The following is a 288358-nucleotide window of genomic DNA, read 5'->3' as shown; positions in this document are numbered from 1 at the left end:
TCCACCTCGAGGGTGGGCCTTTATTCACAAAGGCTGGGAGCCTTGGAAGCCCCTAAGGCATTTGAAAGGAAATTTGCGGTGAGGAGTAGGCTCTCAGGGTAAAGAGTGGGGTCGAGTCTGCGCACCCAAGGGAAAGAGCAGGTCTTGCTGGTATCTAAGCCTCCTTTGAATCTGGCTCGGATCTGTTTGGCAGGTTTTTTTGAATTGCAAAACCCCAAGCAACCAGGATGGTGGAAGGGAATTCTCCCCCCGCCCTGCAGCTTCTACACACTCCTGCAGGATCTGGTCGACTTGGGTGGGATTTTGCTAGGCGAAGAGGGAGAAGGTGACGTGCGTGGCGCCATGATCGGAAGTCTGGGTTTAATTCTTAGCTGCTAGGGGGAAAATCTGCGTGGGAGGGCGATCTTAGAGGTGAATTCTAGCCTTCCCTTCTCCTACTAAGCAGAAGGGTTATTCTGAAGGCTGGTTTTACTGGTCTTTCATTGTAGCTAAGGGGCAGTTCCAAAGATACCTTCAAATGTACACTCCTGAAGTCCTAATCTTTGCCTGCTTATTCAAGTCCCCTTTTATCTCTTTATCTGAACTTGATGTAAATAAATCTCCACATTCCTTACACTAGTTGGTGTTATCATACTAAGTATCTTATATAATTAGGGGTTGTGGTAATCCCAGCTCAGAATTGTCAAACCCTTTTTAGTGGAAATATTTTTATACTGTTTACCCTTAAGGCAGAGAGGTTTTTTTGTAGTAAAATCCTTTAAACAGAGAAGAAGAAAAAAGGAGTATATGCCTTGATTCACTAGCTTTATGGTGTGTGTGTGTGCGCGCGCGCGTGGCTTCCCAGGGGGCTCAGTGCTAAAGAATCTGCCTGCCAATGCAGGAGAGGAGGGTTTGATTCCTGGGTCGGGAAGATCCTCTGGAGGAGGAAAATGGCAATCCAACCCAGTATTCTTGCCTGGAAAATTCCATGGACAGAGGAGCCTGGTGGCCTAGAGTCCATGGAGTCACAAAGAATCAGACACAGCTGAGCACACACGCCATAAATGTATGTGTGTATATCTGTGTTTATGTGTATATATAAATATATATACTGCCCAAAGACCCAAAATTGTTTTACCATTTGATTTTCAAGAAATAAATAAGATTGAGCACTCAGAGTAATAGGAATTAAGTACGTCAGAGGTGTAGACAGTGGTAGTATACTGTTTTACTTTCTCAAATTAGGATTAAGTATTTGATTACTCTTTTTATTTGCATAAAAATTCTCCTAAGAAACAGTGTACCCTTATATATATTATAAATGTATAATAAATTTTATAGAAAAGAAGAAAGAGTCCTAGGAAATTTACATGAGAAAATTATGCCACCAACTTGATATGAATAATTAGTAGATAACTAGATATACAACCCCCTTCCCTTTTCTGTTGTTCCTTGTAATATCTCAGTTGGGACATGGCTGTTCACTCATTATGAGAAATAACATCAGAGAAGAACTAGAACTTGGCAATCAATCTGTTCAAAAAGACAAGACAGACAATACAAGTCAAACTCAGGCCAGAATAAAGATACTGGCAGGGCAGGAAAGTGTTATCTGTACTAGTTAGGATAAACTGGGTTATAACAAACAGCAGCTTATTACAACAAAATTTAGTTCTCACACATGTTACATGTTTGATACAAGTGGTTAGGAAGCCTATCACAAATATGGTTCACTGGAAACCAAACCACTGAAACAGATTTGCACATAGGAGGTTTTGGGGTAATGCTCTCACGAACAATCTCTGAAGACTGCGGGTTACAAGATCAAGCAGAGGGAGAAGTTGTCAGCATAGTTACCACTGAGGCTTCAGGCAGTTCTGCAGAGAGCTCTGGCGCTAGCATGGCCCTTCAACATTGTCCTAAATAGAGGCAAGGGGCTAGGTCTTTATATCCTCACATCAACCCATCATTGGATACGGGCTGCACCCAGGGAAGGGAGGTGCTCCTTGGGTGAGAGGGCTGTCTTTATCCAAAAGCAGTACCTCCAGAGAGGGACACAGCTGAGGACTGTCAGCTACCAATATTTCCAACAGTTGGGAGAGATGGTGTATTGAATGGTGAATCTTGGAGTTCAGTACAACATCCACTACATGGACTATGCTCATTGTAATCACTTAAGTCCCCAGACTGGTGGAGGCTTCACTGAGATACGTGCTTTCAGGATTATCGCAATAGGGATCATAAAATTTAACTGCTAGTTTACAGTGTCTTGTATTAGCCATTAAAATGCTTCCTCCCAGAAGCAATATGCTTCACTTCCACTCACATGTTATTGGCCAAAGAAGTCACATGGCTAAACCTAACTTCAAGAGAAAAGGGAAATGTAATGCTATCCAACATGACTAGAAAGAAGAGAACATGAGAATCTGTGAACAACTCTAATAACTACCATGGTGTCCAAGGGGAGGTTAATCCTCGGACCTCTAATCAAAAGCCCAGCAAGTAGTATAGGAGGGTTTTTTAACATATGAGAAAAACTGGGGTAAGAAACTGTAAAATGAAGGGAGCAACATGGACATTCAGGTGGACAGATGGATTATATGTTTCCTCTGAGGTGGAAGACTTGCAAAAGCAAAGTAAGGCCCTGGGTCTAGGAGGGGCCTGGGGGGGACTAAGCAGATGATTAGAACTAGAATCAGAATAAGGACAGAAACCCTATTATGCTCTATGAGGACTAGTAGGAGTTACCTGGGCGCAGAGATACTGAATACTTTTAAGAACAAACTTTATCCTCATAAAGCAGTGGTGTCAAAGAAAAATAGAAGAAAAACTCTTAGCTCTAGAATAAAAAAAATACAGATGCCCAGAAGTTAGCATTAAAACAACGTTTAGGGTCCAGTAACTGAAGGCAACTTAAAGCCGCTTAGACACTTTAAGATTTAAACTTAAGGATATTACTGAGCAATATGCAACATGGCACTGTCTCCTATTGTAAGACTAAGTTTTATTTCTGGGGAGAGGGGAAAACCCAGATGTGAAATATGAGAAAAATCAAATTGGAAATTGACCTCCATTCACCCCAACATGCTCTGGATCTAAAAACAAACTTAAGTCTCTCTCTTTCTGAAACAAAGCTTTAAAAATAAAACAAACAAACAAATTCAGTGTTTGGAACATAGATCTATTGCCCCATCTCTTTCCTACTCTTTTTATGTAACTTTTGAAATATTAGTTAGCCTAGCTTCTGGGGTAACCATTCCCTGTAAGTACAAAATAAAATCATCTGAGCCTCCCATCCTGAGTGACTCACAACCAGAGAACCCAGCCTCTCCATAAGCGTGTGAAAGATCCCAAACCTGGAATGGAAGGCTTATGTTTTCCATATTATCTGATTTGGTCTGAACTTCTCTACTAACACCTTGTAAGAGCTTTTTCTTGCAGATGTCAGACACTGAGCTCTGCTTTCCTCCGAGGAGTAGCAACGGGACCCTTTCTTTATTTCCTAAGCTACTCTAAAATACGGTTAAAATTTTTACTAAGACTTAAAATATTTTAAAAGTTTAACATAATAAAGGAAATCTTAGACTATCAGATATCCTGGCTCCCTGTAGTCTTTGAAACACACCAATACCTGCCCAGTGTATCCACTTCTCCCTTTGAAAGTAGTATTCCTTAGCCTATAGCCACTAGCCATTTTTCTGGGATTCAGTCTTGTCCTCTTGCTATATCTAGCTAAAGTTCATCCATTCATCCACCCATCTGTCCTTTCATTCCTTCATTTATATAATCAATCAATAAACATTTCATTGAACTATATTCCAGTTACTATTCTAGAAATAATAATACAGAAATGAACAAGGGAGCTAGGTTCCTTATGCTCATCCTCTCATGACACTTGTGGTTTTTTCTATTGTTGTTTAACAAATTTCCATAAAATTAGCAGCCCCAAACCACACATCCTTATTATCTCACAGTTTCTGTGGATCAAGAGTCCAGGCACAGTTTAGCTGGGTTCTCTGCTCAGAATCTCTCAAGGTTGCAATCACAGTGTCAGCCAGGCTGTGTTCTCATCTGAAGGACTGACTGGGGAAGAATCTCCTTTTAAGCTCATTAACATGTTGACTGTCTGCCAGGGACTGCTGTCAGCTCCTAGAGGCCCCTACAATTGCTTGCCATGTGGCCTCCTCCATAACTGTTTTCACAGTATAGTAACTTATTTATGCAAAACCAACAGGGAGAATCTCTCTTGCTGGAGTCTGCTAAGGCTGAGTCTTGTATAAATAACATAATCATGAGAGTGGCATCCTATCTCCTTTGCCATATTCTATCGATTAGAAGTACATCATAGTTTCCACCCACACTCCAAGGGAAGGGATTTTAAAAGGATGTGGATAATTGGAGGTCACCTTAGGTTATGTTCATCACATTACCTTTTACCAAGGAGAAAAATATGAGAGGGAGAGTCATATTCTACCTTAAAATGACTTATCAGAGAAGTCTTATCTGAGGAAGTGTCACTTGACCTGGGATTTGAATGATGAAAAGGATTCCACCAGAATGATCTCTGCTAGAGATCTAGTAGAAGAGCCTTTTTGGCTTAGGAAACAAGCAAAAGCCCTGAACTAGTTAGGACAATCTTGGTATATCTGGCTAATGAAAAGGGGACCCATTTATTGGAGCATAGGAGATACAGCTATGAAAGGTAGGCATGCCTTACAAGGTTAATAGGCCATAATAAGGATGTGGATAATGTGCCTATTTGTTCTCAGTTCCAGTCTCTCCCCTTTTTTCCTTTGTCAGAGACTGATTCCTACAAATTAAATTTTCACGACTCCATGGCACACCTGCTTCTTATTAGGTCCAGCCAATGGGAGGTACAAGATTCAGTCCAAGCTCCTCTCATTTACTCCTTTGTTTATATTGTCTACTGTGCTCCAGGATCTGTACTATGCTAGTAAGAACTTCTATTCTCTAGAGCTTTATGCTAGCAAAGAATTTACAGTTCCTCAAACACACACACACACCTTTGTGTCTTTACACTTAACTTTGTGTCTACCAAGAATGCCCTTTTCCCTCTTGTTGTCTTATTAATTTTTGTTCATCACACAACGGTTATGCCCAAGTTGCGAAATCTCCCAACGACCACCAGGGAGCCGATATCCGATGCAAAAGCAAGAGAGTTTTTATTACCAAGCTCGAGCTGGGGCTCCCACCGTTACTGAGGCAGCAGCTATAGGGAAGAGCCCCTGGTTTTGGATTCCATAGCTTATATGGGGAGTATACATGGGAAAAAAGGATTTCTAGGTAGGGGGACATCTGATTGGTCACTTTCTTTCGAAGGGTTGTGTGTTGGTTCTTGATTGGTCCCTAATGGTAGACCACAAGTTCCTGAGCATTAAGTCAGGAGATTTTGGTCTGAGGTCTGATTGGCTCGTGGGTGGTGGGGTGAGGTCAGGGGATTTCCAAAGGCTCTTTTCCCAGAACCTTACAAAATGGAGTTTTTCTTTTAACAAAATGGAGCAGCTTAGGTTCTTCAACAACATCCAGGTCAGACACTATTACCTTTAAGAATATTTCCCAGACCCCAAATCCCAATCAGAATTATTCCCTCTTTGTGTTACCTCTGTGCCTTTTATAAGTTTCTAGTGTTGAACTTTTCAGGCTGCATTTTGATTATCTGCTTTCCTTTCCTCCCTTAATAGATTGTGAGCAATTTAAAAAGAGGGATGAACTCTTATTTATCACTCTATCCCCAGCAATAAGCACAATACCTAGCACAGAATAGGTTCTCAATAAAGACTGTAGAAATGAATTGAACTGTTTATGATCACCCTTATGACAGTGTTAACAAGGAGGTGGGTGTTGAGCTCTTGGATTTTCTAGACTCTATGAATCTTCCTTATAACCTAGGAATGGGGTAGTTAAGATTAACAGCTTATCCTTATGAATACCATCCTTTTGCCTCTCCTTATATCAATGTAGGGCTTCCCAGGTGGCCCTAGTGGTAAAGAACCTGCCTGCCAATGCAGGAGACATAAGAGACACTGGTTCAGTCCCTGGGTTGGGAAGATCCCCTGGAGAAGGAAATAGCAACCCACTCCAGTATTCTTGCCTAGAGAATCCATGGACAACCTGGTGGGCTACAGTCTATGGGGGCACAAAGAGATGAACATGATTGAACAGCTAATAATTCTTCTCATAGCAATACATTTTAAGGATACTTTTAGGTTTCCTTCTACACTAAAATAGCCTTTTTCAGGTTAGAATCACTAATGATTTTAGACATTATTAATTAGAAACTATTAGTTCTCAAGACCTAAGAGTCTAAGTTTGCCTGTTACTCCAGGTGTTTCTTGACTTCCTACTTTTGCATTCCAGTCCCCTATAATGAAAAGGACATCTTTTTTGGGTGTTAGTTCTAAAAGATCTTGTAAGTCTTCATAAAACTGTTCAACTTCAGTTTCTTCAGCATTACTGGTGGGGGCATAGATTGGATAACTGTGATATTGAATGGTTTGCCTTGGAAACGAACAGAGATCATTCTGTCGTTTTTGAGATTGCATCCAAGTGCTGCATTTCAGACTCTTTTGTTGACCATGATGGCTACTCCATTTCTTCTGAGGGATTCCTGCCCACAGTAGTAGATATAATGGTCATCTGAGTTTAATTCACCCATTCCAGTCCATTTTAGTTCGCTGATTCCTAGAATGTCAACGTTCACTCTTGCCATCTCTTGTTTGACCACTTCCAATTTGCCTTGATTCATGGACCTGACATTCCAGGTTCCTATGCAATATTGCTCTTTACAGCATCGGACCTTGCTTCTATCACCAGTCACATCCACATCTGGGTATTGTTTTTGCTTTGGCTCCAACCCTTCATTCTTTCTGGAGTTATTTCTCCGCTGATCTCCAGTAACATATTGGGCAGCTAATGACCTGGGGAGTTCCTCTTTCGGTATCCTATCATTTTGCCTTTTCATACTGTTCATGGAGTTCTCAAGGCAAGAATACTGAAGTGGCTTGCCATTCCCTTTGATATGATCAACTAATCTAGAGCCAGACATCTTAGAATGTGAAGTCAAGAGGGCCTTAGAAAGCATCACTACAAACAAAGCTAGTGGAGGTGATGGAATTCCAGTGGAGCTGTTTCAAATCCTGAAAAATGATGCTGTGAAAGTGCTGCACTCAATATGCCAGCAAATTTGGAAAACTCAGCAGTGGCCAGAGGACTGGAAAAGGTCAGTTTTCATTCCAATCCCAAAGAAAGGCAATGCCAAAGAATGCTCAAACTACCGCACAATTGCACTCATCTCACATGCTAGTAAAGTAATGCTCAAAATTCTCCAAGCCAGGCTTGAGCAATACGTGAACCATGAACTCCCTGATGTTCAAGCTGGTTTTAGAAAAGGCAGAGGAACCAGACATCAAATTGCCAACATCCACTGGATCATGGAAAAAGCAAGAGAGTTCCAGAAAAACATCCTTTTCTGCTTTATTGACTATGCCAAAGCCTTTGACTGTGTGGATCACAATAAACTGTGGAAAATTCTTCAAGAGATGGGAATACCAGACCATATGACCTGCCTCTTGAGAAATCTGTATGCAGGTCAGGAAGCAACAGTTAGAACTGGACATGGAACAACAGACTGGAGTCTGGACATGGAACAACAGAAAGGAGTACGTCAAGGCTGTATGTTGTCACCCTGCTTGTTTAACTTCTATGCAGAGTACATCATGAGAAACGCTGGACTGGAAGAAACACAAGCTAGAATCAAGATTGCCGGGAGAATTATCAATAACCTCAGATACACAGATGACACCACCTTTATGGCAGAAAGTGAAGAGGAGCTAAAAAGCCTCTTGATGAAAGTGAAAGAGGAGAGTGAAAAAGTTGGCTTAAAGCTCAACATTCAGAAAACGAAGATCATGGCATCTGGTCCCATCACTTCATGGGAAATAGATGGGGAAACAGTAGAAAGAGTGTCAGACTATTTTTTTGGGCTCCCAAATCACTGCAGATGGTGACTGCAGCCATAAAATTAAAAGACGCTTACTCCTTGGAAGAAAAGTTATGACCAATCTAGACAGTATATTCAAAAGCAGAGACATTACTTTGCCAACAAAGGTCCGTCTAGTCAAGGCTATGGTTTTTCCTGTGGTCATGTATGGATGTGAGAGTTGGACTGTGAAGAAGGCTGAGCGCTGAAGAATTGGTGCTTTTGAACTGTGGTGTTGGAGAAGACTCTTGAGAGTCCCTTGGACTGCAAGGAGATCCAACCAGTCCATTCTGAAGGAGATCAACCCTGGGATTTCTTTGCAAGGACTGATGCTAAAGCTGAAGCTCCAGTACTTTGGCCACCTCATGCGAAGAGTTGACTCACTGGAAAAGATTTCGATGGTGGGAGGGATTGGGGGCAGGAGGAGAGGGGATGACAGAGGATGAGATGGCTGGATGGCATCACGGACTCGATGGACGTGAGTCTGAGTGAACTCCGGGAGTTGGTGATGGACAGGGAGGCCTGGTGTGCTGCGATACATGGGGTTGCAAACAGTCGGACACGACTGAGTGACTGAACTGAACTAAACTCAAACCACTAGAGACTGGTTTAGAATGAGTGGTTCTGACTGCTAGATAGAGATTGGTTTAGAATGAGTGGATCAAGGGATCAGCTGGAAGGCTACCTAGCTCAGGAGGAGAGATCTTTATGTTAAGAATCCCTTAGGGGATTCCTTGGTGGCTCAGTGGTAAAGAATCTGCCTGCCCATGCCAGAAACACGGGTTTGATCCCTGCTCAGGGAAGATCCCACAGGCTGCAGAGTAACTAAGCCCATGAACCACAGCTACCGACCCTGTGCTCTAGAGCCCTCAAGCCACAACAAGAGAAGTCATCACAATGAGAAGCACTGCAACGGAGAGTAGCCCTGACTGGTTGCAACTAAAGGAAAGCCCATGCAGCAGTGAAGACCCAAAACAGCCAAAAATAAATAAAGAAATAAAAATTATTAAAGAAAAAAAAAAGAATCACTTAGACCAAAAGAGCTATGTAACCAGAAGTTAATAATAGAACAAATAGTTCATGATTGTAGCTAATTACTAAAAACCAGCAACATTTTCTGGTATACTTCAGCTCTACTTTAGTTCTTTGTATCAGCCTCAAAATTACCAGTTAAAATAGGAATTCAGGTACAAGGAATAAAATAAGGATGAAACAAGACACAAGGTGGCTACTCTACTTTCAGAAAGAGAAAGAAACTTAAACCTGGAGTGAGTTTTAACCCAAAGGTTAAAATGCTAAACCCCAGGACTATAATTGCAGAATCCCTTCTTGTCTGTGCTCATGGGAAAAGGTGAGACCAGGCTTGTAGCTGTAACTCAGGTAAACTCTGGGGAGAAGGATGGAGAGTCTGGACAATAGGCGACTGTCCTATAGGAAGTGTGGCTACTTTGTCATTAGCAGCAAAGACGTTGGTGCTCCACAAACCTATTATCTGCTCCCCAGTTTTTCCAGCTCCTTTGTGAAGCTGTAGTGGAAGTAATGTGTGTCACTTCCAGCCAAAGCGCAGAAGAGTCAGTATTATACTCCAGCCTTTCCCACAACAACCACGAAGGTCAAGTATTCCAGGTAGTACAACTACAAGATGAGGCAGCCTCCATTACCTCAGTTCTCTTATGACTGAATGGAAGTCCACATTTGCTGGACATGCATCTTGAGTGAAAAATATGCCTTTATATTAAGATACAGAGATTACAGAATAGTTATCAAGCATAACCTAGTCTATGTGTGTGTGTGCTCACTTGTGTTAGCTTCAACAGATATAGTACTCAAATGACAAGCTACATCAGTATAAGACTAGTATTAATATCATGCCAGCACATTTTTACAAAACACGGTCATAATTCACAAATAAGAATCATGAAGGAGAATAGCTTTTTTTTTTTTTAATTACTGAAACATCTCATTAAAAAGTACAAAGACTACCTGAGGATCAACCTAAGGATCTGGAACAACTGACTTTAGTCATGGGTGCCAAGGGAACATCAGATACAGGCAAATTACAAAGACTGACCATCAGAAGAAAATCATCTGAAATTATTATGGTTTGAAAGAGTCACAGTGGGCGATAGAAGAATATGAAAGTGGAATTTGGGGGCAGTTTTGCAAATTTAGGATTTGATTGTTTACATAGTAAGAGAGGGCTTCCCCCATGGCTCAGTAGTAAAGAATCCACCTACAATACAGGAAATGAGAGTTGGAGTTGGATCCCTGGGTCATGGAAGATCCTCTGAAGGAGAAAATGGAAATCCACTCCAGTATTCTTGCCTGGGAAATCCCATGGACAGACCCTGGTGGGCTGCAGTCCATGGGGTCGCAAAACAGATAGACTTAGCCACTGCTGCTGCTGCTGCTAAGTCGCTTCAGTCGTGTCCGACTCTGTGCAACCCCAGAGACAGCAGCCCACCAGGCTCCCCCGTCCCTGGGATTCTCCAGGCAAGAACACTGGAGTGGGTTGCCATTTCCTTCACTAATGCAGGAAAGTGAAAAGTGAAAGTGAAGTTGTTCAGTCGTGTCTGACTCATAGCTACCCCGTGGACTGCAGCCCACCAGGCTCCTCCGTCCATGGGATTTTCCAGGCAAGAGTACTGGAGTGGGTTGCCATTGCCTTCTCTGGACTTAGCCACTAAACAACAACAAATAATAAGAAAACCATATCAAGCTACCAATTAACCAGACCAATTCAAGCCATACCTTTAAAAAAAGAAAACACTAAGCCAAATGGCAAAATTTGGCAACTGTAGAGTTTTACCTCCTTATATCAGTAAGCTATTGAAATCTCTCTTATTTGTGATTAAAGGAAGCAGTTAGATGTAGTGGGAGAAAAAACATTAACCCAAAGCTTTAGGAACAGCTCTACTGTCACTGATTGTGTGAGTGACATCGAGCAAATCATTTCACTTCTGTAGGCCTCAATTCTTTATCTGTAAAATAATTGTGGACTATCTAGCCCTGTTTCTCTTCAACTTTAAAATCCATTATTTATTTACATCACTGACTTTCCTATATTAAGAAAATTATTTATGGCAGGTTTCATTTTTACCCTAAATGAAATAAGTTGAAAACAACGTTTGAGAAAAAAGCTTTTCTACTGTATATTACTTTATATTAGTGAAAAATGTAGTGATTTTTAAAAAATTATTTCCAAAATAGTTGGAGCTATTTGTATAATGTCGAATCCTGAGTTAAGCAACTTATAAAAAAGAAATTGTTGTTTTTGCATTTCTCTTAAAAAAATCATGATTCTTGCTGTTCATAGCCAAAATGTAGAAGCAACAGATTTGCCCAGTTATGTTCTAATATCTGCTTAGAGTACACAATTTGCCCTTTATGATGCCCAGAAAGGTACGAATCATACCTCACAACTTCCTCAGAAATACAAAGACTTGGAAATTCCCTTGCAGTCCAGTGGTTAGGACTCTGCCCTTCCATTGCAGGGGGCACAGGTTTGATTCCTGGTCTGGGAACTAAGACCCCTCGAGTAGTGTGGCCAGTAAACGTGTGTGTGTGTGTGTGTGTGTGTGTGTGTGTGTGTGTGTGTGTAACACACATCTATATATATCAGTGAATGTTTATTGAATCCCTTTTGGGTGTGTAACTTTATACAAATGCTATAACAATACTAATTTTTTTTGGCTGTGCTGGGGCTTTGCTGCTTTCCACGGGCTTTTTCCAGCTGAGACAAGTGGGGGACACTCTTTCCTGGGGTGCGCGGGATTCCCACTGTGGCGGCTTCTCCTGTGGTGGAGCACAGGCTCTGGGTACACAGACTCCAGGAGCTGCAGCGCTCTGGCTCAGCAGTTACTGCTCACAGGCTCTTGGGCACTGGCTCAGTAGTTGTGGTGCATGGACCCAGCCGCTTCACTGCATGTGGAATCATCCCAGCCCAGGGAATGAACCCGTGTCCCCTGTATTGGCAGGCAAATTCTTACCCACAGTGTCACCAGGGAAGTCCTATAACAATACTAATTTTTAAAGGTCTCTATTTTAGTATGGTGAGCATAGCATAATGTTGTCAAGAAATTTAAAGGCGTGAGATATTCCTAATTATTTCATGTACAATTATTTGACATGTTAAAGTCTTATTTTCGCAGAAAGACTCATAATACTGGTGGTGGTAGTGGTTTAGTCGCTAAGTTGTGTTGACTCTTGAGACCCCGTGAATTGTAGCCTGCCAGGCTCCTCTGTCCATGGGATTCTCCAGGCAAGAATACTGGAGTGAGCTGCCATTTCCTTTTCCAGGGGATCTTCCCGTCCCAGGGAATGAACCCAGGTCTCCTGCATTGCAGGCAGATTCTTTGCCAACTGAGCTATGAGGGAAGTCCTGTAATACTGAAGAGCAGTGGCTAAATCATTTGCCACTACATACACAGTAAACATTCAATAGATAGTAACTTAAGTGAAAAGCCAATTAACACAAAACAAGGCAAAAATATTTGACCCTACATAGCTTATTTGTATCTTGAGGATTAGGGAAAAAATTAGAATTATTTTTTTTCTTATTGCACATTTTCAAAACTTTAATACTTTTTCTATACTTTTGTCAGTTATTAAGCATATCAATAGTTTCTCACTTAGATTGCTAAGGCTGTTGCATAAGCATTAGAAATACACTGATGTTAGAGAAAAAGACTGTTTTACAGCCTTGTATTCTAGTTTTTCTGACTTTTGATAAATATTTATCTGGCCTTTCATAATGACCTCCAAATAACTGCATTACATTATCTGCTTGCAGAAATTACACAAATAATTTCAAGAGCAGCTGAAGCTACTGTAATACTCATCCTGACAACCTTCACCCTGTGCCAAACAAGTATATATTCATCCTTTTAGATGCCCCTGAAACACAGAAATATCCACATCAAAACTTACTTTCTTCTTTCTTAATCTTGAATTTCCCTAATTAAAAACTGATTAGATATTTAAGACTAGATTCTAAACAAAACTAATCATGCTTTAAAATTTGAACTTCTTTCACTTTAATGTGTTCCTTTTCCCTTCGCCTAAATGACCATTTTTAAGTGTATAATTCAGTGGATTTTATTATTTTATTGAAGTATAGTTGATGTACAATATTATGTAAGTTACAGATATGTAAAAGAGCATTTTTAAAACCTCTTTTCCAGTAGGAAATCAAGTGCTACAATAAATTTAGGATAAAATTTTTGTCTCAATTTGGTCTCAAAAATGTTCAAAAAGCAAGGTGACTATCTATTCTTTTTTATGGAGAGAAATCCAATTTTCAGTTTTTAAAAATAACAGTTTAAAAGAAGGTTGGATGTATATTACCAGATGTAAAACAGATGACCAGTGCAAGTTCAATACATAAAGCAAAGCACTCAAAGCGGGTGCACTGGGACAACCCAGAGGGACTTGGGAGGGGGGTTGAAGATGGGGAGACACATGTACACCCGTGGCTGAGTCATGTCAATGTATGGCCAAAACCACCACAATATTGTAAAGTAATTAGCCTTCAATTACAATAAATAAATTTTTAAGAAAAGAAAGTTGATCATGGGCTACTCTCAGGGCGCATCACTATTTCACTCAGCATGAGGCTTACAGTATCTCTGGCATCTTTGATATTCTTTTGCTTCAGAACCATCATTGCCTTCCACTGGCTAACTGTTGCTCTTCAGGGGACTGTTTGCCCATATATAGTTCTCATATTAATCATTTTTTTCAGAATATATCTGCTACCATACAGAAACAGACTCTATACATTTATTCTTCTTAAAGCACAGAATTTAAAAATACGAAACTACCAGACTTGTGGATTTTTTCTCTTTTAAATATTGCAGAATAATCTTTCCATATACCAAAAATAAATGCCTTTAGGAAAATGCACTAAACACAAACTATTACTAGAACAGTTTCACAGCTAAGGATTACTCATATGCATTTTGTTTGCCAAGTTTTTATGTAGAACATCTGTAAGAAATCTTATTTGCCATTGTCTCGCCTTCCTACGTCTCCCTAAAAGGAGTTTTTTTCTCTTGGCCACGAAACTTCAGTAATAGAAAAATGGGAAAGGAGGGGTAAATCTGATGGGGTGATTAGGCTAAGTAACAATTTTCTAATTAAAAGGCTAATGATCAACATCGCATTTCCAGTTATCCTTTACCTCACTTATCTCAGTATAACTAAGGACAATTCTGTAGCCTTATGAACAAAAGTCCTCACAGTAGTTCCAGCTTTATACCTTTTTTTTTACCCCCAAGAGTACAGAAATCCAGACAGACTAAACCTCTTACAATTTGCTAAATAATCCAGGCCCTTTTCTAAATCTTACCTTCTTTATAACTTTTTAAAATTTTTTAAAAGGTAAAGAGACATCTATAATTTTCTAAAGATTAGTTATTTCACTGGCAAAGCCTTTTCCTGCCCTTCTTCAGGCAATCTCTATACTTTTTTCAAAACCCAGCCTAATTGTTACATCCCAGGTTAAGCATTCTCCAATTCCCAGGTCAACATTACCTGTCTTGTCCTCCCTTCACACTCTGGAGCAGTATAACATTCCTCTTTTATTTATTTATTTTTTAAATCTTTTTTGCTCCTAATTTTGATTTGGGAAGGGAGGGGATTGTGGGTAATTTTATTTTCTTCTTTATGTAAAAGTGTGTGTGTTAGTTGTCCAGTCGTGTCTGTGACTCTTTGTGACTCCATGAACAGTAGCCTGCCAGGCTCATCTGTCCTTGGAATTCTCCAGGCAAGAAGACTGGAGTAGGTTGCCATGCCCTTCTCCAGGGGATCTTCCTGAACCAGGGATTGAATCCAAGTTTCCCCCACTGCGGGCAGACTCTTTACCATCTGAGCCACCTGGAAAGCCCTTTCTTTATACTTTTTCTATATATTTTGACTTCCTACAATGTATTGTATTTTTAATTAGAAAAATACAAATATGACAATAGTTCAGGACAAGGAAAATAAAAAACAAGCAATCTTTGGCATCCAGAACAAAAATTACACTCAAGGTAAGAAAATTGAAAAAATTTCTGCATATCATCAAAAAACAAATTACTTCACAGATAATACTTTTTCATTGGCACTATACCCAAATATTTATTTAAATCTTCTGGATATGTTAGTGTTACGCGAGTGTATGTTCCTCGATTCTTTGTCTCATCACAACAAAGATTTGGAATGACGGACATTAAAGCCCCTCGGCGTGTCACAGCTCTCAGGTCTTGGATAGACCGTGTTATACCTCTCAGGTCTCGAATGGGCCATGTTATAGCTCTTGGACAAATCAGTGTTACAGCTCAGTGTTACAGATCTATTTTATTTAGAAGATAGCAGGAAAATCCATCCTTGAGGTGTGAGGGCACGTCGATCCAAAGACAGGGGGAGAAGAGCGCCCCAGCACACGGCGGGGGGGAGGGGGGAGCTAGCTTTGGCTCCTCTGTTTATGTGTTTCTCTCTCCCTGGGCCTGTCCTATGTAAATTGGGCCAGCCAGGAGTGTTGTTTGTTTCACCTGAGGTCCTCACTCCGGTCCTCGGACCTTCTTTTGTTCCATTTTCGCGGGCTTTTCCCTTCCTTGTCTTGGAGCCACCGCCATTTTGGACTCCTTTTCCCTGTTCTACCTACCTAACAGTTAGTATTTTATTTAATATTATGGTTTATTATTAGTTACATGTGTGATTTTATTTTATTTTTTTCTATTCTATTGTATTATATTGTTCATGTATTGTATCATTCCTCAAGCGCTTGGTGGAATAGAAAGGGTATAAATAAGCCACTGGGGACCTAGAATTTTAACTGTCCCTAGCAGATTCCACTAGATCCACATATTTAAGTGGAATGGGAATGCTTCTTCAGAGCAAGACATCATGAACACAGCAAAATAACTATCCAAGTGGCTAAAATCCTTAGTTTAAAAGAGCTCCTGTTGGCAGTCAACACAAGCATGTCTATATGCAATAAGCCATACTGATGTGTAAATAATTCCTATATTTATTTCTGTCTCGTCTTCGTTATAGAACTGGTAAAAACCCTTAGCCATAGATGACTGTCGTGTTTTCTGTTTCAGTTTATCTTCTTGCATCATCCAGTGCTGATTTCCTTACACTGTTCTTGCACCATGCAGATCTGACTGGGATGCAAGGTGGCATCTGAGATCAGTGAGTTTATTATTATTTGCAAAAGCAGTGATACTTTAACTTGTAATTGCTGAATGATCACTTCAAACAGAGACTCTATCAGTTGTACTGGCCAGGAGGCTAGGCCAGTGCTCTGCCCTGCAAGCTCTGCTCTATGCCAGGGTCTCTTACCCAGCTGTCTCCAGGCTTGATGTGATCACTACTTTCTGTAACTACTGACTGGTGAGAGGTGTAATATGTATATTTTTACTTTTTCCACCTTGAACAGAAACATAGTCTCCATAATATTTCCTCTATAACATTAGTTAAAACATTCATGTCCACATCCCTGCAAGGATATACTGTAGAGCAACTTAAACCATTGTATTGCAAATTACCTCCTTAGGAAGCCCGGAGATGATCAATTCCTTAAGGAAATGGATTTTAGTCTCAGGATTTAGCATAAATCTGACACATTTTAGGAACCTCAAAAATTCAGTACTTATTTTGAGTAAATAAGTGAACAACTAAATCATACTGTTTAAGACACAGTTAAGCATCAGGAGAATTTTTTAATTAATTAAAGATATAAAATGAGGGAGAAATTCCCTAGCAGTCGAGTGGTGAGGATTCTGCAATTTCACTGTAGAGGGCACATGTTCAGTCCCTGCTCAGGGAGCTAAGATCCTACAAACTGCACAGGATGACAAATATATATATATATATATACATATGAAAAGTGAAAATTGTTAGTTGCTCAGTCATGTCTGACTCTGCAAACTCATGGACTGTAGCCCACCACTCTCCTCTGCCCATGGAATTCTCTAGCCATAACACTGGAGTTGGGGAGCCTTTCCCTTTTCCAGGGGATCTTCCCAACCCAGGTATCGAACCCAGGTCTCCTGCATTACAGACAGATATATATATGTATAATGATTTCCTGAACTAAAAGACAATTTTTAAAATAGGCAAAGGAGCTATATAGACATTTCTACAAAGAATATACAAATGACCTTTAAAACCATGAAGAGAAAAAATAATAATAATAAAACCATGAAGAGATGTCAACATCATTAGCATTCAGTTCAGTTCAGTCACTCAGTCATGTCTGACTGTTTGCGACCCCATGAACTGCAACACACCATGCCTCCCTGTCCATCACCAACTCCTGGAGTTCACCCAAACTCAGTTCCATCGAGTCAGTGATGCCATCCAGCCATCTGATCCTCTGTCATCCCCTTCTCTTCCTGTCCCCAATACCTCCCAGCATCAGAATCTTTTCCAATGAGTCAACTCTTCGCATGAGGTAGCCAAAGTACTGGAGTTTCAGCTTTAGCATTAGTCCTTGCAAAGAAATCCCAGGGTTGATCTCCTTTAGAATGGACTGGTTGGATCTCCTTGCAGTCCAAGGGACTCTCAAGAGTCTTCTCCAATACCACAGTTCAAAAGCATCAATTCTTCAGTGCTCAGCTTTCTTTATAGACCAACTCTCACATCCATACATTACCACTGGAAAAACCATAGCCTTGACTAGATGGACCTTTGTTGACAAAGTAATGTCTCTGCTTTTTAATATGCTATCTAGGTTGGTCATAACTTTCCTTCCAAGGAGTAAGCGTCTTTTAATTTTATGGCTGCAATCACCATCTGCAGTGATTTTGGAGCCCAGAAAAATAAAGTCAGCTGCTGTTTCCACTGTTTCCCCATCTGTTTGCCATGAAGTGATGGGACTGGATACCATGATCTTTGTTTTCTGAATGTTGAGCTTTAAACCAACTTTTTCACTCTCTTCTTTCACTTTCATCAAGAGGCATTTTAGTTCCTCTTCACTTTCTGCCATAAGGGTGGTGTCATCTGCATATCTGAGCTTATTGATATTTCTCCCAGCAATCTTGATTCCAGCTTGTGCTTCTTCCAGCCCAGCGTTTCTCATGATGTACTCTACGTAAAAGTTAAATAAGCAGGGTGACAATATACAGCCTTGACGTACTCCTTTTCCTATTTGGAACCAGTCTGTTGTTCCATGTCCAGTTCTAACTGTTGCTTCCTGACCTGCATACAGGTTTCTTAAGAGGCAGGTCAGGTGGTCTGGTATTCCCATCTCTTGAAGAATTTTCCAGTTTCTTGTGATCCACACTTTGACTGTGGCATAGTCAATAAAGCAGAAATAGATGTTTTTCTGGAACTCTCTTGCTTTTTCCATGAGCCAGCAGATGTTGGCAATTTGATCTCTGGTTCCTCTGCCTTTTCTAAAACCAGCTTGAACATCTGGAAGTTCATTGTTCACGTATTGCTGAAGCCTGGGTTGGAGAATTTTAAGCATCACTTTACTAGCGAGTGAGATGAGTGCAATTTTGCAGCAGTTTGAACATTCTATGGCATTGCCTTTCTTTGGGATTGGAATGAATAGTGACATTTTCCGGTCCTGTGGCCACTGCTGAGTATTCCAATTTTGCTGGCATATTGACTGCAGCACTTTCACAACATCATCTTTCAGGATTTGAAATAGCTCCACTGGAATTCCATCACCTCCACTGGCTTTGTTTGTAGTGATGCTTCCTAAGGCTCACCTGACTTCACATTCCAGGATGTCTGGCTCTAGGTGAGTGATCACACCATCGTGATTATCTGGGTCATGAAAATCTTTTTTGTACCATTCTTCTGTGTATTCTTGCCACCTCTTCTTAATATCTTCTGCTTCTGTTAGATCCCTACCATTTCTGTCCTTTATTGAGCCCATCTTTGCATGAAATATTCCCTTGGTATCTCTAATTTTCTTGAAGAGATCTCTGGTCTTTCCAATTCTGTTGTTTTCCTTTATTTCTTTGCATTGATCGCTGAGGAAGGCTTTCTTATCTCTCCTTGCTATTTTTTGGAACTCTGCATTCATATGGGTATATCTTTCCTTTTCTCCTTTGCTTTTTGCTTTCCTTCTTTTCCCAGCTATTTGTAAGGCCTCCTCAGACAGCCATTTTGCCTTTTTGCATTTCTTTTTTTTGAGAATGTTCTTGATTCCTGTCTCCTGTACAATGTCACGAACCTCCATCCATAGTTCATTAGGCATTCTGTCTATCAGATCTAGTCCCTTAAATCTATTTCTCACTTCCACTGTATAGTCGTAAGGGATTTGATTTAGGTCATACGTGAATGGTCTAGTGGTTTTCTCCACTTTCTTCAATTTCAGTCTGAATTTGGCAATAAGGAGTTCATGATCTGAGCCACAGTCAGCTCCCGGTCTTATTTTTGCTGACTGTATAGAGCTTCTCCATCTTTGGCTGCAAAGAACATAATCAGTCTGATTTCAGGGTCGACCATCTGGTAATGTCCGTGTGTAGAGTCTTCTCTTGTGTTGTTGGAAGAGGATGTTTGCTATGACCAGCGCGTTCTCTTAGCAAAAGTCTATTAGCCTTTGCTCTGCTTCATTCTGTACTCCAAGGCCAAATTTGCCTGTTACTCCAGGTGTTTCTTGACTTCCTACTTTTGCATTCCAGTCCCCTATAATGAAAAGGACATCTTTTTTGAGTGTTAGTTCTAGGTATTGTAGGTCTTCATAGAACCGTTCAACTTCAGCTTCTTCAGCATTACTGGTTGGGGCATAGCCTTGGATTACCGTGATATCGAATGGTTTGCCTTCGAAACAAACAGAGATCATTCTGTTGTTTTGAGATTGCATCCAAGTACTGCATTTCAGACTCTTTCGTCGACTATGATGGCTACTCCATTTCTTCTAAGGGATTCCTGCCCACAGTAGTAGATAAAATGGTCATCTGAGTTAAATTCACCCATTCCATGAAATTTTATTTTTCTCTGTGACCCAGCCAAAACGTTCATTGGGTTAACATGGTAGAGTCAAAATATCCCTTTTTGCTAGGTAGAAGAATTCAATATAGGTCATTTTTATGTTAATGGATGATGAGACAAGTAATACTTACTCTAGCTACCTATCCAGTGAGACACTCAAACGGAAAAATATAAATATGAAAGTGAAAAGTTAAGTAAACGTCACTTTACTAATTGTTGAAACAAATCATATAAATCCATCCTCCTGGAACTGTTCTAGAAGGCAAACACCTTCGTCTTCTTGTTTTGATTTATTTGCAAAACTGCTGCTGCTGCTGCTAAGTCACTTCAGTCGTGTCCGACTCTGTGTGACCCCATAGACGGCAGCCCACCAGGCTCCTCCGTCCCTGGGATTCTCCAGGCAAGAACACTGGAGTGGGTTGCCATTTCCTTCTCTAATGCATGAAAGTGAGAAGTGAAAGGGAAGTCGCTCAGTCATGTCTGACTCTTCGCGACCCCATGGACTGTAGCCTACCAGGGTCCTCTGCCCATGGGATTTTCCAGGCAAGAGTACTGGAGTGGGGTGCCATTGCTAGCAGACTTCATCTGACTTTCTCAGTATTTCCTAGTGAGATAGTGACTGCTCACTCACTGTTCTCTTGTTATTTGCTTTCCATTCTGACCTCATTCACTTTCTTTTTCTTTAGTCCTAGTACTCAAATCCTCTGTGATGTAGAGACCAACACTGACACTGTAATGAAGTCATACTGTTGGTTATCAGTTTCATCATCTTGGTTGCTGTAATTGTTGCATGGGATTGAATGACAGTATTATGGCTGGCTGTTCTTTGAGAAAAATTAAAACAAGTCTCACCAAATCAATGATATCTCAGCAGGGGTGCAGGTACACTGTTATTCTTAATACAACTTTAAGAGCAGGATAAAATTAGGGTGATGAAATTGGATCTCTTACTCCCCATGGGTCTTTAGCTGATATTATCAGCATACTTATAAACAATTTGGTTTGTTGAAAACGATGTGCAAAATCTTAAGCTGCTTTAGGATATACGAAGGGGAGAGAAACATTTAATCTGTAAACTTTGGTCTTAAAGTAAATACCAGAATTTGTAAGCTTTCCTTAAATTAACAATGGCCTTTCTACTTCCTTCGAACTCTTATATAAGTAAATGGTATATTAAGCAAGAGATAGAGCTGTGATACAATCAGAATTTCTTACGATAACAGATTTTTCCTTTAAGAACCTGCTGTATTTCTCAAGTATCTTCATGTCATTTGAAAATATTCTGCAAAAGAAAATTTTGAGGATTAGCAATGTAATTTTTACTGGCAAAATGTTTTTTAGTTCCTTTTTTAAAAAAATATCTTTACTGAGATAAAATTCACATAGAATAAATCACCCATTTAAAGCAGACAATTCAATAATTTTTAGCATATTCATAAAGTTGTGCAACCATCACCACAATCAGTTTTAGAATGTTTCATCATCTCAAAAAAGAAACTCTTTACCCAGTACCAGTCACTCCCCATTTATTCCCAACTCCCCTTTCCTCTGGCTTCCCCAGTTGCTCAGTGGTAAAGAATCTGCCTGCTGTGCAGGAGACCCAGATTCGATTCCTGGGTTGGGAAGATTCCCCTGGAGGAAGAAATGGAAACCCACTCCAGTATTCCTGCCTGGAAAATCCCATGGACAGAGGAGCCTGGCAGGCTACACCCCAAAGGGTCTCAGAGAGTCAGACATGACTTAGTGACTGAGCACGCACACACACACACCCCTTTTCTTCTAGCCCTAGGAAACCATCAGTTTACTTTCTAACTCCAGATTTGCCTATTCTGGACATTTTATATAATTGAAATCATAAAGCTTGTGGTCATTGGAGATTGGCTTCTTTCATTCAACATCATGTTGTAGAATGTATATGTACTTCAATCCTTTTATAGTTAAAACAGCATTCCACTGCATGAATATAACACACGGACATATGGTTATTATGAATAGTGCTGTGGTGAATGTTTGTGTAGACATGTTCTCATTTCTCCTGGGTATATACCTAAGAATGAAATTGCTGTGTCATGTGGTACCTCTGTGCTTAACTTTTGAAGAATTGTCAAACTGCTTTCCAAAGCAGCTACATCATCTTACATTCCTACCAGTAATATGTCAGGGTTCTAATTTCTCCATATCCTTGTCAACACTTTTATCTGTCTTTTATTATAGCCACTTTAGTGAGCGTGAAGTAGTATCTCAAGGTTTTGATTTGTACTGGGCTTCCCTGGTGGCTCAGAGGTTAAAGCATCTGCCTGCAATGTTGGAGACCTGCGTTCGATCCCTGGGTTGGGAAGACCTCCTGGAGAAGGAAATGGCAACCCACTCCAGTATTCTTGCCTGGAGAATGCCATGAACGGAGGAGCCTGGTGGGCTACAGTCCACGGGGTCGCAAAGAGTCGGACACGACTGAGCCACTTCACTTCACTTCACTTCAGTGCTAATAATGTTTCCAGATGTTCAAGACGGTTTTAGAAAAGGCAGAGGAACCAGAGATCAAATTGCCAACATCCACTGGATCATCGAAAAAGGAAGAGAGTTCCAGAAAAACGTCTATTTCTGCTTTATTGACTATGCCAAAGCCTTTGACTGTGTGGATCACAATAAACTGTGGAAAATTCTTCAAGAGATGGGAATACCAGACCACCTGACCTGCCTCTTGAGAAACCTGTATGCAGGTCAGGAAGCAACAGTTAGAACTGGACATGGAACAACAGACTGGTTCCAAATAGGAAAAGGAGTACGTCAAGGCTGTATATTGTCACCCTGCTTATTTAAATTCTATGCAGAGTACATCATGAGAAAGGCTGTGTTGGAGGAAGCACAAGCTGGAATCAAGATTGCTGGGAGAAATATCAATAAGCTCAGAGATGCAGATGACACCACCCTTATGGCAGAAAGTGTAGAAGAACTAAAATGCCTCTTGATGAAAGTGAAAGAGGAGAGTGAAAAAGTTGGTTTAAAACTCAGTATTCAGAAAACGAAGATCATGGCATCTGGTCCCATCAATTCATGGGAAATAGATGGGGAAACAGTGGAAACAGCGGCTGACTTTATTTTTCTGGGCTCCAAAATCACTGCAGATGGTGATTGCAGCCATAAAATTAAAAGACGCTTACTCCTTGGAAGGAAAGTTATGACCAACCTAGATAGCATATTAAAAAGCAGAGACATTACTTTGTCAACAAAGGTCCATCTAGTCAAGGCTATGGTTTTTCCAGTGGTAATGTATGGATGTGAGAGTTGGTCTATAAAGAAAGCTGAGCACTGAAGAATTGATGCTTTTGAACTGTGGTATTGGAGAAGACTCTTGAGAGTCCCTTGGACTGCAAGGAGATCCAACTAGTCTGTCCCAAAGGAGATCCTGGATGTTCATTGGAAGGACAGATGTTGAAGCTGAAACTCCAATACTTTGGCCACCTGATGCAAAGAGCTGACTCATTTGAAAAGACCCTGATGCTGGGAAAGATTGAGGGCAGGAGGAGAAGGGAACGACAGAGGATCAGATGGCTGGATGGCATCACCAAATCAATGGACATGGGTTTGGGTAAATCCGGAAGTTGGTCATGGACAGAGAGGCCTGGCGTGCTGCAGTTCATGGGGTCGCAAATAGTTGGACACGGCTGAGCGACTGAAATGAAGTGAATAGAATAATAGTTACAAAAGAAAGTTTACCATTGAAGTTGTTAAAATCGACAGCTTGGTAAGGATGAAAACCTGATGACAGAAACAAATCTGACTGTAAGATATACATGGAAAAAGTTGATCCTGAGCGTAGTCATTTCAACATAAGAAAAATGAGACTAGAGAGTGTTCCCTGGTCACTCAGTGGTTAAGAATCTACATGCCCTTGCAGGAGACACGGGTTCAATCCCCGATGAGGGAAGATCCACATGATGCAAAGATACTAAGCCTTTGTGCCACAACTATTAAGCCTGTGCTCTGGAGGCTGGGAGCTGCAACCACTGAGCCCAAGTGCTGCAGATACTGAAGCCCTCGTGCCTAGAGCCAGTGCTCCACAACAAGGAAAGCCACCAGAGCGAGAAGACCATGCACTGCAACTAGAGAGTAGCCCCCACTCTCCGAAACTAGAGTAAAAGCTCATGCATAAACCAAGACCCAGGGCAGCCAAAATAAGTAAATAAATATTTTTAAAAATGAAAACAGGAAAAGTGGAAATAGTTTCACTGTTCGGCAGAGAAACTTGCTCATTAATTAAACTGTTTATAATTATTGTTTAAATGGATATATTCATAAACTGCTGCTGCTAAGTCGCTTTAGTCGTGTCTGACTCTGTATGACCCCGTAGACTGCAGCCCGCCAGGCTCTGCCGTCTCTGGGATTCTCCAGGCAGGAACACTGGAGTGGGTTGCCATTTCCTTCTCCAATGCATGAAAGTGAAAAGTGAAAGTGAAGTTGCTCAGTCGTGTCTGACTCGTCGAGACCCCATGGACTGCAGCCTACCAGGCTCCTCCGTCCATGGGATTTTCCAGGCAAGGGAGTGGGATGCCATTGCCTTCTTCGATATTCATAAACATATCCATTCAAAATGGCAAGTTAAAATCATGTGCCTGATTCATGTGGCAGGGATTAAAAAAAAAAAAAACAAGGAAGAGAAAGCGGCAAGATCAAATTCAGCATTACTGACTTGATTTTTAGAATCCTGCCTTGCATTCTTACCTTATTTAATGTGACTGTGTAATGTTAAGTAAGTCTCTCTATCAGGCTCTCTCTTTATCTGTAAAATGAGAAGCACAATGATAAGAACTGCTTCATCATGTTGTGGATTTAATGAAATAATGCATAGAGAGTGGTCAGCATACTTGTGGCACAGGAAAGGGTATTTTAACCTTGCCTCTTCCAAGAATTTGTTTTATTCTTTCAGTGTGCCAAGCCAGGATGCTCAACAATAGGATTCCCAGGACTTCCCTGGTGGTCCAGTGGTTAAGACACCTCACTTCTGTCGCAGGGGATACAGGTTTAATCCCTGGTCCAAGAATTAAGATACTGCCTGCCCACAGGGAGGTAAAAAAAAACAAAAACAGGCTTTGCAAGGGAAGGGAGTTTGGGATTAGTAGATGCAAACTATTATATATATAATGAATAAACAATAAGGTCTTACTGTATAGCACTGTATATTTAATAGCTTGTGATAAACCATAATGGAAAGGAATATGAAAAAGAATATATATATGTGTGTGTATGTGTGTGTGTGTAACTGAATCACATTGGTATAGAGTAGAAATTAACACAACATTATAAATCAACTGTACTTCAAAAAGAAATTTTTTTTTTATAAAGGAATATATAGGGACTTGCTTGGTGGTCCAGTGGCTAAGAAACTCCACACTCCCATCGCAGAGGGTTGAGTTGGATCCCTGTTCAGGGAACTGGATCCCACATGCTGCAACTAAAAGTTTACATGCCACAGTGAAAGATCCCAAATGCTGCAGTGACGATCTGGCACAGCCAAACACAGAAGTGAATAAAAAAAAAGAAGACATATATGGCTGATAAAATCCCTTATAATCCCATGCCCCAGAAAACCACTGCTAGTAGTTTGGTATATATTTCTTTTTATTTCCCATTTAACACACACACACACAAACATGGCAACTAATATATATTACATAACTAATGTGTATGTGTGTATATACAGTTAAACCTTGAACAACATGGTTTGACTTACACAGGCCCACTTACATGAGGATTTTTTTCAATAAATACAGTACCAGTATTATTGTTTATAGACCTTTAAATTAACTAAGTGTGCAGGGACAATTTGTGTCTGATTAGAGATCACAATATGTGGAATCAAAACAACTAGGGTTTGAGTCGTGAGTCTATCCAAACTGTTTCAGCTTCCTGCCCTTGAATGAGTCATTTACCGATTCCTTTGTTTTTGAGGCAAGATTACAGCACTTGGATTTTCAACTGCACAGGGGGTTGGCGCCACTAACCACCCCTCCCAGTTGTTCAATAGTCAACTGTGTGTGTGTGTGTGTGTGTGTATACATCCTCCAAAAAATTTGTACCAGTTTACACAATGACATATACATAGATATATAATTATTTAAAGATATAGGATTATATTATGTGTACTATACTGCAGGTTTGAGACTAGAATGAGGCAAGTAACAGAGAGACTAAAAAGTAAAATTTAAGGACTCATCACTCTCTGGGACCAACCCTGCACTCTTATTGTGCTAAAGGCATGTGCCTCCTTAGGTATTGTGCACCAGGCCTAGGTCTTGCCTCAATTAGTTCCAGTCCCTTCTGCAAATGGCCTTTTATTTTCTTGTAGTTATTTTGTCTTGAGTATCTTTCCATATAGAACTCCTTCCAGTGACTGAATAACCTTCCGTTTATGAATAGATCAAAACGTATTTATCCTATCACCTTTTAAAAACATCCTTTGGCTGTGCATCTGAGTTCCATGGCCAGAGATCAAACCCAAGCCCCTTGCACTGACAGTTTGAAGTCTTAACCACTGGACTACCAGGAAAGTCCCTACCCAATCGCCTTTTCAAGGACATTTGTTTCTAATTTTGTTGTTCACTGTTGTTCAGTCGCTCAGTCATGTTCAACTCTTTGTGACCCCATGGACTGCAGCACGCCAGGCTTCCTTGTCCTTCACTATCACCCAGAGTTTGCTCAAACTTATGTCCGTTGAATCAGTGATGCCATCCAACCATCTCTTTCTCTGTCATCCCCGTCTCCTCCTGCCTTCAATCTTTCCTAGCATCAGGATCTTTTCTAGTGAGTCAGCTCTTGTGCATCAGGTGGCCAAAGTATAAAAGCTTCAGTTTCAGTCCTTCTAATGAATATTCAGGATTGATCTCCTTTAGGACGGACTAGTTGGATCTCATTGCAGTCCAAGGGACTCTCAAGAGTCTTCTCCAACACCACAGTTCAAAAACATCAATTCTTTCATGCTTAGCCTTCCTTATGGTCCAACTTTCACATCTATACATGACTACTGGAAAAATCATAGCTTTGACTTATACCCCTTTGTTGGCAAAATGATATCTCTACTTTTTAATACTCTGTCTAGGTTTGTCATAACTTTTCTTCCAAGCAGCAAGCATCTTTTAATTTCATGGCCTCAGTCACCATCCCCAGTGATTCTGGAGCCCAAGAAAATAAAGTCTGTCACTGTTTCCATTCTTCCCCCCATCTATTTGCCATGAAGTGATGGGACCGATGCCATGATCTTCATGATTTGAATGTTGAGTTTTAATCCAGCTTTTTCACTCTCCTCTTTTACCTTCATCAAGACGCTCTTTAGTCCCTCTTCACTTTCTGCCATTAGGGTGGTGCCATCTGCATATATGAAGTTACTGATATTTCTCCTGGCAATTTATACTCATCATATACACCTGTTTCCTAATGCTCAGACCAACTCTGGACATTATTCATTTTTAAAAGCTCTGGCAGTTGAATAGATAGAAATAATAGCTTGGGTTTTAAAATTAATTATTTTATTTTTGGCTGTGTTGGGTGTTCTCTGCTGCACGGGCTGTCTCTAGTTGGCACGAGTCGGGGTTACTCTGCACTTACACTGCATGGGCTTTTTATTGCAGTGGCTTCTTTTGTTGTGGAGGACAGGCTCTACGCACACCTGCTTCAGTAGTTGTGGCTTGTGGGCTTGAGCACAACTATTGATAGTTGTGGTAAACAGGCTTAGTTGCTCCTTAGCATGTGAAATTTTCCCAGACCAGGGAACTAACCTGTGTCTCCTGAATTGACAGGCAGATTCTTTACTATCAAGCCACCAGGGAAGCTCAATAGCCTGTTTTAATTTTAACTTGTATTTCTTTAAATGATGTGGGATAATTTTTACTCTTAATTTACAATTTGTATGACTTTCTTTGAGAATTGCCTCATCTTGCCCTTTGGCAATTTTCCCAAATTGTTTTTCCCTGAAATTTTATGACTTTTTTTTATATTAGGGATCTTAAACTTTTTCTAAATTTATTTTGACAATACTTTTCCCCAGACCATCTTGTGTCATTTTATTTTGTTCAGTTTTTTAGTTTTATTGTTTGTCTGTTTTGTTTTGTCTTCGTTTTTTGGAGTTCTACTATTTTGATGGAGTCTAACACATCAGTGTTCTTTTATGGCTTCTGGGTCGCATTACATGTTTAGAAAGCCGTTTCTCATTCAAAACAATGTTTATAACAGCTTGAGATTTATTCATATACCGTAAAATTCACTCTGTTAAAATACACAGTTTAGTGGGTTTTAGTAGGCGATGGCACCCCACTCCAGTACTCTTGCCTGGAAAATCCCATGGATGGAGGAACCTGGAAGGCTGCAGTTCATGGGGTTGTGAAGAGTCGGACATGACTGAGCAACTTCACTTTCACTTTTCACTTTCATGCATTGGAGAAGGAAATGGCAACCCACTCCAGTGTTCTTGCCTGGAGAATCCCAGGGATGGCGTAGCCTGGTGGGCTGCCTTCTATGGGGTCGCACAGAGTCGGACATGACTGAAGCGACTTAGCAGCAGTAGCAGCAGTATAACCCTGAGTTGTCCAACTGTCCTCACTATCTAATTTTAGAACATTTCATTACTGCACAGAGAAATCCATACCCCTTAGCAATCCTTCCCCATTGCCCCCTCCTTCCATCCCCTAACAACCACTAACCTAGTTCTGCTTCTATATATTGCCTATCTGGACATTTCAAATGAATAGAATCATGCAATATGTGGCCTTCTATGCTTGGCTTCCTTCACTCAGCATAATGTTTTCAAGTTACATTCACATTGTGGCGTGTATCTGTTATTAATTCCTTTTCACAGCTGAATAATATTGTTTACCGATATAACAATTGATGGATATTTGAGTTGTTTCCACTTTTGGCCTTTGGTGATTAATGCTGCAGGAATTCCCTGGCAGTCCAGTGATTAGGTCCCTGAGCTCTCGCTGCCAAGGGCCTGGGTTTGATCCCTGGTCAGGGAACTAAGACCTGCAGCCAAAAGAAAAAAAAACTTCTATAAACATCAGTATACACATTTTTGTTTGAACACCTATTTTCAATTATTTTGGGTAGATACCTAGAAGTAGAATTGCTGGGTTATCTGTTAACTCTATGTTTGACATTTTTGAGGAACTTCCTGTGTTCCAAGCAGAAGTAGTATTTAACAATCCCACCAGTAATGTATTAATATTACGTTTCCAATTTCTCCACATTCTTTTCAATTTTTTTTTTTTTTTTTTTTGGACCATGCTACCTGGTTTGTAGGATCTTAGTTCCCCAATCAGGAATTGAACTTGGGCCATGTCAATAGAACTCTTAAGTCCAACCACTGGACCACTAGGGAACTTCTGTCATACTTCTTATTGTCTGCCACTTAAATTTTAGCCATTCTAGTAGGTGTGAAGTGGTCTCTCATCATGGTTATGATTTACATTTCCCGGCTGACTCATTTGAAAAGACCCTGATGTTGGGAAAGATTGAGGGCAGGAGGAGAAGGGGACGACAGAGGATGAGATGGCTGGATGGCATCACCGACTCGATGGACATGGGTTTGAGTGAACTCCGGGAGTTGGTGATGGACAGGGAGGCCCGGCGTGCTGCGGTTCATGGGATCGCAAAGAGTCGGACATGACTGAGCAACTGAACTGAACGGTTATAATGTTGAGCATTTTTTCATGTGCTTATTGGTGATTTGTCTAGTTTCTTTGGACAAAGTTCAGTTGAAATCCTTTTCTCATTTGTTAACTGGATTTGTTGTTGTTGGTTTGAGTTCTTTATATACCCTGGATGTGTGTGCATGAGTGAACGCTCAGTCACTCAGTCATATCTGACTCTTCGTTACCCCATGAACTGCAGCCTTCCAGGCTCCTCTGTCCATGGAATTTTCCAGGCGAGAATACTTGAGTGGGTTGCCATTTCCACTCCAGGGGATCTTCCTGTTCCAGGAATATATAAGCTTATATATACTGCATACTAGAGCCTAATTATATAGGTAATTTTCAAGTACTTTTTCCCATTATGTGGGTTGTCTTTTTCTTGGTAGTGTTCTTCATACTTAAAAAGTAGTGTTTATACTTTAAAAAGTATAATATTTTTGAATTTTGATAATTTTTATATCAAAATTTAAATCCACTTTTGATAATTTTGATAAAATCCAAGTATTTATGTTTTATTTTACTTGCTTGTGCTTTTGGTATCATATCCATGAAACTATTACCTTATCCAAGATCATATTTATTCGTATTAAGAGGAGAGCGAAAAAGTTGGCTTAAAGCTCAACATTCAGAAAACGAAGATCATGGCATCCGGTCCCATCACTTTATGGGAAGTAGATGGGGAAACAATGGAAACAGTGTCAGACTTTATTTTTTGGGGCTCCAAAATCACTGCAGATGGTGATTGCAGCCATGAAATTAAAAGACGCTTACTCCTTGGAAGAAAAGTTATGACCAACCTAGATAGTATATTCAAAGCAGAGACATTACTTTGCCGACTAAGGTCCGTCTAGTCAAGGCTATGGTTTTTCCTGTGGTCATGTATGGATGTGAGAGTTGGACTGTGAAGAAGGCTGAGCGCCGAAGAATTGATGCTTTTGAACTGTGGTGTTGGAGAAGACTCTTGAGAGTCCCTTGGACTACAAGGAGATCCAACCAGTCCATTCTGAAGGAGATCAACCCTGGGATTTCTTTGGAAGGAATGATGCTAAAGCTGAAACTCCAGTACTTTGGCCACCTCATGCGAAGAGTTGACTCATTGGAAAAGACTCTGATGCTGGGAGGGATTAGGGGCAGGAGGAGAAGGGGACGACCGAGGATGAGATGGCTGGATGGCATCACGGGCTCGATGGACGTGAGTCTGAGTGAACTCCGGGAGATGGTGATGAACAGGGAGGCCTGGCGTGCTGCGACTCATGGGGTTGCAAAGAGTCGGACATGACTGAGCGACTGAACTGAACTGAACTTTCTCCTAAGAGTTGTATAGTTTTAGCTTTTATAGTTTTAAGTTTTGGGCTCATTTTAAATTAATTTTTGTGTATTAAGTGAGGTAGAGGTCCAATTTTCTTCTTTATGTAAAGGTAACGAGTGGGCCTAGGCTTCCCAAGTGGCTCAGTGGTAAAGAATCTGCCTGCCAATGCAGGATATGCAAGAGACACAGGTTTGATCCCTGGGTTGCGAGGATCCCCTGGAAAAGGAAATGGCCACCCACTCCAGTATTCTTGCCTGGAAAATTCCATGGACAGAGGAGCCTGGTGGGCTGCAGTCCACGGGGTCCCAAAGAGTTGGACACGACTGAGTTACTGAGAACACACGCACGCACCGATTGGTCCCAGCACCACTGCTTGAAAAGACAGTTTTTTTCTTTAAATTTTTTTGGCCCCTTGGCATGAAGAATCTAAGTTCCCTGACCCGGTGTGGAACCTGTGCCCTCAGCAGCAGAAGCTTGGAGTCTTAACCAGTGGATGCCAGGGAAGCTCCCAGAAAAGAGGATCCTTCATTTTTTGAGCTGTTTCAGCATTATTATAAAAAATTAGTTGATCCTGGGGACCCTGGGCTTCCAATGCAGGGGGCCTGGATGCGATCCCTTGTCAGGGAACTAGATCCCATATGCCGCAACTAAGACCTAGCGCAGCCAAACAAACAAACAAATATTTAAAAAAAACAAAAGAAACAAAATTAGTTGATCCTGGAAATTGTCTGGCAGTGTAGTGATTAAGGTTCTGTACTTTCACTGTAGGAGGCATGGGTTTGATCCCTGGACAGGGAACTGTGATCTCACAAGCCTGGAGTTGAGCAAACAAATACATATATTGTTTTTAAAAGATTAGTTGATCCTTCATGTATGGGTTTATTTCTGAATTCTCAATTTTATTCCATTGATCTTAATATTTCTGCTTATGCCAGTAACATAGTCTTTTTTTTAATGTGTCACGAGTAAGATTGATGCAGCCAAATGAATAAATGAGAATAAATATTTATATAAATAAATAAATTTGGGTTGCTATATGACTCCATAGAGTCTTGATTTACTGTCACTTTGTAGTAAGTTTTGGGATCAAGAAGTGTGAATCTTACCCCTGTTCTTCAAGATTGTTTTTGGCTTTAATGGGCTCCTTCCATTTCCATAGGAAATTTGGAATCAACTTGTCAATTTCTGCATAAAAGAAGCAGCTTGAATTGTTCTCTTTCAAATTTTGTTAATATATTTACTCATGATTTCTTTTAGGACTTTTGCTATGCCAATATTATCCCCAAATCCCTCAAAATCCATCTTACTGACTTCAGTCTTGCCATCTAGAAACAGGCTGTGAAAAGATACAGAATTGGGGGACTTCCCTGTTGGTCCAGTGGCTAAGACTATGTGCTCCAAATGAAGGAAGACTGGATTCAATTCTTGGTCAGGGACCCATACACAACTAAAAACGCCACATCCTGCAAAGATCAAAGATCCTGTGTGCGACAACTAAGACACAACACAGCCAAACAAATAAAAAGACAAAAAAATTTCCTGGCTCTCTGAATACTTACCTTCTCTGTCCAGTTAGGCATAAGAGATGCCAAACACCAAAATATTTGGTTACTACCTATAGGTATCATTAATTTCAAATATAAATATAGCTTAGTGCTGTGCCCATATCCAGAAACCAGGTTATGAATCTTGTATTGCCATACTTGGTTTTCTATTGCTTCCTTGAAAAGTTTCCTCCTTTTTTATGTCTATATGCCAAATGACTGAAACTTTAATTCATGTCCATCAGTACCTTGCTCATTTCTGCTCATTTATTCCTGGTAGCATGGTAAAGTCAAAGCAAGACATTCTAGTTAATAAGAAAATTCTATATCTTATTTTATGAAACACTTCTTTGTTATTGCTGTTCAGTTGCTAAATCATGTCTGACTCTTTGCAACCCCATGGACTGCAGCACGCCAGTCTTTCCTGTCCTTCACTATCTCCAGGAGTTTGCTCATTTCATGTCCATTGAATCGGTGATGCCATCCAACCATCTCATCTTCTGTCTACCCCCTTCCCCCTTGCCTTCAATCTTTCCTAGCAACAGGGTCTTTTCCAAAGAGTCGGCTCTTTGCATCAGGTGGCCAAAGTACTAAAAGTTCAGTTCAGCATCAGTCCTTCCGATGAATATTCAGGCTTGATTTCCTTTAGGATTGACTGGTTTGATCTCCTTGCAGTCCAAGGGACTCTCGAGAGTCTTCTCCAATACCAAAATTCTCAGTGTAATACAAAAATGAATTTATGATAGATTTGACTTTAACTGCCCTGGCCAATATTATAATCCTGAGAGCTATTCCCTATTTTATCATCTAATTTCAAATGTAGATCATGTTTGTGGCATTCATTTTAGGATACTTGGGTTAAACACCATGTGACACATTTATGTAAGTAGTACCTTTGGGTCCTAGTCAAAATTAGCATTTCGCTATTCCTTTGATGGGGTTAACTGACAGTATCTTCTTGTAGCAAGCATTTTATTTCTTTGCAAACTGGTCTACTGTTTATGTTTACTGGCTTCATTAGTACAAGTCTTCCCAATTACCATTAATGATGTATCTTTCTAACCAATAATTTAAAAATAAAAGTTAATCAAGAATTCTCTGGCATTTCAGTGGTTAGGACTTCAAACTTTCAATCCCTGATTGTGGAACTAGGATCTCAAAAGCCTGGAAAGCAAAGTAAAAGGGAAATAAGTTAATCTAATCTTATATTTCATTGTGCTTTGTCTTCCAAATCAAAAACCTTTTTACCAGGACTTCCCCAGTGGTCCAGTGGTTAAGAATCCACCTGTCTCAGGGGACCTGAGTTTGATCCCTGATCCGGGAAGATTCCACATGGCATAGGGCAACTAAGCCCATGAGCCACAACTGCTGAGCCTCCTCACTCTGAAGGCTATGCTCTGCAACAAAAGAAGGCACCCGAATGAGAAGCTGGAGCACCCCAACTAGAGAGCAGTCCCTGCTCACCACAGCTAGAAAAAAAGCCCATGTGTAGCAACAAACACCCAGTGCAGCCAGAAATAAATAAATAAATAAAAATGTCTGAGCAGCCAGAAAATTAACATGAATGAACATCTCCAAACTTTAGAAACGCATTCAACAGTAACTTGACAGAATCAGGCATAGGCTATAATGAGACTAAGTGAATAAGGGAGAGACTTATCAACAAAGTAATACAAGGATCCAGTGCTGAGAGTTAGTTACTTACCATTTTCATGTTCTGTCCTTTAAATTCATTTCTCCAATTTCAAGGAAAGACATAGACTTCACCAATGAATGGGAGAAGTTCCAAAAAGTTGGGTGCTGTTTTATAATCACCAACATTTGGTTTCTTTATGCACCCAAGAACCTCAAAGCAATTTTTTTTAGCCCTCTATTAATGGTATAGTTCATGAGGTTCTCACGGCAAGTATACTGGGTGGTCTGCCATCCCCTCCTCCAGTGGATTGCGTTTTGTCACAACTCTCCAGTATGACTTGTCTTGGGTAGTCCTACCTAGCATGGCTCATAGCTTCATTGAATTAAGCAAGTCCCTTTTGCCATGACAAAGCAGTGATGGTACAGCTCAGAATAACAGTCTCCAAACTGTGGTGGTCACTATTATATCCTGTTTCTTGGTCAGCCTAGATGTAGCAGCATGATGTGGAACTTTCTCAACTGAGGTTAAAAGTTGTTTCAACTGCACTGTTTATAAGACGAATCATCTGTCATTACCTACATCAATTGTCTTATATGATATAAAACATCATAGATGCTATATAAATTACTAACGCTAGACATCAAAAATGTAAAGATAATGTGAAAAGAAATTTGTATTTATATACAGGCATGAAGACTCATTCACTGATAATGAAGAAGTAGCAATATGATTACTTTCCCATGGCCTAGTATAACCAATATGATTGCTTAATGGCAGCCAGCCTATACAATAATGAATGAGTTGTTATAACATTTTTATGGCATACAGTATTACAGTCATATTTATAATACAGTATTGGAAATGTTATTACTTAAAAAGAAAATAAAACCAAAAACACTTACTGTGAAGACAGGCTGAAATACAGTTTCTCCAGTGACCAGACAGAGAGAAGCATACTGTGCAGCAATTAAATTTTTTGGAAGCAAAATTATAAAACACTAAGGAAACTCAAATATTATTAATTTTATATTAACTATAGACTAGTATCTGCATATATTTTATGCATTCATGTCATAGTTAACTTTTTCTTAATTTTTCCATAATTTTTAGAGTATGGAGTTTATTTTTTTCAAATTGTGACAAATGTCCCAAAATTTTTCCAATATGCTTATTGAAAAAAATCTGTGCATAAGTGGATCCAGGAATTTAAAGCTATGTTCAAGGATTAACTGTATTAAAAACACACTAAAAATAAAGGCTAGAAGGAAACATGGCAGAAATAGAGACACAGACATAGAAAACACACTTGTGGACGCAGCAGGGGAAGGGGGGACAAACTGAAAGAGCAGCACTGAAAGATTTACATTGCCATATGTAAAACATATAGCCAGCGGGAAGTTGCTGTATAACACCGGGAGCTCAACCTGGTGCCAAGCTCGAGGGGTGGAAGGGGCTTCCCAGGTGGTACAGCGGTAAAGAACCCACCTGCTACTGCACGAAACAGAAGAGGTACTGGTTCAATCCCTGGGTTGGGAAGATCCCCTGGAGTAGCAACCCACTCCAGTATTCTTGCCTGAAAAATTCCATGGACAGAGAAGCCTGGTGTGGTACAGTTCGTGAAGTCAAAAAGAGCTGGACACAGCTGAGCACACACACAGAGAGAGGGGGGTGGATGAGGGGTTGGAGGGAGGTTCAAGGGGGAGAGAACATATATTTATTTACTTATGTCTAACTCACAATGTTGTATGGCAGAGACCAATACAACATTGTAAAGCAATTGTCTTCCAATTAAAATAAGTTTTTTCTTAATGTAAAAAAACAAATTTTTTTAATTTAAAAAATTAAAATTATCTTGAGATAGTAGGTTCATTGATTATTTTTAATGTTCTCCTTTAAATTTTCTGTACTTTCCAAATTTTCTGTAATCTCCAATCTCACTTTCATGATCAGAATTTTTTTTTTTAACTAGGCTCCTCCGTCCATGGGATTTTCCAGGCAAGAGTACTGGAGTGGGGTGCCATTGCCTTCTCCGATAGATAAAAGAAACTTGACAAATATTGAGATACTTATTTTAAAAGCTACAGTGAAGAAAATGAATCAAATATAATCACATTCCTCCCCTTTAACAACAAGTAGCAGAATACAGTGAAGTAATACCCACAAAATTTGAGGGAAAATGATTGTGATCCAACAGTCTATTTCCAGCTATGTGGTTCTTCACAAGCTGTACAACAGAAAGTATTTTCACACGTTCTTCATTCTTTCAAGGGCCAGAAAATATACTCTCCATGTATATTTTGTGGCTTCCCAGGTGGTGCTAGTGGTAAAGAATTCTGCCTACCAATGCAGGAGATTCAAGAAATTTGGGTTCCATTCCTGGGTTGGGTCAATCCCCTGGATGAAAGCATGGCAACCCACTCCAGTATTCTTGCCTGGAGAATCCCATGAACAGGGGAGCCTGGTGGGTTACAGCCCATGGGGTCTCACAGAGTTGGACATGACTGAAGTGACTGAGCATGGCACACATTTTGTAGAATATTACCCAGAGAAGTACTACCCTAACTGACTTCCAAATGATTTAAGTTAAAGAACTCTCTTGAATAGGAAATGCTGTGATGGAAGTAAACTTCTCAAATAATACAGTTTCACCCAAATGAATTGTATTTTTAAAAGATTTTAACTAAATTTCCCTACTAATTTACCTAAAAATTTCCTAAGAAGAAACTAGGACTCTTCACTCCTGTTAAGCATTTTTAAATGAAGTTCCATCATGGCAAATAACACCTACTCACTTGAGAATTTTCATCACAAAGCAGAGGTGGGAAGAAAATCAGCCCTCAGGTGTTTGGACTGCACAGTATAACTGTGTAATCTGACTTTAGTGTCTCCAGCCAAGTAATAAACAAAGAGTAAACCTGAATGTCTGTGCAGGACCTAACTTGATGTGGAATCAAGGGAATTCAAAAACAATCATCCAACATTACATGGTTTGGGCCTTTGTTTTTCAGAACACTGTAATTTTTCACAATCTTTGCTTTGAACTCTCTATTATTGTAATATCCCTTCCTGTGGATTCTTCTGAAAGTCTCTCATCATGTCACCCTGAGGGTCAGATTTGTTCCAGAAGTGAAATGAAAAGATGCTAGTCCTAGTGAAGATGCCTGGAGTCTAGTTGAGCTTAGATAGTTATGAGAGTGATCCTTGAGCTAGTGATCAAAACTCTTTCAGAACCTCAGTGTCCTTTTTCTTCACTATCTCACTCAGGTCTAAATAAATTAATGGATGCACAGATGCTTTGCACATTCTCAGATGCTCTTATAAAGGTAAAGTACTATTGATCTTTTTTAAAAAAAAAAACATTCTCCTTTCATTCATTTTTCTTTTGGTAGAGCCGAGTAGCATGTGGGATCTTAGTTCTCGGACCAGAGATAGAACCCTTGACTCCTGCAGTGGAAGTGCAGAGTCTTAACCACTGGACCACCAGGGAAGTCCCTAGTTATTCTTTTAATTTGAAATCACTATTATTGTCAGTCTTTTTTTTTATACTTATTTTTAATTGGAGTATAATTGGTTTACAACGTTCTATTAAGTTTCTGCTGTACAACAATGTTAATCAGCTATATGCATACATATATACCCTCCCCCATGAGCCTCCCTCCCGCTCTCCCATCCCACCCAGTCTTGATAATCTAGCATGCATTATTTGCCCTTCAGATTAGTGTCAACATCAGTCTTCATGCATAGAACAAGTACCAGACATTTTCTGAGTATTAAGCCAGCTCTTACTGGAGATAAGCAAAGCTATCTTTGGCACGTTCACGTTTTGAATAAGTTTTTCCACCTTGTTCTATCCTGCGTTTAGTCACTCTTTGCAACTCTTTGCAACCCCATTGACTATAGCCCACCAGCCTCCTCTGTCTGCGGGATTTTTCAGGCAGGAATACTGGAGTGGGTTGTCATTTCCTTCTCCAAGGGATCTTCCTAACACAGGGATCAAACTCACGGCTCCTGTCTCCTGCATTGCAGGCAAATTCTTTACCAGCTGAGCCATGGGGGACACCCCTTCCACCCATGTCTTTGTCCTTAAAGTCCTCTCCATTCAGCAGGAGAATGGGTAGTGAAAGACGGAGGATTATGCTTGGGAGGTTTTAATGGACCCAGACATTGCTCCTACCACGCCTGTTCACATTTCATTGACCAGAACACAGTCACATCTAGGTGTAGTGCAAGTTGGAAAATGGATTCTAGCTAGGCAGTCAGGAAAAGAAGAACACAATTATGGGTGAACACCAAGTCTCTGCCACACATCGGCTATCATGTGACACCAACATGTCAGTGGGCCTGCTGTCTTAAGTCCCTCTAGGCTCACACCTACCATGGGGCCCAACCCTGTCCACCAGATGGCCCAGAACTCTGCCCTATGCACCAGTGCTCCAGCACTAGCTCTATGACCCCCAGGATCCTACAGTCAGAGACCTTGTGACCTGGCTCCACCCACCAATCGGCCAGCACCAGGAACAGCCTAACCTGTAGTCGATGAACACCAGCATCGGGACATTTTAGATGGTGCAGCCAGCCATGTTATGACCTGGCCCTGCCCACCAGCATGCCAATACCAGCTCTGGGACCCCAGGGTCCTGAAGCAAAAGACCTGAGAGATCTAGCCCCAGTCACTAGCAGGCCAGCACCAGCTTTACAACACCCAGGAAAGGAGCACATCAAAGGGATAAACTGAAAGAACTCCAGACAGGCAAAACTGGGACAATGTTAGCGCGTAATAACATACTGTTGGATTATATAACTCAGAGTAAAGTTTAGTGTATATGAGTCCATACAGATACAAACGAATTAATGAATAAGTAAATGAATGGAGAAGAAACAAATCTTCCTGACAGAATTCCATTTAATATATATATAGATTGGCCCTCTTCCAGATGAGCCTAATCTCTACTCCTCCCCCATCCTGTTCCTCCTCTACCTTCTTGTGAGTAGTCTAGATTAATTGGCTTGCTTCAAAAAAAAAATAGATAAGAGGAAAAAAGTAATTTTATAGTGGAGAAATCTGGCAAATTTTGCCTCAACCTAGTGATAATGGTTAATTTCTCTAGTGATGTTACCTAAGGTCATCTACCCTTGATATAAGAAAGGCACTTCATCTCTAAAGTGTTCAGTTTCAAAAGCCCATAACTTCAATCTATTTACGATAGGAAAAAAAAAAAAAAACCCCAAACAGAGAAACCCTAACTTGAGGGACAGTCTACAAAGTATTTGACCAGTACTCCTCAAAACTATCAAGGTCATCAAAATACAGGGAACATCTGAGAAGCTTTCATAGCCCAGAGGAGCCTAAAGATTCATGATGATCAAATGTAGTGTGGTACCCTGGATGAAATCTGGACTAGATAAAAGACATTAAGGGAAAACTAGTGAAATCTACAAAGTGTGGGGCTTACTTAATACCTGTGGACCAGTGTTGGTTCCTTAGCTGTGACAAGAGTCCTGTAGTAACATAAAACGTTAAAGATATGAGAAACTGAATGAGGGGTCTATGGTAACTGTAACATTGATGCGACTTTTCTGTTAAGTCTGATGTTATTTCCAAATTAAAGCTTTTATTTAAAAAATTCTTACTAGGAAAGGTTATCTTTTGGAGGGAGCCTCAGGTTGTAAAATATGGTTTTGTATAAATTATTCCCTCTTAAAAGTGGTCCTACCAAGCAAGAAATAGTGGCCATGAAGGTGAAGGTTAGGCACCCTTGGAAAAGATCTTTTAATTTTATAAACTGTGCTTTAGGTCAGAACATATTAGCATTTGGTCTAAGAACTCCAGGCTAAGCACTTATGAGGCAAGTTCACAGAAGTGCCATAAGGGCCTGCCTGTCCTTGCCTGAGGCCTATTCATCTGTCCTTGTTCTTTGGTAGGAAGTACGGATTTGACATCTAAAGGAACATTTTCCCACTGATTTCTCGTGCTAGCCTGGGGCCTCTGAGAACCAGGGGGTGAGCCTTCATGTGGAGCTCTGAATCTGGGGAGGGCCAGTAGGGGGGTGATTATGCAGACTAAGCTTTCTGCATTTTCTCTTTCTCCGCTTGGCAGCACAAGTACAAAGTTCTGAAGATAAAAGGCTTCCATTAACACCAAACCAATGGAAGTCAAAGAGATTTCTTGACTACAGTTAGGTCATATCTATAATTTCTCTTTTTCTTTTCTTTCTCCATCCCCCCTCACTCCACCCTTTTAAAACATGTGTATGAATCAAAGTCAGGATTTTGACTCTATTGGGCTGTTTTCCAGCTTCTACATTTTAGAAGTGCTGCAAAGATTCAGATGAAGCTTTAACAGTGAGTAGAAGCAAATGCCTTAATCCTTGCCAGCACTTTCCCAGCTTCCAAGGAAGGGAGATAAATGGGGAAACAATAGAAACTGTCTTTTTCTACGCAAAATCATTGTTCCTTACATCATAGACATCTGCTCTCTTCACTCATTCAAAGAGCACTTGAAGAACCTCCCCTGCACTTCAGGGACTCACACCCACTTTTATATCCGGACCTTATCATCAGGACTGCTCTACTTCCTTCACTAATGTGCTCTTTGGCCACAATCTCCTCCCTTGTTTGTTCATTTATTTATTAAAAAACTATTTATTGAGCACATCCTCTTATACTGAATTAAGTGCAAGAGATACGGTGATGGACAAGATGAAACAGATCCTGCTCTTGGGGAATTTACAGTGTACCAAAGGACACAAGCGTAGACAAGTAACATCGATAAAGAACTGAGGTTCTGAAAAGTTTGGGGTAGAGGGATGAGACTAATGTAAGAAACGTGGTTGGAGAAAGCTCTTTAAGAAGATAATGCGTGTACTGCAATCTGAATGAAGAATCAGCCTGGTGAGTTGCAGAATTTTTCAGACTGAGGGAACCAGAAATCATAGGACCCTGAGGCAGGAATGAGCTTAAAGTACTCAGGGAGCTATGTGGCTGGAAGGCTGTGTTAAAAGAACAGAAGGAGATAAGGCCTGGAAGATAAGCAGGTTCCACTTCTCAAGGACTTTGTGTGTCCTAATGAGTTTTCATTTTCCTGTCTTGGGAAGCCATCAGAGAGTTACTACCAGGGGACCAACATGATCAGTTTTCTTTGGAGAGAATATATCCTTTTCCATATGAGTGAGTGAGTGAGTGAAAGTCACTCAGTCGTGTCCAACTCTTTGCGACCCCAAGGACTATGCTGTCCATGGAATTCTCCAGGCCAGAATACTGGAGTGGGTCGCCTTTCCCTTTGACAGAGGATCTTTCCAACCCAGGAATCAAACCCAGATCTCCTGCATTGCAGGCGGATTCTTTACCAGTTGAGCCACAAGGGAAGCCCAAGAACACTGCAGTGGGTACCCTATCTCTTCTCAGCAGATCGTCCCGACCAGGAATTGAACCTGGATCTACTGCACTGCAGGCAGATTCTTTACAACTGAGCTATCAGGGAAGCCCCCTTTTCCATATACCTTTACTCAAATTCACCAACTATTGTTTTTTATTTTTTTAATATTTATACATTTGGGAGTCCCTAACCAATTATTTATATTTTATCCTTATTTGTTTTTCTCGCATCTTATAAAACCTCTCCCATCTTGTAAACAAATATACCAACAGCAAAAACCTGTCCCTGGGATTTCTTTAGTGGTCCAGTGGCGAAAACTCTGTTCCCAAAGCAGGGGTCCTGGGTTCAATCCCTGGTCAGGGAACTAGATTCCACATGTTGAAACTAAAGATCCCAAACGCCAAAACGAAGACTGAAGATCTATCTGTGCAACTAAGACCCAGCACAATCAAATAAGAAAAACAATGACCTCTCCCTGGATCTCACTTTCCCTTCCATTCTTATTCTCCTCTTCTCTGGCAGCTTTTCCACATCCTTGCCATTAGGCTTTCCTCTACCTAGATTGCTTACCTTTTATTACCTCCTCTTTCATGTGGCCAATATTTATTCCTTCAGGGTTGAACTTAAAAGTTACTTCCTCAAGGAGACTTTCCCTGACCTCCTGTGTTTTCTTGGAGTCCTGTACTTTCCCATCACAGCTTTCCTTTACCGTGTGATTTACCCCCTTGCATGCATGCTCAGTTGCCTCCAACTGTTTGCGATGCTATGGACTGTAGCCCACCAGGCTGTTCTGTCCATGGGATTCTTCAGGCAAGAATACTGGAGTGGGTTGCCATTTCCTTTTCCAGGGGGTCTTCCCAACCCAGGGATCAAACCTGTGTCTCCTGCATTTGTAGGTGGATTCTTTACCACTGAGCCAGCTGGGAAGCTCTCCTATGCTCTGTGAAAATAGAGATTTTAGTTTTCTTGTTCACTGTGTACCCAGCATCTGACACAATGCCTGAAACACAGTGCTCAATACATAGTTGCTGAATGAGTACATAACTGACTTCAGGCATTTGGTGGCTTGCAAGGGCAATGTATTATTGAAGTGAGTGCTATATGTGATGACAGTATTTTTGGTTTTAATATTTATTTATTTGGCTGCATAGAGTCTTAGTTGTGGCACGTGGGATCTACTTCCCTGACCAGGGATCGAACCCAGCTCCCCTGCATTGGGTGTGCAGAGTCTTAGCCACTGGACCACCAGGGAATTCCCAACAGTGTTTCTGTAATCCTAAAGGTTTCCGTTAACTCTGCATATGGATTGTTAAATTAGGAGATGAGCATCAGCTGATGAACTTGCAGAGTGGTTGACAAAGGAGACTGGATACCTGGCAGATTTCTGGCCTTAATGTCCAGGGCCGCTAACTCTGCACTAGGAGTCTCTTCAACAGCCCAGACTGGCCACTAGAAAGGAGTCTCTTCAACAGCCCAGACTGGCTCATTCTGTTGTGAAGTGAAAGTCGCTTGGTCGTGTCTGACTCTGCAACCCATGGACTATAGCCTGCCAGGCTCCTCCTCTCCCTGGAATTCTACCAGAATACTGGAGGGGGTAGCCATTCCCTTCTCCAGGGGATCTTCCCAACCCAGGATCGAACCCCGGTCTCCTGCATTGCAGGCGGATTCTTTCCCATCTGAGTCACTAGGAAATGTCTTGAAAAAAGCTTTGCATCAGTCTTTATTGGTTTCCCTGACAAAGACAACTTTCAGATGTACAGCAGAATATTATCTGACAGAGACACTGCCCAATCTATGCCTGGTTTTTAGTTATGCAAATGAAAAGACTCTTTGAAACAAACATGTTTTCTATTTGCCTAAGAATCAGATATCGGTTTTAAAAGAATGGGTCAGAGTATGAGTATTCTGACGCTAGGAAGAAAAGAGCTAACAAGGAAAGCTGGTGAGCCATGAATTGGTGCTGAGGTAGACACAGGGTCAGTTATGCCTTCCTAGGTTTTGAAAATGGGCAGTGGGTGTGAGTAAAGCAGGTTTAAAGATGAAGAACTTTTTTTGGCACATGGTGAATTTGAATTGCCCTTGAGACATCTAAGTAGCAACGATGAGTATATAAAATTTATACATATGTATGTTCATAGAAAATATTCTGTAAAGCCACACTCCTAAGTTTTAAGTTATTATGTCTGAGTGGCAGGATTATGGGTGATTTTAATTCTTTTTATTGTATATGTGCTGTGATGAACATGTATTATCTGTGTATCAAGGAGGCATAGGAGAGGATCGTGAGGCATCCCTGTGTTGCTCAGGGCATGCATCCTAAATTCTTTGCTCTTTTTTTTTTTCCAGTTCTACCAGTTTATTGCTACCAACCTGTCTCCCTCCACCCTCATGCACACATGCTCAGTCATGTGACCCCATGGACTGCAGCCCACCAGGCTCCTCCATCCATGGGATTTTCCAGGCAACAATACTGGAGTGGGTTGCCATTTCCTTCTCAATTCCTTGCTCTTAATCTACTTTCCACTTTGTTTCTTGTCCATTCAAGATTTTTTAGATTCTGATGGAAAATAACTTCAAAAATAATATATGTGTGTATGTATAACTGAGTCACATACACAAAAAGGAATTCTACTTTTTGAAATTTAGTAATGTTTATCTTTTTGCCAGTTTTTCTAAATGTTCTATGGACATCTAATAACAATGTATAAGATACAAAATTTTAAATTTATTTGTGTAGGATATGATTAATATGGATATAAATATATTATATTTAAGTTATTAATGACATCATTCAGTTCAGTTCCATCACTCAGTCATGTCCAACTTTTTGCGACCTCATGGACTGCAGCACAACAGGCCTCCCTGTCCATCACCAACTCCTGGAGTTCACTTGAACTCACGTCCATTGAGTCAGTGATGCCATCCAACCAGCTCATCCTCTGTTGTCCCCTTCTCTTCCTGCCTTCAATCTTTCCCAGCATGAGGGTCTTTTCAAATGAGTCAGTTCTTCACATCAGGTGGCCAAAATATTGGAGTTTCAGCTTCAACATCATCCTTCCAGTGAATATTCAGGACTGATTTCCTTTAGGATGGGCTGGTTGGATCTCCTTGCAGTCCAGGGAACTCTCAAGAGTCTTCTCCAACAGCACAGTTCAAAAGCATCAATTCTTCAGCGCTCAGCTTTCTTTATAGTCCAACTCTCACATGCATACACGACTACTGGAAAAACCATAGCCTTGACTAGATGGACCTTTGCTGGCAAAGTAACATCTCTGCTTTTTAATATGCTATCATCTAGTTTGGTCATAGCTTTTCTTCCAAGGAGCAAGTATCTGTTACTTTCATGGCTGCAATCACCATCTGCAGTGATTTTAGAGCCCCCAAAAATAAAGTCTGCCACTGTTTCTATCATTTCCCCATCTATTTGCCATGAAGTGATGGGACCGGATGCCATGATCTTAGTTTTCTGAATGCTGAGTTTTAAGCCAACTTTTTCACTCTCCTCTTTCACTTTCATCAAGAGGCTCTTTAGTTCTTCTTCACTTTCTGCCATAGGGTGGTGTCATCTGCATATCTGAGGTTATTGATATTTCTCCCGGCAATCTTGATTCTAGCTTGTGTTTCTTCCAGTCCAGCGTTTCTCATGATGTACTCTGCATATAAGTTAAATAAGCAGGGTGACAATATACAGCCTTGACGTACTCCTTTTCCTATTTGGAACCAGTCTGCTGTTCCATGTCCAGTTCTAACTGTTGCTTCCTCACTTGCATACAGGTTTCTCAAGAGGCAGGTCAGGTGGTCTGGTATTCCCATCTCTTGAAGAATTTTCCATAGTTTACTGTGATCCACACAGTCAAAGGCTTTGGCATAGTCAATAAAGCAGAAATAGATGTTTTTCTGGAACTCTCTTACTTTTTTGATGATCCAGTAGATGTTGGCAATTTGATCTCTGGTTCTTCTGCCTTTTCTAAAAACAGCTTGAACATCTGGAAGGTCCATACCATTTCTGTCCTTTATTGTGCCTATCTTTGCATTAAATATTCCCTTGGTATCTCTAATTTTCTGAAGACATCATTCAAGATGTTAGTATTCTTATTTTTTTCTGCATTTGATAAAATATTCTCAGAGAAATGTTAATATGTCTCACTATGATTATATATTTTTTCTTTCCCTTATATGTCTTCTGATTTTTGCTTTATGTGTATCTTTGTTCTCTTGTTGTTAGGTGTCTAATGGTTTATGATGTCTATCTTCTTTGTGAATCCTACTTTTTATCATTAAAAATATTCATCTTTGTTTCATTTAAAAATAAATAATTTTTCTTTTAAAAAGAAAAGACTTCTAGATTATGACATCAGGAGCTCTTTTTTCCCCCATGTAAGGGCTCTCTCTGTCCTCAGACCGAACTCCAAGCACAGTCTCTTTGGCCTTGCCACTTGGTTCTTCCTTCTGGCACAGTTTGGACTCTCCCATAGGCCATGGTGCTGCTGGCCACCCTGAATGATAGAGAAAAGAGGCTGGGGTACACACAGCAAGGTGCTTTTCCCTGTGAAGTATTATTTCATTTTTTAGAATTCTATAGGACTTTGAGAACTTGGACAAAAAGATCACAAATGCAAAATAAAGGGTTGGCAAAATAGGATAGACTTAAGGAGTAGATGAAAAGACAAGGCTTATTTAAGACTGAATGGTAGATTATTTCTCGAGAGGCTCTTAAAATGAGTTAGATAGCAAACTATTCTTTGTCTCCACTGAAGGGAGAGAAAAAGAAAATGGGCTTAAGCTGAAAAGGGGAGATTCTGGTTAGATCAGTGACTTTTAAACTCTTGGCAATAGAATACTTTCTTTAAAAAAAACAAAACCTAGCACTGTTTATAATAGCCAGGACATGGAAGCAACCTAGATGTCCATCAGCAGACAAATGGATAAGAAAGCTGTGGTACATTAACACAATGGAGTATTACTCAGCCATTAAAAAGAATGCATTTGAATCAGTTCTAATGAGGTGGATGAAACTGGAGCCCATTATACAGAGTGAAGTAAGCCAGAAAGAAAAACACCAATACAGTATACTAACGCATATACATGGAATTTAGAAAGATAAAAATGATAACCCTGTATGTGAGACAGCAAAAGAGACATAGATGTATACAACAGCCTTTTGGACTCTGTGCGAGAGGGCGAGGGTGGGATGATTTGGGAGAATGGCACTGAAACATGTATATTATCATATGCAAAATGAATTGCCAGTCCAGGTTTGATGCATGATACAGGACGCTCAGGGCTGGTGCACTGGTATGACCCAGAAGGATGGTATGAGGAGGGAAGTGGGAGGGGGGTTCAGGATGGGGAACACATGTATACCTGTGGCAGATTCATGTTGATGTATGGCAAAACCAATACAATATTGTAAAATAATTAGCCTCCAATTAAAATAAATAAATTTATATTTAAAAAATAAATTAAAAAAACAAAACCTAAGAATCCATCATAAAACAGAGAAAAGGAGAATGACTAATGGAAGCCTGAGTGGGGACAGCCTAGCACACCAGCTCTTTCACCCCTCAGAGGACTTGCCAAAGCAACTGGAAAACTAGTGGCTTAAATCAGGGGTCAATAAACCTTACTTGGCTGCCTATTTTTGTATGGACTATGAGTTAAGAATGATTTTTCCAGTTTACCACAAGAACGGTTTTTTCAGTTTTAAATGGCTGGAGGAAGAAAAGGATTCTTTTACATGTCATGTAAAAGTTAGAAGAAATTCAAATTTCAATGTCTATAAAGTTTTATTAGAGTATAGCCAATCTCACTTATTTAGATATTGTCCATGGCTATTTTTGCTCTACAGGAGTAGAGTTAAATGGTTGCAATAGAGAGCACATGGTCTGTGAAGTCCAAAATATTTACTGATCCTTTGCAGAAAGTTTGCCAAACTCTGATTTAGATGAAAGAAAGGTTTTATGATATTGTTTTTCAACACTGGAATATGTGATCAACAGAATTTATATGACTTTTCTTTTTGGAAAGCACTGGGGTTAGGCCAGGCTGTGGTTTAAAGAGGTCCTGTCTGTAAGGAGGGAAGTGACTGGTCTCAACCTCCCAGGATTCCTGAAAGTCTGTCCCTTCCAGCCCTGCTAGGCTGTGGTTTTATCCTTGGGCTCCAGCCAGTCGCCTTCAGATGGCTGAAGGGAAAAGAAGGCAGTTACCTGGCGGTATGCCAAAATTCCCCCTTCCATCCTCCTTCCACCTCCCAGTTTGGAGCCTGAAATTCCTGGCAGTTAAAAAAAGGATTTCCTTCAGAAGAACACAATTGTGGTAATGCTCTGGCCAGCCAGTCACTACATTTCACAGGGTGGGAAAACATCTGTGATTTGGGAAGAGGAAAGAAAATCCAACGCTAAGAACTGATGAGAGAGATGGGAGAAAGCACTAAGTAAGAGCATGAGAAAGCAAAGCACAAGAACAAGAAGAGGCTGGATAACAAAAGCTTTCTTCCAAAGTATGACCGATCGTTTAAGATCAAATCAGATTATCTGCCTTAATTTACTACAACCCTTTGGTTCAGAGACTAGCATTTCATAAAGATTGGTTTTTCCCCATTATATTGAACAGGTGACCCTTCTGTGATTCTAGTTCTGCTATAAAGTGGGGTGAGACCCTAATATCTTCTAATTCATAGGGTGATTTCTCAGCATAAAGTGTAAAGACTAGTAATTGGGGGCTTAGGGAGAACATGTACAGGCAACTGATGCATTTCAAATAATTTGTTCTTTCATACTTTATGCTCCCCACTCTGTTCTTTATTTGAAAAGGTTTGGTAATTACACTGGTGAAACCACAAAGCTAACAAAAAAGTATATAGCTCTCCGGCTCTCTGCAGGGAAAAAACTAAACTAATAAACAACAAAATAAATAGCCAGAATCATGGCTTTAGATACTACATATATTGTGGTAGCTTTGGACTATGCCTTCACTTATTTTATATTAAAAAATATAAAAATAATACATGTGAAAAACAACACAAGGGCATGATTTTTATAAAATGAAGCCATACAGGATGGAAAGCAAAAATCTTTCTCCTTATCCTCTGATCCTCAAATTTCCAATCACTCTCTCAAAAGGTGTCAAATGTTAATAATTGTTTCTTATATATGGGTCCACTGGAGAAAAAAATTACATACATATCCTTTCAAAAATTTTACACAAATGGTGTAAATAGTTAACTATTATTTCCATTTTATAGATGCAGAAATTGAGGCTCCAAGAGGGCATAGGTCGACTTGTCCAAGGAGATGAACTAGTGATGGACAGGGAAGCCTGTTGTACGCAGTCCATGGGGTTGCAAAGAGTCGGACATGACAGCAACTGAACAGCTCATACTAAAAGGAAGGATATTAATACAGTATTTTTTTGGCTTAAACAGCACTTTCACGTGAATTACTTTGTCTAACCACTAGTTTAGGGATATTCCAATTCTGACAGCCGGCTTGTGGCCTCTCTATCATGCCCAGCTGGTTATTAGCATGTTGCTGGCCTAGCAGATTATAGGATATAAATAGATGGATTTGTTGTCTGACCAATTTTTTTTCCTGAAGTCAGGTACATTTAATGTTTACCACAGACAGAGGAGCCAGGCTGACTGTTGTCCATGGGGTTACAAAGAGTTGGACACAACTGAGCAAGTGAGTGCACACGCACACACATACTTGCTTCTTGGTTCAGGTTAAGAAGGCAGGAGTTTTGAGGTCACAAGAACTCACAGGATGTCTTCCCCACAGTTGTGTGTCATAGCACAACTCCAAGTGAGTACCAAATCGCCAAGGCTCAAAGCCTGCTGGAGAGCAAGCAGCTCTAGGGTGAGGATGCAGCTGTGCTAACAACTCTGCCGCGCTGCACTTAGTCACTCAGTTGTGTCCGACTCTTTGCAACCTCACAGACTGTAGCCCGCCAGGCTCCTCTCCCCATGGGGATTCTCCAGGCAAGAATATTGGAGTGGGTTGCCATGCCCTCCTTCAGGTGATCTTACCAACTGAAAGATCGAACCCAGGTCTCCTGCATTGCAGCCAGATTCTTTACCATCTGAGCCACCAGGGAGATCCTGAGCCACCAGGGAAACCCACTGAAAACTCTATTACCTGCCAAAGGGTAGGTCTCTGCTGCTGTTATTTCTGCTGTGCTTTACTTTCTTCAGAATTTCCATAAAGGCAAATTCCATTTTCCAGCTTCTATCTTTATAATTTCCGTATTTCTCCTCTTCTACTGAGATCTCTGCTTGTTGATTCCCTGCATTTCCCCTTCCTTAGAACAGAAAAGATTTTAAAAGAGAACATGACCTTCATCTGAAGAGGTGTGAGGCTTGAAGCTCACTTTATAAACTCCTTGAGGGTAGCCACTGCTGAATCTGTTTCCTTGATTCTGGCCATCTAAGTGCCTGGACTGTAGTGGGTTTCCCCAATTGCTTGTTGACCATCAATGCTGTAGCAATCTTAAAAGTTTTCAGTGATAAAGAACACAGAATTAAAGCAAAAAAAAAAGCATGCTATTGCTTTTAAAAAATTAAAAGTTTTAATTACAATTATTTTCAAGCATACAGGGGAAAAAAATAACATCCATATACTCACCAGCACATATTTCAACAGGATTCCAATTATCTTGAGGCTACTAAGAAAATGTTTCAGCATGCACTTTTCAGAATCATAGCAGTAGCATTAGTGAGAAATGGAACATGTCCTGCTCTATCAGTAAACAAGGATGTCACAAGTCATCAGAGTCAGCAATTATAACAGCCTTCCAAACTGAGCTGGTGAGTCCTGAGGAAGCGCAGGAAAGAAAATACCTGCTATTAAGCAGGCACCAGCCTGCAGCCATTCCTTATGGTGAGCCCTGAGGAAAACTCAGGATATGAAAACACAGGATACTGGCCCCAGATAGCTGAGGTGCCTATCAAGGGAATAACTGCAGTAAGCGGAGACTCTTGCTATTTCCATACATAGTAAAGTGCTAAATTTCTATCTAGTTTTAATTAACAACCTTTTGATGTTTCTGACTACCTGTCATTTGTTGCAAAACCCCTATAAATCCTAGCTCCCCACTCAGAGCAGCTTCTCAGAGCTATCTGAAACCTGTCTCTCATGCTGCAGTACTCATATTGCCCAAAATAAAACTTAACTTGAAACTTTCACATTGTTCATTTTTTTCTTCAACAAGAAGCATTCATAATGATTGCAACGGTATTGACTAAATCCCTAAACCTCTCTGTGCATTCTCACATGTAAAGGGGGCATGAGTATTTGTTAGAAATTGTTTGACTAAAATTTAACAGCACGTGACACATTACAATAAGTGTTCAATAAATAATTATCATTTTAGGCTTCAGGTCAGTTCAGTCACTCAGTCGTGTCCAACTCTGTGACCCCATAAACTGCAGCACACCAGGCCTCCCTGTCCATATTTTCCAATAAATGATAGTTGACTATAAAGCACCAGAGATGCAGGGCTGTGCCTCTAACTGTGCAAGTTGTTCTCTGCACAAACCTGGGGTGGGAGTCATTAATTTGTATTTTCTGGCACCTAGTGGCATAGTTGTTAAAGAAAATTCACCTTTTTCTACTCAAATTCTCCTTTTGGAGGGTTGGATGCAAGTGTATATGAGTCAGTTCTATTCTGATAAAATGGAATCCTCTTGTACATCTAGACTACTGAATTTCAAAAGGTAGGAAGGGAAAATTATCTAATTTAATGCCACTTAAATTCGTATTTTAAAAAACCGTATGCAAAATTGTGTTAGCAAGAAAGAGACTGGGATAGATGATAACAAAAAGACAATTATGAGACTGTTCCTAAAACAGCAGCCTTAACACTACTGGAGTATAAATTACTACAATATTTTGGAAGCAAACTGGCACTATTTTACACTTAATCCCTTTGATACAGTAATTTTGCACCTAGAAATTTATCCTACAGAAACATAAGTACATGAAGATAAATGTGCAAAAAACATTCACTGCAGCTTTGTAATAAAACAGCAAAACAAACCAGTAAGAACAGAAACTCTACGTACGCCAAAGAAAAATACTAAATAGACAAAAATAGTGACGCCGGTATGAGCACTGGTTTAGTATGCTGATAGCCGAAGGAAGACTGAGAAATATGCAGCCATTTGCATGTCTGGGACTAGTTCATACATTTATCTCATTGATGTTTCTTTCAAAAGATGCTTTTCTATGCTTTTTGCAATATGTTATGTACTGCTTTGTATCTGGTGTTTTGGTCTCACAAACTTAAAACGAAAATTTTTTTCATTTTTTTATATACCAAATAGGCACAGAACACTTGCAGAATCAGCATCTAAATTCATTTCTTTGAATGCAAATTCTTCTGGACAGGGGACAATTGTGATAATTCTATTTCTTGTACCTATTCAAACCTTATTTGTGTGGCAAGAGCACTGACCTGATTAAATGCCCAGCCCCAGGGCCTCCTCTACTTACACTGCAACAATATAGCCACTGTCTGATGCTGGTATCCTGGTGGTCCTCATTTATAGAAATTTTTATTTTTTGGTGATGCTGCACAAGATGCAGGATCCTAGTTTCCCAACCAGGAATTGAACCAGCGCTCTCTCCAGAAGTGGGGAGTCTTAACCACTGGACTGCTAGCAAAGTCCTTGGTCCTTATTTTAATACAGTACACAGGCCTGACTTCTTGGCTATCAATTTAGGTTCCAGTTGGAATACCACAGGGACAGCAAAATAACAGAAGGCAGTCCACCCAGAAGTCAAGTTGTACCCATTATCAGTTGCGAACTTGTGCAAATGCACTATTCTTGAGCACTATGTCCTAGATCTACCCAAGTAATTTACCTTTTAGCGTTCTCCAGGTGATTATAAAGTGTTAGTCGCTCAGTCGTGTTTGACCCTTTGTGACCCCTGACTGTCACCTGCCAGGCTCCTTTGTCCATGGAATTCTCCAGGCAAGAGTACTGGAGTGGGTTACCATTTTCTTTCTTCTCCATAGGATCTTCCCAATCCAGGGATCAAACAGAGGTCTCCTGCATTGCAGGCAGATTCTTTACTGTCAGAGCCATCAGGGAAGCCCCAGGTGATTCTAATTCCCACAAATTAGTAATAATATTCACTGTTCAAATTAGTTGATCTTTGGTCAATAGCAAGGGTTAGAAGCACTGACCCCCATAGTTGAAAACTTGCATGAAACTTTACAGTTGGCCCACCATACCTGCATTTCCACACCTGTGTACTGTAGTATGTACTACTGAAAAAAGTTCCTATGTAACGGGAGCTGTGCACTTCAAACCCATGTTGTTTAAGGGACAACTGTACTTCTAATTTCTCCTTGAAACCAAACTCAGTATAAAATGCTCCAGAAGAATTACTATTTTACACTTGCTGCCAAAAACATTTTTGAACAAAAATCTATTGAGAATAATCTACAAAGTTGTATTCGACTTTTGGTAATAGAGCTCACAATTAATGGCCATAGGACAAAGTAGACACAAAACTGTGTTCCATGTTCCACAATCTGGATCTACCACTTTAAACATTTATAAAAATCAGAAGTAGCATTAATTTTACTTTCATCTGAGTAACACATAAGCCTAGTTAATTCCTCCACAAGCCATTCATTCATCACTAAACAAATACTAAGTCCCTATTACTACTGGCATTAGTGATAGAACACACAGAAAGGTCTTCAACTGGAAAGGGAATGTTCAAGGAATGTAGAAGGAAATTAATGGCTTTTAAAAACCCCTTTACATTCTCTCATTTAATTCTCAGAGAAATCCAGTTTCAGGTAAGTATACAGGCTCTGAATACTTTACCCTAAATGTTACCTCCACACATCATCGGAGCTTGCTGGAGGTCTGGACCTCATCCCAGACCTATTTACTCAGATCTGCAATTTACCAAGAGCCTCAGGTGATTCCCAAGCATGTTAAAGCTTGAGATATTTGGCCCTGATGCATAGCTTCCCAGCAGTAGAGCTGGCATAGGGGATGAGCCAGAGCCACATTCTAAAAGATGACCTTAAAAAGGCAACAAATGGATTGAACAGAATTCAAGAACGCACAGTGTTGAGGTTGGAGCCCTGGAGAGGGCAGAGCTCAGCCAAGGTTTTGTTAAGTAAGCATACTGAGGACTCAGCAGGCAACAGTCCTTTAAACCAGAAAATAGACATTTGGATTTCTGAATGGATAAGGAGTACAATGGAGAATCAAAATTTTTTTAAGCATGGAATATTTTATGTGCTGTTATCAAAGAAGTTCTTTAGATCTGCTAATCAAACTTAGGTACATACAATTCATCTGAGCTTTCGATTTCAGCCTAAGTATCCAAGATTTTTCTTCTCTTTTTCGGTCGCAGCGAGTGGCTTGCAGAATCTGTTAACTGATCAAAGATTGAACCTGAGCCCTAACCACTGCATTGCCAGGAAATTAACTTGGTTAGTGTATTAAACAGTTAGGACATAGCTGTGATTCATCTAGGTTTTACCCAGGCTTGTTGGAGACCACTCAAAACGACTAGAAGGTTAGTAACTAGTATTCTTAAGGTCTATCATTTCAGACATAGCCTTTTTGGATTTACAATATAGCCCTTGTCGGTTGACAAACCCCTTTCACCAAAATTCATTAAAAACACGTCTGTTATGGTCTGAATCAAGTATGTGTCTGGAGTACTGTGGTGTGACATAAAATGGCAATATTCTCCACAAGGCCAAATTTTCTAGAGATGGCTACATGTACTTCACGTAGCATTTACTTCAATTAAAATGTCTATATGAAAAATTCATTTTCATCTTTGAAAATTTATATAGTTTCATTTCCTGCAAACCATTGTTAGGAGTAACACTGACCATTACCTCTGATTTGCATGAGGAACTAAAGAGCTACTGACTTTCTTAATGTTACAGGAAAAGCAGAGGTGGAAATCAAAAGCTTACAATCAATATAGCTTCTCCACTGCTGAACCCTTTCATAAAACTGGGCTACTTATTAGCACCATGCCTCTGGCATACACAAAGATGCAAAACAAAAGCCCATGAAACTTATAGCTGTCATGACTGTAAGGCTGACATACTGACTAAATATTGTCTTGTGAAACAAAGATTTCTCTTTTCTGGTTGCGCTGGGTCTTTGATGCTGTGTGGGCTTTCTCCAGGTGCAGTGCCCTGTCTTCTCATTGCAGTCACTTCTTTCGCTGTGGAACACGGGCTCTAGGCACAAGGTCTGCAGTGGTTGCAGCACGTGGGCTCAGCAGCAGCAGCATCTTTGGTGTTCTATGTCCTGGTTTATACTTCACTCCTACTGACATTTTATTTTTTCTCCTCTTGTTTTTCCTTTATACACTCCCATTCTTCACTTATTTTGTATTATCTTTTTAAAACACCACTTTAGATTACTTTAAAAACAAATCAGGGTCTAGATTAATAATGATTTTCTTCCACATTCTAGAAATGCAAATTAAGTTAGGGACAGTTTTTTTCTTCCTAAAGAGACAGAAGCAAAGTTTGTTCACCTAATTTTAAAGCTTCGAACACAAAAGACAGCTTTACTTAAATAACAAAAACAGAAAGGTAGGAGAAAAACAGAAGACAGTCCAAAAAGGCAAGAGAAACACAGTAAGTGGGATTCTTAAACTGGTCCATCTAATTATTGCCTTCCGAAAGGCTAAATTTCAAATTAATGGTTCACAACTCTCACTTTTCAGGTATAATTATCAAAATACTAATTATCAATGCTACATAACATAAAGAGCCCCAAATTCTCGACCTAAAGTAGAGAAATCACAGAACTGCCTTAAAATACAAAGAAAATATTTTTATTTGTATAACAAATATCCTAAGAAATGATGACATAATAAAATTAACATAGTTAAGTATGTCAAGACACAAATAGGTATGAAATGCTATTAATGATTAATCTTTCTTTCTCACCCAACCTCCCATCAATTATTTTACAGAGTATCTCGGGTACATTTCTGACTGAATCGTAAGCATGATGTATCCAGGTGATTCAATTATGAACTCTTTGAAAGGATGGTTCCTTCCATTAGTCCTCATTAACTTTCTTTTTTTTCTTTTTCTTCTTTTTCTCTGGACTCTGAAAATAATCAACAAGAATGCTTTTGAAAGAGCTGGAAATGTACAAGTGACTAAAAATAACTTTTCTTTATAAAAAGCAGTCTATTTTATTTCCCTTGAAAATAAGCTTCGAAGAAAGACTAAAATCTAAAAATCACCTCTGTGACTTGTAGCAAATGATATTCTCTTCCATTTCAGACCAAACCCATTTTGTAGTAAGATTCTAGGTTTGGGAAGTGGCTTTTTATAACATGGGAGTTCCAAACAGTGAGTTTTCTAATTGTTTCTCTTTAATGAAACCATTTTAAAAAATGGTTTTTAAAAGACTACCTGTTAATTTCTAACATACAGAGTAGAATAAAATATGGAAACTCTGCCCATGTCAACAAAATATTAATAATTAAAAACAAACATACAGCAACTGCTGTGCTGGTGCATGGCTCTTCTTCAGAAAGTGGTTCTTCCTTAACGTGTTTCTTTTTGTCCTTTTTCTTCTTCTTCTTCACAGATGTTTCCTGTTCTTCTACAACTTGTACTACTTCTTCTTCTGTGTCTTCTGCATCTTCTACTACTTCTTCTTCAACTGAACAAGTGTAAAAATACTACAATTAACATTCTATCAGGCTTCTTTCCCTTCAACCCCCTTTGAGAGTCTGTTTTTTCCCAACATTCCCTCAACTCTCCAATGTTTGTTACATGTAATTTAATAGTTGTAAAGGTCCTTCAAATATTTACCTAGTATAATAGTACTAACAATAAATGATAGTAAGCAACTTAATACCTCTGTAAACTCAACCTCCTCATTCTTTTAAAATTTAGTAATGTCTATCTCTTTTGACTATTTCTAGGGTTTGCTGATTTAACACATGAAAATTTATGCAAAATGGTTAGCATAAACGCTTAGCACACTAAAATAAGGACTCAATAATGGGTAGCTATCATTAGAAATTCATTGACCAAACACTTAGTACCTACTATATGCTAGGGCTTGTTCTAGACAACTGGAGATACAACAAGGAATAGCACAGATAAAAATTCTTGCCCTTATAAACCCTTTATTTTACTAGGAAACAGACCAAAAAAGAGAAAAAAAGTACACCATAAAATATTTTACGTAGTAAACAGTCCAAAGGATAAAAGCAAACAAAGAAAGGAGCACAAATGAAGGCAATTCCTGTGGACATTTTATACAGGGTAGTTAGGCAAACACCTAAAAAAGAAAAGGAAGTGAACAATTCATCTATATTGAGGGAAAATATCTCACATTAAGAGAAGAGCAAATACTAAGATCATTTCAGGAGAGAAGGGAAGTTGGTAGGTTCATGGAATAGCAAGGCGGCTAGTGCGGCTGGAGCAGTGACCAATGGAATAGAATTAGATGAGAAGGCAATGGGAGTGCCCTTGCAGCTGCTACACTAAGAACGGCAGTGATTGGTATGATAAATGGTTAGGTGCTAGAAATACTTTTCACATAGAATTAAGAGGATGTGCTACCAGAATCATAAGACAAGTCAATGTTAAAGGCCAAGGCAACTAGGATTCCCATTTATAAGATGGAGAATATCATGTAGAAACGGACTGGGAGTGGCAAAGATCCAGGAAGGTTAAGTTTGAAAAGCTTAATGAATATTACAAGTCAAGATTCAAATCTAATAATGGGTTTACAGTTCTTTTTGTTCAATAAGGAAAATGAAACACAGGGGTTAAATAACTTGCTTATGTTTTCTTCACCCAGGGCAGAAATCCACATTTGCTGATAGTGCTTTTTGACCTCTAAGCTATTTAGAAACTAAAAATTAAATCGGTAATTTCTTTAATGCTAATCACTCAACACAAGTGCAGCTATCAAATGGGGGAATTTACTTATCAACTTAAGAGAGCCTAGTTCACTGGGGAGCACCTGTTAACTATCACTCTGATGGTAGCTACCCAGTCATTACTCTAGTTCTTTCCATGTAACAGAAACAATGAAGCACTGCTGCATCAGTTCTATGCTCAACCAAAATATTTCAGCTACTAACTTAGAAATCACATACCTTGTTTTCTCTTTTAAGCTGATTCTCAAAATAGTTCACGTTAGAAATTACAGTTTTGATACATTTAATATAACCCTATATATTCAAAGAGATGCTTTCCCCCTTTCTCTTATGAAATATGATAAATTTAACAATATTTTAACTCCCTAGAGAAGATGGTTATTAATAGAATTAGCTTCCAATACGGTGGTTTCATAATAAAGTTCTATTGTATGCACTTTCCCCATTTTTCTTAATATATTTTTAATTGAAGGATAATTGCTTTACAATATTGGTTTGATTTCTGCCACACATCAACATGAATTAGCCATAAGTGTACATATACCTCCTCCCACCTCCTGCCCCTCTAGGTTGTTACAGAGGCCCAGTTTGAATTCCCTGAGTCATACAGAACTCTGTACTTCTTATGCAAAAGGAATATAAATGACATTAACAAAATTCAAACTAACCTTTAATTTTAACCTTGGCCTTTTTGGCCTTCTTTTCAATAACTTCATCCTCTTTGTCTACTTCTTCAATCTTGCGTTTTTTAGAATAGGTTGGTAGTGTGGAGTCACCAGAAGGATCGTAAGTCTTCACTTCACTGAAAGAGCCACAGAATCTTAGAAAATCTTTATAAATGCTTATAATCAAATTAATTCTAAAGAGATTTAAAGGAAATGGTCATTAGGTAATACATGAGCATACCACACTTTCATTTTAGTGACTTTAGGGAAGTTTATCAAAGTTAAGTCTCCAAAAGGTAAAGAGATGTCTACCTATTTTCTAGGGAAGTCAATCACACTTCAAGAGAACTGAACTAAATGAATTCTGATTTAGTAATCAATGTAGTAACTACAGCACAGAAGAAATATTCAATTAAAAAAGGAGAAAAATGGAAGAAATCTCTTTAAACCAAATGATTATACTAGAAAGTAAAAACTGAACCAATTCAAGTTTTAGGACACTGGGCAATTCAATGAAAACAAAAAAAGCGCCCTGAATCAAGTTTAATACAGAATACTCCATTCACACGATTGCAAGAGGCAGAGGAATAAGAAGGGATACATATGGATAGAGAGTCCCTAAAACCAAGATACCTGCTTTTGTTCTAACAAGGTAGAAAGAAATAACTAAAATATTCAGTGTCAAAAATGTGAACTAAATGTCATAATTGGCGTTTTAAGTCATAAGCAAAATGGCAGGAGAACATTAAAACAAGCTAAGGCATGTTTTATTAATCTGTCTTGTAGGCTCATAGCTGTTAACTTTTACAGGTTAAAAACATGAAACAAAGTAGTGACTAGGTTCTCCAGGGTCTACCCCAGGTAAACAAACGTGTTACTAAATTTTGTCACTGTTTTTTTTTAAAAAAAAAAAAAAAAAAAGAGAAACAAACATTCTTAAGGCTCTTGACACACGTTTTCAAATTGTTACCCATGTTCTATTTGCATCATCACCACCTACTTCATCAGTATGGAACTTTTCAAATAAGAACAAAAACAATTTTTTATAATTTCATAGTGAGATCTGATATGCTTCTTAGCTGCTTTTAAACTTTTGCCTTCTGACTCTTTTTAAGCAAAAATTAATCATACATGCTTCCCCCAAATACACTCAACTTACCTTTTATGTTCATATTTTTCTGCTTTTGCTAATGCTTTTCCTGTCCCACTTATTTTCCTTATCTAAGAAAAGAAAAATTATTAATGTTTCCTAAGGCATAATCTCTTAAAATATACACTAGTATGTCAATAATTTATTTTGGGGGCTGCTCTGGGTCTTTGTTGCTGCATATAGGCTACTCTCCAGTTGCAGTGTGGGCTACTCATTGCAGTGGCTTCTTTTGTTGTGGCCCTGCGGTGCATGGGGTAGTTAACCTCACAGCATGTGGACTGTCCCGGAGCAGGGATCAAATCCATGTCCCCTGCACTGGCAGGTGGACCTTAATTAACCACTAGGGAATCTCTTAACAGTAAGCAGAAATAGAATGTATCAATAATAGACATGCTAAAATGTATCATAAAGTAAAACTGATTTGCAGGTGAAATGAAAATGTACATAAGCTACAGTTTATTAATTTTTGACAGGTAACATTTCTACAATATGCAGAACATGATTCTTACCCCTCTATCTTCCAACGTTCTCAACCTGGCTTCTAGTTTCGCTCTGTTCTCAACTCCCATTGCAGAACTGGAATCCTCACCAAAAGCATCATACCGGATAGCCAAAACAGTCTTGGCTGCCAGCATCCGAGAAATCTAACGAAGAACTTGAAGTTAGATGCATTCAGACTATACTCCAAGTTGAGATGTAAAAAAAAATCACTCAAGTGTTTATTCATGAGAACACTACAGCTCAAGCATTGACTTTACGAGTCACTCTAGGATTTTTTTTTAAAGTCAGGAATTACAAATATATTGTAAACCATATTTAAGCCGTTTACCTTCTATCAGAACCTCTGTCACTGTATGATGGCTAACTGAAAAGATCTTGCCAGTAGTTCATGTCTAAAACTAGCTCAAGCCATTTTCCCATCTTTTTCATTTTTACTATGTGATATTAGACCTACATTATGAGGTCATAAACAGTAAGTATTGCCCCCTTTTAAGCTAAATAACATTTCATTTTACTGAATTTCCATTTATTTTTTTTATCACTCTGCTCTAAATTTTATAAAATTTCTGTTAAACTAGGTATGTATAAAATCTTGAAAGTACTTTTAAGCGTCAGATTCCTTCTCTGTAAAACAGACACTAACAACTTATAGGGCTATTAAAAGCATCCACCAAAGGCCTTTCCAGTGTTTAGCACAGTGTATGTGATATCATTTTAAAATGGGTCATGAACGTTGATGTTAAATTGATTTCCCGCCGCACAGAAAACAGATGGGCCATACCCCACCCCCGCCCACCAATGAATGGGAGTCTGGAAAAGTACTAAAACAGCAAACACTTTATCTTCTAACCTTTTCTTTCCGTGAACACTAGAGTTTAAAGAATTCACAATTCTCTATTTGATGAAAAAGAAACAACAAAGATTTATTGACCATTGTAGAGTAAGATCAAAATCATTTGGAGGAAAAAAAGGCCTGCGCCAGGAAAATTGTAACTCACCTTTCCTTTGTGTTTGGGGCTCGTCTGGCCTACAAGTGAAGCATGATAAATAAGACCGTACTTAGGGGTATCTCGTCTAGACTTGAGGGCTCTGAAGAGTGCCTTTTCTGCTCCAAGAATCTGAACTGTAGAAGCTGCATGTTTGGCCAAATTCAAAAGAGAACCTTCAAAAGAAAAGTAGTAACTTTGAGGAAAGTACTTCCAAATATTTGAAAGTTCTATGTATTATACAAAAGATCTACAGTCTAAGTATTATAGCCACAGAGTATATAAAAATCAGATATAATATAGGATTTTATAGTTAGGAATTAGCTCAAATTCCTGATACTTCAGCATTTGTGATTCCTCCATCAGCACCAGAAGCAGAGGTATGTGATGAATGTCTATGGCAAACTGGAGCTTATTTGTTTAATCATACCTATTTGCCTGAAGAGATGGTATTACTACCTCACATGTCAGTAGCATATCATGGGAGAGTTAAAAGTGTATTCACAGACATCATCCAATATAGCCCTGATTTTCCTGAGACTTATTTTAGACATGAAATATTCTACTCCTTTAGATATTAAAATAATAGGTAAATGAAAAACTTATTATTAAGGTATCTCAGTAAAACGATGTGATAAATTCAGGCTGAGGAGATATAAACACACTCAATAATCAGGCATCAAAAGCTGCTGCTTTGTCCGATATGCTGCACAGATTTTCTGTCAGAGAATATCAATATTAATAGTCGCTCAAGAAACTCAAGAAACATATATTTATATTAATCCCTGCATCTCTTCCTGCTCCAAATTTAGCTACATCTATGAAATTTCAGATGTAGACAACAAAACCAGCCCAGATGAGCAACCTAGAAGGTGAGGAGATGTGAATGTCCTATTTTTCTGATTAATGATGCAGGTAAAAGAAGCACTCTAGTTTAAACACTTTGATGTAAATAAAATAAATTCTCTATCAATAGTATATACCTGCACACTCGAGATATAGTGGATTTCATTCCCGATCACCACAATAAAGCAAGTGTTGCAATAAACTAAGTATACGAATTCTTGTTTCCCAGTGCATATTGAAGTTATATTCTTATGGGTAATCTACTTAGTATGAAATAGCATTATCTGGAAAAACAATGTACATACCTCAATTTATAAATGCTTTACTTTTAAAAACATGTTAAACATCATCTGAACGTTCAGGAAGTTGTAGTAACATCAAAGATCACTGACCAAAGGCCAACATTACAAATATAAGAATGGAAAAGTTAGAAATATTGTGAGAATCACCAAAATGCGACAGAGTCATGAAGTGAGCAAGTGGTGTTGGAAAAATGATGCCAATGGACAGGGCTGACACAAACTATGAATTTAAAAAACAAAGTATCTGTGAAGCACAGTAAAATGAGGTAAACCTGATTTCATTCTCCTATATTCATCCAATTACTCTAATTAACCAAAACAAACTTCTGACAATGGACCACCAGTGTCTCAGAAGAGGTAGTGACTAAAGATGCCTTCACTATCCGAAAGGAAATCAGGCATACAAATAAAAATCATCATTAAACACTTGGTCCTTAGTCCTCGCACATAAACCATTCACTTCTTTTTATTACCCAGATTTATCTTTAAACTCCAGTTTAAAAGAAAATAAGATCCTACCTAGAAAACAACTCTCAATACCCATGTTTACAAATTATATTAAAATCATCACCTGCATGAGCAATGAGTCGTGCTCCAACTAATTCCCCAACCATGACTGTAACATTGGGTGCAATGGCCATCATTCGATTTTGCAGATATTCATAAAGCTGGGTTCTATATTCAGAGATTTCAATCACCTAGTTTAAGAAACAAAATGAGTAAGTCATAAATAGTTTAAGAGTAAAAGCAGTGTAAAATTCACATGTCTAAAACATCAGAGCCCCAAATTATCATAGAGCAGTTAGTTGTACAATCCCAGGAAAATTAGCCATCCTTTACCTCAGTTTTCTATAAAACGGCTGCTGTGAAATTTTAACATTTAAAAATTAACCAATATATGTAAACCTAATACACTGCTTAAAAATGTTAATCAACATTTGTTTAAAAAAAAAACTCTAAAGGCTGGACATTTGTGTCATCCTCTGTGATTGTCATATAGCTATCTTCAAATGAGGGGTAAAAATTACAGGCTATACACATTCAGATACTGCTAACAATAGAAATTAACTAGACAGTACTCCTTTAACCTCATTTTAAGATATTTTTCTCCCTGCAAGTTTATAAGTCAAGACGGCATCAGATGAGGTAGTGACTGAACACCCTCATATTTATTTATCAGGTGAACAATACATTTAAAAATCATCACTGCCATCAGAAATTACAGAGCTGGTACCACTACCAAGAATTTCCCTATGTGCATAGTGTACCTGAGTGCAAAGGTGCAGAATGTTGCAAATATCTTCTTCCGAAACTTCGGTTCCCATAGATATCTCTGCAGCCGCTTTCACTTCAGCTTCAACCTCCTCTGGCAGTAATTCAGAAAGTTGAGCTGAGGCATAATTCTTCCTATCGCCTATGGAATGTTTGCAGAGGATGAGGGAGAATCACTCTTCAGTAAATTATATAAAATCCACCAAACAGTCAAAAGAAAAAGTAGAGATAAGCCAATGAAAGAGACGCCTGAACAAAACAAAAAGCAAACAAGTTTGACCAAGTAACTTTACTCATGTAAGGGCTTGATTTTAGAGATTAAATTAACTCATTTTATGAACAGTCCTCAGGTTCCTCTACTATATTACTATTATAGTAGTAGTATACGATTTAATATTAACAGTATAGATAGCAATACTATTTTTAATATTAATCACTATTGATGTATTTCAGGATACTTCCCAGTCACACAGTTGTCCTTATTAACGGCAACTTCAGTGAGACACAATCACTGTAAGAAGCCAGTTCAGGGGAGTGGGGAGCAGATAAATTGGGACCAACATATACACACTATGATATATAAAACAGATTACCAGAAAGAACCTGCTACATAGGACAGGAAACTACTCAATACTCTGGAATGACCTACATGGAAAAAGTCTAAAGAGTGGAGATGTATACACAACTGATTCACTGTGCTGTACAGAAAAAAGTAACACAATGAGTGTGTGTGCTTAGTCACATCCTTTGTGACCCTATGGACTATAGCCTGCCAGGCTCCTCTGTCCATGGAATTTCCCAGGCAAGAATACTAGATTGGGTTGCCATTTCCTCCTCCAGGGTATCTTCCTTGCCCAGGGATTCAAACCAGGTCTCCTGTGTTTCTTGCACTGGCAGACAGATTCTTCACCACTAAGCCACCTATACTCCAAAATTTTTTTAAAAAAAGAAGCCCAAGAAAAACCAACCAGTAGAGAACGATGTCCTCTACTGCACAGGCCACTGAAATAAAATTCTGTTTAAATCACTATTTTCAATACCTTAAAGGATAAAGTTACTCACCAACTTTCTGTAAACACTTGCAGTATGTCAAATTATCCGAAATAATTTTTCCTAACTCAGGGAAATGCCAGCCATACCATTCTCTACACCGCATAATGTAGTTGTTTAGTTCTTTATCTAAGTCATCTAACAGGGCTGCAGTAGATTAAAATGAAAAAGAAAACAAGAACTTAAAAGGGTTTTAAAAAACACTTGTGATGAAATAGTCCATCATCCCAAACAGAAACTCTGCACCCATGAAATAATTTACTCCTCATTCTCACCACTCCAGCCTCTCTTTTATCCCCTCTATGAATTTGCCTATTCTAAGTACCTCATAAGGGGAATCACACAGTATTTGTCTTCTTGCAAGTAGTCTATTTCACCCTAGCACAGTGTTTTCAAAATTCATCTATGCTGTACCATATACTAGAACTTGTAAGGATAAATAATATTCCATTGTATGCATATACCACTTTGTTTATCCCTTCATCTGTTAATAGGTATCTGGATTGTTTCTGCCCTTTAGCTGAATCATGATGCTATGAACATAGCTGCTTAAGTAACTGACTAACTCCTTTCAGTTTGGGGGGCATACACACCTAGAAATACAATTGCTATTTAAAGAAATGTTTAAAACTGGAAATTGTTGAGACTGTGATGTCCAAAAATCACCAAATGATTTATTACATATATAAAGCAAAAAAAAACCCACACCCATATCTTAAGGTTTTATCATTTTTCATGGAAAAAGATCAGTCAATCAGCTTACATTAATAGTGTAGCGTAATTCCTATTATCCCCAAGTAGTCAAATTATAATTAGTTTTCCAATTTTCAATTCTGCATTTCCCAATTTACTTACTAAACTTCTAGCTGGTCTTTTTCTTCCTCAACAATCATAAAAGATACAATTTTAATAGTAGGAAAAAACCACAATGAAGAGACAGGTTAGACCTCACATGTCCTATACTCACAAATTGCCTGAACAATCATGGTGTCCACTTTATCAGCACTAAATTTCAATCTGTATCGGGACAAGCTGGGGAGAAGGGAAAAAAATATGAATTACTAAAATAGTATCTAGGAAAAGCATTTAATTAACATCTTAAAAAAAAACCAACCTTTTACCCAAACCCATCTCTTGGAGTTACATTATTTTTTCTATATGGTAAAAATCAGCTAAACAAGAATATAACATCCAAGATCCCAAAGCACACATTTAGAAAGAAAACAATAGATCTGTCCTGTTAAAACCTACATTTCTGTAACATGAATTCATTAATGAATGACAAATAGTCCAAGTCATACTGGTTCATATGACATGACTTCTGCAGCATTCTTAATGTTTTATGCCACCAGTAAGAAAAACTACAGCAGTTTCTTCTCTTCATAAACACCCAAAGAAAAGAAAGCCATGGAACAATAATATCGTAAATATGGGTTTTCTTAATCCTGGCACTATTAACACAGAGGCCTGATTACTGTTGTGGGGGCTATTCTGGGCACTGTCTGACGTGCAACAACATCCCCAGCCTCAACCCAACTGCCACCTGTCTTCTGAGGGGTATCTGACTGCCTTAGATGAGAGTGACTACTGTGTACAATGCCAGTTAATCTTAATTTGGACCCTAACTCAATTTAGTTATTTGTTCTCTCTTAGGAATGTTTATTAAAAAGTTTTTCCTGACTCTTGTGCATTTTGCTCATTTATAAAACTCACTTTAATCCTTTCATTAATCTATGCTCATATTTTATTTATTCAAAGGTATAGACCTTCATTTATGTAGTATTTCTTTTTATTTAAAGTATTTTTATTTGGCTGCTCTAGGTCTTAGTTGTGGCATGTAGGATCTACTTCTCACTTGGGATCAAACCAGGGCCCCTGCATTGGGAGCACAGTTTTAGCCACAGGACCACCAAGAAAGTCCCTTTACTATTTCTTTAATATAAACTTGTCATTTTTTCTCTTTTGGCAGCATGTGGGAATTTACTTTCTTGACCAGGAATCAAACCTATGCCCTGTGGAGTGAAGCATGGAGGGAAGTTCCAACATGTCTTTTTAACTGTTAACATTTCTTTTGGATTACAAAGTTACATAGGATTTCAGTCTTTTACCCACAATCTTTTTATTCCACAAACCCTAATATTGTAGTGAAATTTCACTGAATGCCATGTTTTTCAGGAATACATATATCACAGCATAGCAGAAATGCCTGTTCTAATGGGACCTCTTGTTAAACATGATAGGTTAAGATGTTTCTCTTTGGCTCAAGAAAACATTGAATAAAAATCAGAGTAAAACAACACACACACACACAAAGCAGAAGAGAAAGATCATCAGCAGATGAGAAAGTTCAGGGAGATGCCAAGTAAATGGAGTAGCAAATGATTAGAAGATGTAAAACAGAGGGGGGAAAAAGCCCAAGAATTGCAGCATCTAATGCTGGAGAGGTAGAGAGTGCCATCACGAGGTTTAGAGCCCAGACAATGAAGCCAAACTGCCTGGGTTGAAATAAGGGCTTCATCACTTACCAGCTATTATGACTTTGTACATCAATTTCCTCATCTGTTAAATGAGGATACTATAACTACGTTCCTCTTTAGATTCTTGAGGATTACATTAGTTTTTGTAATATACCTAGAACAGTGCTACGTAATTATTAAGTAAAAATAAGATGACTATCTTCCAGTAAATCTCACCTGTGTGCCAACCCAAGACACATAGCTGTCATTTCACGTGGTTCTACCCCAGGGATTAATCCATCCATCTGTGAACGGATTCCTCTCATAAGTTCATTAACAACAGGACTGTGGATACAACTGAGATTCAGTTTTTCCTATATGAACAAGAACATTTGTATTAAATACAGAAACTTCTCCTAAATATTAAAACAGCACTGAGTTAAACATATACATTTCTCAGTTTCATAAAAGCAGTTTTGGGTATGTGTGTGGGAAGACCATTTGAACATACTGCTGGTGGAAGTCAAAAATGGCCTAAGCTTCTAGGGAGGCAGCCTATGTACATGAATCAGAAGCCATAATTAGATCTGGTCTCAGGTCCTTTCCCTACTGTCAGGGTCCCTGAGGTACATTCAAAATATGCACTAATGTACAAATATACATAAATCTTTATATACCTCATACAAACAGAATGAATCTGTCTTGCAAGCCTTCATTTTTTTCACTTTGTAGGGTATTTGCTGCTGCTGCTACTGCTGCTAACTCGCTTCAGTCGTGTCCGACTCTGTGCGACCCCGGAGACGGCAATCCACCAGCCTCCCCCGTCCCTGGGATTCTCCAGGCAAGAACACTGGGGTGGGTTGCCATTTCCTTCTCTAATGCATGAAAGTGAAAAGTGAAAGTGAAGTCGCTCAGTCGTGTCTGACTCTTCATGACCCCATGGACTGCAGCCTACCAGGTTCCTCTGCCCATGGGATTTTCCAGGCAAGAGTACTGGAGTGGGTTGCCATTGCCTTCTCTGAACTTCAAGAATGAAGGGACTATAAATCAACTATACTTCAATTAAAATAAGAAAAAAGAATGAGAGGTATGTTCATGTGCTTGCACTATAAGACCTATTGTAACTACTGAAAATCAAACCATCACAACTGGCTCCTAAAATGTCTTGCTTTTCATGTTTTGGGGCCTACCTATCCACTCTTTCTTTCCATTCTTACTTTATATTTAATTTTTGGCAACTCTACCTCCAGTAAAGTGTTCTAATAAACATATACACTAAAAAAGATATGATTCCATTTATATTGAAAGGAAAAAAGTCCCTAAACAAAAATATGGCAGGGTATATAGTGTTTTATCTGAGGTATTACTTATATATCCTTAGTTTTGACAATCACATTGAAAACCAATTATTACATAGCATAGGGGGAAAAGATCAAGAATTCAATCCTGAGAACTTAGAAAAAAACAATTCATTACAAAGGTCAGCTCTGATGACAAGGCTAAAGAAAACTGTAACTTTACCTTTATAACCCCTCCTAGTTTAGCATCAGCCACAGCTAAGGGTTCATGGGCTTCTTTAACTATTTTCTTCAGAACTTTCTTCAACTGCTTATTGATTTTGCCTTCCATTAGAGCTGTGAATGCTTGTTAGGAAGAAAAACAAAAGAGCTAACTCAAAACTTTATCTTCAAAGCTCATGATCTTATTTAAATTCTATAAATAAAGCCAAAAAGACAACACACTTCAAAAGCTGAATAACATTACTTCTGAAATGAAATGATAAACATTACAAACTTCACAATCTCATCTGATCTTCCCACCCTCATTTGCACTCCAGAACCAGGAGTTAAACCAGATCCAACATTCCTTCCCTTCACTCAATCCCTCTGAGCTCAGAATTACATGTTAAAAACAATCTGTTCTGTGATAGCAAATAGATTCACTCCCCTATGCCACTATGCATCAACTGATCTGATGTTCTGGATTGTGAAATACCATAAAAATCCTGTCACGACTGGTAAAAAGGACTTTATTCATTTTGAAGGTTCTGCCACATTGTAAGCATGCCTGAATGGAGGTCTTATCTTTGCCAATCCAGATGTCCCAACAGGCCTCTACTACTAATCAATGTCCAGTGATTGGGGAATTACTACTGAGGGCAGCCAATTTGATTTGGAGAGTGTTTTCATTTTTAGCAAGCTCTAAATGTGCTACTTTTAACTCTCACCCTTTCTTAGAACTGTACTGAGATTCTCTGGACCCACATCTCTTCTGGTATCTGTCTGTTTTTGGCCAAATTTAAAGTATGCCTGACAGAAAGTCTGTCACAATTTCTAAAAGGTCAGGCAGTTTGTGCTTAATCAGCCAGGTACTTGTTCTTTCCTCCTGACCAAATTTCCATTCATTTGAATTTCAAATCCATTTCATCTCGTATCTGGAAGATGAAAGGTGAGGACAAAAGTAATCTAGCCGGCACACACATCTCACAGAGAGGTCTTTACAAATAAGCTAAGATTCCAACTACTCCTGTTGAGTTCTAACAATTTACATATCGTGAAACCCTGACTCCTTTCTAATTTACATTTCTCTAATAACTGAAATCTTTCCTTAGAAGTGTTTCTTTTATAATTAAAAATTTGTACTCAATGTCCTCCCTCTAGCTCTCAATCTTTCCTATCATTTACTTTCACACTTTAACCTAACCTAGTGCCCTCTTTTAAGATTTCTTAAAAGTAAAAAATTTCTACTTTAGATCCTATTCTAACATTCACGATTATTTATCTTCTGTGTATCAAAAACCCTGTTAATCACTCTTCATAATATGTATTTTAAAAAGATGGTGTACAAAGATGGTGACAGGGATAAGGAGAAGCTGAATCTTTCCCTTTCTCTATTAGGCACTCTTCAGCATCCCTCAGCATCTTTCCCTTCATCCAAATTTAGGCTGGCCCCAAATTTTATTGTGGCTGTTTGTAAGACATGAAACTTCAAAGTGTGACCAAGACTAAAAATAAACCTTGCCATGCAAATAGCACATTTTAGCTTCTGAGACCAATATAAAACTGACATCACACCCCACACCCTTTTTTAGGCTACAAGTTTTAAATGTATACCCTGACACCTGCAATCACTCAGTTTCGGTTCTGTAATATCAAAACTGCCTTTTAACAAGGAGTGGGAAGTTAATTCCCAGGAAGGATTGTTCTAATAATAAGGTGATCAAGTTCAACTTTCTGGTAAAAATAGATGGGAAAAGGCATTGTAGGTTTCTAAGACCAGATTCCTGGCGGAGCTCACTACTTTCATTCATTTACCCAAAAATATTTATGCGCTATGGATTTGCCAGTGAACAACACAGCCTTTACCCTCATGGAATTTAGAGTGAGAGAGTTTGGGACTGACTTTAAATTCTCATCCAGCATGGCATTTTCTCCATTTATCTGACATTATTTTAAGGAATACCAAAAGCTCAGTAAGAGTTCAGTTCAGTCACTCAGTCATGTCCGACTCTTTGCAACCCCATGAACCGCAGCACATCAGGCCTCCCTATCCATCACCAACATGCTGGAGCCTACCCAAACCCATGTCCACTGATTCAGTGATGCCATCCAACCATCTCATCCTTTGTTGTCCCCTTCTCCTCCCGCCCTCAATCTTTCCCAGCATCAGGGTCTTCTCAAATGAGTCAGTATGAGATAACCTCTCAATCCCTGGTTGGGGAACTAAGATCCCACAATTGTGCGGTGCTCCCTCTCACCAAGGGCACTTGAGATCAGAGGTACAGCCCTTTACAACTCCAGGAGGAGTTATTCAAATCAGTCTATATGAATAATACTCCCCAGATTTGGAGAAAAGCTAACACAATTTCACTTGGGACATTACCAAAATTCTACTTATTTTTAAAACTGTGATGAACAGAACTATCTTAAAATTTTTTTTAAGTTTTTTTACATTTTTAATTTTTTCCCCAGGCCAAAATGACCATATTTATGCTCTATGGCTCTATGAGGCTTTAATGAATTGATCTATGCAGCCCTAGAACTATTTTAAAAATTGGCCCTCCTTCCGCTTACCCCTCTGCCAAGGTTGGGGTAGTCCATTGATATGCCAACATATTTCATTAGATTCCTAATTTTCACTATATAAGGGAACTACCCTTCTCTTGTGGGGTGAACAAAAATTATTTGGGTCAGTCAAATGAATTTTACGGCTTAACTGTTAGTCATATTCTTCCTTACGATCTTTCATTTTCAAAATATAGCTCCAAGCAGTCAGCTGACTTGAGATACAGAATTCAAGCAACTGAAAAATTCATGATTAGTTTTATATTCAATCTTCCTGTTTTCCCTAGCATTAAAAGAACATTAGAAAACCAAGTGCTGGGTTTCCCTGGTGGTTCAGTGGTAAAGAATCCTCCGGCCAAATGCAGGAGACAAATGTTCGATACTTGGTCTGGGAAGATCCTACGTGCCAATGGCATCTAAGTCTCTTCACCACAACTACTGAAGCCCATGTGCCCTAGAGACTGTGTTCTTAAATAAGCACAACAAAGACTAGCCCCTACTTGCTGCAGTGCAGCAACAAACACCCAACACGGCCAAAAAGAAAAAAGAAAAGCAAGTGCCTACTGCCAAGCCTACTTAAGTAGGCTCTACTCTATATCTGCTGTCTCATCACTAGGACTAGTTGAAAGCTGTAACAGTCATCACCCATTCTTCTAAATCATAAAAAAAATCATGCTCTTTTAGGGAAACTCTTATGTATGCTTCTCCAGTTTTTGTTTTAAAAAACAAAAACTCACAACGACCTCCCACCTGTATTAGTTTTCTTAAATCTTTTAATAATATTGTGCTTTTTTTTTTTAACTTTAAAAATGTATATACCTGGAGAGCTGCCTTATTATTTCAACTCCAAATCCTAGCTCTTCCCAACTTTATCACTGAATTAAAAATATCAGAAACTCGTGTACTTGACATTACCTTGATCCCTTGTAGAACAGCTTTTACTGAATTGTGCTTCAGCATTACGCTGTTGGGTTTCCACAGGGAGATCAACTTAACCACTTCTCACCTCTCATCACATGTGGGGGAAAAACCAGCCCTATAGTAAAAAAAGCTAACTCAATGTTGTCTCAGTGGTAGTGACGAATTTGAGTTAGATCACTTAAATTCAGTTTCAAAAAGAATGCATCATTGACAACATTGAATAAGGTTAACTTAGGCAACTAAAGCAAACAATTTCTTAATAAGAATAACAAATTACCAGTATTTAAAAAACAAAAAAGCTAGTCTTTGATTTTACCTGCCAATGCCTCTGCTGTATCCTGAAATTTCTCAAAATGTTTCAGCTTTACTCTAGAATTAAGGGAAAAAAAAATATGTTATGAGGGCACACTGATTTTGCAAATGCCACATATTTAGGAGAAGAGGTAGTAGACTGCTTCCAAGGTATACACCAATAAAAGAAACTTTCCTGCCACTGCATATTGCTGTAAAGGTAGACACTTCATAAAATAACCAATTTCTCTAAATGCTAGGCTAGTAACATTCAGAGAACTATTACAGATATTACAGGCTTTGGAAATGGCAACCCACTCCAGTACTCTGGAGAAGAGCCTGGTAGGCTACAGTCCATGGTGTAGCAAAGAGTTGGACACGACTGGGCGACTTCACTTTCCTTTCCTTTAGAACAATAGCAAAAAAATATCCCACCGTATCTAAACAGGAAAGATGTTGAAGCTTCAACATAACTTCTGTTGCTTAAAGCTAGACACAGATGCCTTTTACTATATAGGATAGAAAAAGTGTAAGGGTCCCTCTTAATTTGAGAATCTCATGACACTGATTTGTCCATTTAGTACAAGTGCCATGAAAAAATAACTGTTAGATCTAAATTTTGCTAACCTCACTTTCCCTACTCCTCCCTATTCACTTATGTGCAAGGCAACATTGTTTTATATCAAAACAAATACATTGTTAACCCATTGTTGTCTCAGTGGTAGTGACGAATATTTGAGTTAGATCATGCGAATTCAGGTTCAACAAGGATACATCATCGACAACAATGAATCAGGCTACTCAAACAACTAAACCATATAGCCCTTTAAAAGGGAAAAACAAAACCAGTCTTCCACTGAGTCTAAAGCAGTATTATCTTCAGCAATACTGTTCCCTTACCTAGTTGGGGAACATCCTAGTGGCACCTCAAATGCACACTTAACAATACAAAGATTTTAGGAAGAAAGCGGTTATTTCACCTTATTCTACCTCAACTCACCACCAATTTCACTCATCTGAAGTGGCATCTATTCATATCTCTATATTTGCATAAACACATATATAGCTGTACAAAAATGCAATCATGTTATATGTATTACTCTGAAGCATAGTTTTCCAGTACACCATGTTTCTGTAATAGTTTAGTATGACATCTCTTTGGGTTCAATACTCTAGTATCTTCAATACTCAATACTCAAAACTCTTAAGTAGTTTCCTTCAATTCTAGTGAGTTTTTATTAGCATTAGCAGATGAATTATCAAATATGCTTTGGCATTCAAGGACACAATCAAGAGATTAGTTAGGTCCTTACTAAGGACCACGTTCACCAAATGGGCTATTTTACAAGGTGGTGAAACAGCCTTCTTGACTCTACCTTGAAGAAAAGCCAGCTTTCTCCCCCACCACTCATTTCTTTATCTGGGTATGAAGATTATCATACTCTATTTTCTTGTCCAGAGACCTTGGGGAACACAAGCCTGTCTTTCTAGGATTTATAAGCTAGTTACTTAACCACTTCAGGGTGAGTTAGAAAATATTAGCCAAGAAGAGTAAATACACTAGGTTCAAAAACATCTGAATATCACTAAGAGAATCTGTAAGTTAAGTCTATTAGCAGTCCATGCTTTTTTCCTTTTTGGCCACACCTTTTTGCTTGTGGGATCTTAGTTCCCCAATCAGGGACTGAACCTGGGCCCTTGGCAGTGAGTGCTGAGTCCTAACCACTGAACTACCAGGAAACTCCCACAGCCCACGCTTTTGACAATTATTACTTTAAACTTTATACTTAATTCACAATCAATTTACAGTTTAAAACATCTTACAAAATAGTGATTTTGGGGTGCTTCCAATCTCATCTGCAATTAACACAAATTAACTGAGACAGCCTATGTTCCAGATAAATTAGATTCTTTACTAATTACTCCTGAAGCTGAGTTCAAAAAGTTATGGATATATTATATGAATGAGGGGGACACAAAAACTCGCAGAACAAGGCAAAAACAAAAACAAACACCTCTAAATGTTAACTGGTAAGTTCTTAGTTTCATGAAGACTTACATTTTATTTGCTTTCTCTGGAGTTTCAAATTCTTTCCATAAACTATCAACTTCTTGAAGTTTCTTTTCATTTAAAACCTGCAAATAAATGGATGGAATTTAAATCGATTTGGATATTTGTTAAAAAACTTTCTATTTTTAGAGAGTCCCTTGACCCCTTCACAAAGCCTATCATATTCACAAATCAAAAAAATAAAAAATTTGCCTACTTTCTACAGAAAATTTGTTATTATTCCTATGATCTCCCTAATATGAAATTATTAAGGATTTCTCTAAAACTTAGATACCATTAGTTCTAAGACACATTCTGACATAAGAAATTTTAACATGGGAAGGGGAAAAAGGGGCACTTTTGCCTATGAAACATAGTCATTAACATTTAGGTATATATTCCTCAAGACTTTTTGACTATGCTGCATTGTATTAAGGTGTACTTTCGGGAATCATGCTATACACTTAACATATCATGGACGTAATTCTAGGTTTTAACAAGAATTGCACTGTATGAATATAACATCATTTATACCCTTTATGTATTTGTATATGTATACATGTATTTCTATAGGACAAATTACTGAAAGTGGAGTTAAACGATCATATAAGAAATACATGTTGACACATGTATTGTCAAAATGCCTTCAAGAGCTTCTAACAGTTTCACTTCAATCAAGGATGAATGTAAGTTCTTATTTTCCTCACCAATACGAGGTGAGAAGTCAATTGTTCAAATATAAGCTAAGGTAGTATCAGTCCTAAAATGCAGTTCCCCCATATTTAACACCTTGAAACTGGGATGTCTTACAACTGATAGAAGGTCAGATTAATCAGCAGTGTAAAATAATGGCATATTATATTTGATGAGATACAATATTATCGATATATATATTTTGCACGTGTTGTTTTATGGAAAGTAAGCTGATCAATGAAAAATTATGCTTTACTGCTAAACTACATTTCATCAAATCCTTAACATCACAGAAAATTTATAGAGTAAGACTTATTTCCCAGTTATAGCCTAATACATATTTCATGATAAAACATCAAGAAATTTTCTGTCAGAGTGGCAAGATGATTTTAAGGATCTGCATTGTTTAAATTTAACCCCCAACAGAGTCGAACCAAATATATTTACAGAAGTGGAAAAACAGGAATCAGAGTAATGAAGTAGTAAATGCAAAGCACACTTTGTATTAAAAAATTACGAGCTGTGAACTGTTCTATTTTTGTCATGAAAACTTTAGAACCCAAAGACATTTCATCAAATCTCAAGAAAGCACTGAAACTTGTAATTCAAAGTTACTTTTTTGAAATAATTCACAGAATAGTTGTGGTTTTTGAAAATAGTTCACTCAGAATGTGATCTACCATACCCAAAGTCCAATGATTGCTCAGAGGATATGCACCACCAAATAGGGGATATGACTCATGAGTAACACTGATATTTTTTCTAGTTGAAAAGCAAGTATACTTGAAGATAATATTTCGATAACAAAACTGACATATTTAAGAGATATTATCAGTATTCACTAAGTTAAAGCACCAAAGGAAATGTAATGAAATCATGTTAATTGATGACCACTCAAAGGTCTTCAAACAAAACCTTGGTTACAGTTATGTTCCCATTTGTGGGCAACATATTGAAACAAACGAAGTCTGAACAAAAATAAAATTAGGCTACATTTTCTGTTATACATCTGTCTCAAATTTTAAATCATTCATTTTCAGACAAGGAAATCTGAAACATTAGTATGCAAAATTCATTTAGAGTTTATCATTTTGAATTAAGATGGAATGAATAGCTTAGCTATTGTTACCACTAAAATCTTTAGCACTGCTGTTATATTATTTTACTATAAAAAGCACTACATGTACTTACTTACATTTATAAAAGTGAATTACATAGTATGTAATTATAGTCAATAAAGCTGGAAAAATACATTGCTTAGTAATCATGTTATATAGGAACTTTGGTAGTCACATAAAAAAGACTTTGAGCTCCTCAAAAAATAAAGGAATACACAACATTATGCTACACAGCAGCACTGTACAATGTGACGAATTAAAATTAAAAATTCCATTTCCCCAGCTTTACCAGTCACATTTCAAGTGCTACATAGCTGAATCGAAGAAGGAATAGTAACCCACTCCAGTATTCTTGCCTGGAGAATCCCATAGACAGAGGAGCCTGGCAGGCCATGGTCCATAGGGTCGCAGAGAGTCGGACACGACTGAAGCGACTAAGCACTCACGCGCTACCACACTGGGAAGCACAGCTAGGAAAGATCTGGGATAGTAAAGGATTGGGATAGTAAGGCTTGAGAATGTTGAGTCTTATTCTGTGTGCCATGTGACATAAGGAATACAGGCTTGAGTTTTTGCAATTATCTACAAATACTAATTCTTTTAGGTACTGTCTCTGCATTTATATATAACTTTATTAAGGAGTAACAATTTTTTAAAGTTTTAAATTCTTTTTGAACCACTCTGTATATATGGATATGCATTTACTGGGTCATGATATAAAATGTATTCCTTAAAAAAAAAGTCTGAAAAAATGTTCATAAAGGATTCTCATTCAAGGATGAATTTTAGGCAACCAATATATTAATAATTTTATACTCCAGCATTTTGAAAGATCATACAAAAGGGAGTTAACAACTCTGTATTGCATATTTACACATAGATATCTCATATACAGTAAGATTCACCCCTTTAAGGTGTACAATTTACTTTTTAGGAATTTTCACAAAATTGTGCAACCATCACTTATCCAGAATATTCTGGAAGTCTATTTTATTCAGAATCAGTAACTGCTACTAATACTGAATATTTATAAATGAAGCATATTTCAATATATTCAAGCCTTTAGTTATTTCTAATATTGGGTTACATTACAGAAAAAAAAATTTAACAATTTTGAACAAAACAACCTGCACATAAACATTAAAAACTGCAACAGAATACTCAAGACTCAGTTTTATGGAGAGTTCTCTTTATTAACAGAAATAACAATTCATCATATGACTTTATACTTTATGACCCAGATCTAGAAACCATACAACTGCTAAGCCAATTCCGCCCCACCATTAGAGGCAACTACTAACAGTGCAAAGTTACCCTCCCCTCTTAGCATCCAGATCGGGACAGTACACATTAACATCACTTTAGATGAAATTCATCCACAGACACTGACTCAAAATACAATAGACTGCGTTGGCTAAGAGAATTTGGGGGCATGTGCAGAAACTCTAAGAATTTAGAAAAGACTGCAGGAAGCTGGGGAAAAGCTTAATAGAGCTGTTGACAGACTCTAAGGCACTTAAGTCTCTTAAAATTGCTAATATTACAATCTCAGACAACAATAATGAGAGGAAAAATAAGCAAAATCAGCTTTGGGTTAATTATCTTATTGGTTTTCTTAAAAATAACAAACATTTACTTTAACATGCAAACAGAGGTATATTTTCAAATGTCAAAAGAATCTTGGAAAAATAAAATGAAAAATGTCCCCAAGTATTTTGGTATATACCCTTCCAGACTCTCTGCAACCACACATAGTTTTAAAATTCATAACCATACCACATATTTTATCTAGCACTTCTTTTGCCTTGTCAGTACATATGAAAATTTTTTGCTTTGCTCTATTCCTAGAGCTCTAGTGCCAGGCACGTGGGTGGCACCTAATTTACCTCATTCTTCCTAACATCTCAACAGCATCGTACTATATGCACGTCCCACTGTTCAATTATTTTCTTGCTGATGAACTGAAAGTTAACCTTCCTTATTAAAACAGCGAACTCAAATTGGTTACCTCCAGCTCAGATTTCTTCTCTGGGCTTCAAACTTGAAAGGACCATTGTATTTCCAAGTTTAACAGACAGCGAAAGCTTCACATAGCCCGAACTGGAACTCTATTATCCTCCCCTCTCCCACCCCCCAAATCCCTAAAACTTTTCTTCCCTTCCCTACCTCCACACACTCAACTTTTTAAACGCAAATCTCGCATACTTCAAAATCCGTCAGCCAATCCTGTCAATTCTACCTCCTATTCTCCGCAAAGAAACTTCATTAACAAAGTTAGATGAGGTCATTTCTCTGTTAAAACCTTCCAATCATTCCTCAAAACTCTCAGAACCGGTAAAATTCTAACACGGCTCCTGCTCACCTATCTGGGCCAAAACCTTTTACCGAACCCGACGCCCCCAACAGCGCAGCCACGTGTTCAGTGAAACATGCGCCTCCCAGGCCCAAAGTCTTCCCCTTCCTTTCAGAGCAGGGGAACAGAAAAGGCACCCACGCGATCCTGAACACTGTCGTCCTCTCCTACAGCTTTCCCTCTCATCTCCTGCCCAACATCCGCCTTCCCCCTCCAAGAGCTCAATCTCCCACCGACCTTAAAGATGGCGTAGCCGACGGACGTTTCGAACAGCACCAGCATGGTGAGGACGGGTCAGGGCGCTGCGCGGCTCGCCGCGAGCTCTCCTACCAGTGAAAAAAGACCAAATCTACGGTCCCCAAAGGCCCGTAAGGCCGTAGCCGGCCAAAGACCAGCCTTCCCGCAAAGAAGCAAACCACGTTGCCTAAACGTTCCACACCACACTACAAGCAGAACGCCCGAACAGGAGAGTTCCTCGCTAAGGCTTCTGGGACATGACCTCACTTCCGCCAGATGACGTACCACATAGGACGCCCTGACTTCCGGTGTGTTCCCGCCACAGAGAATCACAAAAATATCGCGAGATTTCTCCCGAACAAAACGAGCTTTTACGCTGTTGCTGCTGCTGCTGCTAAGTTTTCAGTCGTGTCCGAGTCTGTGCGACCCCATAGAGGCAGCCTACCAGGCTTCTCCGTCCCTGGGATTCTCCAGGCAAGAACACTGGAGTGGGTTGCCATTTCCTTCTCCAATGCATGAAAGTGAAAAATGAAAGTGAAGTCGCTTAGTCGTGTCCGACTCTTAGCGACCGCAAGGACTGTAGCCCACCAGGCTCCTCCGTCCATGGAATTTTCCAGGCAAGAGTACTGGAGTGGGGTGCCATTGCCCTCTCCATTTACACTGTTAGACTCAGGGAACTCTGAAAGCGAAAAACTTCGCTTCTGATTACTGATTTTTGAACTCCCATATATGATGTATTTTACCTTGAGAGAAATGCGGAGCTGTCTCCTGTGTTTGCCTTAAGCAACTGGAATTTGGGAAATGCTAGCCACTAGACTTTACTCCCCGATCGCCCTGCCTTGATGTGAAGTCCTCAGAGTGCCATGACTCTCAGTTTATCTGAAAACGCTCATAACCGTAATCTTCTCTGGCCAAACTGATTTTTATAATCTAGATGTTCAAATATATGTAGGCCATTCCCATACTGCAAGGACTCTAGTATGCTTAGACTTTATGTCCCTGTTTTAGTATAATTTGCTTTTCTGGGTCTTTTCAGTTTCAGTACCTCAGTTATTCCACCAGTGTGGCTTCCAATAGGAATAAAATTTCCTTCCCACTTCCCAGGCCCTGTAGGCAGATTGCTTATAAATGTTCAGTTGCAACATGTTGAAAGGTTTTCCAGTAGTCATGTTTGGATGTCAGAGTTGGACTATAAAGAAAGCTGAGCGCCGAAAAATTGATGCATTTGAACTGTGGTGTTGGAGAAGACTCTTGAGAGTCCCTTGGACTGCAAGGAGATCCAACAAGTCCATCCTAAAGGATATCAGTCCTAAGTGTTCATTGGAAGGACTGATGCTGAAGCTGAAACTCCAATACTTTGGCCACCTGATGCGAAGAGCTGACTCATTTGAAAAGACCCTGATGTTGGGAAAGATTGAAGGTGGGTGGAGAAGGGGACAACAGAGGATGAGATGGTTGGATGGCATCACCGACTCAATGGACATGAGTTTGAGTAAACTCTGGGAGTTGGTGATGGACAGGGAGGCCTGGAGTGCTGCAGTCCACAGGGTTGCAAAGAACCGGACACTACTGAGTGACTGAACTGAACTGACTTGTGAAGCTAAGGTCCAAATCCTAAACCACATCTTAATATGGGCCCAGGCAGACCATCAGCTGGCATTTACCTTTGACATTACTATTTCTGTTTTAATTTCTACATTCCTTGCCTGCAGGGAGCTTACTATTTTTTCAAAAATAAGATCTATGTGTGTTGTTAAACAATTATAAAATTCTAAAAGATAAATAATTTTTGATATACCTACTACATACTAGATCATATATTTTGTTTTGGTCATTCAAAAACATGAAGTACATAATCCTTGCTGTGAAGGAGCCTGTGATTGGTGGAGAAAGACAATTAATACAATATAAAAATGATACAACAGAAGTAAGCAAGAGTCTAAAGCTCAGTCTTGCCTCTTACTACTTATAGGTCTTTGGGTCCTTGAGTAAATGATTTAACTTCTTTGGTACTTTTTTTGTGTGTGTATAAAATAAGAATAACATTTACCTCACAGAGTTTTTGTGACTGTTAAATAAGATAATATTTTTGTTTGACATAAATGCTCAGTAAATGGCCTTTGTTACCATGCAATTCAATTAAGTTAAAATAATAATTCAGATAGACTGGTGGAGGGAGATGTCAAGAAGGAAACTAAAGAAATGTGAAACTAAATTGACACTGACTGCTTCTACTAAGGATAAGCGCACATACTGCATCCCCCTGATAGGAAATAAACATACACACATGAAACGGAGCAGGACCATATGGTGCTTGCCCCCCACCGTGTCCTCTGCCTGCCTTTTGCCCGTGGAAAACTTTAGTCAAAGAATAAGTTTAATCAGAGAAGTGAGAAATGCTGAAACACAGGAAAACCAGCAAAGGAGACTAAATAATAATGCAGTCGTTAAGCATGGTCATGGATCTTCAGTTCTTTCTCAAGGGCTGTAGATAATATTCTGAGCCATATCCTGTGAGCTGTCTTATGGATACTAAAACCTCAGGTGGAGAAGTTAATTACCTGATGACCAGACTGTACCCAGGACCTGAGCTGCCACAATTCTGAGAATTGACTGCAAAGAAATGGGAACAAGTGCACCCAGGAACTAAAGATTAACTGTACCTAAAACAACCAAGATGATGGTAGTCAGACCAGTGATGACCAATTTGAAGATGACTGTTAGACTGTGCTGTTTCTGCATGTAACCATCTCCCCACGCTCTGTCTATAAAAGTTCTCACCCTCTTCTTGTGGCCGGGTGGGGGTGCGGTGCAGGGCAGAGTCGGCCTTTGGACAGATGTCTGTCATCCTCCACCTGCCCCTCCAGTTGCTGGCATCTGAAATAAAGCAAACTTTCCTTTCCACAATCTGACCTGTTTACTGTCTTTGAAGCAGCAAGCAGCCGGACCCCCCATGACTACCTTTCAGCACATACACCACTTTGCACGCTGGAAAAACAAAAACAAAACGGGACAAAGCCAGGATCCAGCTCTGGATCCCAAATTAAATGAAACCTTGAGCTGTCCTATAATTTCCTGACTCTCAAACAAAAACAATTCTGTTTTTGACTTTTGCAGTGAGACTATCTGAAGACATGAGGGGAAGCTTTACAGATAATCGTGTGAGAAAATTGTTATTTTTCCTCTATTTACAGATTGTTAACGATAAATTTGGCAACTTTTTGAGTATTTTCCTTTTAATATATGTTTGTTCATTTATTCTGGTTTGTTTTGTGGTGAGCCACCCTTTTAAATACTGGCCCCCTTAATAACTTCTTGGCAAGTAACATTTTTTTTTTTTTCTAAATTACTTTCTCCCTAGTCTTCTTTTGGCAGTTTCAGATTCCACTGAGAATTCCAGGTGCATTTTACCTATAAGATCTGAGTACACTGCATTGCCAGAGAAGGGAACCAGTGGGCTATTTTCACTAGACATAATCTTGCTGACTCCTGAGTTCACTCTCATGTGACAACAGAGTTTACTTGGACTAAATCTCTGGGTTTCTGGTTCTGTGTTTCTAGTTAGTGGTAAAGTCTGGATGTAGTTCTGGTTTTGATTTGTGTACAACTGGTAGCAGAAACATTAAATCTGGCATTTAGTTGTTTATGATATAACCAGTCTACGCCAGATGGCAGACAGCCAGAGGGAATCTGGTCATGATTGGGTAGCAGAAGTCAAAGTATCTTGCTTTTTCTGTTTTTTGAGTTTTTTTTTTTTTAAGTTCTTGTTGGTTTTTCTATTTGTTTGGTTTGGCACTCTGTATTGTTTTTCTTGTTTGTAGGTCATTATGAATTAAAGAACTAAAATTAATGTATCTGTCTGTGAACAGAAAGTTTTTTTGAGGTTTGGAACTGCTATAACCAACTGGTGAGTACTGTGTTCTGTGTTTCCTTTCAACCCGTGGCTAAGGTTGAACTATGACTACTGGTTTACTTTTCTGTATGAATGAAAAAAAGCCTTTTCCTTCCCTGCGAAAAGTTTAGATAGCTTTTATGATGGTTAATTTGTATTTCTGTATCTATAGCTGTCTACCCTTTCTCTGAAAACTATTACAGATTAATTGGTGGTAAAAATCTGTCATTAGTATGCAATCAGGAAAATCACCATCAAAGGGGAGAAAATGTATACAATGAAAGAAAAATTGAGTGAATTCCCTTCCCTGGTGGTCCAGTGGTTAGGGCTCTGTGCTTTTACTGCTGAGGGTGTGGGTTTAATCCCTGGTTGAGGAACAAAGGGAGATTGCAACCCCATGGATTGCAGCACACCAGGCCTCCCTGTCCATCACCAACTCCCAGAGTTTACTCAAACCCATGTCCATTGAGTCAGTGATGTCATCCAACTATCTCATCCTCTGTCGTCCCTTTCTCCTCCAGCCCTCAATCTTTCCCAGCATCAGGGTCTTTTCAAATGAGTCAGCTCTTCCCATCAGGTGGCCAAAGTACTGGAGGTTCAGCTTCAATATCAGTCCTTCCAATGAACACCCAGGACTGATCTCCTTTAGGATGGACTGGTTGGATCTCCTTGCAGTCCAAGGGACTCTCAAGAGTCTTCTCCAACAGCACAGTTCAAAAGCATCCATTCTTTGACACTCAGCTTTCTTTAGAGTCCAACTCTCACATCCATACATGACCACTGGAAAAACCTTAGCTTTGACTAGATGGACCTTTGCTGGCAAAGTAATGTCTCTGCTTTTTAATATGCTGTCTAGGTTGGTCATAACTTTCCTTCCAAGGAGTAAGTGTCTTTTAATTTCATGGCTGCCATCACCATCTGCAGTGATTTTGGAGCCCAGAAAAATAAACTCAGCCACTGTTTCCACTGTTTCCCCATCTATTTGTCATGAAGTGATGGGACCTGATGCCATGATCTTAGTTTGGCCCATATACTTTGGCTGTAATAAATTGTAAGCATGAGTATAACAGCTGTCAGTAAATTCTGTGAGTCCTTCTAGTGAATTATCTGAGGGTGGTTTTGGGAACCCTCTCAACTTGCAGCTAGTGTCTGAAGTGAGGGCAGTCTTGTGGAGGACTGAGTACTCTCTAAACAGGACAGATGACTCTAAACTCTTCAGTTTGGCTAACTTCAGGCATATAGATTTAGAATAAAGAAAAGAATCCGTTTAAAATGGATTCACAAGTATAGGAATGAATAAGTATATGAATGTCTGATAGAATGGAAATCTAAAGAGGACTTACTGTTTAGGGGTTGTCTGGAATTTCACCATCTCCTGAGAAATCTAAAGGGTTCTGGAGGCATGACTTTTTCTCTCCCCTTTCTTGAAAGTAAATAGGAAACTCCCATAAGTGAGTGAAGTTGCTCAGTCGTGACCGACTCTTTGCAACCCTATAGACTGTAGCCTACCAGGCTCCTCTGTCCATGGGATTTTCCAGGCAATAGTACTGGAGTGGATTGCCATTTCCTTCTCCAGGGAATCTTCCCAACCCATGGCTTGAACCCGGGTCTCTCGCATTGTAGGCAGATGCTTTACCGTCTCAGCCACCAGGGAAGTCAGGAAACTCCCATATAAATATACAAATGAACTAAGTCAAGTTGTGAGGGAGAGCTACAGGTATAAACAAAGTATTAATAAATCCTATAGTTATGCCCCTGGATTAATCCATAACCTAGATTAATCCAAACAAATATTACAAAACACAGTGCATGACTTGGGGAGAGATCCAGTGAGAATATTCAGAAACCCCTTGCTTGCCCAAGATTTCAATAAGATTCTACTAATTTGTGTGTGTGTGAAATATTTTCTGAGTAAAGATGTTAGTATACTCTTGCCTAGCTCCAGAATAAAAGTATTAAAAATTATTTTAAATTTAACAGGGCCTCTGTTTCAGATGGAAAAAGCATCTGCCTACAACTCAGGAGACCTGGGTTTGATCCCTGGGTCGGGAAGACCCCCTGGAGAAGGAAGTGGCAACCCATTCCAGTACTCTTGCCTTGAAAATCCCATGGACAGAGGAGCCTGGTAGGCTATACAGTCCATGGGGTTGCAAAGAGTCGGACACAACTGAGAAACTTCACTTTCACTGTTTCATTTAGCTTACAGAGATTAATAGTTACTTATATGACTTACATTCATATTGTCTCCTCTGATAAGTTTTTAATTACGGTCCTTCTCCAATTCAAATCCCAAATTCAAAATGATAAAACTGTTCAGATGACTTTTATACCTAAACCTTACTTGAAGTTTCCTAGATAGCAGTAGTGGGCTTCCTTGGTAGCTCAGCTGGAAAAGAATCCACCTGCAACACAGGAGACCCCAGTCTGATTCCTGGTTCAGAACCATCCCCTGGAGAAGGGATAGTGAGAGAGAGAGGGAGGGACTGTGCAAAATCTTGATGATTTTTGAATCTGGATAATGTATGAGATTTTTGAATCTGGATATTTGGGCTAGAGATGAGGTGGCTGACTGAGATACTATTTGAGTTTCATGGGAAATAGATGGGGAAACAGTGGAAACAGTGTCAGACTTTATTTTGGGGGGGCTCCAAAATCACTGCAGATGGTGACTGCAGCCAGGAAATTAAGAGACGCTTGCTCCTTGGAAGAAAAGTTATGACCAACCTAGATAACATATTCAAAAGCAGAGACATTACTTTGCCAACAAAGGTCTATCTAGTCAAGGCTATGGTTTTTCCAGTGGTCATGTATGGGTGTGAGAGTTGGACTGTGAAGAAGGCTGAGCGCCGAAGAATTGATGGTTTTGAACTGTGGTGTTGGAGAAGACTCTTGAGAGTCCCTTGGACTGCAAGGAGATCCAACCAGTCCATTCTAAAGGAGATTAGCCCTGGGTGCTCTTTGGAAGGAATGATGCTAAAGCTGAACCTCCAGTACTTTGGCCACTTCATGCAAAGAGTTGACTCATTGGAAAAGATTCTGATGCTGGGAGGGATTGGGGGCAGGAGGAGAAGGGGACGACAGAGGACGAGATGGCTGGATGGCATCACCGACTCAATGGACGTGAGTTTGAGTGAACTCTGGGAGTTGGTATTGGACACGGAGGCCTGCTGCGCTGCAATTCATGGGGTCGCAAAGAGTCGGACACGACTGAGTGACTGAACTGAACTGAACTGAAATAGATAGAAATGTTCCAAGTGAAATGAACTAGGACGGAGATAGGATTCTCTTCTAGTCAGTGATTGCATTAATCACTTTTTTAAATAGTCCATATTTTATTGTGACCTTAAGGACCAAGGGAGGGCTGCCCCTCCCTGTTTAATTCCTAGAGATAGTAAAGGACTTGCTTGGGAACAGACAAGCCAGTCAATCCTGAGTCCACACCCCCACCCATCTCCTTTCATCAGGCTGTTGCAGTTCAGGATGCTACCATCCTGCCTTAAATCACTCCCAGGCCAGATATGGGACACAGACACCTAGGGACCACCCCTGCAGTTCTCTACCAAAATCAAACTGTCCAATCCTAAACCTGCTCAGCTTGCTTACCCTGCCTCACCCTTTCCTTCCTGTGAAAACCACAATAAGGTCTTTTGCCCATGCTTTCCCCTCACTCCCGTGCCTCACGGTGCTTCCGCATGTGGTCCTGTGTAGTGTGCCATGTCTCCTGCTTCTAGGGATCTATGAGTACACAGACTTCTTCCTTTATGACAGTCATTTTCATCTGCATGTTGCAAAAAGTCAGACAGGACCGAGCGACTGAACAACATCTTACTATACCTGATTAAAACGAATCCTAAAACAAACAAAAAAAGACACAAAAGAAACAAACAAATCTGGAGCATATTTTAAAACAAGCATGTCCTTCCCAAAATAAAACCATACTTTATTCTTGCCTGGGAAGGAGCCTGGTAGGCTAGGCTATAGTCAGTGGGGTGCCAGACATGACTTTGAGACTAAACCCCCGCTTCTCTGGTGGCTCAGTGGTAAAGAATCCACCTGCCAATGCAGGAGGCACGGGTTCAGTCCCTAATCCATGAAAGATCTCACATGCTGTGGAGTGACTAAGCCCAAGCGCCACAACTACTGAACCTGTTCTCTAGAACCTGGGATCTGCAACTACTAAACCCTTGTGCCCTAGAGCCAGTGATCCACAAGAGACTAGCCCCCACTTGCCACAAGTAAAGAAAAGCCTATGCAGCAACAAAGACCCAGCAAAGCCAAAAATAAGTAAGTAAATAAAATTAAAACAAAACAAAAACATACTATAGAATGTAAGCTCAGGGAGAGAAGACACTTTATGGTTTTGTTTCCTGGCCATGCCATGTGGCATGCAGGAACTCACTGTCTCCTGACCAGAGGTGGGAGCCACACCCCCTGCAGTGGAAGTGCAGAGTCTTAACTGCTGGAGCGCCAGGGAAGTACTGGGTGGACTTTGTTTTGTTCTCTGCTTGAAGTGGAACACTACTGCGGAACAAACAAAAAAACTCCAAAAACCTACGTGGCATTGACAGAGCAGGTGGGTTGCAACAAACTTAGTATTAGTGGCTGAAAAGATGGTTAGCCAGGAGATGCAGCAGCAGCACATTTTGCAACATTGTTGCCTGAGGTTACTTGAGCATCAGACCATGTGTCTACCCAGTCCTGGATGACCAAAATAGAAAACAGAAATTTAATAGAGGTTATTTTTAGTGGTGTGTGTCAAGATATTATAAGAAAGAGATGAGATCAGGAAAGAATTCTTTCATGGGATTGTAGGAAATAGAAGAAAACCGAGGCAAAAATTTAGAGCCTTGCAAGTAAAAGCTGTGGCTACTTCTAGACTTCCATAGTAAGAGATAAGAAGTCTTTGAGCTTTTTCTTTTCCTCTTCCTCTTTTCCCTTCACTTTCTCTTCTTTTTTCTCTTTTCCTTCTGGAACTATGTCATTAGGTAGAGTCATTAACTAATGTCCTGGTGTTACTTGAATAGGTGTGAAGAGCCTGGGGTGAGAAGGGTGTCCTATAGAGGGGAGGGTTGGAAAGGGATGTCAGAACTTGGGACTTCCCTGGTGGTCCAGTGGCTAAGACTCCACACTCCCAATGCAGGGGTCTCAGGTTCAGTCCTTGGTCAGCGAAGTATTTCCCACATGCTGCAACTAAGACCTGGCCCAGTCAAATAAATACTAAAAAAAAAAAGATATCAGAACTTGGGAGGGAGACTGCCCTGTGGATGACTACCCAGTGCAGGATATTAGAGCTTGAGGGGCATGAGGGCATCCTTGTAGGGTAGCAGGCTGTTGTGAGGTATCAGAACCACATAGGGGTTGACCTACCCCCAGAGAAGGAGACCTTCACGTGTTTACCCAGTGGGATTTCAGAATTGCTGTGGCCCAGTGAATACTGTGTGTCTTCAGTTTTTCCTTGTTCTGATTAAAAATGTTTCTCACAGTCTTCAGTCTTCCTTGAGTTACCAGTGGGTGTGTCTGGGAAGATGACTTATCTTTTTAGTTCATAGGTCATTGGACCATAAAGAGTCATATCTGAGCCTGATGAAGAAAACTAACCACCACCTGGAGAGCTTGGACTTTGAGCTGGATGTATTTACTGGGGAGGGCGCGGGCGGGAGGAGGGCATGGAGGGGGACTTTCAGCTGTCCTCTTGCAGAAAGCATTATCTGTACAAAGAAAAAAATAGTAAACAATATATGGTGACAAAAAGAGCTGACAGTGCCACAGCCTTGCTAGCAGATAAGTGATGGCTTTTCCTTGCATTGAGTCATAGAAAACTACATACCCTAGACTCATTTCATTGAGGCCATGTGAGTGGATTCTGGCCAACAGGATATGGGTTGAAATCATGTCCCATTTCTAGGCCTTCCTCATTCTTTCTCTTGACCATTTGAAAGCAGAGAGGATTCAATTCAGGACTCTGAGAAGACTTTGGAACAGGGTTGGTAAACTATGGCCCATAGGTCAAATCTAGCCTACTATATATTTTTGCTAATAAAGGTTTATTGGAACATTGTTGTTTAGTTGCTAAGTTTTGTCTGACTCTTTTGCGACCCCATGGACTGCAGCCCACCAGGCACCTCTGTCCATGGGATTTCCCAGGCAAGAATACTGGATTGGGTTGCCATTTCCTTCTCCAGGGGATCTTTCTGATATAGGGATCAAACTCGAATCTTCTGCATTGGTTCTTTACCACTGAGTCACCAGGGAAGCCCCACTGGAACATGCCCATTTATTTACATATTGTCTATAGTTGCTTTCATGACACAATGGGATCATTGAGTAGTTATAACAATATGCCCCACAAAGCCTAAAATATTTGCTATCTGTCCCTTTACAGAAAATATTTGCAGGTCTCTGCTTGAGAAGAGTGCCATCACATGTTGACTGGAGGCAGAATTCTGAATCAAAATATAAAAAGCTGCCTGCTGAGCACCCAATTCAGGCTGTGATATGAGTGAAAAAGAAAGCTTAATTTTGTTAAGACATTGAGATCTTTGAGTTATTTGTTAGTAGTTAACTACCTTATTACTAAAATACTGCTCTCCCTGGTACCTGGCTCATAGTGTTAGCAGCTCAGTCATGTCTGACTCTTTGCGACCCCGCCAGGCTCCTCCGTCCATGGGATTTTCCAGGCAAGAATACTTGAGTGGGTTGCATTTCCTGGCTCATGGCAGGAACTAAATAATTTTGTTTACAAAAGTAGTATATCCATGGTGTAAAAAACAATCTAAATATTACCCCCAAAAGTAACAGAATTTGAAAGTCACTGTAATCCCTCCTTGATAAAGAACTATTGTTTAGAGTTTGATGTATATCATTGTAAACTGTGTGTGTATAAGCTTACATACAAACATTAGGTGGCCTGGCATAGTGGCTTAGCCAGACTGCCAGGGTTCAAATTCCAGCTTTTTGTCTATGAATTCTTGGGTAACTTACATTACCTATTTGTCCCCCATTTTGCTCATCTTCAAATAGTGTTATCTCATAGGGTTGTTCTGAAGATTAAATGAAATAATTTATATTTCACATAGGGCATTGTCTTATAAATGGTGTTTGCTGTTATTAGCAATAGTACTACAGTTAGCAGTGGTATAGCAGTTTTTTTTTTTCTTCATAGAAATGGAAATCGTAATAAGCATACAATTTTTTTTTTACCATTAAGTATAGCTTGGACATTTTTCCTATGTCAGTCTCTACAGATTAATCTCATTTTTAAAAATGATGGCATGTAAATCTAAGGATGTGGCATAATTGTTTTTAATCTTATCCCTCATTGATTGACATAGGTCTCTTTTGATCTAGAGACTTATGAACTAAAGGGGCAAGGTATCTGTACCCACATACTCAGAATGCCAAGGTGTAGCAAGGACTGGGTACTGGGTATACATAATATAATAAAGTTCCTATTTGGCAAGTAGGGAAGGATGGGAAATACACAGTAGTCATTTGTCCAAGGACCCCAGATCCTTGTGGTGGGGAATATGGTCCTGTTTAGGTCTAATTCTAGTCCTTGGGAGGAACTCCCTTGTCCATTGTTCTCCAGGCTTCTTGTCGATCCATTCTGGGAGGTTTTTTGGTTATTCTTCTTAGTCATATGTGAAGTGGACATTTCATGTATTTTGGGGTAGTTTGCTCTGCTTTGTCAGCCTATTTTCTGCTCATAAAATGTTGGGGCCCCAAGGTTAAGATCCTAGGGGCAGAGGGATCAACTGGGAGATTGGGATTGACATATACGTACTACTATATATATCAACTAGATAACTAATAAGGACCTGCTGTATAGCACAGGGAACTCTATTCAATACTTTGTAATGACCTATATGGGAAAAGAATCTAAAAAAAGGGTGGATATATATATATATATATACACACACACACACACACACACATATGTGTAACTGATTGACTTTGTTGTATAGCAGAAACTAACACAACACTGTAAATCAACTATACTCCAATAAAACTTTTAAAAAATAATAAAATAAAATGAGGAACAAAGTTCAAGGACTTATCTGCTTTCAAGATATGATAAAGTCTGACATGTATCAGTTAACTTACTTTTCAGCAAAGACACCAAAGCAAAAAAAAAAAAAAGGTGTCTGAGGCTTACCTAGGCAGTGAGGATTTTCAGGGAGAAGCTGCCAGAGAAGAGGGAAGTCCAGAGAAGTGAGTCCCTACTTTGGTGCCATTTCTCACTTTGTAGAATTTGTTAACCCAAAGGTGATGACTATGGGAATGAGAAAGTAAACATAAAGCAGTGGCTGAGAGATAGAGAAGCTAAACAGACCTTTGGGGGTGAGGGGTCAAAAACTAGAGTTCAGTTGAAGGAAACGTTTTTTTCCAAGGATATGTGTGGTGGTGGTGGTTTAGTCGCTAAGTTGTGTCCAACTCTTGTGACCCCAAGGACTGTAGCCTTCCAGGCTTCTCTGTCCATGGGATTCTCCAGGCAAGAATACTGGAATGGGTTGCCATTTCCTTCTCCAGGGTATCACTTATCAAAGCTAACCATATGCTAGGCCTTAAAGTAAGTCTCAACAAACTCCAAAGCACAGAAGTTGTGTACAGAATATTCTCTGACATTAGTAGAGATATTATTTGAGATAGATATTAATAACAAAAAGATAAGTAGAAAATTACCATACATTTTGAAATTAAGGAATAAACTTCTAAATAATCCATGAGTTAAAGAAGAAATCCCAGTGAACATTATAAAATATTTTTAGCTAAATAATAATGGAAATATGAAAATTATATGTCAAATTTTGTGGGAGGAAGCTGAAGCTACATATAGAGTGAAACCTTTTATAGATGATGAAGAATATAAAGTTAAAAATCAGTGATCTCAGTATTAACTTCAAGAAGCTAGAAAAAGAACAGATGGTGGCTCAGACGGTAAAGTGTCTGTCTACAATGCGGGAGACCTGGGTTTGAACCCTGGGTTGGGAAGATCCCCTGGAGAAGAAAATGGCAATCCACTCCAGTACTATTGCCTGGAAAATCCCATGGACAGAGGAGCCTGGCAGGCTGCAGTCTATGGGGTCGCAAAGAGTTGGATACGACTGAGCGTCTTCACTTCACTTCAAACCCAAAGAAAGCAGAAGGAAGGAAGTAGGATAAAAGCAGAAATAAAATAGCAAGAAACATACAATATAGAGAATCAAGAAATTAAAAAGTTGGTTTTTGAAATGATTGATAAAATTAATACAACTCTGATGAGACTGTTCAAGAAAAATAGAGAAAGTATAAACAAACAATATTAGGAATAAAAAGGCAGGCATCTAACTGATTTTACATATATTAAAAAGATAACAAAATAGTTATATACTTTACATCTGACACATAATAGTTTCAGAATAAGGCTTCCCTGGTAGCTCAGCTGGTAAAAAATCCACCTGCAATGCAGGAGACGCTGGTTTGATTCCTGGGTTGGGAAGTTTCCCTAGAGAAGGGATAGGCTACCCACTCCAGTATTCTTGGGCTTCCCATGGTGGCTCAGATGGTAAAAAAAATCTGCCTGCAAAGCAGAAGACCTGGGTTGATCCCTGGGTTGGGGAGATTCATGGCAATCCACTCCAGTATTCTTCCCTGGAGAATCCCCATGGACAGAGGAGCTTGGCAGGCTACAGTCCATGAGGTTGCAAAGAGCTGGACATGACTGAGTGACTAAGCACAGCACTGTTTCAGAATAACATTGGTAACACTGTTGTTAATACTAAATTCATTTAAGTTTTGTGTTTTTTGTCTCTAGAATATGCCATTTGCTGGGCACAATCAAATTATTGTCCTTTAAATAATTCTTTACTAATTGTTAGGTCATTAATTTCACACAGTTTAGGTTGAACTGATTTTTTAAAGAGGAAAATATAAGACATGTTACTGATACTATGTCCCAACTTTGTAATTTTTATGAGATATAGTGACTTAAGTAAAATACTTTGTTTAGAAATGCTTCCCCTTGTTAAGTTCATCTGTTTTTATCTGAGGAGGCTATTTTCCTTTTGATTTCCAAAAAAAATTTACTCTGACATTAGTCAATATTTAACAGGTTTTTAAAAATGGATTTGTTGCAATAAATACAATATACTTAAAATTTTGAAATCAGAAACAGAAAATAGGCTAGGTCCAAAAATCACTCCAAAGACCACCTAAGTCACATTTTGACATTAAAAAGCAAGTGGAAAAGAAGTCAAATTTTTCATTCTATGTTTTTTTCCCCTTTGACCCAATTTTTTTTTCTCTTCCTTTTCTTAAAAGAAAAAAGAAAATTCTCTATCTTCTGACTTCTTTCCCCAGTGTGGCGATTACAGATTTCACCAGTTTCTAATTTTAGGCACTTTTTATTCATATCAAACATATAGTTTTATTGAAAAAGCCTCATCTTCAGAGATAATAGGGGAATTATTAGAAAAACAGGAATAGTTGAAGTTATAAGCCTGTTGATCTGCCAATGGATGGGAAATCCTTCCACTTTGTGTTACTTTGCTCTTGCACCTGAGGCAAAAGGTACCACATTTTAACAAAGGCCATTTTCCCACCATTTCTTACTTTTACTTTTGATGCCTTTTCCAGCCCTTAAAAATGTTCCAGCTAGCAATGGCTTCCACAGATAGGGCTTAATTCCCTCAAATGGCAAAGAAGTTGTTTATCCCTCACCTCAGGAATTTATTCTTGGCTGGTTTGTCCATCAATTAACATAGCTGTGGAATTCTGCTTCATCCAGAGTATCCTGCTAGTGTAGGAAAACCACTGTTGTCATTCTTTTCTGGAAAAGGGAAGGAGAGCTGGTGACAAAAAAGAATGGCCCGGGGCATGGGTACAGAATAGATTTGCAGGTAGTTTCATTTTAATTTCTTCAAGAATTTTGTTTGAGAAACACTAAAAGATTGGTCAAAGTTCTTCCCGTTTCCCAGTCTTTCCAATAGTACTTTCAGACAAGCATTCTTTAGTTTAGTTTAAACACTTGTTCTTCCTTTTTACACTAAACTTGGTCACTGGTTCACTGGCTTCCCCAAGCCCTGCTGTCCTCTAGGGCTAAGTTGCTTCGGTCGTGTCTGACTCTTTGGGACCCTATGGACAGCAGACTTCTAGGTTTCTCTGTCCAAGGGTTTCTCCAGGCAAGAATATTGGAGTTGGATGCCATTTCCTACTCCAGGAGATCTTCCCGACTCAGGTATCAAACCCTCGTCACTTTCCTCTCCTGCACTGTCAGGCGTGTTCTTTACCCCTAGCGCCACCTAGAAAACCCACTGTCCTCTAGAGTGGCTTTAACTTTTATGTTATAATTCATTTTATAACACCCTAATCTTATATTCCTCTATCCCTTCATTTCTCAGAGCACTTTAGCCACTCACTTCCAAGACCACACCCTACTCCTTGTTATAACCAAGAATTTCTCACCTCTGAAATCTTAAGACACTCTATTATTGCCATAACACACCTGAGGAATGTCAGGCCTCCTGGCAATAACTGTGGATTACCTTGTCTGTGATTCTCAAGCTGAGGAGTGACGAAGAAAGGAACTAACTCCTAAGTGCATTCATCTGAATCTAGGAGGTTTGCTTAATTTGAAAACCTCCACAGATGACTTTGATGGGCATCCTACAGGTAGCATTTATCCTGCCCTCTCTAGCTGATATAAATCACTGAAGGAACTGGAGTAAATGTCTCCTGTGTTTAAATACTGACACGTCACTTATTTGTGTGAATTCAATCTCTCTTACCTCTGTTTTTGTATCTATTAATATAAGATGAGGATAGTATTATCATTTACCTTATAGGATTAAGTAAAATAACAAACATATAGTACTTGAAAGAGGGTCTGCCGGTAAATAAATGTTAAGAATGATCATCATTATCAACATTTATATGCCAGTGATTTCCAAATCTCTTATCTTCAGCGTGGGTTTCTCTCAGTGCTTCAGATTGTATCAGTTGCCTGCTGGACATGTTTTCCTGAGTGACTCTGTGCACTTCACATTTACATTTAAATCTTATCATTTTTTTTCTTTTTAAATCTGTTCCTCTTCTCAAAGGTTTTCTATCAAATCTCAAAATGCATCATCACATCAAATTACCCAAGTCAGAATCTAATAAAGAAAAATAGTATGGATGAACTTATTTGTAAAGCAGAAAGAGACACAGATGTAGAGATCGAACATTTGATACCAGGGGAAAAGGGGTGGTGGTGGAATGGATTGGGAGTCTGGGATTGACACATATACACTACCATGTATAAAATAGATGACTAATGAAAACCAACTTTATAGCACAGAAAACTCTACTCAATGCTCTGTGGTTTAAAAATAAATGCTCTGTGGTGACCTAAATGGGAAGGAAGTCCAAAGAAGGGGGGATATATGTATATATAGAGTTGATTTACTTTGCTGTACAGCAGAAACTATCACAACATTGGAAAGCAACTATACTCCAGCAACTCTGGAGAAGGGCATGGCAACCCACTCTAGCATTCCTGCCTGGAAAACCCCATGGACAGAGGAGGCTGGCAGCCTACAGTCCATGGGGTCACAAAGAACTGGACATGATTAAAGTGACTTAGCACACATACTCCAATTAAAAAAAAAGAATCTAATCAATTTCCAAAACCTGTTGGTTGTATGATATCCATTTCCCTCTCTACTACCACTGATCTGATTTTCTGTCATTCTCTTTTTTTTCTTCTTGACTACTGCTGCAGTTTCCTTATTTCCCTCTTATTTTGTCTATTTTTCACACTGCAAGCCTATTGCTTCCACTGATTAGAAACACTTTATGCCTCCCACACCCCTTCACTGCCAACATTATGACTTTCAGGTTTAAGTCCAAATTTCTTAAAATGGTTTACTAGGCTTACTTTTTGGAGAAGGAAATGGCAAACCACTCCACTGTTCTTGCCTGGAGAATCCCAGGGATGGGGGAGCCTGGTGGGCTGCCGTCTATGGGGTCTCACAGAGTCGGACGCGACTGAAGTGACTCAGCAGCAGCAGCAGCAGCATCAGGCTTACTTTACTAGACTTATGGGCCCTTACTTTCCTTTTTGGTGTTTTCTTCTAGCTCCTTCTTTCCAAACCATGCTCCTACTATAGAGAACTTGTAATGCTTGCTTCTTTATGTCCTGTCATTTGTCTAGGCTAGGGAAAACCTTTACTTCCCTTCTTCTTGATCAAAATATAGTCTTTGGACTACTGGAGGACCTGGGACTTTTACGGAGGTCTGCAAGGTCAAGATGGTTTTCATAATAATATTAAGACATTATTTCCTTTTTCCATTGTGTGGACATAGGCACTAATCGTGCAAAACCAATGGTTTGTAAAACTTCTGGCATTTTAGCATGAATCAAGACAGTGACACCAACTGTACTATTATCCATTGTATTCCTCACTGTGATGCACTTAAAGTTTCACTTGAGAATGTCATTGATGAAACAGTAAATTAATTATAGTAGGCTAATTAATGGCATCCCAAAGATGTCTACTTCCTAATCCCTGAAACCTGTGAATATGTTATTTCACTTGGCAAAGAAATATTTTGCTGATGTGATTTAAATTAAGGATCTTGAGATAGGGTGGCTACCCTGGATTATCTGGGTAGTTCAATGTAATCCTAAGAGTTGTTTAAAGAGGGAGACAAAAGGGTCAAAGTTAGAGGAGATGTGATCACAGAAGCTAAGGAGAGAGAGAGAGGGAGAAGGGGAGAGAGAAAGGGAGTTGTGAAAGATCCAGCTAGGCCCTGAAGATGGAGGAAGGGGCCATGAACTAAAGAATGCAGGCGGTCTCTAGATGTTGGAGAAGAAAATAAATTCTCCCCGGGACTTCCCTGGTGGTTCAGGGCTAGGATTCCACATTTCCACTGTATGAGGCATGGGTTCAGTCCCTAGTAGGGGAACTAAGATCCCTCATCATGGCCCAAACAAAACACCTCACAATTCTCCTCGAGAGCCTCCAGAAGATATTGACTCAGCAACACCCTGAGTTTAGGATTTCTGACTTTCAGAACTATAAGATAAATAAACCTATATTGTTGTAAGCCATGAAGTTTGTGGGAATTTCTTACAGCAGCAATAGGAAACAAACATTAATTTTGCTAAGTTTTAATACTTGAGATGGTGACTGCAGCCATGAAATAAACAGACACTTACTCCTTGGAAGAAAAGTTATGACCAACCTAGACAGCATATTAAAAAGCAGAAACATTACTTTGCCAAAAAAGCTTTGTCTAGTCAAGGCAATGGTTTTTCCAGTAGTCATGTATGAATGTGAGAGTTGGACTCTAAAGAAAGCTGAGTGCCGAAGAATTGATGCTTTTGAACTGGGGTGTTGGAAAAGACTCTTGAGAGTCCCTCGGACTGCAAGGAGAGCCAACCAGTCCATCCTAAAGGAAATCAGTCATGAATATTCATTGGAAGGATTGATGCTGAAGCTGAAACTCCAATACTTTGGCCACCTGATGCGAAGAGCTGACTCATTTGAAAAGACCCTGATGTTGGGAAAGATTGAAGGCAGGAGGAGAAGTGAACAACAGAGGATGAGATGGTTGGATGGCATCACCGACTCAATGGACATGAGTTTGGGTAAACTCCGGGAGTTGGTGATGGACAGGGAGGTCTGGCGTGCTGCAGTCCATGGGGTCACAAAGAGTTGGACACGACTGAGACTGAACTGAACTGAATGCTGGAGTAATGTTTAAAAAATATACTGTGTGAAGAAAAGCAGTCTTTTCTGTTTCATAAGGTGGCTATATGTAGGGGAAAAAAAGCTCACAAGAGATTGAGTTATAAGCTTATTCAGCTGTTTTAAAAAAAGGAACAGTATTTTTTTGTCAGAATGAATGACAGGTCAATAATGGTTATTCATTATTGGAATAACCAATGGAAATATAGCAGACATTTTCTCAAAAAATGAACAGATGAGCCTAACACTTAAAGAAAACAACTGACAATGACAAAATTTGACCTTTCACACAAAAGTTAGCATTTTAGAAAAATTGTATTCATCACTGTGAATTTGACAGTTTCTCAGTATTTAAAGACTTTTTCTGATGTCTGTGAAAATAATATGATCTTTATATAGTGTATAATGAAGTGTGTCAACATTTAGGAAACCTGTATAACTCAGCAAATCAATGTTTTTCTAAATGACCAACCCATCATGTTACAAAATTATTCATGGAAAAAAGACCTTCCTGAAGTGTAAGATAAACCAATGGATTTTTACTGTAACAGAGTACAAAAAGTTCATTGATACAGTTTCAAATTCTACATTTCAATTAAGAAACTATGTCAAGTTTGGTGTGCTACTGAAGAAAATATTACATTTAGCTACTAATATAGTCTTCTCCCTTCCCCCAATTACATACATGCCTGTATGAGGTTGGATTTTTTTTGTTACATATTTCGACCAACCACAACCAGTATGGTAACAATTGAATGAAATAGTATATATAACTATCCTGCTGTCTCCTACAAATCAGGCATTAAGGAAATTAAAGATACTTGCAAAAATGAAATACACTGTGACTCTACTCACTAGTTATTTTTTGTTTTTGGAAAATATGGTCATTTTTCATACAAATATGTTATTTATGCTAATATATAAAGGATTTATTATTATCTTTCAATGAGTTAATACATAGTTTAAAATTTTGTTTTAATTTTTAATATAGTAAATATCAATAGATATAACACACAAAGGAAAACTCTTTAGAGTCTTCAATCAATTTCAAAGTTTAAAGAAGTCCTATGATCAAAACGTTTTAAGACCGATGCTCTAGCCTATTTCAACTTCCCCTCTGGATTTTAACTTAGATTTTAAAGTTTTATTAAAAAAATTTTTTTTTCAAATAAAAAATTTTTTTTTCAAATAAAAAAATTTTGGGGGGAAGCTGTTCATGACAATCGTTATTGGATGTGAAAATCCTATATACTCCTTTAATAATACACTATACTTCACTTATTAGCATTGTATTTTTTGCTTTATATAATAGTTTGAGAAATACAATTAACATATCATACAGCTCACCTATTTATACAATTGGTAGTTTTTCAGTATATTTACAGAGCTATACAATCATCACTCAATTTTAAAGCACTTTGATCACCCCCTGCAAAAAAAACTTTGCCCTTTAATACTCACTCCCCATTTCCCCTCAGTTCTCCAGCCCTAGTAGAATTCACTGAAGCAGTAGCCTACTAATCTATTTTCTGTATCTATAGACTTACCTGTTCTGGATACATCATATAAACAGAATCATATTTTGGAACTGGCTTCTTTCACTTAGCATAATGTTTTCAAGTTTCATCCACCTTGTATGAGCACTTCATTCCTTTCCTTTTGTGCCTAATAACTTTTCTTTGTATAGCTATACCACTTTTGGTTATCCATTAGTCAGCTAATGCACATTTGGGTTCTTTTTCTTTTTCTACTATGAATATGGCTGCTGTGCATATTTGTGTACGTTTTTGTGTGAACATATGTCCTCAATTCCTTGGGTGTATATCTATTAGAATTACTGGTCATGGTAATTTTATACATAATAGTTTGAGGAAGGCAGGAATGTTTTTCAAATGAAGTGTTTTCCAAAGCATTTTATGCTCCCATTAAGTACAGTACAACAGTTCCAATTTCTTCAGAACTTATTTTTCTTTTCAGTTATAGACATATATCCTAAAGGATCTGAAACGTTATCTCATTGTGGTTTTAATTTGCATTTCCATGACGGCAAATGATGTTGAGCATCTTTTCATGTCCATTCGTCTATCTTCTTTACAGAAATTTCTATTCAGATAGTTTGTCCATTTTTTAATTGGACTGTCTTTTAATTGTTGAATTATAATAGTTCTTTACGTATTCTTTAGGGCTTCCCTGGTGACTCAGATGTTAAAGTGTCTGCCTGCAATGCAGGAGACCTGGGTTTGATCCCTGGGTCAGGAAGATCCCCTGGAGAAGGAAATGGCAACCCACTCCAGTATTCTTGCCTGGAGAATCCCATGGACAGAGGAGCCTGGTGGGCTACAGTCCACAGGGTCGCAAAGAGTCGGACACGACTGAGTGACTTCACTTCATGTATTCTAAATATTAGACCTTTATGAGATACATCATTTGCAAATATTTTCTCCTATCCCTTAGATTATCTTTTTATGAGGTCCATATTATTTATTTTTCTTTGGTTGCTTGTGGCTGATCCAAAGTCAAGAAGATTTATACCTATGTTTTCTCCAAAGTATTTTAAAGTTTAAGCTCTTACATTTACGCCTTTGATTCATTTTAACTTTTCAAATGTTATGAGTTAGTAATCCAAATTCATTCTTTTATATATGGATATCCAGTTGTCCAAGTAACTTCTCTTTTAGCCTATCCATTTATTCTGGAATCTCAATTCAATTCCGCTTATCCATATCCTTATGCTCTATGCTTTTGCCAGTAGGGCCACTAGTTTTGTTTGCTTGTTTGTTTTTTTAAACTAACTCATGGAAAGACCCTTCATTAACTCAAAACAACCAAGTCAAGGGTGGGAATCAGCTTCTTCGCACTACCAGTTTAGGAGCTAAAGATGCTCCTAAAGTTTCAGGAGCATCTTTTTCATCAGCAGCCATCAAAATCCCGCCCAATGCGATTATGTTTTGTTTTGTTTGTTTTAAATTAAGGTGTGTTTGGCCAGGGTTGGTTAACCGAAAATGTTACCTCCAGGCTAAGAATCACTGGTATTCAGTCCAGTTTATTTAGGGAGGTAGATGAGCAAGGCCAGAAGCAGACAATAGAAGTACTTTGGCTCAGCCTTCAGAAAAGCGCAAGGTGTCGGCGGGAGGAGGCTGGCCTGTCAGTACGGTTCCAGAGACTGGGCACCGGAAACTTTTCAGAGGATGGGCTCGGGCCCGAGGCACAAGGCCTATCTCGGTGCTGCGGTCATTAATTCATCTGTGCGACCGCAACTAAAGCCCGCTCGCAGTCCTCCAGCCTGCGGTGAGCCCTCCTCGGGGAGCGCCCCCGACATCCGCCGCCCCTCGCCGCCCCCTACTAGTTTTCCCGCGTCGCCTTTCCTCTTTCCCCTCTCTGTCCTCACTGCGCGTAGCGGAAGTGACGCAAGGCGTAGCGGAAGTCCCTCCAGCCGCGGTGTTGTGCTGTCGGGTAGAGAGACGGATTTGTAAACCCCGGAGCGAGGTTCTACCTACCCGAGGCCCGTGGTGTGCGGAGACCCCGGGGGAAACCACCGTCACCATGTCTGACCAGGTACCGGGCTGGGAGCCAACCGATGGCGGTGGCCGAGGCCTTACTCTGCAGGTCCGCCTGCTGATCGGCTGGGGCCGGGGATGGAGGCGCGGGGGAGGGGAGCGCGGAATGGGGGAGGGGGCGGCCGGTGGGGACTGGGCTGAAGAGGGAGGGGAGTAGACTAGGGCAGGAGACGCCTGGGCCTGCCGCGGGCCTCTAGGAGCCACCCTGCCCCTCTCCGGGCTGGCTCATCACCCCCTGTGCCCCAGCGCCTCTGGTCGCGGCCTCCCTCCAGTCGTCCCTGTCTTTTCTCCGAGGCGGACCAGGTGCAGAGCGCAGCTTCCACTTTCCCAAGAGGGTCCCTGAGGATCCCGCCCGCCTGCCTCTCCGGAGGACTCACTGCAGAAGCAGGGCCCTAGGCCCCAGTTATGTAACGGGAGAGAATCCCTGCCCCGGAGGCTCTGTGGCCCTGAAAAGCGGGTGGACTCCACTCCTTGATTCTTGGTCTTTAGATAGTCGCGAAGTGGGACGTGGGGACGGAGGGAGGGAGACATTGTCTCGTGTTGCTGAGAACCTCGAAAGCTCCGCTTTCCATTTGGATTGCAGCTAGGCCGCCGCTGCTCTGCTCTGAGTGTTTCTCCGTGTGGGGGTGCAGAGCTGTCGCCTCTTTCCTTGTACTTTCCCATTTCTCACTCGGGATTGGTTCAGTAGCTCTCCAGTTGGAAGAGAGCACTCAGAATAACCAAGAAACAAAGTAGAACGAAACTGCTAGAGCTACAGAAAGCATTTCATCTGGGAGTTAACCTGAAGATGACTGATAACCTTTGAGGAAAAGGATAGGAAAACTTCGTGTGCGGTGAAGCAGTTGCAGAACATTTGCAGAAAGCTTCGTGTTATAGCAGAGTGCTCCATCTCAGTGTTATTAGCAGGAATTTACTTGGGATTTGCATTCAGTCAGGAGTGTTCGATTTTCCGTGGTGAGTTTTTCTTCCTCATTCATTTCTAGTTAACCTTGTTTGTGGCTGATGGGCTTCGTTGTTGGCTAAGAGTAAAGAATCAGCCTGCCAATGCAGGAGATGCGGGTTCGAGCCCTGGCTCGGGAAGATCCCCTGAAGGAGGAAATGGCAACCCACTCCAGTATTCTTGCCGGAGAAATCGCATGGACAGAGGAGCCTGGAGGGCTACAGTCCATGGGGTTGTAAAGTCCTACACGACTAAGCGACTAAACAACAACAAAATGTTTATAGCTAGTTTTTACTTTATAGGTTTTTTTTTTTTAATAGGGTTTTTGTCTGGCCTTCGTTTTGTTTGCTTAGATGACTTTGACTTTTTAAAGTATTATTGAACCTTTCGCTTGTTTAGTGATAGTTATTTAGAAAACTGTTTCTCATTCAACTCTACAATGTACTTGAACTTTTCAATTTAACACACTATTCCCTTGGCTTTTAACCCAGTTCAGTTTTGTGCCACTTGGTGAGAGAAAGTGAGGCTTTTGTGGGTTTGTACTGTTGCACAAAACGTACATTTATAAGGTTAAACCATAATCTAGATTAGTTTTGAGTGGATCTTCTTACTAACAGTCTAGGTTAACTCCCAAATTGAAATGGGAACGGAGTTATAACTATCTCCCTAGGTAGTTGTTTACTTGATTTCCAGGGAGGAAAGAAAGGTGTAAATGCTTTATTTCATCAGCCTTTTATTTTGATGCTCAGAAGTGGCCAGGAAGTATGTTGAGATTTACTATGTAGTCTGAGGAAAGAGCAGTGTACAGAAGGAATTATAAAATGGATTGTAGAATTTATTGCTCCAGTTTCAATTCCAGCTATTTAAGAGAAACTTGAAGAAATAAAGGACCTAGGACACTAACAGGTGGCCCAAACTATTTTCACAATAATGCTGGGACATTGTCTTTCTCACTCTCATTCTTTCATGGGGTTTTCTAAAGATTGACATGACCTGGGATATCACAACAGATTGAAACATAGAGGCAGATGTGAAAATCCAGCTGCTTTCTATTAAGCCAGACATTGAAGAGATTTGCAAAAAATGCAAAACAGTACAACTTTTCTTATTAATTTTGTTTTAAAAAAATGTTTTTTTAAGATTGATGCTTTATTGCTACTTTTAAGAAATTGTATTTTATATACACAGTACCATTTAATGAGGGTATCATCATATCCTTACAGGTGTTTCATATTGTTACTATTAAAATACTTTTCATAAGTAGCAGTGTGATTTATTATCCTAAAATGAATTATATGTTTATAAAACATATTTCAGATAAACTTCAGTAGATACAACCAACCTAACAAAAGCTTTATGGAGTTCTAAATTATTTTTAAGAGGAATCCTGAGACTATAAAGTTTAAGAACTGTTGCTCTATGCTGATCAACCAATATCATTATTAATAATCAGGAGCCATTACAATTTTAGTGTTGTAGTGCTAAGGATTTAAAGAGATAAGAAGCGGAACTCTTAACCCTGATGAAGCTTATGAGTGAGAATCCCGAGTTACTCCTGCACCATACCAGTAGCGTGAGACTGGACCACAGTCCCCAGAAGACAGTCTTAATATCAACCAAGTTGTTTTAGAATGATGTATATTCTGAGGCACCTCTCCGAGAGTTTTTTGTCTGTGCTGAAGATACTGGAATTGAGCAATAATTTCAAGTTAAAATAGGTGGATGTTAACGTCATGCAAGACTTCAATTGCTGGGTTCTACACTGATTAATGGAAAATGATTATTTTTGGAATTTGAGTGAAATAATTTCTCATAATTCTAACAATGCTAGCATTGTCCAGTGGACCATTTTTGAATAATCCTCTAATATAGATTCTGAACTTGAGGATCATGAATCCTCAGGGCTGAAAATCCACTGAAATTTTATGGCAATCTGTGTTTTTTTTGCATGTGTTTTTGTTTAGGGAGAAAGGATCCATAGGTTTCATTAGGGGTACCTGATCACTCAAAAAGGTTAAAGGCTAATAGAGATCCGATGGTGTGCTTACTTTTAGCCTGATTTCACCTTGCAGCAAAACTGAGCACAATATATAGACCCAGATGCCAGTGTCAAACTGGTAAGGATAATTTGTACAAATATTTTTCCTTCTTTCTTCTCTGTATTCACATTTATAGTGTTTCTTTTCCATACTCAAATCCTGAAAGACAGCATGGACTTCAGCTCTTCCGTTTAGGTCTGTTAATTTGTAATAATTGGATGACTGGTTTGATTCAAATGCTAACTGAATCTGTTGTAGCAGATTTACTCTCTCCATCCCAACCTCAGAGAAAGGAGGGGTGGAGAGGGAGACAGATACTGATTGATTGAGCTCCTTTTATCTTTAGTCAAGGATTTGGAAACCTTTTGTAATTTTGGCTATCTGTTGGTACCTAACAAACTACTTCAAAACGTAATGGCTTAACACAACAGTCTTGTTTTGCTCATAAATGTTTGGGCTCATCACTGCTCCTTGACGCGTGGGGTCTGCTGGGATTACTCCCATGACTGTGGGCTGTAATGGATGGATTCTTCATATAGTCTCAAGGCCTCTCTGAGTGGTCTTGTCATGTATTCTCTTCAGCACAGGGACCCCAGGATATTCAGACTTATGGCAGCTCAGGGCTCACAAGACAGTGTTCAGAGAACCTTGGGTAGAAACCCCAAGCCTCCTAGAACCTAACTTTGGAAGTCACTTTTGCATTCTGTTTGTCAGGCAAATCACTAAGTTCAACTCAAATTCAAGGGAAAGGCATTTATTTATTTCAGTGGAGATATAATTGACATATTAGTTTCAGGTTATACAACGTAACGATTTGTATATATTGTGATATGATCCCCAGGATAAGTCTAGTTAACATCCATCAATACACACAGTTACAAATTTTTCTTGTGTTAAAGGCTATTCTCAGCAACTTTCAAATATACAATACAGTATTATTAACTATAGTCACCAAGGAAAAGACATCTAGATTCCATTTCTTAATGGGAAGAGTAACAAAGAATTTGCAGTTATCTTTAATCTACCACACTAGTTGTATTTCTTTTGTTAGGATAGCATTATTCCCTGCAGCATTATTTATATCTCCCTGTTTTTGGTGCTTGCTTATCTCCCTGTTAGCCTGAGATGGCAGAAGAATATGATAAACTAGGTGTGTATTGAATTTCATAATTATGTGTACTACTTACCTCGTAGAATAAATATGTTACACTGATGCTATGATTTGAGCATTTAGTTGCTGATAACGTATGCATCACCGACTTGATGGACGTGAGTTTGAGTGAACTCTGGGAGTTGGTGATGGACAGGGACGCCTGGTGTGCTGCAGTTGATGGGGTCGCAAAGAATTGGACTCCACTGAGCGACTGAACTGAACTGATACTAAGTATTCCCTGCCCCAGGAGAGGAATGTTATATTCTGTTTCTGTCTGACAGATAGATACATGAAGTGCTGCTAGTAGATGTTGCAAACATATTGATTATAATAAAACATTTCAAATAAAATGTGAATATTATTTAATAGTATTTTTAAAACTTAGTATGATTATTATGATTAGAGTATTTATGAGTGTTAGTGGAGTAGTTCAGATTTCAAAACTAAAGCAGTTGTCAAATATCTCTTGATACTCATTAGCCTCCCCCCATACCAATTAGAATAATATTATATATTATAGCTTTTATATATAGTTACAATTATTTAAGTACCTTTCTCCATTACACTGTTTGCTTTCCAGGGTCAGAAATCAGGCTTTACTCACCCTTTTTTCCTGAAGTTCCAGCAGTGACTGAATACTTAGTAAAAGTTTTTAAAGGAATGAGTGGTAAGAGTCATTCATTTAACAAGTATTTATTGAATGTCAATATGTTCCAGGCACCATTCTAAGCCCCAGAACTGGAAGGTTGTCTCAAAAATGTGAACCAGCAGGTATTCTCCTCCTCCTCTTTTAATTCCCTTTATGTTTTGTTGTTGATGAAGGATTGATTGTCATGCAGTAGTTTTCCTGTTATGATGCTTGCTTACCTTCTTGGTCTTTACTTCTATTAGCAATAGAACTAGTAACTTTATCTCTAAAGTTGAATCATTTGCTTCTTCCAGGACATTGGGATTGTTATGGATAATAATAATCCCACGTGGTTTGCAGGATCTTAGTTCCCTGAGTAAGGCAGTAGGGGATTGAGCCCCGGCCCAGGATAGTGGAAACGTCAGGTCCTAACCACTGGACCACCAGGGAATTCCCCACGGATAATTTTCTCAGCGTTATGTTTGGTATCTCATTTTGGAATTTATTGAAATTGTGTTTTTTTCTTTTTGGTAATTAATTCTCTGATACTCTAGAGAAGTCATGTGGGTAAAGTCGCACAGATCCTACTATTGAATACTTAGTCTTACAGTTAAAATTATTTTGAAATTCCTGCAACATGATTTAAGTTTATTTAAAGATGTGTTGTATTTGTTATACTTTTATATTTTGACCATTCTTTTTGTATTTGATTGCCTTTACTGAGCTAGTGAGAATCTGAAGAAAAAGACCCGAAGGAAGCTAGGGTGGAGTTCTGTTTGCTAGACCCACTGTGCTCAATAGCTAGGGCCAGATATTTTGAAAGGTTTTACTGAAGATTAATGCATGTATGAAAAAATGTACATAAATGTGCAGTTTGCTAAATTTTCACAAACTGATCACGTCCATGCAGCCAGCACCCAGATTAAGAATGATTGTCCTGACTGTGTGCGTGTGTTTCTCTGTCATGTCCAACTGTTTGTGACCCTATGGACTGTGGCCCACCGGGCTTCTCTATCTATGAGATTTCACAGGCAAGAATAATGGAGTGAGTTGCCATTTCCTCCCCTAAGTGCTTCTGTGTATGGCTTCTTTTGCTCAGCATTGTTTGGAAATTTGTCTGTATTATTGTGTGTAGTTTGTTGTTAAATCTCATTACTATGTTGCATTCCATTGTGTGATTATATACCACAATTTACTTATCTCTTCTGCAATTCGATACACACAGGGGTGGTTTTCTAGAAGCTGTTTTTTAACATAAGCCAAATGCTTCCTATTTAGACCACCTCCTGTGTCAGTTTGGATTGCTTCTGGACTAAATAACAGAAAATCTGATATATAGTAGGTTAAACAAGTATACAGTTTGTTTTTCTAATGAAACAAGTCCAGACATAAGTAGTTCAGGGATGGTAAGACAGTTCCACTATGCCTTCTTAACTCCTGTCTCCTTAGCAGATGTCTTCGCTGAAAAGATAGTCTCCTTTTGGGCGAGATTACTTTGTTTCTTTATTCCAGGCAGGAGAAAGGAATGGAGAAAAGGGAAAAAGTATGTCAAAAAGTATATACCAGGAAAAAGTATGTCACTTTATATCTCCATGGCCAGCACCTCATCACATGGCCATGAGAGAAGCTTAGAATTCCCTCCACCACCCCCCCCCCCGCCCCCCGCCCCCGCTGGCAAATTTAGGAAGAAGGGGGACATGGATATTGGATAGGTAATTAACAATGTCTGCCATACCTGTCTACATTTGCATGCTATACTTCTGGATACAGTGGACCCAGTTTGCTCTAGGCTTTGCGTAGGTCCACAGTATGGCTGCAGAGAGTAGGGCTTATACAACCAGTGGGATTTTCAGTTATAATTTTCAGTTCTTGAGAAGTTGTCTGTGTTTGGTGTTAAACTGCAATTGTAGGGTTGAATGTAAATTTACACAAATCCCAGTGTCTCGACAGGTTGACATAAACCTCCAAGTTATAGAGCTAAGTCTGGTCAGTTTTATTCCAAATGTCTAGTAGTGTCTCCTTAAGTTTGCACATAGGTAGCATGAACTGAAACTATATGAGTGTGTGCTTTTAGAATTGTGGTAAATCTACTGAAGTATTGTAATTTGGGTTTTTGTATCGTTTAACAATGGATATAATTGTTAGAATCATCCAGTTTAATCCTTTGTTGAGCTTTCTTTATTAGGAAATAAAATGAAATAAATGGACATATAGTAAGAACTACAGTTACAGAAAATTTGGAAACTTTGAAGGCATTTAAGTGATTTATTATGGACAAATTCAGTGTATATATAATTATACCCATATCTTATTTCATCTACATGACCCCACACCGCTTCATAATATCATTTTGAAACTAGTCCCAGACATTGTATTATTTCATCCACAGATATTTCAATATATATCTCTAACAGAGATTTACTTTATTTTTTTGGCCATGCCATGTGAGATTTTAGTTTCTGGACCAGTGATCAAACCTGAGCCCCCTGCATTGGGAGCTTGGATTCTTAACCACTGGACTGCCAGGGAAGTCACTCAGTATGTGACTTTTTTTCTTTTAACATAAACAGAATACTGTTGTTGCACCTTTAAAATTGAACAGATTTGCTAATGTCATCAAATAAGAGTAAATGCAGTCTTTATTTTTGGTTTTCCCCAGAATCCCCCCCTCTTTCAGAAGAATGAACAATCCTTGTACAACTAACTGGAAGGGTCAGTTTCAGGCTGGGAGTAGTTAAGTGTGGTGCTCTTTCCCTGTGATTGAATTGTCAACATACAGATTGTCATAGAGATTCTTAGCAAAATTTTTGTTCTTTTGACTTTGAAATGGCACAATAAAATTATTTTCTTGAATTCTGTGCATTTGTAAATGAGGATTGTTGGGTTTTGTGTCCTTTCCTGTCTTGTTCTTTTCAGATCCAGCCATCTTCTATTTCTAGGCTGTTACATTTATATCTTGGTAAGAAGAGTTGATAGTGCCTGGTGTCTGATAAATTCTTTTCTACCATTCTAGTTACCATGATTCAATCTCTAGATGACACAGACCTGAAAATTTAGAGGTTTCCAGTTCTTGCCTTTGATCTTGTACATTCCTTTACTTTTCTTTACATTACCAGTTTCTTCTGCTCTGGGGCCATGTAACCTTCCCAGCTAATCAGCCAGGCTCTCTGGGATTATCTTTTCTGTGATGACCTACTGTTCTGGGTCCAGTGCTGAATGCTTTTAGTGTTTTGTGACTAGTGTGCCATACCATTCTGTATTGGCAGCTTCTTTTTTATTTAAACAGAGGAGAGAAGGAAAGAAGAAGGAAAGAAGGCATACGAAAGACACTGAGATAGCTAGAGACAAACTTTGGCCTTTTTCTGTACAAGATCTTCTCATTTCCCAGACTAGTTTGTTGAAGGGAAAAAAACACATGAAAAGTTGGATGACTGCATCGGGCAAGCGTGAGGCTATTAAACAAGTGGGTACAGATGGCATTGCTCTTGTGCTTCAGAGTTGGGAAGAGATTGCCAAAATGGAGTGACTAAGGAAAGTGGCAGTATTTTTGGAAATTTCAAATTTTAGTGTTCACATGTTCTTGTGAAATTGAAGTGAATTACCTCTTCTTCCCAACTGTGAATATAAAATGCTGAAAGGATTTTGTTTGTATTGACTGCTGTGTACGGTAGAAGTATGAAACATTAGTAAGATTTTGTGGTATGATACAGATGATAGTGCTATCAACTTAATTCAGCCAACATTAAATAATTGCCTGGTATCTGTCAGTATAGAGACTATAAAGATGAAAAATGTGGACCTCCTCCTTGTAAACTTGTAGGAAAGTCAAGACATACAAAACTGTCACAGAAAATGTTAATTTAACAAGCATATTGAGTATCTTTAAAATACTAGACACTGTACTTGACCAGAAATACAAAGAATAAGACGTGTCAATAAGGAACTCAGTCTTGTGGGAAACACAGATATGCAGACATGTGGTTATAATAAAATTAAAGTAAGCAGTATGAGAACATTTAAGAGGGTGATCAGGGAAATGATTTTATGGCAAGTGATGCTTGAGTGGTCTTAAAAGGGGGATAGGGTAAGAACGGGCATACCAAGCAGAGGTGAGTAATATGTACAGGGATAGTCGAGATAAGGTAGAGAGTGCCATGTTTAAGGAGCTGTAGATAGTTCAGTTTGGCTGGAGCAAAGAATATTATTAGCAAGATAGGTAGGAGAATAAGGCTTGATTGCTAGGCAGGGACCAGCACATGGAGGACCAGTATGTGTCAGCTAAGGAGTTTGAACTTAATCCTGAAGATTCTGGGCAGATCAGATTGCGTTTTAGAGAAATGGCTCTGGTTGTAGTTGGGAAGAATTAAATTGAGGGAGCTAAACTTGGGGCATCTGTTATGCCATTTTGGTATTGCTAATGAGCAACAGTGACTGCCCGAAATAAGGCAGTGGGATAGAGAATGAGAGTCACTAAGAGATATAGTTGTCAGAATGGTGAATTATTAAGTGTGAGATTTAGGAGAGGAAGATAGCCAAAGATGACTACTAAATGTCTGTTCTGTGCAGTTGAGTGTGTGTTAAACATTTATTGTAATTGGGAATCCAGGAGGAGTTGTAGTCTCTTTTAGGTTTTGGTTTTCAGGAAGAGGAGCTAGAAGTAATGCACTCAGTTTTGGACACTTAAGTTGAGCTACCCATGGAGACATCCAGAGTGGAGATAAATGTTCAAGCTCTTGGATTAATTGAGTGAAACTCAGGAAAGTGGTCAGGTTTTTGAGAATGGTTAGTATCTGAGAGACAGTTGGAATTGTAGGTCACCCAGGAAGACGAAGAAAAAGAAGCTTAAAGACTTAGGACCCAGAGGCGCACCAGCATTTAAAGAAGTGGTCAAGATGAGGGGTCATAGAATCTTAGAGGCCAAAGGTAGAGAGTTTGAAGGAGTCATCAGTGTCTATTGTTTAAAGATAAGACTTTAGATTGTCCTTTGGGTTTAGCAGTAAGAAGTTGAACTGGTAACCTTGGTGAAAGAAGTGTCAAGTGGAATGGTGGGGTACTATATAAACCTGATGGCAGTGAGTTCAGAGTAAAAGTGGAAATAGCAAATGCCGATGGGAAAACAGTGGAAACTCAGTAGCTGAGTTTATTTTTCTGGGCTCCAAAGTCACTGCGGGTGGTGATTGCAGCCATGAAATTAAAAGATGCTTGCTCCTTGAAAGGAAAGTTATGACCAACCTAGACAGCACATTAAAAAGCAGAGACATTACTTTGCCAGCAAAGGTCCGTCTAGTCAAGGCTATGGTTTTTCCAGTAGTCATGTATGGATGTGAGAGTTGAACTATAAAGAAAGCTGAGCGCCAAAGAATTGATGCTTTTGAACTGTGGTGTTGGAGAAGACTCTTGAGAGTCCCTTGGACTGTAAGGAGATCCAACCAGTCCATCCTAAAGATCAGTCCTGGGTGTTCATTGGAGGGACTGATGCTGAAGCTGAAACTCCAGTACTTTGGCCACCTGATGAGAAGGGCTGACTCCTTCGAAAAGACCCTGATGCTGGGAAAGATTGAGGGCAGGAGGAGAAGGGGATGACAGAGGATGAGATGGTTGGATGGCATCACCGACTCAATGGACATGGGTTTGGGTGGACTCTGGGAGTTGGTGATGGACAGGGAGGCCTGATGTGCTGCGGTTCATGGGGTCGCAAAGAGTCGGATACGACTGAGTGACTGAACTGAACTTACAAGAAATCTGAAGAAAAATATGAGGACAACTTGAGATGACAGTAAAGGGAGAATGTTTTTAAATTGAGAATAAATGCCTTTTAAAGGATATGAATACACTGTTAATAGGAGCATTAAAGGAAAATATTAATCCCAGTTGGAAAGTTGAGGGGAGATGTGGTTCCCAGAAGAGTTGTTTACATACTGGACTTCAGATGATGGACCTCTGTGAGATGATTTCAAGAGAGGTTATGGTAAAGGGAGGATGTGTATTACAGGTAAAGGAAACGAGGACAGTAGAGGGCTGAAGATGGAAGGAAGTTTATAGACATGTTCAGGGAACAGCACAAATCCAATTTAACAAAATCCTTGGGTTGTAAAGAAAGTGGTGAGGGAAAAATGGGAGTTAAGGTTGGTACTGGCAGAACTGAATGCCATGTTGTGGACTTTGTTTCTAGGCCTTAAAGTGCTGGGAGCTATTAATGCTTCCTGATAGGGGTAGTTATATAGTCAGAGGGGAGCTTCCCAGGTGGCGCTAATGGTAAAGAACCTGCCTGACAATATAGGAGACACAAGAGACGCGGGTTCAATTCCTGGGTCAGGAAGATCACCTGGAGAAGGGAATGGCAACCTACTCCAGTATTCTTGCCTGGAGAATCCCACGGATAGAGGAGCCTGGCAGACTACATACAATCCAAGGGGCCGTAAAGAGTTGGACATGACTTAGCGCACGCAAACAAACATACAGTCCGAAAAGCTATGCTTTGGAAAGAGTTTTGAAGCAATGTGGAGGATGGATTGGAGAAGAGGGAAGGACTCTTTTGTTCTGAGTATCCTCTGTCTAGGAAACACTGGAGCACAGTCAGTCCCATTGTGCTGATGTATTGCTGATCCTCTTGGAGGGGGATGTTTTCTTCCTTGTGCAAACTCAGATAAAGCTTAACACACCTCATCCCACTCCAGCACTTGCCTGGAAAATCCCATGGACGGAGGAGCCTGGTAGGCTGCAGTCCTTGGGGTCGCTAAGAGTTGGACATGACTGAGTGACTTCACTTTCACTTTTCACTTTCATGCATTGGAGAAGGAAATGGCAACCCGCTCCAGTGTTCTTGCCTGGAGAATCCCAGGGACGGGGGAGCCTGGTGGGCTGCCGTCTATGGGGTTGCAGAGTTGGACACGACTGAAGCGACTTAGCAGCAGCAGCAGCAGCAGCAGGGCTTCTTTGCTCTTTATTGCCTTTCACTGCATGGAATAAATTGTCCTTGTCCTCTCTCAGTACTTAAAGGAAGAAGGAATTGTTTACTTTGAATATAAATTCAGAGAAATGTGGTTGTGGGACTGTTTGAAGACAGTCTTCTAGTTTTCAGGTGAAATACTGTCTCATTTAAGAAGGCTTATTTTGCCAGCTGCCATAAAATGCAGTAGTCAGCAAATGTTGAAAGTAGTGCAGAATGATAAACAGGCAAGAATTCATACTAATGAAGTCAGTTCTGTTATCTAAGCATTTCCCTGGACTCTAGCCTGTATCTTAAATTTGAAAGCTACTTCTAGTTTAATATATTTTGTTAAATTTTGAATGTTAAAGAGTTTGTTAGTTTTCAGTTACTGGCATGAAATAAACAGGTAAAGCCCCTGTTACTTCTGAATTACAGAAGTATTGTATATTAAATTGTTAAGAATACACAATATTCTGATTGTATGTTATTAAGTATACAAGATTCTTATTCTATATTCTTAAGTAAGCTGGTTGTATTCTTACCAAAGGGCTTCCCTGGGGCTTAGTGGTAAAGAATCCACATGCCAATGCAGGAGACTCAGGTTCGATCCCTGGACGAGGAAGATCTGGAGAAGGAAATGGCAACCCACCCCAGTATTCTTGTCTGGAAAATCCCACAGGAAGAGGAACCCGGAGGGCCACAGTCCATGGGTTTGCAAAGAGTCAGACATGACTTAGTGGCTGAACAGCAACAGTTCTTACCAAGAGTAGATTAACAGCTTGAAATTACTGTGAATAATAAAGAAGTATATATTTAAATAAGTGAATAATATGGTTGCCAAACTAAGGTAAAGTGCATGGGAGAGCTACTTTTATCACACCATTGAGTGAAATTTACCAAGCTACCCTTTTACTAAAAATGGCTTACCTTTCTTAATACTTCATGGCAAAGTTGTTTCAACTAGTTTATTCTAACTTCATTTTCTTATGGTATAATTTGTGAGAGGGTTATACTCTTTCCTTCTGTCTTCCAATTTTGTTTGCTCTTTGCTGTTAGTACTTACCCTGCTTGGGCTTTTTTCTTGTTCCAGTTTAATTCTCCTAATTTTTTTTTTCACCCAAGCCTAATCTTTTGAAATTGCATATACTGCTTCAGATAGTCTAAAATAATAACTGATATAAAATGATTTGTTTTGACTCACGTACATTAAGCCAATACTTTGCTGTTTGATTCTCCTTCCTAAAAAGACCTTTGCTTATGTTAATGTGATTAATTTTTATTTCTTAGTTCAGTTTTGTAATTGAAGTATTTAATTTCTCCCACTGGGTTGTAAGAAAGTAATCTTGGATTCAAAATGTTTGGTCAAGGATTCCTGGAGGATGAGCTTCCTCTGACTGATAGTAGTTGACTGTAAGATAATGGCTTCCAGGTTGTTCCTTTGCCCAGAAGCATTAGTATTGCCTGGTAATTAGTCAGAAGTGCATATTACAGCCCTACCCGAGACCTCCTGAATAAAAAGCTGGGTGTGAGACCCAGCCACCTTTTTAACAAGTCCTTCCAATGATTCTGAAGCACCGTGAAGTTTTAGAACCTTTACTGTAGGATTATAATAAAAGAGACTTCTTTCTTGATTTTCAGTGAACTGTTTGAGAGAGTAATTGACTTAGAACCTTTTTTGCTCGATTGACTGGCAGAGAAAATAAATGCTTGCTGTATTTTTAGTTGCAAATTTTGTACCCTAAGTCAAAGTAATGGATGAGTAATTAAAATAGCAATGGAAACTTTTACATTTATATGTACTTTCAGGAAGCAAAACCTTCAACCGAGGACTTGGGGGATAAGAAGGAAGGAGAATATATTAAACTCAAAGTCATTGGACAGGTGAGTTTCATTATTTTTCTCCTTTGACTCTGGAATGTGTGAATGATTTCTGAAACAGAAAAAATGATTCAACTAAGGCAAGTTATTGAAAAGTGGAGTTTCGTTTACTGTATGTGCATCTGTTAGAGGTAGGAGAGGGTGATACTGTATTTTTAAATTGCTCCACTAGGCAACTTATCACTTTAATTTCTTCTAATAGAACTTTTTCTTGTTTAGCATGCTTCAGTGGCAAATACAGTGACTACTATTAAGTGATAACGCTAGAGGCCTTACACAAAAGGGCCTCTCAGGCCTTTTCCTGATCCCGTTCTCTCTGTTGGCACCTTATTTCTCCAGACTCTGATCGTTATCTTATTGACCCTTTTTGAGATGTTGCTGCTAAGCTGCTTCAGTTGCGTCCGACTCTGTGTGATCCCATAGACGGTAGCCCACCAGGCTCCCCCATCCCTGGGATTCTCCAGGCAAGAACACTGGAGTGGGTTGCTATTTCCTTCTCCGTGTGAGACGCTAATAGATAATAAAGGTTAGCTGGAAATTAGTGGAGGAATGAATCGTCATAGTTGTTTTTTTTAAGGGACGGAAGAACTAGTACACTCTCACCATGGAAGTGTGAGAGTACCATTTTCCCACATTCTCTGAAACATGGGGTATTATTATACCAATCTTTCAGTTTTGGGCCAGTGTGATAATATTGCTTTGAATATTCATTATAATTTTTGTGTGGATATGTTTTCAATTCTCTATAGAGAATGTAGGAGTGCAATTATTGGGTTTAATATAGTAGTAACTTTGTTTAACGTTTTGAGGAGCCTTCAAACAGCTTTTAGCAGTGGCTGCACCATTTTATACATTATTCTCACCGACAATAAATGAAGGTTTGTTATTTTACATTTTACCCAGGATTGGTTGTTGTTGTTGTTGTTGTTTTTTAAATATATATAGTCATCCTAGTGCGGAGAAGGCAATGGCACCCCACTCCAGTACTCTTGCCTGGAAAATCCCATGGACAGAGGAGCCTGGTAGGCTGCAGTCCATGGGGTCTCGAAGAGTTGGACACGACTGAGCGGACTACACTTTCACTTTTCACTTTCATGCATTGGAGCAGGAAATGGCAACCCACTCCAGTGTTCTTGCCTGGAGAATCCCAGGGACGGGGGAGCCTGGTGGGCTTCCGTCTATGGGGTCGCACAGAGTCAGACATGACTGAAGCGACTTAGCAGCAGCAGCAGCAGTCATCCTAGTGAGTGTGAAGTAGTATCTCATTGTGTTTTTGATTTGTATTTTCCTGATGGTTAATGATGGATATCTTTTCCTGTTCTTATTGGCCATTTGCACATCTTTGGAGAAATGTGTCTATTCAGATCTTTTGTCCATTTTTAGATTGGATTATTTGTCTTTATTTTTGAGTTGTAATAACTTTTCACATGTATTTTGGTTATTAGATCCTTATCAGTTAGATGGTTTGCAGATGTTTTCTCCCATCTTTGGGTTGTCTTTTCACTTTCTGCGTTGTGTCCTTTGCACAAACAGTTTTTGATTTCAATGAATTGAATTTATCTTTTTAAAAACTTTTTGGCTGTGCTGGGTGTTTGTTCTTTGCACAGGCTGTCTCTAGTTGCAGTGAGTGGGGACCTCTCTGTGTGCTGCGTGGGCTTCTAATTGCAGTGGCTTTTCTTGTTGTGGAGCTTGGGCTCTGGGCACTGGGGCTCAGTAGTTCCCGGACTCTAGAGCACAGGCTCAGTAGTTGTGGCACACGGGCTTGGTTGCTCCTTGGCATGTGGAATCTCCCCAGACCAGAGATCAAACCTGTGTCTCCTGCATTGGCAGGCAGGTTGTTAACCACTGGACCGCCAAGGAAATCCCTATTTTTTTCTCTTTTTGCTGTGATTTTAGTGTCATATGTAAGAAACTATTACCTCAGTCGGTCACAAAAATTCACAGCTATAGATTCTTTTAAAGTTTTTATGATTTTAGCTCTTACATTTAGTTTTTTATCATTTTGAGTGCTTTTTGCATGCTTTTAGTATGGGTTTGAAGGAGAGTCTAACTTCTTTTGCATATGGCTATCTGTTTTTCCTAGAACACTAATTGAAAGTTTTGTTCTTTTCCCATTGAACTGCATGGCATCTTTGTCAAAATCAGTTGACTGTAGATATATATGAATTTATTTCTGGACTCTCAATTTTATTCCGTTGATTTATAGGCTTACTTCAGAAATATTGAGAATTTGGTTCCAGACCATTGCAATAAAGTGAATCACATGGATCTTTTGTTTCCCAGTGCATATGAAAGTTATGTTTACACTATAATGTGGTTTAAGTGTATAATAGTGTTATGTCTGGAAAAAAACAATGTACACACATTAATTTAAAAATACTTTATTGCCAAAAATTACTAACCATCATCTGAGCCTTGCGTGAGCTTTTTCTGTTGGGGTAGGATTTGAATTACTGAGAGAATTACTAAATTACCGATTACCAAACTGGGACACACAGACCTGAAATGAGCAAACACCGTTGGAAAAATGGTGCGGGTAGACTTGCTGAATGTAAGTTTGTTACAAACTTTCAATTTGTAAAAAACGCAGTACCTGCAAAATTCAATAAAGAGAGCACAGGGGCTTCCTTGGTGGTCCAATGGCTAAGACTGCTCCCAGTGCAGCGGGCACAGATTCTGTTCTTGGTCAGGGAACTGTGGATCCATGTGCTGCAACTGAAGATTCTGTGCACCACAACAGATCTGGCATAGCCAAGTAAGAAAAAGCAGAGTGTAGTAAAGCAGCTGTGCTTGTGTACATTTCTCCTATGCCATGGATTACCTTTTTAACAACAACTAATATGTAGGAATTCTTCATGTTTACTTATTTTTTCTTGTCTGCTATATATGTTGTGAATATTTTCTTCAGAGTCTCTTAACTTACTTATAGGTGGTTTCTGTTTTTATTAAGTTGGCTTTATCAGTCTCCTTTTTTTTTAAAAATGTTTTCTGAGTTAAAATCTTGCTTTAAAGTAAGGATTTACTAATGTCAAGATTAGGGAAAAAGTCTTTCCCAAAGAAGAGGAGAAGATAACTAAATTTTTTAAAAATATTTTAATTAATTATTAAACATTAATTAAGCTCTTTAATTCATCTAGAAATGATTTTAGCTGATGGAGTGAGGTATTGCTCTAGAAATTTTGTCTGTTCCTGAAATTATCCACAGGATAAGAATTTATTTATTATTATTTTTAAAGAAAATTTGAGAACAGTGTGGAGATTCCTTAAAAAATTGCAAATAGAACTACCTTATGACCCAGCAATCCCACTGCTGGGCATACACACCGAGGAAACCAGAACTGAAAGAGACACATGTACCCCAATGTTCATCGCAGCACTGTTTATAATAGCCAGGACATGGAAACAACCTAGATGTCCATCAGCAGATGAATGGATAAGAAAGCTGTGGTACATGTACACAATGGAGTATTACTCAGCCATTAAAAAGAATTCATTTGAATCAGTTCTGATGAGATGGATGAAACTGGAGCCGATTATACAGAGTGAAGTAAGCCAGAAAGAAAAACACCAATACAGTATACTAACACATATATATGGAATTTAGAAAGATGGCAAAGACGACCCTGTATGCAAGACAGGAAAAAAGACACAGCAGTGTATAACGGACTTTTGGACTCAGAGGGAGAGGGAGAGGGTGGGATGATTTTGGAGAATGGCATTCTATCATGTATACTATCATGTAAGAATTGAATCGCCAGTCTATGTCTGACGCAGGATACAGCATGCTTGGGGCTGGTGCATGGGGATGACCCACAGAGGTGTTATGGGGAGGGAGGTGGGAGGGGGTTTCATGTTTGGGAACACATGTAAGAATTAAAGATTTTAAAATTAAATTAAAAAAATTAATTAAGAAAGTGAAAAAAAAAAAAAAAAAAGAAAATGTGGCTATACCACACAGCATGCAGGATCTTAGTTCCCCAACCAGGATCAGACCGAGTCTTGGCAGTGAAAGCACCAAGTCCTAACCATTGGACTGACTGCCAGGGAATTCCTTTTTTTTTAATAATTATAAACAAAACATGCAACTTCCGCTAATATATATCTGTGAATATGCTATGTAATCATTAGAATTGGCTTTGAAATTTTTACAGTGTGCAAGTGCCAATATTTTTTTCTGATGGTTGCCTGATAGTTTACTTGACAGTCTAGGTAGAAGGAAATTATCTGTGGTCCCATCTTTCAATTTGAGTGACTTAGATTATTCATTTTACTCATGCAAGAGAAACCAGACTCTGTATGGTGACTTTTTACGGCAGGAAGAATTGTTCAGTCTGCTGTTTTACGGTATACATCTCTCATAGCTTTGACCATCTTTAGTGGCACTTCAGTTATAGGGGGCACTTTTTATTCTGAGTTGCCTTTGGGAATTTGTGATAGTTTAGGTTTTTATTTTGAAAATAGAATAGGTATGCAATTGTGAAGGAATGCATTTTTGACATACATACTTTTACTTATACTGCTGATTTTAATACCTAAAATAGATTATGTTTTGACACTTACTCCTTGGAAGGAAAGTTATGACCAACCTAAACTGCATATTAAAAAGCAGAGACATTACTCTGTCAACAAAGGTCCATCTAGTCAAGGCTATGGTTTTTCCAGTAGTCATGTATGGATGTGAGAGTTGAACTATAAGGAAAGCTGAGCACCGAAGAATTGATGCTTTTGAACTGTTGTGTTGGAGAAGACTCTTGAGAGTCCCTTGAACTGCAAGGAGACCCAACCAGTCCATCCTAAAGGAGATCAGTCCTGGGTGTTCATTGGAGAGACTGATGCTGAAGCTGGAACTCCAATACTTTGGCCACCTGATGTGAAGAGCTGACTCATTTGAAAAGACCCTGATGCTGGGAAAGATTGAGGGCAGGAGGAAAAGGAGATGACAGAGGATGAGATGGTTGGATGGCATCACCAAATCAATGGACATGGGTTTCGGTAGACTCTGGCAGTTGGTGATGGACAGGGAGGCCTGGCGTGCTGCGATTCATGGGGTCGCAAAGAGTCGGACACGACTGAGCAACTGAACTGAACTGAAACTTGCTTTGAAATGAGTATAAAGCAACTTTGAGGATGATTATTTTAATAAAACCTGTTAGGAATGCTAAAAAGAATATTTTGGAGGGAAAATATAGGTGACAAGTTGTATGTTTTTGTATGTAGTATATGTATAATTAAATAATTTGGTTCAGGCAAAGCAAGTAACTTACACAAAGAGAGATAATCCTATTCCTCTTATCTCCTTAGGATAGCAGTGAGATTCACTTCAAAGTGAAAATGACGACACATCTCAAGAAACTCAAAGAATCATACTGTCAAAGGCAGGTCTGTATGTTGTAGTATTAAATTCAGTGCTTTATATATCATTAATTTTTCTTTTAAGAAAGCTTGTCAGGTCAAAAGAAAAGTAATCTTTTGGGAATTCTCTGGTAGTCTAGTATTTAGGACTTTGCAAGAAGAAAAAGAGATCATTTAGGTGTTGGGATAAGGAAAACAGTGGGCTTCCTGGGTGGCTCAGACATTAGAGTATCTGCCTCTAAGGCAGGAGACCTAAATTCTATCCCTGCAGAGTCAGGAAAATCCCTTGGAGAAGGGACTGGCTACCCACTCCAGTGTTAGGATAAGTGAGCCAATAAACATTTTTTTTTTTTTTTTTTTGCTGTGCTGCATGGCCTGTGGGCTCCTAATTCCTGGACCAAGGATCGAACCTATGCCCTTGGCAGTAAAAGTTCAGTCCTCACCACTGAGCTGCCAGGGAATTTCCTGTTTCTGTTTTTGATGTTAATTGTTAAGCTCAGTCAAGTCTTATTAAGTGGGGCTCAACTAGCTCACATTTGCAATAATATTGATGGGGACTAAAACTGGAAATGAACATGTATTAACTGCACTGTGCTAATGGGTACTTAGATACATTGTCATTTACTCTTCACAATAACTCCAAAGAAAATATGTAGTCTTTTACCTCATCTGTAGATAATGGAGTTGATTATTGAGGAGAAAGTGCAAAAGTGAAAACTAAACTGATTCAGAATTGAAATTGCTGTGCTGTGCCTAGTCACTCAGTTGTGTCTGACTCTTTGTGACCCCATGGACTTTAGCCCACCAAGCTCCTCTGTCCACGAAATTCTCCAGGCAAGAATACTGGAGTGGGTTGCCATGCCTTCCTCCAGGGGATCTTCCCAACCCAGGGATCAAACCCAGGTTTCCTGCATTGCAGGTGAATTCTTTACCAGCTGAGCTTACCAGGGAAGCCCTAAGGTGCCAGGGGAGATAATATAACATCAAGTTGGAATAATTTTTTATGCTTCAGAGTTTATAGTCTTTAGAAAAAGTTTCTATACTCAGTTCACAAAGGCTTGATAATTTTTTTCTTATGTTTGCTGATATACACGCAGTGGGATACTTAATTTATCTGAAGTATGGAATTCTTACCCAACAAGAGAGATTGAATCATCTTTCCATTTTGAGATTATAGACTTGCTTCTGTAGAAACTTTTATAACTCCAATATAAGATACTTACTTTTTGAAAGATCCTATATTTAAAATCAAAGAATATTTTTTCCTTGTCAGTTATGTTTATTAGTTAGCATAACCCTGGAAATAATTTAAAAGTAGAGAATTTTCTGGTGGTTCAGTGCTTAGGACTTTGCAGTTTGACTGCTGGGGCCCAGGTTCAACCCCTGGTCAGGGAACTAAGAAAAAGTTTAAAACCACTTCCAGGGTAAGTTTGCACGGTCTTGTATATATAAGTGTAGTACATATTGGGAAGATAGTTTGAGTTTTTTATGATATTTTTGGGATAGTACTTAAACATGGCGGAAATCTTAACACATTAGTTATTGAGCAGAATTTTCTGATACTTGTGGACTAAATAAATGATTCTTGATTTATACTTGTTAGTGAAGTTACTTCTCTTTAAATGAGCCATCTGTTCTCTTTTAGCCATTTTTGTGGAATAAGTGATTAGAAACATATATTTTAATACCTTTTGTGATACTTACAGTGCTATAAATACCATCACAGGTTTTCTGTAGTTTATCTGCCTTGCTGCTGTGCTTTGCCAAATTTCTATGATTTAGTCTGTTTATAACTAATTTTGCTTGTACAGTTAGTAGCTGGTGCTCATCCAATATCTGATTTTATTTTATGTTAGCTTATAGATTTGAGAGGAAACTGTATAGAATAGTGGTCAAGAATACACAGGGTTGGGAACAGATTTGGCCTTCAGTTGTTGACGAGCTTGTGTGTCCTCTCTATACCTTGGATTTTCCAGCTGTAAATGAAGATAAGGTGATAATGATTACCTTTTAGGGCTGCTGTGATGAAAAATTTATGATTCTGTATATAAAATATTTGGTATCAGGAGTACCTAGCAAATAGTTTTTACTCAGTTAAAGGTAATAATAATAGAATTAGCTGTCTAGTTTTATGTTCTACACATTCTGTTGAAGCTTTCATGTTTGCTTTTTGTGCATCAAAGTTTATCTCTTGTAAGGTTTGTATTTGTACATTTTCTGTCCTTTTAGGGAGTTCCCATGAATTCACTCAGGTTTCTCTTTGAAGGTCAGAGAATTGCTGATAATCACACTCCAAAAGAAGTGAGTATAATTTCTTCTCTGAATTCAAGACATATTTTGAATTTTGCATTGAATGATGTGGTTTGCTGGTACCATTAAACTGCCCTTTTCTTGAATATTCTCTGAGTTAAGTGCTATATTATTTGTCAGAGAGAAACACAGTCTTTTGGGTTGAATTTCCCTTTTAGTGCCTTCAAATATGCCAGTAAAAAGAGGTGAAAAGTAGGGACTGAGTGCTTAAATTGTTATAAGGCACATACTATGCCTTTTTAAGGATGGACAGATGGTTCTCAAATTTGGCAGATTTCGCGTACATTTTCATGGTGATAGTGATCTTTAGAGTTCGATTTTGACTTTTGGCCCATTTTGAGAACTTAATATAGAAGCTTAATATATGTTTTTGTCTTTGTCCTTTTGGGTTATGGTTTTTAACGCTTCTATGCCTTCATTTGTTTTATTGAATATATTGTTTTATTTTCCTGTTTATATATTTCACCCTCTCTACCCTTATTCTCACTCCCACCCCCAGATATCTGAAAGTAATAAAATGTGAGAAAAAGAGCGTGTGTGTATTTACAATTATACAGATTCCCCTCCTCCACATACAAAATAACATTTCTGGTATTTCTGATAGTGGGAACGATATATGGTTGTTATTAGCTTTTTTATTTGAAAACATTTCAAACTTATTGAATGATGAGACTAGTATAATATTCTCCTGTATAACCTTTTTTGTAGATTCTTCATTTATTAACGTTGTGCTGTGTTTGATTTATCATTCTCTCTGTATGTACAGATTATCACTACTGGTGGACCATTTGATATTAATTTGCAGGTGATATGGCTCTTTACCCCTCAATATTTCAGTGTTATTGTTCAACTAAGAGTCACAGTTAAATTATCTAGGTGATTTACCTTGATACAATACTGTAATTGAATATACAATCAAAATAATCTGATTTTGCAATTTGTCTCAGTAAGGTCCTTTGTAGCTCACCTGCCTTTTTTTTTTTTTAACTTAACCTGGGATCTCATCAGGATATGCATTCTAACTGGTTATCGTGCCTCTTAGCTTCCTTTTCATATGAAACAGTTCCTCAGCCTTCGTTTTTCATTATACTGTTGTTCAGTCGCTAAGTTGCGTCCAACTCTTTGTTTCCCCATGCACACAACAGTCGTGCAGCACGCCAGTCTTCCCAGCCTGTCACCATCTCCTGGAGTTTGCTCAAACTCATGTCCATTGGGTTGATGATGCCATCCAACTATGGGGTCCCCTTCTTCTCCTGCCTTCAGTCTTTCCCAGAATTAGGGTCTTTTCCAGTGAACAGCTATTCGCATCAGGTGGCCGAAGTGTCGGAGCTTCAGCTTCAACATCAGTCCTTCCAATGAATATTCAGGGTTGATTTCTTTAGGACTGACTGATTCATTACACTGACATTTTAAAAAAGAATTCAGGCCAACTGTGTTTTAGATTGTCCTTCATGTAAAGTAATTAGCCTCCAATTAAAATAAATTAATTAATTAAAAAGAATGTCCTTCAGTTGGGGTTTGTCTGTTGTTTCCTCATGATTAGATTCAGGTTTGAACATTTGGTAAGAGCAACACAGAGTGAAGCTGTGAAAATCCAAGTGCATCATGTCAGGAATTATATGATGTCCACGTCTTACTCCTTGGAGAAGGAAATGGCAGCCCACTCTAATATTCTTGCCTGGAAAATCCCATGGACGGTGGAGCCAGGTAGGCTGCTGTCCATGGGGTCGCAAAGAGTCGGACACGACCGAGCGACTTCACTTCACTTCCATGTCTTACTATGGGTAATACTAATTTTGATCACTTAGTTAAGATGCTAACTGCCAGATATTTTATCCATTGTATCATTTTATCCACTGTAGCATTGTATCAATTTATCCCAGTTATTTTGTGATTAATAAGTAATTTGTGGGGAGATACTTTGTATGAGTGATATTCTTTAGATATTAGCCAGTGGGAAGCCCTTCAAGTTGGCACATCTGTTCTTTTTGACATCCCTTCATCTTTTTTAAAAAGTTTTTATTTTGTGATGATTTTCAAATTATAGAAAAGTGGCAAGAATAGTGCAAAACATTGTACTCTCTTCTACCTAGATTTACCAGTTTTTAACATTTTGCTACCTGTACTTTATTATTCGCCTCCTCCCCCGCCCCCCCGCCATATGTGTGTGTATGTGTATCGTCTGAACCATTTGGGAGTAGGTTGCATACACCATGGCCATTTACTAAATATTTTAGTGTGTATTTCTTGAGAACAAGTATTTTCTTTTACATAACCAAAGTACTGTTGTTAAAATTCAGGACACTTAATACTGTTAGAATACTGTTCTGTCATTTGTCCCAATTTTCCCTTTTTCTCCCTCATTGTAGGATCCAGGTCAGTATGAACACGTGGTGACTCAGCTGGTAAAGAATCCGCCTGCAGTGTGGGAGACCTGGGTTCGATCTCTGGGTTGGGAAGATCCTCTGGAGAAGGGAATGGCAACCTACTCCAGTATTCTTGCCTGGAGAATCCCGTGGACAGGAAGGAGCCTGGTGGGCTATCGTCCATTGGGGTCGCAAAGAGTCGGACATGACTGAGTGGCTTTCATTTTCACTTTAATTATCTTTAACTTCGAACAGTTCTTCAGACTGTCTTTGTCTTCATGACATTTACATCCCCCCCCCACCCCCCGCCTCGACTGGAGATCAATTTATTTCACCTAAAATACACTTACATGTGGAAAACACTAAGTTATTTGTACTGGGAAAGGTAGTTTAGACCCAGAACAGGAATCCCAGAGAAGCCAGATCAGGAGAAGGTACTCAGGAATATAGAGGGGAGAAAGAACAATGGCGGGGGGCAGAGAGCAGGGAACAGAAGGGAGAAAAAAACTACTACAGTGTAGCCACTGGATCGGAAAACAAACACAAAAATATAGTAAAATATAAACATCAACAATGTGTCATATTCGTGGGAGAGAGCAAAGATTGGAAAATACCTGGGAAATCAAAATTTCCTGCTTGATTTCAGTAAGCGGGCATTATGATCAAGAGAGGGGAAAAAGTTCCATGTTCTAAAGAAACAAGAAAATTAACAAGGAAAGATTCAGTCATCACATTTTCATCCTGGAACATCCCAGGGAAAATTAAAGCTGATAACGATCTGAACATTAGGAGAAAACAAACTAGTAGCCTCACCCCTGCTTCTGATCACTTACACACAACATCCTCTTCTTACCTCTGTACCTCCTGCGCTGGGCACTGAATGGAATGAACTCCCAACCTGCTGTGTGTCTTCAACATTCCCTCTGCCCTCACCAGCATTTTGACAGGCCCATCTGAGTCTCACAGCTTAAGGACTCGACTCCCCAGCCTTCAGCTGCCATCGTCAACACCAGCATGGTGTTTTGTTTTGAACTGGAGGTGGTGGGTGCCTCGTCTGGCTCAGAACTTGAGTCCAGAGTAAAGATTCTCATTACCGAACTCTGTTCTCAGAGAGGGCAAGTGGCTCATCACTGCCAGACATTTACATTTTTGAAGAGTACAAACCAGTTATTTTCCAGATAGACTCTCATTTGGGCTGTTCTGTTAACTCATGACTAGATTTGGATCATGTGTGTTTGGCTGGATTATTACGTAAATGGTGATGTGTCTTTCTCAGGCTGTAATATCTGGAGTATCTGAAGTCCTTTATCACTGGGTGTAACAGTTACCGTTTTGTTTTGTTTTTTTCCCTGTGTAGTTAAACCATTTTTCCTGTTGGAATTGAGTAGTATGTGGGCACATACTTTGAAACTATGTGACTATCCTTTTTCTCATCAAATTTTCCCCTGTTGGTTTAGTATCCATCTACTTTCTTGAGTACTTCCTTACTGTCTGGCACAAGATATTCCAAACTCATTTTATATTTTCCCTGTCTTAACTTGGCTAAGGCACAGGGATAGGGAGGCCTGGCATGTTGCAGTCCACGGGGTTGCAGAGTCAGATTTAGTGACTGAACAACAAAAGCTTGCCATAATCTCAGCAACACAGAAGGTTATTTAATACATTTTAGTGACACCTCCCTTACTATCATTAAAAGATTTATCTTTTTAGAAGAATAATGGGGCAGTGGGAGAGAGTAGGTATTTAGGGAGTGACCTCTTTGTACTGTTGTTTATTTACTCTTATCTGCCAATGTACTTAAAGCTGTTGGCTTCATATTCACCATAGTTTAAGGACATATGCTACCTTCCCAATTCAAGGGTTCCTTGTAATATTGGGAATTCTAGTCCTTGCAGTGTTTACCAGGCTATGTGTGCAATTAAAATTAAATTTTAATAGCACCTTTAATTAATAACTATTTTAACATTCATATGTTTTATCACAGTCAAGATATCTGTGACACCAGAACCAATTAATCACTTAAAAAAATTCTAAATTCACTTATTTTTCGATTTCTTAGCATATTTTAATTTTCATATTTTGTATTCTGCATAAAATTGTCCTGTATAAAATATAGAACTTGTCTCAGAGATTACTTGAACTTTCCTTTGAACTGTTATTCTTCATTTGCTTTTGTGATTCACTGTAGTTCATTGGAAACAATGCTGAGTTTTGTTTTCAGTCTGCCTGTTTCAGTGTTGTTTAACCTGGCTGCACACCAGAATCAATAGATTTGCAGTTCTTTACAAGCCTCATTGAGGGGTCTATGGGTTTCTATGCAACACCAGCCCCCTTCTGTACACTTTTATTTTTTAAATAAAGAACACTTGTAGTTAAAAATGAAAGTATTAAAAAACCAAACTACCAAAGTATATAAAATGGGAAATACACTCTAGATATCTCTGCATTCCCATTTCTCAGAGGCAACCATTATTAATAATGTCTTTAAGAAAACATTCCAGAATACTTCATGCATATTAAAAAAAAAATTGCATATATTTTGCTTAATGTTCTGTAAAGGGCATTTTAAAGGGTCTTTTTTTTTTTCCCCCTTTCTATAAGAATTGAGAATTGGCCTGAAAAATCAAGCCTATAGAATTGAAGTGTCAAAAGTAGATATATAGTAACTCTTCATTGAGAGTGGTCACTATCAAAGAAAATAATAGAAATGAACCCTTAGACAGTATTTTTCTAGCCAAAACCTACATATATTTCAACTGAAGTCAGGTTTTTTGAAAGAGAAGAGATTCTATCAAATAATTACATCTGGAAGTAAAATGATTTTTAGAAAATATGGCATCAAACTATTACTTAAAAACTATTCTATACATGTTTCATTAAATTTAAAACTCCTTTAAGGTACTTTTCAGAAACACTTAAGTTTTACATGGTGAATAAACTGGGAAGTGAAGTTGGCTCAGCAAAGTAACATGAATGATTTCATATCCACATAGTATCAGAAGAAAAGAATATACCTCTCTGTTCTTTGGATTAAAGGAAACAAGATTGTTAGTTTCAGAACAGGATAACTATGGATTATTTTTGTATCTTTTTTGCACAGTTGCCACGTAATTGCAGCCAGTTAAAAAAATAGTACTTTTTATTCTACTACTAACACTTTTCTTTCCTCTTACAGCTGGGAATGGAGGAAGAAGATGTGATTGAAGTTTATCAGGAACAAACAGGGGGTCATTCAACGGTTTAGATATTCTTTTTATTTTTTTTCTTTCCCCTTAATCCTTTTTTATTTTTAAAAATAGTTCTTTTGTAATGTGGTGTTCAAAACATAATTGAAAACTGGCACCCCATCTCTTTAAAACATCTGGTAATTTGAATTCTAGTGCCCATTATTCATTATTGTTTCTTTTCATTGTGCTGATTTTTGGTGATCAAACCTCAGCCCCCTTCATATCACTCTCTCCTTTTTAAAAATTACATGTGTGCATAGAGAGCCCGCCTTTTCCAGGACTGTGCATTTGCAGGCTTGTGATAAATAAGATCAACTAATGCAAGTGTTCTTAATGACTTTCCAATTGGCCCTGAAGTTCTAGCATGTGATTGCTTCACTCCTGGACTATGACTTTCAGTGGGAGACGGAAGTTTTTCGGAAAACAGAACTGTGGAAAAATGACCTTTCCTTAACTTGAAGCTACTTTTAAAATCTGAGGGTCTGGACCAAAAGAAGAGGAATATCCAGTTGGAGTCAAAATGACAGAGAATAATGACTAACTCCAAAGATGGCTTTACTGAAGAGAAGCATTTTAAGGTGAAAGAAAAGTCTTGTCAGAAGATCCCAGAAAAGATCTAATTTTCATTAGCAGTTAAAGTTATTCATGCAGAAGTGTATACAACAGAACACTGCTCTTTTTGACTTTATTTGTACTTTTTGGCCTGGGATATGGGTTTTAAATGGACAGTGTCTGTACCAGCTTCATTAAAATAAAAAAAATATTTGTAAAAACTGTACCCATGTTTATTTTATTTTTAATTGTACAGAAAGAAAAAAGAAAATGCTTAAAACATAAGGTTTTTTTGCATCATACTGGCAATTATTGTTCATACATGGTACAGATTTTTTCCCGGATTGTGCGGTGATGATCATGACTTTGAAGCACTGAAAGTTACTGAAGTGCCTTCAGAATTAAAGATTTAATTAAGGTCACAATACCTTCTTAAATACCCACTGTTGTTTTTTAAAAAATCTTGATATTCCTGTATGGTGCATTTGTATGATACAGTTAACTCAATATGTTGAATAAATGGGCACGCCAAAAATTCTTAATTGATATTGATAATTTCAGTTTTTCCCTTAACAAATTTCAAAATGTTCTCTGTAGTTAAGGTTGTTTATATTTTCTTTCTTTATATCGTCTTTTCAACTGTAAAATTAAAATACTAAATTAGTTCCTTAATTAGAGGGCTTAACTTTTTCTTTTAACTCCTTAATGAATCACAGAATTCAGAATATATATGCACATATGTAATCCAATTTCATATTATTCCAAATAGAATGTCATCTAAGCTACCTTAGAAGAGCAAATAAAACCTATCTCTAATGGAAACTGTTATAGTTTGAATACCTTCTCAAATTTTCTGTTGAAAAATAATTGGCTTGTCATATAAATTCTTATTTTGACCATACCTGAAAAATTATTTGTATTGTACATATATATATAGTCTAGGTAAATTAGAACTTTTAGACCATTGTATTGAATAGTAAATAGAAATAAGACCCATTTCCAGAAAGTCCTCATTGAGTTGCATGTTTCTGTCAGGCCTGAGAAAGCTGATAGGCTCTTTGAGCTATCCAGAATGCGTGTGTATGTAGTTTGGGATCTTAGCTTTGTTTGCATCTCTGAAGACTTGGCATTTAGGTGGTGGAGCTTAGCTATGGGGGATACTTGATTTTAGTTTATTGGATTCTTCTAAAATGCTGTGCATTCTGCTATGGTTAACTGAAAAATGTGCTTATCTGGTTAGTAGTGCTGATAAAATAGGCCTTTAACAGCAACAGTTTAATAGAATATCAGATTTGGAAGGCACCTCGAATAACAGTGTAGCTACTTTACCTGGTGCTTGACTGCAACTTCTGAAATTTGTAAAACAGAGAAAATAAAATCAGGAATGGTGATTTTCCCCGTAAGGATGTTTTCCTTGAGTGTTCTTTCTTCTCTTGGTTGAATTATTTGAGATGCTTGTTTCTCATCTAAGTATTATTGAATCAGTTGAATAACGAATGAATGTACGAGTAGGGTCAACAAGTTTGAGGAAGACTGTGACATATTCACTACGATAGCCAGTATTTTGGCCATTTTATTTCTATGTTACATAAAGCAAGGAGTTGAATATCAAATTTAAGCAAGTCCAGTAACACAGCAGTACAAACACAGAGCTTGACTTCTGGTTTGTGGAAGTGGCAGCTCCTGTAGAAAGCACCTTATAAGCATTAGTGTGAGATTTCCAGGGAATCATCTGCAAGTATTAAGTTTTTAAATGCAGACTGAAGTATAGAGTAGGGCTAAAGGAAATTTGTGGGAAGATTTTGCTTCAGATACTGCTTGCTTTATGTATCTTAAAGGTTCTTCATCCCCTTTAATGATCGATCTGTAGTAGATACTTATTAAAGAGATGTTAAAGATAAATTATCTAATCAAGACTCTTGATAGAGTCAGTATGATTTTTTAAATGGGGAAATCATGTGAGTGGCTGGTTTTTCAAAGCACAGTTAGGAGCAAAACCTCAAGGCTGGTTAATTTTCAGGGCTCAAGAATACAGTGTTGTCCAATATAACTTTCTGTGATGAAAATGGTCTGTATCTGCTGTCCAGTATTGTAGCCAGTGGCTACATTCAGTTATTGATTACTTGGAATGTGACTAGTCTGACTGGAGAACTGAATGTTTTACGTTTATATAGCTACATGTGACTACTTCCTGGACAGTGGTGTGGATGGAAGTCCTAGAGTGAAGTTAGCTGTATAGTGGGGTGAACCAGATGAAATGGAACAAATTGAGCTCAGTATGGAACTTCATTATAGAAAGAAGGTTCCCTTTTTCCATCACTGTCTTTCAACTTGTAAGTTTTCTTCTTTAAGATCTTGGTATTTGTAGGAAGTGGAAGTAAGAGTAGACCCATGGTCTGGAAATGTTGTGTGTCCACTGTAGGCCACTGGCTTCCTTATGGAGTTCTTGGTGGAAATGTAGATGTTTCTTCAAAGCATCTTTTTGCCTAAGAAACAATTCACACCCATGATCACAGCACTGATAAACCATCCTAGAAAACTGTCTTTATAAGATAGTTGAATAATTTTCACTAAGAATTTCAGTAATCATCATTAGACTTGGGGCTACTAACTTGCATTTTAGTGGAAGGTCATACTGTTTTCATACAGTAACTTGAGATATGAGGTTTCAAGGATCATGATCTTCCTACTAGAAATGTTGAAGGGTGTAACAGTTCTTAAATTTGTATTCATGAAGGGACTCTCTTGTCTTAGGGATGAAGAAACAGGCCAGAGAAAGTATACCTGGGCCAATGTCACACAAGTGAACATGAAATCAAGCCAGCTGGCATTAAGTTCTAACACTTGCTGGAATGAGGCTCTTTCACACCCTTCACATACCCCTTTAATTACTTATTCTTGGTGGAGATGAAGATGTTTCTTCAAAGCAACTTGGATTAGCGTTGCACAGTAGCTCAACTTACCCCTTGTATTTCTAGCCAGTTTTCTTTGAGGAAAATTGCAACTCAGCTTTGCTTTTGGTTTCCATGCTTACGAACCAGTCCTACTGTTGTGATACGTGAACACATAATTTTGAAACTGAATCAAGACTTCCCTTAATCTATTTTGTAATTCCCATAACAGCTGAGGAACATCCAGGAGAGCAACTCAAGGTAAGGTGGGAACCCCTGAAATAGTGTTATTCTGGTTTCCTTCTTTTTTTTTCTTGTCCCCTGAAGAGTATTTATTAGCTTAGATTCAGCTTAAGTTGTAGAAAATAAATTTCAAGGGGGTAAATTGTTTACAGTTAAGATTGGAATCACATGGTTTTCTTTGTCGGACTTCTTTACGCTTCCGTTGTGATGGTTCTAAACAAGGATGACTTTGTTGCTTTCACTATGGAGGGGAAATTTGTGATAATAGCCACTATGGAGGACCTGGTTTTTAAGGAGTCAATTGAAAGCACATTACTAAAGAGATTCTATTATCAGAAAGGTGTAATAATCATTATTGTAATGGCTGATTCTGAGCTATTTCTACTAAAAAGGTCTACCTCTCTGACCTCATCTACAAGTATTCTTTGTGCCTTGTTCACTTGGTTCCAGCCATGCTAACTTTTCTTTTATTCTTTCGCCATCCCAGCCTTATTCTTTTCTTTGAACTTTTGCACTTGGTGTTTACCTCCTGGGATATTTTTCTTCCAGATGTTTATGTGACTAACTCATTGTCATTCAGGTCCCACCCTTATATATCGCCTCTGCTAAGGTTTTGCCCTGGCCAACCTGTCTAAACCAAACCTCCCGCAATCCTATTACATCTCTTTAAAAAATTTTTGAATAACATTTATTGCCAACTCAACCTTTGTTTAGAGTCTGTCTCCCCACCCCCATCCCTAGAATGTAAATGCCATAGGAAAAGAGATGTCTGTCTTTCTTCATCCTGAGTTCCCAGTGTCCAGAACAATGTTTGGCACAGAACAGGTACCCAGTAAATACATACTGAGAAAGGCAGTGGTTCAGAATCAGGGATGGGGGTGGAGTCTTTGGTCTAGTCTTGGTACTGCTCCTAGTTCACCGATAGCCCTGATCAGGGTCCTTCTCTCTCCGACTTGCTCTTCTCATCTGTGAAGCAAAGGGCTGAGCTAGATAATCTCTAAACCCTGTCTAGCTTCAATGCCAGTTCTTTAAGTTATCAAGAAATTCTATCACCTTTGCAGCAGGAGAATCTCTTATTTTTCAGTTCTTCCAAACATGCTATGGGAAGTGGGAAAACACGTGTCCAAAAGCAGCTCAAAGCTAGTACTAGAAGCAGGCAGTCAAGTCCTTGAACAGTCCCACTCTTGCAACTGTTGTTCAAATGTCAAATACCTGGCTTGATCCTGGGCTTGTTTCATGGCTTCCTCCTGAGCCAGCCTTGCTGCTTCCTTTTCCTTCTGCCATCTGTCCTCTGCTTCCCGCCGAGTCTTCTCTTCTGCTTCCTGTTTCCGCTGCTGGTACTCCAGCCGTTCTTCTTCAGCCATTTCCATCAGGTGCTTTTGCTCTTCTGCTAACTGCATTTCCAGCTCCTTCAGCCTTTGCTTTTCTGCCTCTGCAGAACAGAACAGGTAGGCTCAGCAGGGGTCTCATTATTCAAGAAAACAACTCTCTGATCTGACTCTCAAGTCTGATTCCCAGGGACTCCCCATGAGATGTTCTATGGCTTACCTGCAGCTGGTTGCCAGATCTTCTGTGGGTATTACCCTGCGTTCATTTACTAACTTGAGTCCTTTATCAGGTACCTACTGTGTGCAGTGCACTGTGCAATGAACACAAAACTTTGGGGAAGAATCTTCCAGAATCTGGTATGCAGATGGGTTGGAGACAGGTGTCAGGGCAGGGTCTGGAGAACCTTGGTGCTTACTCAGCTGGTCTGACCACTCTACAGTGGCATCATCTGCTGAAGCACTTTCCTGTTCCTCAAATATGGGCTACAGAAAATCCATACATCACCTGAAAGGCTGCCCAGCAGCCATCCAGGTGTTTGTTTCCATCTTCTAGGGAAGCAGGCAAGGAGCAGAGCTGTGTCTCCAATTTAGGCAGCTTCTGAGCAATGCTGGAAGGGCAATGCAAGGGGCTGGGTCCCACTCCAGGAGATCACTGGGACCACAAGAGTCATTGCTACAAACAAGTCTGTCTTATTTCAATCTTCTATCTCAGCTCACTAGAGTCACACCTACTAATCACTTTGAAAAAAAAAAAATCAGCTTACCCATTTAGAGTGCTTCACACTGAGACCTAGGATAGGAATAACTGGGGAGAATCAAATGAACACCCACAGGGGGATAAAAATATTTCTGTCCCAGATAGAGGGAGTTGCAGAGAGCGGAGCACCTCTCACCAGCCCTCTCAGCTTCCTCCTGCTGCTTCTTTCTCTGCAGCTCCTGACATTTCCTCCGGAACTCCTCCTGTTGCTGCCGAGCTCTCTCCTGGGCCATTTGCAACTGGAGCCACTGCCTTCTCTCCTCCTCCTCCTGCCGCTGTCGTTCTTCCTCACGTCTCTGTTTCCTCAAGCTGAGAAAACCCATAAACAGGTAAGGGAGATGGCAGAACCACTGCAGTGTCCTTACAGGACAAGCTGTGCCTCTGGTGAAGGGTTTGCAGGCTGTAGTTCACAAACAGCATCTCATGCAGAGACTGCTTTTCCAAGGGAAGCCTGACTGAACAGCAGAAGCCAGAACACAACAGGACAAACTAGAAGCCTGGAAGCTTCGACAGCTCTGTGCTCTGGGGCCTGGCCTTCAGTTCCCAGATCCTCATTTTCCATTCTTATCAAATGGATTTTGAAGTTCCTGTTTCACTGGGTTGTTGGGAAGATTAAATGAGCCCAGAAGCTTATGGAAGGGCCTTGCGCAATGCAGACAGTGTGGCAAGAGGCATAACAAATGTTTGCTGGAACGGATCTCAAAGCCTTCCCGGGAACATCCACAAACATCTGTCTGGAGTAACCCTAACGGTTTAAGACACCTTATCTTATCTTTGGTCCAGACTGTCCCTGGGATAACTGAGGATAAAATGAGACATGCTGTTTTCCCTTAGGGCATGAGCCTCTGGAGAAGATTCTTTTAAAGAGTCCCTTGAACAGCAAAGAGATCAAACTAGTCAATCCTAAAGGAAATCAACCCTGAATGTCATTGGAAAGACTGATGCCGAAGCTGAAGCTCCAATACTTTGGCCATGTGATGCAAAGAGTGGACTCATTGGAAAAGACCCTGATGCTGGGAAAGATTGAAGGCAGAAGGAGAAGGGAACCTCAGAGGACGAGATGGTTGGATGGCATCACCGGCTCAATGGACATGAGTTTGAGCAAGCTCAGGGAGGTGGTGAAGGGAAGCCAGGCAGTGGTGCAGTCCATGGGGTCGCAGAGTTGGACGTGACTAAACGACTGAACGACAACAACAATGAGCCTCAGAGCCAATGTACCCCCTGAGGAGGTCAGCCCCACTTGTCTTCTGCGTCCCGTCACAGCCGTGGCCACGACCTCGCCACCCACCGGATTTCCTCCACGCGGCGTTGCTGCTCCAGCTCCAGTTCCTCCTTCATCCTCTCTGCCCTCTCCAGCTGCTCCCGCTGGAGCCGCCTCTGCTCCTCCTGCTCCCTTCTCTTCCTCTCCACCTCCAGCCGTCTCATCTCAGCCCGCTCTGCTCGCAGCCTGTCCCGGGAAGCCTTCTCTTGTTCCCTCGTGACGAGGAAGGCCTGAGGAGCCAGAGTGTTGTCAGTGAGCAGTGATCGCGGGTGACCTCGTCTTGGCAGCACGCCCTCCTCCACCCCCACCACATGGCCTCTAATCAGAGGTAAGGTGGTTTCCACACTCTGACCACAGTCGTACAAACTCTGCTACCACTGGCCCGGGCTCTGGGCTCTGACTGACCTGGATCCAAGTCTCTCTCTTACTTGCTTCAGAATTCAAGGGTAACAGCTTAATTTCTCTGAACTGTCTTCCTCTTGGCTGGCTATTACTAGAATTAACTCAAACAGTGAAAGTGCCAACGTAATGCCTGCTGTGCTGTGGTTAGTCGCTTAGTTGTCAGCGACCCCATGGACTGTAGCCCGCCAGGCTCCTCTGGCCATGGAATTCTCCAGGCAAGAATAGTGGAGTGGGTTGCCATGCCCTCCTCCAAGGGATCTTCCCAACCCAGGGATCAAACCCAGATCTCCCACATTGCAGGCGGATTTTTTACCATCTGAGCCTCCAGGGAAGCTCAAGAAAACTGGAGTGGGTAGCCTATCCCTTCTCCAGGGGATCTTCCTGACCCAGGAGATTCTTTACCAGCTGAGCTACCATGTCTGCTGCTGCTGCTGCTAAGTCGCTTCAGTTGGGTCCAACTCCTAGCGACCCCATGGACTGCAGCCTACCAGGCTCCTCCGTCCGTGGGATGTTCCAGGCAAGAGTACTGGAGTGGGGTGCCATTGCCTTCTCCGGCCATGTCTGCTACATGTGTCTAATAATCACCCAAGGAACTTTTAAAGATTACTTGAGGCCAAAGCCCCACCTGGACCAATTTAATAAGAATACTTAGGTGGGAGGCCTTGGCAGGTTTTTAAAATTTAATTAAAGGTTTTTTTTTTTTTTTTTTTTGGCTACTCAGCAAGGCTTGTGGGATCTTAGTTCCCTGACCCGGGATTGAGCATGGCTGGCAGTAGAAGCACAGAGTCCTAACCACTGGACTGCTAGGAAACTTCTCCTCCACCCCAACCACCTACTTAAAAATATATTATTTTTCTTGGTGGTTTTAAAAAACATCTTCAGTGATGCGAATGTGAAGCCAGGGCTCATAACCACAGGTTCTAGCTAAAGGCTCCTCTAGGAGCAGTCTTAGGTGTAGATGTGTCAGACTCCTATTTAATCCTCTGCAAATCTACTTTTCCAATGAAACGTTCTGTCAGTTTCTGTGAAGAGTGTCTTAGATTTTTTGTTCTTCCTGATGCCTCCTCCTCAGTCAGAAGCATGCCTCTGAGGGGAACACTGGATGGCCGCTGTCCCATGGGAGCTCTGTGTATCCAGTATGGGGGTGGGTACTTCCTTATCTTATTTAGCCTTTGCAGAGGCAATGCAGTACTGTATATTGATAATAAATCTAGAAATTCTGAGTCTAGAGCAGGCTCAGAGAAGTTCTGCCCACAGCTTAAAATTTTCATCTGCTATATGGAGTAGAATGCTGTAGCCTTGGCAGCTGGGAAGACTGAGACCAGAAAGGAAAAAGCTTCCTGAAATCCTTTTTGGGGCTATAAAATACATACATAATAATAAAAAATAGTGCAAGAGCTCTGGAGCTCTTTTGGAGTCAAAAGATCTAAGTCTTGACGCTGCCACTTGATGGTTGCCCAACTTCTGGCAGCAAACATCTAACCCTTTTAATCTTAGCTTGTAGGTGTATGAAACGGGGTGCATCATACCTGGGTCACAAGTGAGGCTGTAGAGATTAAATGAAAATCAGCAGAATTGTTCCTATTTGCACGTAACTTCTGTGAGTTTAACCATAGTGGTTTAGCTGTGGGTATGTTTGCAGCGTTCAAAGAAAAGGCAGATAGATGTGTGTGTGTAAGTTGCCTGTGGCCCAGCTTTGTGCCGCAGTAAAGGAATGGAGGAATTTCTACAGTGTTGGGTAGGCAAGCCATGCATAAACTCCTGGCTAAGTCAAGAATATGTGCTTGGCTCTGAGGCCTGAATTCACCTTTCCTTTTAACTGTGAGGCCTGTACTTCTCACAGACGAGTGCTGTGCCGCCTTTCTGCTCATGGGGGTGGGTACATGCCCTGGCAGTTCGGGAGCCTCACAGAATGCCTCATTTCAGAGGGACTTTGCCACCCTAGTGTCTTTTATCAGATCTGGCATCTTAAAGGGTCAGAAAAAAACAAAGTAGAATAAATAAAATCATTAGGCAGTTTAATATAATCCAGGGCAGTTTTCCCCACCTCTGCAGTTGTACCAGTGAGGACAGAGATCCCTTTGGCCAGGGTGAGAATATTGAAGCCTACCTTGGAAGGGTCCTCGTGGCTTCTCTCTTCTTCAGGTTCCATGTTTCCAGGGACAGTTGCAGTCTGGGTGGGTGATGACCTTCCATCTATAGAAACTTGGCTCTCAGGAGCCTCAACTTTGGAAGAGAGCCAAGTGTCCTCTACCCCAGAGCCTGAGCGGAAGAAACCTCCACCTGAGCGGTCTTTGGTTTCCTTAGAGTTAATGACAGCAGGCCCACTCAGCTCCACAGCTGTTTCCAGATTCCCTTCCTTCCGTGTCCTTTTCCCTTTGGCTCCTGTTTTTTTTCCTTTGGGAATTAGCTGTGATTTCTTTTCAGCTTTTGATTCCTTTGACTTTCCTAGGAGAGAACAATTGGGGATAGAGGTGTAGCTAATAAACATGATCTCTGTATCCTTTTCAGTGACTTTAAAACTCCCATGTGCAATGGAATCATCTGTGTGCAGATACCTGAGCCCTGCCTTTAGAGTCTGATTTTGTAGGAATCTGCATTTTAGCTATCACTCCAAAGATTTTGAGAAGGGTAGCCCATAGACCCAGGTGGTGCTAGTGGTAAAGAACCCGCCTGCCAATGCAGGAGACATAAGAGACGTGGGTTGAATCCCTGGGTCAGGAAGATCCCTTGGAGGAGGGCATGGCAACCCAAATCCCATGGACAGTGGTGTCTGTCCAGCTACAGTCCATAGGGTCACAAAGAGTCAGATAGGACTAAAGCCACTTAGCACAGCACAGCCCATAGACCACCCTTTGAGAACCTGCTTCAACTGTGATCAGCAGTCTTGCTACTAAAAAGACTTCTGATTCACCCTGACCTATGGTGGGGACAGGACTCTCTGGAGGGAAGAAGACCTATAGACACAGCTGGAAAATCATGCCTCAAGAGTCTAGCTTGAGGTTGCAACTTTGTAACCTGGCACAGTTTGAGTCTTCCATACTCTAGGGCTTCTTTCTCAGTTCACTGCTGGGGGCCACAAGTATTTCTTTTTCCAGTCCTGCCAATGCTACCCAAGTTACAGGCTACAGCAATGTAAACTCAGCAAGACCTTAAAAAGCAGACCTCAAAAATAGATCTGGATAAGCAACAGAGTCCTACTGTATAGCACAGGGGACTATATTCAATATCCTGTGATAAACCATAATGGAAAAGAATATTAAAAATGTCTATATTGTATAAATGGGTCACTTTGCTGTAGAGCAGAGATTGGTACAACATTGTAAGTCAACTACACTTCAGTTAAAACAAAATCTGTCCCAGGAGTCTGGCTATCCAGTGTCATTTCTTGCTACAGCCTTTGATTTGTTTAGAGGGTCTTTATATGGCCAGGAAAGAATGAGTGTAGGTTTCAGGTTAAAGAAAGTCCTCAGAACACAACATTGTAAATCAATTACACTTCAATAAAAATTAAAAAGAAAGAAGGTCCTCAGAAGCATAGGCACCTGAATTCCTAGTGAGGTGCAACACAATGAACCAAGAGGAAAAATGGTAGCTGGAATAACCATTCAGCTGCTGCTGCTGCTAAGTTGCTTCAGTCGTGTCTGACTCTGTGCGACCCCATAGACGGCAGCCCACCAGGCTTCCCCAACCTTGGGGTTCTCCAGGCAAGAACACTGGAGTGGGTTGCCATTTCCTTCTCCAGTGCATGAAAGTGAAAAGTGAAAGTGAAGTCGCTCAGTCGTGTCCGACTCTTAGCGACCCCATGGACTGCAGCCCACCAGGCTCCTGCGTCCATGGGATTTTCCAGGCAAGAGTACTGGAGTGGGGTGCCATTGCCTTCTCCGGTAACCATTCAGAGCATGCTGCAAACTTCTCCTTCCCAAATGCTCTCATGGCCCAATTCTCAGCTTATGACTTATTTATTATTCATAGAGGCAGGGTTTGAAAGGCATGAATTTGGAATCAAATGGCAGGTTCAGACCTTGGGTCCACCACTTTTTACTGTTAGATGTTACTCAAATCAGTCAGCCTCTCCACATGATATAATAATGGTGATTAAGGATGTGTGGGGATTTCATGACATCATAAATGCAGAACTCCTAATGCGAGAGTCAATTCCTAGGCAGGTTGATAAGAAGTCTGGGGTCCCTGAGGAGGAGAAAGGGGTCTGGGGCTCTCAAGGAGGAGACAGGGGCCTGGAATTCTCAAGGAGGAGGAAAGGACAACTTTTTTTCTACATTCCTTAGTAAAGACTATATAACAATAATGTATCCTGCTTGAGGACATGTTTCTCCTTCCTGAAAACCTTCTGACTAATCCTGTTATCTTAAAATGTATACTATGGGAGTGGGTCTAGTAAGATCTTTACAACCATGAGATAATTTGTTTGATTTATTGTAATAACTAGTTTAAAAAGTATATAATTCCCTTCCTAAGACTAGCGAGTGGGGCACTCTCCATCCCCCTTCTGATGTCTATGTCAGAAGCTTTCTTTGTTTCTTTGAGTGATCAAGCCTGGTCCCTGGTCCTGAAGCTAAGTGTTCTTTGGAGATCAAGAATCCGACACCGTTCACCGTAAGCTATCACTAATACAATGCGAGTTCATTTAGTAGGTGTTGGTATTATTATTGTAATTTCCTTTCTTGTTAATTACAGGCTTCCAGGCTCCCCCAGTTTCCTCTATCCCTGTTTCCCAAGATACTGACAGGAAGTAAGGCCTCAACACCATCTTAGCTGTGGTCGTCAAGGAGACTCAGCACAGACAGTTTGTCCCATAGGATCCATGCTGATTCTCCGTAACACCTTCCAGCTCCCGTTAGGTGCCTTCTCCCGGGTGGACCCTTACCAACAGCAGCCTCTGCTTCCTCATGGAGTTTTCCTTCTTTCTCCCTCTTGGGTGCCTTGGACTTATCTGTCTTGGCCCTTTTCCTGCTCTTGGCTTTTTCAATCAACTCCATCTCCTAAAGGGGAAAAATTAAGGAAAGGGAACATTTTAAAGTAGGCAGCAAGGGAAAAAAAAAATCAAAAGATTATTTTGGGAATTCCCTGGCAGTCCAGTGGTTAGGACTCAGCACTTTCAATACCTGGTCAGTGAACTAAGATCCCAATTGCCAACAAACAGAAATAGAAAACAGAAGAAAAGGGAGATTATGTTGAACAAGACAGAATGGCTTAGAATGGAATTTATATGGGTTCCAGATGAAGCAAATGGATGAGACAGAGAGTGTGGAGCTGGAGGGGAGATCCTAAGATTCACCCTTTGATATAATTTCAGGTATAATTTCATAGAAGAAAAGAGAAATAGAACTTACTTGATGATCTGCCCCCCCTTTTTAAATAATTATAAAAGAATAATTTTATTTAGTTATATCTTTTTGGCTGTGCTGGGTCTTCATTGCCGCAAAGGCGTTTCTCTAGTTGCAGAGAGCGGGCTCCTTGTGGGTGGCTCCTCTGATTGCAGAGCTGGGCTTCAGAGTGCAGGCTTCGGTAGTTGCAGTATTCAGGCTTAGTTGCCCTGTGACATGTGGGATCTTCCTGGACTGGGATCCAACCCATGTCCCCTGCATTGGCAGGAGGATTCTTCACCACTGGATCACCAGGGAAGTCCTGCTCCCTTTTTTGATGCTAAACCATCATCTACAGAGCTGGATCAAAGTGAAGCAGTTTTCACCTTTGACAGATTGCTGTTGTCACAATTAATGATTAACTGGTTTAAATCAAAGCCAGCTTTATTCCCTGTTGCATCATTTGCTAGCTTTTGGGAAACTTCAAGCATATGACCATGGCTATGTCAGTTTTCACCTTTCTCCAAGGATTGGGACAATATAGTGTTTCTTCCTAACGGGATGGCACAGTCAGGCCATGACTACCCCCTCAGTACCTGTAATATTGTGACAAAATAAGAAATATATGTTTGGTCTTTGAACCTAGCCTCTGACACAGAGCTCCTAAAACCCTTGCACAAACATACCTCAGAGATAGTGTGGGTTTGGTTGTAGACCACCCCAACAGTGTGAATACTGGAAATAAAGCATGTCACATGAATATTTTGTTTCCCAGGGCATATGAAAATTATGTTTACTTGTGTAGTCTATTAAAGTGTGCAGTAGCATTATGTCTAAAAAAATAGTGTGCATACCTGAATTTGAAAATGCTATATTGCAAAAAAACTGTTAACTATCATCTGAGCCTTCAACAAATCGTAATCTCTTTTTTTCTTTATTTGCCGTGTCACAAGGCATGTGGGATCTTAGGTCCCCTACCAGGGACTGAACCTGGGCCGCAGCAGTAAAAGTGCTGAGTCCTAGCCACTGGACAACCAGAGAATTCCCCACAAATGTTCTTAATGGCATCTAGGATGCTGAATACTTTTCAGAAGGTTCTCAATCGACTTTACCCAGATCCATCCAAGGAATCACCAAGTGTGGCAGCTATAGTCTTAAGAAGTGTATTTGTTAAAAAATAAGAATTGAAAGTCAAAATGACTCCTTGATATGTGGGCTGCACAATGTTGTGTTAGAAGGCATGAAAACAACCCTAATCTTGTCCATCTCCATTAGAGCTCTTGGCTGGCTAGTTGATTGTCAACGAGAAGTAATATTTTGAAATGGATCTTTTTTTTTTCTGAGCAGTAGGTCTCAACAGTGGGCTTAAAATACTCAGTAAAGACGTTGCTAACAGATAAGCTGTCATCCAGGCTTTGTTGGTCTACATACAGAACACAGGTGGAATAGATTTAGCATAAATCTTAAGGGCCCTAGGATTTTTGGAATGGTAAGCATGGGCTTCAACTTCAAGTCACCAGCTGCATTAGCCCCTAACATGATGTCAGCCCGTCCTCTGAAGATTTGATGCCAGGCATTGACGTCTCTCCAGCTCTGAAAGTCCAAGATGGCATCTTCTTTCAATGTAAGGCTGTTCATCAACATTGAAGATCTATTGTTTAGTGTATCCACCTTCATTAATTATCTTAGCTAGAGCTTCTAGATAACTTGCTGCTTCACCTTCATGCCTTAAACCTTATGAAACAACATTTGCTCACTTCAAATTCTTCTTTTCCAGCTTCTTCACCTCTCTGAGTCTTCACAGACTTGAAGAAAGTTAAGACCTTGCTCTGGATTAGGCTTTGGCGTATGAGAACGTTGTGGTTGATTTGATCTTCCATCCAGACCACTTAAACCTTCTCCATATCAGCAATAAGCCCATTTTGTTTTCTTACCATTCATGCGTTCACTGGAGTAGCACTTTAAATTTCCTTCAAGAACTTTTCCTTTGCAGTCACAACTTGGCTAACCGTTTGGTGCAAGAGGCCAAGCTTTTTGGCTGCTCTCAGCTTTCCACGTGGCTTCCTCATTAACCATTTCTAGCTTTTGATATAAATTGGGAAACATGAGTTGTTGTTGGCTGTTGTGACATGTGAGACGTTTCCTTTTACTTGAAAACTTAGAGGCCCCTAGGGGCTTCCCTGGTGGCTCAGAGGTTAAAGCGTCCGCCTCTAATATGGGAGATCTGGGTTCGATCCCTGGGTTGGGAAGATCCCATGGAGAAGGAAATGGCAACCCACTCCAGTATTCTTGCCTGGAAAATCCCACGGACGGAGGAGCCTGGTGGGTTACAGTCCATGGGGTCGCAAAGAGTTGGACACGACTGAGCGACTTAACTAGAGGCCCCTGCAGGGTTATCAACTGGCCTGATTTCAGTGTTGTCGTGTCTCAGGGAATGGGGGTGGGGGAGAGGCTTGAGGAAAGGAACAGAGGGAACGGCTGGTTGGTAGAGCAGTCAGAACACACACATTTATTGATTAGATTCACCATCTCATATGGGTATGGTTCATGATACCCCAAAACAATTACAATGGTAACATCAAATATCACTCACTGATCACACTTCAGTATCAATATCAATAACCTCAGATACACAGATGACACCACCCTTATGGCAGAAAGAGAAGAACTAAAGAATTTCTTGATGAAAGTGAAAGAGGAGAGTGAAAAATTTGGCTTAAAACTCAACATTCAGAAAACTAAGATCATGGCATCCAATCCCATCACTTCATGGCAAATAGATGGGGAAACAGTGGAGATGGTGGCTGACTTTATTTTTTTGGGCTCCAGAATCACTGCAGATGGTGACTGCAGCCATGAAATTAACAGACACTTGTTCCTTGGAAGAAAAGCTATGAGCAACCTAGACAGCATATTGAAAAGCAGAGACACTGCTTTGCCAACAAAGGTCTGTTTAGTCAAAGCTATGGTTTTTCCAGTAGTTATATATGGATGTGAGAGTTGGACTATAAAGAAAGCTGAGTGCCATAGGATTGATGCTTTTGAACTGTGGTGTTAGAGAAGACTCTTGGGAGTCCCTTGGACTGCAAGGAGATCCAACCAGTCCATCCTAAAGGAAATCAGTCCTGAATATTCATTGGAAGGACTGATACTGAAGCTGAAGCCCCAGTACTTTTTTACCTGATGCAAAGAACTGACTCATTGGAAAAGACCCTGATGCTGGGAAAGATTGAAGGCAGGAGGAGAAGGGGACGACAGAGGATGAAATAGTTGGATGGCATCACTGACTCGATAAACATGAGTATGAGCAAGCTCCAAGAGTTGATGATGGACAGGGAAGCCTGGCGTGCTGCATGCAGTCCATGGGGTCACAAAGAGTTGGACACGACTGAACTGAACTGATCACATATCACCAAAACAAATACAATAATAATGAAAAAGCTTGAAATGTTTTGAGAATTATCAAAATGTGACACAGACAATGAAATGAGCAAATGCTGTTCGAAAAAATGGTGCTGATAGACTTGCTTGCTTTCAATCTGTAAAATCACATTATCTGTGAAGCCAATAAAGTGAAGCACAATAAAATGAGAGACATGCCTGTAACTTCTGGAGCATAAGCATGAAAGGATTGTCTTTTGTTATTCATTAACAAGCCCCTTTCAACAACACCTGAGATTATGTTAATATCATTATTTTGGAAAGCCCCTAAAAAGGGGCACTGGTTGCCAGGAGAAACAATCACGTGATCAGAACGTTGGACCTTTCAGCCCCTAACCCTCCCACTACCTTAGAGGAGGGGAGAAGTGTTAGAAGTTGCATTAATCACCATTTGCCAGTGACTTAATCAATCGTGCTTATGTAACGAAATCCCTATAAAAGCTCTAACCAAACATGTTCAGACTGCTCCAGGGCTGGTGAACACATCTGTGTGGTAGGAGGGTAGCACATCCCAAACTCCAGGGGGACGGGAACACCTGTGTTTGGGACCCGTCAGGGCCTTGCCCTGTGTGTCTCTTCCTCGCTGTTCACTTGGACGGTGAGTCCCCTACATATGAACCTTCAAGTTGTGAACTTCCAAAGATGTGGACATGCCTTTGCATGTCCAATCACATAAGTTAGTTCACGTGTCTGGTGTACATTGTCACATGCATGCATCCTCTACAAGTGGTTGTGCTTTGGTGTACTTTACAGTTTGGTAGAGTAGTACAGTATCTTTACTGCAAGACCAGGATGTTCACCCAATGCCAGCCCTTGTACGCCAGCACTGTACTACTCTACTTTTCAAGTGTTAATCACTCAGTTGTGTCTGACTCTTTGGGACACCACAGACTGTAGCCCACCTGGCTCCTCCCTGTCCTTGGGATTCTCCAGGGAAGAATACTGGAGTGGGTTGTCATTCCCTTCTCCAGAGGATCTTTTCTATCCAGGGATCGAACCCACATCTCCAGGACTGCAGGCCAATTTTAGGGAAGATTAAAAATGTTTTGTTTCTGTATTTGTTATGTATTATTTGTGTGAAAGGGCTTCCCTAGTGGGTTAGATGGTAAAGCATTTGCCTGCAGTGTGGGAGACCTGGGTTCGATCCCTGGGTTGGGGAGATCTCCTGGAGAAGGAAATGGCAACCCACTCCAGTACTCTTGCCTGGAAAATTCCATGGACTGAGGAGCCTAGTAGGCTACAGTCCATGGGGTCGCAAAGAGTTGGACATGACTGAGCAACTTCACTTTACTTTATTTCTGTGAAAAGTATTACAAACCTATTACAGTATAGTACTATATAGCTGACTGTATTAGCTGCGTACCTAGGCTAACTTTGTTGGACTTAATGAACAAACTGAACTTACGAACACGCTCGAACTCATTCGTATGTAGGGGACTTACTGTATCCTTTAAAATATCTTTTGTAATAAATCAGTAGTAGTAAGTAAATGTTTCCTGAGCTGTTCTAGCAAATTACTGAACCTGAGGATGGGTTGTAGGAACCCCCTATGTATAGCTTTTTGATCAGAAGTACAGGTGACAACCTGGGACTTGGTGGCTGAAGTGGAACAGGCATGTGGGACTGAACCCTTCACCTGTGGGGCCTGTGCTAATTCCTGGTAGTCAGCGTCAGAGTAGAATTGTAGGACCCCTGCTTGGTGTCCAGAGAGCTGCAGAATTGGTTGATGTGGGAAAACCCTTCACACATTTCATGCCAGAAGTGATATGAAAGTGTAGGAAAACTAAACGTCCTTCTAGTACCTTTGTAGAAATTAGAAAAGTGTACCCCATGCTTCAGAAAGATGCAACCCATTACTGGGATGCAGGGCATGGTGAGTGAACCACAGAGTGGATTTGAGGTCTCACTGCCCCCTTTGCAGGTGCCCTTGTCTAGTAAGCAGTCTACACAACTGGACATGGCAACCCTGCTGGGAGCACCTTCCAGGTGGGGTTTTGGACCAAGCACGTACCGAGGTGTTTGCACTCACGTTACTGACGTCATTTGATGTCTGCTGGTTGAACAGCCTTGGCTCAGTCTTCCCTTCTTTTCCTCTTGGAAGAAAAGATGTGTCTATAGGATCCAGCCCTTCTGGTGAGTCAGGCCCACGTCCTGGAAGTCCTCTGTGCCGATGGTGTACATTATAATCTTTGCCCCTGTGAAAAAAAGTAAAACAGGACCAAACTAAAGAAAAACTCTGGTGTACACACCACTATATGTAAAATAAACAAGAGAATTTGCTGTATAGCACAGGGAACTCTAGACGATACCTTGTTACAGCCTACGACGGAAAAGAAGCAGAAAAAAAGAGCTATGTACAATTGAATCACTTTGCTGTTCACCTGAAACTGGACCACAGCCTTGTGGTGAAGGGGCTTGCATAACCCCGTGAAGCTGTGAGCCATGCCTTGCAGGGCCACCCAAGACGGGGGTCAGAGTGGAGGTTTTGACAAAACGTGGTCCACAGGAGGAGGAAACGGCAACCCACTCCAGTATACGTGTCTAGAGAACCTCACGAACAGTGAAAACGCAAAAGATGTGACGCCAAGATAAGACCTCCAGTTTGGAAGGTGTCCAATATGCTATGGGGGATAGCAGAGGGCAATTACGAATAGCTCCAGAAAGAATGAAGCGGCTGGGCCAAAGCAGAAACAATCCTCAGTTGTGGATGTGTCCAGTGTTGTAAAGAGCAATATTGCATAGGAACCTGGAATGTTAGGTCTGTGAATCAAGGTAAAGTGGACGTGGTCAAGCAGCAGATGGTAAGATTGAACGTCGACATCTTAGGACTCAGTGAACTAAAATGGACGGGAATGGGTGAATTTAATTCAGATGACCATTATATCTACTACTATGGGCAAAAATGCCTTAGAAGAAATAGCCTTCATAGACAACAAATGAGTTCAAAATGCAGTACTTGGGTACAACCTCAAAAGTGACAGAATGAGCTCGGGTCATTTCTAAGCAAACTATTCAACATCATCGTAAATCAACTATACTTCAATTAAAAAGAAAAAGAAAAACTCTAGTGAACAGGAAGAGGGAAAATGAACAAACACTGATTGAACAACTGTGTTCTGCCAGGCACTGGACTGTGGTGGGCATTTGACACACTTGATCAGCCCTCTTTTTCTCAACACATCCTGAATAAAGGAGATTAGAAAGTTTAGCCTTCACTTTTGGGGTTCTCTCAGGCTCAAGTTTCTTTTATCAGTGGCTTAGTAAAGTAAATGTTGCTCAGTCGTGTCCGACTCTTTGTGACCCCATGGACTGTAGCCTACCAGGTTCCTCCATCCATGGGATTTTCCAGGCAAGAATACTGGAGTGGGTTGCCATTTCCTTCTCCAGGAGATCTTCCGGATCCAGGGATTGAACCCAGGTCTCCCGCGTTGTAAGCAGACGCTTTACCATCTTTATCAGTGGCTTGGTTGAAGAAAAAGTGACCTTTAAGAAAGAGTGTCATCAGAACATGAACCTACCTATATATCTACTTTTTACACCCTCTGAATTCTATTCTTGATCAAATTCAGCCACCAAAGGTCATTGCTGTTTGAGTATGATCCTGTGTAGAACCACTGTCATAGACCATGTACCTGGAGGGCAGCTGACTTATGTTCTCCAGGTAAAAAATGTCACTACGACAGAGCCACATGGATTCAGTAACAGCTGCAGCAGCAGCTACTGTTGTGTCAGGCCTGGTCCTGAATGTTTTATTTTTTAGCTAAATCAGTATTATATTTACTGTGCTGGGCTAGTACAGAGCCTTACTATAGAAACTTGAGAAATACTTGTCGAATGAGGTAAATGGAATTTCCTATAAATATATGAGTCTTTAAATCATTCAGTGTCACTCTATAAAAACCCATAGAAGTATCCTTTAGAATTTAGTGGTAGGAAAACCTTTATTTCCCCTGAGGAATAAGCATGCTGCAAATGAAAACCACAAAACCTGACTGAGTTGCTCCTTTTTGGCTTTTTTTGCATTCACATTCAGTCTGAAAGTCTGAAGTTTTCAATTTTCTCTTTTTTTTGAAAGTCTGAACTTTAGTCACTTATTGAAGATTGTTGATGTCCTTTTTTTTTTTTCCCTCCAGATTAAAAAAAATTTGGGGGGGTTATTATCTAGTCTTTTTGTGTGTGTGTGGGTAGGCTGGGGTGGTGTGTTATTATAAGCAGTTTAAATCCATTTTGGAGAAGATGAAATACAAAAGTTAAAAAGTGGAATTCTTCAGATAGCTGCCTCACCACCCAAGTGCTCATCCTTCTTTATTCCTAGGGAACACCCAGCCTTTTTTTGACCCAGGAGGGAATCCTTATACCACAAGGCAGGTGAGGGCAGATTCGCATATCACTGAGGCTCATGGGAGGTCACAAGAGGCTGTCGTTCCAGCTGCTACTGCCAAACAAGGCTTAGGTCAAGTGACTAAGCCTGACTGGCTGAGCTGCTGGCTGAGGAGCTCATAGTTAGCACATAGTCAGCACGTAGGAAGCACTTAATACATGTTAGCAATTTATTAGTATTAATAGTATTATTGATTTCACCCAGGGCTGGGTGAATGCTGAGAGGAGAAACCAAGGTTGGGTTGCCCATGCCTTCTGGGCATGGCTGCAGAGCTCAGACGTGGAGAAATGGAGAAAGCAGCTTCCACACGGTTTAGAGTTCAACTTTGCTTCTCACCCACCCAGCCAAAGAACAGGTTTAAAAGTAGGAAACACATCACGATATAATCTTTCCCCCAAATCTTTGTTTCTTAGCCAGTAATTTGATTCTGGCTGCCAGAGCCTGTGGTTGGTTAGCTGAGAATCTTCATGTCGCTTAGGAAAAAACAGAAATGAAGTTCATTAAAAGCAAAGAAAACCAAAAGTTGAGAAGTCCATGTTAGGACGGCTTTGAATACTTACGCCTTTTGGACAGTATCTGCCTCAGGGGTCTGCATGTGCTCAGCCAGGGAAGCACAAAGAGGGTCAAGGGTCATATTCCTCGGCACTGGGTCTGCAAAGACAAAGAGCATCCTGAATCAGCAAAGGACAGCAGGCTGTGATCCCAGACACGAGAATACATCTACCTGGTGAGCAGTCAACAGCATGCCAATGAGAACAATAGGGTATGTTATACCTAGGAAATTCACAAATACTGCAGAAACTAGAGCTGACACATGGCAAGTGATATTAAAATCAGTAAGCCTCATTGGGAAAGCGATATGACAGTACATACCAAGATCTAGAAAAACGTTCTTGTCTTTGACCAGGAATCTCACTCCTGGGCATTATCATAAGGAAATAATTTAAAAGAAGAAACAAGCTTTTTGTACAAAGTTGTTCATTACAACATCATCAATAATAAAAAATTAGAAACAGCCAAACAATGGGAAATTTGCAATGCATTATTTTGACATTTAAAATTATGGTTGAAAAGATAAATCAGCAGTATGGAAAATATGATATAACGACAAGTAAAAAAATAGTAGACTATAGAATTGTGTGTTAAAGCTCTATAAAATATGTGTGTAGATGGATAAGAGCTGGAAGAGAAAACAGAAAGAGGAAATAATACGTTAAAGGGGTTTATGGGTGTTTAAATTTTTTCTTAAAACCCCAGCATTGTTATAACCTTGAAAAGAAAATTGATTAAAAATTCTTATATTTTGAGGAAGGTTTATGCAGGCTACACAGCTATTGCTGGGTTCTCTGAAGACCATACTGGGTAGTTTTTAGAATGAAAAGAGTCTCCAGACTGACTTCATATTAGACTAGGATACTTTTAATTTTAGTTACTTTAAACAATTTTTAATTATGAAAGATATATTTCATTGAAGAATATAGGAAAACACAAGTATAAATAAGAACCCTCCCCATCAACACGTAATTATTACAATGACTAAAAAGACTGACTATACTGAGAATTAACAAAGATCCAACGGAACCAGAATGCAAATTTACTGTTGGTTAGAATGTAAAATGGTACAATCACTTAGGAAAACAGTTTGACCGTTTCTTGAAAAATTAAATATTAAATATACCATATCATCCAACCATTATACTCCTAGGTATTTTACTCAAAAAGGATGAAAGCATATGTCCACATAAGTACTTATACACAAATGGTCATAGCAACTTTATTTGCAATAGTCAAAAACTTGTAACAACCGACATACCCATCAACAGGTGAATGGATAAAATGCTAGTATATACATACAATGCAATACTACTCAGTAGCAAATAGAAAGGAAATATTGATACACTCAGCAATATGGATGAATCTCAAAAGAATTATGTGGAGTGAAAGCAACCAAAGAATGGTATATATGGTATGCTTCCATTTATATAAATTCTAGAAAGTGAAAACCAGTCTATAGTGACAGAAAGCAGATTGGTTTGGAAATGAGAGAGACTGGTGTTAGACTAGAGGCAGAAGAATCGTTTGGAAAAGATGAAATGTTTTGTCTTGACTGTGGTGAGTTTCATGAGTACAGACATGTATCAGAACTTACCTAGTAGACCTGGAGTTCTCATCACAAGGAAAAAAAGTAACTATGTGTGCTGGCTGATGTTAACTGTGGTAACCATTTTGCAATATATATCACATCATTATGTGGTACCTCTTAAACTAATTACAATGTTATATGTCAATTATATCTCCAGAAAACTAGAAGCTGCCCCTTCAAATCATAGCAATATTTAATGTTTCTATAGAAGAAAACTGATGGTTGAATAATTTTATATTCTACTAAATAATTATATATGATTAAAATCTAAGGAAAAGTGAAGTTGATTGCATTAAAATCTTTATAGAAAAATAGCAATATTTAACACTTAAAGATAATTTATCTAATTGTACAATTTAAATAGGTATAATTTATTATAAGGCTGTTTAAAAAGCTTAACAAAGTTAAGTTTTATGGCCACCTCATGCGAAGAGCTGACTCATTGGAAAAGACTCTGATGCTGGGAGGGATTGGGGACAGGAGGAGAAGGGGATGACAGAGGAGGAGATGGCTGGATGGCATCACCGACTCGATGGACATGAGTTTGGGTGAACTCTGGGAGGTGGTGATGGACAGGGAGGCCTGGCGTGCTGCAGTTCATGGGGTCGCAAAGAGTTGGACACGACTGAGCGACTGAACTGAACTAAACTGAAGATATATTAATACAAATAAAGTGTTTAAAACAGTGCTGGCACCTGCTAAAAACAAGAATCAAAAAAAAAAAAAAGACCCCACCACTACAACAACAAGACCCCCAAAACCCCAAAAAACCTTGACTCATGATCCCTCTACTTACATACAACTACAGCAAATATTTTGGTGTATATACTTTCATGCATATATAGTAAATATACACTCATATTTTAATAAGTTAATGAAATGATACATATAATTCAAATCAACTTTTATGTTATTAGAATCTCCCATATCATTAAATATTCTAAAAATGATTTTAATAACAGTATGGCATGTCATCCTATGGATACCTTAATTGACTTAACCAAACATGTAGCTTTTAAAATTCAAGTTGTTTTGAATTTTTATAACTAAAATGTACTTTATATAGCATATGCTTATCAGGAATGTTTCTGTTTACCAAAGGACTTAATTCTTTGTCCACATCTATTACTATTGAAGAGTGTACAGGCTTTTGGGTAAAATGTCTATTGCTGAATTTCTTCCCAGAAAATTTGTACCAATTTACATGCCAAAGAAATGATCATCCATCCCTTCATTTATCCCATGTTTATTAAATACCTGCTACATGATGGTCATTATATTAGGTGCTGGGAATATAGTGGTGAGTAGGATGGATACACACCCTGGTCTCAGGAAGCTTAAATTTTAGTGGGGAAGATGGATACTAGCACAAAGTAAAACAAAGAAAAATGAAATAATTTAAAAAGTTAAAAAAAAAACTTTTTGAAAGGAAGACTCTACTATTCAATCCCCTCTCTCTTTGAGCAGTAGATTCTTGCACGAATTAATTGATTTTTCCTCAATTTTGTTTATTTAAAGATATCATAACTTCAAAGAACCTCTTGATGAAAGTGAAAGAGGAGAGTGAAAAAGTTGGTTTAAAACTCAACATTCAGAAAACTAAGATCATGGCATCTGGTCCCATCACTTCATGGCAAATAGGTGGGGAAACAATGGAAACAGTGAGAGACTTTGTTGTTTTGGGCTCCAAAATCACTGCAGATGGTGACTGCAGCCATTAGATTAGAAGTTCCTTGCTCCTTGGAAGAAAAGCTATATCAACATAGACAGCATATTAAAAAGCAGAGACGTTATTACTTTGCCGACAAAGGTCCATGTAGTCAAAGCTATGGTTTTTTCAGTAGTCGTGTATGAATGTGAGAGTTGGACCATAAACAAAGCTGAGCGCTGAAGAATTGATGCTTTTGAATTGTGGTGTTGGAAAAGACTCTTGAGAGTCCCTCAGACTGCAAGGAGATCCAATCAGTCCATCCTAAAGGAAATCAGTCCTGAATATTCATTGGAAGGACTGATGCTGAAGCTGAAACTCCAATAGTTTGGCTACTTGATAAGATAAGAAGAGCTGACTTATTGGAAAAGACGCTTATGCTGGGAAAGATTGAAGGCAAGAGGAAAAGGGGACGGCAGAGGATAAGATGGTTGGATGGCATCACAGACTCAATGGATATGAGTTTGAGTAAGCTCCAAAAGTTGGTGATGGACAGGGAAGCTTGGTGTGCAGCAGTCCATGGGGCTGCAAAGAGTCGGACACAACTGAGCAACTGAACTGGTAACTTCAAAAAAAGATTTGAAAAGAAAAAATGTACCTGTTATCCCACCAGCATTATTCCCTTAATAGTAGTAATAATTTACTCATTTTTCAGTGTTCAGTGGTGTCCGCACTGCCATGCAGAGGCACTTGGGTTCCTTTCTGCTATTGCCAAATGTTAAGGATGGCATCTACTGTCTCATACATCAACCTCCAGACTTTGGAGTGGGGACAAAATTGTCAATGTATGAGGTTGTTGAGGAAGCTGGAAAGGTTGATTGGCTTGGTACCCGGAATTTATTTGGTCTTGGATAACATGTAAATATTAATAGAGAGTGGGAACTGATTTAAGTATTTTTGTGATTAAGAGGAATTCTGTGAGGGTTTCTTTCCCTAACTTGCCGGCTCAGTAAAATCTGTCTCATGGAACGTATTTCACTGCTCTTCACCAGTTTTGAAATTTGGGACAAAGCACTACATGACCAGCAGAGGGCGCTTTGGTATTGACCAAAAGCTGAGGGTTTACAACTGGTGTGATTTCACGGTTTTGATTGGAATTGATATCCTGTCACTGGGGTGTGGACCATAGAAGGGTGTTTTGTTTTGCTTCTCTAGTAAAACTACCTTATCTTTAGGAAGTATTGGAATAAACCAAGTCAGCACTTTGACTAATAACGTACAATTTTAACTGTTTTTTAAAAAAGCTAGAACAGCAGAGCATAGAAAAACTGCTGTATAATGATTACCCATGTACTTCCCACCTACCTTTGTGAAATCTTAGCATTTTGCCATATTTGATGCACATTTTTTCTGAAGAGATAAAACAATTCAGATATCACCTAAGACTTCATTGTATCACATAAAATCCTATTTCTCTCACTCTCTCCCCAGAGGGGAGTCACTAAGTCATGTCCAACTCTTTGTGACCCCATAGACTATAGTCCGCCAGGCTCCTCTGTCCGTGGGATTATCCTGGCAGGAATACTGGAGTCAGTTGCCATTTCCTTCTCCAGGGAGTCTTCCCAATCTGGGGATTGAACCCCCATCTCCTGCAATATAGGCAGATTCTTCACCACTAAACCACCATGGAAGCCCTTAAATTTGGTATTTATCAACTGAGTTCAGAATATGCTACCCCCTAAACACTGCACCTTGGCATATTGACTACTTTAAGCGGAAGGAATCTGAGAAAGGGGAGTGCAAATTATCAGACCTACTACTCATGTAAGAGGTAGGTTCTATTGGTTGGCCGAAAAGTTTGTTTGGGTTTTTCTGTAAGATGTTATGGAAAAACTCAAACTTTTTGGCCAACTCAATATCTGGAGGAAGGGAGCACCCTTATCTCTGAAGACAGAGGGACTCTGAGAGGAAAGCAGACAAACAAGCCTTGCTCTCTTTCCTCCACTTGATTACCCTTTGTACTTACCCTTTTCTCCTATCACATTTTCCCACAACTTTCCACTCTTCGTCAAACCTACTTAAAAACATACTCAGGCTTAACCACTTCTTCGGTTCCTTATTTCTTAATAAAACCTCCCTTGTGACATAAAGCTTGTATCAAATAAATTTGTGTGCTTTTCTCTTATTAGTCTGTCTTTGTCATTTTAATTTTTCAGGCCCAGCGAGGGCCTCAAAGACAGTAGAAGAAAAGTTTTTCCTCTCCTACACAGGTCTCTCCCAGGTGGCTCAGTGGTAAAGAGCCTGCCTGCCAGTGCAGGAGTCATAGGAGACGTGGGTTCGATCCCCGGGTTGGGAAGATCCCCTGGAGGACGAAATGGCAACCCACTCCGGTATTCCTGCCTAGAGAATCCCATGGACAGAGGAGCCTGGCGGGACCCAGTCCATGGGGTGGCAAAGAGTTGGACACACCGATTGCACACACTAACACAACTTCCAGATTCTAACAACCAGTAGAGCTACCAGGCTGCGATGGCGCAGGAGTGGCCGAGAGGAGCTACCCCAAATCCGAGGAAGGGGCGGCGGCCGAGAGGAGCTAACCCACGTCCAAGGAGCGGCGGCGGTGCCGGCGCAGGAGGGCCGACAGGAGCTACTCCACGTTCAAGGTCAGGAGGGGCACTTGTCCAAGGTAAGGAGCAGCAGCTGCGCTTTGCTGGAGCAGCCATGAAGAGATACCCCACGTCCAAGGTAAGAGAAAACCAAGTAAGATGGTATGTGCTGCGAGACAGCATCAGAGGGCAGACACACTGAAACCATAATCACAGAGAACTAGTCAGTCTGATCACATGGACCACAGCCTTGTCTAACTCAATGAAACTAAGCCATGCCATGTGGGGCCACCCAAGACGGACGGATCATGGTGGAGAGGTCTGACAGAATGTGGTCCCCTGGAGAAGGGAATGGCAAACCCCTTCAGTATTCTTGCCTTGAGAACCCCGTGAACAGTATGAAAAGGCAAAATGATAGGATACTGAAAGAGGAACTCCCCAGGTCAGTAGGTGCCCAATATGCTACTGGAGATCAGTAGAGAAATAACTCCAGAAAGAATGAAGGGATGGAGCCAAAGCAAAAACAATACCCAGTTGTGGATGTGACTGGTGATAGAAGCAAGGTCCGATGCTGTAAGAGCAATATTGCATAGGAACCTGGAATGTCAGGTCCATGAATCAAGGCAAACTGGAAGTGGTCAAACAGGAGATGGCAAGAGTGAACATCAACATTCTAGGAATCAGCGAACTAAAATGGACTGGAATGGGTGAATTTAACTCAGACGACCCTTATATCTACTACTGTGGGCAGGAATCCCTCAGAAGAAATGGAGTAGCCATCATGGTCAACAAAAGAGCCCGAAATGCAGTACTTGGATGCAATCTCAAAAACGACAGAATGATCTCTGTTCGTTTCCAAGGCAAACCAGTCAATATCACGGTAATCCAAGGCTATGCCCCAACCAGTAACGCTGAAGAAGCTGAAGTTGAACGGTACTATGAAGACCTACAAGGCCTTTTAGAACTAACAACCAAAAAAGATGTCCTTTTCAATATAGGGGACTGGAATACAAAAGTAGGAAGTGAAGAAACACCTGGAGTAACAGGCAAATTGGGCCTTGGAATGCAGAATGAAGCAAGGCAAAGGCTAATAGAGTTTTGCCAAGAGAACGCGTTGGTCATAGCAAACACCCTCTTCCAACAACACAAGAGAAGACTCTACACATGGACATCACCAGATGGTCAACACCAAAATCAGATTGATTATATTCTTTGCAGCCAAAGATGGAGAAGCTCTATAGAGTCAGCAAAAACAAGACCGGGAGCTGACTGTGGCCCAGATCATGAACTCCTTATTGCCAAATTCAGACTTAAATTGAAGAAAGTAGGGGAAAGCACTAGACCATTCAGGTATGACCTAAATCAAATCCCTCATGGCTACACAGTGGAAGTGAGAAATAGATTTAAGGGGCTAGATCTGATAGATAGAGTGCCTGATGAACTATGGATGGAGGTTCGTGACATTGTACAGGAGACAGGGATCAATACCATCCCCATGGAAAAGAAATGCAAAAAAGCAAAATGGCTGTCTGGGGAGGCCTTACAAATAGCTGTGAAAAGAAGGGAAGCAAAAGGCAATGGAGGAAAGGAAAGATATCAGCATCTGAATGCAGAGTTCCAAAGAATAGCAAGGAGAGATAAGAAAGCCTTCATCAGCGATCAGTGCAAAGAAATAGATTAAAAGAACAGAATGGGAAAGACTAGAGATCTCTTCAAGAAAATTAGAGATACTAAGGAAACATTTCATGCAAAGATGGCTAAATAAAGGACAGAAATGGTAGGGACCTAACAGAAGCAGAAGATATTAAGAAGAGATGGCAAGAATACACAGAAGAACTGTACAAAAAAGATCTTCACAACCCAGATAATCACAATGGTGTGATCACTCACCTAGAGCCAGACATCCTGGAATGTGAAGTCAAGTGGGCCTTAGAAAGCATCACTACGAATAAAGGTAGTGGAGGTGATGGAATTCCAGTTGAGCTATTTCAAATCCTGAAAGATGATGCTGTGAAAGTGCTGCACTCAATATGCCAGCCGATTTGGAAAACTCAGCAGTGGCCACAGGACTGGAAAAGGTCAGTTTTCATTCCAATCCCAAAGAAAGGCAATGCCAAAGAATGCTCAAACTACCGTACGATTGCACTCATCTCACACGCAAGTAAAGTAATGCTCAAAATTCTCCAAGCCAGGCTTCAGCAATATGTGAACCGTGAACTTCCAGATGTTCAAGCTGGTTTTAGAAAAGGCAGAGGAACCAGAGATCAAATTGCCAACAGCCACTGGATCATGGAGAAAGGAAGAGAATTCCAGAAAAACATCTATTTCTGCTTTATTGACTAGGCCAAAGCCTTTGACTGTGTGGCTCACAATAAACTGTGGAAAATTCTGAAAGAGATGGGAATACCAGACCACCTGACCTGCCTCTTGAGAAACCTATATGCACATCAGGAAGCAACAGTTAAAACTGGACATGGAACAGCAGACTGGTTCCAAATAGGAAAAGGAGTGCGTCAAGGCTGTATATTTTCACCCTGCTTATTTAACTTCTATGCAGAGTACATCATGAGAAACGCTGGGCTGGAAGAAGCACAAGCTGGAATCAAGATTGCCGGGAGAAATATCAATAACCTCAGATATGCAGATAATACCACTCTTAAGGCAGAAAGTGAAGAGGAACTAAAAGGCCTCTTGATGAAAGTGAAAGAGGAGAGTGAAAAAGTTGGCGTAAAACTCAACATTCAGAAAACGAAGATCATGGCATCTGGTCCCATTACTTCATGGGAAATAGATGGGAAAACAGTGGAAACAGTGTCAGACTTATTTTTTGGGGCTCCAAAATCACTGCAGATGATGATTGCAGCCATGAAATTAAAAGATGCTTACTCTTTGGAAGGAAAGTTATGACCAACCTAGATAGTATATTAAAAAGCAGAGATATTACTTTGCCAACAAAGGTTTGTCTAGTCAAGGCTATGGTTTTTCCAGTGGTCATGTATGGATGTGAGAGTTGGACTGTGAAGAAAGCTGAGCGCTGAAGAATTGATGCTTTTGAACTGTGGTGTTAGAGAAGACTCTTGAGAGTCCCTTGGACCGCAAGGAGATCCAACTAGTCCATCCTATAGGAGGTCAGTCCTGGGTATTCATTGGAAGGACTGATGCTGAAGCTGAAACTCCAATACTTTGGCCACCTCATGCGAAGACTTGACTCATTGGAAAAGACCCTGATGCTGGGAGGGATTGGGGGCAGGAGGAAAAGGGGACAGAAGATGAGATGGCTGGATGGCATTACTGTCTCGGTGAGTTTGGGTAAACTCTGAGAGTTGGTGTGGACATGGAGGCCTGACGTGCTGCGATTCATGGTGTCGCGAAGAGTCGGATACGGCTGAGCGACTGAACTGAACTGAACTGAGAGCTACACTGAACCCACTCCAGTGTTTTTGCCTGGAGAATCCCAGGGATGGGGGAGTCTGGTGGGCTGCCATCTATGGGGTTGCACAGAGTCGGACATGATGAAGTGACTTAGCAGCAGCAGCAGCAGAGCTACCCTGGATAGTACTGTTTTATTGACTGCAAGTGAGACCAGGGGACTGATTGACACGGTCCTTATGTTTATTTTTATATCTTTACCACATATAAATGCACCTATAAACAACAGATGATGTTATTTTGCATATTAAAACTTTGTATCAATAGTATTATATCACTTATGAAACCTGCTTTATTTTGCTTATCATTTTGTCTTTGAGATTGTTATTGTTGTTTAGTCACTCAGTCATGTTCTACTGTTTTGTGACCCCATGGGCTGTAGCCTGCCAGGCTCCGCTGTCCATGGAATTTCCCAGGCAAGAATACTGGAGTGGGTTGCCATGCCCTCCTCCAGGAGATCTTCCCAACCCAGGGATTGAAGCCGTGTCTTCTGCTTGGCAGGTGGATTCTGTACTTCTGAGCTACCTGAGAAGTCCATGTTTTTGAGATTAATCCCTGTTAATACACGTAGTTTCCATTCATTTATTTTAAGCTGCTGTACCTTATTCCATTGTATATGTGCGTGCTAAGTCACTTCAGTTGTGTCTGATTCTGTGTGACCTTGTGGACTCTAGCCCACCAGGCTCCTCTGCCCATGGGATTCTCCAGGCAAGATTACTGGAGTGGTTGCCATGTTCTTCTCCAGGGGATTTTCCCAACCCAGGAATTAAACCCATGTCTCTTATGTCTCCTGCATTGGTAGGTGGGTTCTTTATCATTAGTGTCACCTTGGAAGCCCTATTCCATTGTGTGGTGTTACTTGCTCAGTTGTGTCCAACTCTTTGTGACCCGGGCTCCTCTGTCCATGGAATTTTTCAGGCAAGAATACTGGTGTGGGTTGCCATTCCCTTTTCCAAGGGATCTTTCTGACCCAGGGACAGAAGCTCGGTCTCCTGCATTGCAGGCAGATTCTTTACTATCTGAGCCACACAGAAGCCCATTCCATTGTATAAACCTACCACAATTTATTTATCCATTTTGGTGTTGATGGCCATTTTATTTCCAGGTGTTTTTTTTTGGTGATTACAAACAATGCTGCAAGGTACCTTCTTGAGTGAGTAACTGTTTACATGTGAGTTTCTCTAAGGTATATCTAGGAATGGACTTGCTGGGTTGCAGAGTACATGCATCTTCAATTTATTCAGTTCAGTTCAGTTGCTCAGTTGTGTCTGACTCTGTGACCCCATGGACTGAAGCACACCAGGCTTCCCTGTCCATCACCAACTCCTGGAGCTTGCTCAAACTCATGTCCATCGAGTTGGTGATGCCATCCAACCATCTCATCCTCTGTCCATCCATTTAATTTATTGGGTATTATTGGGTATTTCCAAATTGCTCTGAGTTTCTAAAACTCCATACCTTTATAAATAATGAGTGTTTAGAGACTTAAAATTTTTTTGCTAATCTGATTTATATGAAATCAGATTTTTGTTTTAATTTGAATTTTCCTGATTAGCAAGCTTGACTAATAAATAAATGGTTATTTATTTAGGTTCCCCCCTAAAGAAAACAATAAACAAACAAACAAAAAACCCACAACAACCCATTTTTCATTTGAGCTCATTGTCTTTTTCATTCTTTATTAGTAGCAGTTTTTGGTGCATTTGGGGTGCTAATACTTTGTTGGTTAAATGCACTACAGAAATTGTCTTCTGTATTTCTTTTTTCAACTGTAACATGTCAAAAACTTTAATTCTAATATAATTGGGCTTGTCAATAATTTTTTTTTGGTTTGTATTTTGAGTCATGTGTAAGAAAATTTTCCCTTCTTGAATTCATAAATATATTCTTGCATATTTTCTTCTAAAGGCTTAAGAATTTTGCTTTTCACACTTAGATCCTGAATATATCTGATACTTTGTGAAGTAAGGATTAAAAATTGGATAACCAGTTATCTCAAAATTATATAGTGAATAATAGTTTGTGCTTTCCCTACTGTTTTATAATACTTTTCCACATATCATTTCTATATGCTGCTGCTGCTGCTAAGTCACTTCAGTCGTGTCCAACTCTGTGCGACCCCAGAGACGGCAGCCCACCAGGCTCCCCCGTCCCTGGGATTCTCCAGGCAAGAACAGTGGAGTGGGCTGCCATTTCCTTCTCCAATATATAGGGGTGCATTTATTTCTAGGTTTTTTATTCTGTCTGTCCCTAAGTCAACATCATACAACCTTAAAGTAATTTTTGATATTTGACTAGGAAAACTCTTCCTCTTTGCTTTTCTTCAAAATTGTATTGGCTATTTTTGGCCCTTCTTTATGAATTTTGGGATCAGCTTCCACCAAAAACCCTATTGGGGATTTTTAAAAATGGAGTTCCATTGAATTAATAGATACATTTAGGGAGAACTGTCTTCAAATCTATGAATATTATATGTAGCATTATACAGAATATTATATTTATTCAGGCCTATTTTTAGTTAATTTAATAAAATTTATAATTTCTTCATGAAAGTCTAATACTTTTTTTAGATTTATTGATTTATTGCTAGGATATATATATGTGTATATTTTATATACATAGGATATATAAAATATTTTATATTATAATAATTATTATATATGTATATTAATATAAAATACATACATACTATATATGTCTTAAAATTACATTTATTCTGCCTTCCTATATAATCGATACCACTAGACAACTAAACAGTAGAAGGAAAAAAAATTCTGGCAGGAGTTTCCCAAGTAATAAAAGAAGAAAGTATGATAGGATTTCAATATTACTATTTCATAATCTCTAATGAATTAAGGGATCTGCAGCTGCTAGCATCATGAAGAGACCAGTAAACACCATGCCTCCCCAGGGAAGAACAAGAACACAGTGCCCTCCTCCGTAAAGTCGTCTTGTCAAATGGAAAAACCAAACTTGACTCTGATCAAGTCTCTAGAGCTAAGTACTAATTTATAGAAAATACAGAAGACAGAGAAGCATGGAAAACTGTGCCATGAGAACACAATCAGCAAAGTCTAGATTGTGGGAAACTCTATAGGGCAAGTGACCCAATTTCCTAAAAATAAACTAAATGAGGGAGGAGAAAAATAAATGAGGAAAACCGATAAAGCCATATGTCAACCAAAAAAAGTCATATTAACCAACCACAAACAAAATAAAAAACAATTATAATAATTTTGAGACAATTAGGATGTTGAAAAAATTGATCGGATATCCAATTATATTAAAGAATAGTTCTAATTTTTAGATACAACAGTGGTATTATGGTTATGTCAAAAGAGTCTTTTCTTGTCTTTTAGAGATATGTACTCACATGTATATGAGTAAAAGGGTATGAGCCTGGAACTGGTTTCAAATACTATGGAAGGGAAGAAGGGATTGGGAATATGGGTGAACAGTATTGGCCAGAAGATGGGTACGTGAGACTCATTGTCTTGTCCATCTTTGTGCATGTTTGAGTTTTTTTATAATAAGAATTATTTTAAAATTGCATTATAAATTGTACTTTATTTTGCAAACACTAATCTTTTCCACAATTGATTTTTTAATATTGATCTATAGTTAGGGAAAGATTGAGGGCAGGAGGAGAAGGGGGTGACAGAGGATGAGATGATTGGATGGCATCATCGGCTCACTGGACATAAGTTTGAGCAAACTCAGAGAGATATTGAAGGGCAGGGAGGCTTGGTGTGCTGCAGGCCACGGGGCTGCAAGGAGTCAGACACAAGACTGAACAACTACGTTTAGTAATCTTGCTGAATTTTGTTTGTCTTTCAATAGCTTGTCTTTAGAGGCCTTCAGACTTTTTACCTAAGTAGTACTATTGTCTGAGAATAATGACAGTGTCATTTCCTCCTTTGTATTCTCTTCTGTTTCCCTTATTTTGCTTTCTCTACTGTACTGGAACGATGGTGAAAGAGAAGCAGTGATAGAGGCCGTCCTTATCCTAGTCTTGCCTCTAATGAGGCTGCTTCAGAAGTTCTACCATTCAAGTGTGATGTAAACTACTCTTTAACAAAGTCAGGTATTCCTCTTTCATTCCTCGTTTGATCATTTTCAGTCAAATGGGTGAATTTTATAAATTGATTTTTCCTTTTGCATCTATTGAGATGATCCTAAGTACAGATACAGATTTTTGAGTGTTAGACCATTTTCAGTTTGTGGGGTAAACTGAATTCAGTTGTGGTAGGTTTGGATACACGTATATGAGTGAGACTGGTCTATAAATTTTCTTTCTTATGCTGTTCTTGTCTCTAGTTTCAACTTCTTTTTGGTTTTGATGAATTTGAGTGTCAAGTTAGAAATAAGCTTTACTTCCTGGGAGGTGAAGAGGATTTTCAGGATCAAGGGGCAACAGCTGTATTCTGGGATTCTGGAGGGTTTCCATCCTGGGCTGAGTGGAGTGAGCCAGAAACGGTCTTTTATAGTGAGCCACTTCTCACTATAGAGGAGAACTTTGAAATCCTTTCCAGAAGAAAAAATAAAGGAGTCATAGAGGGTGCAGGTCATCTAGGCTGCTAAGAGCTAGCAGACTACGCTGAACCCGGTGCCAGGGCTCCAGGCAGCGGAGCCTGACAGTGTAGGGAGACTGTGCAGACCAAGGCAGAGCAGTTCTGGAAGTGAGGAGCCGAGACCCACATTGCGAGGCGGCCCTTGTGCAGTGGGAAGCACCTTCCAGGCTATGGATGCTGGTGCAGGAGCAGTGCCTCCTCTCCTGGGTACATCCTTCTGGTCTCCCTATTTTATCCCCAGCTGTAAGAGAAACTTTTCATCAATGGCTGCTTCACTTCTTGGCACAGATTAGGTAGTCATTATTCTTGTTCCTTTCGGAGCTGTTTATTCCTGGAGTTGGGAACTGCTCCTGAGGAAACGCCTTCAAAACCAAACTAAATTGATCTAAACTAAATGAAACACCTAGGGACACTGAGTTGAGACAGACTTGGGTTACCTCGGTTTTCATTATTAGCCACAGTTTTGCATGATTCTCTTGGCTTTTAGACCTCAAGTTCCTTTACCTACAATAGAGATTCTAAATAATCTCCAAGTTTCATGCTGGCTTAAAAAAGAAAAAATGCTGCCATAATTTTGTGGTGTTTCTCCGACCTTGTAATTATTTCCTAATCAGAAACACATGGACGGCTTTTACCACTTTTAAAGAGCCAGGGGCTTGGAGTATAGAAACCTGAGTTCATGGCTCAGCTCCTTCACTTAGGGCTGTGTGACCATGGGTTAGTTACCTAACCTCTCAGCCTCATTTGCCTCTTCTGTGAAACAGGGATAAAGCACCTTATCTTATATGGTTATGGTGAGGATAAAATGAGATAAAAGTACCAAAAGAAAAAAAAAAGCACCTTGTAAAGTGATCTGCTTCAGATTAAGTGGTAAACATTCCTTCCCTTTTCTCTACCCAAGTGATGATGTCCCGAAAGCTAGCCAAAAGATAAACTTTATAAATGGCAAAGTTTATACTGTTTGGCTGGCACTTCAGAGTGTTGCCCATTTGCCTGCCTTCCACCTTCTTCCCACAGTCTGAGTCGGCCTGTTGGGCAGATTTTGAGACCGTCTGGCTCTGAGGGTGTTCACCCAGGCCTGGGATCCGCAGGAGGTCTTGGCAGGGAGAGACATCACACACCACAGCTGGGAGAGGGCAAACCGGCACAGGAGGCCCGGAGCACTGACCCTCAGGGGCCAACCGAGCCTGCAGTCCCGGCCTCGCTGCAAGGAGGTCAGGAACGACAGGTGGGGAAGGCCTGGTGCTGGCGGCGCTGCAGGTCCGGGAGCCTCTGGTGGGCGTGCGGGGCGGGAACCAGAGAAGCCACCACCCCCTGGGAGGCAGAGACAGACGCTGCTGGGGCCTTCCCTCTCCCCGATTTACCACACGTTTTTTTTTCCTCTTGGAAAACCTGCCTGAAGACTCTCTTCTTTCCGATTTCTCCTGGGTGTGTGTGTGAAGCATTTCTTCTCCGTTTCCCTTTGACCTTTCTGCTTTCTCCCCGACTACCTGCCAGCACTCTAGGGTCTGCAAACGTTCCTTTTGGTAACTGTTAACAACCAGGAGAATTGATCTCTACAGATGGAGTCTGCAGCCTTGCCTCTGCCCAGTTCTGTGAGAAAGGACAGTTCAGTTCAGTTCAGTAACTCAGTCGTGTCCGACTCTTTGCGACCCCATGAATCACACGCAGCACGCCAGGCCTCCCTGTCCATCACCAGCTCCCGGAGTTCACTCAGACTCACGTCCATCGAGTCAGTGATGCCATCCAGCCATCTCATCCTCTGTCATCCCCTTCTCCTCCTGCCCCCAATCCCTCCCAGCATCAGAGGGAGGGATTTTCCAATGAGTCAACTGTTCACCTGAGGTGGCCAAAGTACTGGAGTATCAGCTTCAGCATCATTCCTTCCAAAGAAATCCTGGGGCTGATCTCCTTCACAATGGACTGGTTGGATCTCCTTGCAGTCCAAGGGACTCTCAAGAATCTTCTCTAACACCACAGTTCAAAAGCATCAATTCTTCAGCGCTCAGCTTTCTTCACAGTCCAACTCTCACATCCATACATGACCACAGGAAAAACCATAGCCTTGACTAGGCGAACCTCAGTTGGCAAAGTAATGTCTCTGCTTTTGAATATGCTATCTAGGTTGGTCATAAATTTTCTTCCAAGGAGCAAGCGTCTTTTAATTTCATGGCTGCAGTCACCATCTGCAGTGATTTTGGAGCCCCCAAAAATAAAGTCTGACACTGTTTCCACTGTTTCCCCATCTACTTCCCATGAAGTGATGGGACCAGATGCCATGATCTTTGTTTTCTGAATGTTGAGCTTTAAGCCAACTTTTTCACTCTCCTCTTTCACTTTCATCAAGAGGCTTTTTAGTTCCTCTTCACTTTCTGCCATAAGGGTGGTGTCATCTGCATATCTGAAGTTATTGATATTTCTCCCGGCAATCTTGATTCCAGCTTGTGTTTCTTGCAGTCCAGCATTTCTCATGATGTACTCTGCATAGAAGTTAAATAAGCAGGGTGAAAATATACAGCCTTGACGTACTCCTTTTCCTATTTGGAACCAGTCTGTTGTTCCATGTCCAGTTCTAACTGTTGCTTCCTGACCTGCATACAGGTTTCTCAAGAGGCAGGTCAGGTGGTCTGGTATTCCCTTCTCTTTCAGAATTTTCCACAGTTTATTATGATCCACACAGTCAAAGGTTTTGGCCTAGTCAATAAAGCAGAAATAGATGTTTTTCTGGAACTCTCTTGCTTTTTCCACGATCCAGCGGATGTTGGCAATTTGATCTCTGGTTCCTCTGCCTTTTCTAAAACCAGGGAGTTCACGGTTCACATATTGCTGAAGCCTGGCTTGGAGAATTTTGAGCATTACTTTACTAGCGTGTGAGATGAGTGCACTTGTGCAGTAGTTTGAGCATTCTTTGGCATTGCCTTTCTCTGGGATTGGAATGAAAACTGACCTTTTCCAGTCCTGTGGCCACTGCTGAGTTTTCCAAATCGGCTGGCATATTGAGTGCAGCACTTTCACAGCATCATCTTCCAGGATTTGAAATAGCTCAACTGGAATTCCATCACCTCCACTAGCTTTGTTTGTAGTGATGCTTTCTAAGGCCCACTTGACTTCACATTCCAGGATGTCTGGCTCTAGGTGAGTGATCACACCATCGTGATTATCTGGGTTGTGAAGATCTTTTTTGTACAGTTCTTCTGTGTATTCTTGCCACCTCTTCTTAATATCTTCTGCTTCTGTTAGGTCCATACCATTTCTGTCCTTTATCAAGCCCATCTTTGCATGAAATGTTCCCTTGGTATCTCTAATTTTCTTGAAGAGATCTCTAGCCTTTCCCATTCTGTTCTTTTAATCTATTTCTTTGCATTGATCGCTGAAGAAGGCTTTCTTATCTCTTCTTGCTATTTTTTGGTGGAACTCTGTATTCAGATGCTGATATCTTTCCTTTTCTCCTTTCCTTTTCGCCTCTCTTTCACAGCTATTTGTAAGGCCTCCCCAGACAGCCATTTTGCTTTTTTGCATTTCTTTTCCATGGGGATCATCTTGATCCCTGTCTCCTGTACAATGTCACGAACCTCATTCCATAGTTCATCAGGCACTCTGTCTATCAGATCTAGTCCCTTAAATCTATTTCTCACTTCCACTGTATAATCATAAGGGATTTGATTTAGGTCATACCTGAATGGTCTAGTGCTTTCCCCTACTTTCTTCAATTTAAGTCTGAATATGGTAATAAGTAGTTCATGATCTGAGCCAAAGTCAGCTCCCGGTCTTGTTTTTGCTGACTGTATAGAGCTTCTCCATCTTTGGCTGCAAAGAATATAATCAGTCTGATTTCTGTGTTTACCATCTGGTGATGTCCATGTGTAGAGTCTTCTCTTGTGTTGTTGGAAGAGGGTGTTTGCTATGACCAGTGCATTTTCTTGGCAAAACTCCTTTAGTCTTTGCCCTGCTTCATTCCACATTCCAAGGCCCAATTTGCCTGTTACTCCAGGTGTTTCTTGACTTCCTACTTTTGCATTCCAGTCCCCTATATTGAAAAGGACATCTTTTTTGGGTGTTAGTTCTAAAAGGCCTTGTAGGTCTTCATAGAACCGTTCAACTTCAGCTTCTTCAGCATTACTGGTTGGGGCATAGACTTGGATTACTGTGATACTGAATGGTTTGCCTTGGAAACGAACAGAGATCATTCTGTCATTTTTGAGATTGCATCCAAGTACTGCATTTCGGAGTCTTTTGTTGACCATGATGGCTACTCCATTTCTTCTGAGGGATTCCTGCCCACAGTAGTAGATATAATGGTCATCTGAGTTAAATTCACCCATTCCAGTCCATTTTAGTTTGCTGATTCCTAGAATGTTGATGTTCACTCTTGCCATCTCTTGTCTGACCACTTCCCATTTGCCTTGATTCATGGACCTGACATTCCAGGTTCCTATGCAATATTGCTCTTTACAGCGTCAGACCTTGCTTCTATCACCAGTCACATCCACAACTGGGTATTGTTTTTGCTTTGGCTCCATCTGTTCATTCTTTCTGGAGTTATTTCTCCACTGATCTCCAGTAGCGTGTTGGGCACCTACTGACCTGGGAAGTTCCTCTTTCAGTATCCTATCATTTTGCCTTTTCATACTGTTCATGGGGTTCTCAAGGCAAGAATACTGAAGTGGTTTGCCATTCCCTTCTCCAGTGGACCACATTCTGTCAGACCTCTCCACCATGACCCACGAGCAAGGACATATTCCCTAATTTCGCTGTGCCTCAGTTTTCCCATCTGGCAAAATGAAAATAATAAGAGCTCCTTCTTTACAAGATTGTTATAACAATTAAATGAAGCAATTTGCAGAAAATGCTTAGTCTGATGCCTGGCACACAGTGAGAGTAAACTGCTGCCCCTGTCACTGGCTTCATTGCAAATGGGTGAATGCACTCTGCGTTCAGTTAACTCCTTCCAGCATGTCTGGCATCACCTCCTCCAGGCAGCCCTCCCTGACTTTTTCCCATCTCTGCCATGTTGGTCTGCACCAGCTCTCTTGGAGTGCTAAATACATTGAAGACACAGATGGTTTAAACCATGCCTGCACCTGTCTGGGTCCTCTATCAGAGTAGGTGTTCCATAAAGAGTGTGTCTTATCCAGTCATGGAGGGCCTGGCAATTAGCACCCTGCTAATCAGCAAATAGTTGCTAAGTAAATGAAGGAAATCCCCGTTTGTGTAGTGAGTGCTTGAAGACTCAAGAAGGCCCAAATCTGGGGTCTGAACCCTGGAGCTTCTTGGTGGTAACACTGAGACTTCCACTCTTCGCTTTAACAGAAACAATCCCAAGATCACCGAATCACAGGAAATGAGCAGTAGAGATTGAAAGGTGAGCCTTGGTATTTCCTGATGAGGGAGGAAGCCAAAGCCTAGAAGCCAGCAGGTTCCTGGCAGCCTCACGCTGGTACAGGAGGACCATGGTAAAGCCAGTACTCTCATTCTTGACCTGCTGGGCTCTCACTCACCAGCTGCTGTGGCTGAGCCTGGGCTCCTTGTGCAGCACGGGAGCTGCTGGTCTCCTCCCAGACTCTCTGGGTCAGGGCCCACCCAAGGTTGACTGGGCGGCAGAGCTTTATGTGTTGAATGGCAGTTGGCTTTCCCTGGGAGTGGGTGTGGTGGAAAGAGCTTGGGAAAGAGCTTGGGAAGGAGCTCTGCCCAAGAAGAGCTCCTTATCACTTATCACCAAGCCTGGTGACTCACAGATGCAGAGAGAGTGAGGGTGGAACATGGACTCAGAGATTATCCAGCCCTCCTCCTTGGTTTAAGGGAAAGGAATCTACCGCCCAGAGAATTGATGTTCTCTAGGCTCTGGGGCCTCATCAAAGGCAGAACTGGTAACTGAATCCATATCTTTCGAATCTGAAACTCAGTCTCCTCAATGAGGCTATTCTAAGGTTTTTGAAATAATAATAGACACACGAAGCACTTGAAGATCTTGTTAAGGCACAGGTAGGCCTGGGAAGAGACCCCAGATTCTGCCCAGATTTCTAACAAGTCCCAGGTGGATTTTAATCCTAAAGGAAAAATCAACCCTGAATATTCACTGGAAGGACTGATGCTGAAGCTGAAGCTCCAATACTTTGGCCACATGATGTGAAGAGCAGCTGGTGGGCTGCTGTCTATGGAGTTGCACAGAGTTGGACACGACTGGAGCGACTTAGCAGCAGCAGCAGCAGCAATAAGTATGTGTGAAATTGGATTAGACTTCAGTGCTCTGGGGGAAGTGGCAGCGTCATCAAATGATAGAGAGGGCGAAGGAGAGCAGCTGGTGTTGGCCGCTCCCTAAGAAGGGGCTCATTTTCAAAGAAGGAGGTCTGGCTCCTTTGGCAGTTCCTACTGGGGTTGCTGGAAATGAGAGCACTGAAGCCTTACTGAAGTCTCTGCACTTGAAAGTTATCAGGCAAATTCTCAAATGCATCGTAATTTTTAGTTTTCCCTTTGACGCTGTAAAGACCAATGGGAAACAGGGATACACAAGCTCCTTTTCTCAGGCCAGTCACAGAGGAGGTGGCTAAAACATGTATGGTGTCTGCAGCAGAGAGAGAAATGGAACTTCCCTGGCGGTCCAGGGACTGGGACTCTGAGATTCTAAAGCAGGGGGCATGGGTTTGATCCCTGGTCAGGGAACTAGGATTTCGCATGCCGTGTGGCACAGCCAAAAAAAAAAAAAGGAAGAGAGAAATGGCCCACCATGGTGACTCTGAGTCTATGAGGTAGGGGAAGTGGTAGCATCTGCCAGACAGAGCCATCTACCCACCTTGGCAGAGATGCTAAGTCCCACCTAATGTCGATTCTGCCCTGTGTTTGGGTGGCAGACCCCCTCACATTTTAGGTTGACACATGAACATACAGCAAGACATTTCATTCCCCAACCTCACTTGTAGCCAGGTAAGCCAGCGGGATATGAGCAGAGGTGGAAGAGGTGCAATTCCTGAATTAGGCTCTTACAAGGCAGCTGAGCCTTTCCCTCCCGTGTCCTGCAGGGTGAGGGGGAAGCTGAGCCAGCTCTGACCAGGCAGACAGGGGTGACAGCAAATGGAGTGCCAGAGAGATGATAAGAAAGAGCCTGGGTCCCTGGACAGCCCTGTGGAGCGGAGCTGTCCCACCCCCTGCCTGCCAGCTCAGATTCTTCCCTGAGAGAGAAATAAACCTTCCCTCTTGTTTGGTCTTTGTTAGAACAAACATCCTAACTACTGCGCGTCTGTCTCTTGCATGACAGAACAATGATGCTCTGGGCCTTTCTTCCTGGTAGAATAGAAATGGTTGGTCTCTAAGACTTTCCGCCAGATCTGCCTTTTGTCTCCTACCCTGTATTTTTTCAGGCTAGTCACTGGGGAGCCCCTGCATGCATCTTTCAAAGCTCCTGAGACTATTTTAAGGTCTGCCACATTCCGAGGGGTTCTGTCACGACTGCAACATGACCTCATTCAGACTGGGTCTGCTACCTGACCCCGGACCTCAGCAGAAGAAGGACTCTCGAAGAGGACTCAGTCAGCCCCTGAGAGCCAGCAACCCCACCCTGCCTCCCTGAAAATGAGATGGATTTGGAAAGTAAGTAAATCATTGTGTTACATCACGTTAAACCGAGAACAAGTCTTTCCTGATAGGGCTACTAAAATAAGGTATTTAAGAAGTAGCCTGGTATCTAACCTTCAGTGAGTACTCACTGTGTGCCGAGCATTCTTGCAAGCACACTATATGTATTAACTCCTGTATGTCACAACCACCCCACAAGAGAAGTACTATAGTATCCCCGTTTTACAGATGAAGAGAAAAGATACCCAGAGAAGTTTAGTAACTTACTCAAAGCTGCACAGTTAGTAAATGGTGGAGCCAGGATTTGAACGCTGGGACTCAGATTTGATAATTGGTGCTCTTTTTTCTTTTGGCTGTACTGTGAGACTTGCAGGATCCTAGTTCCCTGGCCAGGAATTAAACCCAGGCCCACGGCCCACGGCCCACGGCCCACGGTCCCAACTGCTAGACCACCATGGAATTCCCAATAATAGATGCTCTTGATCATTGTGATGCTGCCTAAACAGAGCCCTCCAATGTTCATACTCCTATCATGTCCAAAAGAACAGATTAAACGGAATCACTGTCAAAATTCAGAGAGATAAATCCTCGAAGCAAGGCCCAAGATTGTGGTTCTCAAAGTGTGGTCCCTAGACCATTAGCCTCAGGATCACTGAGGAACTTAATAAAATTGCAAATGCTATGACCTCAGCCCAGATCTAGTGAGTCAGAAACTCTGGAGGCCCAGGCATCTCTATTTTTACAAGTCTTCCACATGGTTCTGAGGCACACTGAAGTTTGAGAGCAGTTGGCCTAGGAAATAAACAAGAATTGAAAGAAGAATGGAAATTTTGGACTTCGCTGGTGGTCCAGTGGATAAGAATCTTCCTGCCTATGCAGGGGATACAGGTTCGATCCCTAGTCTGGGAAGATTCCACATGCAGAAGAGCGACTAAGCTCATGTGCCGCAACCTCTGAGCCCACGTGCTGCAATCACTGAAGCCTGCATGCTCTAGGGCCTGAAAGTCACAACTACTGAGACCCTGGGCTACAGCTACTGAAGGTCTTGCTTTGCTACAAGAAAAGCCACCACAATGAGAAGCCTGTGCACCGTAACTAGAGAAAGTCCACGCACAGGGGTGAAGACCCAGTGCAGCCACAAAGAAAACAAAAGAATGGAAATTTTATTCCTTCCTTGGACTTTGGGGGTGAGAAAGAGAGGCAGAAAGAAAAGTTTCATATTTAAAATAAGAGCTGTTTCCCAAGCCCTCTCTGATTTGGGGGTTGCTGATTTGAGTTGTCTTGTGAAAACTTGCATGCTGTGTTCTCAGCAAGTCCAAGACTCGGGGTATTCTCACTGGATGTGGCCCTGGCTCATTGCTTATAGTTAATCTTGCAGCTCACTACTTAATTTAGAGGAGGAAAAAAATCCTGACAATTAGTTGTAAGACCTATGAGGGGAAAACTGATCCTTAAATAGTTTAAAAAAATTCCTTGGCATTCCCTCCTTTATTTCCCTTCAAAGATTTGAAATCCTTTTTGAACATTAGCATTTATCATTTGGGACAGGCAAATGCTTTCTTTAATTTTCTGTGGTGATATTTCATTGGGTTAAAGACTGTCTGAGTCATCTTTATGGAACTGAGCCGGGGCCTGTCCCTCCCAGGAAATCTGTTTTGACTGACTTGGTCATTGCTTAGATTTGGCCATGTTCTGCACTGCGTAAAACCTCCACTGCACTTGGCCAAGACCTTGGAGCCTCATCAGTGTTCACAATCTGGACATGCGATTTACGATATGGAAGATCTGAAGACTGGAATACATTTCCCTGGCTATTGTTACTCAGCTTTTAAAATGGAGGTGGCAGGAGATGTAGGTCAGCAGAAACCTTGCTTAAAAGTTTGACTGAACACAGGGATCAGGCTACTGTAATATTTTATTGTCTGATATTCAGAAGCAATGAAAATTTTTAAAATGAGTATAAAATTATAATGAATATTAAAATTAATTTGAGGAGTGGAGTGTCATTTGAAAAAAATAGCAATAGATATAAACTAGAAAAAGATCAAGTTAGGGTGCAACCCCCAAATCCATGACTTGCACTTTTATCTCCAGTGAGCTCTGTGGTCTCTCTCACCCTAGGAGGGTCCAGACAGGATAGAAAGAATTGTGCCATCATTTCATTCTCCAAGCCAGGCTTCAACAATACATGAACCGTGAAATTCCAGATGTTCAAGCTGGTTTTAGAAAAGGCAGAGGAACCAGAGATCAAATTGCCAACATCCGCTGGATCATGGAAAAAGCAAGAGAGTTCCAGAAAAACATCTATTTCTGCTTTATTGACTAGGCCAAAGCCTTTGACTGTGTGGATCACAATAAACTGTGGAAAATTCTGAAAGAGATGGGAATACCAGACCACCTTACCTGCCTCTTGAGAAACCTGTATGCAGGTCAGGAAGCAACAGTTAGAACTGGACATGGAACAACAGACTGGTTCCAAATAGGAAAAGGAGTACGTCAAGGCTGTGTATTGTCACCTTGCTTATTTAACTTCTATGCAGAGTACATCATGAGAAATGCTGGACTGGAAGAAACACAAGCTGGAATCAAGATTGCCGGGAGAAATATCAATAACCTCAGATATGCAGATGACACCACCCTTATGGCAGAAAGTGAAGAGGAACTAAAAAGCCTCTTGATGAAAGTGAAAGAAGAGAGTGAAAAAGTTGGCTTAAAGCTCAACATTTAGAAAACAAAGATCATGGCATCTGGTCCCATCACTTCATGGGAAATAGATGGGGAAACAGTGGAAACAGTGTCAGACTTTGTTTTCTGGGGCTCCAAAATCACTGCAGATGGTGACTGCAGCCATGAAATTAAAAGACGCTTACTCCTTGGAAGGAAAGTTATGACCAACCTAGATAACATATTCAAAAGCAGAGACATTAACTGTGCCGACTAAGGTCCATCTAGTCAAGGCTATGGTTTTTCCTGTGTTCATGTATGGATGTGAGAGTTGGACTGTGAAGAAGGCTGAGCGCTGAAGAATTGATGCTTTTGAACTGTGGTGTTGGAGAAGACTCTTGAGAGTCCCTTGGACTGCAAGGAGATCCAACCAGTCCATTCTGAAGGAGATCAGCCCTGGGATTTCTTTGGAAGGAATGATGCTAAAGCTGAAACTCCAGTACTTTGGCCACCTCATCTGAAGAATTGACTCATTGGAAAAGACTCTGATGCTGGGAGGGATTGGGGGCAGGAGCAGAAGGGGACGACAGAGGATGAGATGGCTGGATGGCATCACTGACTCGATGGACGTGAGTCTGAGTGAACTCTGGGAGTTGGTGATGGACAGGGAGGCCTGGCGTGCTGCAACTCATGGGGTCGCAAAGAGACAGACACGACTGAGTGACTGAACTGAACTGAAAGTGTGGCTGTGAGAAGGTACATGGTTACTCATTGAGATATCCAAGTTGAGATTCATATTCATTAAAAGGCTATGGTACATGAATTACTTCATTTATCCCTCATACACACTTATGAGGGGAGGGCAGTACTTTTCTTTTTTTTTCTGACAATTTTGCGGTCAAGCCATGCAGCATGTGGAATCTTAGTTCCCCGACCAGAGATCAAACCTGCATCCCCTGCAGCGGGAGCTAGGAGTCTTACCCGCTGCACCACCAGGGAAGTCCAAGGGCAGTCCGGTATTTATCTCTGAAAACAGGATACTGAGGATACTGAGGTGCGGAGGTTAAGAAATAGGTAGTCCATCTCCAGAGTCCAGGCTCTCCACTCATCTGCTCAGATCTGCTGCTGACCGGCTATCCAGAGAACCTTATGTGACTTACAGAAAGGTGTCCCAGTAGAAGGACCAAGTAGGGGAAGGAGCCTCCCCTGGGTGGATGAACCCAGGGGTGCAGCGCCTGGGAACAGAGCAGAGGCGGGATTTCAGCCCCCTCTGGCTCCCTCTAGGGATTCCCTGGTGGCTTAGACGGTAAAGTGTCTGCCTGCAATGCGGGAGACCTGGGTTCGATCCCTGAGTTGGGAAGATCCCCTGGAGAAGGAAATGGCAACCCACTCCAGTACTCTTGCCTAGAAAATTTCATGGATGGAGGAGACTGGTGGGCTCAGTCCGTGGGGTCGCAAAGAGTCGGACACGACTGAGAGACTTCGCTTTCACCTTCTGGCTCCCTCTGCTGGACGCTTTTATACAGCAATCCACGAAAGCAATTCTGGCGGACCCTGCATCCACTCCTTGAGAATGCAAGTGTTTCTCACACAACTGTTTCCACTCCTGCAAGATAAATACCACCTCTGTGGACCGGGGCCTAGCTAACTGAAGCATCCTGTAGCAAGCTCAGGTGCTACCCCGCAGGGAAGAGCTTCCAGTTCAGGGTATCAGAATATGAGCTATGCCCCAAAGCCTAGTTCTGGGCCCAGTCTTTCCCAGAGTCATCATCATTATCAAATGCAACATCGTTTTTGGAGGAAGCCACATTCAAACAGCTCTGGTCACCCAGAGCTGTGGGTGTCAGGGGCTGGGTTTCCAAAGGTGCTGGTCTACCTTTGTTGTAAGGTCGTCCCTCCAGACAGGGAATCTCAGGTCCCTCACCTGTATACCCAAGTGCTGAGGAGAGCAGGAGAAGCCAGAGACAGACGTGCATGTGGGGTCTTTTTGTTAGGCCCCAAAGTCTCCACTGCCTTCCATCAATCTGCAGCTGCTGGCAGGCAATAAATCTCTCAAGTCCAAGGACATAAAAGCATGACATTATCAGTTGGCTTGGGATGCATTAAGAGTGCATCAGAGTCTATACTCTGACTTCCAGCCCATGGCCTAACAGGAAATGGAACGGTCATTCCTCATTGACATCTTTGAACAATGCACAGATGCACAGTTCATCCCACAATTATCATAATCAGTTATGATAAAACCCAACCCAACTGTCTCTACCTGGAGCGTCTGGATGATTTTCTCTGAGTTCTCCGCCTTCCTCATGATCGTCCATCTCTTCTCTACTTGCCTGTTAGGTAACAACAACAAAAGACACATAAGACCCAATAAATGCAAGTATTCCTAGGGTCCATGCCCTTTGCTACAACGAATCCAGCTTTCTTAGTGGTCTCTTCTCCTCCTTTGTCAGTTTATTTTAACTTAAGTGTCCAAGAAGTCTGCTGCCAGGGTGAATGGCCCTGAAGAGCCAGGTGGGCTTAGCAGTGACCTTGAGCACTGTCTTCATCTGTCATTCTCTGGGGAAGGCTTATCTACGTGTCCAAGCTGTGCTCCATGCCTGGCATACCTGGGGAAAAGAATGTTGCTGGCAAAGATTGACTGACAGAAGGCAGCGAGGTACCCGCAGGGACTCGAGGGGGTTCCAGTGTGACCACTGCAGAGATGGGGCAAAGTGGAAAGGCTGGGGACAAGTCAGACTCTCAGTACCTTAGTCCTTACCTTGAAAACAGATGGAAGGTACTGAGGAATTGAAGTGAGGGAGCGAAAGGGTCAGGCTTGTAGGGTTTCCAGGATAACCATGGATTGGATTTCTTATCACATGAAACCCTTTCTTCTTTCTCTGACTGATACAAGCTGCTTGCAATCCCACAACCCAGAAATCTCTATAATGATGGTCCTCAACACTGGCTGCGGAGAAGGCAATGGCACCCCACTCCAATTCTCTTGCCTGGAAAATCCCATGGACGGAGGAGCCTGGTAGGCTGCAGTCCATGGGGTCGCTAAGAGTCGGACACGACTGAGCGACGTCACTTTCACTTTTCACTTTCATGCATTGGAGAAGGAAATGGCAACCCACTCCAGTGTTCTTGCCTGGAGAATCCCAGAGACAGAGGAGCCTGGTGGTCTGCCGTCTGTGGGGTCGCACAGAGTCAGACATGACTTAGCAGCAGCAGCAGCAACACTGGCTGCATCTTAGAATTATCTGTGGAATTTATACAAAAAAATTCTTAGGCAGTTGTTGTTTTTCAGTCTCCAAGTCACGTCTGACTCTGCAACCCCATGGACTGCAACATGCCAGGCTTCCCTGTCCCTTACCATCTCCCAGAGTTTGCCCAAATTCATGTCTATTGAATTGGTGATGCCATCCAACCATCTCATCCTCTGCCACCCTCTTCTCTGTTGCCTTTAATCTGTCCCAGCATCAAGGTCTTTTTCAATGAGTTGGCTCTTCTCAGCAGGTGGCCAAAGTATTGGAGTTTCAGCTTCAGCATCAGTCCTTCCAATGAATATTCAGGACTCATTTCCTTTAGGATTGAAGATTCCTAGGCCCTAACCTCAAACATTAAAATCAGACTTTCTGGAGCTAGAGCATTTTTAAGGCTTCTTGGCTGATTCCAATATGCAGCCAGGATTGAGAACCATGGGTCTTCTCTAGAGGGCAGGAAGAGCAGTCCTTGAGTTGCCAAGGAAATGTGGCTGGTAGAGTCAATGACTCAAATAAAGCCCCCAGTGTCCTATAAGGCCAGTTCTTGGCCTTTGTCACCTGAATCTGCTTAATACACAGCTTCACTTCAGCCATGGAGAAGGAATCTGAAGGGCCTAGAAGCCTCCCCTGGGACTCAGGTTCCTCACCCTTTAGCTGACAGTCAGTTTTCCACTTTATCATCAAATACCTAAGCTGCTTTGAGAAGAGACAGTTATCTGCTAATTTGTTTGGACATTCTGTGCTTGTTTGGTGGCTTTTTACCCTGTGTGCTTCTCACCTGTTACCTTAGTGTTTGTGGCTGCTAAGCTATTCTGACTAAGAAAACCTACAGCAGGTAAGTAACTTTCCTTCTTTTGCATGTGTCCTTTTGGAGACAAAGCAGATTTGGCCTGATGCAGTAAAAAAAAAGAAAAAAAGAAAAAAAGAAAAAATTCATCCCTGAGTAAATGGAAAGGTTTTTTTTTTTTTAAAAAAAAAGATTGCAGGAAAAATCTGCCTCAGTCTAGTAAACTGCTAAGTTAGAAGACTAGAAAAGAGATAAATTTTAAAAAATCCTGTTTATAAATCCTTTTAGTCTAACAGGAAATTGGATTAAAAGGGAAAAACAAGCTTCCTCTTTTGGAAGAATTTCAAAACCCAGAAGAATAAACCTTCAGTCTTAATAGCAAGCAGCTATGAGCTTTCAGGGGCAAGAAATACTCTTCTCCTTTCACAGATGGAGAGATGGAGACAGAATTGGGGATTTGGAAAGAATTTTCTGATGAGTCCCTGTTAGAAAAATAGTTTTAATTTGAAATTCTGGGGGGCTTCCCTGGTGGTCCAGTGGTTAGGACTTCCTGCTTCCACTGCCAAGAGTGTGGGGTCAATCCTTGGTCTGGGAACTAAGACCCCACAAGCCATGTGGTGTGGCCTTAAGAAAAAAAATTCTGCCTGTTGCTTAGAAAGGTGTCAAAAACCTATCATTTTTTACATATATGAACACAGATGTGAAAAGACATTTCTGAGGTCATTCATTGCAGCCTATTGGAAACAACTTACATGCCTCGTCAATTGGGGAGGTATTAAGTAAATCATGGTAATTTACATGATGGAATACAATGCAACCATTAAAGAGGATCTCTTAATGAATTGAAGTAGAACTCTAAGATATATTAAGTAAAACAAAAAAGTAAGACCCTAAGCAAAGTGTATAATACGTAACCTGCCAAATCACTTCAGTATTGACCGACTCTTTTTGATCCTATGGATCAGGTTCCTTTTGTCCATGGGATTCTCCTGACAAGAATACTGGAGTGGGTTGCCATTTCCTCCTCCAGTATAATATGTGAAAACATATATAAAATGTGTCTTTACCCCAGGAAGGGTACACAGGAAACTAGGCCATAGTGGTGTCTGATGGGGAGGGAGCCCAGCTGGGAGACATGCCCTTTAATAGTTAAATATTTTAAACCTCCTGAATATATTTTGAATTCAAGATTTGAACTGAGAAAACTAAAACTAAATAAAATGCTGTTGCTTTTAATGAGTTACAAAGGCAATGATTGAAACACAGGCAATAGTACTCGTTAAGTGAGCAAACAAACCAAAAGACAGAAAATTCAGATCCCAGCTCAGTTATTCTGGCCAAGTCGTTCGCTCTTCATCTGTTCATTCAGCTTACGACTATATATTGAGTGTCTGTTGTGTGCAAGGGACTGTGCTGGGCACTGGGGGCACCGAGCTGAAAAAATCTGTGAGAAGCTCAGTAGCTTGTTTCTCAATAGAGAAACAAGAAATCTCACCGTTGCCATGCAGTATGATAAATGTAGTGATATGACAGATTTCTGCAGGACCTCAGGGGAGGTGAAGCTAAATTAGGCTGGGGAGGTTTGTTTACCAGTGGACGTGGTGCTAAGTCCTGCGGGGAAGGGGAGGCGGGCAGTTCCCGTGGAGCAAGGAGGATGTGCTGGCGCCGGGGATGGTCGGCATGGCTTCAGTGCCCAGACAGTGGGGATCAGACTCTGACCAGCCAGATCTTGCATATTGCAGTCTGGAGTTTTTTAAAAAATTTTTCGTTTGCTCTATTTTTCTATTTATAAAAGAAAATACATTTTTTGATGCCAGGATTTAACCGGAAGGCCAATGGGGACGTGGTAGGAAATTTCAAGCAAACCAGTGGCATGACTGAGCTGTATTTAGAAAGAGCGCTGGCAACAGCATGGCATTCTAGGGCTGGGGAGGAGTGCGGGTGAGAGGATGGTAACAGACACCTGGTAAACACAACTGCAGCGCTAAAACCAGACAAGAGAGACAGTTGCCCGAGGGGTTGGGATGCAGGCCCTGCACTCAGACCTTGTGCGCTGAAGCTCGGATCCTACATCTCAGGCCTTACAGATCATGGAGGTACTTACTTCCTGAGCCTCAGTTTCTGCAACAGACAGGGGCTGGGCCAGGTGTCCTGAAGGTCTCAGCTATTCTTGGAGAAACTTCCACTGGCCCTGCCCTCTCCCCTCACACCCAGCCCACTATCTGAGCATGGTACTTCTAGGCCCATGGCAGGCTCCAGGAAAGAACTACAGAGCGAATTGGGGAGCAGGAGCCAGAGGTGGGGCTCCAGCTGGCCTCGCGCTGTATGAACGGTCACAGCCTCTCCATCTGTGAAGTGGGAGTAATGATACATTTTGTAGAGAGTTCTTGAAAAGCTAAATTAGGAAAATATATTTGGAAATTCTTTGTAACATATCATTTAACACATGCATCTACATGACCAATTTCAATGTCTTATTGATGCTGGAAGGAAATCAAGGTCTCATTTGTGAGTTTCAACTGCAAGGTTGTTCAACTTTTCTCATGTATTAAAAAGATCTCATATTCATTCTTCAATAAAGCGAGTGGATTTATGAAAATCATAAGGTATCTTGCATTATTAAGATGAAAGTGTTAAATCTCTGTTCCTCTTCCAGGTACTGAAAGCCTGCACAAAGATTTACAATTAAATTCTTCTCAGGAACAGCACAGGTAAACCTCATCAATAAGAGGAATTGTGCGTTTGGTGGCTTTGAAAACTCGCTCCCTCTCCCGCCAGTTACACCACCCTTTGGTTTGCTCACCTCACCAATCCTCAGTTTCCTCATCTGCACAGTGGTGAACTCTACCACCCCCAGGAAGGGGTTGGGGGAAATTAAATAAGGTTTAATATGTGGGAGGCCTGCTCTTAGCAGGGATCAGTGAATAGTTCTTTCTTCTTTGTGAATTGAATCCTTTATAAATGTGAACACTCTTTGAAAATTATTATTTCGTCTAATTCTCACCTCACCATTGAGAGGTAGGTAGGGAGGTTCCAGTATTATTATTTCCATCTTACTGAAGAGGCAGCTGAAGAAGAGTCCCACAGGCGTGGCAAGGTTGCTCAGAGTCCAAGAACACCTGGGGCTTCCCAACTGCTGGTCAGATACTTTAATATTGATAAGAGTCCACTTAATTCAGGCTTGTTTTTTTTTGGGAACTGTCACAGACTCAATGCCCTGAATATTCTTGCTGGCAAAATCATTTTCAAGTTCCCTGGGGTCATCGCATCTGGAAACCAGCTTGGGATTCATCCGCAGCTTGCCTGCTGGTGGTCAACAAAGCAGATTTCAATGACTCTGGGCACCGGCACTTCCCTCCTCAGGGGCCCACTCCACCTCTGGACAATGTCCCAAGCCCAGGATTGTTTTGCTGTTACTTCTCCTCACTGAAATCCATGTTGTCTCTACCCCACATGACCACAGGGTTCACGGTAGTGACAGCCAGACGCGTCTTGGTGGGATGTACCCACACCTGCCTGCATAAGTTACATCCAAGTAGCACCTGACTCCCAACCGAGGACAGGGGACAACTCAGGGTAACTCATTGCAGGCAGGTCCCTCTGTCGGGATTCAAAGGCACCAAGCAATGACTGCCTGTGTGATGGCTGTGAGGCGAAGGCTTATTTCTCATTCTTCATATCTTCTGGGCATAACGTACATACCCTTTGATGTCAATGTCAAGTTTAAGCATATTCAATTCTGTCTCTATCATTAATTGCCATTATTGCTATTTTCTTCCCCACGACCATGACCTAACCCTGTAATTTATTAAAATTCCCAGGGGAAAAAAATCTCTATCTTAATTTATTCATCAATTACCATTTCTTTTACAAAAAACAGATTTAAAAAGAAAAAACATGGGTCAATTTTTATGTGAACCCAGATGTACTCTGGATTGATCATGTTTCCCCAAATCTAAGCCTGATGCAGATTATCCTATAAAATGGGCTGACAGCATTGCCTTCAGTGTTATAAAGAGGTTCTTGAATCTGAGGAGGATTCCACGTGTCATAAATGAAGGAGTCTCTCCTGTAGCAACCTGGGCCGACCTCTGCACAAAACTGTGCTGATACTCTCCACTTCATTGTTTATCTGCCTCTTAGATTACAGACTCCTTGGAAGGCCAGGGATGGCGATGATTCATCTCTGTACATTCAGTGCCTAACAGTGTCTGATACACAGTGGACGCTCAGTGTATCCTGTCTGAAGGGAAAGGAGCGACCACGGGGGAGAGAAAGCTTTACGCTGACTCCACAGAACGCAGGTGAAACGGAGGGGAATGGCAGAGTCCCGCAGAATCAGAAAATCTTCCTGCAAAAGACTGGATGAGTGCTTAGGGATGGAATTTTCTAGAAGGAGCTGTGTTGATGCTTATCTACTTTGGTAGGTGCTGATTTTGATTGGATAGGACTCAGCTGAGGTGTGCAGGGAAGTTTCATGGCGAAGTGGTTGAAGACATGGGTCCCAGGATTTCCCTGGTGGTCCAGTGGTTAAGCCCACACTTTCACTACAGGGGGTGCTAGTTTACTCATGCCATGTGTGTGCCCAAGAAACAAACAAACAAACAAAACATGGACTCTGGAGCAGGGCTGCCTGACCAACTGTATGACATTTGAGAAGTCACTTCACCTCTCAAGACCTTACTTTTCTCATCTGTAAAATGGGATAATGCTACCTCGTTCTTAGATTCGCTTTGTGAGTTAAATGAGTTCTTGCATGTAAAACTTATAACAGAGCCTAGCACAGAACAATTGTTCATTCATGTTAGCAATTGTGATTATTTATATCCCTTTCCATTTCCTTTTTCTGCTCCAATATTTTTATTTCTTACCCTCATCCCCTGAAATGTATACTGCTTCCTGCATGCACCAGCCAAAAATGAATGAAATGCCTTGTGACTAGGCAGGAAGTGCAGAGATGAAAAGTATAGACTGAGTTGAACAGCCTGTGTGCCTTTCTTGATTTGAGCTTTCCATCCTTTGATGTACCATCCTGAGATTTGAGTCTTTCTACGAGGCAGCCCCTAAGAGTCTGGCAGCTGCCACATCAGCAAGCAGAAGGTCTATCTAGGGAGAGCTGTTAACACTGAACATTTGCAAGGGAAGATGTCGTATGAGGGGCAAGGACTGGTCTGGGAGTCAGAAAGTCTAGAGTGTCCCCATCAGTCTCATGCAGAAGCAGACTGAGTTATAATTTCTGTGAGTCCTGAAAAGGATGGACTAGAAAGTGGGCCTTGGGGATGACAATGCCTTTCCTTCTATTACATGGTGCCAAAATTGCTGAATGAAAACGTGTAACAGGAAAGCACTGTGGACACTAAATACAAAAATATTGTAAAATCCCTCACTTGCAGCTTCTGGAGGCTCCATAAAAGTGTTCTTGTCTTATTTACATAGCAGTTATTAATTTACTGTATACGTTGCCTGGACAAGGCTTTATCTGTTTTGTTTGTAGATGTATCTCAAAGGCCCAGAAAGTGCCAGACACATAGTAGGTAGTGGATGGTCATTATGAGTTGAATGAATGAATAGTGCTAATGACGATATCACCTCCCAGGAAGCATCAACCATAATTCTTCAAGCCCTAAGGGAAACTAAAGCGTTGCTAAGGAAAAGAAAAACATAGTTTCATTAATATAAGTGTTTGGGGATGAATTGTGTTTCTCTGAAATTCGTATGTTGAAGTCCACCCTCAGTACCCTAGAATGTGACTGTGTTTGGAGATAGGATATTTAAAGAGGTAAAATGAAGTTGTTTGGATGGTCTATAAGCCAATACGACCGGTGTCTTTAAACAAGAGATTAGGACACTGACATGTGTAGAGGAAAGATCACGTAAAGACACATAGAGAAGATGGCTATCTGGAGCAATGAGAAGACCTCAGAATAAATCACCTCTGCTGACACCTTGAGTTTGGACTTTTGGCTTCCAGAATTGTGAGAAAATAAATTTCTGTTGTTTAAACCACCCAGACTGTGGTACATTGTTTTGGTGGCATACGATGAGTAATGAGTGAAAGTAATTATTTTGAATACTTCTAGGAAAATCTTCAGTTTTGCTTCCCAGAACCATTCTCTTCTTCTACTTTCAAGTTTTCCTTTTGGAAACACTCCTCTCCTCCACACTCTGCGTTCCTGTGGCTCCAGGCTGGGAAAGTCAGTGTCTTCCGTTCCTCTGGCTACAGTGATTCTATCTGTGCATGGCCATGTGACTCAAGCTGGGCCAGCGATTTAGAAAACAGAAGCTCATGGCTATCTTGAAACCATGGGGAAAGAGCCCATCTAAGAGGAAATAGGAAAGAAGAGCCCAGCCATGGAGAGAGACAGATTTGGGGCAAATGCGTGACTCTGAATCAAAGCCCCACCTGGCAGAGCTGGGACTGGGACCACTCAAAACAGTTGGAACCTAAGAACTCTGGACCAGTGAGGTTAGGAGGGTGACCCACGTGAACCTGGAAGTCCCTGCCAGTCTACAGCACTGGGAAGTGCTCCCATCACGAGCCCCATGATGTTTGACATCTTCACCTTTGTTTCTATCTTTCTTAGTCACCACTTCTTATCAAGGACCCGGGATCTTGTTTTTTGAGGGCAGTATGAAGGATCTGAGATCCTTCCAGGCCAAGACTTGCTTTGTTTCTGATCAGTTTCTTTCACTCCAAGGTCATTTATTTCTTGTTCATTCACCTCTGAGGGGAGCAAATAATGGGGAGAAAGAGGCTCTTAAGCCAGAGGATTGTGGGATTAAAAAGGGGTCCACTTATGGAGCATTTAGGAAGCATCTTCCATGAGCCAGTTGCTGTTAGATCGCAGGGCAGGAGGGTGTATTGCAAAGATGGACAAGCGCCATCCCCACCACAGGAACTCTCAGTACCCTTAGCTGAAGTGAAGCTGAGCTTGGGAAAGTAATGAACTCCTAGTGAGCGGAAAACAGGGTCAGACATCCAGAAGAGGATTGGCTGTTGCCTTCTAAATAGTTAACTCAAGAGTTAGCCTTCTCTATGGTAGGATTATCAGCTCTACCCACTTACAGTGGTAAAACAGTAACAATTATTGTAACGACTGTCAAGATAAAATGAGTTATATTTACCTGTTTTATGAGTGGTTCAAGGTTATCCTTTCTCCTCTCTCTTCCCTGTCCTCCACCAACCAAACCAGACACCCAACTGATTTGTCCCCGATGGCTGCCTGTGATTACTGTCCTAATTTGTTCTATCTTCCTCTGCTACAAGCTGCCTATTTTCTGTCCTTTCTGATAAAGCAGGAACTCTGAGGGACTTCTGAAGCTGTTTTTTTGTACCATGCAGAAGTGTATTAACTGGAATTCCTGTGTATGTGTCTATAAAACCCCTCGTCTTCTCAGTGTGAGATCACCTTCAGGAACGGCGTCATGTCGAGGTGCAGCTTGCGCGTGTAAAATTCTTTTCTGTTTGAACATATCAGCCCTTTATTTATACAACTTTGAGGCTCTCCTGTCTTCTGAGCTGCTGCCTCCAAGGACTGCTGGGCTCCCTGTGAAGAGAAGCAGAAAGCCCAGCGTTCATGGGAATGATATACAGTGCGACAAGAGCTAGTCCGAATTCCCAAATATTTATAGAAAGCAATTCTTCATCGTTGGAACACTAATAGTAACACCTATTTTTACCATGGAAGAGACAGGGGGCTCATATGCGTGGAAGCTAACTTGAGGCTGGTTATGAATTCACACCTGGAGTCGGCATGATGGGAAATTGGGAAAAGGCACCTTACTGTATTGCTGGGTAGGAGTCACTTTATATAATCCTCCCAACGGCTCTGTGAGGCATGTATTGCTAGTTCCATTTTGCAGATGAGGAACTGGAGGCTCTTGGAGGTTAAGTAACTTGCCCAAAGTCACACAGCAGGTAAATACAGAGCCGAAATCATGGACTGCCCTGAACTCCTTTTTTTTTCCAAACTTGTTTTTTGATGAGATTTTTTTGCTACTTCTACAGCTTCCATGAACAGTTATTAAATCTGCCTTTCAGCAAACACAGTTATATAAAAACTTCAGTTTATCTCCAAATTTAAAATGTATTTGATGTGTTAGAAAGAGTGATTTGAACAAATCTAGCAGAGAGGGAAGGAAGAATGGGCTGGTGGAGGTGTCCGGGGGCTTTTCTGATCTCCTGTGGCTACAACATGCAAATGCTGTCACCCCACAGAGCATGACAAAGTATATCCTGAACTTGCTTGCCAGCCCATCCTCTGTGCTGCAACCTAGGTGCTTTTTCCGGATGCAAACTGGACCATATCATTCTTCTGCTTAAGACCTTCAAAGGCCTTCCCTTCAGGATGCAGGCCAACCCACTTAAAAGGTTTATATGACTCTTCTTGCCTGGCCCTGGACTATCTTTCCTATCTCATTCAGTCATTCAACAAATACTTATTGTGTGCTTGTTCTATGCCCAGGAGAAAGCATAGGGCAGTGCAAGAAGCAGACAGAGGCTTCACTCTCAGGAAACTGCACATACATTCCACTGAGAGAGATGAGATAACAAGCAAATATGTGGAACATCAGTTACATCTGAAGGTTACTCGTGATATGGAGAAAAATAAAGCAGAGAGGGGAGTGAGGAGCAGCTGGGCAAGGTGATGGAGGTTGCAATTTTAAGTAGTCAAGGACTGCCCCCCCCCACCAACCCCCACAACCCCTAAAGAAAGCAGTGTTTGAGCAAAACTCTGAAGGAGGTGAGGGGAATTTTGGTGGGGCTCTCTATAGGAAGCTTTGACCTCACTGTGGGAAAAGCAAGTTCAGAGGGCTGCCATCAGCTCTGACCTTTCAGTTCCGGGAGCAAGGCTGCCCACGTGCCCCCCATCTCTGGGGAACACACCCCTCCCTTTTAACTCCTCCCCATCCTTTGGGTCTGGCTCATCTGTGCCTCCCGTGACATCTTAAAGAACACAGCTCTTCCCACCACTGCCCAGAGAGATGCTCATGCATGTGCAGCCACCTTTTCCTCCCCACCAGACTGACTGTAAGCTCCACGAGGGCCGGAAACCGTGGCTGTCCTGTTCCCAGGTATCTGCTGTGCCCTGCACAGGGTCAGGAAATGAATACACACTTGCTACATACTGGCCAAACGAAACAAATATATTAGCACGTATACGTGGAATCTAGAAAAACAGTACAGAAGAACATTTTTGCAAAGCAGAAATAGAGACACAGACATAGAGAACAACCGTATAGACACCAAGGGAGGAGAGAGCGTGGTGAGATAAATTGGGATATTAAGATTTATATATATATATATACACACATATACACTATATATAAAATACATACATAGGGCTTCTCTTGGGGCTCAGATGGTAAAGAATCCCGCCTGCAATGTGGGAGACCTGGGTTTGATCCCTGGGTTGGGAAGATCCCCTGGAGAAGGGAAAGGCTACCCACTCCAGTATTCTGGCCTGGAGAATTCCATGGACTGTGTACATGGGGTCGCAAAGAGTCGGACACAACTGAGCGACTTTCACTTCACTTCATGTATAAAATAGGTAACTAATGAGAACCTACCACAGGGGGAGAAAAAGAAGGTACAATCTGTAGGACATAAATTAACATTAAAATGCATTCCAATATACATTAGGTGCACACAAATACGGTTTGATTCCACTCATACGAGGTACCTAGAATAGACAAATTCATTGAGTCAGAAAGTACACTGGTAAATGCCAGGGGCTGGGGAGTAGAGGCGTGGGGTGGGGGATAGGGAGTTAGTGTTTAATGGCTCAGAGTTTCAGTTTAGGAGAGGTGAAAAATTTGGGAGATGGATGATGGTGAGACCTCCACAACAATGTGAAAGTTCTTAGTGCCACTGAACTGTACAGTTAAACACAGTTAAAATAAGTATATTTTATATTATATGACTTTTACCACCATAAAAAAGCATGGGAAAAAAAAAAGTAAGGATAACATTGTGCACAAGCGACATGTTATGGCCCAACTTGCTTGGGGAGGGCAAGAGAGACATCCAGGAAGCACGTGCTGACCTCGAGGACTGTCCTCTGCGTAGCACTGGCTTCCTCATTCCCAGAGGAAAGTGACGTGTTATTTTTCAGGGTGATTTCCTGGGGTCACATACATTAGTGCGCTATGAGATCACCCTGGGCGTGGATTTGATCATTTCCATATTTTCTAAGAGACTAACTCTCGGAAGGCTGTCTCTGGGCATAGCTCTCCCTCCCATCACATTTGTATTACTTTTAAGTGTTAATGATGAATTAACAGTCAGTGAACCACTCATAAGCAGCCATCATTCCGATGAACATCCACACCCTTTTCCTTTGTTCTGAAATGGGGCTAGAGATACAGATTTTTCTGGACAAATATATACGCTTTGTGTGTGTGTGCGTGTCATTTCAGTTATATATCTGATTAGCTTCTCCAAGTGAGACCTCCCCTCCCTGTTTCTAGATCAAATGAAAGCATTTGGTCCAAACAAGAATCAAACAAAGCATTTGAAGCTTTCTAGCTTCCAAAACCATCCATGAATCACTGGGTGGAATAACAGAAATCAGACAACACTGATTTTGAGGGAAGTTTCTTCATGATCTTCAAGAGAAGATTTTGTGTTAGGTTGGAGGACAAAAGACACAGCCAAGACTCGATCCAATGGCTAGAATTATTTTAACTCCTTATGTGGTGCTCAGATTAAAGAGCAGGGAGCTGAGAGACTTTGAGAAGTCTCTCCAAATCACTTAGCCTATAAATCATTTGATAAAACAAGTTTCTTGACTGTATGGCTCATCTCCCTAAGGTTCAGGGGCCATCAATTCTAGCTTGATGGAATGTTTCCAGTGAGACTCTGCAGTCACTGGAATGTGCAGTACTGGTTTTTAAAATTTATTTGTTTTTTGGCTGCACGGGGCCTCAGCTGCTGCACGCAGGCCTTCTCTAGTTTCGGAGAGCGGGGGCTCCTCTCCAGCTGGGGTGTGAGGGCTTCTCTTGCTGTGCAGCACAGGCTCTAGGTGCGTGGGCCTCAGGAGTTGTGGCACACGGGCTTAGCTGCTTTACGGCGTGTGGAATCTTCCTGGACCAGAGATCAAACCTGTGTTCTTCACTTTGGAAGATGACTCTTATCCACTATGCCACCAGGGAAGTCCACGCAGTACTGTTTTTGCTTATTATGTTCAAGTATTCTAACAAATACATGATAGAGAAAGGGTGTTTGGGAGATGAGAGGAAAGAAGATTAAATACATAAATAGGATTCTGGAAAGTAGTGATAAGAGGAAAAGGAAAACTATGCATTGGGGTGGTTTTTCATTTCACTTTATTCATTTGCTGTTTTTCAGTTGCTAAATCATGTCTGACGCTTTGTGACCCCATGGACTGCAGCACAACAGGCTTTGCTTCCCTGTCCTTCACCGTCTCCCGGAGCTTGCTCAAACTCATATCAAGTGAGTCAGTGATGCCATCCAACCATTTCATCCTCTGCTGCCAACTTCTCCTCTTCCTGCCTTCGATCTTTCCCAGCATCAGGGTCTTTTCCAATGGGTTGGCTCTTTGCATCAGATGGCCAATGTATTGGAACTTCAGCTTCAGCATCAGTCCTTCCAATAAATATTCAGGGTTGATTTCCTTTAGGATTGATTGGTTTGCTCTCCTTGCTGTCCAAGGGACTCTAGAGAGTCTTCTCTAGTACCACAGTTTGAAAGCTTTATTCATTTAACTGTTATTTATTGAGTGATACTGTGTGTGCCAGAAAAACACATAAACAAGCAGAGTGATTTTAGACGGTGCTAAATCTATGAAGACAATGAAGTGGTGATAGGATGGAGGTTGGTGGCGGAGGAGTGGGGTTTTACTCCGGGTGAGCAGGGATGACCTCTCTGGGGAAATGACATTTGAGCAGAGAGCTGGGTGACAGGAAGAAGCCAGTCCTGGAAGGATCTATCTTTGGCAGTCAGCATAGCCTGTATCTGATTATTCAGAGGGGTTCTTTGGAAAGGAGAGTTCCTGATATCCAGGCCTGTTCGGCCCCAGCCTTCTGACTCCATCCGGACCCTGTGAGGCACCCCTCTGTTTTCTGGGTGGTAGAGTCACACGCTAGGCTCTTAAAGATCACAGAATAAATAGTCACAGGGAGTCAAGGTCTCAGGGAGTAGAGGGGAGGAGAAAACACAAATTGAGAGAAGGAAAACAGGGCAAGTAGAAGAAAGCAGAGATGCCTGAAGCTTTTTTTTTTTTTTTTTTTTTAATGTGTCTGCTTCAGTGAGAATGATTACAAAACTGAGGCAAGGGTGAAATGTTTACCAGAAAATCAAAACCCATTCCTTCACCTGTATTGTACTGTAAATACTTTAATATTATTATGTTCTGCTGAAAACCCCAGGAAGCCTTTCTCTTCAGGAAATGAAATAATAAAGACTAATGAGCTAATTTGGTAAAGCTGATTTGAATTGCACAGAAGCCATTGTGTTAAGTGCTTGGCATTTAAGAATTTATCTGACATTTAAAAGGAGATGACTGTTAATGAATTCAAGAGCTAATCTTATGCGCTGACAGACTGAGCCATAGAAAATCCAGGATTATTATCATGCTGTAAACATAATGGGAGTCACTTGAAAGCCAGAACAAAAGACAGCTATTGGATGTGTACAAATATCCATTTGCACACACATATAAAGTAGGAAAACCAACAAAGGACGTCCATCAAATAAAATAAATATCATTTCCTTTCTTACTCTGGGATTATAATATCTGAGCCACAAACTCAAGGTGAAACCCTCTCTTGGATAATTTCCTTCCTCCTTTCAAGTTGTTTTTCGAGGGTTCACTACCATGGGCTGCAGCCACAGGAACGTCTTATGTTAAGAAGGGAAGGAGATTCTAACACAGCCAGCTAGACTGTCCCGCCCCCTATAGGTCCCACAGAGCCACACAGATTCGGGTCTGTTGGGGGTGTCTCTTCACTTCTCCCACTCCTTCCTAACTGGGGCCCCCCATCTCTGTAGCTGCAGCTTCGTGGCTCCAAGAGGAGCTATTGTCCTTCATTAAGGAGGCTGCAACACTCTGGCTGTCTCACCGCCTCCCACGCAGTTCACAACTTCAGTTCTGCCTGAGAGCAAGCTGCCAAGAGTCTCTGGGAACCTGTGGGCCAGCTGGGCTGGAGAAGGAAAACAGAAGGAAGGAGGGCCTTTGTAGGCAAGATCTGAAATATGCTACACACCCCAGCATTATCTTAGTGCATGGAGAGCGGGGTCGGGAGGCCTTTGCTGAAACCCTTATGTGGTCTATCAAGTTGTCACATCAAACCTCTCTGCACACTGGGCGTTTGTCCCCCTCCTGTGAGCAAACAAAAGGAAAAGAGTCAGAGGCTCCTTTGGACCACCAGGCCCCCTCCTTAGCCGAGAATCTGTCCCTCCGCTTCCCTGGAAGGTGGGGGTGGGGGGTGGCTCTGAATCCCAGTGGGGATGGGTAAGTCACTGGGGATGGGGACCAAATCCTGGAAAAGGTCACTCCTGCCTGGAGTTATGAGCTGAAGGGCCTGGCGAGTTCCCCTGCATTTGGCCTTCTCAGGCTCTTTCTTGCCCTTGGCAGCCTGTGGAGCTATTATAAAAGCAGGCAGTAGGAATGGGGACACAGGTGGGGATGAGTGGGGCCCCCCATGGCTGGACTGCCTGGGGAGGGATCTGAGCCCTGTATACACTGTCAACTCAGGGTGACGCAGAGGGACCCAGCCGTGTAAGGCCAGCCACTCGGCCTCCCCAAGTCCCACTCTGAGACCTTGTCTGTCTAGGTTTCCCTGGCCTGGAGGATGGGGAGACCTTCGATCTTCAGGAGGCCAGAGGAAACACCAGGGTCTCAATTCAACAACCCGGGCTGCGAGACGTCCCTGGTGGTGGTCCAGTGGTTAAGACTCTGCATTTCCACTGCAGGAGGTGAGGGTTCGATTCCTGGTTGGGGAACAAAGAGCCCACATGGTGTGTGGCCAGACCCCTGCCCCCAAAGCCCCTGAACAACCCTGTCTGCCTGCACAGCCTCTTTCTGAGGAACACATGGGGCCCCAAATGGCAGCGTGGTTCCACCCACCGCAAGTCTGCTCAGTGGTCCGCGTGCCTGTGACCTGTGGTCATCCTGCCCAGCTGGGCCACTTGACATCCTGGCCCTCTTTTTTACATTCTCAGGCAAATTTGTGCTGGGGAAACGGGCCAAGTGGACGGTGTTTTAGGAGTTCTCCACAAGGAGGCGTGGTGGAGGTACAGTTTTGTTGGAGGCCAGAGAAGAGCTTTCTTGTTCCCTGCCTGTCTTCATTCATTTTATCCTCACTTCTGTGGAAGGAGATTTTACATCTTCCTAAGCATTTACATACTGTTCATACTGTTAGTACAGTATGTAAAAGCAAAGGAGAAAAGGAAAGATATAAGCATCTGAATGCAGAGTTCCAAAGAATAGCAAGAAGAGATAAGAAAGCCTTCCTCAGCGATCAATGCAAAGAAATAGAGGAAAACAACAGAATTGGAAAGACTAGAGATCTCTTCAAGAAAATTAGAGACACCAAGGGAACATTTCATGCAAAGATGGGCTCGATAAAAGACAGAAATGGTATGGACCTAACAGAAGCAGAAGATATTAAGAAGAGGTGGCAATAATACACAGAAGAACTGTACAAAAAAGATCTTCAAGACCTAGATAATCACGATGGTGTGATCACTCACCTAGAGCCAGACATCCTGGAATGTGAAGTCAAGTGGGCCTTAGAAAGCATCACTACAAACAAAGCTAGTGGAGGTGATGGAATTCCAGTTGAGCTATTTCAAATCCTAAAAGAGAATGCTGTGAAAGCGTGGCACTCAATATGCCAGCAAATATGAAAAACTCAGCAGTGGCCACAGGACCGGAAAAGGTCAGTTTTCATTCCAATCCCAAAGAAAGGCAATGCCAAAGAATGCTCAAACTACCGTACGATTGCACTCATCTCACATGCTAGTAAAGTAATGCTCAAAATTCTCCAAGCCAGGCTTCAGCAATACGTTCAAGCTGGTTTTAGAAAAGACAGAGGAACCAGAGATCAAATTGGCAACATCCACTAGATTATGGTAAAAGCAAGAGAGTTCCAGAAAAACATCTATTTCTGCTTTATTGACTAGGCCAAAGCCTTTGACTGTGTGGATTACAATAAACTGTGGAAAATTCTGAAAGAGATGGAAATAACAGACCAGCTGACCTGCCTCTTGAGAAACCTGTATGCAGGCCAGGAAACAACAGAACTGGACATGGAACAACAGATTGGTTCCAAACAGGAAAAGGAGTACGTCAGGGCTGTATATTGTCACCCTGCTTATTTAACTTCTATGCAGAGTACATCATGAGAAATGCTGGGCTGGAAGAAGCAGAAGATGAATCAAGATTGCCAGGAGAAATATCAATAACCTCAGATATGCAGATGACACCACCCTTATGGCAGAAAGTGAAGAGGAACTAAAAAGCCTCTTGATGAAAGTGAAAGAAGAGAGTGAAAAAGTTGGCTTAAAGCTCAACATTCAGAAAACGAAGATTATGGCATCCGGTCCCATTACTTCATGGCAAATAGATGGGGAAACAGTGGAAACAGTGTCAGACTTTATTTTTGGGGGCTCCAAAATCACTGCAAATTGTGACTGCAGCCATGAAATTAAAAGACAGTTACTCCTTGGAAGAAAAGTTATGACCAACCTAGATAGCATATTGAAAAGCAGAGACATTACTTTGCCAACAAAGGTCCGCCTAGTCAAGGCTATAGTTTTTCCTGTGGTCATGTATGGATGTGAGAGTTGGACTGTGAAGAAGGCTGAGCGCTGAAGAATTGATGCTTTTGAACTGTGGTGTTGGAGAAGACTCTTGAGAGTCCCTTGGACTGCAAGGAGATCCAACCAGTCCATACTGAAGGAGATCAGCCCTGGGATTTCTTTGGAAGGAATGATGCTAAAGCTGAAACACTAGTACTTTGGCCACCTCATTTGAAAAATTGACTCATTGGAAAAGACTCTGATGCTGGGAGGGATTGGGGGCAGGAGGAGAAGGGGATGACAGAGGATGAAATGGCTGGATGGCATCACTGACTCGATGGGTTTGAGTCTGGGTGAACTCTGGAGTTGGTGATGGACAGGGAGGCTGCAATTCATGGGGTTGCAAAGAGTTGGACACGACTGAGCGACTGAACTGAACTGAAGCATTTACAGGGCTTCCCAGGTGGTACAGTGGTAAAAAAAAAAAATCCACCTGCCCATGCAGGAAACACAAGAGACTCCGGTTCGATCCTTGGGTTGGAAAGATCCCCTAGAGTAGGAAATGGCAACCTGCTCCAGTATTTTTGCCTGGAAAATTTCATGGACAGAGGAGCCTGGCAGGGTCCATGGGGTCTCGAAGAGTTGGACACAACTGAGCACACACGCATTTACAAATTAGCCTGAGAGCTGGTAAACATCAGACCAGGAAGAGAACACAGCAATGTCTAGTTCAGTTTCTGGGAGAGACTGGTGGTGGCTTTGGTCAACTCGTTAAGCTTTCTGTGCCTCAGATTCCCTACCTCAGTTCTCAAGGAGCTTTGGAATAATGAAACACAGGACCCTTGAATTCCAAGGCTTCAACTATCTGGAAGAAAATCTTATCCGGGAGTTCCAATTGATATTGTCCTCAGTTTAATTAAGTGCTTTGTTGACACAACAGAATCATTGTTTATCTGGCTTAGCAGGGGTTGGAGGAGAAAAAATTTAAGCCAAAATAGTGATCTCTTCTGCCCCAAGGGAGATGGAAACTAGCTTTTTCTGTGAGGGGATGTCTGGCCATATTCAGGCTGGAACTCTGCCTGTATTTGAGACATGACACATTCTATTTTAGACTTAGATGGGAAGATGGGAGGTGGTGGGTTGTGGGGCAGGCAATCTGAAGAAGTTCCGAGCTCCTTCTAACCCCAAACTTTAACCCCCGACTGTGTGCCTTCTGTCTTATGTTGACTGTGGTGTGTCTTTTCCAACCTGGCAGCTGGGAGACAGGGGATCTCAACTTGCAAACTGATTTCATGGTAAAAAATGAAACTTTCACTAAAAAAGAAATGTTACCTGTGGTGCTTTGATTCCCACGTGGATCCATTAAAAACTTATTTAGCTGGGCTGAGGAGCTGAACTAGTCTAGTAATGCTGGTACAGCCCGGGGCTGGGAGAAGAGAAAGGCATCCTTCCTTTTCTTTCCTGCCCCCTTCCCCTCCACTGCCCTCCTGACCTCTGACCCCTCAATGTTTCTGGGCAGCCACCTTCTGAGGGATCTGGGGCCCTGCTGGATACAGGATCCCTCACCCCCCCTACAAAATCTCTGCTTCCCCTTCCCCCTGGCATTCTGCTGTGCTCCCTTAGGTGCAGGGGGAGAACAGATAAATAGCAATCCACAGTGGGATAGAAGACACCCAAAGCGATGGGCAACAGCTGGGACTACATAAAGGAATGAAACAAAAAATTCCAGACAGCATGGAGGATACTTGCAGGGTTGGGGGTGTCTGGCCTTGGGGGTTGAAGGTGCGTGGAGTGGGTAAGCCATAGTTAGATTGACTCATAGTCCTTTAGGTTATTTCTGCCATTCGAACTTCTCTTTTTCCACACGTGAACACTTAGATTGCTTACAAGCTCCAAATTCAGCTGTATAGCAGTTTTCAAGCAGAGAACAAGGGCCTAGAGTAATAATTACTATTGTAATTTATCAGGATTGCCTAGTGACAACATTGTGCTAATCCTTTTCCACATGTTGTTTCATCTAATCCTTGCCATGACCCCATGAGGGAACTACCACTGTCCTTTAATTTTTTTTTTTTTCCACACTGTGCAGAATATGGAATCAGGGAGCAAACCTGCACCCCCTGCATTGGAAACACACAGTCTTAACCACCCGGTCATCAGGAAGACCTGTCATTTTCCTTTATAGATGAGGAAATCGAGCCTCAGAGAGGTTAAATAACCCCCCTGACGTCACAGACAGTATAGAAGAAGCTGGGATCTAAAATCAGCTTTGTTGTTGTTGAGTCAATAAATTGTGTCCAACTCTTTGTGACTCCACGGACTTCAGCACGCCAGGCTTCCCTGTCCTTCCCCATCTCCCAGAGTTTGCTCAAACTCATGTCCATTGAGTCAGTGATGCCGTCCAACCATCTCATCTTCTGTCGTCCCCTTCTCCTCCCACCTTCAATCTTTCCCAGCATCAGGGTCTTTTCCAATCTTCGAATCAAGTGGCCAGAGTACTGGAGCTTCAGCTTCAGTATTAGTCCCTCCAATGAGTATTCAGGCTTGATTTCCTTTAAGATTGACTGGTTGGATCTCCTTGCTGTCCAAGCATCAAAAGCAGCTTTGAGGGATTCCCAAACCAGTAGGCCTTTTGGCAACTGCAGGTTGCGTGTTAAATGGGGCCGTGTCTGGCATGACATCTGTTTCCTCATCTGTAAAATGGGGACAATAACTGCACCTATCTCATAGGGCTGTTGTAAGGATTAAGGGAGATAATCCTAAATCCTGCACATAGTAAACCTCAAAAACGCTGGCTGCTATGACCATTTAAAAAGACCCTCTTGATAACGGAGAGATAATTGTTGAAGGCTATGACAGGTACAGCTGTAGTTCAGTTCAGTTCAGTCGCTCAGTCATGTCCGACTCTTTGCGACGCCATGAAGCACAGCACACCAGGCCTCCCTCCCCAACTCCCGGAGTTGGTCCATCACCAGCTCCTGGAGTTCACTCAGACTCACGTCCATCGAGTCAGTGATGCCATCCAGCCATCTCATCCTCTGTCGTCCCCTTCTCCTCCTGTCTCCAATCCCTCCCAGCATCAGAGTCTTTTCCAATGAGTCAGCTCTTTGCATGAGGTGGCCAAAGTACTGGAGTTTCAGCTTTAGCATCATTCCTTCCAAAGAAATCCCAAGGCTGATCTCCTTCAGTATGGACTGTTTGGATCTCCTTGCAGTCCAAGGGACTCTCAAGAGTCTTTTCCAACACTACAGTTCAAAAGCATCAATTCTTTGGCACTCAGCTTTCTTCACAGTCCAACTCTCACATCCATACATGACCACTGGGAAATGGCAACCCACTCTAGTATTCTTGTCTGGAAAACTCCATGCACAGCAGAGCTGTGTGGGCTACAGTCCATGGGGTTGCAAAGAGCTGGACATGACTAAGCATGAATGAATGCAGGCATGATAGGTACATGGAGGTTTGTTATACTGTTCTCTACTTTTCCCTGCATTTGAAATTTTCCATAATAAAAATAAAAAAGAAAATCAGACGCATATTGAGTCTGGTCAAGCTAGTAGCCAACATATCAATAAATACAGAATTACTGGAATAAATAATAGCTGCAGTGATAATTCAACAAACAAAAGCCTCAGTTTGGTAATTAAAAACAAATCCCTCTCAGTAAATTATCCTTACATTGTCAACAGAGTTTTTGGGCTGACAAAGTAATCCTGTGGGTAAGACTGAACTAGAAGATGAAGTTTGCTTAGATTTAAAAAAACAAAAAACACAAAACCCTTTGAGTCAAGTTTCCTAACCAAAGCCATTTACAAAGCCAGGGAGAAAGAAAGCAGGAAGAAAAAGGGAGGGGCTGGCTGGGGTGGGGAGGAAGAGCACGGAGCTCTGGAAATGCTGTGCCATGCCATCAGAAATGAGAAACAGAAGGTGAGCAGTAAAGTGTGCTTTTCTGGATGGGGAGATGCAAATGGTTAATTCTCCCAGGCATTCCTGCTAGGTCCAATCTCACTTCTCAGCCTCAAAAAGACTCTAAGAAGTATGCCTAGTGACATCTCCAATGTGCACAGGACCAAAAGTTTTCAGAGCATGAAATGCCAAATCATGGCAACCAACAGCAGGAAGTATTCTGAGATGGTGTGAGTTATTAGAGAAATGGGAGCTGAACTTCCATATCATTTCCTTGGAAATAAAGCAGTGCAACCTGGCACTTCCCTGGTGGTCCAGTGGCTAAGACTCAGTGCCTCCAGTGGTAGGGGCCTGGGTTTGATCCCTGGTTGGGGAACTAGATCCCACACACTGCAACTAAAAGAATTTGCATGCTGTCACTAAAGATCCTGCATCCCACAATGAAAGATGGAAGATCCTGAATGCTGCAACTAAGACCTGGTACAGCCAAAGCCAAATAAAATACATCAATAAGTATTAAAAAACCCTGCAATCTATGAATCCTATTTAGAGGCTTTTCCCATCTAGGACATGGACCTTAATATCAGTAAGAGATTTATTTGTCAATTTTTCTTTTTTTTGAGGCGGTAGCATATGCCAAGAACTGTCCTAAACATGTGAGATGCTATGGTGAGTAGAGCAGAATACAAAAAAAAGTCTGTCTTTAAAGAGTAGTAGCTTGTTCTCTAAGATGACAGCTAAAAAGCTCAACAAAAGGCAGGCTATGGTTCAGAAGGACACTGAAACAAAAGGTTACCTTTGTACCCTTGCACAAAAACTTAGTGTGTCTACAGGTGTTCTTTTTTTCTCCTGAAAGAGGAAGGCTGAAAGGGGATATGAACACCATCTGTGACACCACCAAGGAAGCAGATGGGGTAAACATAGGTTTATTCAACCTAAATCCTTTAGTGCACTAGAATTACAGGCTGCTCTTTGAAATCGGAAAGAGGTAAATTTAGGACACACAAGATCAAATATGAATTGATACTGTCGTATGTTCGTGAAATCTGAACTCAAGAATACAGTATAGGTGGAAATAGAAGTGGCTTTGTGCAATGGGAAAAAGAGACATAATTCTTGTTTAACAGGATTTTTAGGATACTACCAAAGTTCTAATCCCCACAAAGCAACACAACAAAACCCAAGATAAAGCAAGTGAGAAAGGAGGTTTGCTCTCCCTAACAAAGGGAGAGAAAAGACAATGTCAAAACTGGTGAGATGGTTTCTTTCTTATTTTAAACAGAGACACAGTGATTCTTGGAGAATCTAATAAAGTTTGAGCTTGTACTCTGATACTCGTTTACTGACAACCTTTCTGCCCTGACAACTCCATAAATCAGTGGGCTCAGGGCCTGTCTAGATCCCAGCTTAAAAAGATGGATCTGGATGATTAGAGTTTGATACTTTGAGATCCAGACTTTTCAGAAAAATAGGTGAATTTCGTTGCCTCCTCAAAGTCTAGGATCAGAGGGATGAAATGCTGACAAGAGCTTGAGATTCTTAAGAGGAGAATTTTGATGGTCCCATCTAATAATCTAATGAAAACCTAATTAATGTTAAACAACTACAACTAACTAGTTAATAATGGCACTACAGTGTTGACCCTTGTTTCACTTGCTGTATATTTGCTGTTTACTGTGACTCCTGATCATTTTAAGCTAGGCTTGAAAAAAACCAGCTCTGCTCATAGTCCCACCTTTCCTCCTTTCAGCGAGAATTTTGAAAAAATAGAAAAGAAAGAAAAACAATAAAAAACCAGGAAGATAAAAATTAAAAAAACCCAACATATTCCTAATTTCAAACAAGTATGACTGTGCTCTTTTGCATGTGTTATTTGCAAGTCTTTATAGATATGGTAATTTTAAAAATATAGTTGCAGTCATAGTTGACATCACTTTGATTTCCACTTTTAAAATGAAATTAGTAGTTCTCAATGTGGAGTCGGGGCTGTGGTGTGTGTAATTTTCACCTTACATGGGGCCATTTGGCAAAGACTGGAGACACTGTCACTGAAGATGGGTTGTCCTACTGACACCTAGTGGGTGGAGGCTAGTGGTGTTGCTCAACGTCCTATGATGCCCAGGAAAGCGCCCCACAACAAAGACTATCTGGCTCAAAGTGCTGAAGTTGAGAAACCCTGTGTTAAACCTTTTGTACTAAATCACATTTCTAGGATGAACAAGCATCATTTTTTTTAATGTCGAATTAAACCCTTCACAATTAATTGAATCGTTTCTCTGATTGTTTCCAGTTTTTCTCTAGGACATCCTCACTCGATTCCCGCCCCCCACCGCTGAATTATTTCCTTAGGATAAATCCCCAAAAGTCAGAAATACTGAATCAATGGGTATGAATATTTTTCATGTTATACAAGTTATACTGCCATTTTTCCTTACAAGTGGTTTGAATCAAATTACAACCCACCAGAAGTGTATAAGTGTACCAGTTTTGCCAAAAACTCAACAGTACCACGTGTTATCATTAAAAAAAGGTGAGAGGAGGCACATATCTCCGATATAAAATTGCACCTCCAGTTTGCCTCAATTCAAATTTTTAAATTGCTACTCAGAAATGAATATTGTTTCCATATACGTTTTCTATTACTATCATTTTTGATATGAATTATTTATGTCTTTTGCTTATTTTTCTAATTGGTTCTGTTTTCTTATTTTTAAAAAAGCCTTACTTATTTTTTTTGGCTGCTTTGAGTCTTTGTTGCTGCACACAGACTTTCCAGAGCTACTCTCTAGTTGCCGTTCTCTCTTGGGCTTCTCTCATTGCGGCAGCGTCTCTTGTCCGGAGCACAGGCCCTAGGGCATTCAGGCTTCAGTAGCCGGGGCTCACAGGCTTATATGCTCTGTGGCATGCGGGATCTTCTGGGACCAGGGATTGAAACTGTGTCCCCTGCATTGGCAGGCAGATTCTTAACCAACAGACCCCCAGAGAAGCCCAGTGTTTTTCTTTTAAAATTGAATGTGATCTTTACCAAGCATAGATAGTAATACTGTTGTAGTTACTGCAATTATAATTATTTTTCTTACTTTTTAAAGAAAGTTTTACTTTCTCCCCTCTCAAGATAGATATGTTAACGCTTCCTTATAGAGTTTTAATTTACACATTTAATAATCTTTTTAGGTTCTGCTCACCTCACTCAACCTTTAGCCTCTTACATAGAGAGGCCCTGGGGAAGAGGAAAATCTCTAGTGATTGAGGTCAGCCACCGAGGTAAGAGCAGTGCTTCGTTTCTGATGGTATCCCAGGAACTAATTTCCCTTAATCAAATGAAATGCCTTAGGAGGAGCCACAAGGCAGAAAGGAAAATACATGGGAAGAAGAATACCAAATTCTGTGAGGAGTTTGAAGGACCTGCATTAAAAAAAAGGGCACCATACCTTTAGGACTTCAGAACTGGAAATGTTTCACATGCAGCTATTAATATGCAAAAAATGCCTTCATAAATACTTGATTCTGTTCACAGTGGGGAAGCAGCTCATTTGAAAGAGGAAATGGGAGCTTGGAGTTGAAACAGGTCTGCTTGTCTCCGTTTTCTTTTTTTCATTTCTCATCTCCCAATTTCCTCTTGTAGGTTTGTTTCTTCCCTACTTAACCCCCTCCTTCAACTCCTAGGAAGTTGCTGATGTCGGTTGCTACTCCTCTCTATTTATGGATTTACCGCCTAGGCCCTGATTCTCGGCCAGGTGCGGAAGAGGTGCCTCAGGAGCGAGCCCACGGTCTGCCATCCTGTGTGCTAGAGGCAAGAGCTCTCTGCCTCTTTCTTATCCTCATAGCGTCCACCGCCTCTTCGGAAACGCACAGCGGAGGTTTAAAAATCCAACCACTAGGGGGCACCAGAGGCAGCATCCAGAACTGGGTAAATCCAGGAACCCAGGCATGTCCTGCAAAGCGCTGTCTTTCTCACCCACCCGTCAGAAATTTTTTTCCAAATCGAGGTGTGTGACTTCTCATTTAAAGCACGGTGATGCCAAAAGATTCCACCTTTGGGTTTTTCCCTCCTCCTCTCAGCACACTGATAAAAAAGTAAAAGTATCTTATGTGACTGAACTCCTAATATGGTCAGATCCCAGTGGTGGGAGGGGGCGGGGTAGGGGACGGGAGTCGGGGGTGGGAGTGGGAATTCATGGAAAGGAAAGAAGAGCACAAACGGCTGGCGCTGATAAAGATCAATTTTGTGTGATATCCTAGCCTGCTTCAGAGAGGGAAGGCGACAGTGGAAGGAATCTACTATGTTTGTCAGTGGCCCATCAAGGTACATAACTGAAATCCGCTGGGCAGAAATTTGTTTCTAAATCTTTTCCAGATGCTTTATAGTAAACATGAAATTAGCCATTTACATGGAGTAGGTTGAGGAAGTAGTTAAAGTTGAAGTCAGTGATTAATCTAATAAAGAGCCATTAGCCTCAAGAAGTAAGGGGGTGAGGAAGGCATGGAAGGCACCTCCCCTCTCAGACCTTACCCCCATTTTCTCTGGATTTGGAGGCTGGTGAGACTACCTAGGCTGAGCACCGAAGAACTGATGCTTTTGAACTGTGGTGTTGGAGAAGACTCTTGGGAGTCCCTTGGACTGCAAGGAGATCCAACCAGTCCATACTGAAGGAGATCAGCCCTGGGATTTCTTTGGAAGGAATGATGCTGAAGCTGAAACTCCAGTACTTTGGCCACCTCATAAGAGGAGTTGACTCATTGGAAAAGCCTCTGATGCTGGGAGGGATTGGGGGCAGGAGGAGAAGGGGACGACAGAGGATGAGATGGCTGGATGGCATCATCAACTTGATGGACGTGAGTTTGAGTGAACTCTGGGAGATGGTGATGGCCAGGGAGGCCTGGCGTGCTGCAGTTCATGGGGTCGCAAAGAACCGGACACGACTGAGAGACTGAACTGAACTGAACTGAGACTGCCTAGACATTTCCTTGATGGCTTTCCTTTCTGGTACTACTTCTCAAGGAAGCAAGACTACTGCGACTTGAACAAACCATCAGGTTCTGGTGGGAACAACTCCCGTCCTTTCACAAAGCAGGGATGCGGGCAGAGTGAGTGGGTTTGCCAGAGCCTCACAGGGGAAACCCAGGATTAGAGTTGAAGACCCTGGGTCTGGTGTTCCTCTTTCTGGATGCAAGGTTAATAATTCAGTCTAGGATTTAATTTGACATAACTGAGCCACTCTTATTGCAGGTGATATGAGGTTTCCTGGAATATAACGATGGGGCTGTGTGAATTTGGAGTACATGAGGTGTTTGCAAGGCCTCTGGAGTTGTGGAATTATTGAAATACAGCATATTTTCCTCAGTCACAGCCTCTCTTGAAGAAGAAAACCTTTCACATTCCATATAAAGGGTATCTTCAAAACAGGCATATTAAAAAAAATGCAAATGTTGGTTGTGTGGCTCCTCAGTAGCAGGAAGGGTTGACTCGGTTGTGTTTCAGCTCAGGGGAGGCCTGACCCAGGCCTGGGGTCCTAACAGTGAGAGTTCAGGTCCTTCCTCGGAACCAACTAGGCAAACACAGGGAAACAAAGCTACTTTTATTTTTACTGTTTTTTAATGAGTGTGAGGGAAGAGGAGAAAGCCAGGAAGTTGGAGATAAGCGAGAAATAGAGGCCATGTTGGTTCATCTCTCAACCACCAGCACCGCCCCCCCAACCGTCCCCTTCCCCCCGCCCCTCCCCCCACCGCCCCCTCCTCCCCAGCTGCTGTCACTCAGCAGGGAGAGCCCTGGGCTGTGCTGCATCTGCTGAGACCCACAGAGCTCTAGGAAATACCCTGAGTTGTCTCTCTAGAGTGAATCTCAAGGCAGTGCCAGCTTCAAATCTTTAATTTTAAGGAACCAATTTATAAATATTTGTGAACATATGTCCTCGAATCACTAATAAGTATTCTTAATCCACCCAGATAAAGCATTTTTCTCATTTCTTCACAGTCTCCTTGCATTTTTTTCTTGGTTGCAATTTTTTTCTCATTCTCAGGAATGAGAATTAGAGTAGGAAAAAAACAGGCCCATTGGCACAAAGTCTTAGTCCCCACTGCCTCCATGGAGGATGCCTTTCTGTGTTTTCCTGTTCCCTTTTGACTTTGCAGAAGTCAGGGAAAGGCCTATTCAGCTATTCGCGCTTATGAAGAGCCAGACAAAACAGTCCAAGTTGAGTTAAGACATTCCAAGTCTATGAGTTAAGGAACCTCTGTGATTTTATAGTCTACTTGTCTCATTTAATTGATGAAGCAAATGAGGCCCAGAGAGGTGAAGAATCTCACCCAGGGTCACACAGCAAGCAGGGACAAGAAGCTCAAAGTCCCGACTCCCAGTCACTTGCTCATGCAGAATCAATACTGTACCTGATTCACTGGCTTTTGAGTCAAAGGTGAGGTCTCATTAAGATTCATATGAAGATCTGTTCTGGACTCAGTGTTTACTATGATGAAAATCAGAGGGAAAAGGGTCAAGGTTGTCAGATATAGGTCTCATGAAATTTTATATATACCATACACCTACACACCTAGTTCATATGTGTAAGACTATAAACACACACATGCTTATGGCATTCGTATTTACTTACCAAATAACACATGTAACCTCTATAGGCACAGTCTAAACGCTCCATTTAATAAAGTGTTATAGACCTTATATTCAAATTTCTATTTTTCTTGTTTTGGTGGCTCTTTAAAAGAACAAAAGTAAATTCTTTGTGCTACTAAAATTCAGATAAAGCTGAAATTAAAAAGGAAATATTGATGGAAAAAATCTGCTGATACTGTTGAATATAAATTTTGTATGATCCTACTTCACTGAAGTAGGAAAATGCTTCTGCAACCTTCCAGATAGAGAGATCAGAGCCTTCCCTTTTCCTCATTATGTGGAGGGGCAATAGGAGAGGTGGAAACACAAGCAAACAAAGGCAAAGGTCAAAACGGGGCTGGTGGGAAGGGACTAACAGAAATCTTGCCGCTCACCCAGAAGCAGGCACATACGGACAACCACATGGAGCTGGCATGTAACCTTCACGACTCTCCTCCATGGTTGTACTGTCATACTCTCTGTAGGTGTGGAAGCTGAGGCTCAAAAGATAAAGTAGTCCACCCAAGGGTGTGCAACTAGTGAGGTTTTGAGTAACGATTTGAGTCCAAGACTGCCAGACTCAAACTTCATGCTGCTAGAGGATAGGATTTATTTTGTTTTTCTTTTTTTCCCCTAAGAAAGTAAATTTCATGTCTGTAAGGGAATGTTTATTTGAGGAACAGATTCAGCTAAGTGCATGGCTCCTCTGAAAAGGATTTTAGTCTCTGGTACTGGACTAGTGTCCAGCACAAGGTCCTTTACATATTTGCTAGTCCTAAGTAGTTCTGTGACGACTCTGGCCATATGCAATTCTGCATCTTTGCTTCTTTGACCTGAAGCCTCTACTCTTTCTTTGTGGGCTGACTCCGTTTCCCTTTTCTGTTGTTTCTCAGCTGTTCTATCTTGCTGGAAAATGGCTTCTGCACAGATTGAAAACATTTGTTATTTGAGATAACTAGAGAAACTGAGGCCCAGAGAATGATTTCATGTGATTGGCTCAAGGCCATACCTTGAAAGAGCGCAGGACCAGAACTTGAACCCAGACCTCCTGACTTAGTATCTCCTACTTTTCCCCTCCACCTCACGCCTCCTCCTGTTAGCCTCACTTGATCTTGCCACATCACAGCTGTTTGGCCCTGATCCATCCTCTGGACAAATCCAGCCCAACAAAATTGCGTTGCGATGAGGTTCACTTGACTGTGGCTTGGAAGGAACCATGAGTCTCTTAGAAAAGAAACTTATAAATTCTAATGCATAAGGAAAGTTCTTGCAACACCAGGAGAATGAATCAGTCAGCCAGAGTTCAAGAAATGTAAACACGTTTTTAGATAGGAGACTGAAAAATTGCTTAAGACTTCTCCATCTCTTGGGTCAAGACCCTGGTAATTTACTGAGGTCCAAGCTGTCGAGGAGACACAACTCAAATTGCATTCCTGGGAGATAGAGCAATGGGGGTGGTAACACTTCCTCTCTGAACCATGTGGAGGGATCTGCGGGATCTTATCAAGCTGAAGAAACTGACTAACCCATCAACCATCGCAGGCAACTGGCTGTGAATACAGGCACAGTTCTATCCCATTATTCCTGAGCTGGTGTGTACATTCACAGACCACAGACTACACAACTTCCAGACCTGCCTGAAACTGGGAGCCCAGAGTCTTTTTGTGGTGACCATTTCTGCCACTAAAGAGAGAAACAAAAAACACGCTCCTTCCTCTGCTGCCCACCATTGGGCCCAAGTAGATTTTCAAATGCTAGCATTAATCTAGCGGCAGGCTTTTAGCAAGGAGATAGCATTCCTGCCAGATAATCAGGCAATTTCAGAGATGACCCTTACTAGGTGGGGTCTCATGCTAAACCTCCTCTGCTTTCTTCAAATCATGGGATCCTTCAGCAAGCACTCAAAACTTGAAAAGCAGCAAAGAGCATCTGATACTAGCATGCAGTATAGGTGGCTTAAAATTTCCCGTAATTTCGAGAGTAGAATGGAAATATATACTGTATGCTACCATAGGTAAAACAGATGAAAGTGAGTGAAAGTGTTAGTTGCTCAGTTATGTCCGACTTTTTGCAACCTTATCAACAATAGCCTGCCAGGCTTCTCTGTGGGGATGGTCTATGAAAGCATACTGGAGTGGGTTGCCATGCCCTCCTCCAGGGGATCCTCCCAACCCAGGGATCCAACTCACGTCTCTTATGTCTACTGTATTGGCAGGCGGATTCTTTACTGGGAAGCCCTGGACATGTGTATACCTACGCCTGATTCATGTTGATGTATGGCAGAAACCAACACCATATTGTAAAGCAAGTATCCTTCAATTACAAATAAAAATATATTTAAAATTTCCTTCAATTTCAACCTATGTTATTGTTGTTGCTGTTCAATCTATGTTGCTGCTGCTAAGTTGCTTCAGTCGTGTCCGACTCTGTGTGACCCCATAGACAGCAGCCCACCAGGGTCCTTCGTCCTTGGGATTTTCCAGGCAAGAGTACTGGAGTGGGTTGCCACTGCCTTCTTAACCTATGTTGGCCACGTTTAATTCCCAAGTTGTTGTTTATTGTTTTAAATAAAAATGAAACATGGCTATATTTATTCTGATTGTTTCAGAATACTTATTTCTCTTGGTATAGGATGCTCATCTGATATCAAGAGACTGAAAGTCACCTTATCAGGCAGAGTGGGCTACCTGATTCCTTCCCAGTTGTGTGTCAGTTCTTGTGAGAGAATGTCAGACCTGCAGGCTCCAAAGGGGTCAAACGCTTGGTGGGTACAAGGGCAGGAGCTATCAAAAGTGCTGGCGGGAGCCTTTTAAATTATGCATAGCGTCTTTTTCCACCATGCTGTTCCTGAGGCGTGAGTACCCTTTGACCGCTAATGTTCACTCATGGAACTGCCCCCATAACTTGCAGTGGTTTGTCATTGAGGGGATGTATCCAATGCCAAACAGATCTCAGAAAGTACTTTTGCCTTCCCACAGCTTTGCATGTGGACTTGCAGCAGAAACCAGTGGGAGGAGGCTTAAAAGTCAGCCTTCATACCTTCATGGTTTTGTGTTTTTGGTCAAAAATGGAAAATGCAAAGGCAAATTCCAGATTGTTAAAAAAAATTCTTTCCAGTAGAAACGAAACCATAAAAGGAAGGATAATACTGGCCCCTTTACATAGCCCTGCTGACCTTTCCTTAAGAATAGTATCTAAAAATACTTTATTTTATATGATATGACTCAAGATGCCTATGACCTGTAGAGCTTTTGTTGTGTTATAATAAATCTTGAACCTGTTTGTTTAATGCAGGAGATCAAGACCCAAGATGGCCTTTTGGTATTGTCATTATCAAATTCTTGGAACAAGATTTAAGGTCTTGTTTACGCTACACATTTTCACTTTAAATCTTCCTGGATGAGGAGGAGGATGAGATGGGCATATCAAACAGTTGTTTAAGACCTGTGAAAGTCTCCAGCCTAAAGACATACCCCAGGGAGCTCTATTAAAGGAGCCAAGTAGACAGATCTAGAAGATATGAGTCAGTCTGGGTTTAAATATGGAAATGTCTAGTTAAATGCAAGGACATTATTTTTCTTCCAATTTGAAATAACTTCTTTTACTTACTTATATCTTCTTAGACCAAGGCTAACTCAGTCTCAAGAGTCTAGCTTTGGGAATACCAACTTCTCTCAAAAGTTCATAAATTACTTTTTATGGAGAGGTCCGAAGGTGCATGGCAGTTTACCAAGCCCCAGATGGAAGGCAAATTGAAATTCAAGTTGTGTAGCAATAAAATATCAACTGCACTAGAAATCCTCCAATTGACATACATCATATGGCTAATAAGGATACTTGTGGTAGAAGATGGCATGGAAGAAGGGAATTCAGAGAAGAGGCTGAAGGTGGAGCTACACACAGAGCGGCCAATCAGTTTGGTTCAATATTCTGCGGAAAATACTGTCCTTGGACACTTGCTCTCAAGCAAGTGTAGATCTCTGGTCTTACCCTGCTCAATCCATTGTCTACATAGTTGGGAGAGCCATTTCTCTAAAATAAAAACCTGGTTATGTCACTTTGTGTGTAAACAGGATCCCACAGCCTTTAGGATAAATTTCTCAGTTGCTGCCTATGAGCCTTCCTGATCTGCTCCTGTCTACCCCACCAGCTGCAGTTCTCGCCACTTCCTCTCTTAAATGTACCCTGAGGTCCAGGCACTGCAAGCTACTTACATTTCTCCCATGCCACCATGCCTTCTCACCTTATGGTCCCTTTTCCTGGAGCATTCTTTCATCTTTGATATGGCTAGTTCCTATCTATATCCTTGGAAACTCAGCCTTCTTAACCCCCAGATGGAGCTGGCATGTACTCCCTCATGTGCTCTCAGCACACTCCACTAGTCTGGATGACTTTAAGGCATGGACTTTATCTCTCAACTCTTATGCCCAGCACATTATTTGGCATTAGTAGAGGGTCTATTAGTGTTTGTTGGATGAATGAATGAGCAATCTTTATGTGTCCTGTAAAATAGATGCACTAATTCTTTCCATTGGACATATTCTGATGCTGGTGTCTTCATTAATTTTCAAATGAGGGATTTCTAGGAATGAAGATGACCGCAAATGTAAATCCTCAGGCCATAGGGAGATGTGTGAAAGAAGCAAGAGAGAAACCAGGAGGAAAAAAAATCCTTAAGAAAACCTCATGCTTCTTTATCATCTTTTTAATGAGATGGTAACACAAATGTCTGGAGAGTGATGAAACAGAAAACAGTATTTATGGATTACTAGTTAATAAAAGTTATCATTTTTTATCACTCTGACAGGACAAAACTTAATATTCTTAACTTTATTATAGCTGATACACACACACACACACACACACACACACACACACACACAGACATCTTGAAATCCATACCAGCCTTAAAGTGCATTGTGCTAAGCATGACTTCACTGCTTGAGCAAGCCCCTGATCCCTCATGCATGTCATACACTTAATGGACAGTGGATCCTGCTCCTATAGAAAGGACACTTCCTGAGCATTCCAAGAATCCTTAGATTTGTGAATGCTCCTAGTGTGTATCACATCCCCAGTAAAACTAAACTAAAAATGAAGAAAGAGGGGGAGCTCTTCAGACTCTTAATGAGTTGATAGATATATAGGGTTTGAATGATTTATAAAACTATTATTTGGCAGAGAATCATCAAATTGTTAGACCACTTCACTTTCTCTTAATCCCATTACCAGTCACAGCAGTTGGTATACTTTTTAGGGCCGTTAAAAAAAATCAAGAACTTACTTCCTGGAGGTATAGTGGATAAGAATTCACCTGCCAATGTAGGGCACACAGGTTCGATTCCTTGTCTCAGAAGATTTCATATGCCCCGGAGCAACTAAGCCCATGTGCCACAATTACTGAGCCTGTGCTCTAGAGCCTGAGAACCCCAACTAAAGCCTACGTGCTACAACTACTGAAGCCTAGAAGATGTGCTTGGCAACAAAAGAAGCCACTCAGTGAGAAGCCTGTGTACCACCGTGAAGAGTAACCCCAGCTCATCGCGACTAGAGAAAGCCTGTGGGCAGCAACGAAGACCCAATACAGCCCCAAACAAGCAAACAATGTTCTTCTTAAAAAAAAAAAAAAATTAACTTTCCAAGAGCTTCTGCAGATGTTACAATGAATATAGACCACAAGGCTGAGATTGCTTAGCGTACTCACTAGCTTCTGTCTCCTAGCCTGGCCATATCTATTATTTGACTTCTTACCTCTGTAAAATGATAGATTGTATGTGTCCCTGACTTCTGAAGTCATTTGCAAATAGTCAAAACTGTCCTTCAAGTACACAAATACCTAAAGTCTTCATCTATATAATTTTTAAAAACCTTATCTTTTTTTTTTTTAAAAATCTTATCATTTTTATCTGAAAATATTCCTTGGGCAGAAAAGAAGGATGTGGAGCTTACCTCCTCCCACAAACACATCAAAACTACATCTATATGTGGAACAATTATCATAAAAACTATTCCTTAAAATCAAATGGCCAAGAAAACAAAAGTTGTTAAAGCTCTATAGATTCCAATGAATAGATGTTTTAAAATGCTCTTTAAACTCAATCCCAGCGGGTATCTGGTATTTTCAGAGTAGTGTTACATCCATTTCCTTAAAAACAAATGGGCAGTGTTAGGCTTAAAGAGATGTAAGAATTTTTTGTTAAGGTCTTTGAGCAAATCGAGGGAACAAATAAGTTGCCTCTATTCTAAGCCCCAAAGCAGGTACTCTGTGCTTCTATGGGTAGGCCCATCAGAATGGGAGTTGTCATTTAATGGGGATAGACTTTCAGTTTTGCAAGATAAAAAGAGTTCTGGAGACTGGTTACACAACAATGTGAATCTACTGAACACTACCGAACTGTACACTTAAAAATTGTTAAGATGGCAAATTTTATTTCATGTGTATTTTGCCACAATTAAACAAATGTCAGGGGACAGAAGGAGATGAGGAATTATGCTCCAGGCAAAGGGAACGGTGTGTTCAAAAGCTTGGAAATGAGAAAGAGATTTGCATTAGCCTAAGGTCTTTCAGTTACTAGGAATAGAGAAGAGAAGGAATTAAAAGTTTTCTTTCCTTCCCTTGGATACAAAGCTTGCCATGGGGCTGTTCTGAAATAGCTCAGGTTTGTCTTTGGCACTTTACCATTTCCCTTCCTATACTTTTCTTTTTGAATCTCTTCTTCCATTTAGCTAATATTTTCCTATTCATCCAAGCCCTCCAATGTACCACAACTACCAGGAATGTTTCAACTCTTAAAGCTCCACTTATTCCCAAATTCTCCAACCTTGTTTCCATCTCATCAGAATTTTTAGTCCCTCAGGGCAGCTGTTCTTACCAGGTTGTGAGAGGACAGTTACCTGATTAAACACATTTTTACTAAAGTGTGAATGACTGTTAGCTTCTCAGAAGTATCAACCTTTTAAGAGACCACTTCAGAATTCGAAGTGAATCTATTATTAGTGAGATTTTAACAGTAGTATGAAGTGAAACTGTACCATTTTCAGCCTTATTAGGAAGAATATTTTTGATCTGGAGAGCTACCCTGTAAACAGGCTTATCTGGCTTGATAATCTATCTTGGGAGTTTGGTTCTCCCAAACTGTTCTGACTTTGTTTCAACTTCTTTCCATATCTCTAAAAGTTGTAAATCATTTTTGGTGTTATCCACAAAAAAGTGTCTGATGCTGAGTAACAGTCACTGAAAGGTGAAAAGGATGTGCAACAGAAATCATTTATTAGTGAGTCATTATTAAGTCAGGAACTTCCTAAACTCTTGTATGTTAGGTGGCAACATACCTGTCTATTCTATTATACATTTTATTTAAGTATAGTTGATTTACAATGTTGTGTTAATTTCCACCTTACAATTAAGTGATTGTATATGTGTGTTTATATATATATACATACACAATATTCTTTTGTATTGCGGTTTCTCACAGAATATTGAATATAGTTCCCTGTGCTATACAGTAGGACCTTGTTGTTTATTCACTCTCTATACAATAGCTTCCCTCTGCTGATCCCAAACTCCCAATCCTTCTTCCCCACCCCGGCTCCCCCTTGGCAAGCACAAGTCTGTTCTCTGTACCTGTAAGTCTGGGAAACGTGCCTATTTAGATTGACGTCACCACTAACCATGCATAGTCTTAAAAATACAGGTTCCTATGGTTCAGATCCCAGCTTCACCAGTTAGGTGTATGACCTTGGGCTAGTCACTTCACCTCTCTGAGCCACCTTGTCTTAGATGAAAAGTGAGGACAATGTTAGAATTTCCCTCTTATCATTGCTCTGAGGATGAAGTGGTCTAATGAATGTGAAACATTCATCACAGTGTTCGGTGTGTGGAAGATAGACAGCCATGGTAGTTATCATCTTTATCGTCCTCATCTTGCCCTGGAGGGCTCCTATGAAGAGCTGCTTGGCCCAATTCCAGCCCAACAAGTGAGAATGAACAGAACTGGCCCTGGCACTCTTCCCACCATGATCAGGATGTCCCCCCAAGGAGAATGGCGAGAGGACTAATGCCGGGCTCTCTGGTGTTCCTCTGCTTACTTATTTTGACATTGGCAAGCATGTGACAGTGCTTTTCTCCTTCGAATTTTGCCATCTCTAGCAAAACCAGTGCCCTCCACCCATCTGGCTCCAGCCCTCTGTCTGTGGCCTCGCTTCCTGTTGCTATAGCAGGTCTCTCATGCAGGATTCATCCCTGCCTGTCCCAAAATAAGCAGTGAGGAAGACCACACACATTTCTCTATTAATCAAAGACTATTTTTAGGAGTGAGAGAAAAATCTTTACATAATCATCCTTCCCCCTGGTTTGAAGCAGAAGCAGCAGTCGCAGCAGCTGGAAGATGAGCTTCAAAGTCAGACCTGCACCCCCAGTTTTTGCTTATTTCTCCATGGGGGAAACGAAATGGAAAAGGAAGCATGGAAGAGGCAGAACTGACCTCACTCCTGCATTTAGAACACAAGCCCGAGAACCTTTTCCAGATAGTTTTTTAGTTTGTGGATGTGAAATTTGAACCGTGCCCAACCCTGGGAGGCAATACTCACCTCGTTATAACGTGAACTGTGCAGCGTTTGGTCTGCGAAACCTACAGGACATGTGTGCAAATTCTCCTTTGGGAGCCAGCTCAGCACAGGTCTGACTTTTCTTCTCCCCTAGTATTTACACTCAGACCACAGCACCAAGACTGCCCATGAGTAACTCTAGAGGATGCTGTATTTCTCAGACTTTCTATGAAAGGAATATTATTTCCTACTTACTGCTATATTTGAGGAGAAACTGTGTGCTTCTGGAGGTCTGGGTATGAAATAAAATGTATATGGGTGCAATAACACAGAGGAGAAGTAGAAGTGACTCTTTAGGGGAAAATCTTACCTTTTAGTAGATGTTGAATACTAGATTCCTCCTCTCCGTGGCCGGCATTTGAACTGACAGATTCATAGGCTGAAAAACAATAAGGGTTTTACCTAAGTCTATGAAAAAAATCTTGCAAAAAAGCTATTTTCCTTACACCAAGACAGGGGAAAATACAGTGGGATGGCTTGATGTCTAGCTCTCCTAATGAATTTAATAGTTTTGAAAACCCTTAGATGCCATCACTGAGGGAAGGCTGATCTAGGATTTAAAAAGCATGGAAGAAATAATAATATTTTTATTTGAGGTGTTGGGGGTGAAACGCTGTAGGTACTGTGACATGTAAATTCGGGGAGGCGAACCTGGGACAGAACAAGAACATGAAACAGTTAACTCCTGACACCCGCTGTGAGGAGATGCCCAGATCTGAACAGCAGATGTGCCGTAGGGGCCCCAGTGCGGACAGCGATGAGGGGATGACAGACAGGCGTGAGGAGCCCCCGCCTCCAGCTGTAGCCAAATTCAAGGGTTGGACCAGGGAGACAGGAGGGCTTCTAGCCCATCTGATCCCAGCCAGAAAGACAGACAGGCTTTTGTACAGCCCTGATGAATTTTTTTTTGCAATCTCTTCAGAGTGACTCTGGATGAGAAATATTCTCCTAGCTGCCCTTGTCAGTCAAAATGAAAGCTAGTTAAAATAATGGCTGAAGAGGGTTAGGATAACAGGCCAGAGAAAGGCAGTTAGGGGAGAGGTAACAGATAGCAAGGAGATCAGCTGAGTGGATCGGAAACAGGTCTTTTAATGAGAAGTGTGTGTGTGTCTGTTTGTCAGAGAGACAAAGGTGTGAGATAACAGAAGGATAGAAATAGGGAGGAAGAAGGTCATAGAGAATCAAACACATCTGAAAGAGATTTTGAGACCTATCTAACTCCCCCGCCCCCACTCATTTCCCTATACATATGTGTATTTATATGCTTCATCATCTCATTACTGATAATACATATACCAGAGACACTGCCAGAAGAGAATGTTTGGTTTTGCTGATTTGCTAAACCATGGTGGGGCTTGGAAAAGCCTGCTCCTTGGCGCTTTCCCACCCCGTCATTGCATGCACGCAGCCACAAGCACGCACATATCCTAGGCTGAGCAGGGCAACTTGGGATTCTGAGAGGCAACACTGGAGAGAGAAAAAGCCGTAATTAGTGTTAATTGTTGACCCTACAGTTCAAGAATAGGTGCTCTGGAGAATGGGAAATGAGAACAAACATTAATTATTGAGTAGGGACCTTGGAGACAGGCATGCTGGATTAAAAGGAGAGAGATAAATTGCATAATGAATGTTAATTTTCCCTCAAAGAATTGAGTGGTCGGTGGTTGGAAGGGAAAAAGAGGCTAAAACAATCATGAAAGAGAAAGCTCAATGTGTGTCAGGGTGAGAGGGTGCAGGAGGGTTATACAAACACTCTCCATCACGGCTTGCCCCTTCCTCACTCACAGCTCCAGGGAATCTGCGATCAGGGCTTTCCTTAGAACTCTTGTTATTTACCACAGTCTTCTGTAGGGATGCTCAACCAGTTCCCCAAGAGCACACACGCCTCAAAACAGCCACGGTGCATGACAAGTGGAGAGGCAGTTTATTTTTACTGTGGAATTTGTTTTTTATGTGTGTTGGTGGGAGTTTGACTTTAAATCAAGGAAGCTGTGGGAACTGAGGGCCACACGGGAAAGGACTGTGGTCCTGTGTGTGCCCCCGTGGGGGGACTCGGGCTCCAAGGTCTTGATTTTTGTTTTACTTTAATTATAGCACACAAGATGCATGTGCATCCCCCCCAAGCCCAAAGTAATCCTTTTAACTGAAAGTGAAAACAGAACATGGTAGTTTGAGTAGAAAATTGGAGATGAGGATGTGCTAAGTTGCTTCAGTCGTGTCTGACTCTTTACAACCCCATGGACTAGTCTCTCACTAGGCTTCTCTGTCCAAGGGGATTCTCCAGGCAAGAGTACTGGAGTGGGTTGCCATGCCCTCCTCCAGGGGCTCTTCCCAACCTGGGGATCAAATCCAAGTCTTTGAAGTCTCCTGAATTAGCAGGCAGGTATTTTACCACTAGTGCCACCTGGGAGATGAGAATTGTAGCCAATTTTGTGAAGAGACTCTACACACAGGCTTGTCACTGGCTGCTCAGATTCAATGTGCCAGTGACCCTCCCCATATGCTGCTGGTGGCCCTGAGGGCCGTCGCCTTGCCACGTCTGCTATGTCTGCCCATTGCCTGCCATCCAGGCCCCTGGCAGCTGCTGTCTGGATGGCTCTGTAGTCATCTGAGCACTTGGCCTTTTCTCCTGCCTGCTGCTGGCACCCCTGTTCCTGACATCCCTCCTCGGGCATCTGTAGTTTCTTGTTGCATAAAAAGCAGCATTTCAGCTCTTTTCTGGGGCACAAGGCCTTCCCTGGCCTGGTCTTGGCCTACCTTTCAGCCTCATATCCCTGTGTGAACCCCCTACCCCTGTCCCACAGGGCCTTCTTACAGGCCACTCATCATTTCCCGCATGGACTCTGCTTTCCTATCTCTTTGGTTCATGCTGGTCCCTCGCTGGGTCATGTCTTTCTTCTTTGTTTATCTACTTCTACCAGTTTCTTAAAGGTCAGTGCAAATGGGAATTCCTCTGCAAAAATCCTTTCTCATCCCCCAGGTTAGAATCCATCACACCTTCCACCAAGGCCCCTGCATTCTGTTGTTTAGGCCTCTGTTACAATGCTCACCTCATTCTGCCTTGTGGGAGAGTCAGTTGCGTGTGAATCTGTTTTCATGTGGGCTGTGAGGTCTTTGAAGGCAGCAGCCACAGGGCCTGGTGCTGAGCCCTGGGCAGTGGGAAGAGAAGAGCACCATTTCTGGAGCAGAAGGGCCTAGGAACAACTTTGCTGAGCTGTTCCCCAGGGGTGATTAATGTGCACAAGGGGGTTAACCTTGTCTTTCAGTTTCCTCACCTGTGATGTGACTGAAAATACTCCCTTCATCGGATTATTGGGATGATGGAATGAGATGACATAGATGCCTGAGGATGTCTGCTCTTGGTATTAACATCCTTTTCCATCCCTTGAACATGGTAGGCATCCTGTCCATTGATAGAGGAGTCAGCCACAATGTAATGTGTCTTTTCTGTTTTAGCTCCAATGACATTTTATATTGAAATTTTACTTAATATTTTACAAGATGTACTGTATGTATGATCTGGTTTGGTTATCACAAAGCAAAGCAAACTAGGATGGCGGGTATTGTCATAGTTGCATTATATTAGGGAATGTAGTGAACTGCTGTAGGCTCCCCCGGTGGCACAGTGGTAAAGAATCTGCCTGCCAATGCAGGAGATGCAGGAGACGTTGGTTCGATCCCTGGCTGGGAAGATCCCTGGGAGGAGCAAATGGCAACCCACTCCAGTATGCTTGCCTGGGAAATTCCATGGATGGATGAGCCTGGCAGGCTACAGTCCATGGGGTTGCAAAGATTAGGACATGACTGAGCACACACACAAGCTGCTGTAACAAAGAGGTTCAACAAGATAAACATTTTTTTTGTTTCAGGTAAGAGTCCTGAGGGAGGTGGGTAGACTGGGGTGGCACTGTTCCACAAAGTTATCCGGGCATCATGGTTCCTTATATCGTTTGGCTTCATCATCCCCTAGAGCACTGCCCTTTTCCACGTGTTTGAAGTTCCTTCACCACTACAACCAAGTCCCAGGGGAAAGAAGAGGAAGAAGAGGAGGAAGAGGAGGAGGGCAGTGGTTTCTTTTTAAGGAGATGACCCAGAATTGTACACATTACTTCTGTTCACATTTCATCACCACACCTGTCATACCTGGCTGCAAAGGAGGCTGGGAAATATAATTTCTAACTAGGCAGCCATGTGTTCAATTAAACTTCATGGTGAAAGTGAAGTGAATTCACTCAGTCGTGTCCAACTCTACCAGGCTCCTCTGTCCATGGAATTTTCCAGGCAAGGGTGTTGGAGTGGGTTGCCATTTCCTTCTCCAGGGTATCTTCCCAACCCAGGGATTGAACCTGGGTCTCCCACATTGCAGGCAGATGTTTTACTATCTGAGCCACCAGGGAAGCCAACTTCATGGTAGGAGATTCTAAAAATAATAGGAATAATGGAAAAATATATATTGGGGAACAGGTAAAATCTTTGCTACTCATGGTTTTAATCAATATTTATGGATAGTGTTCTGGGAGTACCTATGGTGTTCTCTGGTGTATTCAGAAGTAGATGTGGGGGATATATCTACAGGAATTTTAAATCTCAGAGGAGAATGAAGAAAAAGAGTAAAAAAGATAAAAAAGTGAGGGAATGCCTGGCGAGAGACCCAGGTAGTAAGAATTAGTAGAACCTAAGACAGTAGCAGTCAGTGTGGGCTTTGACGGTCAGGTGAGGGGGTGCAATGAAAACGGGACTTCAGCTAGTCCTTAAAGCCTAGAAACTAGAGGCAATAAGTTTTAAGGAGAAGACCTTTGGCCTAAGTTGTTGCAGGAAGATCTGGGCTTGAACCTTAGATTTGTCACATAGAATCTGTGCGACTTTGAGCAAGTCGCCATAGCTCTCTGGGCCTCGGTTTCCCTTCCATACAATGAGTTTTCAACTGTGGTCTCATAGTTCTAGTGACTCTGCACAGACCCCACAGCCAGGAATCATTTAGGAGGGAAAGAATTAGCTGGGCTCTGAAGAAGTTGTGGGGGTGGGCGCACAGTCAGGCCATCCTCACTTTAACCAGGCAGCTCTGCTTCTACCTGTTTTCTCTATAGGTATCCCCAGAAAAATCTGTTTGATAAAATGCATCCCCTACTTACATGCTGATGAACGTAATGCCTACATTCCCTCTCAACCCTAAGGTTCTATGAAAAACTGAGAGGGGAGTAGAATTTACAGCCTCGCAGGCCCTGAAAGAAAAATATAAGTACATATGCAAAAAATAAAGAGGAATTAAGTATTCTTCAACACTTCATATTGAATTTATTCTTAAAAAAGATAATTTCCAGCAGATTCAGAAAGAACTGTTATTTTTAATATTTTTCTTCTCTGGAAGGCATAAAGTGGTGATAATATCACATTTTCAGCCAAATACAAGGGAGGGGAGTCTTTGTACTTAGAGAAAGCATGAGAGGTTTCTGTCAAAGGAGAGGAGACCGCCCAGTGGTTTTCAGTGACTCTCTGCAGGTGGCTAGCAGAGCACCGTCCAGCGTGGGCTGCTGAGGCTGCGCTGGGTTCACTGCGGTGAGGGAAGGAACTCCGCTTCTCTCTGAAGTCCTAACAAACCCAGTGATCACTGCCCTGTGGTCCATGGGACAGACCCAAATTAGCCTCACACCCGGCCTCCCGGGAACTGCCCATGATTTCTGCAAGGGGAGGAGAGTATATGGGTCAGGACTCAGTAGAGAACAGAAACCACCAAGGTATTTTAAGAGGAAACGAAGCTGCTACACAAAACTTGGTGTTTCCAAAGTTGCTGCAGCAGCTGCCTCTTGATACCAAGTCTTCACCAGCTGGCTTGCCGGCAGTAAGTAGCCAAAGTGCCTCTGCCTCATTTCTGCCCTTCAAGCCTCATGCAAGTGCATCTATCTGGCAGAACCTAATTTGCCTGGAGAATCCCAGGGACTGGGGGGAGCCTGGTGGGCTGCCGTCTATGGGGTTGCACAGAGTCGGACACGACTGAAGCGACTTAGCAGCAGCAGCAGCAGCAATTTGCATTCAGGGCTTCCCTGGTGGCTCAGATGGTAAAGAATCAGCCTGAAATGTGGGAGACCTGGGTTTGATCCCTGGGTCAGGAAGATTCCCTGCAGAAGAGAATGGCAACCCACTCCAGTATTCTTGCCTGGAGAATTCCAGGGACAGAGGAGCCTGGTGAGCTACATTCCATGGAGCTGCAAAGATTCAGACATGACTGAGCGACTAACACACACACACAATTTGCATTCAGCCTCCCTCACTGCAAAGGTTATCTGGGAAACGTGGTTTTCAGTCTGCCAGCCTCTGGAGTACAGGAAGGTGCCCTGGAAGGAACTGTTGGGTGCCAAATGACCATATCCAACCATGTTTTCCTTTATTTCAACATCTGAGATCTGCTAAATCCACTAACATGATTGCTTATTAACAAACACTGACTGGGCAAAAGGGCCTTATCACCACCCAGGTTTCCTCCACCTTCCTTTTTACATGGAGATGGAAGGATTGTGGATTCAGAACTGAGGTTTGGGAAATGAAAACAAGAACAATCATGAATTACTGAATAGCTGATATCCTGCTTCAGGATTCAGACAACAGAACTCCTTTATGGAGGGAGTCTCCTTGGGAAATGGGGTTATTTACTAACATACAGCATTATACCTGGAAAGAACCTTAGAAATCATCAGTTTAGCATTTTCCAAAGTGTGTTCCAAAAACTAGTTAGATGTGCATGACGCTTTACTCAAACAAGAAAGAATTCAATGGTCAAATAAATTTGGGAAACACTGCATATTCTCATCTTGAGGAGCCATAACCCATATTAACATAGTAGAGGCTCCTGAAGGGAGGAATCTGCTTCACTTGGCCCACTGGTTTCCAACTTATTTAGTCTCAGAATTTTTTTTAAAAAACAGAATGCCTGCTAACCTTCTGAGGACTTGAATTTCTATGGGACATACACTGGGAGAACTGGATTGAATTCCAGTTCCTCTTTTTCCATACAGAGAAGCTGAGTGCCAAAGCAGTGAATTCATTTGCAATGATCACAGAAATCAGGGTGATAGAGCTGTGGATAAAACCCAAGACTGGACATTTAGTCCAGAGTTCTTTCTTCTTCTTCATGCTGTCTCATCCAATGGACTTCTCCACTTTCAAATCTCCAGGCATTTTTGCTAAAGCAATAGCTGCTAAGAGATAGGCTACTCAGGGAAAAGCACATTTTGTCAAATATCCCACCAATGTGGAAGGATCCTTTTATCCATGAGTCCCTACAACCAACCTTATAACAAAGGACAAATGAGGAGAAAGTCAACCACTTTGCATATGTTTGCCTTCAAATAATCAGTGTTTTGAGAGAAACTGGGATATTCTTGGACCCTTCTTTCTGTTTACCAAATTGCAGACCATCAGGACATGGCACCAGTATATAATCTATTATGAAAACAAATTATCCCCAAATCTAGTGACTTACTATATTTAGTGATATAGTAAGCCTTTATTATATCTCACACAGTTGCTATGAGAATCTGGGAAACTTTTAGGCTGTGATTCTGGTACAGTCTCTTGTGAGGCTTCAGTACAGTATCAACCAGGGATACAGTCATCTGGAAGTTTCACTGGGGTATGACCATCTCCTCTCATGTGTAGCTCATGTCTCAGAAGTCACACACCATCACTTCAGTTAATCAGAAATAAGACTCTATGTCCAGCCCACACTCAAAGGGAGGAAAATTGGGCTCCCCTTTTCGAAGAAACAAGTGTCAAAGAATTTGGAGACATATTTTCAAACCACCACACCAAGAAAGAGCTGCAAGAGAGAAAGATGCTAATTAAATGGCCAAAAACCAAGACATGATTTGGGGGTGAAAATCCATTTAGGACAAAAGAAACCGTTAACTGAAAACTCTGAAAGAGATGAAGAATTTTACATTTGCATGGGGCTTGGAGTCCCATACTGAATCATGGGCACAGAGATCCTTGAACTTCTTGCAATAAAGAACTCAATTAAAGATCTTCTGAAAGAAAACTTCTATTGCTGCCATTGTGACTACGGGAATAAATGAAGGATTTGAATCAAGGATAAGCAACTTGAAGTGAATATCCAATGTTTTGACTTGTATCCTTCCAAGTTAAAATTTCCTTTCTTAAGCCTTTGAATTTTCTAAGTGTAGCAATATCTCAACATGACCAAGAGGGTCAAATTCCAGCTCAAGTCTTCACATCTTTTTTTTCCTTCTTCTGAAGGTTTATACTCATTTCCCTATGCTATCTGAAAGCAAGATATCATGATCTAATTGCTTAAGAATTTATTTCCAAATAGATGTTGACAGAGTCTGAAAGTTTCAGAAAGATCAGACAGATCATATTCCCACTTTTACCCAAGGGTTTTTTTTTTTTTTTTAAATTAAAAAACAACAACTATGATCTCCAAAAACTTTGTGGCACCTGGGGTATTGCGTCAATCAACATGCATTTGTTGGACATATGATAAAGATAAGTTCTCTAGGACTCTTCTAATATATTTGGGAGCTCAAAGGAAAAACAGATGTAGATAAATGCAGTAATCAAAAAAGTGGGGTTGAGAGAGAGAAATGGACTGAGGCTACACTGGGGCAGTTCAGTGAGTTGAGGAGGATTTATTTAGGACAATATCCCAGAAATGATGAGCCTTCCTCTGGAACTTAAAATAATTCTAAATATTTGAGGGCAGTTTAGGCAAGGCTGGGAGATAAGAGAAGGGAGACTGAATGTTTGAGTCATTGGACAGATGAGAAAAGGGTGGGCCTGAGTACAGTGGGAGGTGAGATTGGAAGAGTGGGATGGGGATGGTGATCAAGAGGAATTTGAACAAACAGCTGCAAAGAATTTGGTGTGGTTGGAGCAAATCCTTTGTAGGAATTGAAATTTTTTTTTCCAGTATACTGCTTTTCAAAACAAAACAACAAGGCTTTCCCATTAGCAGAGACTCTTAGAGAGCTGGACCTGTTCTACGGGCGCTTGTGGGAAACGTGGGTTTAAGGGTTTCGTCCACCACCCTGGGCCCCAGCCAGTCACCATCAAGACTGCAGGTCCACCAGCCTGCAGTATATGGAGGATGGGATAGAGAGAGGCCAGTGACTGACTGACTGATGGACTGATGGTTCATTTGTTCATTAGCTAGCTAGCTCACAGTGGATGTCTCTAGGTTTGAGAGGCAAGTAGGATTAAATACATTGTTCACGGGAGTAGGACGAGATAGTAGATTTTTTTTTTTCCTTATGCGAGACAGTTATTGCTCAGAGCAAGTCTCGATTTATTCAGCATAGATTTCATTTCTCTCTCTCGTTCTTTCTTTCTTTTGTGTGGTAATCACTGAAAGATTTTTTCAGTACACATTTGCTGTGACCCTGTGACACTGGCGTCAGGGACTGCGCTAAGTGCCAGGGACACCAAAATGACTGAAACAGGATATTGACAATGTGATAACACACTTCAATATGTAACTTGAAGATGTCCCCTTTTGCTTCTGGCTTTTGCTTTGCCCGAAGGAGGGCTATTTCTCTTGGAAGAGAGTGGACAAATGTGCAGCAGATGAACAGAATCGTGTTTGCGTTCCAGCTGTTGCACCAGCTGGGTGGCACTGACGCTGGCCTCCACCTGTCTAACTCCTGCCGCCTTTAGTTCAGAACCAACTTATTTTTATGCTTATATCATGGGACAGACTAAGTCGTGATGAAAGTTCTTAAATGCTGAATTTGGAACGAATGCATTCCTGTTTCTAGAAATCCATGTATTAATACTAAGTGGCTACTTCCACAGCAACAGACACAACACATAAAATGAAGTAATAATCAATAGCTGCAGGTGGCAGAGTCCATCCCTTTATTTCAATGGGATGAGGGGCCTTGGATACAAGGAAGGACTGGACCCAAAGTCATCTGAAAATACAGAGGACCAGCCAGGGTTACTGAAATCTCCTGGCTCTGAGTCCGTGCTCTTTTTATTGAGGCAGTCATGACATCACCCAGGAAACAAGTGCAGATTTTAATCTTCCTCATCAAGAGGCCTGATGGCTGTACGACTCATGCATACACATCATCAGGGTTCCTGGGTGGTTGACACTCATCACCCTCTGACTTCAATTTTTTTTTTTTTTCCCCTTTGCAAGATGGTTATTGCTCAGAGCCAACATCCCTTTTCCAAAAAGTGAACATTGCCAGAAGGGTTTTTGGAAACTGCCTTGCTATCTGTCAGGAGCCAGATGATTTGCAGCAGTGAACCAATGCTCATAACAAGGAGACCTGATTGGATTACCAATTAGCCACCTCCACCTCTGGAGGGTGGTTGGAAAGCAGAGGAAAGATGGTGTTTAGTTTGGGCAAATACCAAGAAGGCTTTATCATCCTCATCCAGGCATCAGCACAGCACATTAGGCCTCCTCCGAGCCATTCCACAGGAACGTCTCTCTCCTGATGCAAGAGTGAACTTGTTGTGCAAACATTGGGTTATTGTGTCTGAACTACAGAAGCACCTCTGTGTCAGCGAGAGGAGAGAAACTGGCTGACTTGCGTCTGTTTTTAATGATGTCTCTGCTGCTGGGAAGTTTTGGAAGCTGCAGGTAGAATCTTCCCCCAAGGAAACAGGGCTGACCTGGGCTGTCTCATCTTACCTTCCCCTGACGGAAGCTCCTGGGTGTGGGTGGGCCCTGGGAGGGACAGGCAGATGTTTTCTCCACCTGGACCTTGCAAGAGGTGTCCCGGCGTAGGGTCTCTGGATTTTTCTTGAAAATAAGCACAGGCACCGGCAGTGAGTGTTAGCACTAGAGCAGGGGAGGGAAGTCGAATGTGGCCTGCTCTCCCCAGCGGGGAGCTGCTGGTGGGTGTGCTCAGGAGCTTGCCGGGGTGCAGAGCCGCCTTCTCTCTCCTGGGGTTCTCCAGAGCTGCGCCACGTTTGGGCCCCATTGTCTAAAGTCAGTGTGGGATGAATGGGGTGGGGCTGCCACTTCACTTCTAGACCGTGAAGGTCTAGAAAAGAGGGGGTTCTCTGGTTTCAGGCATCACTGCAGGGACAAGGTGAGGCTGGTGGGGGCATCTTCTGTGAAGGAAATGGAGCCCCATCCTTCAAGCATCTGTGCAGCCCAGACCCTCGGCGCAGGTATCAGAGATTCCAGCCTCTGCTTCCTGCTCTGCCATGTGCCTTTGTGTCCTACTCGGCAGCATAGCTGTGCCCTGACGGTCAAATGCTGCCACTCTTAGTGACTCCAGGGGCTCCGGCCAAGGAGGAGAAGACAACTGTATTTCTCCCTGTTGCTTAGAAAGATTGAAGATATTTCTATGACTTGACTTTCCCCGTTTCCAAGGCAAAGAGGCCAGGAGAAGAGCTGGCAACCAATCACAGTGGACACTTACAAATGTGTTTTTATACACATGCACTGAGGCCTGACACACATGGGAACACACACTCACACATACTTACACCGAGGTGTGCATGCATGTGTACACATACACGTAGCACACACATGCAGGTGTGTATGCATGGACAGGGACGCACAGCAACACAAGCACAGGCAAACATGCATGCCTGCTTAATCACACATACACACGTGAGCACACGAGTACGTACATGCACTCACATAGCTATATAAGCACACACATGCCCTCAGACACACATGTGCCCTTGTACGCACATTCATTTACACACACTCAACCTATGCCCTTGAGGCTTCCGGCTACACCTCTCTCATAGTCACGGCCCTGTTGTTTATTCTAATCAGATTCTCCTTTTGTAAGGGTGTCCGATTAGGGGTGTGTGTGTGTGTGTCTGTCTGTGTGTTTGGTGTGATTTGTCCTGGGCAACGAAACCTCCTAGGAATACCCTTGGTGGTGACATTATGGTACCTAAAGTTTAGGTAATTAGCTCCAAATTAAGACAGCATCATTGCCCTGCAAATATAAAAGGGAGGGAATTGTAAGAAAAACGTTCCACCTTGAAACAGTTTGGAAGTTTCTTTGGTGAAAGAAAAGAGGTGGGGGGGTGGGGGGGAGACAGGATTTGATTTTGACCATTTCAGCCTTAAACAGAGAAGATGCAAGCACATAATGGGGTTACTGATCCATGTATTGAATTTATGCTTACAAGGCTTCAAATATACATGCTGGGTTTGAGGCAGGGGGAGCGAGAGCAAGCAGGGTTTGAACAGCGAGGTGTCTGTCCCTGAGTGAGTGTGGGATGGGACGAAAGTGGAGGTGCCTGTTGTTTCTTGGTGGCTCTCAGTTGCCATGTTCCTCTCTGAGTGTGAGCTTCTAGAAGCCCCGAGTGAGGCTCTACTGTTAACAGAGGCATTTTCTTCACCAAACACACTCCATCTCCTTCATCTGCTGCTCAACCTGAGAAAGTTGCCCATCCTCCGATGAGGGAGGAACAGCTGGTTGGACTGCACTTTCTAGAAGTTTGTCGGTTCATAGGTCTCCAGCCCCGGCCCTCCCTAAGGGATTTTCAGGGGTGATTTGGACTCTAAGCAATTTTTGCTTTGTGCGCTGCCCCCACAGAAGCTGTCACTGCACTCTCTGTCTCCTCCTGAGCTGTCAGCTCTTAAGGATGAGAAGTCGGGCTAAAGCACAGAGGGTGTGGTCCTGCCTGCCTCACCCTTCAGAAGAGATCTGGAGTCCTCTCTCTGTTCACAGGCCTCAGGCCCTGCCCTGGGTTGGGGAGGGTGATTCCTTCCCGGGGACTCTTCCTCTTAGCCAGGTCCCCCGGCAGGCAGGGTGATGGCTCGGTGTGGAGAATGCCCCGTAAACCCAGTAGGGAGTCTCTGTGATGAGAGCAGGGAACTGCGTCATCACGGGTGCTGCCAGGAGGGAGGGAAGCACAGAACAGCTTGGCAGTGCGAGCTGGTGCAGAAAACCCTTTTTAAAAACGTGTACTGACTCTTGAGGAATAAGCATGGTGAGCATTAATCCCACTGACATGGTTGGAAACTGCTGATTTCCCTTCTTCAGTGGGGTGGCTTTCAGGCAGTTTATGTGTGGCCCTGGAAGGTGATTAAAATGAGCCCAGAGTCACAGACGAGCCAAAGGGGCACATCCATATACCCCAGGAGTGAGTACCTTGTCCTGCTGCTGGAAGCAGCCCCCCAGCTGGTTTCTCACGTTGGGGGCCTGTGGGGCTGCTGCGGCCTGATGTCCTGGGGCTGTCTGGGCCTCTCTGGCTCTCTGGACTTTTCTTTCCTTTCCTCAGGGATGGTGATGAGGTCCCCTTCTGGGGCGGAGCAACATCTTCTTCAAAAGCAAAAGGAGAAGAAACATGAGTGAGAATCAGAATCAGCAAGAAGCAGAGGGAACCTCTTTGCTACCTCTCCGAGTGAAGGCTCCTGGTGTCTAGAATTGTTTATTCCCCACATTCTCACATTGGTCTCTCTTTTTTCCAGCCCTGCTAAGGAGCAGAGGCCAGGTATCTCCCATAGCCAAGGGGGGGATTACTTTTGGCCCTTCCTTGGGGGGAACCTCTAAGAACTGGGAGGAGCCAAACAGTGGTTCTTATTCTTGTCCTGCTGATGGACTCCTGAGATAGAAGAAAGGCGAAGGAGGCTGCAAGGTCCTTCCCTAACTGGGGAGACCCAGCCTTCAAGCTCATGGGACTATTGGCTACAGTTTCAACCACAAAGCAATTTTCCTAAGCAGACCAGTGATCACATGGCTCCTCTGGGTCATAAAGCACACAGGAGCCCCTTCCAGATGGTAGAGGGTAACAGCAGGGATGATAACACTCCACAAAGCACATCCTGGCCTCCATCTCTCTCTCTTTTATTCTTTCTTAAAGTCAGCAGGGACTACTCTAGGGAGGGTGAAACCTAGTAATCTAAAAGGGATTGAGACCTTGTCTTAGTCTCAGAGAGAGTGGTCTTTATTTCATGCTCAACACACTCTTGCTGTTTCTATTGAAAAGCTGGCTTCACACACAATCTCAAAGTACCATAAGCCACTTTTTTACAAAGGGAAAAGGTGTCTTTACAATGGAGAAATCTAGCAGACACATCTTTAACCAAATAAAGAAGTTTAACATCACCTATAATGGAGCAAATAATAACAAATGGGATAAATATAAAGGGATATTTATGTCCCTTGATGTAACGCACTGGGAAGAACACGTAACCAACTTAGTATACTTGTCCAAAATGTTTGATCTGAATCTAATTATGAGGAAACAGACAAACCTAAATTGAGGATAATTCTGTAAAGCAGCTTAGCCTATCCTCTTCAAAGATGTCAGTGTCATGAAAAATGAGACTGGGGAAGTGTTCTAAAGAAAAAGATGCTCAAGAGATGTGACAGTTAAATACAACGCATGATTCTGAGTTGAATCCTGGATTGATTGGGAAGAAAACAGCTATAAGAAATGTTACTGGTATAATTAGAGAAATTGGAATGTGGACTATATATTAGAAAATAGTATGACATCGATGTTAATTTTCTTGAATGTGATAATTGCACTGTGGTTATGAAGGAGAAATCCTTGCTCTTGGGAGACATATGCTGATAAGGGATGAATTGTACAAAGTCTGCAGTTAAGTCTCAGATGGCTCAGCAATAAAATAAAATATGTATGTGTGTATGAGCATATATAAAATCTGGCTTCATTTTTATGATATGAGAAGTGAAACAATCCAGGGCTAGGCAAGTAAACGGGTCTGTGCAACCTCTGGACAGTGGGATAGTCTCACTTACTAGCTTTAAACACCTTTGCCTCAGGGACCCTTGGATGAGAAAGATTCCCATGGAAATCTTGCCTGTTTGAACCCCCGCATCCTTTTTTTTTTCTTTTAATGCATCTGCTACCCAGTTGAGTTACACACTGAACTAACATATTAACTAATCAAGAGATCAGGGACTTCTTAGACAACTTCCTTCTGGCAGGGTAGTAGATCCTCGTAGATCTAGAGGATGGACAAGTTCTAGATCCTCTGTCCCCAGTGGACACAGCAGCTCAAAACAAGTGGAGGGCTGGTGAGGTGAGCAGCACAGAAGACAAAATTCCCTGGTGTTGCCATCCATCCTGGTGGCTCAGGCTGTGCCTTGAACATTATGATGCACAGGGGAAGCTGCTTTCTTACCTGTCTGCTCACAGAGTGACGCTTGCCGTGTTTGGATTTTTTACAAAAAATTTCAAATTCTTTAGGATGATTAACTCTCATTTAAGAAATATGGTAAACAAGCCCCTGCCTCAAAAATCAAAGGATTTGCATTTCCCTAATAATTAGTGATGTTGAGCATCTTTTCATGTGCCTCTTAACCATCTGTGTATCTTCTTTGGAGAGATATCTATTTAAGTCTTCTGTCCAGTTTTTGATTGGGTTGTTTGCCTTTTTCATTTTGAGTTCCATGAACCGAAATAGCTAGTGGGAAGCTGCTAAAGTACAGGAAGCTCAGCTCAGTGCTCTGTGATGACCTAGAGGGGCAGGATGAGGGGATGGGAAGGAGGTCCAAGAGGGAGGGGATGTATGTATACATATAGTTGATTTACTTCATTTGTACAGCAGAAACTAACACAACATTGTAAAGCAATTATACTTCATTAAAAAAATGAGGTTGAACATTAAAAATAAAGAAACTACCTATATACTATTACTGTCTTAATATTTAAAATGACAAAATAAAATAATATATATAATAATACACAGTTAGAAAAACCGAAGGCCCATTCTCAAAACTGAAGTGTGTCAAGAATGTTGTGACCTGGGTTCACTGCTTTGTTCCGAGAGGCAGTGCAGTGTGATGAGTAAGAGCACAGGTGCTGAGCCTGGAAGGCAGCTCCGAGCCCAGCGAGGCCACTTGTAATTGCGTGACCTCAGACAAGTTCCTTTTCTCCCAGGGCTTCAGATTTCTGATCTGTGAAGCGAGGGTAGGACTGTTGTGAGGAGCAAATGAGATGAGAGGTGTTAAAAATTGAGGAGTGTGCCTGGCACTGAGGAGCAACTTAAATATTAATGTGCCTCCTTCTACTTCTGATTACCACCAGTCAGAGATCACCTAGTATTTGTGATCCTGTCATCTTGCCCTTGGGGAAGGAGGTTGTTTTCTAAAAGTGAAGAGCTTTCTAAATATGGCCCATTATTTCCAACCTATCCACACCTAAAAATATACACTTTGATATATACATAAGTTCAGAGGTTCATATGATGTTTTGAAAAAAATTAAGACATTTATTGATATTATGAACTTTTAATGAATAAACACATATTCCTAAGTGGATTAGGTTAAAAAGATAGGAGAAGCTATAGAGCATGCAGTGAATGTTTAGTAATTTGGTGCTGTTTTACATCTGCAATCAGAATATATTCTTGTGTGCTAAGTCTCTTCAGTCGTGTCTGACTCTTCGCAGCCCCATGGACTGTAGCCTTCCAGGCTCCTCCCTCCATGGGATTCTCCACGCAAGAATACTGGAGTGGGTTACCGTCTCCTTCTCCAGGGGATCTTCCTGACAGAGGATTAAACTCACGTCTCTTATGTCTCGTGCATTGGCAGGCAGGCTCTTTACCACTAGTGACACCTGGGGAGCCCATAGAATAGATTCTTAGGGGGGCTTCATTAGTAACTAGTGAGCTAGATACGAAGTTGTTTTCACTATGGCACTTTGATTACGGCAGCTGCTGTCTGAGCAGAAGAACCTTCGAGTAGCCGGGGAGAAGCTTTGTCCCTTCTAGCTTCGTTTTTCGTGGCTGGGGACCCTGACCTGTCTTGCCTTGCTCTCCCCTGGAGCAGGATTCTGTGGGATGCTGGAGGGAAGGAGTAGCTACCTTGAGGCGAGAGTGTGTCCCTGTCTGTGTCCACTGGGAGATGCACTCTTAACGCCCTTGACCTCCTTAGGGACACCTGCTTCAGGGGAGGTCTCCACGACGGCCCGCACTCTTCCTCTGTTTCTGGTGCTGACTCAGGGTGTGGAGCACCTAGGAGACAGAGAGAAGGCCAAGTTGTGCAGACATCCGTGGGTTTTGCCAGCTGTCTCTCCTTTTTTAAAAAAATCTGTTTTTTTTTTAATGCTTTTTATTTTATTTTTCTTAATCCACCAAGAAGGGATTGAACCCATGCTCCCAGCAGTGGAAGCACAGAGTCCTAACCACTGGCCCACCAGGAAATTCTTAAACATTCAGCCTTAAAAAAAATTTTTTTTTTGGCCACAGCATGAGGGATCTTAGTTCCCTGACCAGGGATCAAGCCTATACCTCTTACACTGGAAGCAGGGAGACTTAACCACTGGTCTACCAGGGAAGTCCCTGTCTCTTCTTTTTGGGGACCCATCTCTTTGTCACTCACTCCATGTGGTTTTGGGTGGTCTGTTCTCTGACTCTAGGGATGGGCATGTGACTGAAGCCTGGCTATGAGAGCATCTCATTGTCTTAGCCACAGTGATTGAGTCCAGGGAGGACACAGAGCCCAAGCCTGGCCAATCAGAGGCAATTTTGGTACTTTTTTTCAAGAGCTTTTAAGAGGTATATCCATTCTACTGGGATTAACAAGCTATCATGGATTTGCAAGAGGCCATCTTTACATGGGGACAACCTACTTGAGAGGAGACTAACAGAGCTGAGAGACTCAGACAAATAGTGTCCAGAGGACGTTTTCTGAAACCTGGATCCAGTTCAGCCTGGAGTTGGCTGATCCTTGTACTATCCAATTACATGAGCGAACACATTTGTTTTTTTTTGCTTAAGAGAGTTTGAGGTAGGCTTCTAACACTTGTTACTGAAAGAGCCCTCACAGACGTACACAAGAAGGAAGAACTCAATGGATTCACTTTCTGTGTATTTTATTCCTGGTTTTCATTTGGCAGTGTGTTGGCAAGCTCAGTGGATCTAATAGCTTTAAGAATCTGGTGCATGATGTCCTGGGGACCTTCCTTCCAGGGTCATCATGAAAGATAATCAGGGTTCAACTGAATCCTGCTGATAGTCCTGTCTTTACGTGCATTAAGCATGTGCTCTTAAAAATTAGAGTATAGTTGATTTACAGTGCTGTGTTAGTTTCAGGTGTACAGCAGAGTGAATCAGTGAGCATGTCTTTTTATTCTAGTGTTTTGACTTCTGGGACTTTACTGACCCTGGGGAGACTGTCTTTCCCAGGGCTAGCCAGGCCCTTGAGACAGTAAAGGCAAGTGCAAATCTCCTATGGCAACTAACCCGTCTAGAGCCCCTCCCCCCTCTCCCCAGGCATGACCCCCTTTAAACAGCTCTTACACTTCCAGGACACTATGTTGTCGTTGTTTAGTCGCCAAGTCGTGTCTGACTCTTTGCAGCCCCATGGACTGCAGCACGCCAGGCCTCCCTGTCCCTGCCAGGCCACTATCACCCTGCGTTTATGACCCCAGGGCCAGGTATCCAACAACCAGGGACAGCCCTGATGCACTGCCCAAATTATTCCAACTAGCCAATGCCAAACTTGCTTAGCCTGCTTGCCCTGCCTCGCCCATTTCTTCCTGCCAAAAATGGAATAAAAACTCTTGCTCATTCCCTGTACTGCCCCCTGCCCCCTGCCAACACACACACACACTGTGCACCCCCTGCCAGCACTTCTGCCTCCTAATTGACCCTGGTTCTTTCCATGTGGCCCTGTGGGCCATGGCATGCCCTCTGCTCTTGGGAACTGTGGATAACAGACTATCTTTTCACTGGCAAGTGTCTCCTGATCTATTGGCCCCATTAGACCTGAATAATAATTTAACAAACTCTGCATTTAAAAAAACTGTAATACTGTGTGTGTGTGTTTTAAGGAGCTACATAATTTTTTTTTGAAAGGTAAAATCTACATACAGTGAAAGCAAGCAGATTCTAAGTAAACAGTTCAATGAGTTTTGATAAATGTATATATCCATGCAATCAACTAAGATTTAGAATATTTTCATCATCTCAGAAAGTTTCTTTATGCATCCTCCCATTGACCAGTCTTTTAAGCTTAACAGTTATGACATTCTTCATAGTGAGAATTCCAAACAGCTGGAGAGTGAAAACTGAGAAATCAGTGGCAGTTTTTCTTGAAGTTTCTAGAAAGCTCAGAACTAGGACTTTTCAAAATTGAAGTCAGCTGTTTAGAGAGTTGCCTTTTGCCTCAGGCTGCCCAGAAAATTCCCAGGGGCAATAATGTGTCTTTGGCCAGGGTGTTGTGGAATGCCTTGGGAAGATCAGAAAGAATTTCTGCTTGTGTGCAGGGTGAACTGAGTGGTCACTCAGAAGCCTCTTTCTAAGTCATAGGTTGGAATTGACTTGCCTTACCCGCACTCTTTTAGCACTTTGCTTAGAAGCTCAAAATCTCTTTCCTGACAAGGATTGTAGAAATCATCTAATGTTACATAATAATGTTACCTAATTCACAATCAGGAAAATGGAACAGGCTCAGAGACATACAGAACAGACTGATGGTTGCCAAGGAGGAGAAGGGGTTGGGTAGGGATGGAGTGGGAGTCTGGAGTTAGCAGATGCAAACCGCAATATATAGAATGAATATATAACAAGATCCTACTGTAAGGCATAGGGAACTGCAGTCCATATCCTGTGATAAACCATAATGGAGAAGAATGTGAAAAAGAATGTCTCTCTCTCTATATATATATACGTATAACTGAATCACTTTGCTGTACAGTAGAAATTAACACAACATTGTAAATCAACTATACTTCAAAAAAATAAACTACAGAAAATCAGGAAAGTGGCTCTTCAGACAAACTTTGATCTTTCATAGAACCAAAATCCAAAGATCCAAATATCCTGGGTGCCAGGTAGCTCACCTAAATCCAGTGCTTATCAGAGGCAATGAATTCATTGCAGATGTCTGATAAAATTTATTTCTCTACTCTTTTTAACCAGATTTTTATTTTTCCAATTTCAGTTATATATGGCATTTACTTGTTGTAAACTGCCTGAAAATTCTTGCCGGTTTATAACATCTATGGTGCCCTGGACTTATTTATGTGTATGGCTGACTGCCATTTTCTACAGTTTAGCAAAATGCTCTGCTTAATGAAGGATTCAATGCATATTTTAAAAACTGAGTTGAGTATGACCAGTAGAGATCTACTTGCAGATTTATCCTTTTTGTTTCTTTTTAAAAGAGTTCTCATAAGGGGGTGACCCTGGAGAGGGTCAGCCGTGATTTAGGACCCGCATGGGCGGGTCCCACACCCCAGTCCTTCCTGGCCTGCCTCATTCCCTCAGGAGACCCGTTCACAGGGACCCACCTCTTCTTTGTGCCTTGCCTTTTGGCGGGTGTTGGCTATGATAATGAATCTCCACAGGGAAGATGAAGAGCTCTGCTGGGGGCTCACTGGCTTTAAGTTGACTCCTCAGGGGGTCCAGGACTCTGGGTGGTTCTTCTGAGATAAGAGGTAATTTCAAAGCTTTAGGTGCCTGGAGAAAATGTAAAAACAAACAGACCCCAATATGGCAGGTATCTAAATCCTGCTGCCTGCAAGGGACAAATGATATGGTATCTTATTGACTCTCCAGCATCAGAAGCTGCTGGGTGTGATATTGCTTCTGTATCCAGGGCTGAAAAGGAAAACTGACCAACCTGGAAGCCGGTCAACTCATTAGAGTGGGGCTGCTTTGCTTGGTGGGGACTCGGTTATGTCCCCATTAACCCAGTCTCCAACTGCTCTGAGAAGTATAAATGTGGTAAATTCAAGAGCCTTTGAGAGGAAGGCTCTTTCTTTCTCTTTCTTTCTCTTGTAGCCCAGAAACAGCCGGACTGACATGTTGGAGCTGAGATTTCCATGTCTGGAGAGGGAAAAATCTTGACTTGTGTCGTTATGGGGAAAAAGGCAAGGCTCAGGCTGTGGACTGTGCAACCTTTCAGGTAAGAAAGGGCAGAAATAGGAATATACATTTGTATACTTGCTGGCCTTGTGTAATCTCTCTAAGCCTCAATTTCTCCTTCTGTAAAATGGGGGTAATCATACTGCCCACCTCATAAATTGCCATGAGGATTAAATGAGTTAATTATACATAGTTACAATAGTGTTTGGAACTAGGCTTATTTCTATAATATTTCTTTGATAGAAGACTCTTCTGTCATTAGGGTTTAATACTGAATCTTGCCACTAGCGGAATACCTAGGTGTCTCCACACGTCTGAAATATGAAGATATCTAGAAAAAGAAAATCACTGTGTGTCAGGATCAACCACAGCTTTAACCCAGTTTCCTTTATGTCCCAAAAGCTCCAAAACATAGGTGTGTGTATGCACGGTGGGGGTGGGGGTGGGGGGAGAGAGAGGCACTAGGGGTAGTACTTAGAGCTTCCTGTTTCCAATTATTCAGAAGTTGCTAAAAATTTTTCCTTTTAGTTTGCAGCTTTTAACATATGAACTCGGCTCTATGAAATGTATATGTGTGCTGGGTTTCAGGGAGTTCAATTTCACAGGAGGAAAAATAAAAACGTTTCTCACTTTTTAGTGTTCAAAAAGAAAAAAAGATCAGAGACACACACAAGCATCCTACGTGTTTAGAGTTGAATGAGGAGGAAATTCACCCAGCAACATTCAGGGTAATATGTATAGTTTTGAGATGTTAAGAAAATGATTAACCCCATGCATGCACATAGGATCTTTCTGTTCCTAGAGATCTCCACTCTCCAGGTGCCAGCTGCCCACCAACTGCCCTTTTCTGAATACCGACCTTTGTATTTTGTTTGACAAGGTTTGCATTGGGAAATCTATGTGGAAACTCAAATGGTTTGTGTGATATGGCTGACAAGCCACGCCTTAAATTTCTCCATTGTAATTAAAAATTTACAGAGTTTTAATATAGTGGAAGATATTGCTTTCCTCTGCTAAATCGTATACATGGGTTGATGGGAGGGATTCCTATCCTCTGAGCCTGGCTCAGTTCTGGGATGATCTGTGTGTGAGATTGAGGACTTTCCTTGGGCCTGGGTGACCCTGGCAGGTCAGGCTTGCTGTTTACTTCTGGCCCAAAGGAACCTGAAAAGCCAGAGGTCCTTCTGGTGTGAATGGAAAGATTTAGATCACTTTAGACATAGAGAATCTGAGAAAATCCTGAACAGATGGAAAACAACCTCTTTAGTGGCACTGGGACCACCTGGCGTGCCCACGGCTACTCAGGGCCACTGCAGATGGCATGAATCCCCACTAACGTTGTTGGTTCCTATCGGACACAAGGTACTTTCACATAAGTGCTTCATTTCCTTTCATCCTTCCATCAGCCCTGTGAGGCTGGTATTATTATCCCTGTGCACAGAGGAGGAGCAGCTCTGCAGTGAACCACTCGCTCAAGTCATACAGCTGCCACGATGGCTGGACATTCCAGAGCCCCTGATCAGTTTCACTCACCACAAGTTCAGGAAGATGTACCTGAAACTTCTGAAGGGGAAAGCCCCTTCACTCTCACCTGAAACTTCTGAAGGGGTTGATAAACCTGCAAAATTTATCCTACATTTTCGAAGGTGACAGACCCTCAGTTAAGCAAAACCACTGCCAGGTTCCAAGCATTTTAAGTTTGAAGTGGGTCAGCTGCTTACAAACTCAAATTCTGTCCTTACATGCTTACAGATAACCCTCAGCCCCTTAACAGAGCAAAGGGTTCTGTTGCCATAAGCGTGGTAACACCATCTGCTTTAATGGGGGGCGGCTGAAATTCCTCTTATTCACTGTTTTCAAAATTTAGTGAATTGCTACCCCTTTAGTCCAACTCCACACAGTGAGCTCAGAAGCAAGTAAGGCTAGTTATTGGAGACATCTCTTTGAGTCACCTCGTTCCTAGAATCTTTTAAGCATGTGTGTGCTCATGCGTGTGTACACACACACACACACACACACACACACACACCCCTTTTTCTTCTTCATGTCCCCAGGCATGTTTTTTTCTGAGAAACTTTTAAGCATGTGTGTGTGCATGTGCGTGTACACACACACACACACACACACACACACACACACACCTTTTTCTTCTTCATGTCCCCAGGCATGTTTTTTTCTGAGCCAGCAGCAGATGCTACAGGAGGGAAAATACATTGTTCAGCAGGAGGCTCCTTGAACAAGTGGCTGCTTCTGCCCTGGTGCAGCTTCATAGTCCTTTGTTTGTCTGTAGAGATAGGGTGGCAACAAGAGCTTATTAGTTGCAGGCATGGGGATGAACAGTTGACTTTCAACTTTAATCACCTTTGGGTTAATGGGAAGAGAGGCAAGGAGTTGCTGAGACACCTAGAGAGCCACGGTGGCTGAGGCAGCTTCAGGGAGCCCTAATCTCATGATCTGGGTTGGGTTCTTGATGGCTGAGTCAGGTGATGGAGAGACTAATAATGATCTTAATAGTTACCACGTGTTAAGTGCTGACTGTGGGATGAGAATTGTGCAAAGTATTTTACATGTATTAACTGAATCCCCATAATAGCCTTAGTGTTAATAGTAATATGTTCGTCACTCAGTCATGTCCGACTCTCTGCAACCTCATGGTCTGCAGCCTCCCAGGCTCCTCTGTCCATGGAATTCTCCAGGCAAGAATACTGGAGTGGTTGCCATTCCCTTCTCCAGGGGATTTTCCTGGAAAACTCAGGTTTCCTGCATTGCAGGCAGATCCTTGCAGGCTATTACACAGGGAAGTCCATAATAGCCTTATGAAGGTATTATTATTCCCATTCCACATATGAGAAAATGGAGCCTCAGTGAGATTAAATAACTTGCCCAAGGTCACAGTTAGTAAGTGGGGGTCATTTGAGCGCAGGCAGTCTGACTGTGGAATGTGTGTGGTTGAGGACTAGTCTCACTCCCACCTCTGGCTGGATTTCAGTGGTTATTTTCTAAGGTGAGTGGCATGAGGAAGAGACACTCAGCATGCTCAGTGTTCTCTGCAGGATCACGTTTACCCAGATCAACAAGCAAGGCATTCAGCTTCTTACCGCTGAGGTCTGCCTTCCTGTTGGGGACGGTGCCTCCGTAGTAGAATGCCGTGTGGGATTTGTCATGCAGGAGCCAAGAGTTATCTAAAAGGGCATGCCCGAGGGTCCTCCTGGAGGTTTGCTGTGCTTTTTCATGGTGGCTTTCTTTTGAAGCGTGGATACAACTGTGATTGTCTTTTGACGTGTCCTAGGGAACGACAGATATGCATTCCTGAAAACAGGTTTTGCAAAGGAACAGAGCCGGTTCCTCTAACAGTCAGACTTTGTGGCTAGACTTGTGATTCCAAGGATGAAATCTTAGCAGCCTGGGAAGAAAAACATGGTTATCGTGGCCAGATCTCTAATGCTGTTTATTACATTCATAAAATGTTTTATTGCTGGTGATAGAAAGAATGACATTTAGCTATGCCTGATGTATAGTGCTTTCTTGAAAAAAATTAAAAATCAAAATGGAGCTCTAGTATCATTGTCTTTTCTTTTTGGCAGACTTCTTTCTTTTATCACAGTAAAATATACATAACATAAATGTATCATTTTAACCATTTTTAAGTGTATAGTTCTGTGGCATCAAGTATATTCATACTAGCATCACTGTTTTTATCCATCATAAAATGTCTCTTCCCTCTCACTAGGTGGTACTTCTCTTCTCCCCCTTTCCTGTCTCATTGGCACATGACCTTCTTGTAAGTCATGTGTTTATTCAAGATAGGAGCATGCGTTATCTATGCTTCTCTGTTGTACAGACACACACACACACAGGCCTTAGAGTTTCAAAAGTTTATTTTTTTTCCCTTTGGCTGTACCGAGTTTTAGCTGTGCCATGTGGACTCTTAATTGCAGCATGTGAGATTTAGTTCCCTGACCAGTGGTTGAACCTGGGCCCCCTGCATTGGGAGCACAGTTTCTTAGCACTGGAGCACTAAGTAAGTCCCTAAAAAGCATTTTTACATTTTTACTGACTTAATCCTCATAGAAAACTTGAGAGGTGTGTGTGATAACAGCTCTATTTTACATAAGAGGTAATTCAGGCTCAAAGTTAAGTTTCTTGGACGTGCTCATCACAGCTAGCAAGATACAGGACTCAAAACAAGGCTTTTCCAACTCTAAGACCAAAAGCTCTTTTTTTTCTAGAGATGGCTAGAGATGCCTAGATGGAGTGAAGAGTGTGGGGAGGATCTGTGGTTGAGTGAGATTGGAAAACCACAAGTTAAAGTTAAATCAGCTCTTCTACTAAAGAACTTCTCAAATGGTCCATGGCCAAATGTGCACTGTGCCTCTCTGGGAGGAGAATGTGGTGCACAGCATTTACCAATTTATTTATTTATTTTTTCCTGTGGAGCATCTGGCAGTGCTAGGGTTCTACCAGTTGCACCTTGAAAAACAGGGATCAATAGGCTCAAAGTATTAATACTTTTCTCTCCTCTGGAGGACCCCAAGAAATGGTGACAGGAGAGAGTATCATCTCCAAAGTCAAGAAGAACAATAACAGAAAGTGAAAGTGAAGTCGCTCAGTCATGTCTGGCTCTTTGTGACCCCATGGACTGTAGCCTGCCAAGCTCCTCTGTCCATGGGAATTCTCCAGGCAAGGGTACTGCAGTGGGTTGCCATTTCTTCCTTTAAGGGATCTTTCCAACCCAGGGATTGAACCTGGGTCTCCCGCATTGCAGGCAGACTCTTTACCCTCTGAGCCATCAGGGAAAGGGGACCCCCATTAGAAACGGTACCTCTGTCTGTGTTTCATCTTCCTGCCAGGGCTGCTTCCTGAGTGGTGGCAAGCAAGTCCCCTGGCTGCCACTGTCCTTGGCTACAGAGCCCGGGTCCACTTGTCCACCAGCCCCAGCTTCCCCTTCATCCAGGTCCTGCTGACCTGCAAAGGTGAACAGTGGGTCAACTTTGCAAGCCCAAATATGAGTATGACGCTCTTAGCTGCTTCCAAACTACCTCCCTTCCTGCTTTTCTGAGCAACAGTGTTGATCAAGGCCCTTGTTCCTCTGCCCTCCTGATTTCTGTATTTCTGCTAGTGTCTCTATGGAAGTGGCAGCCAGCTCAGTGGAACAGACTGTTCTGGGAGTGAGGAGCTCAAGGTTGAGTCATTTCTTGGACTCAGTTTCCTCATCGGTAAAATGTAGATACTGATTTCTTGCCCTTACTTCCCTGCAGAGTTGTCTGGAGCTCAAATAAGATCATGCATGTGACAGCCCTTTGCCAACTGTGAGGGGCTAGGGGATAACCAAGGTGTGACGATGGTGGGATGACCTGATCTCTGTTGTTACTGAGATGCTCAGTCTGAAGCATTTGATTTCTGGGGCTGTCTACTGGTCGTTTCCTTGTCGAGAAACTCAGACGATCCTCTGTGGTGGGACGGCTGCTTAGCAAGCTGCACTTACCCTGTCTGTGCAACCCCCAGGAAGGATCTGAGTCAACAGATGACTCCAGCATAGTGAACAAATCTTTCATCAATGGTTTAAAGGGTCCTGCAGCTATTTTCATCACTTACTCAAGGTAGATTTATTGCTGAAATAGTCTGGCAAACCTTCCTTGTTTGGAGCTGCTGTAGCAACACCTCAAATCTCTGCTTGTGGCTCTGAGGCATGATGTAGGGTTGTATTTCAACCAGGGGCTCTGGAAGCCCTCAGGGGCTCTGTGTATGTTGGAGCACTGGACTTCTGGAGGCTCGTGGCCAGCCTCACCATCCCCCTGTATTCCCCAACCTTCATCATTCCCTACGTCATCCTCATCCCTGGTGTCACTGGGTCAACAGCCAAGTGCCCACCTATGGAGCACTCCCTCCTTGCAGCTCCCCTTCCTCTGCCCACTGGCTTCTGAAGGCGACCTTGGCTCAGAGCTGATGCTGAGAGTGTTGGTGGAGCAGATGCAGACTCATGCTTAGGTTCGGGGGCTCTGCTCAGCTTAGTGACTCAGGGAGCCCCTCGATCTGCCTGTCCCCAAGAAGACCACAGCTGCATATAGGATGCGGCACTAAAGACCTTTTTATGTGTTTAGAGTGAGCCTTTGAGGTCAATCCAGGCTTCAGGGCCATCCTTTCTGGTCAGACGCACTTGGTAGCCTCTACCAGCATTTCTAAGGGTATACCCTTGGAAAGTGAAACTCTGGGCAAATGGCTGCCGACATGCTGAATGGTCCTACATGGCAGACTGCTTAACCTGGGGCAGGGTGTTTTGTGTAGGAGGATACAGAGGGGGATTCTTCCTTTTGGCTGTATCCCAGGTGATATTGAATATATGACTCAATCTATGTGAGGGAAACCAAGATTTTTCTCAGCAAATGTCAGCTCTGGCTCATTTGTTTACGCTTAACAGAAACAGGTTAGCAAGCAAGGTATGGGAAGTTTCAGTTTTGAAAGGAGACCACACCATGTCCTCTATCTCAAATATGGGTTCAGGTTACTCAAACAGTGTAAATGGGGGTAATAATTTAGAGCTCTTAGACAGCTTTGTACCTATGTCTTCTCCTATGATTTTTTTTACAACAACCCAGAGAGGGTGGAATGCAGATAGCATTAATCCCATTTTATAGATAAGCAAATTAAGGCTGCATGAAGCGTAACTTAGCCAACATCACACTGTTGGGGGATCTGAGATTTGTGGCCAGGGCTTTTGCTACTTTCTCCAGTACAGTGTCTGGCAAGGAGAATGAGGCCAAGGGGAGATAAAATTAAAACCTATAAAACCATCAGTCAGGGTTCGAGATATAGTCTGAGCTATTTTCCCTTCTTTACAAGTTGGTTTTTGGTCCTTGTGATCATAGGCAATTGGGTGTTACAATTATGTTTAAAAACACAAGGTAAGGATGTCTATAACTAACATTTATTGAGCACTTGCCATATGCCAGATACTGCATATCCCATTTGAGTCCCAAGGTGGGTATGGTCATCTTCATTTTATAAATGAAGAAATTGAGGCCCATATTGTTCACGGGGTTCTTAAGGCAAGAATACATAGCTTTTCTTCCAAAGATCAAGAGTCTTTTAATTTCATGGCTGCAGTCACCATTTGCACTGATTTTGAAATCCAAGAAAACAAAGTCTGTCACTGTTTCCATTGTTTTCCCATCTATTTGCCATGAAGTGATGGGATTGATGTCATGATCTTAGTTTTTAGAATGTTGAATTTTAAGCCTTCTTTTTAACTCTCCTCTTTCACTTTCATCAAGAGGCTCTTTAGTTCCTCTTTGCTTTCTGCCATAAGGGTGGTGTAATCTGCATCTGAGGTTATTAATATTTCTTCTGAGAGTGAAAATCCAAAATCTAAACTCTAGACATGCACTGTCCAATACAGTAGCCACTAGCCACATGTAGCTATTTAGATGTAAATTAATTAAAAGTAAATAAAAATTTAAAACTCATTTTCACAGTCATACTACCTACTTTTCAAGTGCTCAGTAGCCAGAGGTGGCAGGTGACTACTATATTGGAACTGGACACTATATATATGTGTGTATATATATATATATACCTCATGGGAAGAGTTGACTCATTGGAAAAGACTCTGATGCTGGCAGGGATTGGGGGCAGGAGGAGAAGGGGACGACAGAGGATGAGATGACTGGATGGCATCACTGACTCGATGGACGTGAGTCTGAGTGAACTCTGGGAGTTGGTGATGGACAGGAAGGCCTGGCGTGCTGTGATTCATGGGGTTGCAAAGAGTCGGACATGACTGAGTGACTGAACTGAACTGAACACACATATGTATATATATATATATATGCAAAACATCCCATCATTGCAGAAAGTACTATTGGATGGTGCTGGTCTAGACTAACTCCCTCAGTTTATAGGTGAGGACAAGGAAACCAAGACTCTCTAGACCTTATTTTGAAAAACTTCATTTTATGCTGTTAAAAATCCCAATATTTGAGATCTGGTTTGATAAAATCAACATGTACCTTGTCCAAAAGATTTTCCTTGTTGAATCCAAAATGGAGGGAAGACAGGCAGGAGATGGTATTTGGGTGGTACACCTGAAAGGTCCTGTTGTGGCCTGAGATTCTTTGGTACATTATGTTGACTGTCCTGAAGCAGCACAGAATCCTTGATGTATCCTGAAGAGTAGGTCAGGAGTTATTGGTAGAAACAATGGTTGTCAGTCTAGAGGTCTGGATGGTAACTACAGGTTTCCCCACTTGCATTAGTCTTAGCTTTGGACATTGTCCATTAAGAAAGACAATTAGAAGATGGAAGAGATTAAAAAATCAGATAGAACCCATAAAGGGTTCTCTAGCCAATGTCTTCAGTGCCTCAGGTTCTGTACCATATATATGCTTCTTCCACCTCACTATTTCCAGGAATTGGGTTCCCCTGGTGGAAGGAACATGGCTGTTTCTTTGGGATTGGGTAAAAGGCTCCTCCTGCCTTAGATGAAGTCTCAAGGTTTCTCCTGGATGTACCTGGCTTGCTTCTGTACCCCTGTGATTCTCAATCCATTCTATAAGTATTTATAGGATGGATTACCAATGGTCCCACCTTCTGCTAGGTAGGACCTATGGCAAGAGGCCCAAGAATGCACAGACACACAGACCTTTCCTTAAACCACACCTTGTAGCCACATGACTTTCACAGAAGGGTCTGAGATATCTTTTGATATCAAGAAGGGCTTTCCTCCTTGAAGATTTTGGGCCTGGGCTATGGGGCAGTGGCCTGTCTTGCCCTCTGCAGCACCTAACAATAAACATATCTCTGGTTAAAAGGCTCTTTCTCACAAGCGTTGGATAAATGGAACTGCCTGGAACCGTGGGCCGGCCATGAAGGGTAAACCAATTACTGGGCAAGCCCACAACTCTCATTTTCCTTCAAGTCATCACTTAAGTGGGGAGAGAGTTGTTTTCTCTTCTCTCCCAAAGTAAACCTATAAAGCAAGAGAGAGTCAGTCTTCCCCTGGTCCCGTCTGTTTGTTGGTGCTGAAGAGATGGCAACTAGCCAGGCAGGCTTTGGCAGATCCTACTGCTCACCCTTGTCTTCCCCAATAGGTTTGCCAAATACAATATGGGATGTACAGTTTAAGCTGAATTTCAGATAAACAACGAATACCATTTTTTTAAAGTAGGAATATGTACAAATATTGTAAGCTTAACTTTTCTTCTTTTTTTGGTTAGTGCCTGTGTGGGTGTGTATGTGCACCTATGTAGGTGCTAAACTGGCCATTCTAATTCCCAGCCACTGCCTGCTTTTATTTTCAGGCCTTCACAGAGTGCATTTGGGGTGTCTGTTCAGCAGCGGGGTGCCTGTCTGGTGGGTAGTGCTGGAGAGCCACCATCTTCGAGAAGAAAGTCTAACATTTCTCCGTCCTAGGGGATCTGAGGTCCCCCCCGAAGGGGAAGCAGTAGTGTTGGGAAGACTGTGGTGTCGGAGGTGTGGGCAGGACCTGGCTTCCGGTCTCAGCACCGCTTTTGGCTGAATGACCTTGGACATATTACTTTACCCCCTGAGGCTCTTTTTCCTTCTCGTGTAAAAGATCGAGATTGAACTGGAGGACATGGAGTCTCTGAGTGGGCAGGCCTGGGAAGCGCGTTTTGCTTCGGATGAGGGTCCTGAGGCTGCTGAGGGGCGCTAGAGGGAAGGCAAGACTTTAGGCTGCCGTCCCTCCGCAAATGTAGGAGAGGCGAAAGGTGTGATGGTTGCTTGCAAGCTAACAAGATCGAGCACTTTTAACACAGAATTGGGTGTGAAATTCTGATGTTTCAGACACTCATGGAAAACACACGCTTGCACCAGAATGCGGGGCGGGGCAGCTCAGGGCACACTTCCTCCCACGTCCCCACTGACCTGCACACTGGAGCTTGTATATGGTGCCAGGGGGCCACGTCCGCAAGAGGCCGCGGAGGTATCTCTTGGCTGAGTACCCAGGTTGGATCTGCCTCAGGCCCTGGCTCTCTGGTTGGCTTCGGAAGTGAAGGTACGGCTGCCAGGCTCTGTCCTGCTCTCTCTGTGGGGATACCAGTCAGGAAGCCCCCCAGTGATACAGGCTGGCTAGCACAACCATCCTCATCAGTAATCCGGGGACTCCTGATAGATGCTGCAAGACACCAGAAATGGACGCCACGGCCAACAGACATAAACCAAGAGCCCAAGGAGCAAAGCTCTGAAAGTCCCCTGAGGATTTGCAGTTGGAAGGAGAGGGAGAAATGAGAACTACCAGACCCCATCTTGAGACAGAGCATCAGAAAAGAATAAAGAGCCTCAAAGGAAAACAGAGTATTTAGTTTAGCCTGTGGAAATCAGTACCTTAAAAGTAGCTCTGTACAGCGGTGGGAAAGAGCTTGACAAGTCAGTGTTAGCATTCTATGTTTGCCATATGAGTAATGGGACGGATAAGCTCTGTCCGTGTTCAAGGGGAGCACTGCATTTTGAAAATATCTGGCTCTGCAGCATTTCATTTCAGCCAGGGAGAAGTTTCTGGGCACCTACCTGCCAAAGCCACTGTAAGTCATGGCAGATAAATATGAATAATAACATCTTACATTTGGCTAGGTAGGGCTTTATATAAATACAAATAACTTTTACTTCATTATAATCCTTTATGGTAGATGAGTTAATATCATAACCACTAAGACGAGGCAGAAACTCCTTCAAGCACAAGAATAGCAAACATGTGGTACTTGTGTTGATATCTCTTTTCATCCCCCTGGTGCCTGGCAGACATCACCAATCAATCACAGCACTCTTGACTGATGAACTGGTTGTGATCTCAGCATCCTTCTCTTTTAAAAACTAAGGCATGATTTATATTTAATAATATGCATAGAGCTTAAATATTCAATTTAATACAACCTGACAATTCAGTTATACACCTTTGTAGCCACCACACAAAATAAAATATAGAACACTTTCATCCACCCAGAAAATTCCCACATGCCACTTTCTAGTCAGTGTCTCCATACGTACCAGGGAATCACCATTCTTAGGTGTGGTTAGTAAGATACTGGCCTGAGTTTCTTTGCCATATCCTGCCAAATTTACCAGTGAAGGTTTATAGTTTAACAAAAAAAGAGAAAGGAAACAAGAAAAATATTGCAATTTAAAACCTGATTGATGGGTGAGAGGAAGTCTTTAGGGTTTGGGTGCTTGCCCTGCTACACAAAGCTGTGATTTGCTCGCATTCTGATTAATTCAGGAAATGGAAATGCCACAGAGTGGACGCCCACAGCCATCGCTGAGGATTCAAGACCACCAGGGACTTCTCTTTAGCTTAAGAGAGGGCTAAAATGCCAAAGTCCATAAAGTGAAGGAATTCCTCTGCTGGGAAGAGGTAAACAGGTATCTAAGGCCTTCATTCTTTCATTCATTCACTTATCAAGCAATTCTAATGCCAAGCACTGGAGAAAAAGCAACAAAAAAAGCAGATCGATAACTAATAAATAAATTCAGTTCAAGGTAAAAGAAAGCATGGCTTATTATTCAATTGACTCTATTTTCTTGGAATTTGTTAATTGAATGAATGCTTGGAATCCAAGCACAGAACATCAAGTGGTCCTTGATGTCTAGACAGTTTATATGGCAAAAAAAGAGTTTACTTCAAGTGCAAACAGAGCCTGAAAAATTCAGCCCCATTTGAGGCTTTTTCCAGAGAACATGAGAGGGTGAGTTGTAGGGAGGTCAGTGAACACAAAATGACTTAAGTTCTTTCACTCACTCCATTTTTTTCATTCGTCATGTAGCAAGAATTCGTTGAGCACCTTCTATGTGCCAGGCACTGTGTTAAACTCTGTAATATACAGCCATCATAATAAGGCCTTTTCTGGATGAACTGGAACTTCATTTCCTCCCATAAACCTTTGCTTTCAATGATTCTCCTCTAAATGTGATAAGACCAAGGCTCCTCTGAGATGCTGTGGCCCTGAGCAGATTGCACGATGCACTGTCTGAAGCGGACAAGAGCTCCTTGTTTCTCTGCAGTATGCATTTCTGAAGCTCCTGCTTGGTTCTGGAGCTTTACTGGGCTGCTTGCTCAATGGGGCAGAGATTTAGGAAATTCCTTATCCTGGAATTTGGCACATCTTGGTACATTTTTGCTTCAAGTTTGAACGCTGATCTTGGCCTCTGTGTTCATTTCCTGTTGCTGCTGTAACAGATTACCACACATTCAGTGGCTTTATTTTTAAATTATTATTATTTTTTGGCCATGCCACTCGACTTGGTTTCCTGACCAGGGGTTGAACCTAGAGTAGTGGGGTGAAAGCACTGGGTCCTAACCACTGGACACCAAGGAATTCCCCCTATAGTGGCTTTAAGCAATACAAATTTGTTATTTTACAGTTCTGAGGATTAGAAGTTTGAAATGGGTCCCACTGGGATAAAATCAAGTGTTACAGGGCTTTCCGGAGGCTGTTGCTTTTCCCAGTTTCTAGAGGCCGCCTGCATTCGTTGGCTTGTGACCCTTTCCTGCATCTTCCAAGCCAGCAACAGTGGGCTGAGTCCTTCTCATGCTGCATCCCTCTGGTTCTCTCTTTTGATTCCTTCTTCCATGTTTAAGGATCCCTGTGAATATACTGGATTTGTCCAGATAATCCAGGATAACCTCACTGTTTCAAGCTCATCTGGTTAGTGACCTTAACTTCTCTTTGCCATCTAACCTACTTTATTCGTAAATTCCAGGGATTAGGATGTGGACATCTTTGGGGGGCCATTATTCTGCCTACCACAGCTCCTTTAAGTTTTTTATCCCTAGTTTTTTGGTTCCAGTTGGTAATTTCTCAAATTATGCCTGTGAAGTTGGCTGATAAAGTTCACATCTCATTGCATAAATTGAAGCACTGCCAGAGGCCTAAGACCTGCTTAGGTTACTGAAAAGCTCACTCAGGGTTAAACCTGTTCATTCATTTCCAACATGTGTAAAAAGTGGCAAAAAGTGGAGTAAATGTCTATTATATTGGCAATCTCATAAAAGTTTCTTTTATAAATGTATAATCATGGTGGAAACACTGGAAGAAAATACATTAGAATTTTAATAACAGTGGTATTAGAGTGTTGGGCATAAGATTGCAGATAGCTTTTTCTTCTCTCATTTTTATAGAATCAAAATTTCCATAAAATAGATTTTATAAATGGAAAACACGTTAAAAATTGATGTATTGATATTTTATTGCACCCACCGCCCTTACATAGTTTCTGCGTACTTCTCTCTTCCTTCTCCAACATGATCCTGGACCTCTAACTACCAAAGACGACTCTAAAACATGAAAGGAGGCAGAAGGGATCCAGGAAGGGAGTTCCTGGAATGGGAAAATACACAGCAGCAGGAGGGTGACTGCCGATGGCTCCAGACTTCTCAGGCTTGCCTTGGCTTTGCTGATCAACCCCAGCTTCCAGTTTCTCCTGAAATGAATGATTAGTGTGTACAGAGGGCTCTCTTGCTCTTTTAAAATTCATCCACTCACTCATTTCTTACTGTCCTGGGTCTTCCTTGCTGTGCGGGCTTTCCTCTAGTTGTGGGAAGTGGGGGCTGCTCTCCGTTGCAGTGCTCAGGCTTCCTACTGTGACGCTTCTCTTGTGGAGCAGGGCACTAGAGCACAGACTCAGTCGTTGTGGCGCAGGGGCTCAGATGCTCTGTGGCATGTGGGATCTTCCCAGACCAGGGATGGAACCCACATTTCCTGCACTGGCAGGTGGCTTCTTTACCACTGAGCCACCAGGGAAGCCCAGAGGGCTCTCTTATCCACACGCCACTAGGAGTGCATTCTCTAATGAGGAACTTATTCCGGCCTGCTGTCTCCTTGGTGTGCTCCGGCCCCCTTGTGCAGAGGGGTGAGAGGGTTCCCTTGCATCTGGCCCCAGCCCCCCACTGGGTGTCATGGCCATGTTATTCCACTCCTGGCAGGCGAGGGTTTTCAGAAGATGGAAGGAGCCCATATGTGCAATGCTCCCGCCTTGCAGATATGGGGTGGCAGGGTGCCAGTGTCCCCAGGAAGACAAGAAACACCCGGATTGCCAGCTGCCATCGTACCACAGAGGGTGGCCAGCCTTTGTGTGCAGGAGTCCACAGAGAGATGAAGAGGGAAGTTCAGATATCCCAGGACTGGCAGGCAAAGCCAACTGTAACTTGACCCTACCCATTTCTCCAGGTAAGAGCCACACCTGTCTAATTATTCTTGACTTTCCTCTGCCACTCTCCTCTCTGGGCCTTCACTGACCTATGCCCAGGGAGTCTCTCTCCAATTATTTTTACCACAAGACTCAGCTCAAATTCTACCCCCTCCAAGATGTCTCTCTAGATTTTCCTAGCAAGAAGCAATCACAGTCTCTACCATCTTTATACGTTAAGTGCATATTAATAAATTGTAGTCTAGATCCTCTCCTAGGCTGCCTTGTATCAAGCGTCACGGGGGTGCAAATCTGCCTCCCTGATCACATTGTACCCCAATCCCTGCTGGGTAGGGGCCAGCAGGGGTTTATGGCCTCCCCCCGCCACACCCTGGCAACTACTATGTTCATCTAACAACTATTTGCTGAGAATTTGCCATGTGTCAGGCAATGTTCGAGGCATTATTTAATAACTATTCAAGATGTTAACCCAGAGGAATGGAAATCCCCCAAATATCCCTGTACTTTTCTGCTGACAACTTGTCTCCTCAAGCTGCCCACTCCAGTCAGAAGTCCTTCCATCCAGAGGAGCAAAGCCGGTTATCTCCTGCTCTGAGACATAGAGTCCGTGTGCTCTGGCAAAGACCAAGCCCTAGGACAGAGAGTGACCATCATTGTTGTTATACATGGGTAGTAGCCAGACTTGGGGCTGCCAGGGGAGGGCAACCAGAGTCAAGGTGAGGGGAAGGTGGGGAGGGGAGAGGTGTGTGTCCACTTAAAGCTGTGCCTGAAAAGATTTCTCAACCCCAGCCTGACTTGTGTAAACAGTGCCACTTTCAGCCAGCTCTTTCTCTGCAGGTTTAATTTCTGAGAGTCTGTGCAAATGATGCTATCTCTCCCAAATATCTTTGGTGGTCATGTGTTACTGAATATCAGGCCGTTAAGAAGAGAATCATAAAGTGGTTTGAATTTTCCCATAGCTGCAATGTTGTAACAGGGTTTGACTCCTGACCAAACCATTTAGTATCAAAGATTTGACTAGTCATATGCCACAAAAGCAAAGACAAAACAACTGGAATTGAAATCAGAAAATATGAAGCTTCAGTTCCTGTAAGAACTCAGTCTGCTTCAGTTTGAATCTTGGCTCCATCATTTACTAGCTGTCTGGCTTTGGGGAAATTACTTGACCCATCTGTGCCTCAGTCTTTCTGTCAAATAAGGATGATGAAAGTACATACCCTGCATGGAAAAAAATGAAGTTGAATCCTTACTGTGCACCATATATAAAAATTAACTCAAAATATAGGTAATATACAGGGCTTCCCCGGTGGCTCAGACGGTAAAGCATCTGCCTACAGTGCAGGAGACCTGGGTTTAATCCCTGGGTTGGGAAGATCTTCTGGAGAAGGAAATGGCACCCCACTCCAGTATTCTCGCCTGGAAAATCCCGTGGATGGAGGAACCTGGTAGGCTACAGTCCATGGGGTCGCAAAGAGTCGGATATGGCTGAGTGAATTCACTCACTCACTCATAGTTAATATAAGAGCTAAAACTATAAAACTCTTAGGATAAAACTTAGGGGAAAAGTTTCATGACATTGGATTTTGATGATTTCTTGGATATGACACCAAAAGAACAGGCAACAGAAGAAAAAGTAGGTAAGTTGGACTTCATGAAAATGTAAAATCTGGAAATTCCCTGGTGGTTCAGTGGTTAAGTCTCCGTGGTTCTCTTGCAGGGGGCACGAGTTTGATCCCTGGACAGGGAACTAAGATCCCACATGCCATGTGGCCAAAAAAAGAAAAGAAAATGAAAGACTTTTCTGCATCAAAGAACACTATCAGGAGTGAAAAGGCCAACCCACAGAATGGGAGAAATTATTTTCAGGTTATATATTTGATAAGGGATTAATATGCAGAATGTATGAAGAACACTTGCAACTCAAAAACAAAAATTAATCTGATTTTAAAGTGGGCAAAAGACTTGAACAGACATTTTCCCAAAGAAGATATATAGATGACCAATAAGCATATGAGAAGATGTTCAATATTACTTGTTATTAAGAAATGCAAGTCAAAACCACAATGAGATACCACTTCACACTCATTAAGAGCTATTATTTAAAAAAAAACACACACAGAAAATAACAAGGGTTATTGAAGGTTTGGAGAAATTGAAACCCTTGGGCAAGGCTAATAGGAATGTCAAATGATGTAGTGGCTGCTATGGAAACCAGTATGGTGGTTCCCCAAAACACAAAAAAATAGAATTATGTCTGATCCAGCAATTCTACTTCTGGGTATATACTCAAAAGAATTAAAAGCAGGGAAATTGACAGATATTTGTACACCCATATTTATAGCAGCATTATTCATAATGGCCAAAATGTGAAAGCAAGCTAAGTGTCCATCAACTGATGAATGAATAAACAAATTGTGGTATATACACTCTTGAGAAACCTATATGCAGGTCAGGAAGCAACAGTTAGAACTGGACATGGAATAACAGACTGGTTCCAAATAGGAAAAGGCGTACATCAAGGCTGTATATTGTCACCCTGCTTATTTAAGTTCTATGCAGAGTACATCATGAGAAACGCTGGGCTGGAAGAAGCACAAGCTGGAATCAAGATTGCCAGGAGAAATATCAATCACCTCAGATATGCAGATGACACCACCCTTATGGCAGAAAGTGAAGAGGAACCAAAAAGCCTCTTGATGAAAGTGAAAGAGGAGAGTGAAAAAGTTGGCTTAAAGCTCAACATTCAGAAAACGAAGATCATGGCATCTGGCCCCATCACTTCATGGGAAATAGATGGGAAAACATTGGAGACAGTGTCAGACTTTATTTTTTTGGGCTCCAAAATCACTACAGATGGTGATTGCAGCCATGAAATTAAAAGACGCTTACTCCTTGGAAGAAAAGTTATGACCAACCTAGATAGTGTATAGAAAAGCAGAGACATTACTTTGCCAACAAAGGTCTGTCTAGTCAAGGCTATGGTTTTTCCAATGGGCATGTATGGATGTGAGAGTTGGACTGTGAAGAAAGCTGAGCACCGAAGAATTGATGCTTTTGAACTGGGGTGTTGGAGAAGACTCTTGAGAGTCCCTTGGACTGCAAGGAGATCCAACCAGTCCATTCTAAAGGAGATCAGTCCTGGGTGTTCTTTGGAAGCAATGATGCTAAAGCTGAAACTTCAGTACTTTGGCCATCTCATGCGAAGAGTTGACTCATTGGAAAAGACTCTGATGCTGGGAGGGATTGGGGGTAGGAGAAGGGGACGACAGAGGATGAGATGGCTGGATGGCATCACAGACTCGATGGGCGTGAGTGAACTCCCGGAGCTGGTGATGGACAGGGAGGCCTGGTGTGCTGTGATTCATGGGGTCGCAAAGAGTCAGACACGACTGAGCGACTGAACTGAACTGAACTGAACACATAGTGAAGTGCTATTCAGCTTTCAAAAGAAAGGAAATTCTGATACCTGCTACAGTATGAACGAACCTTGAAGACATTATATTAAATGAAACAAACCAATCACAAAATACTAAAAGGACAACTACCATATGATTTTACTCTTATGAGGTATATACAATGGTCAAATTCATAGACACAAAGATTAGAACAATGGAAAATAGGGAATTACTGTTTAATGTGTACAGAGTTTTAGTTTTTCAAGATAAAAAAGTTTTGGAAATGGATAGTGGTAATGGTTATATAGCAAGGTGAATGTACTTATCGCCACTCAGCTGTACACTTAAATTGATTAAAATGGTAAATGTTATGTTTATGTATACTTTACAACAATAAAAAGTACACATAAAGTTGTTGTGAGGATTAAATGAGATAATTAGTATTAAGTGCTTAGAATGCTGATGGGTACAATACTGTTACTTAAGTGTTTGCCTATTACTTAGGTATTAGCTGTTATTGTACATACTGTCCATCAGATGGTTATACCAGGGAGCCAATGGATGAAATACATACAGCCAAGCCTACTGGGTCATATGTATGGCTTAGTTGAACATGTTACCTGCAACCCAGGTTGGTTTTATTGAAAATCTGATTCGTGTTCCTAGAAGTATAGTAAAGGGTTTTGTAGGATGTGTTGGAAGAACCAGAGACCTTTTAATAAAATGCTGTTTAAAGCAGGAGAGATGTTTTTCCCCCTTGGAGCATGTGGAATCTTCAGAATCAGGCCCTCTAGGTATTAAGAGTGGAGCTTTGGATCAGCTGTCTAAGCTCTAATTCTAGCTCCACCACTTAGAAATATAACTTTGGGAGAGTTAGTCAAGCTCAAGCTCCCATTTCTCCTGCTACACTATGGAGGTAATTGGTGGCACACCACTCATAAACTTGTGCAGATTGAGTGTAGTTATAGAGATTAAATGGCTGACCTACCACAAGCATTCAGTAAATGTTAGCTATTATTGATAAAACCTTTGACCTTGTCATCACGGATGACCCATGCATCTCTCCTGATGTTTCCTACTTCTAGTTTGTTAAAAGCTCTAAGCACAGCTGCTCAGGGGCTGCCTAAATGGAGCACACTTAGCAGAAAGAGTGAATTCAGGTCATACTCCCCTCACTGGTTTGGTGCCTCTCTTGACACCTTGTTAGCTTCCCCAGTGGCTCAGATGGTGAAGAATTTGCCTGCAATGTGGGAGACTCAGGTTTGATCCCTAGGTTCAGAAGATCCCCTGGAGAAGGGAACAGCAACCCACTCCAGTATTCTTGCCTGGAGAATTCCACGGCAAGCTAGTCCATGGGTTGCAGAGTCAGACATGACTTAAGTGACTAACACTTTGACACCTTGTTAACAGCCATCAGAGCATTTCTTAGGGACACCATCAAACCAGTAGCAGGTAATTATTCAGGACTTGTAAACGGACTTTGTTTTCCTGATCACTGGCTGAAAGGATAGTGTATTATTCTTCCTACTTTTCTGTATCTTTCTATTTTATATAATGAGCTAACATTATGATTAGGATGGGAAAATAAACTTCATTCACAAAACATTATCATAATATTACTTGATAAAATAGAAGCCTGAAGTTACCTTTGTGGGCTGCATACTGACTGTAAACACCCTTTGGATAGTTAAGCGCCTTGAGTACAGAGATTAGGCAGTGTGGAATCAGTGGAGCAAGGTTGACAATGCTTTTAAGTGTGCGTGTGTGCTAAGTTGTTTCAGTCGTGTCCAACTCTTTGCAACCCTGTGGACTATAGCCTGCCAGGCTCCTCTGTCCATTGGATTCTCCAGGGAAGAATACTGGAGTGGGTTGCTGTGCCCTCCTCCAGGGAGTGTAACAACATTTATAAGGGAGATGACAGACCCAATACAACCTTGGTTGAAACCAGTTATAGTAAACTGAATCCTGTTCATCCTTCAATGGGATAAAGAAATGAGACGTTCTGTGAAATGAACTTTTAAACAAATTATTTTTAATACATTATTTAGTCAAATACCATGTTAGACATTTAAAATATTACTGGACTTATAAAATTCTAAAAATATAAGAAGAATAAATGCTAAACCAATGAAAATTAGTTCCATTTTCTGATGATTTGAGAGGTACTTGAGGTTTCTGCTAGGCTTCAAAAGCATCATGTTGATTGTTATCTAAATACTACTCCAAATTATGGTTATTTAGATTTCATAGTTATTTGATTTTTAAATACATGATGGGAAGCTGGATGAAATAAGAAGCCTCATGGTTTTAACTTGGAGAATATTTGAACAGTATTTCCTTCTTTTTTTTTTTTTTTAACCAAAGCAACGTATCTGTGTGTATCTAGAAGAGTAAGAACTCTGACATCTAATGTCTTGACTTAGCATTTATCTTTGCTCATTAGGAAGCCGGGCCGTCAAGAAAGTTAAAGAGTAGGTGTGTTGGGCTATAAAACTCAGGTGGATTGCTGCGTGCTTGTCTTGGGATGCATATATAGCACTGGAGATGGTGTGAGATGCTTTAAAATTTGATTTCACCTTCCTGCGACAGCCTTGATTCTCACGGGTCTGAGTGGAGCCTGCGTTGTGTGGCTCTCCTGATTCGCAGTTCAGCCAGGAGAGTTCTCTCTGTGAGCAGCACTGCTCTATTGATTGCCCACCCTCACTTTTACCCCCTCTGCATTGTGGCTCTTTTGTTTTGAGTGTGGTGTTTTTAACTCTTGTACTCTATTATTTGGATGATAAAATGCTGGCCCCGAGGAACAGATGGTGTGATGATCGCAGGGCTCAATTTACAGCACTGTTTCTATTCCGGTTCCCTGCCCAATCCTACCTGGCTCTCTACGGTCAACCTGGAGACTACTTGTCACTACCCTTTCAAGGCCATAGGCTCTTATTTTTTAAATCCCATGACTTAAAAAAATTTTTTTGGAAAGGATATATAAAAATAAAAGTATGACATAATCTCACCACCATGGTTAAATTTTGATGTGTATCTTCCTGTTTATATAACTAATTTAAAAAAATTGGTGATGTTTTCTATACTGTCTAGTCTTGAATTCTGGTGTAATTATCTACATGGCTGTATAACTTTGAGTGAATTACATGAATTCTCTATGGTTTAATTTCCTTACTTTTAAAATGAGATGTTAATAGTACCTACCCCTACAATTGATAGAAAGTATATTGAGTTATATAATAGAAAGTACTTAGAACAGTGGCTGGAACATTTTAAATACTAAAAAATGTTAATGAATATTGGTATTTTTATTAACTGAGTACTATTTTTTAACCTGCTTTAAAACAATACACTGTATTTTCTCATGTTATTCATGACTTTATTATTTACTCATGATGTGTTATTCATGAGTAATACATGACTTTATTGCCTGACCCCAAAATCACTGTATGACTGTGTTTAATCAATGTCCCATTGTTGGATATGTATTATTTTCAGTGTTTTGCATGATAAATAACCCTGTAGTAAACATTCTTGTGCATGAATCTTTGGCCACATCTCTGATTATTTCCTAAGGCAACTTCATAAAAATAGAATGCTGAATCAAAGAGTGATTAGCCCTTTTCAGGTTTTTGCCAAAATGCCCTCTAGAAATGTCACGTGAATTTGTACTTCTACTGTATGAGACAGCTCGTTTCCCCATGGCCTTCTCAGTAGTGGATATTATGATTTTAAAAGTTTTTTGCCAGGCTGTAGCTTTTGTAATCAGATGGTGCTCTGTCGTTTCCAAAGGTCTCCTCTTCTGACTGTGTTCATTGTTTTTAATACCAACTCACTCTTGAGTTATTTTTTCTTCTATTTTAATCTACCATGTCCTCTAATCTTAAATTCCTGCCTGATTACTATTCCAAACATTTTCTTTCCTTTCTGATTTCCTCACACTATTTTCCTTCTGTTCACTGGAGTTAGACAACAGTGTTCTGTTTGTACATTTATAAGTAGGGAAAAACCACTAGACCATTCAGGTATGACCTAAATCATATCCCTTACGATTATACAGTGGAAGTGAGAAAGAGATTTAAGGGACTATATCTGATAGACAGAGTGCCTGATGAACTGTGAACAGAGGTTCATGACATTGTACAGGAGACAGTGATCAAGACCATCCCCAAGAAAAAGAAATGCAAAAAAGCAAAATGGCTATCTGAGGAGGCTTTACAAATAGCTGTGAAAAGAAGGAAGTGAAAGCAAAGGAGAAAAGGAAAGATATACCCATTTGAATGAAGAATTCCAAAGAATAGCAAGGAGAGATAAGAAAGCCTTCCTCAGTGATCAGTGCAAAGAAAAATAGAGGAAAACCATAGAATGGGAAAGACTAGAGATCTCTTCAAGAAAATTAGTGATACCAAGGGAACATCTCATGTGAAGATGGACTCAATATAGGACAGAAGTGTTATGGACCTAACAGAAGGAGAAGATGTTGAGAAGAGGTGGCAAAAGTACACAGAAGAACTGTATAAAAAAGATCTTCATGACCAAGATAATCACAATGGTGTGATCAGTCACCTAGAGCCAGACATCCTGGAATGAGAAGTCAAGTGGGCCTTAGGAAGCATCACTATGAACAAAGCTAATGGAGGTGATGGAATTCCAGTTGAGCTATTTCAAATCCTAAAAGACAATGTTGTGAAAGTGTGGCACTCAATATGCCAGCAAATTTGGAAAACTCAGCAGTGGCCACAGGACTGGAAAAGGTCAATTTCATTCCAATTCTGAAGAAAGGCAATGCCAAAGAATGCTCAAACTATCACACAATTGCACTCATCTCACATGCTAGTAAAGTAATGCTCAAAATTCTCCAAGCCAGGCTTCAGCAATACGTGAACCGTGAACTTCCAGATGTTCAAGCTGGTTTTAGAAAAGACAGAGGAACCAGAGACCAAATTGCCAACATCCTCTGGATCATGGAAAAAGCAAGAGAGTTCCAGAAAAACATCTATTTCTGCTTTATTGACTATGCCAAAGTCTTTGACTGTGTGGATCACAAGAAACTGTGGAAAATTCTTCAAGAGATGGGAATACCAGACCACCTGACCTGCCTCTTGAGAAATCTGTATGCAAAGGTCAGGAAGCAACAGTTAGAACTGGACATGGAACAACAGACTGGTTCCAAATAGGAAAAGGAGTATGTCAAGGTTGTATATTGTCACCCTGCTTATTTAACTTCTATGCAGAGTACATCATGAGAAACGCTGGGCTGAAAGAAGCACCAGCTGGAATCAAGATTGCTGGGAGAAATATCAATAACCTCAGATATGCAGATGATACCACCCTTATAACACAAAGCAAAGAAGAAGAAAGAGCCTCTTGAAAGTGAAAGAGGAGAGTGAAAAAGTTGGCTTAAAGCTCAACATTCAGAGAATTAAGATCATGGCATCCAGTCCCATCACTCCATGCAAATAGATGGGGAAACAGTGGAAACAGTGGCTGACTTTATTTTTTGGGCTTCAAAATCACTGCAGCTGGTGACTGCAGTCATGAAATTAAAAGACATTTACTCCTTGGAAGAAAAGCTATGACCAACCTAGACAGCAGAGACATTTAAAAAGCAGACATTAAAAAGCAGAGACATTACTTTGCCAGCAAGGTCTGTCTCATCAAGGCTATGGTTTTTCCAGTAGTCATGTATGGATGTGAGAGCTGGACTATAAAGAAAGCTGAGTGCCAAAGAATTGATGCTTTTGAACTGGGGTGTTGGAGAAGACTCTTGAGAGTCCCTTGAACTGCAAGGAGATCCAACCAGTCCATCCTAAAGGAGATCAGTCCTGAGTGTTCATTGGAAGGACTGATGTTTAACCTGTAACTCCAATACTTTGGCCACCTGATGCAAAGAGCTGACTCCTTGGAAAAGACCCTGATGCTGGGAAAGATTGAAGGCAGGAAAAGGAGATAGCAGAAGATGAGATGGCTGGATGGCATCACTGACTCAGTGGACATGAGTCTGGGTAAACTCTGGGAGTTTGTGATGGACAGGGGAGCCTGACATGCTGCGGTCCATGGGGTCACAAAGAGTCGGACACGACTGAGGGACTGAACTGAATGTGGTTAATATGGTAGATGGATACCTCAGGAAGATGGGAACTTCTTTTTTCCATCGAGCCCAGGTCTAACTAAAAAGGAAGCCATCCCCCAAAAGATTCATCTACTTTATAAAGATATAAGATTCCTGTTGCCTGGAATATTTCAGCCATATGGACGAGCATCTGAAAACTGTAGAAGGTATTCTTGCTCTGGGCAGTAAGTCAGCCTACATATCAGTGTCCACCCAGTAAAACAGAAACCACTCTAAATATTTAAACAAAGAAGGAATTTAATTCAGGGAGTTGATAACACCAGTGACTAGAAAGCTCAGAAGCCAAAAAGCTAAGGCAACACTGAGATTACTAACACCAGGAAGCCAGTCTGACCCCTAGGCTAAAGGGCAGAAGGAGTAGCTGGCAAGGTCACCTGGAAGAATCTGGAGCCACAGTGGGCCTTCCTGGAGCTGGATCACAGAGGTGATGGAGGTACTTCTCACCACCACTGGTGGACTGGGAGGAGAGAAATACCCAGGTTTTTTTCTTCTCCCTCTCCAACCTCCTTCCAATGTCACCCAATGGCAAATTCAATTAGAAGCCAGTTGACACAGATGTCTGTGGAATTACATGCAGCCTGTCTGTGGAATTACATGCAGCCTGTGGCCAATCCCACTGTGATACAGAGTGGAATAAGGTAAGGGTGAGGAGAGGATGTGAGTGCAAACAGGCCAAGGTCTGACACAGATTCCTGGAAGCCCCCCCCCCCCCCCCACCCGGTCCACAGACAACAGGGTGAAGTGCAAAGCATGGAGAGGTAGGCAGTCTTGGTGTGAATCTGGGCTCTGTCATTTACTAGCTCTGAGAATTTGGCCAAGTCAGTTAACTCCTCCAAGCCTCAGTTTCCTCATCTACAAACGAGGGCAAGAGAAACCACATCTCACAGGTCATTGTGAAGATTTAATGCAATAATAGTTGTAATAGAATAATAAGTATTCAACAACAATTGGTTTCCTTTCATCCAAGAATTTATGATTTTTAATATCAAGGTCAACTGGGCATTTGGTCAAGGTCATTAAGGTTCTTTGAAATATTTTGAAAGAAGGGCAGAGAAATTTTCCTTTTGGAAGCTCTTCATTGGAGGGATATGATAAATTGCTCTATAATGATACTGGGGGATGGTTTAAAACACATTGAGGGTATCATGCATGATTGATTCATTCATTTCACAAACATTTATGGGTACTCGCTATTTTTTTTCTGGAAACTAAGATTTAGATGTGGTTTCTGCCCTCAAGGAGATGGCAACTGATGGACCAGAGATGACTTGTGATATACGATGGTATGGGAATGCTCACAGAGCGGGGAGCAATGGGATAGCTCTGTCTAGGGAAGTGGGAGAAGCTTCAGTGGGTGATGATAGTGGAGTTGTGTTTTGAAGGATGAAGAGGAGTTTTCCAGATGTAGAGGCATGTGCAAAAATGTAGAGTTACAAAAGGGCACAAGATATTAGTGGAATGGTGAGCTCTTCACATGGATGGGGCCTTGAGGGGTCCATAGTCATGGTGGTGGTTAGAACAAGTGGCAGATATGGCTAGAAATGAAAGAGAAAGCCAGTGCATGAAGGGCCTGGCATAGAAGTTAACGACTTTATCCTACGGAGAAAGAAAAGCCAGCAGAGACTTTTAAACTAGGGAGTCTCCCACCGTCTATGACCTAAAATTTCATGAAGTGGCACATCATCCCAGTCTCTCTCATGGCCTCAACTAAAGGGCTGATGCAATGCTGATGTATAAAGCAGGGGACATATATACGTCTCACAAGGGATTAGAAAGCATGAATCAGAAGAATGAGCATAAGGGTTTCCCCTTGATATTAAATTCAGGGTGGAAAAAGTCATTACTTATCCTGCAGATGCTGAAGGGCTCAAGGTAAATATTTAAAATATTCTCCTTTCCACAAAGCCAAGAATATCAGAGGTGTGAAGATGATGCTTGTGGCTATGAGACAGGATTTCAAGGATGCTGATGAAATGTCTGCTGGCAGGACCTGTCTGAATTCTGAAAAGGACCTTGTGTTATATAATGGAAAGGAAAACACAAAGCGATAATAAAATAGTCCGGGTGGGTCAAACAGTAATCTGCCTGCAATGCAGGATACCGGGGTTCCATCCCTGGGTGAGGAAAATCCCCTGGAGGAGGAAATGGCAATCCACTCCAGAATTCTTGCCTGGTCAGTTCCATGGACAGAGGAGCCTGATAGGCTACCATCCATGGGATCGAAAAGAGTCAGACATGACTGAGCGACTTTCACTTCAATTCACATGTGTTCCAGAGCCCTTTCATGTAGATTATTTCATGTAAGCCTCATGACAGTGGCATGCCATGAGTACAATCCCATTTTGGACAGGAAGAAATGGAAATCTGAGGGTTTCAGAGCTTCCTAGGATCTGTGAAGAAGTTATATCCAAGTCTGTAGCTGGACTTCTAGACACACAGAACAGGGCCTTCTCTGAGCCTTGGACCCTGCTCTGCTTACCTGTCTCCTTCCGTATGCCAGGATGGCTTCTTTGAGGTCCTGCAGTGTGCGCAGTTCAAGATCTGGCCTCTTCCTGCAGCCTTTGGGGCAGTAGGGGCCTTTTCTCTTCTCTTCGGGGGTCCATGCTGAAATAGCCAGACCTTCCGAGTAGAGGATCAGGGCGCCTTTTCTAGTGCTGAATGTTTTAGGAAGAAAGAGGCTCCATGTGTGTTGGTCAGCGTTGCCCTCATCCTGTGGTCTTCTGACCAGGATGTAATCTTCCGGGGACTTCCAGTTCAAGTAATCCTGCAGTGGAAACAAAACTCCTTAAATTGGTCCACTGTGGAAGACCCCTTCACGGCAAATACTGTCTGGGCAAGTGTTTAACATGTTGCCTGTGACTGGTTTTCTCTGAATTGCTCACATGGTGTCACAAACACAGTATTTTTTTTTCATTTTTTCATTTATTTATTTTTTAACACCGAAAACATTTTGTATTGGGGTATAGCCAGTTAACAATATTATGATAGTTTCAGGTGAACAGTGAAGGGACTCAGCCATATATATACATGTATCCATTCTTTTCCACACCCCCACACTCCTCTTAGCAACTGATTTTTTTCTCCACCTCTCAGAGTTAGTAGAACCCAGGGCATGTTTCTCTTTTACCCCATATAACTTTCAAGAGAGCCTTTTTGTGCCTCGAGGCTTGCATAGGGTAGAATGTGGCTTCTAGGCCAGTTACAATTTCCTGGTATGCAAGGAAGTAGGAAGAATTACCAAGGGCAGCAGATAACTTTGAAATTAGACCTGGAGTAGCTGGCAGTTTAAATGGGAGAAAACCATTCCAACCCATCGCTTCAGCTGTATGCAGGGAGAATTTCTATACGTTCCAGATGCTATGTAATGTTACCTAATTTGGCTGTTTAGGAGCCTATAAACCAGTTACATATCTTGTAAGTAAGTGAATGCCATTGGCCACAGAGGTCCTTTGAAACTTTATATGTCTTTTAATACAGCGAAGGTCGAATATCATGACAAACTACCATGACAATGGAAATCTCTGTGTGATCCAAAAATTTTCAAAGCACCCCCAGTGGATTTCTTATTCCTGGCAGGATTCAATGAAATAAAATTCCAGTACAACAAAGGAATTTTGCCACCTCTTTAAAAATCTTCTAAAATGAAAAAAAAAATTTTTTTTTGCTTATATTAAATATGAGTCCTTGTGGGTTGAATTCCAGAAGGTTCAAGGAAGCCATTGAATTGGCACGAACACACTCAGCATTTCAACCACAGAACATGATGTCTAAAAACCCAAACAGCCATCAGCTTGCCTAGAACCCAGGTGGAAATTTTGGTCTTATACCAAACTGCCCCAATTCTAGACCACGTGGAATCTCTTCCAGTCTAAAGCAAATGAGGCCATAAATCAGTGAGGGAGCGGGAGGACAAGGGCCCAGGTGGCAACTTCCGTGGGTCAAGCAAACTACCTTATTTTCTTGAGTTTCACCAAGGAGGAGGGATGATCTCTCGGTGACCCCCACCACCTCAGAAACAAAACCAACCAAAACACACAGGGCTCAGCCCCAAGTGGAAAAACAGAACGTTCCCCTCCCATCCCCCAGATATGCTTTTATTCGTTGGTAAGACTCACCTCCGGTTCAAAATAGACTTCTAGCTTCTGTTTGTCCTGGACCAGCTTGCCATGTCCCCGGCTCAGGAGGGAGAGGGTGAACATGGTTTTCCTCTGAGCACCCTTCTCAAGGGCAGTTCATCTTGGTTTTGAAGGCTGAAAACTGGTCACACCTCAGGGTTTCCTGAGCTCAGCAGTGAGCCCAAGAAGACCACAAACACTGGGCCTTTTATGAAATACATTTTTTTTCACTCGTACAGCAGCTTCTTAATAACAACTAGCCACACAGTTTAGACAGTGTGTGTCTTTGTCGGGAGAAAAAATAAACCACACACCCAGACTCCTCAAGCCCTGGATTGTCTGCTCTCTGGGCAGCCCTCTCTCTCCTCTTCGCCTGCACCCTTGTTGTGCCTGGTCCTGTTGCTCGGGTACCGCCCGTGTGCATTGGCAGATCTGGGCCACAGGCACCCTCCTTCTCACTGTGACCTTCTCACTGGTTGTTTCCTGGTTGCTATGGCAGCACAGGGACGTGAAGTCGCTTAAGCCGGAGTAGGCAAGGCAGGGACTGTTGAGGGCAGGGTTCACACCCTGTGGGGACAGAGGGTCAAATGGACATTGAAGAGACCAGGCTCAGATTTCAGGGATGGGGGGCATGTTGGGATATTCTTCCTGTTACAGGACTTGTCCTGCTGGTAGAGAGTGTCTCCCCCTTCTTCGGATATAGAGCCTTTCACTGTCAACCAAGCATTAACAGACTCAGAGGAGTTGTCTAGGTCACCTAAAGTGACCTGTGATGTTTTCCTTGGCTGAGCTCCAGCGTATTCTCAGCTGGACATGAGGCCCCCTTTTCTGGTAGTTGCTGCTTTGCAGGAATGAGTGCAAGTCACCTGGACTCTCGCGATTCCTCTGCACACCTGGGTCTCACTTGGGCAACTCCCATCTCTAGAGGGGCTTCCGTAGTGGCTCAGGTGGTAAAGAATCTGCCTGCAATGCAGAAGACCTGGGTTTGATCCCTGGGTCAGGAAGATCCCCTGCAGAAGGAAATGGCAACCCACTCCAGTATTCTTGCCTTGGAAATCCCATGGACAGAGGAGAGGAGCCTGGCGGGCTATGGTCCATGGGGTTACAAAGAGTTGGACATGACTGAGTGACTAACACTTTCACTTTCATCTCTAGAGGGAGGGGGTACTTGGGAGATGTGGGTAGTGGGCATTTTGGTTGTCACGACGACTGTCTGCTGTCCTGCCTAATGAAGAAATGTCTCACTCTGAGTGCCAAAGCTTTGAGAAACACTGTTGTGGCCTGGGATGCTTATTCTCCTTGATGCTGACACCATGAGGAGGACAGGACTGAGGGGAGGTGGCCAGGGAAAAAAGAGACCCTTTTGCAGGTGATCTGGGACTCTACTTTAGTCTGGAAGAGCGACCGGTCCTGTCATCTGTCATCAGAGTCTTCAGGGCAGTCCTGTGGGAGTGCTCCCTGCTGACCTGGAGGAAGAAGCACAGCTGGACCCAGGCCCACGCACTGTTCCATCTCCCTCTGTGGCTGTCACTTTCTGAGAGGCAGTCTCAAGTCTCATAAGGAAGAAATAGAAGTCATGGTGTATAATGAGATTGGATTTATCATGGGGAATCAAGCCAGTGAATGTAGAGGCTCAAAACTGAATTTAGTCAAAACCACCATGGATACCACTTCGACAGTCCTTGCGTGCTATGTGCTAAGTTGCTTCAGTCATGTTTGACTCTTTGCGACTCCGTGGACTATAGCCCACCAGGTTCCTCTGTCCACGGGATTCTCCAGGCTAGAGTACTGGAATGGGTTGCCATTTCTTCTTCCAGGGGATCTTCCTGACCCAGGGATCGAACCCGGGTCTGTTACGTCTTCTGCACTGGCATTGGCAGGCAGGGTCTTTACCACTAGCACCATCTTAGAATGACTATTAAAAAAATAAAATCAAACAGAAAAAGTCCAGAAAATAACAAGTGTTCTGAAGATGTGGAGAAATTGGGATCCCTGTGTATTACTAGTGGGAATATCAAATGGTGCAACAGGTGTGGAAAACAGTATGTCAGGGATTCTTTGGTCGTTCAGTAGCTGAGACTCTGAGCTTTCACTGCCAAAGATCGGATTCAATCCCTGGTATTGGAGCTAACATCTACAAGCCATTTGGCGTAATACATAAACAAAAAACTGTATGACAGTTACTCAGAAAATTAAACATAAATTACCATATGATCCAACAATTTTACTTTGGGGTATATGACCCAAAAGAAGTGAAAGCAAGGACTTAGATATTTGAACATCCATGTTTATAGCAATGTTGTTCACAATAGTTGAAATTCAGCTGTTTACTTGACAGATGATAGATGAATGGAAAAACAAAGTGTGACAAATATATAAAACAGAATATTATTCAGCCTTGAAAAGGAAATAAACTTGGATATATGCTACAGTATAGATGAACCTTGAAGACGTTGTTGTTCGGTTGCTAAGCTGTGTCCGACTCTTTGTGACCCCATGGACTTCAGCACACCAGTCTTCCCTGTCTATCACTATCTCCCAGAGTTTGCTCAAATTCACGTCCATTGAGTCAATGATGCTATCTAACCATTTCATCTTCTGCTACCCCTTTCGCCTTTTGTCTTCAATCTTACCCAGCACAGGACCTTTTCCAAAGAGTCAGCTCTTTACATCAGGTGGTCAAAGTATTGGAGCTTCGGCATCAGTCCTTCCAATGAATATTCAGGGTTAATTTCCTTTAGGACTGACTGGTTGGATTTCCTTGAAGACATTATGCTGAATGAAATGAGACAGTCACAAGGGAACAAATATTGACATTGCATGACTCCAATTGTATGAGGTAAATACTTTGAATAGTTGAATTCATAGGGACAGAAACTAGAATGATGTTTCCCAGGGGATGTGTGAAAATGAATGGAAAGTTAGTGTTTAATGGGTACAGAGTTTCAATTTTGGAAGATGAAAAAGTTCTGGCAATGGGTGGTGGTGATAACTGTACAATAATATGAAAGTACTTAATGAATGGTACATTTAAAAATTATTAAAATGATACTGTTTGTGTTATGCACACTTTAGAGTTTGAGATAAAATCTAAAAAAATGTAGAGCAAAGAAAATAAAAAACTGAACTTAGCACTTTGTAATCTGAAAGCCATTGGTCAGCATTATTATAGAGTGAACTCCTTACAACAGATGAGGCAAAATTCTACAAAGTGAAGATTCCAAATAGTTTCCAGTGCTTTTAAGCTACTGATGTTCTCTCCCATGGGCTTCCCAGTTGGTGCTAGTAGTAAAGAGCTCGTCTGCCGAGACATGAGTTGGATCCCTGGTTTGGGAAGATCCCTTGAAGGAAGGCATGGTAACCCACTCCAGAATTCTTGCCTGTAGAATCCCAAGGACAGAGGAGCCAGGTGGGCTACAGTCCATGGGGTCACAAAGAGTCAGACACAACTGAAGTGCATGCACATTCTCTCCCATCATCTTCTCCATCCCTGAAAGGTCAAAAGGACCTTTCAACAAAACTCAACTAGAAGATTACTACATGTGAGATGTGGTCTCTGCCCTCAAGAAGCTCCCATCAGGGTGAGAAGACAGGTGTGTGGGGACCAGCATCTGAAAGATGATGTGACAATAGTGATTTGGAGGTGGAAATGAGCAGGTGCTCTAGGGAAAGAAGCAAGGGTGGTGGTGGCTGGGTGATGCATGGTGATGGCTGGGTGATGCGTGGTGGTGGCTGGGTGATGCGTGGTGGTGGCTGGGTGATGCGTGGTGATGGCTGAGTGATGCATGGTGGTGGCTGGGTGATGCATGGTGGTGGCTGGGTGATGCGTGGTGGTGGCTGGGTGATGCGTGGTGGTGGCTGAGTGATGCGTGGTGGTGGCTGGGTGATGCGTGGTGATGGCTGAGTGATGCATGGTGGTGGCTGGGTGATGCGTGGTGGTGGCTGGGTGATGCGTGGTGGTGGCTGGGTGATGCATGGTGATGGCTGGGTGATGCGTGGTGGTGGCTGGGTGATGCGTGGTGGTGGTGGCGTGATGCATGGTGATGGCTGGGTGATGCGTGGTGGTGGCTGGGTGATGCAAGGTGATGGCTGAGTGATGCATGGTGGTGGCTGGGTGATGCGTGGTGGTGGCTGGGTGATGCGTGGTGGTGGCTGGGTGATGCAAGGTGATGGCTGAGTGATGCATGGTGGTGGCTGGGTGATGCGTGGTGATGGCTGGGTGATGCGTGGTGATGGCTGGGTGATGCGTGGTGATGGCTGGGTGATGCATGGTGGGGGTGGGGTGATGCATGGTGGTGGGTCTTGTAGAAGGCCACAAGGAGGGGTACTAGAGATGGGCTTTAACAGACATTCACGGATGGTGAGCAGGGAGGATGAGAGGGGCAGGAGCCATGGACAGGAAAGTCTGAGATCTCTAGAGGAGGGCTAGCTTCTTTGCTGTAGCCACAGCTTTGGCTCCCATGGACAGAGATGAAGCTGGAAAGACAGGCCAGCTAGCCAAGACCAGGAAGGCAACATGTCCCTGTGAAGGCATCTTGGACTTCAATCTTCAAGTAGGATTTTGAAAACAGGGGGTTGTTGTGATTCTACCTGGATTTTAGAATGATAACTCTAAGAACAGTATAAAGGATGGATAGAATGAGGGATGTTAGCTTATCATAAACTTCTGGGTGAACTTTTAGGACCTTGCATCCCATGCCAAACTTCCCCTGGATTTGAATGAATTTGTTAAATAGGCCAGGAATAGTCACTTGCTAAATAGCCTTTGAGTGAGACATAGAAGGGAAAATTCCATACCCAGTGTAATGATATATAATGTTGCCATTTCACATGCTAGCAAGGTTATGCTCAAAATCCTTCAACCTAACCTTCAGCAATATGTGAACCAAAAGCTTTCAGATGTACAAGCTGTAAATCTTGAAAAGGCAGAGGAACCAGAGATCAAATTGCCAACATTCATTGGATCATGGAGAAAGCAAGGGAATTCTGGAAAACCATCTACTTCTTCTCCATTGACTATGCTAAAGCCTTTGACCGTGTGGATCACAACAAACAGGAAAATTCTTAATGAGATGGGAGTACCAGACCACCTCACTTGCCTCCTGAGAAACCTGTATACGAGTCAAGAAGGAAAAGTTAGAACTGGACATGGAACAATGGACTGGTTCAAAATTTGTAAAGGAATGCATCAGGGCTGTATATTGTCATCCTGTTTATTTAACTTACATGCAGAATATATCATGTGAAATGCCAGGCTGGATGAATCACAAGCTGGAATCAAGATCGCCAAATATCAACAACCTCAGATATGCAGATGATACCACTCTAATGGCAGAAAGTGAAAGGGAACTAAAAAGGCTCTTGATCAGAGTGAAAGAGGAGAGTGAATAAGCTGGCTTAAAACTCAGCATTCATAAAACTAAAATCATGCACCTGGTGCCATCACTTCATGGTAAATAGATGGGGAAAAAATGGAAATGGTGCCAGATTTTATTTTCAAAATCAATGTGGACAGTGACTGCAGCCATGAAATTAAAAGATACTTGCTCCTTGGAAGGAAAGCTATGACAAACCTAGACAACATAGCAAAAAGCAGAGACATCACTTTGCTGACAAAAGTCCATATAGTCAAAGTTATGGTTTTCCCAGTAGTCATGTATGGATATGAGAGATGGACCATAAAGAAAGCTGAGCATCCATTATTAGAGAAATGCAAATCAAACTACAATGAGTTATCACCTCACAGTTGTCAGAATGGCCATCACCAAAATGTCTACAAACAATAAATGCTGGAAAGGATGTGGAGAAAGGGAACTTACTTGCACTGTTGGTGGGAATATAAATTAAGACAGTCACTATGGAAGAGACTGTATGGAGATTCCTTTAAAAATTAGAAATAAAACCACCATATGACCCAGCAATCCCACTACTAGGAATATACTCTGAGGAAACCAAAATTGAAAAAGACATGTGCCCCAGTGTTCATTGCAGAACTATGTATAATAGCTAGAACATGGAAGCTAGAGGTCCATCAACAGATGAATGAATAGTGAGGCTGTGGTACATATATACAAGAGAATATTACTTAGCCATAAAATGGAATGCAAAGGTGGAGGAACCTAGAGCCTATTAAACAGAGGGAAGTAAGTCAGAAAGAGAAAGAAAAATACTGTATACTAACTCACATATATGGAATCCAGAAAGATGGTACTGATGAAGTTATTTGCAGGGCAGCAATGGAGACGCAGACATAGAAAACAGACTTACGGACATGGTGTGGGGGTGGGGAGGAAGGAGAGGATGAGATGTATGGAGAGAGTAACATGGAAACTTACATTACCACATGTAAAATAGATAGTCAATGGAAATTTGCTGTATGACGCAGGGAACTCAAACAGGAGCTCTGTAACAACCTAGAGGAGTGGGATGGGGAGGAAGATGGGAGGGAGGTTCAAGAGGGAGGGGACATATGTGTAGTTGTGGCTGATTCATGCTGATGTTTGGCAGAAACTAACAAAATTCTGTAAAGCAATTATCCTTCAATTTAAAAATAAATTAAACAAAAAAGAAAGCTGAGCGTCAAAGAATGGATGCTTTCAAATTGTGGTGCTGAAGAAGATTCTTGAGAGTCCCTCAGATAGCAAGGAGATCAAACCAATCAATCTTAAAGGAAATCAACCCCGAATGTTTATTGGAAGGACTGATGCTGAAGCTGAAGCTCCAATACTTTGGCCACCTGATGCGAAGAGCCAACCCATTGGAAAAGACCCTGATGCTGGGAAAGACTGAGGGCAAAAGGAGAAGAGGACAGCAGAGGATGAGATGGTTAGATAGCATCCCTGACTCAATGAACATGAATTAGAGCAAGCTCTGGGAGATAGTGATGGACAGGGAAGACTGGTATGCTGCAGTCCATGGGGTCACAAAAAGTCAGACATGACTTAGTGACTGAAGAAGAACAACAACATTTTGAAAATGCTGCTGCTCAAGGGAGACAGTAAGGAGCATAAGAGGAAAGTGATGGAGTGATTGGAACTTGGATGAGATCCATTGTTGTTGGCTATGGAATAACTCCAAGGTTTCCATTGGCAATTCTTTCTCTGAGCTCACCTGACTTGGAAATGTTAACTCATGCCTAGGTGGTGAAGCCAGTCCCCAGGAAGTGGTCTTTCTGAGCCTAGGTTGAGTGAACATCTCACCTGGAAAAATAGCCGGGAGCCCAGCTGGCTCTCCCAGTGCCGTGCAGCAAGGCTGGGATGGTAGTCTGGGAGCAGCCAAACCATAGCCCAAAGAGGGCCTCTCTTGAACTGTCGTGTTTACATCCATGCTGTTTAATACAGACAATGAACAGATGTACAGATCAATTAATAGACATTTAAAAGCATTTACTCAGTCCCCACAGCAGTTTATGGAAAGTGCATTTAGAAAGCAATCGAGGTTATTGCTATTCTAAAGTGCTAGGGGATCCCAGATGAAAGGCCCCTTGTAACTGGAAAGTATTTATAACTCAAGAAGAAACCCTCCACACCCATGTTATATAACACCAACACCATCTCCTGGCATGCCTGACCTGTCAGCCCATGCAGCATGTCTGTTTAAATTACACTGTAAATTCTATAGGGTGGAGACCTTGTTTTTATGGTTTGTAAAGCATCATGAATAACCATGGCGCTCTGTAAATAAATAGAAACCACATGAAACAAAGAAAAGAGATGTTATTCAGTGGCCATGTCCCCAGCACGTCCAGGAATTTGTCCCTTGCTCCAGAGTGTTTTGCAGTAAATGGATGCCACATGGGTGAAGTAGCCTAGGGGATGGTGCAGGTCCTCATCCCCCTTTAAAGGGCAGTATGAGAATGTGCTCCAAGAATTCTAGTTACCTGCTCAGGCAGCCTACAAGACTGCAGTCATCACTGCTGTCTTAGTTACTCCATGAGGCAAGACCAGGGCACAGAGAAATGAAATGGTTTGCACAAGACTTCCCTGGTGGTGCAGGAATAAGAATCCACCTGCCTATGCCAGGGACAGGGGTTTGATCCCTGGTCCGGGAAGATCCCACATTCGGTGGAGCAACTGAGCCCGTATGCCACATCTACTGAAGCCCACACACTCTAGGGCTCACGAGCCATGACTGATGAGCCCCTGTGCAGCAACTACTGAAGCCCGTGTGCCTCGAGCCTGTGCTCCATAACAAGGGAAGCCACTGCAGTGAGAAGCCTGAGCAGCCCAGGCTTGCCACACTGTGGCCAAGTAGCCCTCGTTTGCCACAATTCAAGAAAAGCCTGCACAGCAATCAAGACCCAGTGCCACCGGAAAAAAAAAAAAAAAAAGCAGTGTGTACATGTAAAAAAAAAAAAAAAAATTAATGATTTGCACGAAGCCACAGACAAACCAGAGGTGACATAAGACCTAGTCCCAATTTGGTCCTGCCTGCAAGAGTTCTAAGTCGGTCAGCCGGGTCTGACTCTTTGAGACGCCATGGACTGTAGCCCTCCAGGCTCCTCTGTCCATAGGATTCTCCAAACAAGAACACTGGAGTGGGTTGCCATACCCTCCTCCAGGGGATCTTCCCAACCCAGGGATAGAACTCTGTCTTTTCTGTCTCCTGCATTGGCAGGCAGGTTCTTTACCACTAGCACCACCTGAGAAGCCCTAGTCCCAGCCTATTGGTCATCCTGCTTCTGCAACAGAGTAGCAGCAATGATTCATAAGAAGCTACATTACATCCTGGCTAATATCCCCCAATCTGGAAGCTACTAACTGAGGCCATCACACAGCCCCATTCTACCATCAAACTGGTGACTGGACACTGGATTTGTGTCCAGCAGCTGTGATAACCTCAAAATAGTCATATCTCTTCAACCGTTCTTCTCTTCACTTGACCTTTCAAATCTAGTTGCAGTGGAGTCCAGGCAATCACATTTTTAGCTTTCCAGCATCCTGCACTGAAGGGACATGGAATGACGGTTGGTAAAGCCATCTGTGGTCATCTGCCACACGCACCAAAGATAAATTGTCCAAGAAAGTCCAAACAAAGAATATTAAAAATGTGGGCTGTGTATGTCACAATCAGCATGGCTTTGCATTATGAAAGGCTCTATTTGCTTGTGCTTTATACTCCCGACTAGACTGGAATCTTTGGAAGGTAGAGACCACGTCTTATAGTTCTTGAAAGTGAAAGTTGCTCAGTCGTGTCTGACTCTTTGTGACCCCATGGACTGTAGCCTGTCAGGCTCCTCTGTCCTTGGGATTCTCTAGGCAAGAACACTGGAGTAGGTTGCCATTCCCTTTTCCAAGAGATCTTCCTAACCTAGGGAATGAACCCAGGAATCCTGCATTGCAGGTAGATTCTTTACTGTCTGGGCCACGAGTACTTCCCCTAGCACCCCTTATATATAGTAACAGTTGAATAAACATTTGTGACTTGCTTTTTAACATGTACAGAGAGATATGTGATGATCTTTGAGCCAGTAGGACTGATATATGGAGAGAATTAGGTTAAAGGCTGTTTCAGTAGTTAGTAATTCACCTGTACTATAAAGCTTAGGAAACATTGAAGGTGCTGGGAAACATTGAAGGCAAAAGAAGAGAGAGGCAGAGGATGAGATGGTTCGATGACATCACTGGTTCAATGAACATGAACTTGGGCAAATCCCTGGAGACTGTGAGGGACAGGGAGGCTTGATGTGCTGCAGTCCATGGAGTTGCAAAGAATTGGACATGATTTAATGACTGAACAACAACAAAAACAAAGTTTAGGGTCATAGGTGAAAGTCACTGACCAACAAAAACCTTGATATTTAGAGGCTGACAGGGCACCAAGAGAATTAATGTGGGAGATACAGAGCTCTCAATTTGTTGGAAGAAGCACAGACTTGCTGAAGATGTCTTCCTTGGCTTGTTCAGAGGCTAGGGTTAATTTCTCATGTGGTCCAGATCAGGTTTGAAAGAATAAAATGCAAAAGGCAATAAAGACTACTCTAGAATCACACCAAGGGAGAAAGTATCAGCCATGACTCTCTGCTCCCTTCCTTTTCTTATGGATAAATTGTGACCACATGGTCCACCTAGTTGAGGAGCTAGGGGGCTGGAGATCTATTTACTTCAGGTCTTTCTGAACAGTTTGTTTTGAGAGTCTAAAATATTTAGCTTTGTTTCTGCTTAGGGCTTCATGTTATTAGTAGGAGTGCTCACAGTAATTTCAAGCATTTAAATTTACGATGGAGAGATACTAAGTTTGGAGAAGAAATAAAAATCACACATTCTTGATTCTTTCATAACATGTGGAAAATCAATCATTCTGGCTAGCAGCTCAGTCACCGGGGGCCATGAGGGGTTATGAGAACAGTGATTTTAATTCTAAGTGGAGAATCTCAGAGCAAATGTTCATCAAAAGCACACAGATTCTGATAATTTAGAAACATTGACTATTAGAGTAAGAAGGTAAAATACTTTGTTTATGTCATTATACTGTGGTGGGTAAAATTTAAAAATTTTTTCCTTTGATTTTCATTAATTATTGGTACAGTGATGTTTCTTTAATTAACAAATAAGATGACTTATGTAAGACACTGGATGTAGTGCCTGGCACACAGTACCAGCTCAATAAATAGAAAAAAATTTTTTTTCAATAGATAATGGACATGGAACAACAGACTGGTTTCAAATAGGAAAAGGCGTACATCAAGGCTGTATATTGTCACCCTGCTTATTTAACTTCTATGCAGAGTACATCATAAGAAACGCTGGACGGGAAGAAACACAACCTGGAATCAAGACTGCCAGGAGAAATATCAATAACCTCAGATATGCAGACGACACCACCCTTATGGCACAAAGCGAAGAAGAACTAAAGAGCCTCTTGATGAAAGTGAAAGAGGAGAGTGAAAAAGCTGGCTTAAAGCTCAACATTCAGAAAACAAAGATCATGGCATCCAGTCCCATCACTTCATGGCAAATAGATGGGGAAACAGTGGAAACAGTGGCTGACTTTATTTTGGGGGGCTCCAAAATCACTGCAGATGGTGATTGCAGCCATGAAATTAAAAGATGCTTACTCCTTGGAAGGAAAGTTATGACCAACCTAGTTCAGTTCAGTCACTCAGTCGTGTCTGACTCTTTGCAACCCCATGAATCGCAGCACGCCAGGCCTCCCTGTCCATCACCATCTCCTGGAGTTCACTCAGACTCACGTCCATCGAGTCCGTGATGCCATCCAGCCATCTCATCCTCTGTCGTCCCCTTCTCCTCCTGCCCCCAATCCCTCCCAGCATCAGGGTCTTTTCCAATGAGTCAACTCTTCGCATGAGGTGGCCAAAGTACTGGAGTTTCAGCTTTAGCATCATTCCTTCCAAAGAAATCCCAGGGTTGATCTCCTTCAGATTGGGCTGGTTGGATCTCCTTGCAGTCCAAGGGACTCTCAAGAGTCTTTTCCAATACCACAGTTCAAAAGCATCAATTCTTCAGCGCTCAGCCTTCTTCACAGTCCAACTCTCACATCCATACATGACCACAGGAAAATCCATAGCCTTGACTAGATGGACCTAGTTGACAAAGTAGTGTCTCTGCTTTTGAATATACTATCTAGGTTAGTCATAACTTTTCTTCCAAGGAGTAAGTGTCTTTTAATTTCATGGCTGCAGTCACCATCTGCAGTGATTTGGGAGCCCCCCAAAATAAAGTCTGACACTGTTTCTACTGTTTCCCCATCTATTTCCCATGAAGTGATGGGACCAGATGCCATGATCTTCGTTTTCTGAATGTTGAGCTTTAAGCCAACTTTTTCGCTCTCCTCTTTCACTTTCATCAAGAGGCTTTTTAGCTCCTCTTCACTTTCTGCCATAAGGGTGGTGTCATCTGCATATCTGAGGTGATTGATATTTCTCCTGGCAGTCTTGATTCCAGGTTGTGTTTCTTCCAGCCCAGCGTTTCTCATGATGTACTCTGCATAGAAGTTAAATAAGCAGGGTGACAATACACAGCCTTTTCCTATTTGGAACCAGTCTGTTGTTCCATGTCCAGTTCTAACTGTTGCTTCCTGACCTGCATACAGATTTCTCAGGAGGCAGGTTAGGTGGTCTGGTATTCCCATCTCTTTCAGAATTTTCCACAGTTTATTGTGACCCACACAGGCAAAGGCTTTGGCATAGTCAATAAAGCAGAAATAGATGTTTTTCTGGAACTCTCTTGCTTTTTCGCTGATCCAGCAGATGTTGACAATTTGATCTCTGGTTCCTCTGCCTTTTCTAAAACCAGCTTGAACATCAGGGAGTTCACAGTTCACGTATTGCTGAAGCCTGTCTTAGAGAATTTTGAGCATTACTTTACTAGCATGTGAGATGAGTGCACTTGTGCAGTAGTTTGAACATTCTTTGGCATTGCCTTTCTTTGGAATTGGAATGAAAACCGACATTTTCCATTCCTGTGGCCACTGCTGAGTTTTCCAAATTGGCTGGCATATTGAGTGCAGCACTTTCACAGCATCATTTTTCAGGATTTGAAACAGCTCAACTGGAATTCCATCACCTCCACTAGCTTTGTTCGTAGTGATGCTTTCTAAGGCCCACTTGACTTCACATTCCAAGATGTCTGGCTCTAGATTAGTGATCACATCATCATGATTATCTGGGTCATGAAGATCTTTTTTGTACAGTTCTTCCATGTATTCTTGCCATCTCTTCTTAATATCTTCTGCTTCTGTTAGGTCCATACCAAGCACCGAAGAATTGATGCTTTTGAACTGTGGTGTTGGAGAAGACTCTTGAGAGTCCCTTGGACTGCAAGGAGATCCAACCGGTCCATCCGAGAAGAGATCAATCCTGGGTGTTCATTGGAAGGACTGATGTTGAAGATGAAACTCCAGTACTTTGGCCACCTGATGTGAAGAGCTGACTCATTGGAAAAGACCCTGATGCTGGGAAAGATTGAGGGCAGGAGGAGATGACAGAGGATGAGATGGTTGGATGGCATCACCAACTCAATGGACATGGGTTTGGGTGGACTCCAGGAGTTTGTGATGGACAGGTAGCCTGGCGTGTTCCAGTTCATGGGGTCGCAAAGAGTTGGACACAATTGAGTGACTGAACTGAACTGAACTGAATGGTGTCACACAATTGAGAATACACAGAAATTCTCTCCCCACCGTTAACACACAGTGGTGAAGCTTTGTTGTACAAAAGGATGCCCTGAAAGCCATTTTCTCACACTAGGGAATCTCATGTGTTGTTCACAGTAAGTTACTGGGCTGCAGAACCAGATACTTCTCTGTCACCTGGCTCCCAGTTCACTCTTCAAACTCTGTGATGGAAATGGTTTTTACACTTTCTAACAACTATGGAGTGAAAATTGTGAGCTGTCTGCTAATCATTTTAGCAAAATGTTAATTTGATGTATAACGTATTTGTATCTTTCCAGAGACATATGTATTGTATAACCCAAGGTACACAAATACCTCCCCCCTATTTGCCCACATTAGTTAGGTTTTGATGTACCAATCAGTGTCCTCACTCTTAGCCCAGGAGGGGAGCTGCCAGGGAGCTGGAGATGACAGTCTGAGGAAGAGGAAGGGGCATCAGGGAGCCTGACTTCTGGGAGAACTTCCCCTCAAGGCTCTTGCTGCTAGTGTTCACTTTGTAAACCCAGGAGCCCCTGGCCCACAGGTAAGCCCACTGCCTGTGACTCAACCTTTATAGTTTCCTTTGGAAAAACATTCATATCTTTCGGAGAGCCGAGTTCAGATGCAAGTCCTTCTGCAGAGATGAATTAACCATACTGTGTAGGAAGGGGACCCAGAGCACATGCCTGGGTTTGGGACTGATGGGGGAGAAATGAGGGAGAGGAAGAGTTGGGGCAAGACGGTGGGTAAGTCTCCCTTGGGAAGTGGGTTCACGAGGCCCATCCTCAGTGGCTTTGCCTGTTTCCCCATTTCCCCAGAAAGCCAGCCTGTTCCTACACTCCTCCATGCAACAGTCTTAAAGTGGGGCAGAGGTTGCCAACCTCTGACTGGCCCTAGGAAGCTCTGTAAGTAGGTGTTTAAGGAGGGAAGATACATTTCCTTCTGATCTCACAGAGCAGACCCACCTAGAGCAGCAAAGTCCCTTCTCAGAGTCCAAAGCCCGGATGCAGGCCTACTGCAAGTCGAGAGGACCCACTAGTGTTACAAAAAGTGTGGTTAGATGTGAGCATGTCCTCTGCAGAACCTTGGGTCTTAACCAGTCCTTGGGCACACCCACCTCTGATGCCAACGCCTTCTAAAGCAGGTTTCACAGGGCAGTTGTTAGGTTGGAAGAACCTCTTTGAAAGAGTACATTCCAACGGGATTGGCTGAGAGGAGGGGCAGCTTTTCAGATTTTACCAAAATCCTCGTCTGGATTCACTATCTAGACATGGTTAGGTGCACAAAGGGTTAACTGGCCTCGTAGGACTCGGCTGCCAAGTACACTTAATGCTCAGTCCAGCACTCCAGGCTTGTATTCTTATGCTGCTGGAGTGGCCTGTTCATGGCATCTGGTTCCCTGGCAACAGCTTTCATTGGCTCAATCAAAGCCCTTTCTTCTTAAGAAAGCTCCTACTGAGACGCCCACCACCACCACTAATCACCATCTTAACTCGGGGTTTAGGATGCAGCTGGTATGAAAAATAGTATTTGTGTATGTGAGAAGATAAAGCAGTGGACTGGGTTGGATACACCTGCCTTGCATGATCCTTGTACTGGTTTTCTACAGGACCAGTTGGAAATTACCTGCTTTTCCACTGGGACAGAGGGAAAGCCAGGGCCAGAAAGTTTCCCAGAGCTGGCTTTCTTTGTTCGGCAGAAATCCATGTGCCTCTGTGATTCATGACTCGCTGTTTCCTGGGCTGATCTGTGATATAACTGCAGGCTCTGTGCTTTGACAAGGGGCGTTGTTGAATTGAGGGAGTTCAGACAACGAAATCCATATTGTAGAAGGCTTGTCCCCAGTCTGCCACAAGCTGGGGAAAGAAGTTTGCCTCCAATAGAACCCAGGGAGCCTGGTGTCTCCTTCACCCACCCCAAAATGTCTTAGCAGCTTCAGATTTGCTAAGAACAGGGTAAAGTAGCTCTTCCTGCAGCATATAGGGGGAAGAAAGTTGACAAGATTCTCTAACTAATAAAGATGGGCATTTTTAGGGGAATCCTTTAATCTTACAGATAATCGTTTTTGAGTTTTCTTGTTTTGTCTAGTGAATGGATAGATGAAATCAATAGAGATGAGGAAGAAGGCAAGCTGTTCTCACTTTTGGCTCACCTATACCAATCCATTTAATTCATTTTCATTTTTTTAAATCAAATGTCATCCCATGTCCTTATTATACTCTTATTATTATTAATCTAAATTATTATTTATTTTATTAATTTATTATTAATCTAAACTATTATTTATTGATTTATTAAGGATTATTAATTATTTAGATTAATAACATTAATTATTAATAATCAAAACATTAATATTAGTGATTATAAATTAACTATAATTAATAATTATTAATATTAAATAATTATTAATATTAATCTAAACACATAGTATCATTCAGGAATTAAAGTGTTCAAAATGCACAGTAATCTTTAGAAAAGATGTTGACTTTTGGCTTGGCTATCCATCCTAATATTTGTGCTGCCCTAACCTTCTGGTTCTCAAGAGAAAACCGTCATCCTGGTCATGCTGCCAAGATGTAATGGGACAGTTGACAATTCAGAGACAGTTAGGGTTTGTGGCTGCTCTGCTTGGCAAGCCAAGGTCCTCCTCTGCAGCTGTGTGTGCAGATGAATGGGTCTCTGTGTTTGATACCAGCCTGCCTGCAGCTTAGCCGAGTGAGGGCTCTGGGTGGTGCTACCTCACAAGTTGTTAAAAGATGCTATTGAGGACACTTAACAAGAACAACATATATTTGAGAGTCATTTGGGGACTAGGCTTGTGGCAACTCTTGTTAGATGTGTAATGGAAAAATTCTTCCCATCTCTGAGCCTCAGTTTCCTCATCTGGAAAATGGGGATGGCAGCATCTGTCACATGGGGCTGTGCAAGGACTAGGAGAAATAATGTGCCACCCGCACTGATACTGATTAAATCATTCTGAAGTAGGGTCCTTACACTGATCATTTTTATTCACAGGAGCTCCTCAGGTGATTCTAATGTTCAGCCAGCATTGAGAACCACATGCAGCAGGTAGGAGACTCCATGGTTATTTATTTTTTAGACTGAGGAATTACTGGGGATGGAGATGAAGAGGATGTAATAAGAGAAACAAAATTCCTTAGCTCTTTCTTCAGATCCAGGACTTACAACAGATTGGAATGGAAGTGTAGTCTGGTGCAGTGGAAATGTTCTCTGTCTTTGAGCCTCTTCCAAATAGTTTTTACATTCAAAACAAGGAAAAAATTATGGAGCATCTTCATGAAGGCTTTGATAAAAGATAGTGTGATATGGGTAAATAGATAAATATATAGTTCCTGGGCTCAGGAAGCGTACATCCTAGCAATGGAAAAGAAGACATGCTACAGTGAGCCTACACATTACTGGGCTGGGCACGATTAAGTATTAAGACTCCAAGCTGCTCTTGCCTGGGGGAATCTTAATGGTGTGACACAGGAAGTTTCAAGACACTCTGAAGTGGGAACACATTTTCAGCTTGGATTATAAGCAGGAAGTAATTCTTATCCTTTCTAACAAAGGACAATGCACACTGGTTAAAGACCAAGAGAATAAAGACACAGAGCCCTTGGTTAGTGCAGTCAGCTTTATGACATACTACACCGCCATTTTCATTCGTTAGCAGACCAGGTAGTAAACAAGCATTAGTATGGCATATTTTAAGAAAGAAAATCTTTCATAGGCATCAAGTGAAACATTTGTTGTTGTTTAGTCGCTCAGTCACGTCTGACTCTTTTGTGACCACGTGGACTGTAGCCTGCCAGGCTCCTCTGTCTGTGGGATTTCTCAGTCAAGAATACTGGAGTGGGTTACCATTTCCTACTCCACAATTGAAAGGTGCTTGGTACTTAAAAGCTGTATAGGAGTGAATATGTAAACAAATTTTTTGTGGTTACTAACAAGGTGGGGTGGCCACAGCAACACGAGGGCATGAGGTCTAGAGATTCTAGAACTTGCAAGAAGATTCCACGCTGATCCCCACATGGTCCTTTTGGCCACACTGTTGTGAGTTTTCATTAATCCTTAGGATGGAGAAAGAGGAGACTGGGGTTAAAACTCCTTACATATTCTTTGGAGTTAAGTCTACAAAAGAATATATCACAGGCATGGCATATAGGTTAACTGTTATGTTAAGTAGAAGCAGTTGATAGTGGCTCCCTAGAACACTTGATTGAAAATAATTCCATAGGACCCCAGCCTAGCAAAAAAGAGTTCCATAGCTGATTTTACTTATGTCTTCCATAGGTGAGGGAGAAAGAGTAAATTGTGATACATATACTGAGCTTTGCCAATTCAATATCGTAAGCTGTACAGATTCTCATTACAGGGTGTAGATTTCATTATTCTTAACAAATTCTTTGGGTGTTAACACAGAATCAAAAATTAACCATTCCATTTACTAGTATGTTAAACCTAGTTCCTCGATTCCAACATGTCATATATTTTAAGATATATTCCTGATTTAATAACAGGTTTTAAGGATAAAAAAACTACTGTAAGTCTAAACACTAAAAATAACATTTATCTCAACATTTTTTTTCAGTACTCCATTCAACTTATGAGGATAAACATTTTTAAAATTCAGCCTGATGATTCTTCCTGAATCATTTTTGACCATTGGCAGCTGTACATAGCATTATGGGGATTCTCTGCTTTTTATCACCTTGCCTAGTGATCTTGACTTCCTTAGCAAGTGCAGGCCAGGCATTTTCATTGTTAGTCAAATTGCAGACTATCAGGGGCCTGGCAGGTTACAGTCCATGGGGGTCCCCAAAGAGTCAGACATGTCTTAGAGATAAGCAACAACAACAACAACAACAACAAATGACTTCTAGGGATTCCTTTGTATTTCTTGTTCAATTAAACTCATAGTTTTGTCCTACTCTTAATTAAATTACTCCTTTCTGGAAGGTAAACAGCTTGCCTTGAAAGTCATCCAGAAGGTTCAGAAAGATATTTGGCACCTGTGGGTGACTTTGCAATGAATGAATTGATCGTTCCAACCTCCTTTAACTTTTAAAATTCGGTTTCTCCTGAGAGATGTGTCAGTTTTTATTGTATGTAATTACAGTGCCCATTGTGTAGACTGGCAAATCCCCTTTCTGTGTCCTCTGAAATGCTTGGCTGTTGTTTTGCTAGAAAACATGAAAGTGTAGTCATGCCTTCAGCAATAAACATTTGCTTCACTTATTGTAAATATGCCTCGCTAAGCTCTCCCATGGGTAGACAATGACAACTCTGTCTCAACTCACTCTCCCGCCAGCAGGTGGCAAATTTCTTTGCCGTGATATAAGCAGCATCCCAATTTTAGAAAGGTGAAGATGTGAACAAATAGAGTCTGAGAATAAAGGGAATACGGCGGATATCTGAGGGAAGCAAACTCGCAATATTCGTTTTAGGATTCTGGTGCTCAGGGTTGGCAAAGGGACAAGCAGCCTCCTCCCCCTTACAGAATCATGTTTTCCAGGAATTAGTTGTATCTGGGTGTGCTGCATATAACACACACAACACAAAATGGAAAATATTACAAGAAAGTAAGACAATATAGAAAGTATTCAATTGTGTAAGAGAGGAGTGGAGAGATGCTATGTGAATTCAGAGGGACAGAGTACCTCAGCTAGTGTGGATCAGGGCAGAGGAGCAGATGATATTCAAGTGCTCTTGAAATAGGTTGGAGAAATAGGTACTGGGTGGGGTCTTGTGAAGAAAACAGGCCAATTGTTGTGGCCATGAAGAAGCACCGACTGTGCGGAGCATAACTGATCGAGGACCCCGCCTGTGCACTCTGAGCTCCATCATCACGTTGGCATCGAGGCCAAGCTTCCCACAGACCGTTCGTTGTGGAGGACTGAGAACGGCAGAGTTGGTGTGGCAGGCAGGCTAGCTCTTGGGAGGCTCTGCTGGTGGGGGTGACTTTGGCTCCAGGACTCCTGGCAGCCTTGCTTCTTCAGAACTGCATCGAGTCTAAGATGCTTCCAATGCAAACTTTCTTCTCCCCTCTTCATGTGGTCAGACCTGTCCCTGGTAGTTCTCCTGGCTCCCTTCCCATTTTCCCTCACAGGCGTTTTTCATAATAAATCCCTTGCACATCTAATGCCCTCGGGGTGTCTGCTCCTTGGAGGACCTGGACAGACACCCAGTCTTTGTGGAGGTGCCAGGTGAGTGTCTTCAATGTGTTCCAAATCTGTTGCTGCATTTGCTTCGATATTTCTCACCCCTTTTTCAATTACCACTGTGTTTTAGAAGTTGGCGCCATTGGGTATTTGCCAGGGTGAGCGATACTTTCGGCAGTAAGAAGTGCATATAGGAAAGTCTCTCAGAGGAAAGGAAGCAGACCTAGAGGATGATTAGAAAGGCGTCCTAATTTTTTCTTATTGTGCCAATTATTTATTTAAATAGAGTTTGTTTTTTAAAGAAAGGTTTGTTTTGTTAGTTGGGACTCTTTTTGTTACAAATGACAGAAACCTAAGGCAAACTAGATTAAACAAAAAAGGGTGAACTATGACGCTGATGGGGCTTCCCTGGTGGCTTAGCTGGTAAAGAATCCTCCTGCAGCGTAAGGGACCCAGATTTGATCCCTGGGTTGGGAAGATCCCCTGGAGAAGGGAATGATTACCCACTCCAGTACGCTTGCCTGGGAAATCCCCATGGAAAGAGGAGCTGCAGTCTATACGGTCACAAAGAGTCAGACACGATTGAGAGACTAAGCACACGTGATGCTGATGATATTGAGTTCCTGCATCTCAGGGACAAGCAGAATCTGAATGGCAGTCGGATGCTATTGCTGCCTCTCATTTCTGAGGACCATCGGATGGCCACTAATGGCTTCTGGCCTTTTACATCCTGCAACCCAGAGACCCCAAAAGAGACTGATTTCCCTTTTCAGTTCCCATTCTGAGTCCCAAGGGAAAGCTCAACTTGGCCCTGCTGCTGCTACTGCTGCTAAGTCGCTTCAGTTGTGTCCAACTCTGTGCGACCCCATAGATGGCAGCCCACCAGGCTCCTCTGTCCCTGGGATTCTCCAGGCAAGAATACTGGAGTGGGTTGCCATTTCCTTCTCCAATGCATGACACTGAAAAGTGAAAGTGAAGTCGCTCAGTCGTGTCCGACTCTTAGCGACCCCATGGACTGCAGCCCACCAGGCTCCTCTGTCCATGGGATTTTCCAGACAAGAGTACTGGAGTGGGGTGCCATGCCCACCTTGGGTCAGATGGGTACCCTCACCACGAACAGCCATGTTCTTTGGAGACTGGGTCAGGGAAGAGACCATGATGGTCCACATTATATCAACATGGGGGTTTCACGGTCACTCTGTGCAGGTGGAAGTTCTCAGAAGGAAGGAGGGTTGCTGAGAGGATAAAATCATTTCTATACTGTGCAGAATATGTTTGCAGTATGTGTTCCTGCGCCAGTGCTCAGCCATGTATAAACACCCAGACTTTGCTTTTCTCTGGAGAGCTCGATAACCTCTCAGGAGGAGACTGGTTTTTACTGCCATTCTGTCAAGAATAATAAAACAGTTTTTGGAGCTAGCACATTTGTTCATTTAACAAATATTTTTTGAATATCTAATATGTGGCAGGCACTGTGTTAGGATCCCAGATGGGGTGACAGACCATCAGTACACACGAAACAAAAAATACATAATTATAAGTTATAATAAGTTTCAAAAAGGAATTAAACAGGGAATGTGGATGGAGAATGATGGGGTAGGGAGGCACCTGATTAGATAGTAGAGTTGGTGAGATCGTCTTGAAGGGGACATTTCAGCTGAGACCCTTAGAGAAAAGGAGACTGCTGGGCTAAGCGGAAGCAGTAGGGGCACGGTGTTCCCTCACTGAAAGCCTTGTGGTAAGAGTGTTTGGTGGGTCTGACCAAGGGGAGGAGGCCAATGTGGTGTGGGGTGTGGTGGGGGGGAGCAGTTGGCGAAGGGAGGATAGTAAAGGATGAGGGTGGGGGAGGTAAAAACCAGGTCAAGTGGGGTCTTGTGAGTTAGTGTTAAGGGGTTTGGGATGGGAAGTCATTGAAAGCTTTGAAGCAGCAGCATGACTTGCAATTTGTGCTTTAAAGGACGGTTCTGACTATTAGGAGTGTTCCATCTTCTGTCTGATGGAAGTGGGTAGGAGTGTGTGTTTTGAAAGTTGTTTGGCAGGTGCTGAGAGAAATAGAGGAGGAAAGAGAAGTTGCTCTGCTCCTGTCCTGGTTCAGCACATCCTTCAAGAGAACCATGTGGTCCAGATGGAGAAATGGGGGAAGCTTTCTTTTCTCCTTTGGCTGATGACTCTTCATTTAATGGAAAGGTAAAAGCAAATAGAAAAAAAAAAAAAAAAAAGGAAACTGGGATATTAGACTCAAATACTGGTCAGAAGATTCAGGACCAGTTACTTAACCTTCTTCAACCTCTTTTTCCGTATCTGCTGAATTGCAATAATACCGTGAACCTTGCAAGGTCATTGTAAGACTGAACTGAGGCAGAACTCACCACAGGTGTGCCAAGCACATGGCAGCTGTTAGAACTGTGTCCAGAGCCAGTCACCTTTTAGGCCTTAAGGATCAAACCAGGCTTTGAACCCCCCACTTCCTCTTTCAGGTCCCCAGTGGCTGGCTACCTTCCTTCTTACCTGAAACTCCCATAAAGAAAATGTCAGTTTACTAGAGCTTAGAGCAGTGAGGGACTTCAAAACGTGCCTCTGCTTTCAAGTAGGTATGGATTAGTTTTATTTTGTACTTTATTAAATTCCTCTGGAATGTACTCATTTTTAGCAGGCACCTGGCAAGACTGCTTTTGGGCATTTGAAAGCCCTGGGAGGAGAAAGATTTTGCACTCTCCTCCCCCACTTCATTGTAGCCCCTCTGGACTGACTCAGTGTCAAATTGTTAATGTGGTCTCCAAATGCTCACTGTTGGCTCCTGAAGTCACAGCCTCTGGCACCCTCCGTGCTTTGGACACCGGGAAGGTGAGGTTTCAGAGATGCCCTCCATTGCCTTGATGGCTCTGCTTAATGCTGGGCTCCTCGTCCAACCCCTGGTTCAGCCGCAGTGACTGCCACCTGGTGAGATTGCCTTTGAAAGCTGGTGTTTCCTCGGGAAGAACTTAAGCCCCAGTGGCAGACTTGGGTTGCAATGGAAAGTAGATTCCAAAGCTGTCCCTGGAATGTGAACTTTTCCTGGAAACTTTCCATGTTGCCTCTTAGAGAACAGCAGGCATCAACGTATTCACACCAGGAGTCAATTAAAGAAACCCAAATTATTGCCATTCCAATAAACAATGATCTCTCTTCCTTTTCAAATAAACTTGTTAGAATGGCCTAAAAGCCGAGTGTAATTACATGATCAGATAGCATAAATCTGATTAGAAGCTTTTCATCTACTTTATTTTCTCCTGCAAACAGAGCTATTTTTAGTAAATGCTAAAAATGTATTTGAACAACTTCAATGTATACCTCTTCTAAAACATTTTTGGGGTCCTTTTCATTCATCCTTTTTCCTTTTTGATGAGGCATGAATGTTCCTATGACACTATTCAGAGAGGAAAAGAGAACACCGTACCTTCATAATTTAACCTATGATATCAACACATGTATCTTGGATACAAACATATATCATAGGTTTTTGAGGGGAGTCATTTAAGTTCTGAGTTAAATGTTTGATCCACTGGAGGGAAAGTGAGGAAGTAACATGGTGGGAATATTAGCAGTAGATCATGACTATGCCTTTCAAAATTGTCTTAAAATAGGACCTTGAAATAGGACCTCCCAAGGGCAATCATTCTTAGCAATTATCTTTCTTCTGCTCCTCCAACTTCCTGCCCGCCCCCCCACACACATCAAAGACAGTTTCCTCATCCCAAAGTGCATCTTTGTCTATCCAAATTTCAGATAACTGCCAAAACCTCCTAATCTTACAGGAGTAGGAAGTATGTCAATCCGCTTTGCTTAGCACAGTGCCTGATACATAATGGGAAGTAGGGAAAGATGGAGGAAAGGAGGCAGGGAGAGAGGAAGGAAGGAAGGAGAGAAGATTGCTCAAACTCTGCATTGTTAGGGTTCAATAATCTCTTTGAAAGACAATTCTTCTGGTTGAAATGCATGACTGGTGAATTTTGGTAATATGTATTTTGACCAAATGCAGAGCACTGCCTAATATCATATGTCAGATACACTTAGTATGTGGCATGAGGAGTGGGTAATTGTGGGTGAACACTTTTCCCTTTGTAGTGGGATTTCTTAAGGGTCTGAGTTAAAATTCCATGTCATCTTCATATTGATGAAAATTACTGCTGTCATTTTAGGTTTCTCTTAGTTCACCATGTCCTTGTCAATTCTGATGATGAAAAAAGCTCCCTTGAGGTTTGTTTTTTTTTTTAAACAAATTCCCATAGAACTCAAGCGATTGCCCTTTTTTTCTTTTACCTTTTTTTGGAGCGTAAAAAAATGTTAGCTTGAAACATTTGAGTATAACAACAATTTACTAATTGTAGAAATTCCTCTTCTTTTTTTGTTATGCTTATTAGTTCTAAAACCAATGTCCCCGAAACCAATGGTCATCACATTTCTCTGTTTTTTCAAATTGCCCAAGTCCACCAGAAATAAAGGGGGGAAATTCTATGTAATCATTCCTTTCAGGTGATAAAAAATTGCAACCACCAAACATGAAATAATATTTATTTTCCTGTTGATGTATTTGAATAATTTGCATCGAAGTTAATACAGCAAAGGAAGAACTCCCTAAAGATTATTGCTTTAATTTGTATGCACAAAGAGATTTAGGGCTAACTGTTAGTAAAGGATGGAGGCTTTAATCAAATGTAGTCAAATGAGCTGTTTGCACTGCTCAAGGGGAGGTGATAGGGCCCACTTATCAGAATTCCCAACACTAGCTGCAGGAGACCTCCCATACTTTCTGCCTTAGAGAAAGAACCTGATTTGGCCAAACAGTAGATAAGAAAAAGGACTCACCACTGGCTAGGTCAATGCTGGCAAGGCTGAAGTTTGATAATGTCTAATAATATCTCATGTTTACATAGGAACCTTTCCCTGGGGCAAAGTACTTTACCAGCATTATCTCATTAACCTGTCCTCTGACCCCCAAAATTATCCACATTTTACTAAAGCTGAGTGTGAACAGAAGAGAGAAAGAACAAAATAATTAAATGGCAAAGCTTTAGAATTCAGGTCTCTATATTTCCAGACTGGGTTGCTGGCCCATAGCCTGTCTTTACTCTTTGTTGAGGCCCTGAAGTCCAAGCAAATGATGGAGGCCTTCAGATTTGGCAAGGCCTTTGAAAATGGAAAAACAACTCTTGCTTTTCTCTGTTTTCAGTGTGTCCAAAGAACTGGTGAAAAAGCCTAAATAGTCTAGCTGTATCTTCTAATTCAGGGGTTCTTAATCTTGATTCAATGGGTTTTGGGTAGGCGGAGATTATCTGCCGTCTTGGGCATATATGACCATATTATGCATCTTTTTGGAGACTTAGCCCATAGTTACATCAGATTTTCAAAATGATCTATGCTTCCTTGCAAAGGACCTCTAAGTTCTTAGTTTTGTTCTCTTACTGGAGTGAGGTATTGTAGCCAGTCTACAGCAAAACTAGTAGAGTTCCAGCTATGTGTTCAGCTCTGATCATGGGCCATGGAGCAGGAGAAATTGATTTTGCCTGATAACCTGTAAGTCATATTTCTAAGGGTACTAATACTTTATTTGGCTCCAAATAATTTTCCACCTGTGATTCATTCATTGTTTCATCAAAACAGACATTCACTGAGTATACTAATTTCCTAGGTCTGCCATAATAAGTTACATAAATTAGGTGGGTTAAGACAACAGAAATTTATTCTCTAACAGTTCTGCAGGTTAGAAGTCTGAAATAAGATGTCAACAAGACCATGCTTTCTCTGTAGGTTCCAGAGGAACAACTGTCCTTGCCTCTTCTGGCTGCTGGTGGTTGCCAGCAATCCTGGGCATTCCTGTCTTGTAGATACATCGCTCCAGTTTTGGCTTTTGTTATCACAAGATGTTCTCTTTGTGTGTCTGTCTTCTTCTTACAAGGACAATATTCAAACCAGATTAAGGTTTCACCCTGCTCCAGTATAATCTCATCTTAACTCAATTAACTGCATCTGCAGTGACCCTATTTCCAAATAAGGTCACATTCTGATGTTCTGGAAAGGACATGGATTTGGTGGGGGACACTATCCAACCCAGTACACTGAGCATCTCTCTGTATTGGATATTACACTGGGCACCAGAAACTAAATATAAGGCAAATCACTGCCTAGGTACTAATAATATATAATGACCTTGCTTAAAGTCCACCAGTATTTCTTCTTCTTGGAATTCCTTTAGTTGTCCTGGAGTGATGTAGGAGTCCCAGGGTGATGGTGGAGGTATTTTGGTCTTCACTCTGATTTCCTTCTGAATCTATATTCCTGTCTATTTTTGAAGAGAGCTGGAGTGCATCCAATAAGGGGCATGAAACTTTCAGCAGTCGAAATAGCTACAAATTCTCCCTTTCATCAACAAATAATTTTGTAATAGAAAATCAACAAGGATTACTTGTTAGAATTCCCTAACAAGCTTACTTGTACAGGATTCCCTATGGCACAGGGAATGCATGGCACAATGGTGAAGAATCTGCCTGCAATGCAGGAGATGCAAGAAATGTGGGTTTGATCCCTGGGTTGGGAAGATCTTTTGGAACAGGAAATGGCAACCCACTCCAGTATTCTTGCCTGGAAAATCCCATGGACACAGGAGCCTGGCAACCTACGGTCCATGGGTTGCAAAAGTGTCAGACATGACTGAGGGACTGAGTGCGCACACACATACACACACACACACACACACACACACATACAGGGAATTATATTCAATATCTTATAATAACCCATAATGAAATATAACCTGAAAAAATATAACTGAATCACTTTGCTGTACACCTGAAACTAACACAATATTGTATATCAATCATACTCTAATAGTGATAGTAAAAAAAGAATTGTGTGAATCATGAGTGTGTAGGACAGGTGTAGGTAGATCAGCACTGCCAGCGTACTCTTCGCAGAGCTGAAATGCTGAGAGCTGAGGCGGGAGAGTTAGACAGAAACCACGGAGGACTTTGTATGCTGAGTTTAGGGTTTTCAATAAGGAAGAGACATAGTTGCGTTTACCATGTTTCCCTCTAGCATGGAGTGAGATGACTTGGAGGAGGGATCACAGTGAAGGCTGGGAGCCCAGTTAGGGGGACATTACAGTATCTAAGAAAGAGATGGTGGTCATAGGGGAACTGGAATCCAGGTTGGTTGGCTGACTCGAGGTTAAGGGAGAGGATAGAGCCAAAGATAAGTTGCAGCTGCTGGCAGAGTGAAATACCGACCGTGTTGTGGCAGCCACAGTGCTTCTTAAATGTTAAGAGCCTGCAGGACGGCAGGGGAAGACAGAGGAGCCAGCCAGCCCTGACAACAACAGGGGAGCACAATTTCCCCTATAACCACTTCTTCTCCCCTGAGGCGAGTCCCATAGAGGAGTTACGACGACTAGTTATATCTCTCTAGAGAGGTGCCTGCTCGACTATTCTTCCAGCAGTGCTCTCTTACTCAGGATGCTTCTGGTAGAGAAAGAGGACATGTCAGGATAGAAGATGGCAGAGCCTTGTTGGCTTGGAGACATCCTTTTGTCCTTTGACCATCTCAGCATCATGCACTAAACAGCTGAGCCCAAGTTACTCCCCCAGACTGGAGTAATAGCACTGACTTCTTTTTTTTTAATGTTGTGAGGGAGCCATTAACTCATTTTCCCAAACAACCCCCAAACTCCTTAGGGAACCTGTCATTATTTCTCAAATCACTCACTTCCATGGGGGGGTTTGGAGACTGGACTCAGAGTGAACACTTGGGGAGCACACACAGTTGTCATGTGGACTTGGATCTTGATCTTCTGGAATCACTGTGCCCAAGGGGGGCTCTTATTGGGCTCCCCTGCAACCCCTTTAAAGTAAGAACACAGTGAGACGAACTCAGTCCAAATCCACTCTGGCCCCACCAGTCATCAGCTCCCCCACTGGTGGCCACGATTCTCCTGTGATACCCTGCCATGTGGGGTGAAGTCATTAAACATAGATCATGGAAAAAACAGGGTCTAATACCCTGCTAACCAGGAACACATGACTTGGAATAAATATATTTCACAATCCTGAGAAAAGCTAATCACAGTTTTAGAGATATTTCAAAGAAACAGAGCCTATTCTATGTACACCAATAATTCAGTATCAGGGTAGGAAAAAAAAAAAAGCAGGAAGAGGAATGCAGTACTGCACAGGAATCAAGAGGTCTTGGGCAAGTAACTTAACCTCTTGGTGACTCAGCTTTCCCTATCTTTAAACTGGGATAATAGTATCCATCTCAGAGAGTTGTTGAGACAATCAAATGAGATAAGATGTGCTTAGTATACTCTGAGTTTGTGCTTGGTACATCAAAACCCTCAAAGTTACTGCTTATCATAATTCTGGGGGCACAGGGGATGAGACTAAAGATGGGAAGTCAACTGTAGTTGTCAAAGGAATGATTGAATTGAGGTGTCAGTGGCTCAGAAGCAGGGCTGTGTTCAGAATTTTCTCCTGCTATCTTGCTCTCTCTGCTTTCTGGGTTTTCCCTTTGATCTTTTTTTTTTCCCTCAAACTCATTCCATCTTTGTGTTTCCTTTTTCTTGGTTCAGAGTGACAGGTAAGAAGGATCTCTAGGTTAAAAGAAGTGTCCCTGAGGAAAATGAGGCTAACACCATTCTGCTTTTTCTTAAAGGCTGGTCCTATGCAGAAGGCTAACCCTGGGTTAAGTTCTTTCATTTTTAAAAATCAAATAGCCAGGATTAAGAGACACCGTAATGTTTATCCTACCCATGCTGTATCTATCTTGGAGGTGGAACCCATTGAGTATTTCTGTTCATAAACAGATTCCCAAGCTGGTGGTCTGACTAGCAAAAAAATTGTGTTTTATGGTTTCAAAATAAGAAAGGCATTTCAGGTAGATTCTGATTGGACAGCAGAGATCGATTTAGATTTTTTTCAGCCACCACTGCAACGGATCAGACAGATTTGGGCGATGCTGAGAGACGAGCACAGAGCAGTTATAAATACATAATAGCGGTGGTGAGCACTGAAAGGGAA

At 41.6% G+C, this 288358-nt stretch overlaps 3 protein-coding genes and 5 non-coding genes across 9 annotated transcripts; 1 reads left to right on the top strand and 7 right to left on the bottom strand.

Annotated features, from left to right (window-relative positions):
* Nucleotides 1-55379: 55379 nt before the first annotated feature.
* Nucleotides 55380-78554, bottom strand: NOP58 (NOP58 ribonucleoprotein). Its single transcript, XM_068967918.1, has 15 exons — nucleotides 78332-78554; nucleotides 73940-74016; nucleotides 71906-71958; nucleotides 68126-68247; nucleotides 66842-66978; nucleotides 65116-65180; nucleotides 64161-64295; nucleotides 63095-63240; nucleotides 62398-62524; nucleotides 60691-60854; nucleotides 59701-59835; nucleotides 59201-59262; nucleotides 58045-58178; nucleotides 55976-56142; nucleotides 55380-55578 (listed from the first exon to the last, which is right to left on the bottom strand). Exons 1-15 carry the CDS (start codon nucleotides 78374-78376, stop codon nucleotides 55528-55530), a joined length of 1620 nt encoding a protein of 539 aa, XP_068824019.1. The 5' UTR covers nucleotides 78377-78554; the 3' UTR covers nucleotides 55380-55527.
* On the bottom strand, nucleotides 62170-62253 carry LOC138077332 (small nucleolar RNA SNORD11). Its single transcript, XR_011144778.1, has one exon. It is a non-coding gene; the product is annotated as a small nucleolar RNA SNORD11 (small nucleolar RNA).
* Nucleotides 62956-63041, bottom strand: LOC138077333 (small nucleolar RNA SNORD11B). The gene has a single exon (XR_011144779.1). It is a non-coding gene; the product is annotated as a small nucleolar RNA SNORD11B (small nucleolar RNA).
* On the bottom strand, nucleotides 71724-71810 carry LOC138077320 (small nucleolar RNA SNORD70). The gene has a single exon (XR_011144768.1). It is a non-coding gene; the product is annotated as a small nucleolar RNA SNORD70 (small nucleolar RNA).
* Nucleotides 72584-72672, bottom strand: LOC138077321 (small nucleolar RNA SNORD70). Its single transcript, XR_011144769.1, has one exon. It is a non-coding gene; the product is annotated as a small nucleolar RNA SNORD70 (small nucleolar RNA).
* A 21813-nt stretch (nucleotides 78555-100367) lies between the features above and the next one.
* On the top strand, nucleotides 100368-128693 carry SUMO1 (small ubiquitin like modifier 1). 2 transcript variants are annotated; one of them, XM_068967779.1, is made up of 5 exons: nucleotides 100368-100489; nucleotides 113989-114063; nucleotides 119362-119439; nucleotides 121642-121713; nucleotides 127264-128689. In XM_068967779.1, exons 1-5 carry the CDS (start codon nucleotides 100478-100480, stop codon nucleotides 127330-127332), a joined length of 306 nt encoding a protein of 101 aa, XP_068823880.1. In that variant the 5' UTR covers nucleotides 100368-100477; the 3' UTR covers nucleotides 127333-128689. The 2 variants fall into 2 exon arrangements, with proteins under 2 accessions (XP_068823880.1, XP_068823881.1); XM_068967780.1 differs by lacking the exons at nucleotides 100368-100489; nucleotides 121642-121713 and having other exon boundaries at nucleotides 113977-114063; nucleotides 127264-128693.
* On the bottom strand, nucleotides 125142-125226 carry LOC138077295 (small nucleolar RNA SNORD103/SNORD85). Its single transcript, XR_011144743.1, has one exon. It is a non-coding gene; the product is annotated as a small nucleolar RNA SNORD103/SNORD85 (small nucleolar RNA).
* Nucleotides 128694-129830: 1137 nt separating the features above from the next.
* KIAA2012 (KIAA2012 ortholog) lies at nucleotides 129831-260115 on the bottom strand. The gene is made up of 22 exons (XM_068968703.1): nucleotides 260032-260115; nucleotides 258396-258680; nucleotides 242117-242276; nucleotides 240241-240396; nucleotides 237057-237199; nucleotides 235333-235519; nucleotides 234376-234518; nucleotides 231658-231826; nucleotides 228227-228376; nucleotides 224541-224711; nucleotides 211760-211828; nucleotides 202623-202699; nucleotides 183973-184110; nucleotides 174792-174861; nucleotides 148459-148549; nucleotides 145547-145712; nucleotides 139638-139752; nucleotides 136860-137197; nucleotides 134375-134577; nucleotides 133223-133395; nucleotides 132214-132433; nucleotides 129831-130353 (listed from the first exon to the last, which is right to left on the bottom strand). The coding sequence occupies exons 1-22, from the start codon at nucleotides 260113-260115 to the stop codon at nucleotides 130215-130217; spliced, it is 3447 nt and encodes a 1148-aa protein (XP_068824804.1). The 3' UTR covers nucleotides 129831-130214.
* Between the last annotated feature and the right edge of the window lie 28243 nt (nucleotides 260116-288358).

This window comes from Capricornis sumatraensis, chromosome 3, assembly GCF_032405125.1.
Source record: "Capricornis sumatraensis isolate serow.1 chromosome 3, serow.2, whole genome shotgun sequence".
Taxonomy (NCBI): domain Eukaryota; kingdom Metazoa; phylum Chordata; class Mammalia; order Artiodactyla; family Bovidae; genus Capricornis; species Capricornis sumatraensis.
The sequence above is the reverse complement of the archived record's forward strand: the minus strand, read 5'-3'. Positions and strand labels throughout refer to the sequence as shown.

Coding starts and splice junctions, on each gene's coding strand:
- SUMO1 (XM_068967779.1), top strand. Junction 114,064..119,361: donor AACTCAAAGTCATTGGACAG/GTGAGTTTCATT, acceptor TTATCTCCTTAG/GATAGCAGTGAGATTCACTT. Junction 121,714..127,263: donor ATAATCACACTCCAAAAGAA/GTGAGTATAATT, acceptor TTCCTCTTACAG/CTGGGAATGGAGGAAGAAGA.
- KIAA2012 (XM_068968703.1), bottom strand. CDS start 260,115: ATGTTCACCCTCTCCCTCCTGAGCCGGGGACATGGCAAGCTGGTCCAG. Junction 224,712..228,226: donor GGACACACTCTCGCCTCAAG/GTAGCTACTCCT, acceptor TTGCTTTTGAAG/AAGATGTTGCTCCGCCCCAG. Junction 174,862..183,972: donor ACATGACGCCGTTCCTGAAG/GTGATCTCACAC, acceptor GTTACCTAACAG/GCAAGTAGAGAAGAGATGGA.
- NOP58 (XM_068967918.1), bottom strand. CDS start 78,376: ATGCTGGTGCTGTTCGAAACGTCCGTCGGCTACGCCATCTTTAAG. Junction 68,248..71,905: donor TACAGCAGAGGCATTGGCAG/GTAAAATCAAAG, acceptor CTTCCTAACAAG/CATTCACAGCTCTAATGGAA. Junction 56,143..58,044: donor GGCCAAGGTTAAAATTAAAG/GTTAGTTTGAAT, acceptor ACACTTGTTCAG/TTGAAGAAGAAGTAGTAGAA.